We start from the raw sequence: 288,358 nt of genomic DNA, 5'->3' as shown, positions 1-288,358 counted from the left end.
CCTAACATCTATACTATTCTATACGTGCAGGCACAGATTAAGGTTGTACCACAGCATACCTAAGAGGGAAAATTAATAGAGCTCATGCAACCGCTCACCCGGATTCTCCAGATGGGAAGATAAGATAAGCACCTTCCAGGCCTCTACCAGCAGAGAGCTCCAATACAATTCTTGCTGATTTTTCAAGTGACTTTTATTTCAACTAGCTCAGTGTAGACAACAATTGAGCTATTCTCCCTAGTTCATGGAAAGAAATGGGTACTTTAGAGACAGGAGCTACCAGATCAAACTAACTGTGTGCTGGAAGCATGCTGTCCTGTACGTTTGATTTAGAGGAAAACCCTTGGAAGAGCTCCTAGATTTGGTGTTACCACTTGCACTACACTTGTTCAAATGAATCCATGTAGGGGATAAATCTGAATCCAAAGCACAGCTTGGCTTCTGAGCACATATGGATACAGAAAATTCATGATTGTCTGCTTAGCATGTTCTCATGTTACCATCATGTCCCATGAAGAAGAGAGTGGCCAAGAAGTGGCTGTTGACAATAGTTATAATTGTCTAGATATCTAGCTAAGAGATATTTAAGCTTACAGTTAATAAATGTATAAAACTTAAGTGCAAAATACCATTTTGATGACTTCTCTTGCAAGTATTAGGAGAATGATTGCATCATTCCTTGCAATTGAGCTATTCAGGTGGGTAAAGGAGACAAGCAAGGCAATCAGGAAAAGGCAAAGATTTGAAGAGAGACACCAAGGGGGGACAAATGAAATTAAATCCTGCCAGCTGCAACAGTCCAGAAGGGACTGGCACCAGACAGTTGGTCTGTAATACAAGCAATTTAGTCCTGCCTTGTACTTCACCAGAATTGTGAAATGTTAAGGAGGTTCATAATATATTTGTTTAAAAGCTTTTCTATTTACAATTTCCACAGCAATTATCTTTATTTTATATACCAAGATATGGGTTGTCATCTTTATAATATTCATAATTTTGGGCATATATCACACTCACTCTTTGCTTTTAGCCTAGCAAGGCTCACCTGCTCCTGAGGTGGATATCTAAACCAGACAGCTCAACTCAGTCCATTTTATTTCAGTTATCATAAGGAGAGACAAGAATTTTAGTTCAGATTTTAGATCTGTTTTGTGGATAGATATAAAGAGCAGTGAGATGAGGACATATTAGTTTGAATCCTGATTTATTTCAGTACCAAAGAAAAATCTTTTATATCTTAGCTTCAATAATTTAAATGGTTAACTATGTTCAAACGGAAAATTTTTGCAAGAGATGAGTAACTAGTAATGCATCATTACTCCTGTATCTTACTGTCTGCAAATGTTTGGTGATAAGTATGTGCAGGTTTTCCTGGAGAGGTATGGTTTCCTGAACCCTGGCCTTAACAGTTAAGCACTAAAAAGACCCAAGCATGAAGAGCATTTTGCATTTCATTGAAAATAAACCACTTCTGTAATGGACAAGACAGTTATTCAGCCATGTACGGCACCATTATCTGACAGTTCATGGTTGAAGGTGCATAACTTCATACTCGGATGAAATTCTCAGAGGCAATTTGAAGTAAATGAAATATAGTTTTCTGATACAGAATTTAACATCTGTCTTTGCTTAGCATTTTGATTTGATTTTCTTTATTTTCTAGATCTAGAGTGAACAAAGCGTGTTGAAAATCTACATATTAGTGCCACAGAAATGTACTTTTCTTGGCATCCCATATCCTGTTTCCTTCTTTCCCAAGTTTGCTGTTCTCAGCTTCCCAAGCACAGCAATCCCCCAGCTGCATCTGATAATGTTCATCTCAACAACAACAAAAGAGAAAAAAGCAAAACCCTCTGCAAAAATAATAAACTCATTTTCATGCCAAGTTTAAAAGAAAAATAAGGAAATGAACAGCTGGACTACAGTAAATGATTTTTGACTAGTTTAAGAGAATTCTATATGCAATTTTCTCTAAGTATTTCCTCCCCATCTGCAGCAACCCCTTTTTCCTCCATTTCCTATTCTGTTCTGATTTTGAATTTGAGTATTATGATAACATGGGATCCTAATCATCAGTTAATTTGGAAAAAAATCCTATGTTGTAAGAAACACTGTTAATTCTACTTTTTTATTTTGTGTTTTCTTCTTCCTTTTCCTATGATAAAAAACCAAGCCTTTAATGAATCCTTATATCAGGACAATGAGGGATTTTTCTATGGAGAAATGATTTGTTTTTCAAGAGTACTACAAAATAAACCTTAGTATAAATTGAGTTATCTGGTTTTTTTTGTTGTTGTTGTTTTTAAATTTTTCAAAAGTTAGGGAAATACTTTCCTATATAAGAGCTGAGAGTGGTGCAGGGGCATGACTGGATATACTTTCTGGAAGTATATCCAGAAAGAAACGTATCTCAAAAGTTTCTCCTCTCCACCAAAAAAAAAGCACCAAGAAAAAAAAAGAAAAAGAAGACCTACCAACACATGAATGACAATTTTTCAACATATGCATAAGTATGCAAAGTGGAGTTACTCTCTTTAAGAACTATGAAATACATTCTAGACATTCCTATGGCCCCTGTTGTGTTACAACACAGAGTATATAATTTTTCTCCACCAGTAAACCTTGAAACAAATGTTGATATTACTTAGGCCCTGCTCATTTAAATACTTTCAAAAATAAAAATGGGGTTATCATTTTGGAAATATGCAGAATTTTACTAGAAAAATTACTCAAAATGCTTATACTAAGATAACAATGTATATGAAAAACAGATTATTAGATTATTTTTAAAAATTAAAAAACTTTATTCATCTAAGAGACTTGACAGAATAAATTACCTCAAAACCACAGGAGCTATATACTTCAAAAGATTATAAACTCTGTTATTTACTGAAAAGCTGATACAACCTATACTTCTCTTCTACACACTCTGTCACAATATTACTTGATGAGTATTGATACTTCTGTTGATTGTTAAATTTCTCAAACAATGACACTGGTGTATCAGCTTCCCTAATTGAACAACTTATCAAGAGTGATTGCCTTTTAGTGTGAATATTTTAAAGGACAGACAAAAACCAGTCAGTTAAAACTGCCTACCTTGTAGGATGCAGATATTGCTAGTTTTCAAGCAGGAATAAAAAGAACCTACAGAGATGTACTTATCTTCAAATGACATTTGACTGACTGGCATTTCTTCAGGCCTTATTATTCACATGTCAAGAAGTAAATAAGTAAGTTTTATAGACTTTATGATCATTTGCACTGGCAGTTAATTTACTGTGGCATCATTGCCTTCTGGAGCATTGAAGCAAAAATTTCTACAAGGATGATGGCAGCAACCCACTCACCCCCATTCAAATCTCTAACACCCAAACACTTTGGTTTCTTCACTTTTCCTGTGATTTCATAGGATGGAAATTTATTGCAGTACAGTAGATATGAGATGCATGCAGATGTCTATATACAATTTTTGCCATATTTACAGGCCTGAAAATATTGACAGGAATTCACCAGTGGTATCAAGTGAGCTTAAGTGGGTTCTGTGAGATCAGAAGAGCGTAGGATGACAAAATTCTGAAAACAGACAACAAAGCTTAAGCTGCTTACCCACAGTGTGAGAGATGCAGACATAGTAATTCTCCTGCCAGAAGTGGAAGTTGTGGCTGTTATATTTAACATCCCAGATATCCTCTGGTTATTGTTTAGTTCTTAGTAGTTATTCTTTCCTATTGTTTGCAGCCTCTCTTTGTTCTGAAAAGAAGAAAGAAATTTGGCTGTTTTTTTATAGAAGAGAATGAAGGTGGGGAAAACCATACAAATTGTGTCTTCTCCAGTCTAAAGGCAGAAGGAAGCGGATGGCAGGAGTCCCACTTGTTTCAATGTTGATGGACTGCAGCCAGTCCAAAAAGAGCTTGCACAGCTCTAGCTCTACTAAGACCTGCCTAAAAATTACTTGAATGCTGCTGAAAACCTGTCCTGAAAGGGACTTCCAGCTGTGGAACATCACTCTCTTCTTTTTAATTCCTTGTTTTGTTGGAGTTGTTTTGAGGACGGGTTTGGTTGTTTCATTTGTTTGACTATTGCTTTTGTTTGCTTGCTCAATTTTTTTTTTTTAAGTTTACCTTTGGAAAAAAGAAAAACTAATTTTTCAAAATGCATGAGTTAGTAGACATGAAAAGAATGTTTGGGAGGTAAGAAATTACCATTCTGCAAAGATCCTTTTTACTTTCTTTTCAGTGTTGAGTCTTTGCCCCATCCTTTGGCATCCACTGCCTGCAGCAGTTTCCTCCCACCACTTTCAGTAAATTGTCTGAGTCATGAATGATTTCACGGCAAGAGTATTTGTTCGGAAAACACTAGGATTTTTCAGTTTGAAGAGATATCAGATTTGATAAAATATATGAAAATGTCAATAACATTGCCATCAGGATGAAAGCAAGTAACAGTTGTTTTAAAGAACATTAGAAATCTTATAGTCAGTCTTACATTGCCTTCAGTATTTTATTTGAATTATACTTGTAGTACCAACAGGTTCCAGCCATATTCACTACCAGCTGAGTCAATTACCTTTCTTGCTAAAACAATTTTCCAATGTTTCAGGTTTTAAAATACGTGATTTCACCAAGGCAACAGTCTCTGACTTCATTGCAAGAACCTTTTTTAAATTACTACACACTCCATTCACCTCCTCTATAAAGAAATGCAATTTAGTGAGAGTAAGTTTGTTAAATTAGAGCAGTAGGTTCATCAGACACTGGTAGGATTCTTTAAATGCTGTGTTATGAATCAGTGCAAATGTATGTATACTGGAAAATTGTCTTTTTAATCAGAGATAATACAAACATGGAACACAGGTTTACTCTGTAAGGAAAACTATAAACTGTTTATCCTAGAAATGTTTGTCACCCAAGGGAGGAAAAAAAGTTTATATGTAAAGTATTCTAAGCACAATCGTCAAACCTTTGTAGTACTTCAAAAGATTTTTCACACCTGACATCTCACCTTCCTCTGAACTCAAGGCTGAAGATGCTTAAATCTTTTCATCCTGTGTCCATTGCTGAGTAGGGCTTTTGAGCAAGCAGACTGATCAAACTTCTACATGTCCAGCGAGTTCCCTTTTATGTCTCCCTGGCCAAGACTGCCCTCAAAACATGAATCAAAGTGACACTACTTACAGCTGATATAAAATTCATGCTGTGTCATTTTTCAGTTCTGGCTACTTTCTCAGGTTTGTACAGGCTGCCAAAGATTACTCAAATCATTTTTCAGAACAGTCCTCAACATGGACATTGGAAGCTGTTAAACCAGGGGAAAACTCTGATTTTGTTTGCAGATTGGAAAAGATTCTCTGCACTTGTCTGAGGTAGCACCTCTGCAGGTGGCAATGAAATTATGCCAGTTCACACCATCTGAAGCTCTGGCTTTGACAGGACTTTGTCAGCCACTTCATCTCATGATGTCAAACCTTAAATCAGAAACAGCAGCACTGATTTAAGTGTAATTAAGGAAAAAAAAAGCAGCTATGTCTCTATTTCATTTGACAATCAGGCTACGCAGATTCAGACACAACACCTGCTGATCTCAATTCTGGAAATATTTTTGCTCTTTGTCTTTTTGAAATACTAGGTTTTGCAATGACTTACTGTTTTCTTTATGTGCCATAGTCCAGATTGTGATTTTAACTAGAATTTTTTGGAAGGAGCAAGATACGGCTCCAATCCAGAGAATTATATATATGTACTAAATCTTTCAGTCTCTGGATATGATATTTTTTTCTCAAAGATCAGGAATATTTTCTTCATTAAAAATAAAATTCTCTTATGCTGTCTTCTTCACCAGGAGACAGGTGTTGGTGAGGTGTCTATTTGATTTGAGCATCTAATGTCAAAATTCTTATCTGAAAACCTTCACATTGCTGTTTTCTAAAGGTCTGCAGGTGCTCATATTTCTTATATAAATCTTCCCAAAGGACTTAATTTCTGTTTTAGGAAGATTGACTATAGAGAAAAGATGTCTGTTAGTAGTCTCCAATTTGACAAGGATGAAATTCACTGGACAGCTTCAGATTCTGGAGAGCTATTTAATGCCAGAAACAATTGCTTAAGTGTTTCAAAAAAATAGTTTTCTCAGAACTTCCACTCACGAGACTTACCAGACATTTGTTCAGCTAAGCCAGTCGTCCCTCTAACAGCTCATCTTTCAGCACACAGGGGAACAGAGTTACAGCCAGCTGGTGGCCATCGCCAAGTGATATTCTCCAAGGCTCAGTATTGAGACCACATCTGTCTAATATCTTTATTAGCAATCTAGGCAAGGGGATCATGTGCACCTTTCACCAGTTTGCTGATGACACCAAGGTGGGTGTCATTGTCAATCTGCCTGAAGGATGGAGTGAGCCAGCCTGGGAAGGCTCAGGCTTCCCTCCAGATGGACCTGCTTTTGCACACAGAGAGTGCTAGTGAGTGATGAGATGGTTGAAGGTGATCAGATGGCAGTGGGTTTGAGTCCTGGAGAAGTAAGGAGAGGGATCAGCAGGACTGATGGGTAGAGATCAGTTTTATGGGATTCAACAAGGCACAGATTCGCGGGTGGCATTTGGGTCATGACACTCCCATGCGGCTCTACAGACATCTGGTGAAGAATGACTAGAAACCCTGGGGGTGTTTGTCAATGGTTGGACTCAATAACCTTAGACATATTTTCCAACTTTAATCATTCTTTGATTCTGTGATGGTTAAAAATATAATAAATGGAAGAACTAATATTTTAAGGGTTGATTTGGGTCAAATCTGACTTATTTTGTCTCAGTAATTTACTCTGTTTTCTCTTTTTCAGTAGTACTGATTTGCCAGAAAACACAGCAGGCAGAGATATGACTGAGCTTACAGCATGACACCTGTAAAGCCCACAGTCTACCAACCTACACGAGGGAAATGTCAGCATTTGGGCAGATTTACTAACACTGGGACAAAATCCCAGCCCTAGAAAAACTGATTGTAACCCAAGTTGTTTTTCTATTACACCAGCTAACCGGATCTAATAAGCCATATGGGCACTCTGTTTACTGCTGTACACATCTCCAGCCCGCACCTAGCATATAATTGTACATAATGATCTGTCCACTGAAAAGGGACCTGTGCTCTTAACTCATGGAGATTCACTCACTTTAGAATGGCAAATTCATAGCCTGAGAATGTGGCACACTCACAAGGTCATTCTTCTGCTAAAAGTGCAGATAATCTCAGCTGATTTGCACAAAGACACTGTTCCTTGATTTTTTGCTAATCTTCAGCTGTTATCAAGAAGAAAAATGAATCTAAAATTTTAATGTTAGCAGTCAGTTCACTATCAAGTGAGTCACTCAGCTTGGACATCTTGGACATTTCTAGATTAATTTCTAATAAGGTTATTTGAATTGTTTATTTGTATTTTGTTTGTATACCACCAGCAATAGCAAGTAGCTTTGAAAGCAACAGTGATATAAGGAAGTATGAATGGAATTTGCACCCAGAATGGTTTCTTACATGTTTTTTATCTACACAATAATATGTAACATTTGGGAAGTGTTCAATTTGTGTTAATCTCATAGCAGCAAGAAAACAGGGTGCATCTACCTTAGTACTTTAACCCAGAAGAGGAAGAGATTTGTACAGAAAAATTCCTGAGTATCTCCTTTCTCTGCCAAGTTCATGGCTGAAGAGTCTCAGAACACACAGCCTGGCTGTTGCAGAGCTGGAAGATACACTCCAAGAGGTTCTGGCAGTTAATAGTCTTCCACTTCATGGGACCAGACTACAGCTAGTCCAAAATTACCTTACTCCTCCTTCCTATGTCTTCAAAGCATGCATAATATAGGTGTCATGTCCTCAGCATCAAACTGCTTTGCCAATAAAAATCCAGTCTGTAGGTCGATATTACTCACTAACAGAGACACAAATACAGCTTTCAGCCAATTTGCCTTCAGCATCTGGCAAATGGGAAGATGAGCAAATGAAATAGCAACAAAGTCACCAAAATGCTGTAAAATAGATTGAAAAAGAGGAAATGTCATCTCCAAAGTGCTATTTGCTATGAGATGGGGTTTTTTTTTCTATACAGCAGTAATAGTTTTGTAATTAAGGCATATGTCTTTCTCAGACAATTTGAAGTATTATAAAAAATATTATTATTGTTGTGGTTAGTAATAATTATTGTTTTAGTGTTGTTAAACTCTTTGGACTGATCACCAAGTTTGCCCATTGCAGCAGGTAGGGAGGAGAAATAAAAGCACCCTTTGAACTGATATCTAGAGCTTTGATTTGGTGACAAACATATCCTGCCATCAGAATTTACTGAAAAATGAGCTCTCATTCTGTGCAAAGCATGCTCTTAATGTATGAAGGTACTTACTTTGCTGGATTACTGACCCAGAACAACAGAGGACAAGGAAATCTGATGATCTCATAATGTTTAATAGTACTAAGTTTTACTGGACATGAAAACTTAAGCCTCTATGTGACTGTGAAATGTTATGGAGTTTTATTAGATGTTGGGGAAAAATGCATACCATTTATGCCTTAATACTTCCAGAAGTTTGTGACACATGTACAACATGTTGGTGTCAGGCTTTTCTGAAATGACAACCACTGGGAAATAGGGCTATAGTTTTCTACCAGTAAATGAAATTTTCCCTGCCTTTGAGGCCAACCTACATAGAATAGGCTGTGTCTATATCTATAGGTTTCCTCAGATTTAGATCAAGGTGCCAATATGTAATAATCACCCAGACAGAAATGGTTTCAAGAGCTCTCAGGAAGTGTTTGGGAATTAGCAAACATGGGCCAAAATCAGGCTGGGCACAGAAAATACATAGTCACAGTGCAATATTTAGTCCACTCGTAGAGTCATAGTTTAAGAGGCTGTCTGTCTCTTTGATAAAGTGAAATATTGTATCATCTTTCCAACATAAACCCTAATAGAAATGTGTGTAAATGCACCTGACTCTCCGCAGCCACAGGATGGAGGTTCCCGGCAGCTGTCCCACGGTGGCCGCAGGGCAGACACCGAGCGGCCGCCCCGAGTCTCTGCCCAGACTGGTGCAGGTGGTGGTGATCACTGCTGTTACTTGTGCTCAGGACATGCTTTCCCATTTCCCAGGACCCCTGTGACACTGGTCAGATAAACCTGGACCCCTCCCTCCAGCCCCAACAGGCTTGGCGGAGAGCCAAAAGAGCCCTCCCTGTCCAGAGCCTAGATAAGGTGATGTCCCTTCCTGTTCGCTCTCTTTCCCCCGCTCTTCCCTCGGACCATGCGATAAAAAGAGCTGGACAACTACATCGGGGTGAGAGCCTCTTTTGGAAATCTTTGCCCATCTCCTGATGTTCCTCCCCTCAAGGCCTTGTATCTCTGGGCTAGCCTGATAATTTAGGGGCTGAGAGAGGGAGAAACATCACGCAGCATGGGGAGCACAGCAGAGCACAGAGCACGGGGAAACCGAGGCACAGCAATAAGGGAAGGACACTTGTCTGACTCTCCAAAGATTTAACCTCAAAGTGGGGCAGAGCAAGTGACACATCTGAACCTGAAGGGGCTACTTTAAAGGGTAGGGGAACACGGGGAGGACACAACCTGTGACCAAGAGGGGGGCATTAGGAGAGGGGTGCAGGGTAAGGGCTCCCCAATAGAAGCCAACACAAGGAGGGAGCAAACCCCACAATCCAGTTCTGCTTGGAGGAAGGGGTGAAAGACAGGGAACACTCCAGAACCAAAGGAGACAATCATCTTGTGCTCTTTCTGCCTAGACGTGTTGAAGGTTCTTCTTCCAGGTATTACAGGAGCAGGGCCATTTTACCAAGTCCAACAGGTCTGCATAGAGAACTGCAAAGACTAGTTTCCAGTCAGGCAAAAATACTGTAGGCATTTTGCTTACCAGAAGTCAATCAGCAGTAACACAGACCTCCAGCTTCACTGAGCAATTGGTGTTCAGACTGCAGAGAGTACAGAAGTAGAAGAACTGTAGCCACCAAAACAGCCCCAGTGAAGACAGAGGTGCTTAGGAATCAAAAGTGCCCGATGTGGCATGTAGGACTATGTGCTGCCTCAGTACAGAGTGACCATTTGTTCAGGCCAGCCTGGTTCAATGTAAGCTTTCATTTTGTGGCGGCGAAGGTGGAAGAAGCTGATTTTCTAATGCAACAGTGGATAAACATAATCAATCAAAAATTCTAATTGAATCAAAATTCGGGCTGGCTGTCCCACAGGCTTGGGAAATTCATCACAATCAGCCAGTATTTCCCAGGAGCTTTCATGACAAGGAACATGTTTTTATGAGTCAATGAACTCAAACCTGTTCTAGAAATAGGTTATGTTTCCATCATTTCTGGGAAGGGCAAAGGAACAAACACAACAGAAGAACAATTTTCCAAAAAGTGATAGAGAAGTGAGATGCCACTGCCTAAGTAATTCATGGAAGATTATTAACATCTAATAAATTCCATTGATAAATTCTTCAGGCATATCATTAAAGATAAGACAGAGTTCTTTGCATATCATTAATGGTGCACAAAATTTCAACTCAGGGGCTGGCTTCATCAAAGGCATAGCAGGTAGATAGATTTCCATATAATATATGCATTTCTATTCATTAAATTCTGCAAGTAGAGAAATAATGAGTGGTGGAAGTGCTCATTATCAGATACTGATATTTATAGAAAAGCACCACATTGGGGGAAAAAAATAAACTCAAATCAATATTTATGAAGGACTGTTTTCCTATAAGTGGAGAAAAACTTTGCTTTTTTTATCATGTATTCTTTGTTTAATTATCAACTTCTGCATTTTAATCAATACAAATGCACAATGTTTGTTAACAACCAAATAACAAAAGGACTCTATTCATTATTTCTCTGAGGAATTCACTTCCTTGTGAGATAACTGCAGTTTCCAGTGCATCACGTATACAGTCTGTCCTGTACTTCCTATTTGCTTTGGTTTTCATGAAAATACTTGTTATTTTATCCAAAAAAAAGAAGACATTAATAAAGGGAGCCTAGAGAGATATATTTTCAGGCAGAAAAAAAGGTTTCAACCACATCAGGCTTAAACTTCGTACAATTCTTTTCCAGGAAAAAAAAAAATGTGGCAACCTTTAGTTAACTACCTATTGTCATCCAAAGTTAAAACAAGATTATTCAATTAATACTTTACATAGTACAAAAATGTTGGTCCATACCATGGGATTTAAATGCTTTTATTCAATACACAGAGACTTAATATTCATGCAAGTAAATCCTGTGGGTACAGAGTAAAAGGCAAACCATGGTATTTAATGAGATTCCCCATCTGAAATATGTGGTTATGGCTAAACCCCCTCTCCTTTTCAACAAATCTAATATTTGATTTAGGTTAATGATGCCTCTTCTCAAATTAATCTTGCATCTTTAATTATTAAAATCTTTAGCATTACTGAAACCATTCTAATTATTCCCATTGCTCAGTGGTATTAGCAAAAATTATGCTTAAATTTAAAATCACTTTAATAGAGGCCATATTATTCTCATGCTCATTTGACTGTTTAATATTTCACCTCTGAGACAAAAAAGGTTGACTGCAGCCAACATCTCCTTTATAAAAATTATTATCTTTGCATTTTTACCAGTAGCTTAATAATAATGAAAGTAGACCACTCTTATTATGTTCTGCCCCTACATTTCAACTATAAACCCCACTCCTCATATTATCCCCCCATTGTTACACTACGACACCCCATCTGTGCTTTTTAAAGCATTATGATATTAATAGTCTTTTATTATTTGTTCAGTTTATCAGTGGCAAAGTTGTACATACTTTTTGTGGTGAATTGCCATTGAGAAATGAAGATTGCTGTTTATTTCAGGTAAATAAAATTTCATGTAAGACCAAAATATCAAATTCTATTTTTTCCACTGTTATTTCAATATGTCAGAATACACTGTATAAATATAGGTTCCAAATGCAATTGGAGACTCAGAAAGAGAAGAGAGGAAAAGGTTTTAGAAAAATTCCTATTGCTTTATACCTAATCTATTAATTTTTATCATCAGAAGCATGCTTGAATTTTAAGATGTGGAATTTCCTTTTAGCATGTTTTATTTTAGTATTTTTTGTCTCATTTCAGGATGTACCACTGCTTTCAAAAGTCAGGTTCTGTTCTGATTTTCTTTGTATTTTAGATTTGACAGCTAACACCCAGTAATGAGTAATCCAAAACTTGACTGATCACACCTAGACTGAAGACCTATGCAAAACAAATCAGTCAGCATTATGGCACTATTCTGGCATTACAAGGTAGAGATCCAGAACCTTAGGACTTATTTTCTAGCATGAGGATGGACCTGAATGTTTATAGGTGAAATGTCTTATCAGTACAGTAAAAAACAGCAGTTTCTTCATATAAGTGGAACATCCTCTTGACCAGGATGGAGTTCATGGCTTTCATTCTATATGACATGTTCAAAAGTCAAGCAGGTTTACTGTGGCCAGTTTGAGCTTGCCACTGCAGGTAGTACAGCTTGTACATTGACTGTCTTTCTGAGGACATGATGTATGGCCATAAAATATTTTAAATCCAAGACAACATGTCTGGCACCTGGGGACACAGGTTACACACCATCATCTTGGGAAGATGTAAACTAATGATTATAACTGTCTGAAAAGCAGGAACTGGACCAGGATTATTTCTGGGTCAGTCATTACCAAGCCACAGATTTCTCTCTACCCTTTCCTACTCTTTTTCCTACTTCCCAGCTGACTGCTCCTTGGACAACATACATTCTTCAGTCTCCTGCATGCTTAACACATATTTTAAGCCATTGGAAAGTCATTTCAACCCCTGTAATCATGTGTTCTGTTAATGTTAAACTGAACGGGAGGAAAATGAAACTTTCCATCCCCTGGGCTCACTCTCCAGAGAGGAGCCCTGGTGGGAGTGTCAGTTGGCATCATTATGATTGAATTTTCAATAATTGTACCATTACATGCATGTCCACAGTATCTGGTATTCTGCAAATTAATTAGAAACACATCAGGCTTCAACAAAAGGAGCAAAACCCTCCTCTACTTGCCTCATCGTAACCTCTTTCTTAAACAGATTAAATCCTTACTTAAATAGATCAAATCAAGATAATAACTTTCTTGGAGAGCATTGCCTAGAATAATCAGATTTCTCAGGGGAAAAGATTTACAATTAAATACATCAGGGCTGGACCTCTATCTGACATTCACATTTCTGTAGCTGAAATTCATTGGAATCAGGATAATTCTGCACATTTCTCAGCTACAGCAATCTGTTTCTAGTAATATTTCATTTGTCTGGACCTTTGGTGGAAGATTTTTTTTGCATTGCATATTTGTTTTAGAGATACGATATTCGTTGTTGACAAGAAGAAGTTGACAGCCCTAAACTAATTTCCTAATTGCATATTAGACATTGCCTGGTATTTGAGAGCTGAGAAGACATTTAGGGCTGATGTGAATGAGGAAATGATAGTGCTCAGAACCCACCTGGATTGTCAAAAAAGTATCAGTGCTGCTGCAATAAAGCTAGTCATATCATCTGACATTTGGTCCAAAAATGTTTGGAGGAGCCCATAAGATCAGACATGAGGCCTTTGCTGGAATTTTTCTCACGTTGGAATTGGCTACAGTCCACTTCTTGATACCTGGATCTCTAACAGGGTAACACCTTATCTAATACACATTTAAAACTACCTTTCATACAGTTCTTAAATGCGGACTATTGATTTGAGAGACTATAATAACCACCCTCGCTGTCTTGTCAATGCATATGTATGGGCTCTGAAGAGAATTATTGATCCTTTAAACTCTAATAGATCTTGCATGCTTATGAACTGGTTCAAACATATCTATTGACCTCTATGTCTGCACTTTGTATATTTGAATTATTCTTAGGAAACCTTTAAAACATTAATCCTTGACAACTAAATACATCACTGTAGAACACTGTAGAACCTCTGGAGAGCTCAGCCACTACTGTCAGAACAATTGCCTTGAATCCACACTGAGAGACTCTCATTTAGGTCTTGTGTTTCAATTTTTCAGCAGAAATCTCAAGTTCAGGACAACTCCTGCCTACTCAAGGTTTTTTGTCTCTCAATGATTTAATGGCCTGTCACATACAAGTTTTCGGTGCAGCTCAGCACACTAAAAATAACTCAGACATGATCACAGAGAATCCCACACTAAGAGTTTAGTAACAGTAGAAAATTTTGTGACAGTTTTCTATGCACAGGGGTTATGAGCAAGCATTCACACCTAGGGCCATGTTCACTCCACAGGGAAGTTTAGGTAGTGCTTATCCCTTTACGGCCCCATGTGGACTCTACTGTGTGCACTGCATTGGTTGCTTAACCCTACAGCTTGTCTCATTTGGGACAGTAGTTGCAAAGCCATTCACTCATTGTGTTAGGTGCAGAAGATTAAAAAAGGAGACTTCTCTGAAAATGTTCTAAGAAAATAACTAATTCTACAGATTGGCAACATTACTTCTTTTTGTTTCTGGTGGTCTCAAGACTTCTTTGGTCCAAAATTTCTTTGTGTGAATGCTACTGGAGTCATGCAATTTCAGCAGGAGCATGCAAAATAGTTCTTTACAAGTTATTTCTTATGGATCCAAATTCAATTCCAGTTTCAAAAAGACCCAGATTTTCATATAAAATTCTGAGCATTAAGTTCTATTTGAACTCCTGTGTCAGTACAGATTTCCAGTGGAAAAAAAAATACACAACCTTTCCTGAATTTCACATTTTAAGAAAATATCAAATCTGAAAACTTTTTTTGTTTAAAGCAAAATCAAAGTAAAACCTTTCAATAATGTCTACATTTGTTAAATGTAGTGTTTCACCTTTTGCTTCAAAATTACTTTTGGGAAATCAAGCTGGTTTTATGTAAAAGAACATTAAAAATACAGAAGTACTTAATTATTTAGTTTATGAATGAAACTGTTTCAACACTTCTGCAACACATTGTGTGAAGCCAAAGCTTTTTGCAATCTTATTTCATGGGAAAAGTCAATTTTGTTTTGTTCAGTTTTTGGACATATTCCCTCTCTAAAGAAACATAAATGTTCATTATTGCTAATACTTTTGTTAGCACAACACAAATCTATTTACCAATATGCAAAACTGTTCAACCAATGAAGCTTAACACCAGAGGAATAGACTGTATTTTTCTATCACACATTCTCAAATTGGTGCAACCACTGTGAATATGGCTATTCTTCAATTTTTGCACATATGATCTACAATTTAGACTCTCTCTGAATAAGACCTCCTACATCCAGCTGCATGAATGTGCAGAATCACCTGAGAACTGTGTCCATGAAGATACCAGGCTGAACAGCATTTTGAGAGCTACCAAATCCCTAATACACAAATAATCCCCAGTCCATCAAGTACTTTTCTCAGGTACACCCAGGGCAAGCTACAGAGCTAATACACAGTCTTCTGACATCTTGAGACTGAAAGATAAAGCTCTTCCTTTCAAAAAATGAAGATTGTGAAAGACACAGTGCAGAAGGAAGCAAATCTCATTTTGCATTATCAGTTGATAGTGCCCTCACACAGAACATAATAGCCTTGTGCTTGGTTGTTCACTCTACTGCCTGAAGAATTTAAAAATCTCCAAGGAGAACATCTTAAGCATTGTGCCAATACCATTCCAGTGCTTCCTGCTCATTTGAATTCCCCAGCAGCACTTGCACCTTGCGCTGACCTCAGAGATTCACTGTTTCAGATGTGTTAAGCAGCATCCTTTGGGAGGACTTGAGCCTCTAAAAATTTTATCTAAGGATTATTTGTTTTAAATTGTGTATACTGTTCTTGGGCTAGGGACTGAGGTTAGGTCTCCCGGCTCCCATATAAAAGTCCCATTCCTTAGGGTACTTCAGAAGCTTCATCTTCTGGTTCAGTGTCCTAGACAACCCTTAACTCCTGAAAAGTAAACAGACTAGAAAAAAAGTGGGCATCTCTAAATAGTCAATAGCATCCAAGATACCGGTTAACCCCTCCCTGGAGAAAGCTATGGCCCATTAGGAAGAGAAGGACTGGCCCTATCTCTTCATTCTTTGATGTTAAGAAACCATTTAATATTGTAAAAATACAATTTTTCTGTATAAAAATACCTTGTTTTGAAAGGTGCATTTAATGTAAGGTCTAAATCCATGGGGTGTTTGTGGAAAACAAACATAAACAGAGTCTTTTGTGTGATCTACACAAGAGACCTTGATGTCCTGCCAGACACAGCTAAAAGTCCATTAGAATTTTCATGTTAAAAACTAAAGCACCAAAGTGTCTTCATAAAGCAACATTCAAGCAGAAGGCTTTGGATTGCAGTTTTAGAGGTATCCAAATTTTCTATATAATTGTTCAACCAGATCTGTGTGTCCTTGCTCTCAGAGAAAAAATATACATTACAGAAAAGTGTTATAACTTATTCAGTCCATATTCAGTCTTTTCATTGAGAATTTGAGTCACAACTTAGTTGTATTCACTAATTTGAGATTGGTAGGTCCTGTAGTATGTGACAGTAATTTAGGTGTTCTCCCCTTCTGATTTTAAATACATTTAACTGGAAAAAAAATCTTATCTCTTTCATCTCTTATTAAATGTGAGAAATCTGAGATGTTTTTGATCTTCCCAGTAAATATAACTCAGTTTTGGTGAAATGCCAAAGCAGTATTGTTTTAACATTTGCTATGACACCTTAAGTATTCACAGCATTTTACAGAGAGTAAAGAAACAGTACCAAATGATTGAAGCCAAGGAATGTTGTTCCATGGATGTTCTCCCATGTGAATAGCCATTAGAGGGGGGCAAATCAACCTCAAAGATGAACAGAATGATAATCACACAAAGTAAAGTTACCTGAGAAGCCCTAAATTTTTTTGTATTATATTCTGTAAGTTTTCTGGCCTGGGATAGAATTCCCTCATGTGTACAGCAGACAGGGGAGAGGACACCTGGCATCTCCTTTGGTCTGATGAATCAAAGAAAGAAATACATGCTGAAAAATTTTCTCAGGATGTTCAAACTTCCCACATCACATGCAACTGGCAGCAAGTCTGAGACAAGTACCAGGGGATCCCTCTGGCATGTCCAATCCTGAAGGTTGGGCCCATGTGAATAATATACTGCATTTTGCCCTGCTTCTTGTGCCAGGCACAATCTGGCCAGCAAAGTATCATTCACCTCTGGGAGGGTCCTGGCCCTCTTATGGGGCCGTGTACATCCGGAAAAACAGACATGCTGCCAGGCACACTGTGGCTGCCTGCAGCCTTGGGACTCAGTGCCTTCTTTTCACCAGGTGATCAAAAACCCCACTGTGAGAGCCCAAACCCCAAGCTTTATTTAGGAGAAAATGTTATGGAGTTTGGGTGAGAACAATCAGAAGTTTCTCCTACTATGCCAATCCCCATGACACTGTTAGAACTTGCTATGACCATAGCTCCCTTCTGTCCTTTATCACTTATTCATATCACTTTGTTCTGTGGCATCAGAGCAAATTTCTGTGCAAGACAGTGTCTCAAGAGACAGAGAAACCAGTCTGCATTAGAGGTCTTCATTTGCAATTTGCAGATGGAAAAACATAGGGCCAAAGTCTTCATGAAGGGAAATTATTACTCCCATGTAAAGAAAAATTTCTGTGAAAGAGACATCCCAGCACCCAAGAGTGCAGCTGGTGGGGGGGTTCTGGCAGTGCAGCTCCACCTGCGGCTGCACCATTGAGTCTGGGCCAGTATCAGCAATGGGCAGCTTGTGGCTACATCTTGTCCAGAGAAAGGCAAATTACATCTGGAAAGTGATGGGAAAGCTTATGTATGAAGCAAGGAGGAAAAAAAAAAAGAAACAGAGAGTGAAGGGAGCTTGAAGGAGGCTGCTGCAGCATGTTCACAAAGACTGGGCAGAGTGTAACATCCCTTTGCACAAAGAACCCAAGTCACTGCTACAGCTAACTTGCATTTTAACTCTTACCTCCTTCCCCATTACTTTCCAGCAGACAGCAGTGTACTATAAATACCTAATTGTGTATGTAAGTAATAATAATCTATCTGTAGGGCATTTCCTGAGGATTAATGGCCAGCTGGAATGAAACCGATGGCCTGAGGTGAAACCAGAGGCTATTAAAAACACTTGATCATTTAGCCACTTGAATGCTGTTTAGCATAATGTGGCCAGGGGTAGGACACATTATCAGATGCTTTGCTCTGTGCCAGAGAAAAGAGAGTTGGATATGGTACTATGAAGAAATGCTACTTCCTCTCCCACAGCAGCCCTGAAACTGTGACAGAGTAGAATAAAGATCTACTGAAAATGCCCTGTGCTATACTCATTATTGCTGTAATAAAACTCAAGTGCTGGGTAGGGGAATACCTACAGTGGGGCACAGTTACACTGCAGTAAATAGGGTATAACACTGTTAAGACAACACAGTTTCACCACTCTGAGACGAGATTCACCCATTATTGATTTGCTTGGGGAAGTTCTATTTTCATAATTTGCACTATGTGTGCCTAGATGTCACAGTTATGAGTCCTGCTGTCCCAGGATGTGAACATAGAATAAAAGCCTGGTTCTTGGCCCAGAGGGCTTACAGTACAGTTTTAACAATCATTTGCTGAACATCTCCAAATAATTAATTCACTGTAATCTATATCAGCTGTGTCAGTTTACCTGAATAATCTTACAGAACTCTGCCTAGCTGATAATCATCATTACCTTTTAGAGTAAAGTGCAACCAGCAGTAACTTTGCTTCATGGAGCTTTGAATAGCTGGAATGTTAAAGAGCTTATTAAAAACAAATTGCCAACAGAAAATTATATTCCACACTATAACTTCTGTTAGAAAAAAACCCACTATGAAATAGAAATGCATAAAAAAAGGAAGATTTACTTTCCTAACGCCTAAGTTTAAGTGGGAAAAAAGGCCATATAATTAAACTTTCAATGCCTCTGGTGGAATATTTAGCTCTGAAGTTAGCACACGAGACAACAAGCTAAATTCTGATCCCAGCTGGTGTCATTTCAAATTCTGAGCATCTCCACTGAACTCAGTGTAATCACTCTGGATTTGCACAGGTGATAATTGGGTCATAATCTGGTCCCTATATACATGGATTTCCTACAACACATTTCAGAAAACTTAAAAAAGCTTTTTCAGATTAAGATTAAAGTCCCTGGGATATCTCTATTTCATATGTCAAAGCCCAAATTGTTTCTAGGCTCAGAAGTTATCTGGCATAAATTCAGCCTCGGAGCAATGTCTACAGCCACATTATTAAACTTTGTAAATTATGGGGATGCTAAGGGTGGATAGTGGTTTTTCCATTACAAGAAAAGAGAAAGGAAACTGCATGGTTTGCTACAGAATGATTTTAAACATTTTTCAAAATGACCCTGCTTTAAACTCTTTACTTTTTAAATTCCACTGAATTTAACACCTTCATGCCAAAGGCATTCTTGCACACAAAAAATAATAATCATGTTTGAATCTGCTATATTGGAGCCTTTGTAGAATTATTATCAATTTTAGGATCAGCTCTGCCATAACAACTTAATTCTACGTTTATACAGCCATAAGTAGAGTTCCCGTTGTTCACTGTGGTGTACCTATGGATCTTAGCTCCTTGGATTTCAGCTAATGAAGCTCATAATTGTAAGGATCTCACAGTGCAAGTATGTTTGTAGCCATATACAGCCCAGGCCTAAAGCTGTATGAAAAGGCCAAAATGAAAGACGTTTATGATTCCTCTGTGCTTTTCCTGCAAAGAGTCCTATTGGGTCACTCTATCCACATCCACACCCTGGACCTGTCCCCTGGGACATGACAAAATTGGGATCATCTCACTGCCTTCCCAAAATGAATGGTGCTCTCTCGCCCAGAAATTTTCAAGGTGCTTTAATTCTCCAAACTCCTTCAAAGTTTCTGCTTAGGTCAGAACCCTCTGCGGCCAAGCAGGGTCTCTATGCTTTGTCCTGACTATAAGCAGTGCCTGATCTGTCACCAGAAAACCATCCATTTCCTCAGTGTGGGAACTGTGAACATCCCTGCCACTGTTCTTTGTTTCAGGGATTTTTACCTCTTTGGGGACACATGATAAAGTAAGGGAATTATTCAGTTTATTTTATTTTAAGAAGATCTTTATCATCTCCTCAGAATAGCATTATAATTTGAGGTGAGCAGCTGCAGCTGAGACCTACATTTTGGCTCTCTGATCTGGAATCTACATACTGGAGAAACTGCTACAGGTTTTAGCTCCAGTTTCTCCTAGTGATTTTATCCTACAATATTTCACAGTTATTGTTAAAACTTACAAAATGCATTGAATTGCACTGCAACAGAATTGAAATAATTAGTAGACTAGAAAATGAAAGGTAGCTATGACCCAAAAACAAGATAAATATTGTGTGGCTTCATTTTGCCATTATGTTTTATGTTTGGGGGGTCTTTTTCTTTCAAATTTCCCTAGTGAACGTGCACCAACTGCCTGAATACTACAGAGACTCAAAGAAAATAGCCATTTCCCTAGTGTATATACTGACTTGATATTGTATATTAAATCTGGTCAGCAGGGGAAATGGTAATTGAAACCACTATAAATTATTTGTTCTGGTGTTAGGCAGTACAGAGGAAAATTGTTCTTGGATATAACAGAATGCAGAACAACTCCTGAAAAAAAGGTACAGGTATGTGTATTAAGTCATCTCTCTCTCTTTTCAGGAGAGCTATTCATTACCAAAGAAAATTTACATTTTTAATCAGTTCTCAGTTCTATATTGTGCTTCACCAGCCATCATAGATATGCCACAGATACTTTCACATATGCTTACTTACAGAGAAGTCCCAAGTAGCTTTAGTGGGACCATTCCAGGAACAATGGAATGGAATGGTTCCTTTTCTTCTGCAGAGGAACATACAGGAGTGTGTCAGAGCTTGCCAGATTGGACCCACATTTATGGTTAGCGCTTTGGATTCTCTAAAGCAGAGCAGAAAGGTTCAACCTACCTCTCCTTGCCTAGGAAAGTCCTGATCACAAAAGAAAGATTCAGACATGGGGAACTGAAATGGTGTTTCCATTATTGTTTTCAATAAGACAAAACACCATACCCTCCCTCTCCCCAAAATTCTCAAAAAAAAAACTCCTGGAGAATAATTTTTTTTAATGTTCTTACCCAGCACACAAGGTTTGGGCTCTGTGGTTGCCATCTGCCCCTCTGCCCCATTCCCACCTGGAAAAAGTTTGCAGCTGTTCACCATCTTCTGCCTAGCAGATACTGAAACTCCAGTCTCAGAAAACTGTCCTGTGATTTCCTTCAATAAAACACAGTAAAAATGCGAGATTAATTCATACACAGAAGTAAGCTACCTGTATAAATTACTTTGATTCATCAAAATAAGGCTGGCAGAGAACTGCTAAAATTGACCTCCTCAAACCATCAATTAAAGTTTTATTTTGTGTGCAAACACGCTTATTAAAGTATTATGCAAACTACACACATTTTACTGATTATCGTGATAGATTACATTACAAATTGTTAGGCTAAAATACCCAACATAGACTCAAAGAGTGTATTAGTTAATCATATTGCTTAAATTGTAGAGATTAATCTCCTACCATGGTTTTATTTGGAAGTGTAAGACTGAATTTCCATATCAAAACTTTAGATTTCCTAAGTAAAATAATTATCTGTGAAATGTGGAGGACAATTACATCCCTTCCTTCTCCTCTCCTTTTTGTGTCTGAACAAAAAACAAACAAAATAAGTTAAATATTGCAGTGCTCTGGCAGAAATTGGTAGATTTTCATGAGAAATACATAGCATGAAAAGACAAAGAGCAGGTTAAGACAAAAGCTTTAATCACATGAGATTTGAAATGGTACACTACACATCAATGAGAAATGTTTACATATGTATGGCTAAGGAATTTTAATAATAGAGAAGAGGGAATAATTGAAATAAGTGAAAATAAGGAAATATATTAAATAGTGAGAAAAAAGAAAGAGAAGTATTTTTTAAATAATTATTTTACCCATTTACCCATTACTTGACTTTATAAAATGATCCTACTGCCTCCTATCCAGGGTGGGTGGACCCAGACTAATTTTGGTTTTGGTTTCCTTTTCTGGGATGGTACAGATTGCTCCTCCAGATGAGGAGGACCACAGAGGAGCATGGGGTTATCACTTATTTCCTGTCACTCTCACAAACTATCCCCAAAACTAGGTGTGTGTTGGTGGTGCTACATGGATGTGCATCTCCTCATTGGGCGGGAGATTTTAAGAACATTCTTGTTTTAGGGCATCCTCAGCTGGTTCTCCAGTGTTGCACCATTTGGGATGCACAGGAGGAAACAGGTCCAGGTGAGCAGCTCTTACTCAAGGCAGCCAGAGAGACACAGTCCTCTCTTGGGGCTCTCTTCATGCAGGATGAGACCTCAAATTTGTAAAATCCAAATTAAAATTGACCACATATTCAGTTGTATGATCTTGAAACAAAAGTAGAGAGAATATGCATAGGCTGTGCAAAATTCACACATTTGCATTTGGCTGGGTAACATCCACAGGGGTCTTGGATCTGGCAGAGAACTGTGAATGGTATTTTCTTGGCTTGCGGCAATCTCTCTGCCTAATGTTTTGTGATATTTCCTCTGAAATACTAACAATTAATACCCAGTATCTTTTTATTTTTCCTAGCACTCCTGAATCTGTGAAATAAATGAAACATGAGCCATGAATACTATCAAGAGACACATGTTGTTTGTGGGTTTTGTTAGCACTCTCATCCCTTACTACAATTTAACACAGCTAATGGTCTCAGATTGTGTTTCTTAGGACAGCAACTATTACACTAGAGAGTGCAAGCACAGTCCTGATAACCTTCCTTCTTTCTTTGAAACAGATCCCTCAAAGGCAATGTGGAAGGCTTTTTGTGTCCATTCCTTCAGTCTAAACTGTGTCTCCTTTATCAAATATCCCTTCCTTTTACAACCACTATTTTCAAGAATAGTAGTGGTTTTAAAAGCTGACGGATTCATTTGTTAGTTTTTTAAGATAAGTTTTTCATTTGTGTTTTTAAGCTATTTCTAATAGATCATATTTGCTTTCTTGCATTGAAATAAAAGGTAAGGAGATTGAGAGATGTAATTCTGAAGCTCAGAAGTATAAATCAGTAATTAAAGCACATTAGTTTTAAAATAGGGTAAAGTAAAAGAAATAATATGCAGAAGACATTTTTTTTTCTAGAAAGAGTCATCAAACAAAGCAGTAGGCTTGCAGAAAAGAAAACATGCTTGATCCAACTTTCTTCTGAGGACAAAAATATGCTACAGATTTTTAGAGCTGCTTTTAGAGTTTTTTTTGCTAGTCATTGTATTTAATTTCCTGTTAATTAAAAATTGTATCATATATTGAATTTATACTAGTAGCACATGGAGCAATAATAAAATGTAATTCAATTTCATCAAGGAAATAAATGAGAACTTGTAGTCTGGATCATATCATGACTTCCAAAATCTGTTTTATATAGATTAAGGGAGGCATTGTTGTTGACTTGGGTTTTAGAACAGGTGGAGTGTTTTGACTTTTTTCTTTTCAGAAAGGCTGATTTTGCATTTAAATGGAAACCACTTCAAACTACCAAGCATTTCAGTGCAAACTGCATTGTCTTCTGTAAAGCATTTTATGCCTTATATTTTGAAAAACTCTATTTTAAAGGTCTACTCCCAGGTACTGCTCCTAAAGCCAGAAAGAAACTGATGTGATACACAAAGGGATGGATTCCTGAGAGAAATCCCATTCTTAGCTGATTGCTTGTTTAATTTGCTCACCTGCAGCTAAACTTATTCTAAACACACACTAACCAGGGTAAGTTTAAGTTAGGTCTATCCTAAATGCTGAATATCTACTTTAGCAGAGTTCTCTGCTCAAACTAATGTGCTCTGTCATGGATTTATGGCCTCAGCAGAAAATGACAGCAAGGTCTGTGGGCTTCTTGTGGTAGATGAATGATGTTACTGAAATTCAGTAATCTATTAGAAAAACGATATAGCAATATTCATATTGCTATTAAACCCTCAGCCCTTCGTCAATCTGGTATTTTAGTTTTAAAAATGTCTAATGAAGGAAAAGATTAGGGAAGCAGTGAATCATTACCCCTGCTCAGCTGGATAGGGCCTCAGAAAAGGAAGCATCCTTGGCTGTACTTTACTAAAGCAAGAGCAAAACAACTTTAAATCTTTCTAAAGCTATTTAAAATACATGTGGGTTGGTACTTCTATAATATTTATTATTTAGATTTAGCACTGCAGTAGCACCTAATGATATTAAAGGTCAGAATCTCAAAGTGCTCTGCATTATAACAAATACACCATAGGAGACAGTCCTTTTCTTGAATGGCAGTCTTGGTAGTGACATAAAAAAGAAAAAAAAAGAAAAAAAAAAAAAAGGTAAACAGATAAAAAGATAAAAATATATAGGAGAGACTTATCCATGCCCACAGAAGTTAGGAAGTCTGTAGCAGAACCAAGAGACTTTGCAGCCCAGCTGTTGATCTTGTACCTTCTTGAAACATTATTTTTATGTTCTTTAGAATGTTCTATATTTCTTGAAGGTTTAAAGAAAAGGTCTTGCCTGTAGGAGTATTAAAGACAACAGTCTCACTGTACACATGGCTTCATCAGCTCCTACTGTTTCCATGGACACACTAGTTAACATTTGACATTTTTTGACAGTGTCTTATTACAAGGTTATTTCAAAGAAAACTGGAAAGGTGACAGGAGAGGAAAGTTGGTACTAGAGAAATACAGGTTCTGTGAAATGCAGTGGAGACTAGTGATTTATATGGGGTATTTACATACACAAGGAAAAGATAAAATTTCTTTTATACATTCTAAATATTTTCAGAATTTACCTTTCATGTTTATTGTATTCTGCCAAAGTATTTGATACAAGTGTTTGAGCTCTCAATTAGCTGTGTAAAATGAGATATTATCTTGTCATCTCATTTTTAATCTCTTTTGATTCTGTAATTTGCAAAGGAAAAGGAATTAGTACCTGAAGTAAGCTCCTGGCAGTGGCTGCAGCCTTTTATGACCCATGTTCACAGCTATACCCAGCCTCTGATATCTTCACTGTCATCATTTACAGCATCAAAGGGACAGTTAGCTCAGTTCTGCTCTGTTCAAAGAATCCCAGCAAATTCATTAAATTATATATACATGTACCTGACAGTTTGTTTCAGACGTCTTACTTTAAAACCCAGTGAAAAGTATCTTACTTTGATATAAATAGCACTTAACGTGCTCCAAAAAAACTAAATGCATATATTTTTATAAAGTTGTTTTTTGCATCTCAGAATGAAATGTGCTGTCATTCCCAAAATGGAGAAAAAATTGAAACTTTCACATAACTTTTCAAAATAAATAAAACCTCACTAACAACTTTTTTGTTCCTATAGAGCAAGAGATGATTTATGAGGCCTTCAGACAAGAGCCTTCTAGGGAGGCCTCAGAGCAGCCTTTGAGAACCTACAGGAGAGGTGGACAGGGACTTTTTTACAAGGACACGCAGTGACAGGACAAGAGGGAATGGCTGTCAACTGAAAGATTAGGGTTGGATATAGGAAAAACTCTTTCCTGTGAAGGAAGTGAAACACTGGAACGGGCTGCCCATAGAAGTTGTGGGTGCCCCATCCCTGGCACGGTTCAAGGGCAGGTTGGATGAGACACTGAGCAACCTGGTCTAGTGGAAGGTATCACTGCTCAGGACAGGAGGATTGAAATTAGATGATCTTTATGGTCCCTTCCAACCCAAACCATTCTAAGATTCTGTGGTATGGATCTAAGACACACAGCTCATTGCTCTACTTTGAAGAGCCCCTGGGGGTAAAAGAAAAGTGAAAATAAATAGTCTCCACAGTCACAAATAAATGGAAATCATCTGCTGAAAACAAAACATTACCAGGAGCTGCTCATGAACCATTAATATGAACACACTAAAGTGAAAATCTCAGTCTTACTAAGCCCTGATTACCTCAAGTCTCATATGGCTATAGGCTTTGAAATAAAATCTTCACTTGAGATGCAAACATCAAATATGGAGTTTTTCACAAATTATCACTATGGATCTGGGCATCTCTGCTTAGTTATTCTGATGATGTATCTTTTCATTAAATCACAGATTTTTCTGGCTGCTGTAAGCATCCGTATCTGATTTAAACTTTGGGGAAAAAAGGTAGCAATTTTTTATTAAATAGTGTAACAAATATTTCAGATGTTATTGCCTCACTTCTGCAAAGAAATAGTTTATGTCCACTTCTTGTACTGGCATTGTAAAATTCTATATTTTGCTACCTAGATTAAAATAAAAAATGACACATCAGAATGATTAATGTCGTAGATAAAAATAGTTTTCATCAAGAAAAAATTTGTACGTAGGGGTTAGTACCTAAAATAATTGTATTTCTATTATAAGATTGTATTTATATTATAAGATCAAAAATGGAAATTATTGGTATGTTTACAGGGCAATAATATCACAACAAGGACAGATGGACAATTTTACTTGTTTAATTATTTTTGTCAGAGCTTTTTCCTTCCTTCAGCCACCTACACTCCCTGTTGCTATTTCTTGCCTGTGATATTCTCTTTTCATGGCTGTATGAGGAAATCCTGTCATCTATCCAGTCTAACAGAGGCCAGTTTTAGTAGAGGTTAAAAAATCTGGAGTTAGAAAAAAAGGAAACAAAAGAACAATGGTTATGATTTGAATAAATGTCAGAACCAGGACAGTTCAAAAATGTAACAAGACTATGATTTTTTGCTGGAGTTACACCCCATTCAGGAGCAAAAGTAAAAAGTATGGTAGAAACCCACTGATGTATGGAGAAAAGGCCCTGGGAAGAAATGACAGGGGCTTTTTATGTTACAAAGACAGATGGCAGGAGTGCAGTTGGTACTACCTGATTGTTTGACAACTGGTTTTCTAAATACTTGAAAATTCACATTATAGTTTACATTATTTTCAGAAATGCTGTGATTTGAAAGACTCCAGGAGGGTTAGTGGTCTAAGCAAAAGGTCTTAAGTAGTTGACTTCCAAGGCAGAATACAAAAAATTTACCTATTCCCTACCTCCAAATAGTAATGTATATCTCATATTTTATTGTTCTGCTCCTTCATCCTCCTAGTTCTTCTTCACCCATTTTGGCCACATCAAGATCTGTTCTAGCTCAGTTGGCAAAAGCATGGTGCTAATAATGCCAAGGTTGTGGTTTGTTTCCCATATGGGTCATTTGCTTAAGAGCTGAACTTGATGCTCTATGTGGGTCCCTTCCAGCTCAGAATATTCTGTGATGTTTCTGTGCTTCTAGTGAGCAACTGGCCAGGACACAGCCTGTTATTGCCTTGCAATATCATTTTGCTGTTAAAGACCCTTGTTGCCACAGCTTTCACAAGTCTTTCCTGAAAGCAGTGCTTTCCCAGATAAGAGACATTAGTGGCCCCAAACCCCAGTAAGGAGTTTGGATGAGATCCTCCTGTTCTAGGAAAAATGAGTTATCAGCATGTTACTGGTTATGTCACTTGCAGTCAGGGCCCAGGAGAATGTTCTGGACCAATTTTCTTAGTCACTGTCTGAAAAGCCTGAGAAAAAATAGAAGCTGTTGACATTGAGCAATGAGATAAGAGAGTCCCAAACAGCTTTCACAGGCTCTGCTCTTCCCCCCAGGACATCTTCTCACTGATGACATTTTTTGCAAAAATAAGGAATTGTGACAACATGGAAACTTCATTGCACATGTTAAAATAATCAGTGAATTATACAATTTATGTAAAATAGACATTTAAAAATGTCTATTTATGTAGTGAATATAATTTTTTAATACTCCAACAGCATAGCAATGCACCTCTCTACTTAACAGAAATCAGAAAGTATAGAGCAATGGTGCAACCTTGTACCATATCCAAGAATTGTTTCATGTTACCCTTTTGAATGAAAATATCAAGCAGCATTTGAAAAACTGGGAGATCATGTCCTCATCAAGCAGCACAGAGCAATGGGGGACACCTCACTTGTATGCTGCTGCTGCAGCCACTTTGGCCATATGCAGTATAAGTAGAAATTGTCTCTCTACTCTATGGGTTCCTTTGGAATAGTTCATTTTGACTGCCCTGCTGACCCCCTCAGCTGTTTCTCCACAGGTGAAGTGAGCTGTTTGCTCCTCTCCTTGAACATTTCAGGATGGAAACTTGTTTCTCTGTTGTTTTGTGAGCAGTAGTGAATTCTCACAAGCAATTTGGTCATCAGCCAGGGGAACAGAGAGATGGTAAAGGTATTTCCAAGACTGTTGCCCAACTGTATGTGCTTGTACTCAGAGACTTGCTCTAGGTCTCTGAAGTCCTGAAATAGCACTCTAAGTACTGAGCTGTTTACTTTCTCCTCAACCTTACCTCTGATTCAACACAGTTATAGAGTAATGGACTTCCCAGCCATTTAGGGATATGGGAATGATGATCTGGAGCAAGCAGATTGCCAAGAAGCCAGTGGCAGTGCCAGTGGCAAAGAAACACAGGTCTCAGCTTGGTCAGGAATCTCAGCTATTGAGACAAAGAAGACTTGGTGGTGAAATGAAAGACACTGAGTCAATGAAGGCAAACAAAGTCACACTAGGTCAGTCACAGCTTCAGCCTCCTCCTTCCTCACAAGCACACGTGGTTTGGACATCTATATAGCTCTCTAGTTAACATAACAGTGGTTTATTGGAATAGAGTTTACAGGAAACTGAAATATGCCTTAATGGCTGGTTTTGTGTGCTCTACAAACTTTGGATAATTAGGATTTCCTAAGAAAGCAAGGCAGTAGGATAATTGCATGACTCTTAATGGAACATTTGCCAAGAAGAATTGACCTTGACTTTTTTCTGGAAATGAATTTTCAGTACAGTTTGAAAGTGAAACCAAGTCTATTTCTGTTGACTATGAATATTTCTCAACACTGATTTCAGAATATGAAAAAAAGCTGTATTTCTTCTCCTACAAATCACAAACACAGAAGATTAAAAAATAAAATCTGAAACAAGAAACAGTCTGAACAAAGAAATAGGTTTCCTTTTTAGTAAATAAGATAGTTTATGGATTTATGCTCCTTTTTATTATTGAAATCCATTAGTAGTAAGAATATTATAATTTAACACTGTTGTTTTAGAATAACATTAAAAACTGTTCTTCAAAAAAGACCTTTTCTTTCCTGTTGTACTACTGCCTACAACTGCATTCATTGTTATTGCACATAATTAATATTGACCAGTTAAGCAAAAGATTTATTGCATGATAAATTAACATCCTTACCACAGCAAAAGTATTTTGCCTATGTCCAAGATACCTGAATTAATACCTGTCCTTTGATAAACATTTTTAAAATTTATTGTACCTGTTGCTTACAGATCAATAAACATTTCATGAATTTATATGATTGCTGATTTTGACAGATACAATTTGAACCACTGTGATAAATATGAAAAATAGTCACCATAAAAAAAAATTAAAATGTAATGAAAGGCAGACAGATTTGTAATAAAGGAAGAATAGTAAATGCCAGAAGCATATTCCTATTAGATGCAAAAATAGTGTCATATAAAAGAGACAAAGGTAAATGCTTTACCATTACTGTAATTTCAATTCAGAAAACGAAATGAAATTGCTAACAGTAGCTACTGCTGGAAAGTAGAAGATAGTTAGTTAATTAATTTAAGCTGGGTAACAGTAACCTTAGAAGTTTACCTGGGGTCCAGTCTTGCTCCCGCTGAAGTGACAGCAAGATCAAGCTTTAACACAGTTCTTGATATCAGTATCCTGATATGTTTGCTGAGTTCTAAGAAAGAAAACTATTAAAGTTATTGGAAATTTTAACCTTCTCCAAAGCCTGTGTTCATATTTAACCTGAACATGCAGGTACTATTTGCATTACTGCATTGTTAATTACAACTATGTAAAAAACATTTCCATCAAAACTGTTTATATTTATTATAAACAGTATTTTGGACTAATTGAATTTCATCTAATGGCTTTGTTTCCATGGAAATGCATCATTTAAACAAAAAAAAATTCTAAAAGCAAAAAAGCTCTCTCAGACATCCCTCTGTGTCCCGTTTCTCCACAAGCCACACAATTCTCATCAGTCTGAATGCAGTTCACCAGCAAAGACTGTGATGCTCATGGGGAGCAGAAGCCAGAGCCCAGCCTGAGGGGGTTATGGGCTGAGCCATTTCACCAGTAATTCCCAGGAGACAGTGTGGTTAATTTCACAGACAATTTTCCAGATTTTAATTGTTGGTGTTGTTGCCATAAAATATTTTTAAAGATGAGATCTAAAAAAATGAATAGTCCCAGTAAAAGGAAATATTGTTTAAGGGTCATACACCCAACAGATGCTAGGTAGACCACATTCTCTTTTATCTCTGCATCAGCTGCCTCATGCTCACAGAAAAGTGATCCATTTCCAACCCACGAGAAATGTGATGGCCATATTCATAGCAGAAAGGCATTCATTGTTCTGAAGATAGCTCCACAGAAATGTATTAATCAACATTCCTACACAGCGTCCCATCACCAAAAGCAAGCAACGATATGTATACAAAACAGGAAAAGATTTAGCAATACTTTATTCCTCTTTGCAGAAACATTTCCTCTGTCAAAAAATAGTTGTAGTACTGAATATTAGTACTGCAGTAGATCATTGGGGATATGGAATATCTTAGGCTGGTAATTTTTTGTGGGTTTGGGGCAAAGTATTTTGAATTTCTAGAAGTTCATTAATTCATTACAGAGAGGAAGTTCGGAAGCACAAGTTTAGGTGAGTCTATGGCTAGTCACAGAAATTTTCATAAAGGTAGAAGGAAGCTTCTTTTGAAATTTCTTCCAAAAACCATAGGTCAGTATTATTTCAAAAATGTTGAGGTTTCATTAATTTGTGATAGCTCAGCTTTGGTCATACTTGAAAAGGGGAGATAAACGTTTAAGGAAAAATGCTTCAGATGCACTTTACAGAGTACTGCTACTTGAGCAAAATTCATTAAAAAATAAAATTATTTTAAAAAATATGTCACACCAACCAAAACTCAAGGAGTCCACCATCCTCCCTGGCATGTTTGGAGAGAAAGAAGAATTATAATGAATGCTGCAAAGATTTTTGCCTGTGCCAGAATGAAGTACAGGAATACACTTTGTGTACCTGAACTTCCTTCATTTCCCCTTTGAGACTACAAACTGTTACTCTGAATGCCTTTATTGCTCAAGCTATCAAGTCAGAGATCAAGTCCTTGGCTGTTTAGTACTTCACAAGTCAAAAGCACTGTGATCAGGTGAATGTCCAGCTTTAAATACTAAGATTATCACAAAACAGGCTAGGGTCAAAGATGTACTTTCAGTGTTACTGAAAAATTACTAAAGTATATAAACCAAATGGAAATGGAAAGTTTTATGTATATGGACATACAGTCCAATAAGCCAGTGACAACACTGATTTCACAATTTTCACATTATATTCCTCAAACATTTTTATTAATTCTCTTTAAATCTTGCCTCATCTTTACATGCTACAGAATTTAAAATAAATATCAGATGATTTTGCAATAAATGTTAAAGGATGATGAAAATAATGCACTTGCTAACCAGAAAATAAGTGTGTCACTATGGTAGAAATTATCAACTTTCCACAAGCTGCAGAAGATTTGTTATTTTACTGAAGAATATCTCAAAAAAGAGACACACTTGCAATAGAAATTCTAATCAAGAGTGCCCATTAAACAGAATTGAGCATATCCAAAACACTGAACACTAAAAATAGTGTTACTATAAAATAGTGATTTTATAAATTCACTTATCACAAATTCTGATAAAGCATCTCCCAGGGAAGTAGCTAGTAATTCCAAAAGCTATATAAAACAGCAGTAGTCTGAGAGAAGAAAACAATGAATAAGCTTATGAAATGACAAGCAGCATGTCACTTGCCAGCATTTGCTTGTTCACAGCATGTATATCACAAGAGTACAGCACTTACGTGTAAAAGCACAGTAGGAACTATATTACAAATTAATTTACAAATCTATATTACCAAACCCAAAAATATAGTCTACACAAATGTTGTTCACAAAGTAGTGATACCTGCATATTTTGACAAGGTTTCCCTTTTCATCATGATTTGAAAGTGGTTAACTTCCCTTCGAAAACTGGAAGTTATTCTCACCTTCCACCAGGAAGTAAATCATACTGATTCTTCAAACCAGGATAGAAATACTTCATATAATTGTCCCTCTTGGAGTCTTGGCAGTGGATGCAATAGCACTGCAAGCGCTAATAATGGATTTCCAACCAGAAGTCCTTTACTTATTTTTGGAAACCTCTCACAAATTATTGTGCTAATCCTTGCATTCTCTGAATCAGATTTAAAGTTCACTACTGGATTTCTTAAAAGAAAACAACTGTAGATAAATATAAATAAGAGTCATGCTACCCACTGCAGAAAAACCTGCTTAACACAGGAAATACTTTTTTTGTACATATCGAGATTGTGCATGGACACATTTTACTTCTTGATAAAATATCAAAATTATATTCAGATGAAAAAACTATGGTGTAACTCATATGACATTCACATTTTTGGACAAGACTCTCATGTCATCTGAGCATCTCAAATACACCATTTCCTTCCTTCTTCATATAGAATAGAGATGCATGAAATGAGACTCTGACTTAAATTTATTCTGTTTCTTTGCTTGTTTATTATGGCCAGACAGAAGTATCTCATTGGGTCACATGAACTCCACAAACTATTCTGCAGTTTGTTTGGGGTTTTTTTTGTCAGCAGAAATGCAGGAAACAGTTCCAAAAATCATGTACAGAAAGGACTAGATAAAGCACTGATTTCTTCTGTTGCTGTTGATGGCAAATCGACTGTTTCAAATATGAAAGAAACTATTATACAAAAATCAAATGAAAAGGAAATGAGAAAATATAAAGAGTGAAGTTTGATGAAAATACAGATACTGTAGTAAAAGGGTTGAAAGAAAGTATGATTTTGCAATTACATACGATTACCTGTGCCTATATACATTAAATTACAAAGTTGCTATTTTCTTACTGTTATAAATCAGAAAGGACTTATTTATTAGGAATTTCAATTATGCCTTTACACACCTTTAGTCACACATAGATTGTGTATTTCTGCTGTACAGCTTTTTGTGATAGATTTTCCATATGAAATAGTCTATTGGTTATGAACTTAATGGAAAATAAAATATCAATGCCTCATGAATGTATTCATTCTGCCTTGTAATTGGTATTTACAAGCTAGTGATCATTCTCTTACAGACAAAAGAAATATAATGGCAAACATTAGACGTGACACAATTTCTATGCAACTCCTTTTACCACTATTCTTCTCTAGTTCAGAATTTAACAGTTTGAGCAGGGTAGTAGACGTTTCAAGTTGTTTTGCCTTACATTTTTTTCATGGCCCTTTATTGTTCAGTCACAAATTACTTTTTAAACTTTTTTTCCCATGCTTAAGCAAATATTAACTTGTCAGCTTGTACCTAAATTTCACCAAGATTTTGCTACTGTGCTTGACTTTAAACCACTTTGATGATTAAAATGTGTGTCCCCTGGAAATGAATATTACAAATACAGAGTAATGTATTCAGACAGTGAATAATGAATAGCTAATAAATGCTATTAAACTGGAAGGATATCAAAAAGACAGTTTAGGTGTCATTAAAATATCACACTCTCTATTCTTCCTCTGAGCATCCTATAGCAAACAGCACAATTTGGTAATGCCATCTTTAGATGTAAAGAGATGCTGCTATTAGATTCATCTCTTTGAGAAAATATTGAAATCCTAATGAATGCTAAATGTTTCTTTGAGTGGTACAGTAATAATCAAGTGTATTTGTTATGAAAATTAATTATTCTCTGCACAGATCTCTATGCAGAGAATTCTCTGATTCGTAAATGACCATCTATTTTATATCTACATATTTCTATATTCCAGAAACCTAAAAATTTTTAAGACTGAAACTAAGATATGTTCCCTAGAACCTCAGGCCTGAGAGGATGCAATTACACAGCCTTCCCCTGCCTGGGAAGAACACCACTTCTGAAAAAAGTCAGAATCTTTAGATCCCTTCTATTGGGGTGCTTCATCCCACTTATATTTGCCCACATAACTGCAACATTTGGCACAGTAAAAATTTATGGTTTCTGTGCTTAACAGAGAACCTCAAGAGCACATTTTGTAACACAGGGAAGGACACAACTCAAAAAGCAGTTTTATGCTACACAAAGGGTTTTTCACCTTGTTAGAAACTGCACTGTATTCACCTCATGGTTCTAGCACTAAGTATTCATCTCGACCAATATTTCTTAAAAGGTATCTTTCAAGCTACTAAAAATAAAAATGATTTTTATAAAGAAAACAGCAATTAACAGATGACATATTGATTTATACTGGCACCAAGAAAGAGTATTTCGATCATCTACTGCAATACAGGGGAATCTGGGCTAAAGTCCTTCCATAGCCTGATGGGAGATAAATCTATACCCTCAAAAGATTTCATAATTGGTAGAATATCAGTTATTCTGGGTGAGGTACCACCAGAGATGATCATTTTGGCATAGTGAACAAAAAGATTTATTCAGTCAGATGCACACAGAAATAGAATTTTAGAGATATCCCAAAAACTTCATCCATTTTACAACACTGGGCTGGATCACCCTCAAGAAGAGATGGCTGAGAAGGGACCTCATCAATGTCTACCAGTATCTGAAGGCAGGGTGTAAAGAGGAGGGAACCAGATTCTTTTCAGTGCTGCCCAGCAGTAGGAGAGGCAATGGGGCAGAAACTGATGCACAGGAAGTTCCACCTGAATATGAAGAAGACCATCTTTACTGTGTGAGTGACTAAACACCGGTACAATGCCATAGCTCTGGAACTTCTTTGTCAACTGATATTTGAAATTAAACATATCACCAGAAATATTACTAAAACTAACAATTACCACTATCAACTTGTCTTGTATTTTAGCTATGATCTTCAAAAAATCTTATTAATAATTAATACCACAAACAAAATAACTGTAATAATATTTATACTTAATAGCTTTGGATCACATATTATCATAGCAAAGCTGTGGAATGCTATAAAAATCTAGTTAAAATTGAATAAAAGGAGTACTGTATAAAAGTTCAGACTGAGGTTATATTTTTCATCTCATCACTTCACAGATGTCACCAGTAACCAGAATGCATTTCAGTAGATGTACCAAAATGAAGTGTTTGGTTTGGACAAAGCATCTGTTTGTGAAGCACTGTAATTAGGAATGCTGCTCAAAACAAGCATCTGAGAGATGGTGTTATCTCCATCTCCAGCTGCAGTGTAAAAGATTGATACAAAACAGTTGTGCAAATTAAAGATCACTAAATAACTGCTACTCTGCATTCTCCAGAGAGCACTGAAGATCCACTTGAGCAAGATTTGGACTAGGATCAGATCCTAGAAATATAGAGGCAATAGTTTGGTAGGTGAGTAGCATCTAAAACCTGTGGAACACACAGTGAAAGTACATTGCCATGGTGTTCCATGATGATCCATGGGGATCTCCATGCTACCAGAGATAGAAAGGACAAGTATTGGTCTGTTTAATCTAACAACAGTGTCTATAGGGTAGAAGACCATGAAATAGTGGTCTGAGCATAGGTCTGAACATAAGTCTATGCGTGAAGTTGAATTGGATCTCAGCTATGGTCATATTTAATTTTCTTTCCCCCAAGGACAGCACTATGCACATCTCCCTTTATATTTGCCATAATCATTGAATTAAACTGGGCCATATGAAGAAGAGGCAAAACCTGGGAAACTTCTCTCTATGAAGCTAGTATATTTAAAAAAATCATCTAGGAATTCTACTTTCGTAGGAGTGGAAACCTTGAAAATTATCTCAGAGACAAAGGCCACCACAGCCTGTTGCATCTCATGTAGTTTCCAACACTAGAAAAATCCCACCATTGCTAAGTCTCCTGACAGCTGACAGCCTGCCCATTTAGTTTGAGACAGCTTTTCTGTGGTTTCTTACACTCACTTCTGACCCATCTGGATTTCTGAAGGATGAAATAAAAACTCCTGACCAACTCTGCCAGAGTTTTCAAACCTCAAGGAAGCATTTCTCTGAAGTCTCCTTCAAGTCACTGTGGAGCTTCCTCAGGAACAAAGTCCACCATTCTTTCTCATTTGCCAATTCTCAAAAGACCATAACCCAAGGAAGAAAATAGGAAACTCTTCTGAAATTCATCAGCAATTGCCATTCAAAAATAGAAATTGTCCAGACTAATAAGTTCCAAAAACTTTCCATTGATCTGGCAAGGTTTGAGCATGTATGAAAATTTTGGTGTTTGCAACTTTAAAGTTTTCAGTGATCTGTCTCAAGAAATATTAGTTGGGTATATGAATAATTTAAGTCTGAACTTCAAAGCTTCTGTATCTGCAGAAACTACTCAGGAGAGAAGTACTTATGAGACATTTAAATTATTCCTACAGTACAAATGGATAAAATGAAAACAAGGGAAAAAGGTAAAGTAGAGGAAAAAGGGAATAGGATGGATAATAGAATAAATTAATTATAATATGATTATGGAAGGGATATTATTATTTCTGATTATCATATAGCATGTTATAAATAAATAGTGCATTACATAAATATCTGAATTGATACACTAATATACCACTGGGATAACTTCCCCTCCTGAATATATTTATGTAAGAATGTTTTACTCTGACCTTGTTGTCATTACCTAGTTCCCCAAAACACCACTCTAGATGCATGTGGTAACTTGACATCATTCCAGTCTTCACCATGTCTGAAAAAAGGATTGCACTCATTCTCTTAGTGTGTTAGACCTATAAAGAGCATCACTAGTACAAAGTACAACAAAACAAGTACAGGCAACTTCTCTTTGACTAAAGAGTACAGATGTGCTTGATATGGTTCTGTGCAATATGGAGCTGCAAATATTCAGTTCTTTCACATAGAATCTGATCTGTTGCTCAAAGGTGGCTAACAAAGTAAAAAGTGTTGCAGGTTAACCACATGCAAAATAAAGGTTAAAATAGTGGGATTTTCTGCTCTCTGACTATAATTGTAGCGAGCAGAAATGAGAGCTGAGCAAACAGTGTACAAAATAAAACAAGTTTTTTCAACTTTGTTCAAGCTAGCTCACACTAAACATTTTGCATAAGATAAAATCTCTTCTGTCAAAAACATAAAAAGAACAAAAAACAAGATTGGTATGAAAGTCACACAATGAAGGAAAATGGTGTAAAGGGAAATCCATTTTCACTCCTATGACCATTGTAAGATAGACATCTGGTGACCAATAATTACCTGGGAAGAGCTGATGGACTGAATATGTGTCCTGAATATGCAACACAGTGATTCAGTCAGGCAAAGAAAATTATTTTTTTTTCCAAAGGTGATATAGGCTGCTCAAACTAGTGAATAAAACTGTATTTTCTTTATGTTGCACTTAGAAAAATTTCTTCAGGGAAATGTATGAGCTCTAATATTGTTGCAACTGTTGTTGCAAGAGCTTACACAATAGCAATAATCTTTTGTTTTTTGCACAGCATCACTCCTTCTTTTTTCTTTTCTAGATGGCATTGCAGAGCATTTGACAGAATCACAGAATCACTGAATAAGCTGAGTTGGAAGAATCTCACAAGTCCAACTTCTGGTCCTGCACAGCACCATTCCCAAGAATCACACCATGTGCTCAAGAGCATTGTTCTAACAGTTCTTCAGCTCTGTCAGGCTTGATGCTGAGACCACTGCCCTGGGGAGCCTGGTCCAGTGCCCAACTTCCCTGTGGGTGAAGACCTCTTACAATAGCCAACCTAAACCTCCGCTGACACAACTTCAGGCCATTCCCTCAGGTCCTATCACTGTCACCACAGAGAAGAGATCAGTGGCTGCTTCTCCTTTTCCCCTCATGAGGAAGTTGCAGATGGCAATGAGGTCTCCCCTCAGTCTCCTCCAGGCTGAACAGACCAAATGACCTTAGCCACTCCTCATACAGCTTCCCCTGGAGACTCTTCACCATCTTTGTTGCCCTCCTTTGGATGCTCTCTAATAACTTGTCTTTTCTTATATTGCAGTGACCAAAACTGCACACAATCAATTCCTTTAGTCCAAAGAGAAAAGATTTCAAGAACCTTTCTTCATCTTCTTCTGCACCATGAGACATAAGCATTCCCAAACCCAGCTGCATGACCATGAGAGATAAAAGAAGGAGATCTCTACCTCACACCTTTAAGATATAGGCTATTGGACATAGTGAAATCCTCCTCTGTTCCTTCTCACACCATTTATAGAGAGAAGTATATAGAAGAAATATCAGTAATCAGTAGAGTTGATTGGAAGGTGTACTTTCAGAGAGCAAAGATTTTTTTTATTATTATTTCAGTAGTTTTTTGCTTTACATCATAATTCACACGTCCATTGCTACAAAACAAAGAGATTTATGAACCTCAGAACATCTGAAACAGCACATTCATTTAGGGTGGGAAAAAATTGAAGCTGATACACTATGTTATACTGTCCAGAATAAGAATATAAACCCTGCTTTCATACATCACAGTGGAAGCTGTGGCCATCAGCCCATAAAAAAAAAAAAAAAAAAAAAAAAAAGGGTGGGGGTTGCTTAGCATGAAAGTCTCAGCCACAGAAAAGATTTTTTTTTTTAACTTAAGTGTCAGTCCATGCTGCTGGGAGCTTAGGTTTCTATGGGCACTGTATTTGATCCTCAGTCAGCTCTAGTGCACCTATAATCATTCTGTTCTGGTACAATAACTTGCAGAGGATTATTAAAGCACTGAGCCAGTGCTTTATACAGTTGTGTTTGAAAGCCAAAAAAAAAAAAAAATGTTATTGCCAGTATAGTTTATTTTATTGGGAAAAAATATATAAATTACAGCACAACACCTCCCTTTCCTGGCACAGGCTGTCTACACAGAAAAAGCATTTGCTACTAGAACTGCATCAGTTTAGGTACATCAACTAACCTGTTGTAATATATAAAATGTCTGAGACAGACATAATCACTCTGAAAGCCATTTCTGGTGCAAAGGTGGCCTTCATGTCCTCAACCTCAAATACATTCCTAATTTAATTGCAATTCAGTAGCTATGAAGTAATATATGGCAACACCACAGCAGGCAAAATATGTTGAAAAAAAAGCAGTAATGGTTACCAAAAAACCTAGTACAGGTGAACAAAGTGAACAGTCAAGAAGAAATGCATCATTTTTTTACTGTCAATACTTGCAGTTGCATTGCTGGCCTTTGCACATGATTTGGCCTTTGGAGTCTTTCAGTAAGAAAGCAGGTGGAAATAAAAGAAAAAACCCCAAAAACTAAAAAAAGTAATTGTGAATGGAACAACTGTACTGTTTTGTACTATACAGTGGGAGAAAGTGTCTTTCCAAGTTCTGTGTGAGCCATTCAAAGTAAGGAAACTATAAATGCAATAAATGCATAATAATTATGTATGAATAAATAAATTAGATATTGGAAAAGAAATTTTCTCTTTAAGTAATGTAGTTGCTTGGGTTTTTTTTTTTTTTTTAATTACATTAGTTCTAGCCAGGAATCATATTTAAGAATTGTTAATGAAAGTGCTGCATTATATCTGAACCATAAAAAATCAATGTCCGTAGAAATAACTGTGAGGAGACACATGACGCTACACAAAAGACCAGCTCTGGCATCAGGATTTTTACAGTTATTAGAGTGCATAATTTTCCTCCATAAAAAGTCATGATTAACAACTACATAAGCATGGTTTTCAGAGGAAAGGAAGAGTGCTCTCCTCAGTCTGTCAGACTGCCCAGGTATAAATCAAAAGCAACAACAACATTTGCTGCTGCAGCAAGAACACAAATCTATATTGATTGATAATGAAATATTTATTTTGATTTCTAAAGAAAAAATGGAGTAGCAAAATGGTGGTGTTTTCAGTGTTTTAAATTAAAGCTGTAGCTTCTTGTGCAAAAAATTAACAACTTCTTTTTAAAAGTTTTTTTTCTCCCTGCTTTGAAAGAAGGTCAGAGCTTGTCTCCAAGAAGGCTGAGAATGCTGGTCTTCATAATTCTGTCCCTCCACCTTAAGCTGTTCTACTTGAAAGCCTCAACAGAGATGACCACGAGCTTACACTGATATATCTTCATGCACACCATTTTTTAGAAAAGGGAGATGCCTTGCTTCTTTTACCTCATGAAACTACATCTGATCTTTCTACAGAAGGTCACATAAATACCAAAATGACAACTGAGATTTGAAATCACAAGAAAAGTAACCTTCTTCTACCCCTAGTTTTTCTGCCAAAAATTTTACAAGTGACATAAAAACTTATAATGCATTTTCTAATAGATTGTTTTCCAGGGATTCAGGATTGGTTTTTCTTCTAAAAATAATTCAAACAGATTTGAATGGACATTGGGAGGTCAGCTAATGCTGACAGTTGCTCAAAGGTCCAGCTTTCATTAGGCTTACATCCTGTAGTAGTCACTCAACAAGAGGAAAAGAAAAAAAATAAGTTTGAAATATGATGTGTTACAATAAAAGAAACCTTACAAGTAGAAGAATTTATGGGGAAAACTACAGAGATAGTCTCCAGATGTAAATAAAGAGATTATAAACAGCTATAAAATACACATATTAACAAGTTATGAACTGTATTTTAATGAGGACATTCTTCTGAAGCATAATGAAAGATATGTCCAAAGATGTGGCACAGTATTTCTAAGACTTAAAAGGGTCTTTGAGCAGAAAAAAAGGAGTATACACAGGCTCATCATTCAGCAGCTGGTAAGCAGGTACTGGCACATTACAGTCACATAATAAGCTTGCAACATGTTGTTGCACCTCTAAAGCTCAGGTTTGTTATCTTATTTAAGATAATAGGAAGGTTGGGTTGTTGTCTTGTAAAGAAGGGAGCAGAGCACTTATTACATTCTTCTAAATACAATTTTTTTTTACTGTCCATTAAGTTATTACATTTTGTTCATTTTAAACAATTCACAACAAACAGTGCTCTATGAGGCATTAGACAATTGAAACCTCCAGTGGCTGCTAAAACCAGCAATTGTGACAAATGTATCAGAGCTATGGCTATGCTAGAAATGTGAGAAATCTTGCAAGATCTACTAAATATTAAGATCCTTTTTTTTTTTTCCTAAGAGATTTTATTCATGATCAAAGCAGAATATAAACTTACAAAGCAAGGGAAGGCTGATATTAGAATAGTGTATATGTGTCTGGTAAGTGCTTTTGTTGAAAGATACTAAAAGATGTGGAAAAAGATGTGAAAAAATGCTTAGGACTAAAGGGTTGATCTCAGGTCTGGAATAAAAATACCTTGCTCTGACAGATTTAGACCATACAATTTGTTGAGTCTGTCAATAGAAATGGGAGCTGGAATTTGATTATAGCATGCTTTGACAGGAGGAAAATAAGTACAAACACCTTTATAATCTGCAGAAAATACACCAAGAAACAGAATTTGGGACTGAAGATAAACAAATTAACATCTAGAAATCCAACATGTATTTTTAAATTTGCCTTCCAAAAGAAAGGAATTGTACTGTGTCTGTCTTTCTCTCTTTCTACCTGTTTGTGCTTGAGTCTCTTGATAAATTGTCACCACATTTAGAACATAAGAAGATTCATTATATCAGAAATACTGCCTTAAAAATTATGAAGTCTCTTCAAGATGCAGGAAAATAAGCAACTAGAAGAGGAAGACTCTATGGATTCTCTCCAAGATGAGAAAGACATGCACTCAGTTCCCATCAGACTTTATTGAAACTCCACTGGAAGAGCTGCTATCCATGCCCTAAATTTAAGGAAAATTTTCCATTACAGCTAATATGCTACTAAACACCCAAGAATCTGAATTAGAGACATAAATCCACAGGAACACAAGATGCTTCTACTACTTGCAGAGCTAAACCAGCCAAAAATTAGGATGGTTAAACTCTAGAGAAAAATAAGAAGGTAAGAAATGCACCCTCCTTAATTTATTGAAATTTCCTGTAGGGTTTTTATGCACCCATAGTAAGAGCTTTTCTCCTGGACAGTTTTACATCCACACTGAATGGAATATCAAAGGATAGAGGAATGAGAGGGAAAAAAAGCATTACAACTGAAGAGTATATTAGACAAGGCACTACCTGTGGTTCTCTGAAAGGGGTTGGGCAAAAACCTAGGACAATGGATTATTGCCCAAATCAGTGAGATGTTCTGTCATGCACACCCCAAGACTGTGGTTGAGCTATGGCTCAGATACTACCCTCAGTTCTTTAGCATCATCATAGTCCTAGATTTTATAGAGGTCCCTTATGCATTGTTTTTAGGATGAACTGTGAGGTGAATTGATCTTAAATATCTAGAGTAAATAATGGACTTCATAACAAACACTCACTTATACTAATAGCAATGAGGTTTCATTCCTGCTGATCTGGAAAACCAATATTTTCTTTGCAGCCCACTTTATCTTTCAGTGTGGTTCACTGTGTCGTGACAGTTTCAGGGTCACTCACTGTCAAATAATAAGGAAATGTTACTTTTGGAAAACTGCACAATATTAGTAGTAAAAAAGCTGAGCTGTTACGGGGGAAAAAATGGACTTTTTAAAGCCTAAAGTGTTCCCTGGTTTGAAGTATAGACTATCTAGCATTCATGTGTGGTGATTGTCTTTGCCAAAGTCCTATGTTAACAAGCTTCTCTCACAAAACCAGTAGACTACCAAATACTAGTTCTAAGTTTTCCACACACCCTGATATATGTGAAGTAAAGAGAACAAACAGAATATTCATTTGATGCATCGTAGGGCTTGAAAGGGAGCACAGCAGAGAAAAACCAAAGAAACGCGAAGCTACAAATGTGAATTCTTGTATTGTTGGTCCGGGACACTAAAAGTGCCTTCAAACAGAATGGATTCCATCCAACGGCTGGAACACATGATACAGGGTTCTCAGTTAGCTGGTTAAGCTATTTTAACAATAGTGATTGCTGAATGATGAAGATTGCCATTACAACTGTAAATTGTAAAACTATACAGAGAAGAAAAAATTAAAAGTTCTAGTTAGCCACTTCTTTTTTTTTTTTTTCCTAAGTGTCACTTTTCCCCAGGTGTTAGCCCAAATTAACCCACTTGGTCCACTGCAATGCATTTTTCAAAATCTCAGCTGATTTCAAAATGTCAGCACAGAGAGGACTCTGTTCCTAAGGACGACCAACAAAAACTACTGCTGGGATTTCCAGTCACTAAAAACAGCCAGAAGACACTTGGCAAAGCTTTAAATTATTGACTGAAAAGAGATCAGAAACAATTGTGCAGGACTCAGCAGGGGTTGGTTAGAAGTATCTGATGAGCATTAGATGGGTTAGATCAGGTCCAGTTTGCTCTTATAGTGTAATCAAAATCCTACATCAAAGTTTTGTCACAGCTCTTACACGAATGACAGCAACAATCTATTTCCACACAGATTTCTGGCAAGGTTGCAGCCAAATTACCAGAGTATTTGAGGCTTGCTTCCTTCTTTGATTGGGAGGCAGCAGTTTTCTTCACAGACTGCTGATTTCTCTGCAACAGTAGCTCCATTAATACCTGTCTCTGGTTAAAAGGTTGCACCCACCCCAGCCAAGAGTAAAATCAAATAGGAAAGGGAATAATGCTGAAGATCCATCCGCATGAATATTCCTCTAAATATATACTTTTTTTTTACATTAACAAGGAAAGAGAACAGCAGAATGAATTGTTTTCTTGCTATCAGTTTGCCCTAATACAAACCAAGTGGTAATGGAAGAAATATCGTATTAGCTACCCAAGTATGCAATCAACCTAGTATGGTCACTCATGTCCTGAAAAAACACAGTGCACAAATGCTAACATAACTGCTTGAGAACTGACAGTATCTCATGTGTACAGATGGGTAGTAATGTGAAGAACAGCATGCTCAGAAATTTATTCAATATTCTTCTTGTCCCCATTCTTTTGAACACTGGGTTCACAGATGTTTATGACCCTCTCAAAGCAACACACACAAATATGCACAGCAGAAGCTTTGGTTGCAAGATTTTCAAAGAAATGAGAGTCCTAATGTATGGCAACGTGCATCAGGCCTTACAGCTTTCTGAGGCTTACAACTTTCTGAGCTTAAATGTAAGACACAATTACAGAAAAAGAGAAGGAGAAAAAAAAAACTCAGGTAGGGAAATTAGGATACTGTGAGTCTTATTTCCTGAATATAAATATATTCTCTAAAATCACTTTCTTATTTTTTTTTTCCTTGTATATTATCTCCAGTGACATAAATGAAGTAAGACTAAATTTATGCCAGAAGGCATATGGCTTTAACATTGAATTGGAAGCTATTGGAGAATTTATTTTATTATGTTTTAATGGGAGCAATTTTCTCAGAAGGCAATTTATGAATTGATATTGGAATCTATTTGTGGATTTGGGAATCACTCAGTGAGGTAACAGAAAGAGCTCCCTATTCTTGGTAATAAGGTAAAACTATTATTGACAAAAGATACTAAATGTCAGCGTTCCCTTCAAAGCATCTTCTCTCTTTCACACAGAAATTGCCAGCTGTCTTTTTGGTTGTTCCTCTCCAGAGTTCTTCAAAATGCAGAGCCAAAATAGGTAGAGAAAGGACACGTCTGAATTCATACAAAACTGCTACCACCTGGTTTCCATAGAACTTTTCCAGTGAAGTTTATTGTACTGTCCATTCCAGATATGACTAAAAGCAAAGACCTTGGGGACTTTGATTCTGCAAGTGGCTTGAAAGTTCTTGGAGACTAGGCTGGTCACGCAAAACAGCTCCAGATTGATCCCCTCTTCTTTTGGGATTATATAAACAGCAATAAAGAATGCTTGGCTGACACTATGTTAAAATCCCGTAATTTCATTATAGAAATTTATACTATGTTTACAGCCAATGGAAAAGTGTCTAAGACAATGAAGAATCAGGGTTATTACATTTGCTAATGTCCGTTAAAGAGTTATGATAATGTCTGGGGCTTGGTTTGTGAAAGATTTCTGGGTTTTTTTACATTGTGCTGACATTCATTATCACCATTGACCTATAATTTTAGTAGAGTTTTGTAAATTTTTCAAAATAACATTTCTATTACTGCTACTTATTTTTGAGGTTTTCACAGAAAGAGATGGGTTTTTGCAAAAATATTTTGCATTATCCCTTTATGTGAAAATATTCTCAGACATTATCCTTTTAGTAATTTTCTATTAATCCATGTAGTCACATTAGAATGCTTTATAGACAAGTCTTGCTTGGTTAGTTATATTGCGGCAAACTGTCTTACCTATGTGATTAAAAAATAAATATTAAGCCACCTTAGTCCCAAGACATTGTTACTACATTATTAATGGTTCTTGTTTGCCTGACCTTATAAAAAGATAGTTGATTTTGTTGTTCCAAATAAGTATAAATAATTCAAGAAGGTGTTTTTATAAGCAGGTTATTACCTATAAGGATGTAGCTTTTAAGATAGCCTTTAGTATAAAATATGTATAACTGCCACATATATTATTAACAGATATCCAAAATTGTTAGCACACTACCTTATTACAAGAAAAATAAATGAGAATTCTGGTATGAAATACTGCATCAGAAGAGATGGGTGAAAGTAGACAGGTTTTTTTCTTAAATGCATCTGCTTTCTATTCATGTGAAATGAAACAAACATCATTGTAAGAGCTTCACGGTGTTTTGTCTCATTTTTATAAGTTTAGAGATAGCAGGAGAAAATAAGAACTTGTCTCACAGAAAAAGGAACATAAAATCATGTCTCACTGGCAGGGAAAATAAGCATATTTGCCATTGAGAGGACAATCTGCTATTTGATTCCTTCAATGCAGTTCATATTATGATGGTCAAAATGTCAGGATTAATTAGACCAGAGAGTAGTGTAAATGCCAAAAGAAGAAGTTGCCATACATCTGTTCTAATTTATCTCATGGATGTTCCTTCAGTGAGTTAGGGAAAAGTGTGGCTTGGGCCATCTGTGACCCAGTTTGAGAGCAGGATGGCCTGTTGCCTTGCGGGTGCTGGGACAGGAGTTGTGACAGAAAGGTCAAAGACTGGTCTGAAGAGCACTGGGGAATTTCTGCTTGTTCATGAACCTGTGACTGGAGAGAAATGAGAGACTCTCAGATGACCCAAGTGACCTTAAAAGGGAAAATAAAAGCTGGATCTTCTCAGGCAATTGTCTCTAGGTTAATTTTCAGCCTGCTAGCAAAGGAAGAGATATACTGATAAGAGCCCATTTATTGATGCAGAAATAGTGCCAGGAAGAAAGCCAGTCAGGAGCCCTATGGGAAGAGACAGAAGTACCCTCTTGCAACATCTTTAACCAGGACTTAAGACACCAAATAGTAAAGATGGAAAGATGAACAAATTACTTTGTTTAAAGATTCAGTAAAAGCTTTATATTGACCTGTACTTTCAGTATAAATTTTATAAACATGAGATGGAGATGCTTCACAACATGATAAAACAAACAATGAACAAAAGCTCTGTGTGTTTGATTGTCTGTCTGTGAATTTGAAAGAAAAGAACAGACAATGATTTAGACAAGATTCCACATTTGGATTTCTACTGTTGGGTCATGGAGAACTTGGGGAATGATGTAAAAAATGGTAAAATCATAGTCACCCTGAATATATTTATTACACACAGCTGCCTTATAAAACCAGTGCCAAAAATTCAATTAAATTGGGCCAGTATGAATCTTTTCTTTTAATCTTGTGAAGATTAATAAAAATACTGAGAGTCCACACAGAAGAGGACTGGAAACAAAGTATGTGAGAGCTGAGAAATTGCTATGTAAACATACAACTGGAGAAGAGTTTGTAATAAGCAATAAAGGCCATCAAAAATTCAGTTCAACTTTCTGTTGAATAAGCTAATGGGTCATATCCTGGGGCTTTAGTTTTTCTCCAGGGGCTAGGAGAGACTTTAGAGAGGTGTAATTAAAAATCATGCTTCTAAAGGGATTAGCTGAAGAGAAACAGAGGGTACAAGGATGGAAATGAATTAACTAATAGTGCTGTAATGCCAATAGGAGAAAACAAGGAACTCTGTTTTATTAAAAAAAACCAACAACAACAACAAAAGCCAATTCAAAAAAAAAAAAAAAAAAGGAAAAGAAAAGAGAAGGGGACAGTTTTTAATAAGGTATCTACATGAAAGGGTATAACTACAAAGGAACAAGATTTTAAAAAGTCATGAATGTGAATAAAAATGGGGAAGAGCAGAAGTTATATGAAGCAGCGGGAAATTTAAGGATGAGCATTGTGAGAAAGTGTCCCCCAAGTGGAGCCTGTGAAAGTGAAAAACAGCCTTTTCAGGAACTGCTGAACCATATGTCTGTAAAAGGCTCCAAAGAAAGCATTAAAAAGACAGTTTGATGGAGCTAACAAGCTTTCATTACAGGTAGCTAAGCTAAATAATACATAACCAGAGGTCATTTCCACCACTATACTCTACTAATTTTCTATAGCACTTCACTTAATTGAACTAATGAAAAGTTGGAACTTTCATTCAGAAGCACATTGAAACAGATAGACTTAAAATTGTTCCAGGAAGCTTCTGCTTGACTATTAATTTGCTTTACTGGTTTTACTGAGCAAAAGGATTACCAAAAGATCCTACTCAAGGAGAAAAATGGGAATAATCTCTTGGATCTTGTCACAGACTCTGAGGTAGAAAATAATCCCAACCTTTTTTCATTAAGGTCTGCAATTCCCTTGAACCCCAGCAGCTCTGAATAACTATGTCTGCTATGCATCAATAGCTATAATGAAGAGCAATTGATAGAAAGCAGAGATTTAGTAACAACTCAGCAATTAAATTGCACAGCTAGTCTTTCTTCTACTGTTCCCTGGTGCATACAATTCTGTCCATTAATCTGCATGTTGATTATAGCCCCTCTGTGATATTGATCTGTGTTTCACGGTCCTGTGTTTGCAAGAACATGTAGTTGTGATGGGCAGATACAGTACTGCATACACATTGCATTATTGCTGAAATACTTAAGGCAAGAAAAAGAAATAAAAACTAATCGCCCTTGAACTGATTCAAGCTCCTGTACATTTGCTATGACAATATTTTCTTCCCTCCAGTTGCTATTATAAGAAAGAAAAATTAAACTAATTTATACAAAAGAAAAGAGGACAACACAAATCAATCCTTTAAAAGCCATTTGACTCAAGCAATCTCAAAAACAGTATTCTACAATTTTTCAACCAATTTTATGCCTTTACAACAACTTATTCCCCTAGAAGTGTTTGTGTGGACAAGTACAAGGAGGGTAATATTTGCCATTTTATTTACTAGTGAAGGCATTTTTCTTCTTTTGCATCCCAGTACCATATTCTGAATCTTCTGCATTTTAATTCAGATTTACTCTAATGTAACAACTATTACAAAATAAACTTATTTTTTGTTTATTTAAACAACACACATTCAGAAAAAATAGTTTATTCATTCATGCTTGAACTGGGCAATAATCCTAACAGCTCTCTTCTCTGGACATCTACACCAACAGATACAAGACTAGAGGGAATAGCCCCTAGCAAGAGGAGTCCCTCACATCACACATGGGAGATGATCCAGAGTGATGTAGAGGGAGGAAGTGAAGGATAGACACTTTAAAGTGATTAAGAAGGTAATACAGAAGATAAGCAGGAAAGAGAAAGCTGAATCTTAATACCAAGGCTGCCTGGAAAAAGAAAGCTGTAACATAACAGCATATAATAGCAAAAGAAAAGCAGAGCTGACATAGTCAATGTGTGCATCTCAGGAGCCCAATTCTGTCCCTTTGAGAGATGGCTCACTGTGTCAGCAAGTCTCCTCTGGTGAAGCAGAGGAAATACACCTTGACCATTTTTCTTCCAGATTTCTCTTGTGATGAAAAGGGAATCACTGCAAAGAAAGAAAAGGTGCTGAAAGGAGAACAGAAGGAAGAAAAATGAGGGAAAATAAGAAAACAACTGATGGAGAAAAGAAGGAATATGTGAAAGAAATAGAAATAAACACAAAAAACAATGGAGGGAAAGTAACAACCAGAAGAAGAAAAGGTTTTCTGCAATATCTGTCTGTAAGAATGAAAAGCAAACCAGGTGCAGTATTGAAGCCAGTATGATGGTAGTTTGATAGACATCCCTATAGGATGTCTATCTATAGTAGGATACTAGCCTAGTTCTGAAACATTCATGCATTTACATCCAGGGGAATTTTTCTGTCCCTTTAAACATTTTTTCTGCCAGAAATAATAAAGAAATTAAGAAATCTTTTGTTTTATTTTTTTTTCAAATTTCTAATAATACTGGTACAGTCAATAACCACTGTTACAATAGAGATGTGAAAATTTAGCATTTGGCTTCTTGGTTTTAGTGACTTTGTGCAGAGATTCGTACAAGGCTGTCATATGTGAGTGACCTATGAATATAGTTCACTTACTATGAGATACTTATATGAATCTCTTTCAGGATAACTCTTTGCAAAGATTATTCAATATCTTCTTTTGGTGCTATTCCATTTCATATGGATTTAAATTATTTAAAATATGCACTAGGTCAAGAACTATGTGAAAGCTCTGTCTCACTTGCAATGAAACTAATAGCTGAGGTGGCTTAAGACCATCTTAATCACTAGTTAACTCAAACTTTCGCTGGAGATTACAAATCAGGCTTGATTAAACTGAACCCATACCTTGGCAACTGGAGTTCATAGCTTGATATCTTAATACCAGCAGACTTTTGCAGAGAGATAGAACAGGCAACAGTGGACAGCAGCTTCCTAAATTGCCAGAGCTGGATCCACCAGAAATTTTCTGACTATTAATTTTTGACCCAATAGTAATGGTACCCACCCGAGAAGGTCAATCTCAAATTGTATCACCTGCAGAGTTAAGCAGAACAGATATTTACCCCTTGCCTTGCTCAGAGAAGTGTCCTGTGTTTGACAATATCCAGTTCTGGTTTCCACTAGCACTTCCTGGGGATTATTGAAAATTTTCCCTAAAAAAAAGCAGTTTGTTGAAATAAATCAAAATCCCTGCTGTATTTACACTTTGGTGAAGCAATGCGTCTTGTTTTCTGTTGTCTGCCCAGCTCCCAAAACACAGAGACACCTCGAGCACAACAACAGACAGCTCTAAATGAACTGGAGATTCTCTCTGACAATATTTTTATCAAATGTCTGGCAGTTCTTATTTTTCATTCACTGACTGCTTGATTCATTGCCAGTGGTTCTCTGCCAGTGGAAACATCCACTCCAGTGGATTGCTAACAGCACTTTGGCTTTAAACTCCAGCCAGATTCCACGGAGCTTAGCCGGTAGAAGTTGCCTGGAAAATGCACAGGGTCTAAGGCCAGCACATCGCCTGGGTTCAGCAAGGGTCGTGGCTGGTAGCACCATAGAGCAGGACCATGCAGGGGCTCTCTGTTCCCAGGAGCTGCCAGGGTGTCCCCTCATCAATAATGAGCTTTTTTAATTTAAACCTAGTTTTAGCTGCCACCCATTAATTGAATTTTTCTCTTTTTCAAGATATGGTAGGGTATTTCCACGCCCGAGTTTTCTGCTTCTATTCTGCCTTTGGTTTTGCCAGTCCTTTCCTCCTGCTAATTTTCCTGTCTTATTTCACATCTTCAGGACATTTTCATCAGAGATCATTTCTCCCTGATGTTTTATATTCAGGCATTCTCATTTGTTGGCCTAATATTTGTTTTATGAGTCTCCACTTGATTTATGATTTCTTTTCTATTGCCTACATTTTTTGTTCTGTTATTGCCTTTTCCATCAGCCTGACCTTACTCTTTGTGCTGCTGATCTCAGCCTCTAGAACAACATTTCCTCTTGACTTTCATCCTAAATTACCTCTTTCATGTGAAGCTCATTCAAATGTCATTTGGAATTCAGATTTCCTAAGCTTGATATTGCAAGCCCCAGAGTAGTTCTTGGGAAAAGGAAGGCCACCCGAGTTTGATTAAAGCCGAAGGGGTTGGACAAGCATGCTACAAGTTGTCTGTTCCTGCCTGGATCAGCCTGGCTCTCCCAGCTCAGCAGAAGTGCCATGCCATTTTAGTGCTGCTGGCAAGCCTCTGACTCCACGTCCAGTGGCAAACTGCAGGGTAAGGCACCACCAGTGTCAGGATGGTTGGCAGAGCTGGGCATGCTGTACTCGACAACATGGCATCTTTCACCTTGGCTGTCTCCTCATTCCTGACAGATGCAGCTTCCACTTCCCCACATTTAATCTTAGCTGCGCTCTATTTTCTGTATTTGCTCATACAGCCTCTCCATGAGGATGCTCATCCTTTTATTTATTATTTTAAATCTTTTTCAAAAAGCCCAGCCAGCCTTAGGCCTGGAAAGTTGATTCACCATCTGTTCAGGGTGAAAAACATCAGGGTAAATAAAACTTGGATAAGGAGGCTCACAGTAAACAGACCAAATCTTTCTAAAATGTTGGAGGTAATAATGCATCTTAGTCATCCAGTTTTCTTGTATCGAACATAGCCATTTGCTTGAAGTTCTAGACAGTCCTTAATTTTTGAACCCTTTCTTCCCTTTCAGCTTAGACTACAATAGACATGAGTTAGACTGAGAGACTTGAGGAGGGAGGAAGGAGAGTTAACAAGTTGAAGGCATGAGCTTTACATAAAAGCTAGTGTTATATATTTTTCCACATCAAAACACAAAGAATGGGCACTGAAATAACCTAATTTTTTTTTTTTTTTTTTTTACAAATAGGTGCCTTAGGGCTTGTGGATTTTAGTCTCGGATGAGTGCTGCATATGGGTTGCCTCGTCTCAGAAAATCTGATGCTTTTAATGCTTGCACATGTGAAGGGCTAATTTTTTATACATTTTTCTGGGGTACAGAACTGCCTGGAGTTTTGAAACAAGACCTTAATTTGCAGACTAAAAAAAAACCAAACCTCAATTTACCCGGAACAGCCTTTCACTTGTTTCCATTTTAAGGGGTTTTAGCCCAGAATTTTGAGGATTAAGTTCATCCCTTAATTATTGCAAGTGACCAGGCATTTATCTTCCAGTCTCTAACATATTGAAAATTATGCAATTTACTTGAGAATTTTAAAAAAGAAATCAATATGTTCCCAAGATAAACATACTGTCCCCTTCCTCACACTGAGGAAGCCAGTCAAGGGAAGTTAATTGCCTAGACCCATCAGTGCAGAGAACAGCATTAATAAATGGGGTGTACTGGCTTGTATAAAGGACAGATGTGAGTTTTCTGCTCCACTGTACGATGAATTAATTCTCCCTATTTTCTACTTTTTCTCAATTTATACATTGCAGTGACCACTGAAGAGGTATGTTTACAGTCATTCTCCCAAAGTGCTGCCAGACCCAAATCCTGCAGGACACATCCTGCTTGTGCTGCCTGGCCCCGTCCCTATTCTTCAGACCTCATTCCCAGGTCAGATCAGTCTGAACAAATACTCAGGTATGAAATATAAGTGACATCCAATCTGAAGATGGAAATAACTGAGCTGTCTGTAATCTACAGACATATTCTCTGTCTCCCCTTCTCTCCCCTCTGTATTATTATTTATCCCTGGGGGCTACAATTTCCAACTTATGTTGCCACCCCTATCAAAAATCTTGCTGCAGAGGAAAAGGTAGGATGCAGAAAAAAATCCAAATGAGGTTTGGCAAGTCAGTTGGTGCTTCAGGCAAGAGCAGCTTGGCAAAGGGACTGCATCACCGTCAGCTGTGCTCTCATCAAACACAGAGCTGTTCAGGACTCCTGGCTTTCCACTTGGCTAAGGAAGGGCCAAACAGCACTCATGGCTCTCTGGCTCCCTGGCTTCTGCCCACCAGAGCTTGTGCTGCCACTTACATGGTTGAAAGAGTAGGGCAATTGAGCTAGCCCAGGGGGAGGATGCAGGCATGCCTAACAGAGCTGCAAGGTTACTGTGGCTGAAAGAACAAGAGCTGGAATGGCAAGGCCAGGGATAGCCCCAGCTTCCTAAACCCCTTCAGACAGCTCTCATCCTTGTAGATGCACTGCAGGCCAATAAAGCTGCACAGAATTGGGGACAGGAAAGGTGTTTACTCAGAACACACTGGTTATTGGTGAAAATTTCCTACATGGATTTTGTTGTCAAAGGAGAACAAAGAGGAAATGTCATCATATGGACAGGGGAGGTTCTGAGCACCCTGAAGGAGCTGCTGTGCCATGGCTGTACTGTGAAGAACTTCTATCCCCAAAGCCAAAGTGATTATCAAATCCATTACCATTTTAGGGCCCAAATTTCCTCTTTTAGAAGTCTTTCATAATTTTAAGAGGCATGCCTATGAAATATTACTCTCTCTCAGCTTGGGTCACTAATCAGTGCTTCATAGCTTCCACATCAAAGCAGTCAGGTACTATTTCAAAATACATTGTTTCAATAAAATATACTTTTATCAGAAAAAAAGAATTTGTCTAAAATTATATGGACCTTTCAATCTGATATGCAGAGGATTTTTGGAAGCATGGGAGTTTTGTAAGTACAAATTACATATCATTAAAGTCATACATATGTATATGCACAGAGTCCATAATATTTTTAAAAACTCACTTTTTAAACATGTCCTTTTAAAGTTTCTGCTCACTCAGGACAATGTGTACCGTTCAGCTGATAATTTCACTTTGGTTTATTTGTTATTTTGCTCCAATCTATTGCTCCTCAATGGCCACGGTATGTCTGTGTGATCCTGCTATATATCTGCAGGTTAGATAAGTTGTATAGTATATGTCTTAAGGCATTCATACTACAGCACTCTTCCAAGTTCATACAGAATCTAATCTAAAGTCCAGTAAAATTAGTGGGACTTTTGGCAATTACTTCAGTGAGGTCAGGAACAGGCAGTAAGTACAAAGACTCTTTAAAAGATATATTTGCAAAGAAATTGCTGAAGACATCCATCATACTGTTTCAAGACAAGGCAGTGAAAAGATGCAAAATCTGTATGTTTGATGACACAGTTAAGGAAAAAAAAAAACCAAATAACAGAAAGAAACAGGCTATCTAGATTCCTTTTAACATGAAAACTTTTATTCAAGAGTGCTACTCTATCTAAAGCTATACTGAATCCATAAAATAGAATGCATAATATTTTAAAAAATAGTATGCATAATATTTTCATTAAAAATTAAAGACTATGTCAAATACATTTGGAAAGCTTTTAAAAATTACATTGGACTTTCCCGTCATGTCTACCTTGTCTAATACAACATGTATCATTTCATTAAAATTAAGCACATAGCCCTCCTCTCCCTGCTTTATCTCCTCCTCTTTGTTCCTACCAGTGTAGCACCACTCATGCTAAGATTTTCTGATCTAAGAGGACTCAAATTCAAACCTCCTTAGGGTAACAAATTAAAGAGCTGCAGTTGTAATTTCTCATTCTACAGGGGAAATAGGATCACATCTCAAAGAGCATCCTTCTTAGCCTCTCATTAACAAGCAAAGAAATACTTACTCAGACTAATACAATTACAGACACTATCTAATCTGTATTATTGTCTTTCCCTTTCAGACCTCCTTTGGGAAAGTCACTGTCTTATTCTATATATTTTTATATCCTGAGGTTTTTTTTTCTATTTAAAATGAGATTGAGATTGAGTTCATCTTCCACATGAATGCTTTATTTACAGTGTTTGCTCTCTTAGGAAATGATATTAAATTTAAGCTCTGTAGCTGATTAGCCCTTATACACTGTAGAGTATTGCTTGATGTACCCACATGCACAATTATACACAAGGAGATTTTGGCTTTGCTACATATTGGTAGAAAAGAAGTAAATATTGACATTCTAGTAATTTCCCAAAGTCTCCAGTGAAAACTGGCAAACCGTTGTGGCTTGCACTGTACAGAAAGGAAAAATTAATTGCATCATACAGAAGAAAAACAACAGTTATCCCCCATGCCTTGGCAATATGTGTGCTATAACTAAGCAAATACATCACTGGGATTTTTCATGTTTAATAGAGCAACTGCATCTCATACTCCTAGAATGCATAAAATTATTATGCTGTATTTAAAAATAAATTTAAAAAAACATAACAAGCAAATGAACAAACAAACTCAACCCCCACAAATAACCAAAAAATTCAAAGACCTAAAAAAATCCCAAACCAAAACCACCCAAAACCTAGAAAGAACCTCTTTCCAAAACCTGCAGTGTTTTTTCTGTATTATGTCAGTCTTTTCCAGTGTAAATGCATGGAGTCTGTATAACATGATTTTGCATAATTATAATGCTGTACAAAAGACCATACCTTCTTCTTGTGCCCTCCTGCATAAAATCAAAGCACAAATTCATCCCATGTATCTTACTTTGATTATATAATTTGTCATTACAGCTGTAATTCTGTTGTCCTTCTAAGCAACCACTACAACTGTTATCATAATTATCAGCTTTTTTGTGCAGTCTTCTCCTTGCCAAAAGTTATAGAACTGGCAGATAGATAATTTACCTCCCCAGCTCCTTCCCAGCCCCCTGATCGTGCACAAACTGTGTCTTGGGTCACTCTTTCTTAGAAGTGAAGTGACTCAGGAACAGGAGCGAGGTGGGGATATAGCCTGCAGTTCATCAGCAGGATCAGCCATCTTTGGCTACCTCAGCCCTCAAAACCATCTCAAAACGCCTTGCATGCCCTCAAACTCCTCCTGCATCTCCCTGCCATGCCCTAGGGCCCATAGTACACTAATGGGAGCATGCCAGAAAAGAAAATGAGAGCGGCCTGACAGGCTGGGACAAAATCCTTGCATTTTTCCAGATGCTTTCCTTCAACAGAATTCAATGAACAAAGAAAGCAAGCAGTTATTTCCAGGAGTCATAAGCATGCTACCCAGAGCCCAAAGGAGACATGAAGCCAGTTGATAGAACAATGAGAATGAATATAAAAGTAAGTGTGATTTGGCAGCTAGGCACCATTTCCTGGTGCAGATGCTTTTACCAGTGTGGGCACAGCCTAGAGAGAGAAGGTAGCCATAATCCATCATCTAAGATGTGAAGGTTTCCTGGAAACCAGGTTGAACTGTTGACTGTGTTATCTCCCACAAAGGCATTTTAAAACAACCACAGACATGGCACATGCGAAGAACTGTGCAGATTTTCTGCAAGGCCCTCAAACACCAGCAGCTTCAGAAACTGAGTCGTCACCCTCAGAGGTAAAATCTTTGGGAAAATTAAGAGCAGTCATGGAAAAGTCACTTTTGACCTTGATATAATTTATTTCCTCCTGAATTCTTTATGAGAATGCACCAAAAGGGCTCAGGGCCTCTTCTCCTCTATGCCTTAATCCAGGGAAGATTGTTCCTGGAGGTGAATGAGGACACTTTCTGACCCAGAAATAGTGAAGGAGCACATCCAGAATGAATTGTGGGGGTAATTCCTGAGTGTGTGTGTATATTGCTTGAAGATTCAGAACAATCTGATTCCTAATCATATAAAAATAAAGACAAACACTACTTTTGTTACTACTTGAGAGGACCAGCAGATAAAAAATAGTCATTGACATTTTGCATGTCTCATTTCAAGTGGGCTTAACTGTGGGAAAATGGATCATGGGGTTTAATTTTAAAACTGTGAATAATAAAACAATATTGCAGTAGTTTGAACATAAATGCAATTTTTCTGCCCTCTATAATCTTTCCATACTGGTTTAATATCACCCAATGTCAAAAGATGATGTATAAATAAATGGTGACACAGACATAAAACTCATGGAGTCCATTACATTTACACCAAGTAATGCCTATGTAAGACATATTTATGATTCATCAAGGTAAAATCCAATAATATTATGAACTCTTAGGATACCTTTATTGATATATATGATATATAGGAATTGATATTCATCTCCCCTCATATACCTCATATACACATATTCATCTGTTCTGTGCCTTCGTGATTATCTAGTCTTTTCATACAGGCAAGACATATAAGCACACATGACCACTTGACCTAATTTAGATATCCACATTACAATCAGATGAACAACACTGTATTTTTCTCCTTTAACGATAAAAAGCCTGGATGACTAATTCAAATATATATTTTTTACTGTCCCTCTTTGCATAGTATTAAACTCTAAGTGGGCTAAGCAACTTCACAATGCACAGTTACAACAAAAAATCAAAGTTAGATATTAAACTTCCTCTCTATATAAAATCGAAACAAGTTTTAAGACTACTTTTATTATCATCAGTTTTAGGGGGGTTTATGTGATTACTTATCCTATATAGATTAAGATTCTTAGATTTAAAAATAACTTTTAATTTGTGTTATTCTTGTTTTTGTAACTATGAATAAGATCAGTGACAGAATGGTTTTGTGCTCTAATATAATTCTAATATGTTGTGCCTTTTATGGCTTTAATTTTTCAAAGCAGTTGTATATGCAAGCAACCTATGATGAGAGCCCTTTCGAGAGAATTTCCCATCATTTGCCTGAACTTTTTGCTCTTTGATTCATATGAGGGATTCATATGGGAAAACTTTCCCTGGATTCCTTCTGAAGGAAATTGAGCCCAAAGATGCGCTTCAGCAGCTAACAGGTATTTATTCCATGGGAGCAGACCCGAGTTACTCAGAAACAAATTTCCTGCTGCATAGGTCCAGTCTCGGTATAGAGCTGCTGCTCCTAACACATACCCACACCCACAACTTCTCAGCCTCAGCCAGTGACTCATTGTGTCACATTTTAACACTCTATACCTCATGTGATGTAATTCTGAACCAAATCATTGTTCTCCCTTGTATATGTCCCCATGATGAACAACTCTTTGGCACTTCAGCCTGAAGAGACAGCACTTCAGCTTTGCTTTACTATTTTCTAAAATGTAGAATGGACAAAATTAAAGGATAGCGATCCTTTTATGAACCAAGAGGCCAGAATTCAACCTTCATTTTCCTTTGGTTCAAGTATTTTTTCACACTTGTATGCCAAAAATAACTCATTTTGTTAACATGATGATAAATATTTGTAATGCATTCACACTTCTACCTGAACTTCTGAAACACTTTGCTTCTTCTTGCTCTTTTATCCTACCAGTAGTGGAATATATTGTCACTGCTGCTGACCGCATTTGTATTCTCTCCTGTCAGGACTCAGATCACTCAAAATGTGGCACACTGCAGCACAAATTCTGTCTCTCCTTAAAGAATTTGATCCCTGAAATCTAATTCTGCCAGCTGACACCCTTTTTTTCCTATGTTATGCATTTTTAATGTGATAGAAAAAATGTGCAGTGCTGTATTTTGACAATATGGAGGTACATTTATCCCACAGGTGCCTTCCTTTGGCACTTTAGGTTGTAATTTATCTCATTTAATTTCTTCTGCACCATGTGATGGAGAATGTGAAATTTGATTTTTGAGGTTCAGCATGGTAGCATTTTGTTGCAGACAAGCTTGACAAAGACTGTGCTATTACTTTTAGCTTAATTAGACTATTAAAGTGATTCATGTACATTATTTCAATTACTCATTATTTTGCCTCACTGTTTTCTTTGATTGATTAAATGCCTAGTATTCAAAAATGTTACATTTTAGGCCTACCACTTATTTTGACTATAGTTAATTGTTAGGACTGATCATTTCATAAATATTGATTGAGCAAGCTGCTCAGAATTCAGAAGTTAGATGGTAGTAGTTTTGTATAAATCTGCTTCCAGAGAATAAAGATAAAATTGCAATTAATTGCATTGGGAAAGAAACAGGACAAGCCTAACAACTTATTTTGAATATCATGATGGTTTTCCCCAACAAAAGGCAAATAGAGCACTCCCTTGGAAAACTGCTCTGTTAAGTCGCATTATATGGACAAAGAAGGAAGAGAGAATACATTGAGAATCCTGTGGAAAGAACTCTGAAGGTTCTGCTTCTGGAGTCCCTGCAATGTATGATAAAAAATGTGTCCAGAGGTTCTGTGAAATCAAATTGTTTAATTACACTAATAATAGGAAGTAAGAGTATAATACTGAAGTGCTGCAAGGCTCAAGATTTCTTTTCATAAAAGTCCTTCTCTAGGGAAGAAGAATATAATTAAAACCTTAGTTTTTACAGAAAGTATGCAGATCTGAAGAAACATGGGAGTTGGAAGGAAAGTCATTATTCTTGATCAAAGTTATTTGATAGAAAATGACAGTCTTCCTTTGCTAAATGTGCCTGCTTCCGATGTGAGAAAAATGACTATATTACTTTTTACTACGCCATCTTGGCTTAAAAGACAATTGCTTGTCTGTATTGCTTGTGATTAAATATTCTAAAATATTACTCCTGGAGGCAGACAATATTCTTTGGTGAATAGGTTCTGTCTGGTAATGCCAATCACTGGGAACATTTTAATGACTGCAGTCATAATATCATCCTTACCTGAAGAGGCAATAAGTCACCAGCTACGATGACATCTACTGTCCTTTGGGAAGTTTGGACTGCAACACATGGCCTTCACCAGGTGTTTGCTGATGTTGGCTATAAATAGCCAATGGGCTCACTCGCTATTTCAAAAAGAAAATGTGACCTAGGGCTTTTCTGCACTTCACAAAAGGTGAATGAATGTCCTTGAAGACTAGCCCCAAGAACATATCTTTGAATTTACCCTGAAGCAGAAGTGGCATTAATTGAAATGATAATATTTGCATGTGAGTCCTCAAGGAGAGTAATTTTAGCCATGAGTCTTCCCCGGAGGCTCTGGAACAAGAAGGATTCAACTAAGAACTTGAAAACTACTATAATATGAAGCTAGACTAGATTATTCTAGAAATATGAGCTAAAGATTGCAAACATCACTTGAAGAACTGCCTGTGAGCAGTCTGAAGACTCTTGGTTCTGAGGCAGTAGGCAGAAAAGTATCCACTTATTTGTTCTGTTATGAAAGTGACATAGTTAGCTTAAAGCTATCCATAATAACACTTGTGTAGCTACAGTGTAAGCATACACTTTGATAGGAAGCCAGAAAGAGTTTTTAAATGAGGGAATTATCATAATTTTGATAGTGCTTTGAAGTGTTTCTCTGATCAGGCGGCACTGCTCTTCCCATGAGATCAGTAACCACAGAAATTACTGGTGCTTTGTCAAGACACTCTGGCTTGAAAAAGAGAACCACAACTCTGGAAGAGAAGAGGTGCTCGGCCATTGGATTTCTTTGTCTCCATCTTTCCCAAGAGAAAGTATATACAGATTTTATAGGTATGTCCCAAAATTATACTGGTTTCTCTCTCAGATTGCTGTAGAGACCAATTAACTCCTGCGAATCACCAGTGCCAAAAATTGTTTAACAGATGAAAGTGCTATTAGCTAAGGTGAACCAGAAAAAAAAAAGGTTAACTGCTATTTCTACTGCAGAAATATACCTCTGCCACCTTTTTTATTGAATTATTTGGCAAATTGTAGGGGTGTCCAGCCCTAAGGCTGGGAAGCCAGTGTGCAGACAGAGCCAATAGCAAGCCCCACTTCCCACAGCACCGTGTGCCAATGAAAGATATCAGCTCATCTGTCTGCACGTGCAGCCAAAGGCTCACCAGTCACCAGAAGGAACTGATGGCAGGTACTGCTGGTAGGAAGGAGAGAGAAAGAGCCTTGAGAATTACAGCACTAAAGCAGCTGCTTTTTATTTCCATCTTCTCTCACCTGCCTGGTTGGCACCCTGTGCCTGTCTGAGGATACCAGGCATGAGCTCCCCCATATCACAGCCCACCTGCAGCTAAAACTTCTTTTTTCAGGCCTCTGCCAGCAGATGGAAACTGCAGTGGCAGCACTTTTTCCCTGCTTTGACTCTTACCAGAGACATTGCTCAGTGTCCTTCCCATCTTCCGTGTAAGGCACAATGAAAATCCCTCACATTAGAAGGTACCTGGGAAGGTCAACCATTCAAGTCAATTAAACTGTGCCACAGTCAGCACAGCCACACATAGACCTTGTATGTTCCTCTTGTTGCTAGAGTTACATTCTCCAAGGCTAATACCTCTGCTAGTGATCAAGCACGTTAATTATCTTCATTTCCTCCAGTGATTTCTATTACCCATTCTCAAAAAATATGTTACCTTTGGTTCAAACTCTGGATAGAGTGTTTTAGATCACAGACCTTTTACAACAATATTTTGAAACATTAATGCTAAATACTGAATTATTACAAAAAATAAATATAGGGAATATAATTACAAACACAGTCAGGATGTTATTGAGTTCACTCACCACACACCTGTCAGCCCCAACTCCATCATGTGTAAGAAATCTCCAGGGTAGCAGCTATTCATCCAGCCATCAATTTTCACACCTTCTCTTAGCTTTCAAGTTAGAAATAGCAGCATTAGCATCAACTGATAAAGACATTGTGATGGTGATGGATGGAGTTCCAGAAACTTACACTGGGAATTTGATATTTACCTAAATTAAATAAAGATGTTGTATTCAGCCTGGTGGAGCCAATGGCTTGATTTCTCTCACCAATCCCACTGAACTATGCAGCCATTTATCAGAAGATATGGTACTTGAAGTAGTAAGGCATCTTGGTAGTCTTCAATGAGTACAGTTTGTAAATTTGTGTGGAGGTCCTGTTACTGCAGCCAGGAATGTCCACAAAAAAGTCTGTACAAAGCTGGTAGGGAGAAATATAATTTTATTCAACCTACTGATGGATTTGGAAAAAGTATCTAGGATTTCTGGCACAAAATCCTTTCTTTAGCTTTGAAACAGAACAATTAGAGGGAAGTTTAAATTGCTGCTTAACTTAACTGTGCCAGTCAGTGAGACTGGGACAATAGAGCAGTTTGTACCTGTGGGAGAGAAAGCAGTACCAGCCCTTTGAACACTGCAGTCCTTACACTGACAAACTGATTACAGAGGAGTGATAAAAAAAACAAAACAGGCAGAGTCAGGGTGTGAGCTGGACTGGAGTACCACAGTACTGCACTGTGTCAACAAATGTGCCTCAGAAATCTGGGGATCCAATGAAATGCTTCAAGGACCAGCCATGTACCTGTTGGACTGAGTGCATCCTTTTGGAGAACACTTTGCATGGACATAAAGAGGTTGGGGAGGTGTTAACCTTCTGTTTCAAGGTCAGTATCAGTGACAGCTGGATAGCAACCACATCAGTGACAGCCTTAGCAAGACACAAGGAAATCTCAGCAGATAGGAGTGGGGAATGGCTATTAAGAGTGGCACTTAGCAAATCATCCTGCCCATCAAAGAATGTTAAAACAATAAAATTTTGAATTCAGAAACTAACTTCTACCAAAGACTCTCTGAACTTTTTCCCACCTTTCAACACTCAGATCTCCCAATATCCCTTGTGAGTAAAGTACTGTTATGCAACAGCTAAATGACTTGCATTCTGCTGGGATTAAATTATTTGCCTAAAGACAAAGAGCAAATCAGTGGGTTTGATTTATAGCTCTGCTCTGGCCTGACTGCAAAGGAAGACTTTTCTGGATTTGCATAGAGTCTCACTGAAGATTCCAGCCCCACTAGAGAAAGAATCTGTACAGGATTAGAATCCAGCAAAGTTTCAGTACTCAATTTAGGAGGAAGTGGTCATCATTTTTCTTGCCTACAATTCTGTTTATGGAGTAAAGCCTGCAATGTCTTTGCATTATGCATTTGACAGGAAAATGAAAAGAATATAATAAGAATACTAAAATGTGATAATGTATGTTTATATGCGTTGCCACTCTTCTTAAAATTGTATTTGAGCAATCTAGTTCTAATATTTCTTTTTTCTATAGAACTCTTTGCTAGCTAATTTTGCAAGTGTGTCTGATCAGGCTAATTTAATTAATCATTTTTATTTGACTCATTAATCTCTGCGTCGCCTTTGAAAGATAATCTGCATTTAATGGCCATGTTATGTAACATGCAGCAAATCAGGAATATCTTGCACACTTTCAGAGGGCAATACTGTAGTGTGTCACCAGATTTATCTATGCATCACAATCTCATTTTTAAGATGCTCAAAGTGCTAGCTACAATCCATTTCCAGTGGCAGATGTCAATCTACACACCTTTTAGCTAGCAAGTGAAGGTGGTTGATGTTTTTCAAACATCTTTTAGAGACACAAACTGACAGCAGATGGGGAAATTTAAAGATGTGACTGGGCAGTAAATCTGACCCACTATTGATTTTGATTCACCTCTTGTAATGCTTTTTAGACAGGAGAGGCAATAGCAGGTAGACCACTCATCTGGATCTGGCATTCCTTTTTTTACCTTCGACCCTTTATTCTTCCTGAAATATTCACCCCATCCATTCTACAAAATTTGTGACAGCTAAGCTATGGGCACTTCTCCCTTGCCTTTCTTATTGCCTCTACAGGTCCATGTTATCATAGTGGATGTAAGGATCCAAACAGCAAACACATAAATGATCAACATACTTCAAGGTAACACTGCAAATGCTCTTCCTACAGCTATTAAATTCTTCTCGTCTTCAGATATAATCATAGAAATGTCCTCCACTTTACTGCATTTAGGTTACTTATAGGCTGTTTAAGTGATTGGTCTTTCATTTAAAATTTTCTAAATTTTCTTATACTTACGGATAAATACACATTTTATTTTCATGATCTCTTTGCCAAGGACTGAATTTCATTAACAAGTTGAGACATGTAATTGGAGGAATCAATTACCATCTCTTTAAATCTTGTTTTATTTCTCATCCTCAATTCATTCCCATTTCTTAAATTCTTTCTGAGAAATAAAAACTATATCTAATTGTAGTCAAACTAAAATTGGTAGACAAAGATTCATTGCTCAGTGAAAATATGCTTTATAGTGTGCTCCCATAATGGTACTTGCTCATTTTGCTACTACAACTCATTGCAAACTTGCACTTGCTTTGCTCTGACAGTTCCTCTAGACTATGTTGCTCTGACACTATTTAGGTTTCTCCCTTCTACTGAGTAACTAAGTAACTGAGGTTGTGAATGACTTTTCCCAGGAGAATTAGCCTAAAATTAGAGCTGAATCTTATCTCCTGTACATTATACAGTTCTTTACTTAGGGTGCCATAAATTTTCCCCATTCTCACAGTTGTTAACAAGTCCCCCACACTGTACATTTCAATAAAAGGCTGCTTTTCTCCTTCCTTTCTGAGAAATCATAAACAAGATATTAAAATTTGAGCAAATCAAGATAACCTCTACATATTGCACCCAAATCTTACAGATTGCCAGTCCTTCTTATTTTTTGTTAACAATTTTTCAGACAACTTCACTCTATGTGAACAAGTTTGTTTCCTTGTCAATTTGAATTAATTTGGACAGCTGCTGTCAAATGCTTTATGAAAATCTAAATAACTGATAGCTAGTGGTCTGAATTCATCCAATAATCTTGCAACTTTATCAAAAAAAGAACAATCATTTGGTTCATCATCTAAGATCTTCACTTGGTAAATTCACACTACTTAATGCTATTGCTTTCATTATCCTCTCCAACTCCAGAAATGTTTTTTTTCCCAAACTGTTTTGATTTAACAACTTATATTAACAATGATCAATATTAGAGTTATTAAAGGGCAACAGTCTGGCTGCTTCAGTATACATAATTGTTGTGTATTGCCACCCCCAATTTTCTGAAGCCCAGTAGTAGGTAATAATCGTTCCATTTCTGTTCTTTATCTTGTCTACCATGTTTCAATGGTTTGAAATATGTGTAGAAACTGCAGCCTGAAGTTACTTTTTTCTTGGTCAAAGGCAAAAATTTATCTTTATACATAATTTCCAGATTATTAACACTGCACTGATCCACTTCCATACTTCTCTTTCAATACTGTTCTTCACTCAGTAGTCAGCTGTCAGGTGCCCTTTTCCTGTATCAGATTAAAGTTGCATGCTAATCCATTTAAGCCAAATGACTTTATTCACAATCATGAGTATTTCTTTTATTTGTTTTATACTCCTACAATCTTTTTTATTTCTTTCTTTTTTCTTTTTTTTCCTACAGTTACCTTTTTCATACCTTACTGCCATGTGGCTGCACTATAAAGAAATCACTGTATTTGCCACTACATAGTGCTTAAATACTACCTATTTCTCTTTTTATGACACAATACATTACAAACTGAAAAGACAACACAATATAAAGGATTTTCTCTATCAAACAACATCTTCCCTACCATGGCATCAAAGACACATGAAAAAATTATATTATTCATGGATGAAGCAAACCAGAGCCTTGCTCAGTGACTACATCTGCTCTCTGCCCTTGGAGCACTCCTGGCATTTCACAAATCTGTTCTTGAGTAATATCATCAGTAAACGGGCAAATCCTAAATACATACTAATCAAGTGAGCAAAAGAGAGTATCTCACATAATAAAAAAGGGTTAAAAATATCTAGGTTTAAATCATATTAAAACAAAGAATCAATTTTTCTACTCTGCAACAATTATCTACTTCAGAGGATTGTCATCTGTCAGAACAGACAGTGTCTATCTTCAAACATATTTTGATTGGAATTTATTGCTTGCTGTCTAACACAAGTGACAGAGCTCTATGAAAAAAATTCAAAAGTCCTGCTGAGGCTCCCTTAGCTTGATGGTTCACTTTTTTGCATTCAGATCCTGACCAACCCCCTGTGCTGGTTTTCAATTATTTATTTAATTAACAGTAAATGCCATTAAGTTTTTCCCACAAGCTCATCTTTCACTTCAGGTTATGCCTTAACATTTCCTTATGTACATTATCCTACTACCAAGATTTATTATATTCAGCATTTCTATCCATCTTACTGCATTAGTTGCATATTTTATTATGAAATTGGTTGTTTTTTTCACCATGTTGACTTAAGGGATCCTCAACAACAAGTTCGGATGCAGGCTGGTCTATCTAGCAGACAACTAAACTTAGCAAGTCTGACACACACTGTAGGAATCAGGCTCTTTGGAAGTAGTAGATTGCACTGCATTGTCTCAGCTGTTCAAATCTCTCTATCTCTGCCAACATAGGACTGGATAGTACATTAATTGAATCATTACTTCGAGGACACATAGAAGTCCCAACTGTGCTGTGCTTCCAGACCACTGGATATGAGTCTTCTGCCACCAACTCTGATACGAATCAGAAGTTGATAGCACAATGCAGAGGAAGTGAATATACGGACTTATTAGGAAGACAAACTCAATCTTGCCCAATTGAAAATGAGTGAGCTCTGTTTAGTTGAGCTTATCCCCTTGTCTGTACATACCTACACTTAGTTTGCTCAGGTTTGTAGAGCAAATTAACATGATGCATTTCCTTTAATCCCTTTGTTTTAGCAAATTTCATTGCTTACACCAATTTCTGAAATGTAGCTTCTGTAGAATTCTGTGCTTTTATAAGCCTAGACAAATTATTTAAACCGTTAGCAAGTATTTAGCACCATTTTATACCCAATTACAAAGTACAATTGCTGAACATAAGTGAAATGCTTTTAAAGTTGCAACTGCATTTGCACACATAATTTTAAAAATATGAGTTTCATTTTCCCACTTACTATGTGTGTAATTTTGATTACTTAGCCTCCATAGAAATTCCACCCAGCTATAGCAACTAAATATTTACCCATGCTAATTTATTGTGCACACAAAAATAGCAAAATGCAAACTCCATCCATGTCTTTGAAGTTTTTATAGAAGACAAGGTCACAGAAGAATGAATTATGTACAGATAGATGCAGAGAGCTTTTATGAACCATGATCCCTATATTTTGTCATTAGTTTTTTATTAATCTATTTTTCCCAGGTTGAACTAGGAGTTACTGAAAAATATGTTCTACAATTAGGAGATTGAAAAAAAATTAAAAAAAAAAAAACTTCAAAAAAAAATTCCTAAGTCAACCATTTATCTCCCACTGAATTGTGTAAAATAAACCTAGTTCAAGCAACAGCTCTCCCATAGCAGTTAATGTAATAATATGGTACAAGCACTCTGTGACTGTCAACCAGCATTTCTCTTAAGCAGAAATAACATCTTACAGCTGATGGTAACTGCAGGAGGAATATTTTAAAGTGTGTGTTTCATTAAACTTATGCAGCGAAAATATTCAGCTCTCTCCTATCATGGTCATTCCATGATAGATTATCATGGAGATTATCATTAATTGGACCTGTTGATGTGAAATAACCCTCTGTAGGTAACTTTTAGTCTTTTTACTCAGAATTAAGTTTTAAGTGCCTTCTCTGTAAGCTTTTCCCAGAATCACAGTCCCCATTCCTTCTTTTTTGTCTTGGCTTTTTGTTTTTACTCACTTGTTTGTTTTTGTTTTTTTTTTTTTTTTTTTTTTGTTCTCATTTTCAGCTGGGATCTTCCTCTGCTTGTCCTTTATACCTGCACAGATCTTCAGAAAACAATCAAGACAGAACCCCTCCTCAAACTGCCTCTGCTCTCTATGCTAACACGGTCTCCTTTGGAGGAACACATCTGTCTTTGGGGTTACTTACCTGCTAGGTTTAATCTATTTTTGATATTAACCACCTAAAACCTTATAGGCATTTCAAATAGACAGAACTGCTCTGATTTCCACTTATATACATATATGGAAATATATGCTGATTTTTGTCTAAGACTTCTATTATTATATCATTACTATAACCTCCATAGAAATGTATTTGAAACATATCAATTAGCCAAGTAGATGAGTGGGATGAGGAAAAGATATGCTACATCCATGACTGTACAACAGAAACAATCTACATTTTTGGCATTAACTGTAAAGAGTTAATGGATCTAAAAGCGCATCTCTGAAAATGGTAAATTTCTTAAAATCATTATTTCATCTTTTTAAGGGTCAGATTCACATTTGTGCTTGTGCCTATTGCAACCTTTTGACAGTTTTATTGTTGAAAAATTCAAGGTACATCTTATAATTGTACCAGGAACATGCATTTATCATTGGCAACAGCTCTGTGCCACATGAAATGAATTACTGTAATAGACATGTCATGTAATAACATCTTATTATCCTCTCCCTCTTTCTCCTCACCTTCTGCAATGAGCAGGTCAAAAATGATGGTAAGTAGAACAGACAAAATGACTCCTGAAAAAGTTCAGTAAGTAAAATGATGCCTGCTAAAAATAATGCTCTAGCAGTACAATGAGTAATTAACTTCAGGTTCAATACACTACATAATGAAAATGGTCTTGAGCTCTAATGCTGCTGCTTGGCCCTAGCAGCGCAGCAGGGAGTTAAGCACTTAAGTGGACTGGGGAATGAAGGTTAGCACCATGGAAGACCAAGGCCCCTTAGATCCTTCTGCCCTGGTTTCTTCACTGCAGCCCTCTTATTACTGCTAAAAGGCAAGGTGATACAAAGGCAAAATGTTACAAAACTCACATGGGCCCTCCCTGCTGCTCCTACAGTTGCTGTGGCCTGAGAAGCAGAGCAACAGAACCATGCCAGCCAGGGCAGGAGGTGACACATGGAACATGTGCCGTGAGGATCCAGTCTCACCATGACCCTGCTGATGCACTTCTCACTGAGCCTTACACCATTAATTCAGATTCTAATGAGTTAGCTTTGGACAAACTGACACACAGAGTATGGGCTAATCTGCTGCTTCAGTAGGGAGGAATTTCTTTAGTTTGGCATCCGCACCATGACACAACCAACCACTGGTAGGGTGCAGCATGTCTTCTTTTAACCTTTCAGGAATTTTTTTTACTTTAATTAGATTTTGGCCACAGTAAAAAATTGTGGCTGCTAACTCAAAGACTAAGCTTCAGCATAACAAAGCTTTAATTTCCCAACACTCTCATTAATTCATATATTTTCAGCCTTACCTTCATTCACTTTCCTCACAAATATCTTTGTACTCATTTTTCCATCCCATCTGTAAGACAGCCTCAGTCATGTCATTCTCAATACTCTTCCCCTAATATGGGGTTTATGTGCTCAATTCTCAGAAAAGATGGGACTGTCATCAGCTCACTGAATTGCTTCTTTCCACTTTCCTAGCAATATGCAGCAGAGTGCCTCTGACAGCACTGCAACTCTGAGTGGTGGCTTCCACACTGAAGGTGTTGCTTAAAGGAACTAGATATATTTTTGATACAAATAGGAGGAAGTAGCAAATTAGTCAGCAAAAGCTGATTTTCTGTTATTAAGATAGCAAGTACTGTTAAGTCAATTTACAAGCCAAAGGCTCTAGGCTTCTTTTCCTCCTACACTCTGCAGCTGAGGAGCTTTCAAAGAAAATGGGTCCCTTTAAAGTTCTGCTTTTACTGAAGACACTGAGCTGAGAGCAAATAAACAGCTCTTCATTTGGTCTTGTATGAAAATGTTCAACTTGAAAGCAGCTCAGCCAGACTGAAGTGCTGCTGATTGCAGTGGCCACACTGGGGAAGAAACAAGCATGGTCTCTCTGATGTTTGATTAGGAGATGTGCTGCCAGTGGGATTTCACAGGGAAGTGCCATTTCTCTCTCCTCATATCCTTCCAGGGATGCTTCCAAGGTGGTCATGCCCTTTTTCTCAGCTTATTCAACAGTCATGGAGAGAGACATGTAGCAGAAAAGGAAGGGGCAAGGACCTTTCTTCGGGCAGTACATCCTAGCCTCTCATATTTCATCTTGCATTCCACTATCTCCTCTTAATGTGAAAGCTCCCTGTTGGCCCCCAAGCCAACTCCTTAGGCCCACTAACTCCTGATCCAGACCTTAACACAGAGAAAAAAAGGGGTACGAAAGTTCTATTTACATACTCTGCTGGCATAATGCATATTGGATGTTTGAAATTCTAGCCCCGGTATAATGCAGTGAAGTGTTTAAAGGAGGGATACTATAAACATACTAATTTAGGCCTCAGATCTTGCTTACCTCAGTTCCAAGCATCAATGCTGCCTATTGTGCTTTGCAAAATCAAACCTTAAAAACTCCCTTCATCTTTTCAGCAGACTAAGATGTGCAATACAGAAAAAAACATCTTTATTGCTAAAGAAAAAAAGGCATTTTGGCACTGAAAGCTGAATTTTGAAAAATACAGGACTGGCTTTTACTCCCAGTGATGTCAATGTCAAAGCTCCAATTGACTCCAGTGGGAACATGATTATATCCAATGGGAAAATAATTGCACATATTTCACATCTCATTGTTACTGAAAACTGTTCTTCAAAAAAGGAAAATAATAGCCTGGATTCAAGGACTCTATTAAAAAGTCATTTGAACTGCATTCTAGTTGAAATCACTTTTACCAATGAAAAGATCTTTCTGTTTATTCAAAATTTACATAATTAGAAAAGCACAAGAGACTTTGCTCTTTTCTCCAGTCTTAGTCCTGTCAGTCTTGAAGTGCTTAAGAGTATCTCCAAGCTCAGATTTTGTATTTTTCTTTGCTTCTCTGCTTTATACTAGTCCCAGAATTTTAATATGTTTTGAGAAATTATTCACGTCAAAAAATACCTTCTCTTGCGTGGTTTTCATTGTACAACATCAGCATCTCTACTTAGTTATTAAACTGTTATCTCAATGAAATGGGAACACAATCAAAAGGTTGGGAATTATTTATCTTAGCTATGTCTCCAGGTCAGAAAATTAAGACAGTGATGAATTACACATTACTATACAAAATTTTATTATCAGACACAAAATTCAAATTTGTTTTGCTTAAAATACAGAAGATCAAGCTTCTCTTAAAAAGAAATTCCATTTAGTCAGTCCTTAGAGTGGAATAAAAATTTTATGTTGAACACACAGCAGTCCCATATTTATGTAATCATTGTTAAAGGCATGTAACAAAAAACACACTGCCCTCAGAAATGCATATATTTTATTTGGCTAATAGTTTCAATTTCTGATTAGTACTATATTCACTAATTAGCATTGTAAGAACATTTCTACTTTCATTCAAAAAGCCTAGAATGCTCCAAGAAATGAAAAGCTTTGTTCAGTGTGGCCTTTTAGATATACTGAGAATCAGTAAATATCTCCCTTCTATATGCAAAATATATCCTTTTCTGTGAAAAAAGAAAGAGGAGAGGAGAGAGAGTAGTTTGCTCTATATAAAGCTGTGATTTTAAATTCAGCAAAAACATATCACCATATACTGCACCTGAAACCTGTGCAGAAACAGGTTTCAACCTAAATAATTCCAGAAATACTAGATTAGTCATATGCAGGAGCTTACAGTGAATATACATTAATTTGAAGTGCTTGATTAATCCCACAGACATCAGTGGGACTGCCTACAGATTTACATATATATATATATATATATATATATGTATATATATATATATATATATATATATATATATACACACACACACACACACACACACATATATATATATATATATATATAAATATACATATATATGTATGTATGTATGTATGGTGGAATCTTGGTCAACACAGCCTCACATCCTGCCTTACATCCAACTGTTTTGTTGAGTTGAAACTGTTTGAGGAAGATATATAAATACAAATAACCAACAAATAATTTTTCAAAGCAAAATGTCCAGAACTAAAATCTATACACGTGTGTACACGTGGCACATAGAAAGAAAAATGTGGTATTATGCAATCATCTGTATTTTCTCTGAATGAAAATGGAATTCTGATCTGGCAAAAAGACATTTATGTGAAAACACAAGTGAACTGTATCTAAACATGATAAAAACATGAATTCCAAAGAGTAAAGATTTGAGAACTGATGGAAAAAAATGTTCTTCTAATTACAGTATTCAGAATTAATCTGAGGTTGAGACAAAATTAACAGAGGGACTCATTCATTATAACCAGCATTAACAGCTACAGGATGACTTCTTTCTTCTTAAGGAGTCAAAAGATCTTAGATGTGGAGTCTTTTGGAAAAATAATGAAATTTATCATAAATCCTTTCTTTTCAATAATATGATTAATTTATGTCATTGATGTGTGTGTAGTTAGTTTTCAGAGAACTAGTTTGTATTTATCCTCTGCAAAAAACAGCAACTGAACACCTTTCAGTAAAACATCAGACAGGGAGATACAATCTCTGTTTCTATAAGGCTGTATGTTTCACCCACACCAAAGCCTATTGTCTCTCAAATGTAACAACAACATAGCAAAATTACATTTACATATATAATAAAGATGTATTTATACAGGGTAATTATACAGTAATTACAATGATTTTTCCATTAGAAATGGTCCGTTTGTTTTTTCTTCACTAAGTCCACCTCTGCTGAAATCTTCTGCTTGCAGGAAAAAGAAAGGGTGATAACCACACTCTTCACAGTACAGTATTCTACAGATCTCCAAAAATATTATAAAGCTTTATCATATTGGAACCAATCACAAAATATTACTCTAATGAAAAGCCAAAGGAAAATGAAAAACATTTGTCATCCAATATGTGCTACTGAAATCTAGATACAAATACATGAAACATCCTGCACAGCAGCCGAGCTACCACCTCCAGGGCTGTTTTAGGAGCAGTGGGGAAGATCCTCAGCTGGAATTCACATCCATCACTTTCAACGGATCTACCTCACTGGGCACCAACAGCGGCTCTGCAGCCACACACGCTCCACCAGTTTGGCTGCAGATTATTTTGAAATCACAGAAACCAACATATTAAGTGGAGTGAAACGTATCACAAAGAACTGAGACTGCATCTTGGCTGCTGGCCTGGTCCATCGTACCACAGCTATCCTGACCAAGTAAATCCAAGTGATGCTGTCCAGAAAACACTGGGACACTCTGGCAAGAGCCTCCTGGCTCATGACTGCCTGCTGCAGTCTGCTCTTACAAAGCTGCTCTCCTGTGATCTCTACCTGCACTGCTTTGATGTTCTTAGGCAATGGTACACATGAAATAAGCAAAGCATTCTGAAATTCTAAAATTCTGTTTGGCAAGATCATACTTATTTCACTAGTTACAGATCAGTCAAATATAAATACCTTTTCTTCTGTAAAATTACATCTGGTCTGACTCACAGCGCTTTTCATTTGCATGATTCTCCTTAAACACATCTCAATGAAACTGGCTCCACATGTCTTTTAAATTCCAGCCTCAACTGTGTTACCATATTCTGCAATCAAGCCCAGAATCCCCCTCCACTGTCAGCATGGACACAAGACAGAGCTAAGTTTAACCAGATTCTTCAAAATATACTTGATTTTAAAATTCTGCCCAATGAGGGCATGTGGCCTTACTTTGGTGAAAAATCCTTTCTTCTCTTCCTGTCCACTGAAAACAAAATTACTCATGTCAGTATGGACTACTTTCTCGAGTCAGAATGGTTTCACTGAGTTTCAGAACTGCAATTAAGACTGGCAGAACCCTGCAGAATCGTATGAGAAAAAAATGGCCAATTTTTTACATTTTTGTATGTAAAAAGGGTGCTGTACAGTCACTGGTGCCATACATGTTTACACAGGCATCTGATTAGTGGTTTTTTTTGTTTTGTTTTTGTTTGGTTTTTGGTTTTTTTTTTTTTAATGGTATGAGTACAGTTACTACTATTGCTAGAATTATTACCACAAATAATTAGTAGCACATCCTTCCAACCCACCTGTTAGAAAAAAGCCCAAGAAATTCCTGTTACACTTTCAAATATTAACAGAAACACCATAAAGAAAAAGAGTTCCTATTCATACTAGATAATAAAATATTTGACTGGTCAAAAATACTCCTGAAGAAGGGACACTATAATATTCTAGACCTTTACAAACATTTTGGTCAGTGAGTTTCAGCTGGGATGGCCAGAGCTCAGTGCTTATGTTTTTTCTGAGCAGCTCATGTTCATTAGCTGGACCTTTGCTTTCTGCTAGCACAAGGCAAAGACATTCATCTCCGAAGATCACCCACAACCCATACTCAGCCAAGAGACCTTCTGTCTGTTCCATACAGCTGAAAGAAAGCTGGATGGAGCCTTTCTGCATTTCTGTGGTTCCCAGCTGCTTCCTAAACCAGGTGGTCTGGCAGGAGTGGCAGGTGATATAGCCAGCAGTTTTCTGACTGTTCCATCCATAGTTGGGCAAACACACTCTCTTCAGGCTGCTTCACAGCTGGATGGTCCTTTTACTCCTTCATGCCCACACTCACACTGTGGCTATATATCCTGCTTAGGGCAGGCAGCCTGATAAGGTGAGTACTCACAGCAAGAGTGAGTATAAGCTGATTATATACATTAGCAATTTTCAAACCCACATCCATTTTCCTCAAAGAGAAAGTTGCACATTTTCCTCAAAGTCTATTTTTGGTATCATTTATGATCATGTGGAAAACCAAAACCTTATTATGCAAGTATCTAAATAAAGGCATCCTCCCCTGCAAATATTAGCTTTGCTTTATTCTATCCAAATTAGATTTTTATGGGAAAAGTATCCCTGTGGAGGATTTTACACACACACACACACACACACACACTTTTCATTTTTTATTACTTACTACTAAAGACTTAATTGCACGGTTTGGGATTTTTGCTGTGAAAGCACCCTTCTGCATCAGGGTGTATTTCCTTTGGCACTCTAAAGATCAGTGCAACATCTACAACAGACCAAAAACAACACAAATTCACCTTCAGTTTCCAATGTAATATCAGAAATTTTGCTATATTTACTGAAAAGATAATCAAAGGTCACAAATTTAGAAGCACTTGAGAACACATTAGGTTTTTTTTTATCATAATTAATGTCCAAGTACTCCCAGTAATAGCAGAAATGACATGTCATTTCAGAAGAATGTTTTCACAGAGTTCTGCCCTTGTCACAATTAGTAGCTACTACCATTTTAACAGCTATTAGCAGTGGATACATGAATAATTCTACCAGCCACAAAGTAATAGGCCAAATATTTGTAGTGGACAATTTTATAAAAATGCAATAGGTATTTCGTTATGCTGGTATAGAATCACGTCTATTCATATGTCTTCCTATATGATTTGGGAAACCATATCAATTAATAACTATAAAGGATCCTGAGTCATACAAAGGCTGATTAGAGATTCTACCCTCATCAAGTCTCTATAAAATGACACACATGTCCACGTCCACATAGCACTCACATTTTGCACAATCTCATCTCACTGGAAAGGACAAAGTCAAACACTGGATTAGAAAATGCTGAAAAGTATGGAGTATTTGGCTTCCTAATCACAATCCAAATCATAAAAATAAGGACCACCTTTAGACATGGACAAGGGAAGAAAAGGACTGATAAAAGAGAATCAATGTGATGAATAGATTTTTCTAAGCAAATTGTATTAGAACTTTCCATGAGGAATCTAGAACTTTCCATGAGGAACCAACTATTCTTTAACACCCAGCTGTCTGAAATTTCTTTTAAAAAGGTTTCTAAAGACATGTAATAAAATGCAGGATGTTTGAATGCAGAAAACAGTTATGGTTTTTTTTTAGATTTTATCTATTTAAATATAATCCTGATTCAGTGTGAAACAGCAAAATACAAAGCATAAAAATAAAATAATAGAAAATTATAATGGAAAGGCCAGTTCAACCTTAGAGCAATAATACTAACATCATTAGAATACAACAATTATAAGCAACACATCAAGAGGTATGTATAATGTATATACTTAGGACTTGATATCTGTGGTGGACCAGTTGCTCAAGGCCACTAAAATATCAATTTACATCCAACACCAGCTAAATGTTTAAGAACTTCAATCAAAATGAGCAAGAGTGGGAATTTCTGTGCAGAACACACAGGCTGTAATGAACTTTTGACTTTGGAATATCCTGTTATCAGTGGGAAGACCAGAAACTTTTATGTGCAACTTGGTTCAATCTGTGGTTCTGGAAAAGAAAAGTCATCAAAGACAATACTGACTAAAATTGCAAAGGTACAGACCATTTCACACTCTGCTGTGCTCTCTGAAATCCTCCAAGCAATTCGTATTTGAGGGCTGTACACTCTTTGGATATCACAATTTTGGCCTTCATTAAAGGGTAGAGGTTATATTAAATAGTATTTGGCTTGCATTTTTATTATAAAAAAAAAGTCTGCATGTGATTTTTCTCAGTAAAAATTAAAAATGTAATGCTACATACTCACATTAAGGTTGAGTTTGGTCAACCGCATAAAATAATACTTTTCACTTTTAAATGCCTTTCAGAAGAAGATATTCCAGTGCTTTGCTAACATTAGTCAAGCCTCACAACACCCCTGTGAGGTAGGTAAAATACAAAGGAGGAGGAGGATTTCACTCAGCTTTGACATGATAATATCTCTGGGCAGCAGGTTCACTAGCACTGCAACATAGCACAAAGGTTCAGGGCTTACTATAAGGCAAAGAGTTAACAGTACAAGAGCACAAAATTCCCTCTTCTTCTGGTTACTTGTTAGTCAAGCTAATGTGCTACACAGCATGGAACAGCTGAACAAATGCCCTCACAAGGATTTCATGCACCCAATCCACAAACAAGAGCCTCCGAAAGTAAAGGGCACACAATGACAGGTGCAAGATCGGTACAACAGCTTAGTTATAGGAGGGGTCTGCTAGTTTTTGAGAAGCAGAATACCTTGGGAATGAGAGCCCAAAAAACAATACTGTCTCCACATAACTCTGCAAGTATCTGAAAATGGCTGGGTTTGGTTCTTTTCACACTAATATTTCAATTTACAATTATACTGGGGATAAGCACTGCAAGTGTAAAGCATTTTGATTATTTTCTATGCCTTGTGAGGTAACAACCAGACAGAATGGCTGCTCCGTGCATTGGTGGGCCATGTGTTCCCAATGTACACACCCATGATGTGGTCAGATGGCTGGGATAGGTTGGGACAGGACAAAGAAACACTGCCCCATATCTACATTCTACCTCTGAAGCCGCTGCAATCTGACTCCTGAAAACTGTATTCTTGTAGTTTTTTCCTTCACAGTGTAGACATGAGAGAGTATTTGCCCCCCACCAGTTATATCCTCAGCATTTAGCTCCAGAGTGCAGATAGTTACTATACAATTCCACTGTGTCACTGATCGTTCAGATTAAGGATTGAGAAGAAACAAGCATGATTAAGAAAAATGTCATTCATGAACAACAGTCTATGTGATGTACAAGGGAACAGAAAGAAAATCATGTTCTTAGTATTAGTCAAATAAACACAAATAAATACATGTACAACCCCTCACTTTCTCCATATTTCACTTTTCAGTGATGGCATAAATAGTACATTTCATATTTGCAAAAATATTGCCCATATAGAGACTCTGACCTGCCTATCATAATAAATCACTACAGAGACTGGTCTACCACATGCAAGACAACCCTCTTGGGTAATTATAAGTCTTTGCATGAAAGATATTCTCCCTTTTTCCTAATTTTCATTTGAAAATTTTCATTTCCTAATTTTAATTTGAAATTTTCATTTTCATACATTTATTTATAATAATTGTGCACTATGGGCTAAAAAACTTACTACTGCACAGGCTGGATGACCTGGGTGATCCATTGTGAGTTTCAGTGCCTTGTAAAGTAGCTGAGAAGAGCTGGTTCATGGATTCTGTGTTATCAATGCAAAAGTCCTGCCCCAGCACATGTTCACAGTTGAAACTACACTGTTTCACTGATCAGCAGTGAACAAATGTATAGGATTATAATGTAAAGATGATATTCTTCTCATTTTCTCTCTCTATCCCTGCTCCTGGCCCTTTTGTCTTTCTCCTCTCTCACTATTCTGCTTATTTAAATAAAGGAATATGGAGACTGCAGATACAACTGGTAACTCAAAAAATGAACTGGCATCTTTGTAATCATTAAAAGACAATCTGAATGGTAGACAAACTGGCAGCAAGTGGGAAAATTGATTTTACATCTCATACCACCCCAAGCTGGAAGCCTTCTGCATTTCTTTTTCCTTGCTTTCCTTTAGTTCATTGAAACAGTGATTGTCGTAGAGTCTTTGTGCTTTGTATAATGCCCAACTTTGATGTAACTGGAACTCACATACAAAATGTGGCTGTTATACATAAGCATGCTAAAATACAGGCAGAGACAGTACAAGCATGCACAAAATAGTCTTTGAAGGATTTTTTGTTTGGTTTTTTCCCGACATTTACATGCACCACTTAATATCATGTTTGGTTGTGTACATTGAGGACTGGGTTTCACAAGCATTCATGATCTTCTCTTCTGAAAATCTTCTTGACAATTTCAGAAGATTTCAGTGTAAAAAAAAAATCCACAATGAAAAAAACAATAAACCAAAAACCTTATTCCTGCAAGCTGATATTGTCTTCATGATTTTCATGTTGAACACTTTTAAAATGTTCCTCTTCCTCTTGCAGTGAGTCATGTTAAATGATTAACTAAAAAGACAGGATTACTGTGTCAAGGATTTTCTTAGCCACTGGAACAGTTCTTCCTTATAAAGCCTTTGCCACCGCACATTGGCTTCCACTGTTTCCACAGCACGAGAGAAAGAGACAGCAGCTCCCCCTTCGTAACTCTTTATGAAGTTCTTTAGCTGGAAATACAAGTTAACAGGTTAAATTTGCAGTAACTAAAAAAGCAAGTGTTTCCAGTGCACACAAATAAGTCAGCTGTTTAGGACAAGCTTCCACCATCAATGTAGAAGTAAATGCAGTATGAGGTAGAGAGATTTAATAGGAAATATATTAAGACAGCAAACTGTCAATTAGATGTGATGCAATTGCTTCACATTGCACTAGAAGATATTGATATGTCAGTGCTGGATCAGGTTAATATAATTACCTCCTTCCCTCCTGCAGCTCAACTGCTGCACTGTGTGGACGGCTGCTTTAAACTTTTATTTGTACCTAAGAAACCAAACCAGGAGCAGTGGAATGGCTTCTAATTAAAGTTTATATGCAAATACCAGCAGAAGGCAGTCCTGATGCCCTTTGGTTTTATCAAGCTTGAAAACACATTAATTTTATTTTGATATGCATATCCCTTTTGGTTATATAATACAGGTCAGTTGCTGAAAAAAGGAAGGGATGGTTACAGTCAGAAGAGAATGGCAAAATAGCAAGTGGGCATACATTTGACAATCTTTGAATGCCTGAAACATACTCCTTCCCTTATGAGAAAACTTTGCTCATTTTTTCTGCAGACTGAAAAGGCTTTTGCCCTGTTCTTGTGTACACTCAAAAGCACCTGGATTGTTGTAATCAATGGCACTGGCAGGTTTTCAATTATTGTTGTTATTTTCAAGTGAAAATTGTAAGGCTTATCTGCATCATAGTTTGCAGACTTGTACAAAATTAAGATGGTTTTAGTAACACTTATCAATAACTAGTTATTTTTTTTCCCCGGTGACACCAAATTCACCTCAGTTTGTAAATTCTGACTTCCAGCAATATCTCTCTTCCTGGGCTCAAAACTGAAAAGGTGGATTCTGCAACTGTCTCATTCCCATCACAGTTAAAAGCATGAAAGGGACCTGGAAACTATCAAAATCAGATTTTACCTGAACTCTGTACTTTTTATACCAAAATGTTAACAATACCAGTTTCTTTCATGGAAGTATAACCAGGCAGCTTACCAATCCTATCATGAAAGTGGAAACTAGAAGTACAGAAGGCTTCCTTGTGCAGGGCAGATACTCAAATCAAATCAACAGTGTCATTCCCACCTGAGGGAAGGAAACTACCTGTGTCTCCTCCCTAAGCTACTGAGGTCACTAGATTGAATGCAGACAAATGGCTGGATGCAAAACATCAGAGCACAGTCAGAGTTCAAGTAACGGTGGTTGTGCAGCATAAGAATGACTGTATCCATTTGGAGCAGCATTGAGTAGGTGTAGCACAGGGTGTAGCACAACTGCACAACTACCTCAGTCAGAACAGAGATGTTACGTTAAAATGAGAAAATTTGGCCATCTGAATAAGAAGTACAAATTACTGTGGCGTCATTTGGCCAGCAGATTTTTTCACATGGAAAATACTGTGAGAAAAACAGAGAACACATTGGCAGCTTCTACTTTCAACATTGAGGTTTTCAAGGACTGCCCTCTGCAGCATAAGCTAATGAAGATAGAAACATCTCATCTTCAGTTTCTCAACCAAGTCAAGAGAAAAAGACAAACCTTCATAGCCAGCCCAGCACAAAGAACTGCCTGCACAGTCCCCCTCCTGACACCACCTTTACACACGTATGTGATTTTGTGATCTGCTCCTCATCCTTGTGCAACCCAACACACTTGGTTCTGCACAGGCAGCTGGGCCTTCAAATGCAGCAGAGAGAACAGTTTCTGGACAACCATATCATTGTTTCTGCCCCGATCCCTGCTTGCAATGAACACAGCCTCACATGACAGAAGTAATTTATAAAATTACCTCTCTTAGTTCTCCTTCAGTATTGAGGAATTCTGTTACTCCACTAACAAGCTTTGAATTCATAAATAATGCTTCTCCATACCTGCAAGGGCAAAAAAGAAGATGCACAGAGAGTTACTACAAGAGCCAGATCAATTGAAAATTAGAAAGTAATCTTCTGTAATCAAGGGAGAAGGCATAGGACTGATTTTGGGGAATCAAAGGGACTCGGTACTGGTATTTCAGACTAAAATCCTAGACTGAGACCTTCTTCTAGGCTGAAATGTTTGTAATTGTCAGATGCTATTTAGCAGAATGGGTATAACTACAGGCACAGATGAGTGCCCCAGAGGAGGAGAGGACCAAACCACCTCCCACTTAATGGAATAGAGGAGTCTGAGGCAGGAGTGCATGGCAGTCTACAACTTCCTCATGAGGCATGAGGGGAAGAGACACTGATCTCATCTCTGTGGCGCCCAGTGACAGGACCTGAGGGAATGGCCTGAAGCTGTGTCAGGGGAGGTTTAGGCTGGATAGCAGGAAAAGGTTCTTCACCCAGAAGAACCTTTCTGGTTCTGGTTGGTTCTTTCTGTTCTGGTTGGGCACTAGAACAGGCTCCCCAGGGAAGTGCTCACAGTACCAAACCTGTCTGAGTTGAAGTAGTGTTTGGGCAATGCTCTTGGGCACACTGTGTTACTCATGGGAATGGTCCTGTGCAGGGCCAGGAGCTGGATTCAATGATCCTTGTGGATCCCTTCCAACTCAGTTTGTTCTGTGATTCTGTGAAATAAAGCTCAAAATATAGGTCCAATGAAAGAGCAGAGCAGCAACTATGGAAAATTATTCTGAGGAACACTTCAAGCTGCACCATTAAATCAGACTTTTTGATGTGCTGCAGCCTTCTCTGTATTTAGTATTCATCCATCTCATCTACATTACAAATAGCCTCTCAAAAACGGAACAGAATAAATTTTTTTTGTTCCAGTACCTGATAATTAAAATAAATAATGCTGATAGGAATAATACTACTAAAATAATCTCCTGGGCCACAACGCAGCATTTCAAAGAACCAACCTGGAACGAAAATTTGAAAGCCTGGGCAAGGAATATTTAAAGGATATGCAGAAGCAATCAGGAATGACATTTGGCAGGCAGTTGCTTTGAAATGGTTGTTCAAATCCTCCTGTTCACGTGTTTTTCCACAAGTTTTTTTCAATCCTCAAATGAAGCACTGTATCACTACTGACCACATCCTCAAGTTTTACATTTCATGTTGGAATAGTTTGTGGGGTTTGTTGTTTTGGGGCTTGGGGTTTTTTCAGTCTCCAGCATGAAGAGTATAATTCCATTGGAAATCAGAAGTCAAGTTAGATGTCATTCAGCATACTGAAAGGCACTTGACAAACAGTTACCCTTAACTATAGCTGCACATATGTCCAAAGAAGTATCTAGCTTATCTAAACACTGGTTTTAAGGTAGGAAATCCAGATTTCCTGTCAGACAAATCTTCTATCATGTGTAAGTAGTAGCAATAGACTTTACTGAAATTATGTGCATCTGGGGGAACAACTGAATTCATCTTCCACTTTTACAGACTGATTTATAGAAAGAGTTCAAAATTCAAAGTGAAATGAACCTGCACAGTCAGAGCTTTCTGTTCTGCTTCCATTAATCCCAAACTGATTACCCTTAAATGCTCAGGTACTCTAAGCCACAGTTCTTTCAAAGGGGAGAAAGAAAGAGGAGAGCCAAAGCAATAGGTATAGAAAGATGGGGAGGGAAGAGAACTAAGATCTCTTTGACAAAATTGTCTTTTTGGGAATGTTTATACTATATTGCTTTTTATCTTAAGCTCTTGTTAGGAGAAACACTCTTAGAGGTGTCAAAAATCCTATTCCCTGACCAGTAATAAATGAATTATTAATGGATATTTCAGCAAGTACATCTCTTTTCCCAAAATTTCAGTCACACTGGCATATACAGACATCCAGAGGCAAACTATGGGAAGCAGGAATTTCATGGTACTCTAAGTACATTTAGGCTTTCTAACAAAGCCCTTTATTATTACAGTCTCAGACATAATTGACTGTTTGGAAAACTGGAAACTCCTCTTGATGGGGTATTTTGACAAGGTTACCAATCTACTTTAGACAAGCAACTTCATAAAAACAGCTGCAGGAATTTTATTTTTCTTACAGTCCACTGTAGCCACCACAGTGCAAACAAGAAGTAACAGAATTCCTTCCACTAAAAATGCTACCTTCTGGCACACCTGTGCTGATTATTGCCCATTATTTATACTTGGTAAGAAGTCAGCCATTTACAGCAATTTCTACAGAAGCCATGCTGATAAAAAAGCTAGAAAAGTCACCTTCTAAAGCAGTATTTTGCAGGTGAGAAACATAAGAATAAATAGGAAAAGTGTTTGGTCTTACAAGTGTCAGAACTTCAGGGAAACATTCTGGAGACACAGACTCTCCACTGCACCTTTCTTTCTGCGGATGTAAACCCTCAGGTGCCCCACGTTTATACAGGCTTTGCACTTGTGCAATCTCTAGAGGCAGCATAGTCCATTTACTCTGGACAGATATAAATGCCTTCCCAAATACTGTCAAGTTCCCGAATGCTGACAAATGATTCAGCACTTGAGAATGAAGAAATTCTTATAGGCATCTGATATATTAAATTTTCACACACTGACACGTGCTCACAGGATGAAAATGCTTTAGGAGACAAGGTAGTGCATGCTCAGGTAACATGAAGTCAAGCGCAGTATTTTCAGTTCTCTTTCTCAGAGTTGTAGGAGTCTTAGTCCCACAGATTTCTTCCTAAGACTTGTTAGGAACCTCAATTTTTAAGTCAGCTGTGTAAATTATATGAGTGACTTTGAAGACGTTTTACATCATTAATATGTTCTGGACAATGTGAATACAAGCATACTGTAAAAATATGAAGGATTGAAAATATTTTGTGGCAATTCTAACTCCGTGACATGCTATGTTTAAAAGGGGAAATAGAGTTGTAATTTAATCCCTCTCAGCTATTTCACTTTACTATCTGAAATATCAACACTTTTTATACTAAATTAAGTGGAAAATACCACTGAGATATCACCTTATTAAATTAATATTTCATACAAAGTATTTTAATTTGGAATCGACTTAAATAATAAATTAGAATTGTAGGAAAATTATGCCATGGGACAAAGTCTACTTGTATCATAGAATCCTAGAATGGTTGGGGTTGGAAATACCATGGAGTTCCAATCCCCCTGCTATGGGCAGAGACACTTTTCACTAGACCAGGTTGCCTGAAGTTCTATCCAACAATACCTCACCACCCTCACAGTAAAGGAATTCTTCCTGCTATTTAATCTAAACCTGCCCTCCTTCCGTTTGTAGCTTTTACCCCCCTGCCTTATCACCACATGCCTCTGTAAAAAGTCCCTCTTCAGCTTTCCTGTAAGGACACTTTAGGTACTGGAAGATACTTCATAAATCAGACACTCCAGGCATTATAACATCTTTGTGACTGTCCTTGATACTTGCTACAAGAAGTGCATGTTCTTCTTGAACCATAATTCTACAACAAAGCTTATATTTTTAAAATGCAGTAATGTGGTGAACTCAAGTCAGAAACCTAATCATAGAATCACAGAACATTACTAGATTAGAATGAACCTTAAAGATCATCCAGTCCCAACCCCCACTCCTCCATGTGCAGGGACACCTCCTGCTAGACCAGGCTGCTCAAGGCCTTATCCAACCTGGCTTTGAACCCTGCCAAGGGATGTGCCTCCCTGGACAACCAGTTCCGCTGTCTCACCACCCTCACAGTAAAAATTTTTTTACTAATATTTAACTTATTTCTTCTGTTTGTACCCATTCCTTCCTGTCCTATCACTACAGTTCTGATGAAGACTCTCCCCCGGCTTAGCGGTAGGTGTCCTTCAGATACTGGAATTTTGATATCCATGCAACCTTCTCTTCTCTGGACTGAACAGCCCCAAGTTCTTCAGCCTGTCTTTGTAGGAGAGGTGCTCTTTTTGGTGGCTCTGACTTGTGTTTGGAGATCAAACTGAATGAAGGTAACACAAAGGGAGTGTCAAGCAAAAAGACAAATTCTCTGATGTTTTCATTTAAAAAAGGACAATAACAGGTCTTTGATAAGGACTTGATGATTGTTATGAATTCAGATTACATAGTGATGCATCCCAAGCAAGTGAAATAAGTACAATTCAAATTCTAGGTGAAGTTAAGCTATTTTAAATTATAACACCCAAAAGATTTGGCATGTGGCATAGTTTGTTAAATATTTTCTATTTTTCTACACTGCTTAACATTGTTCAAATCTAAAATCACAGGTGTTATCCAGGTTGTCAGATAAATATACTTACTAAGGCAGGACACAACTACAGCATATGTGTTTGTAGCAATACAGATTGTGATGGCTTTATGCCTAAACTCTGGATAAATCCCTGGAGGAACCTGAAAAATTATTTGCTACCTGAACTGGGTCATGTAATAGTAATACATCTGCCATCCAGTTTCTGTCTACAAGTCCAGTTCCTGGAATAATCACACCAAAAGCAGAGAATTCTTAATTTTTAAACTCTTAAGCACTCTTAGAGCTTTTCTGGAAATGGCTTTCAAGAACTGTGCTCCTGCAATATAAATTTCCACAACCAATTCCAGCTCAAACCTATTTTCCCAGATGAACTTCTTCTAAAATCCCACTATACTACTAAGTATTATCCAAAACAGCATGAACAATTTTCTGAATTTTTAGGAAAACTAAACTCAGTGTCTGAGTTTCTTTAACTCTTACTCAGATGCTGTGAAACCTTTAGAAGTTTGCACCTGTATTCATTGGGCACTGGGATTTAGTTGCTTAAATACTGCACCTTAAATATACAATTTCAAATATTCTGTGGTACGATAGTTATCTCCTCACAAGTCCAGAATTGAACAGATCTGCAATGCCTTTCCTGCCAACACCAAAAGTTGGACCTGGCATGGGATGCCTTAAAATCTTGGACACCTGCCTTAGAGAATCCAAATCTCATCCAAGTTGTGGTCCTTTTTAATTTGTCAGTATCAGATGAGCTGCTGTGAAATCTTTCAGGCCCTCAGGCTGTCCTTAAAGAACTACATACATTTGTCATTCATTGAATTAATATCAAAATCTTAATCAAAAAGGATTTTAAAATGTTGACTGGGCTTCAGAGTAGGAGCATTTAGCACTTGTTCAAAGAGAAAGAGAAGTAGGTGTAAGGAGCAACTTTGTCTCCTTTCTGTTCATCTATTTTTAATTCAAAATGTTGCTCCTCTATTACTTAAAACTCACCCGAAACATGGAGTGGAAAGAAAGGGGATGAAACTTTATTAACATCCTTTTGAAAATGGAAATGTTTCAAAATGTGCATTTTTTTCACAGCTGAAATAATATTTTTGAAAAGTGTGTTTTTTCTATCTGACTTTAAATAAAAAAAAATTCCTTTGGGAACTGCTGTTTTTTCTCTGTGTAAAAATAGGACTGCAGCACTTGACATAAGGATAAAATTCATTATCATAAGCACAGACAAAATACACCAATATATATACAGATGATTGCTAAGAGACAAATGTCTCTATGCATTTGTGTGATAATCCATGAATAAATGCATTTATGACTCATATGTAGCTGTTTCATATTTAGAGACATCTCTATGGATTAAGAGAGAATGGATTAGATTCAAGAACTTATACAGATACACACCTATACAATACTTACACCAATTATATCAATATTAGAAAATGCAAATAAATTAAGAATTTTTATCTTTACCTAGCATTCAGTATTTTCCATTTTTCTCTGAAAAACTTCCAAGCAAGATCCCTTCCATGTGGATTTCGAGCTACATGGATTATCACATCAATTGCATCCTGGTCCAGGACAACTTCGGAGTTGAGAGACAAATTCAAAAGTCTAGTGGGAGAAACAAGAACATTTAGTTTCACAAACACATTGTCTAATGTCAGTCCATCGGGAAACTCTTGGGAAAAAAAGATCATTGCTGAATTGTTTAAGTTTCCACCTGAGTTCATTGGTTTATTTCTATGATTCTAAAGATTGGGCACATTTATGAATCAAAAAAATCTCAATGTAAAAAGATTTCAATAAAAGCTGAGTGCAACTTTACATGTGCACTTTTGTGAAATCTGTAAGATCAGATTGGTCAAGAAATTGTATATAAAGGGCATGATAACAAAAAATACCAATAATTATTATAGGATTTTAAACATTTCCAATGAACAAAGGAAAATTTGGAACTGAAAAGATAATATGTGTCAATTTTCAGATGCATTAATGCAGAAGTGTAAGATGGTTTAAACAGACAGTAAACCTGTATTGGAAAAGCAAATTTCTTTCCTTTAGATTAATGCTCAAATGATGATCCATAACTATTGAAGCAATTATTAGTAACAGATTCAAATATAGAGTATTTTTTACCTGTTGAGCAAGTTTCTGTCATCACTGCAAGTTAAGGCTTCTAATAGGATTTTCTTCTCAGACACTGCTGTGGTAGAATGAAATTTCATCCAAATGAACTCCCATACATCTTCATCCATCAGTGAAACTCCTGTACAGTAGACAATGTCTCTCACATTGAGAGGGATTCTACAAGAGAAATCAGTATTAGCATTTTGGTAAAGAAGCAGCCTCCTACTGGATACAAAGGAGGACCATTTCTACGATTTCAAAATTATTGCCCAACAGTAATGTTTTGGGTTTTTTTTCTCTAATTACATTTGCTTCTCTTTACAGTCACCATTTTCCAGGATATCCTAATGGGCTTTCTAAAGGGTAGCACACGCTTGCCATTTTCTTCGTAACACCATCACTTTGTCTGAAGACCATAAAATATGGTCATGTAGCTCATCAACTCACAATGTGCCACGCAACCTACAGGTAGCATAAGCTCTCCAAATTAGTACAGGATCTTATCACTTTTGCTGGGCTCTGTGCCAAATCTGCTCTTCTTGTCCTTTGCACTGTTTTACAACAGGACCTGAGCAGCCAGAAACTCCTTGCTTGTGCTGGAAAGTGCTTCACCTTCATATAGTAACATACAGGTAAGAAAGGATGTGCTGTGAAAATGATACTTAAACATAATATAGTCAGAAGTGAAGAAAACAGAAAGATCTGGGGGTTTTTTTCAGCATATAATACCAGTACAAAAACAGCTGTGCCATAAAGAACTGTAATTACTGCTAAATTAATATCAACTCAAACTACAGTTAAACTACCGAATTCAGACCTAGTGTATATATAGTATGTGCATATGTACAGTGCTCTTCTAAAAAGGTCCCAGCTGGGCTTTCGATTTTCTGCCTTGCTTATCTTTCCTATACAAGCATAGAAGCTGAAACATTTGTACCATTGTCCCATTAATTCAGGTAGGAAGTGTGGGCTGCAAGGACTGTCACCCTGTGTTTGGCTAGCACAGACACAGCAGCAGATGTACCTAGAAGTGGATGTCTAACTCCAGAACAGACAGCACTCCTCACTTTCAAAACTTACAGCAAAACATATCAATTCAATGAGCTTTCCCAGCTAGCCATTTTTTACATTCTAAGGGCCAACACCAGCAATTTTAGCAGCAATGGAGTCAGTAAGCACAGGATCATTTGCATCTCTGGGAAGGAAGGAGACCTTAAGACCAATGATGGAGCTGATCCCATGACCATAGCCTAGATGTCACCATTTTCCTTGCTAAGAAAACTCTACTGCCACCAAATCAGTAGTAGTATACTTGCAATGCTGCAGAAGATCTAATCAAAATCATCTAATAAACTGCTCCAGGGAAAGTTTTAGGTTTGTACCTATAAACTAAGTAATCAGGACAATGTGAAAAAAATCAGCCTCTACAAACCATGACATCAAGCACAAATACTGCTTTTAAAAGGCCTACCTTCAGAAACTACAAAATGTACAGCTATGAAACACAAACTGCTCCTGTGAGAGGCTTGTAATCAGCACTGTAGACAAGGAGGTTCCTCTTGTGGAAATGAAAATTACTTATGAAAATATCCCCAAAGAAATTTCTCCTTAACTACTGCCCCTACAGAAAGTCTTCTGATTTTTTTCCATTTGTGGGGATTTTTGTTTTTTCACTCATCCAATCATTTTAGGCACGTATTCTATCATCTAAATATCTGAAATCTCTCCAGTCTACAGTTTTTTTTAATATTATAGGTTCCTGGAAAATTGCAGTTCCAAGGCACTAGATCAGCATGTGGATGTTTACCCCTTGTATTAACTGAATCAAGTGGATAAAATTACCATTATTTTGGTACTGCTTGGGTTGTAACACTGCAGAACACGTCCTGTAGTTAGTGAAACCTCATCTGTGTATTCAAGGCTGCTTTCATTTTTAAAGAGCTAGTATGATTGATGGATACTTCAGAAGAATAAAAATAAACGTTTAAGAGCATCACTTTAAATGGCTTTAATTTGAATACTGATCCAATTTATTAAACTTTATTTTTCTTGCATTAGAGATATGATGGTGAGAATGGAATATGTAGCTAGTTGAGCTTGTTTAAAAGTTAAACACTTTGGGAGAAAAAGTTAAAAATTAAACAGTTAGGAAAAAAATTAATTAAAATCGTGCTGTGCCTTTACAGGGATTTCTTTTTTTTCAAGAATGAATTATAAAGCTCTACAATGAGCTAAGAATAATGTTCTAAGTCATAATTAATTGGTACATATTTGCTCCTATTTAAAGTATGTTCTAACAATTGAAGATACACTTGTAAAATTGGACCATAATTATTTATCTTCTGGGGAAATTGTGTTCTAATTTTTTAAGATGTAAATGCACACACTTTAGACAGTTCTTTGATTAAGTATCAAGTTTCAACACCATCTAGGGTTCTATTTGACTAAGAAAATTAATCAGGAACATTATTCTTATTTTTGCAACAATTTAACATTTAACTTAAGCCTATTTTTCTTGATGACTATATTTATAATCTTGTTTAATAGGTTACGAGGCTCAGATAAGACACAAGAATGAAGTATTCGTACTTTGTTGGCAGATCTGTAATACAGATTCTATTATATAGAAGAGCACCATACAGTTTATTTTTTAAAGCCTCAATCCCAAATCTCATACTCGCATTCTTTATTACAAACTCCAGGAGTCATGCTGCTGGCATTGTGCAGAAGGAGGAGGGGATGATCCTCTGCCATAGCACATACCCTGTCTAAAGAGAGAGGGCAGAACTTCCCCTCGAAAACTGAGGTACAGAGCTGTGATGGGCTCAACATTCAGGCACCTGTCCCACCTCGAATTCAGGGGACATTATCTGAGGATGTGGCTACTCAAGGTGTCTGGGACAAAGCTGTGCACAGTCCCTGTCCTGTGCTCCCAAGTTTCAGGTATCACATGGGTCTGACAGAGGCAGGCAGGGTGCCTGTCCCTCAAGTGATGGTTACTGCTATTGCTCCTTCTCATTCCTACTGGAGATCGCTCACAAGTGAACATGCAACCAGCATAGTCAAGTTCTTCAATACTGATTTTAATAACTGAGTGATGAGTTAAGTACTTCCTCGTGGCACCAATCCCTGAGTAGATATTCCTCTGTCCATTCTGGACAGTTTTTGCAACAAAAATACGGGCATTTCTGATCAATTGTTTTGCAAAGTTGTGGAGAGAGCATCCCTGAATGAGAAAATTGGATGCTAATCTATCTAAATTTTAAGGATTTCAAATTAATTACTGCTAATCCATAATCACTACATATAGGATCATTTTAATGTGGTGACACAAATTCAGAAGACAAAACCACTGCCTGAACCAGCTGCCCCATAGTGCCCAGTTTTACCTTTTACAAGATAAAGTCCTCTCTCTATTTAGACCCAGATGGTCTTTCAGAGTGCTAAGTCCTTGATTAACTCATGCACTCATCAGTGTTTACTTCCTCCTTAAGCTTTATTGACTTGAGTGAAAGATTCTACTCAAATGTTGTAACAACCTATTAATTAGTTAATCACTTCAGCAACATTGGCTCACATTAGCTGGCAAAGCTCCAGAAACTTTTCAAAATGCATGAATAGCTATGCCTGATTTTTTTCAGTAATTAAAGCTTCTAGGGGTTTCGAACACAGAAGGATTTCACTTTATTTTTTTACATTTATCAGACACTCGTATGTGAAAAAAATTAAAATAACTCTCATTTTTTCATGTTTGCTGCTAACAATTTCCAAAAATAGCTGCTAGGCATCAATCCCTTCAAAGAATCCAGTGCCTCTTCTAAGAAACTAACAAAAGTAATTAACCTGTTGGCCATGTTCTCACAAATACTTATGTAGGCGGTTAAACTTAAGTACATTTCTAAGTTGTTGCGAGACAATAGCACCACTGTGTCCATGTGAAACACAGAAATAAAATTATCTACCACAAGTAATTAGATAGAGAAATAATGGAGGAAAAAAAGGAAAGAAAAAAGGCTTGTTTGGGAAAACTTTTGATTTTCTATCACCTAAGCCAGACTTTATTGAAATAACTTCAATTAATGACTGGTAATTTACTACTCCCTCAGATCTATGGAGAGTTTTGTTTATAGACATGCAACAGACTGCTGCAATTGTTTTTTTGGTGGTATTTCGACTGAGTTGTTAAAGCTACAGCCAAGTAAGCACACTGCCCATTCAGGCAAGTGGATGGACATGAATCTGTTATTCCTTGTAGAGGAAACAAAAAATCTGCATGAACAAGTGTGGAGGTTCAAGACTCATAAATTTGGCTTGTTGGTTATCACTGTCCTTCAAATTATGTGATGGAAGACATTTACTTCATTATTTACACATTTCTTAAGAATTAACCAATGTTTCTAACCATCACAGCAGCAGGACAAAAGTGAAATGGCAAACAGAAGCCACTGAAAAAGCCCATATCTACATTATTATACTTTAAAGATTAGATGAGGTTCTTTAGTATTAATGTGCTGAGAGGTTAAGATCCTGATTTCATTACTTAGTAACCAAAATTGATTTATTTATAATGCAAACAACACACAGATATGTTCTCACTTGAAACCCACAGACAGAACAGTAAAGTTAATCTTCTATTCTCTTTTGAGAGATCTCTGATATGTAGCAGGCACCTTGCACCCCACAAGAGCTTATCTGTTGCTGGTTAACCAGTCAGACAACTGAAACAGGAACAGCTGTCTTGTAGTGATTTCCTCTGGCACCACAGGGTTAACATAGGTCTGGCATCTCCCAACTGCCAATAAACATCTTAATGTTGAGGTAAGACCTCTAAGTTGGATTTCTCACTGACAGACACCTCACTTTACAAACTATAAAAACTACACCAAACTCTCACGAAGCAGAAATCCTCTACACATTCCATGGAAATGTGTGGAGATTTCCCATGAGTAGAGATGCTTGCTTCCTGGTTACTCCCACTGAGATTGAGTGAAGGAATCTGTGTACATTGTCATCATTTCAATGGTAAGTTACATTTGACTCCTAATCAATACTGTATCTTTTGCTACCTTTAATATAGGTACCTTGATGTCGTGCACTGGCTTATGTCATGCTGTAACCTACTAGTAATTCCTTTTAGTTTTATACTACATAGTAAGTAACTCTGATTAAGATATTTTGTCTTTTAGTTCCTGTCTGTTTAATACATAATTCATTTTATTAAAATATATATGATCTGCCATCCTTAGTACTTGCTGGCCAGAATAATTTCTTAAATTGAAACTGTTCCCAAAATCTGAGGCTAAGACAGGACTTGTCTGAAACTCCCACTGGTCCTGTGATATGGCCCCACCTCAGCACTCCAAGATTTCTCAGAACAATCTAGATTATTAGACCAGAACAGTTTTAAAATGTCTGTATTTGCATTCAGAATTGTCCATCAGTCTTTTCACCTCATTCACAAGCACAGACAAATGCAAACTTCATTAACCCATGGTTACAGAATGGATGCTGGCTTAGCCTAATTCAGTGCAACAGCCTGCACTCCTCACTGCAAACATCATCAAAACTGATCAGAGTGATTGTGACAGAAGCTTAATAGAACAAATAGTAAAAAATGCACTGAAGCTAAAATCACCCCAAAGTGATGACATCAGAATCAGTGAAATGTATTTACCCTGTTTTCTAGGGGTGTTAAGGCAATTAATTAAGGTACTTTTTTTTTCTATGGAAGTGATGGCAATAAATAACAATGGTTACATTTCTAAAGAAGTTAAAAATCAGAGCAAAGGGAAGTGGCTATAACTAGCTGGGGCCTTCCAACAGGTCCAGTAAGATCTCACAGAACATGAGCACATAACTGTGTCTGATGCAATACTATCATTTCTCACTGTTCAGTGTTGCATGTCATTAGAAGAACAGTGTCACCACAGCTCTACTAACAGAATCAGAACTCCTTTTTCTGCTGAAGGCAAAATCAGCTATCTCAAATCAAAGCAGCTCTCTCACATGTTTACATCATCCTGTTTAACTTTGCCCCAAGCAAGCATACACCCACAGTCAACTTTGCCAGCAGAAATGTGTATGTGGCAACCTGTAGCTGATACATGGTAAGAGTGGCTGAAGATAACTGTGCCTGCCTCCACAGAGATGTTTGCACAAACATGCTCATGTCTGTGGATAAGTTATACTTCAAGCCACCATGGTGTGTATTTGAATATTACCCCCTCTTATTGCCTGTCAGGAGTTTACATATTGCAGCTCTCCATGCATTCTTTCCTGAACTTCAGAAATACATGTTTACTCAACCTATCCAAGGCAAGAAGTCTGAAAATGCTAATCCTCTTAGAAACATGTTTTTCTTTCAGAATAGGTGCAGTGAAGGTTAAAGGGGTTAACAAGGCTGATTATTAAGCTCAGGCAGGCATTGAATGGTAATTTTGTTAATTTTTTAGGCTGAACCACAATGCTGCTATATCTAAAGAGTGTGAATAATGTATTTCTTCACACATGAAAGCTCCATGGGGATGAGCTCAGTTAAATGAAGGTAGAAGCAAACATCTCTATTTTCAGCCAAGAGTAGCTTCTTTTGTACAACATTCTGCTGTTGACTGAATCCCAGTAACTTTACATTCCCAAACTACAAGGGAAATTTCAACATGGTTGTACATTTTCTACTCTGTATTCTTCTGAACATCAACACTAAAGTTTCAAGTTTCCATTGTTCCAGTACAGGAGCAGCATATATCCCAATTCAAGAGAGTGAAAATTATTATTTTAATATCACCATCAAGTCAGAAGTAAGTACAGCCCTTCCAAGCAATCAGCCATTAAAAAAAAAAAATTACATTACTTAAATTCATTGATTACAACACTGCAAGGTGTACTTTGACAAGGTCTAACCTCAGATCTTCAGTAGAAAGAAATAATGACTGTTTTTAACAACTGCAAGGATTAAAATAAAGGATTAAAATATACCAATTCCTAAACCAGCAAAACAAGATGTCTCCTCTACTATCTCATCTGCTTCTGATGCTATGTGTTTGGTTTGCTCCTTCTACAAATAAATTTCTTTCTCAGTTGTTTCTTTTTTTTTTCCATTCCATTTTGCCCTGAAAAAGTGGTCATGAGCAATACCACCTAAAACCCCTTGCACACTAAATATTTCTGGTATTTCAGGTACTGAAGCCCTTTTTTCCTCAGATGAATGTTCTCTCATATTTAGACTGGAGAACTGTATAATTTCTCTTGCTAATGAAATACATTTCAGAGGCTGAGCTGAAGCTAGAGGAGAACAGTGTGTTGCAGCATCTTAATAATGTTCCGAACACCTCACAGACAGGTCATCAGGCTTGCTTTCTGCATTGGCAGATACAGGGTTGAGGTACTAAACCGAAGCACAGCAAACTGCTGGAATCTCAGCACTACTGTTTGGAATGGTTTTGAAACTGTGCTGGAATAGAAAAGGAGCAGTCACTTTCCTGCTTTAGTGACAATATTGAAAGGCGTCTTTTGCAAGGACCCCATACTCTACGATTGCCATTTATGTATTCATTTGATATAGGCATCCTTCTTACTACTTGGGTAGAACTGGATCCTAAGAGGACTCACTCACACTTTAGAATCTCATGTTAAGAGGCTCTGAGGCTCTTCACAGCACAGTGGCTGCCACCAGCTGCATTTTTAGAGGCCCCTAAATCCCCCTTAGGAAGCATAACTCTGAGCGTCTGATTGTGCCCTATGAGCCAGGCATCCAAAAATGAAGAAATACCTAAGGCACTTTAGAAATTCGAGTCTTCACAGCCTCTCAACTGACTTCCACTTTCATGCATAGAGGCTAGAGCTGTAGATCACATATAAATGGGGTTTTATCATTAATTCCAGAAGAAAATCTGCAGTACTATAGGTGGAAGTCTAAGGGCTTTTTCAAACAGTACTGAAAATACAAGAGGACCTCTGGTCTTGTGCCAAGAATGACCATTATTTTACTTGGTGAACAGTGGCAAATTATTTGCACAGTAAAGAGTATGTAATTACAAAATGCAAACAGTATCTGATATCACAATCACTTTCTTATTGTAAAGAGTAGATGGTAATTAATTTCTGGACCTACCAGATTAAATATAATTACTAAAAACCACAGCAATTGTAAGCATATGCCAGTAAAGCAGAGATAGATGTTACTGTACTACCTGACACTTAATCCAAAACTAAGTATTACAAGTAAAACAGAAAAAACATCTCAAAGGAACATCTAAAAAGTCATAGATTAATAATGTAGCTAAAAAAGTTACGGATGTTAGCATTTCTTCATTATTATTAAAAGCATATTCTCTGTTACAGTTATTTCAACTTTAACGGCAGTAACTGCCAGGGAATCAAAAACCTCCCTTATATGATTTACTGACTGCGCATTTATGTGGTATTTAATATCACATTTTAATTTAGTATTGACTTAATTTTCACTTGATTAAAATCTTGAGACACAAACCTAATTCCATTGTCTCTACCGCTTTGAAAAATTTGTGTCATCTTCCAGAATAAACTTTCTGGGGGGTGATGGGCAGTAATGTTGCAAATTTACCTTTGTTTTTACTGTCACAGTGACACTCAAATTACATCTATATATAAAATATCTCTGAGTTCTCTCGAACTTTGTTTTTGTGCTCTGGCTATGCAAACCCACCAAAACCAGACTTTTTGCAATCATTAGTCAATTACATGGTTCTGTTGCAGAAGAGGGAGTGGCAAACCCAAGAACATTTACAGTATTTGCTGATAAGGAATGAAATAGGCAAGGATACATAAGAGTTTATGAATCTGTCACCAACTGTTCTCACCAGTTGTCAGAGAAGTCTGGAGAAAGAGGAGCAGCATGAGTTCCTCTTCTTTGTGAGGAAACAAGCTCTGAGGGAATCTTACAGGTTCTGAGGGGGCTGTTTGCAGCAAATTCACAAACAGCTGTAAAGGCCATCAAACTGAGCAAAACACTTGATTGATGACAAAGAATACAAACTGGTACCTCTTAGATGTGCTCTCTGCATGTATCTCATACTTATCTGCTTGCCCTTTGCACTTGAGCTAGTTATTGCCTTGGAAGTGCTAAAAGAGGCAGAAGCATGACTCAAACACCATGCTAATTAAATTCTGCTCGTGGGATCATCAGTTTCTCAGTAAAAAAGCAGGGAAAAGAGCCCTTGTTATACTTTCAGGTTTCAGTCTGAGTTAGCTTAAACTGAGTAAAGGTGCTCTGATTCAATAGGATCTGAACATTCCTGAGAGAACACTGACATAGCCTACGAATGCTGTTATTGTAAAACACAAGCTGATTTTATGTTTACTGAGCTGCTATTAATAGTAGTCTTTGTAATGTTGTTTCAATGTAAGTAGATAGGAAACGAGTTTTGCTCATATATTAGTTGCATTCTGTTCTGAGAAAACTGGGAAATTCTGGAGTGCAGGACAGAACAAATCCTACAACCTTAAAAAACAAATAAGTGTGTCTCTATCTTCTTTGCCAGTTGTGCCCCTATTTATCAGCTGACTGTCAATCTCTATTGTGTAATTACATTATTTGCTGCAGCCATTTTTCAAAACTGTGCAGCTTCTTTGAGAAACACATTGCTTTAACTTAGTAGCTATTCTCCTCTGCCCTGCTGTGGCGCTTTTATCATAATACTCATCATATGCTGGCGACCACAATCTTCTGCTACCAAAAATGGTCCCATTGAAATGCTAAGATGAATCTTCAGACAGCTCCTTAAATATATTCCTTTTCTCTCTTCCTACTGTTAGTAAAGCAATAAGCTTGTGTTTTGTTATGTTTTTCTCTTCTTTCTTAATCTTATTGGAAAGACACAGGCAGGTAGCTTTGCAGGGTGACAGCTTTTTTAACAGTGAATAATCTACTGCTGTGCATGCTAATAGATAATGCTAGGTTTGATTAACTAATTTTGCAAATGGATATCTAAGCAAATTACTTTTTCAGACTATTTGCAATGATTCTTTCTCTTTAATTGCCTCTTTAAATAGCTTCATACTGATTGTTGCTGCTTATGATAAGAATTCATATAAAACCCTGGGGTATATAATTCATGGTAAATATGTCTGGTGTCACCCTATACAAGAAAACCCTCCAGCTCACACACATCTTACTTAAAGGTACATAGTGATAGTTTCAAGCTTTTTTTTTTTTTTTTTTTTCCCCAGAAGTTTTGAAGTCATATAGGAATGTAATTTCCCTTCATGGCTGGTTTTAAAAGACACTTGGATACTTACGTAACTGGGTATGCCTGTAAAGGATTTTTAAAGATTACAAAGACTAAACACAGATAAACTAAATGCAAACAAACACTGATAAGTCCAAAAGATCTCTGAAAAATTCTGCTTACTTGTATGGCTAGAAAGATCTGATCCTTTTGCCAAGCTAACACAAGACTGTGACTAAAAATGTTAGACTTTTTCTCTTATCTTTTTCTTTTGTATTTGAAAGTAAAATATTCTCTTTTAAACCAAAATATCGTGCCATGCACAAATGTATACAGTGCAAATATTTCACATAATCAGAAAATCCACTATTCTTTCTAAAGAAGTTGTGGTCTTAACCTATACTCTGCACTGATCTCATAGAACACTACATACTTATGTATTTGAAATTTCAGTTATTTCATATTTCTTAGAAAGATATGTTGCTTTAAAATATAAAATTCATACACAATCCATTGCCCATGTTCCTCTGCCTCACCTGAAGAAACCTGTGTCTTGACAGCCTAACTTACATACTTGCTGTCAAACCACTACAGCGCTGCTTATGCTCAAGGCATCAGCTCTAATATTATCTGCTCTCTGAAACTTTACACAAGCTTTTCCATGTATTCCTGAATCACATTAATTTTCAAGTCTTCACCCTTAAGTACCTTGTAATATTTCCGTCCAACACATCTCCTTCCTTACTTCTCAGTCTTTCTGTCTCTAACCCCTATCACTTCTTTAAATGTTTAGCACCTTCTGCTCTCTTACCTCAACACAGGTTTCATGTTTGTCTGACAACATGGTGTTCACTCATCTTTCTTCCTTTAAATCCATCCTTAAAACCCGCCTTCTCATCGTCTAGCATAGAATTATCCAACAGCAATTTACCAGGAATGGAAAGAATCTCCTCCTCCCACTCATATATGCAAAGTGAAATAATTCATTCTGAAACTCCACAGACATTTTTAAATGACAGCCAGCAAACTTCTGCTTTCTTCTGTAAAAAAATCTTTGCGAAAGAGGGCACAGCAGACACGGCAGGCAGGAAAGGAAGAGCTGTACTGCCTTTCAGTAGGAAAAATGTGAAATACACATTTCAGCTCCACTTACCGGTTCCTATTGCTAGAAATCCAGTCAGAGATTAACGTTGCAGCCTGTTGGTGACAGTGTTTGTTCCCGAAGCTGCAGGCCAACATGATGACTTCCCGACGCAACTCTCTGTCCAAATTAAAGAAAACAATAAGGTGCTTTAACAAATGTGTTTGAATGTTTACAAAAAAATACTTCTTACAACAGTTACAGCAACCACTAGTTGGGCAACATATCAAAGACAATCTGGCTTTACAAATCTCAGTGTCAGTTTAATGCTTGCAACAACTAAAGAAAGGATATGGATCAAAACCAGCCCCCATTTACACTTAGGCTCTCTTCCTGACCTCTGTGGTTACATGAGTACAAGTTCTTAGAAATCCACTGTAATCTCACAGCATGTTTCAGCTTTCCCTGAAACTGAGAATGGAAAAAAACAGTAGGGTGACAGAGCTAAGGAATTATGACTGATTTAAGCTAAGCATGACTAAATTTTTGGAGGGTGCATTTCTATAATTATATTTCACAAATAATCAATAAAAAAGTAAATATAACAGTACTCATGTTGGTATGATGCTTGAACAAGTGATTTGTTTAAATTGTTTGTTGGCCATCCAAGCTTCAGATACATTGATGCCACTTGTCTTAAAATATACTCCTGAGGAGAAAAAGAAAAGTATATTTAATGTTAAAAATAATTTGACTTGAAATTGAAATACTGCTGGCTAGTGAGGTTTTGTCTCTCTTTGTACCCTCAAATAATGTCCAATTCCAAAGATACAGCAAAGCTACTTGTCCACTTATAATCTTCCTTCACTGCTATAGTAAGAAGCAATCTCTAGACAAGCTACTTGATTAGATGCCTAGTATAAGACAATTGATTGTTATAAAATATATTAAGTTCAAAAGTCTATTACATGCTACTTTGGACTCACAATGCACAGCTGAAAAAATTACAAGACTGCCAATACCTTAATTTCTACTTTGTGGCCAATCTTAACTACTCTCTGCATACTCACTTTTAAAAGAACACTGTTTTAATATCCATAGCCATGGCCAAAACATTATTTGGGTACAGTCAATTGACTTCAGAATACATAAGAATGTGGCTGCAAATAAGCTTTGTACACTTAATGACACTATGCTTTAAGTTGAGGCTCCCGGTGTGCTCAAGGAAAAAAACAAGCACAAGATATATTTTAGCAACTTCTACTTTTTACGGGGACGACATATTTATATATTCTGACCAGTTTTGAAGAAAACCACTGTCTTTGTATTCAGTGTAATCTTTTTGCAGTGGAATTTACCAATTTGAAAAAGAGAACTGAGATATACAGAACTGCGTAAGAGAGCATCTATTTTATTATTACAGATGCACAGGCATGTATATATGTCAACACAAAAGAAGATTCATACTGCAGCTTTCTCTAGCAGATATGTATTTTGTGACTAAAAAGACTTTTTATTTTCTCTGCTATCACCTCGGCTTTCAAAACTCCCATTAGTAGTGATAAAACATAAGCCAGCTGTGAATTTTACTGGTTTTATTTATTAAAATTGTGTTTTCTTTATACAACCATGTTTAAAAGTGAAATAGCAATGGCAGTCACCTAAGAATTTTTCTTTACAATTAACAACAGACTAAATATGCAAATTATTTCAACGGCATTTTACATTATGGCTCTGGTTTACATGTAGGCCTTAGTATATGTTCTACAAAAATAATTTTCCGTGTCATCAGGTAACTCTGTGTATGTATGGGATGTGTGTGTGTGTGTGTGTGTGTCTGTGTGTGTGTGTGTTTATCTACATATCTACATATGTATTAATTTCTACATATATACATATAATCACCTTTACTTTCTCCTCTCTGAGCATGGTGTCTATGGTCACATACACACAAACAGATACACATTTAAGAAGAAAAAAGCATTCTTAGGCATTTCAGGCTTTAAAAATCTCTTTCATTTGAAGACTTTACAACATTACATAAAGTTACCATATGCTGGCTGTTGAAAATATGTAGACTACATAAAATTCATAGTGAATAAAAACCCCAAGAGTTCGTAATTGTCACTGGCTGCAGTCAAATCCCGTATACTTCATAAACCATGCTTCAGTGTAGCTACAGATAAATGTTAAAATATTTGCCATGTCTATCTTAATTATCTACTGTGAGCTATTACTGCTGTCCCTTTGGACACAATTATGAATGGGCTTTTGACTCAACAGTGATCTAATTCTTGTTAATTAAGGTAACTGCATTGAATTCACCACGGATTTTGGGATGAAATAATGACTACAAATCTTTGCTTCAGTTGCATGTATTCTGTTCAGCTGTGCCTATATTTGCTGTTCTTGCTGATCTTGGGCATCCACCTAAATATCACCATGGGGCTCCTCAAAAGAGAAAATATGGCAATAGAATACTTTTAAGTGAAATAATTTATTTGTCATAACATTTTACATGAGGGATACTTACCTTTCCTTCTTCTAGTCAGATATGCCTCAAACAACAGTTATCACTGTTCAATTGCAAATGAACCAAAGCTTGATAATTGCTATGTTTAAATAAAGAGTAATTAGAAAGAAAGTTAATATCCCTAGGTCATTAACAGGATCTGCCTGGGGAACAGTTCAAATCTTGGCAATAATATGAGAGAGTAAGAGGCGAAAGGAAGAAAGGCAGGAAGGACAGACAGAGTAAGTGGAAGAAAGACAGGAAGAACTAGAGGAAGAAAGAGAGGAAGACTGTATCTCTTACATTGAAGATATTGTAGTTTTCTGTACGGTCCAGCAATTTATCTAGAGGATAAAGAGCTCGGCTGGCAGCATGCCAAGGCAGAAAATCTTTTTCCTCTGAAAGGTACCTCATAATCTCCAAAGGAATATTTTGAGGCAAATAACCAGCTCTGCAGAATAAAAGAAGTTAGTATTAAATTGGTTTTCAGAAGATATTCACGATGGGACAAAAACAACTTCTTTTTTCCCAAATGAAATTAAAATGCAGAAAAAACATAATAAACTCGTCACACTTTAATGACATAAAAATCAACCTTATTAAAAAACCAGCAACTTGCAGTCTCTCCCAACACACAGAAGCATACTGACTTGATCAAGTAAGGCATGAACACACATGAAAGAAAATCAGACAAGCTATCCCTACTTTGAATGGATTCCTGTGGCTATGAAAGACATGAATGAATAAGTAACTGCCTTTAAGGAAAAAAAAAATCAAAAATATCCAAAACAAAAGGAAGGTGCTGCTTTGTTGATTTGTAAGATAGAAACCTGCCTGCATAAAATCAGCAACGAAAGGCATTTTGCTTGAGAAAACATTTCTACTGACCATCAACAATTGAAAATAACTAGTGCTGAAGAAAAAAGCTTTAGTTCTGCAGTTATTCTCCTTGCTCCTTTAGAACTTCCTTGTCTTCTATCCACCTTAAGTCACTTTGGAAGGACTTATCCAGTGACATCACTTTGGTTCAGGATGTTCCATCACTTTGCACATAAATTACATATTTTTTTTCAGGTGTTTATTATTTAACCAGCTAAAATTTTGTCCCATATTTTGCAATCATAAAAGACATCCCCCTGCATGAGAAAGAGTGTAGGGAGGGGTACAGGAAAGGTTCTGAAATAACAGCATTACATGTAAAACGCAATACAGATACAAGCATTTGAAAGTTACTTTAAAATCCAAATACAGAAAATGCCTAGCTTTAGCTTTTGCTCTCACTTTCTTTTTCAGAACAGCACTTTTTTCTTAACTATCCAGAGTACAGAAACAAAATGCAACCCTGTGGGTGTGAGCTTTCCAGAAACAAATTGTCTACTCTTCCCCTGATGCAGGTGTTTAAATCCAAAAGGACTTAACTATCTGCCTAGAGAGGAGATACTGATTCTCTTTTCATTAAATAATTAAAATCAGCAAGATACATTCTACAAAGTTCTATTTAATAGGTTACAGAATGATATAGCTTCATAGACTAGTTTTTCTCCTTCATTGTACATGTTCCTCTAATTTCCATCAATGTGGAAGAAATGCAAACGTATAGCAAACAAAATTACGCATATTAGTACAGAAATTAACCATTGCATACATGTTAATACAAATTTTTATCTCTGCTGTAATAACATGTAAAAGCTGCCTCTCTGCTTGAAATAGTTTGTATCCTTGCAACATGCACCACATCTTGCAGGCCTTCATTTTTTGCACTCTCTGTTTCAAGAATTACACTCTGTTCCCTTCATGTTCTCAGGAAAGAAGTGAGTTCATGTAACAGATTTCAAAAGTATCTATCCCACCCTCCAGTCTGCTTCATGTCATTTTTGTCTGCATTTTATCAGCTCTGTTTTCAACTCTGCCTCCAGCACATACTCAAGCACGAAAAACAAAATCACTTGGGAAGCCCACTGTGCCAACTGAGGAACTGAGCAGACATGAAATGAAAGTGGTAAAGCATTTAGAGTAGGCTGTGGACAAAGTCCAGTGCATCTGAAGACAGAAGACTACTCCATTTTATAGGTGTTGTAGCAGCAGAGTATCATTAAGATGAGTTCTATGTCTTAATACTTTGTAAAGATTTCTAAACATAATTACTGGAGCCAGAAGCATGCTGGACTGACTGCAGCTAAAAATATTGGCGATATTGTTAGCAAAGAGGTACACTAAGGTTGTATATACATCATTATTTTCTAACAGAATTTGTAATTATTTTTACTTATAATTTGATTGACATGAAAAAGTGTGGAGTGAAAACAAGAGGAATAGCTCTAGGAAACTGCTGCTTAAGGAATAAACATATTAATGTTTATTATAACTGCACTAATGAACATTTAAATTTATTTTGAAATTAAATCTACTTATACTGAGTGCAGAAAGGAAATCAACAGTGTGAAACAAACAGATTATTTCTTTTTAAGCTTAATTTCTCCATAAAGACATATAAGTGAACACAGAGATTGAAGTCTTATTCCTGAGTTCAGAGCTTCCTGATGAGTTTCAAAATCATGATTCTTGGATGATGATACTCACTAATCCTCTTCACAACAGCTGTTACTCTCATCACTCACTTCTTCTAACTTCCAGATTTATGAGACTATTAAATTATGCCTGTCTGACCCCCTGACTCTCCCTTTTTCTACTGTTTCCCTAAGAGTATTATGCAATTTACATGAACAGACTGTGGCAAAGTTAGATTTTTTCCTGTTTACTCCTGACCCTCCTTTCCTTTCTGGGTATGGCCCTAGAAGAACTTATGCCCAGTGTCATCAGAATCACCCCCTCAACCACACATCAACCAATTGATTCCAAGAGAAGGGATGGGGATGAAGGGAGATTCTTGGGAGGGATGAAGGGAGATGAAGGATTCTTGGGCATGAAGGAAGATTCTTGTCATTATTATATAAATGACAACAAATTAATCACTTCAGATAATGGTTTAGAGGAAAAGTGGTTATGGCTGCTAAAACTGATGTTAAACTCTTCTGTCAGCACATGCTGAGCAGTCCAGATGCTAAAATGAACCGCTGAGAGAACTTAAGCAGAGACATATCTCCAATCTTCTTACAGTGGCATTTAAGACAGCAACTTTCCTGAAGAAAATGTAAGTGCTTCAGGAACATTATCTTGGCAGAATGTTCTTCATATTTTACATTATTCTACTTCATGGATGCCCACAGAAAACTATGATAGCCCTGCTCTTTTACCCTAATCACTAAGCCATGTTTATGAACTTTTTACTCCAAATACACTGCACTCCTAGATTATTTGGCATTAAATAGCTTCCTTTTGTCAAGACGTAGTAAGTACATTTATTGTTTGCATAAAAAGTGGCATATAATGCATATGTTATAAATTATTAACAATATACTACAGTTTTAATACCTTGAGGAGTATTTTCATTCAGAAAAAAAAAAAAAAAGAAAAAACAGAAAGGAAATATTTAGTAAGAGTAAAGCCAAACACTAAGTCTGCTAATCTTTATATTCGTGATTCAGAAAATAGGATCTAAGGAGAAACTCTCACCCTAAGCCATAAAAGAGATAAACCATAAACCATAAAATGTAGAAGAAGTCCTAAAATCCAGATCACAAATCTAGGACCTGTGTGAAGTGTCCTAGGAGGTAGCATGACTACCATGACAACCAGGTCAGCAGAAGAAAGAACCTTGATAAAGCAGTGTGACAGTGTGATGAACTATTCTCTAATATTCTGCATCTTCACAAAGCACAACAACTGGTTTCTTAACTTTTGTATTTTAGTACAGTCACACTCTTAGTTTACACTAAAATCTTGTCCAGTGCTAAGAGTGACTTCAAGACACTTCTTTCCCAGGGAATACTGCATTCAGCAAGTTGCACTGGGCTCACTTGAACAGTGGCAAACCAGACAAAGGGTGCTGGCATGATTCTAGGATTCTCCTACACTAGCCTGGAACAACTAGGTTCAAAGATGGTTATATAGGACCTAGTCAACAAAAGCATTTAGGGAGTAGGACAATAACCCAAATGAGGAAAAAAAGCAGAACAGAGAATGAGTCTGTTCTGAGTATCTCTGTGAACTCTGTTGGAAAAACACAGATCTGTGGAAATGTTGAACAGAAGTGTTTCACAATCATTATAACAGTAACAAGAAAACTAAAACTAGCAACCTTCCCATCAAAAGCAAAATAGTAAAATGATTTCCTTGTCATATAATTGACTAGAAATATTCACTCAATGGTACTACAGAGTGTAAGTTCAGTAGATACTCTACACATTGACTTATTACTCTCTATTGTAAGCTTGACTTATTCCTCTCTATTTCTAGAAAGTCACTGGAAGGTCAGTGACAGAAATCCTTATTTTTCTTGTGTCTTTTTACCATCAATCATATTGCTATTCTTAAGTCCAGCAAAATTACTATCAGATATTGCCTGTCAAAGTCAAAATGCATAAGAGACAGGGCTAAGAGACAAAGTTCTTTTCTAGCCTAGCCATCTTGGAAGAAAATTGAAATATTGTGTGTCATTAGGGGAAGAACTGATTATGAGCTATACTGAAACTAGGTAACAAGCATAAACACCACAGAAATACTGTGATGTGTGATCTTATGTCTAGTCTGAAACAGGTAGTTTTTTCTAGGTATATCTCCAGTAGCCACCTGGGAATCTTAGCAAGCATATATCTCTTCCTTAAAAAATTACATAGAGGAACCTAGGATAGTTCTGCAAGTATTGCAAGAGAAAAATTAGTGAAATTAAACAGTGATGATACATAAACAGTGGCTGAAAGCATACTGATGTTCAGGTAAAACATTTCTCAAGGGCGAGGTTAAAAAGTTTACAAAACTTCATCTATAGAATCTGGAATTAAAAGAGTCTTAAGAACTCATCTCCCTACCCAAAGCAGATTCATACCAGTGTCATTCCTGACAAAAGTTTCTTTTGTTTATATAGGCCTCTACCAATGGATATCCTAGGAATACTACTATTTCAGCACTGCTCTGCCAAGAGGAGATAAGAATATCATAGCTCTGATCTTTTGCCCTGCAAATATTCATAGAAGAGTACCAACAGATCCATTTCATGTTATATATAAAATGTTCTGTTGTTTACATATCTTCAGTATAAACTATGAAAAGCAGACATCCCCCTTTATAGTGCTTCAGATTAAAGAGTTTTGATCTGACATCACGGGTAATACAGAAAGCAGCCTAGACATAAAACAGCCTCTACAAGCCCTCTCTTAGCCAACTTTCCCCACACTGAGTAATTTGAAACACATGACTACAAAAGCAAAATCTGATCAAAAAGATCACATTTGAGATGCTTCATTGCTTTATCAATTTTTACATAACTGTTCTAACCCATCAGTTTACCACATCAATCATTTTGTAGCCACCACTATACATGAGACCATGTGTTAGAAACACAGCACCACTTGAGTTTTGTCTTACTGTCTATGTTCCCGATTTCACAGTTGCCTGCCAAACTGAAGGGGAGAACAGGAGAACAGGAATATGGACTAGCAAAAAGATTTGGTTTAGTTATTAGACAAATTACCTCTAGACAAACATCCTGGTTCAGCAGGTTTTTCATGTCAAAGGAGACTGCTGACAAACTGTATTGAAAATGTGATCTATCATTTTTATGAAAGGACAGAGGTGGAAAAAGATTTTCCAGAAGTTATATATAAGTATTATGTGGTTTATGATATCCTATCACATAATATCATAAGCACCAATGCTTAGCAAGGTACTGTCCTGCTTACACTGGAGAAGTTGTATAGTAGCCATTGCTACAGAGGAAAGAGGCAATGAACAGAAAAAAAAAGTACTGAACAAAGTAATGAAATTTCTCTCAAAAAGAATTCCCAATAAATATCTCATGGCAATCGAAAATAATCTTTAAATTACATGAGGTTTTAATGAGTCAGATAAAAGCAGAAGATCTACATTATATTTTGAAACATCAGTGTGTTTCAACTGCATTCTGACCTTGATTTGTTCTTTACAATGAGCCACTGAACTTATGGACAGATCCCAGCACATTCATTTTCCCCTTAGGGACAAAGTACCAAATGGTAGTGTAATTGCCAAGGGAAAATTATTACTCTGTTCTGAATTATTTCTATCATAAATCCAGCAGCAGTCAAACAGACTCAGTCACAAAAACGACAGGGTTGCCACACAGTGATGAGAGTCCCACATACAAGGGCACCATAAATCCTTTAGTCCCACCACCCAACAAAGACATTATAAGTCATGTGTTTAAATCAAAATTAGAAAATCCAAGCTGGCAGCAAACTGGTCTACATTATGAAACAATGGAAATGAGGTGATTTACTTGCTGCTGGTTTAAAACTCACCCTGCCTTGTCTGTTTCTTAGAAATGTGTAAAACATGACTAGCTTTTTGTCTGGGTAATTTTGAAGGGGTAAAACACAGCTCTTCAGAACACAGATGTGCAACTCAGTTCTGTTTCTGTGCATGTGCAATATATGAATAATTAGACTATACTCATTAACTCCTAGAGATGGTTTAAAGTAAGTTCGGATTCTTAACAGTTGATTCATTCTTTTACCTTAACAGTCAAGTGTGTGGATTAGAATAACTCACAGAGAAACCTGGCACCAATGAACATCCATGTATAACTGCATCTGCCTTTTTCATTTTTCCAGGACCTATCAAGGACTGATGTCTCTACCAATGTATTCAGGATATTCTTTCCCACAGTTCTTTAACAGCAATTCCTTGATAGCTGAGTAAAGACATGTATGTTGAACCTTGACATGTCAAAAAAGCTTTGGGCAAGGCAACCCATGGAACTGGGAAATTAACTCTTGTAGTCACAGATTTCCCCTTCAGCTCCTGCAGGGCTAGAAGTCAACGATTAAATACTTAGGATGACTGGCACCCATGTTTAACCACAGAAGCTGCAGAAAGAATGTTTTATTATAGAAAACTAATGGATAATCTGTAAAAAGGCCCTGTGATCTCCAGTATCAAAGAATAATTTGCCTCATACTTCCCTCCCAGGATTGAGCTGACTTTATATAAGGACCATGTAAAGACTTTATTTTTCTAAGATGCTGAAGTGACTTGATGGAGCCATTATGATCTGTACCAGCTATGTACCACCACATAAACAGGAGAGGAATGCGTATCTGCTCTTTGATGAATACAACAAGTTTTGGCTTATATGATCATTTTTAAAACTACATTTAATTAGAATTCAATCTCTCCAACATTAAAAGATTCAGAGAGGAAGACAGTTTGAAGTGAAGCCTGCTTCTTATTATGTTTTCTCACATGCAAAATATTTAAGGACTCTTCAAGTGACATTCAACTCCACACAAGTGCATTTGAAGCATCCTACAAAGAATAGCTCAAATTCAATGCAATTATCGGGGTATTATGTGGCTTAAATTATCTTCCACAGTTTTAGAGTTGCCACATAAGCAAAGACTAATATAAATTTGAATTACTCACCTCTGTTGAAAACAGAAGAAAATCTCAAATCTAAACCCCTCTATGCTTGAAAAAAATACTCCTTCAAACTGTATGTTCACAATCTTTCCTTTCCTCTTCTTCCCCATATGAAAGAAAAATGAATTAAAAAGGAGTAATACAAGAAGAAAAGGAATAATCTTACTGCTAAAAATTAAGGCTATGCAGTAAGGTATGTCATGTTTTCCATCATCATGAAGCTATGATTTTTGAGAAGTATGTAATTCACAGAGTTAAATTAAATAAAGAAATTTGAATGTATTTCAGGGGCTAATAGACATCAATTTCAGATGACTCAATTATTGTGTTATTTTTTTTCTTGGTGATTTTTGTTGGGAAGGGTAGAATGAAACAGCTCTTCTATTCATTAAGTTGTCAACAGGTGATGGTATCTATGAAAGCATGTTTGAGCAGAATCAAAATTGAGTTATTTTATTATTATGCACAATACTTTTTCATCACTCCCTGTTTGCCTGGTCTAATGTTTATAATTTGCATATCAGTCACTCAAGTGAAATATGTGTTTAAAGCTAGAAACTTCATATGGATAGCAAATTTTGATCTTCAGAACACACATATACAATCCAAATTCTGTTTGCCAGAATATCTACAGAATTGGATATTCCTTTTCTAAAGGCAATTCCCAATAAACATATTTATAATAAAAGATTCTCTGACATTCTCTTAAACCCTCACTTATCCTCTTATCTCCACTTTGCAGAGAGGAAGAAGACACAAACAATTTAAGTTATTTTACTAAGATCACCTAGGAAGACTATAGCAGAAACAGCATCCCAGGTTTCTTCAGTCCCTGTGCCTTAGTCATAACACATTCCTTCCTGTCATTTATTCCTTGATTTCTGGGTAGAGGAAAACACACTTCTATCCAGACAGGAAGGAGCTAATCTATTACAACATTTCAGCAGACAGAGCATACATGGACAAAGACCAGACCTCCTCTAGACAACAATCCTGGTCAACAGCAATCAGATAAGCTCAAAAGATAGGATCATTTCTGTGAAGCAATGGTGCAGTCAGGTCAAAACAGCAGACAAAGCAGTGACTAGCCTGTGACAGCAGACTTCCTTCTTTATGCTAGTGAGGCATCAGTCTTGTCTTTTATAACTAGAAAAGTTGGTTTATGCCTTCATTCTTGTACCCTTTGCTGATGCTAGGAAAGTCCAGGTGATAAGATCAGCACCTCCAGCTTTTCAAAATGCCTTGTTTTTGCTACCTTAACCAATATAGCAGAAGGATCTTTTGCTCTCCACATTAGTTCTGTCAGACCCACAGAAAGGAAGGTACTCGATTTCAAAAAAGCTGCTTGTTTCAAGAGGATAGTTGAGGGAGGTAGAGACTAGGGCTGATCAGGCAGTAGTGGGGGACACAAAGGGCTATGTAAATTTTATGAAGTCCCAGAGAATGAATGTATGCTTGAATACTTCCCCCCACCCCACCAACATATATTCCTCAAGCCAAGCCATATTTGTAGCTCTGTTTCCAGTACTTGAAGTTGCAAAGAAGCCTTCAGCAAGCTCCACTCATTAACTCCTCCTCTTGTTTAACCTCAGACTCCAATGCTTTTTGAAGCATAATTCAGATTTGGTTCAATTCATACTCCCCAAACAAATTTCAGAGACTCCTCCCTTCCCCTCTCATTACACAGCAACCCCTGGCAGCTGCACTGCAACAAGGATACATCCATACCAAGCTGACTCCAGAGACCAGCTTGAACTCTGAGACTAAGACTATGTGGTAAAAAGAGAATAAGTTAACAACCATTAGCTAAAAATAAGTCTGTCACTCCCTTGAAACAAGAGTCAAGTCTTCCTTACAGTTTATTCTGGGTTTGGCTAAGAGTTAATAGAGTTAATGTAGTTTACTGGATAAAAGAATTACTGCTATAATTGGTCGGAAGTACCAGAAATAATTTAGGAAAATTTTGCTGGGATATGACTAGACCAAAAACTTCCCTCTGCACTAAACACTTTGCAGGGATCTACAGGGTTGGTTTATAGTACATGCTGAAGAATCTTCAACTTCTTCTCTGACTCTCGGCAAGTATTTCTATCTTTCAAGACACTTTCACAGCACCAACACTTTCCTGGAATGTGCTGTACAATTTGCTTTACTGACTTTAGCTACATAACAGGATCAGATGCACAAATGACACACACTACAAAAGCAGAATTGGCTTTTAGTGTGCTCAGCTGCAGGAATTGCTTTGATTCCTCATGTTATGAACACAGGCAAATGTTAGCTGAAATATGTATCTCCACATAAAGCAGATATCAGTGCTGTGATATGTCACAGAACATTAGGACTGACATGCAGCATATGGAATGAATTATGGCTACCTTAAAATAATTGAAACTTTCTATTTTCTCTAAAAAAGGCACATTTACTTTGGCCCACTGAGAGAGTATTTATGTCAAAAGAAACCAAACAACTTCTGTTGGAAACCATATCTAAATCAATTGCTAGTGAACCATCACCAAAATTTGCCTGACAGTGAATGGGAGTTACTGTGGCATCTGCTGAAATAATTCAGATGAGGCCTCATTTATTAAAACAGTAAATCTATATCACTATTAATCAAGTGTGATACAAAGTATTGATCTAATACTCCCTTAGCTGGTACTCAGAGGCACTAATTAAGGGAGCTGTAGAACACATCTCATTTTCCTCTGAGATGAATTATTAGAAAATGCAATCAGGAGTAAAGACGAAGGCTAGAGAAGAACTGCAGTTTACTGATTTAAATGGATCCTATATGACTGTTTCTGAATAGCCCAACAAAACAAAGCTAACAACCCTGAATGTGGCTGTTGAAATTTTGAAGCATTTTGAAGTACATTAATTTTGTCACCCACTTATTATCCAGACTGAGAATTTCACAAGGAACCCTCAAATGCCTTGACTTCTCCCAACATTACACTGAACAGGACTTGAAGTAGCACAAACAAATGTAATATGGAACCAATTAGCCCATATATGCTGGAAGACTTCAAATGCTACAAGGAATGAAATCTTAATTTCTCTGAAGGAAAACAGTAGTGAAGATCATTTCAATTCCATAGTTTAGTTTTGCAATGCATGTATTTCCACCAGACATTTCAAGAAAATATTTTTCCAATAATTCTGGATTTTATATGGAAATATAAATATATAGTCTATAAATATATAGTCTTAGTTACAGGTTAACTCTCTGTTTCCAGAAATAAGAACAACTAATGATTATGTGGGTTGGTGCTTTCTCAGGTAGCTGAACGGGTAATTTTTTTTTCTCCTCAGTGTCAAGACTCCACAGTCAGGAATTAATTTTTCAAGAAACAATACAATAGGGGGTTCTAAAGACATGATTTTCAAGATCCAAAAGTCTATTCTTGATTAAGCACGACTTACTTTTTAAATTATTTTCTCTATAAAAATTTGGTAAGAAACTGATCTGGAGTCATCATTAGCTTACTTCAGTATTTTACTTCTGGAATCAATCTTGGAGTCAAATGCATCAGCTGTTAAAGATAAATTTGTGTCAAGGGAAATTTGGATTTATATATTTAAAAGCAGGTTGGTACTGCCTTTTCCCTTGCCCTCAGACTTGGGTTTTATAGAGCCATCAGAACTCACAGCTTGGAAAGAAACAAGCCACAAAGAATTGTTTAATAGCAGGAAAACAATCCTCATAATTCATCATTTATCCCTCTGCACCAGGACCCTGGTTTTGGTCTGCTGTAGGAAATTCTGACAGAAAGGAACACATATGAAGGCCATCTACAGCATGGAAGTCACTTAGTTCACAGAAAATTTTGAAGGTCCATTTTTTTCTTGTTGCTCATTTCTGATACAGCTCTCCATATTTGTGAAGCCTACAGGGGCAAGCTTTGAAGAGACTATAGCTCACTCTGTCCCTAATTTGTGCATGGGAATGGACAGCACTCCAACACAGTCATCCATCCTTGGAGCCTAAGAACAATTACCAACGACACCGCTTCATGCTTTCTCATTCAGTGCTTACAGAACTGGAAACAACAACAGCTATTTTAGATGACAGTAAAAGAGATATTCACAGTCACATCTGATTCAACACTGATTAACATTAAACATAAACCAGACCTATTTCTTTAACATAATACTAGATCAAGTCAACCAGTTTATAGAGGGAAATCTTTTATGAAGATTTAGAGCCCATCAAGGAAGAACCAAGGGTGACACAACACTCCTAACATTAAGTGAGTAATTTATCTTATGTGGTTAAGTGGTTTTGAGAGGTCAGGTGCATGTTTCTCTCCATTAATTGTCAGTGCACTACAAGGTGAGAATGTCAGATTACAGGTCTACCTTTGGGATGCCTAAAGTAAATTGGAAGGCATCCAACTTCACATACTCACTAACTGACCTCTTATCCTAAGGAAAGAGAAAGATGTGAGAAGCTGACAACGTTATTCACACTCTTATTAAACTGTGCAACCTTTGTTAATTATTGTGACACTTGCTTATTGCAGCTACCTGATCTGCCCCCTGCACTGTTTAAGCTTAGATGAGAACCACAGTTCTGTTTGCCTTCTCGTAGCTTCTGGGCTCTCTCAGTCAATGTTTATTGGTACCATTTACTAGAATCAGTATATTTTTAAATTCTACTGAAACCTCATACAAAGAATCTTCAAGAAGAAAGGAAGAGGGAGTGTCAAGGTGCTATTCTTGCTGAAGAACATGGGACAAGAATTGCCATGAGCTATGTTCGGGTATGTGGATACACTACAGCCAAGAATCACGCTTAAAATCTGAAAAACAAACAGGTTGTAACTTTCTTTTGTTGTTATTATTCCTCTCAACTCTCCTTGAAGAATGCTATATAAACCAAAATACAGCAAGAATGAAGATGGAATGTATTTCCATATAAAATGGACAAAAAATGCAATTAAATGCTATAGTGTTTAAAATATTCCTTGGTAGTATAAATTCATTTATGTTGTTTATTTTCAAGAAATCTCTATGCTGGACAGTAGAAGGATACTCACTTCAGAGGAATGAAATCAACCTTTAAAAAAATGAAATGTGCCATTCCAGAAGAATTTATATGAGCACTGTCTTTCATTTTTCTCCAGCTCTAAATATTATTAAATTTTACTAAAGAGAAGAGCTGCACTTGCTCCACAAACAAAATCAATTAGCAGTATAATGACACAGAAGTAATCATATTAGGACAGACAATATTATAATAGCGGAAAAATTGAGTCAAAACCTTTTGGTATTATCTGTATCAAGTTCAAGAGCACACTAGGAAGTACTTCAGAAGCTTTTAAGAAGGACAGGGTATTTTGAAGAAATACAGTCTCCACAGTATGGTAAAATAACCTGTTTACATTAGAAGTCATTTATGAAAGGACCAGCATGAATTTAAGAAATTATGTTTTATTTTGCATTATTTTGGCATTAAGAATAATATCTAGAGATTAAAGTATGTATTCTACAGTTCTTTTCCCTCTCTCAAAACATGCATGTTTATAGCTGTAGAGAAGAAGATAACACACCATTGCAACTAGGAACCAAAACTGAGACTGAATTACTTTTAAAAACAGCCAGTCTTCTCAGAAATCAGATCTGAACTACCAAGTACTACTTCTATCTGGTCAATAAGGTTACTGACCTTCTCTCATGTCACAGAGACAAGTGTACGTGTTTAATCTCCCCATCATGTAATGTCATACAGACAGGGAGAAATGCTCGCTGTGCATCGGACACAACACTGAAGCAGCACAGCACCCATGAGGCACATGACTTCCAACTATGGTACTGCTCCAAAATAAAGTGGGGCAACTTTCTGCTCTGCACCCTGCAGCCAAGGGAGGAAAAGTCTTTTAGGCTGATGGTGGCATTTTGAACAGTGACTTTTTCAGGAAATTGAAAGACTCTGTGTTATTCTGATAACCCTCAGAGCTTGTTTTAGGAACACTGCCGTGTCACATCAAAGCAGCAGACACGGCAGGAGAAAAGCTGCACCACATTTCAGCATAAGGGTTCAATTCCCACTGCCTGTTCCCAGCAAGAGCTTTTCCAACTGTGTTCTTATTTCAAGAAGTTCTGAAGCCAGCCCTCAACACACTGCTAAGGATCTCTAAATGCCTCCCTAGTCCTATTCATCATAAAGGAACGTAGCAAGTATTAGGCCAAATCCTGACTTTTTTTTTTTGTCTGGGAGAAGGAGAATGAAAATAAAAAAATACCAAGCTTTTCCTAAAACTTACCATATTGTCAGCCAGCCAATCATAATAACTTCAGCATCACCATAATTGTTTGTTTGGTTTTTTTTAATAGGAAGATGATAGATTAATAACATAATAAAGAACAACAAGAAATATACTCTACATGGCAAGTTTAGCCAGGTCCCCATATCTTAATGCTACTCTTGAACTACAGACCATAAATCTACTGTTTGCAAAGAGATCCTTCCTCCAATGAGACTGGCTTGTAAGGCACACAGTCAAGGTAACACTATTGACAGGACTCTGGAAACAGGAGTCTAGCTACATATACCTATTGGAAGAATATTGCCTCTTAAGTGATATCCATGTATGCACATGTGTCTAGACACACATTTAGAGGTCCACCACTTTTTTCCACAATGCATGAAGACCAAATGCAGCAGCAGTCTGCTGCAGACCTGCATTAGCAAGACAAAGGCACGTTTTTATAATGTGAAATCTTGTGAAAGACTTTACAAGGCTGTAGTGTAGCTACCTCTGAAAAAGATGCCAGCTCTAGTATTCCCACATATCCCAAAAAAAGTATTTCAGAAAATTAGTGGGGAATGCATTGCTCATCTAATCTTTTGAGTGGTTTTTAGGTAGACAAAACTTGGCCAGACAATTCTTTTCTCTATGAACAAGACATCCTAGAGCACTGGCTCAGTATTCACCCAGGAGAAAAACACTAACCTACAAAAACTGGCTTAAGAAACAGCTTTTTTCAGCATCTAGACTTTCAGGGAAGTCTAGACACATCTGACTGCATTCAGTGTATGGAAAAAGAAGGTGATATACTGGCTCTGTGTAACTGCACGCTACTTCTCTGAGGTGTCAAAATCAAATAAAATTAGAACACATTATGACTTTACCATCTGGTAGCTCTTCTAAAAGTCTAGATATTACAGAAAAATCTGCAGTATTCTTCTAGTCATAGAGTAGACAAATCATGATCTACTGAACTCTGATGTAATGACCTATTTCTAACTTTTATTGTTACCAATGGGAAGATGCCACAAAGCAAGAATGAAGGGCAGCACCAAAAGTAAATGGATACATCTATCCCCATGATACCTCCTTCCCTACTACATCTCTGGACTTAAGTAAGGGCTAATCACTACTTTATGTCAGCAGCAGGAACAGAGTGGTAGAGCACACAACTGTGTTTTACTGCAGCAATGCTAGAACATCACTGAGCTGTGACACTGTGACTGAAGCCCAAACACCTCCAGTGACCATTTGTAGTAAAATATTAAGACAGTAGTTTTGGAAATTCTTTTCATGCTATCTTTGACATGACAGTGCAAGTAAAATCACATTATTTGCAATTTTTGTAATTAAATCTGTAATTATGCAATCAAAACGCTATTCTAATGCTGTGTTCCCAGGTACCTCAAAATCAAAAAGCTACAAATGTTCCACTATTTTCCTCTCATTTTACGCTTTCACTATCAACATATTGGATTTCAAAATGGGGACCAATCCATTGCCTCCATTTTTAAAGAAGGCACTACCTAACCAGCACTGTATGTGTTAATTATTAACTCTCATCATAATAAAACACAAAATGTTGCATAAATTCCAGAAATGCTCAATGGAACTGCTTTTCCATTATATTTGAAAAGCATCTCAGAGGGAAAGAAGAGTCTCTTCTAGCAGATTATAAGAAAAGAAAGATACTAGAAAATGATATAACAGTACAAGCTAGAGCAAAAAAATTACTGAAGCTTGAAGGTGCCTTCCATCTCGAATTAAATACAGTACAAGGATCAGTGGTAAAAGAAAGGAGAGGTGGGACAACTGGGAGAAATGGAAGAAAAAACCCTCAGTCATTAGAGAAAGAGGAAAGAGATTATTTATCTGCAAAGTGTTAAATTGAACTTGCTGCAAAATTGATCAAATCTCTTCAGACTCAGAAATACCCTACAGCAATTATTGATCAAGAGTAGTGAACGTGCTACAGACCATTTTTATGTGCTATACAAAAAAAAAGAGCAGGGGAGGGAAACTAAAGTGTGTCTAAAACACACTTAACTTTGAAACACACTCAGCTGCTGAGTTAATGGTTGCATGAGTTATTGCAGCAATGTGTATGAGGACAGATGATCTTCAGGAAAACATACCTGGCTAGATTGAATGCATCATCAATCAAGCCTGCTCGATTACTGACAGAGATAACCTGTGAGGGGCAAGCACAAAAATTGAACCATTTAAGGTGATGAAATAGTGAATCTATGAAGGCAGATTTTAGGGATGAGAAGAGGATCTTACCTCATGGTTCCTTGTTAGCTGATTAATTAGCAGCCTCCAATTCCTAATATCATAATTAACTCTGAAGTAGCCAGTCTGGTTGATGTTCCCCAGCAACCAATTTGCCTCTTCCAAAGCAGGAATTCTGTGGTGTTCTGGAAACAAAAAAGAAGGGAAGGGTCCTGGCTTTAAACTTAAATATTCTAAAAGTGCATCTGTTACATTTTCTCCTTCTTTAAATATACGTGAAAGCAGTAAAATTAATTCAACGTCTAACAAAAATACTGTGTTTGATTAATAATTTCCTTCATCTGTTCTGATGTAGAGATGTCAACTGACATTCCCATGGGGACCTTTTACCCACAAAGAACTTCAAGTGTGCTTTTTCTTTCCTGGAAAGTATTATTTGTATGAGAGGTACCCACTTTAAGACTGGTGCCCTTACTCTGGCCATGCCTAAGCAGTTTTCTACAATTGTAACTCAAAAAATTCAATGAATGTGCTATAGAGAGAAGAGTAAACCTGTGATTAAAAAAATTGATTCTTAAGTGTTTCTGCATGTATTTAAGTTTTTACATTGGATTTTAAATTAAAGTACTTCCAGTTGAGCAGCTTCTACCTACTAAGCACTGAGAGCTTCCTCTTTAGAGCTAGACCAATTAACCTTTTATCACCTAACCTGTTCTTCATCTTTCCCCTTGTTTTAAGTAATCACTTTAGGCCTGAAAGCCTAAATTTATTACAGTTTTTGTGCAGTCAGGCACTCCACAACTATTTGCAGGAATAAGGATTTCAAAATTTCAACTACAGAAATTCCCTGAACTCACAACATACACTTCTTTTTTATCACAGCACAAAGCATCAGGCTTCAACACCCTGAAGAAGTCTTCAATCTAGTAAACTATTTTGATAAAACTAACCATGAATGAGAACTCACTAAAAATTCAGAAACATTTTTTTCAGCTAATAAAATTAACTTGAACTAATGAAATTAACTTGAACACTGTTGAAGGAATAGTCTTGTCATTATTTTAAAAAATACATAGAATTTGTTATAAATGAAATTTCATTACAGAATTTTTTGATGTGCTTAAACTCCCTGAAAGTAACAAATGGGACAAAAGTTAGCAGTATAGTCTTTCCAATTCACTCATGCTATCTAGTACATAGACTTACTAAAGAAGTTTATTTGTTTTAATCCTTCTTATAAAAAAGTAATTTCTGAGGAAATTATAATTAACTAGGGCTACAGATAAAAGTTGTGCTTGTCCCTTGCCTAACAGCAAGCCCACAAATAACTACTACTTTAAAGTGCAATAAGTACAAAGATCAGCAAGACCCGAATCTTAAAAACACATAATTATATGTTTAAATTCATGGATCTGCATTATGAACATTGATTCAGCTAAAAAACTGCAGGATTAAAACAGATAGTCTTCTTTTCTCTTAGGTAGTTCTGAAACCATTAAAATCTCTGAAGAAAAACAATTATTAAAAATATTAAGCCCAGAATAATTCAGCTATTGCCACTTCAATTCGATTGTTATTGAACACTTCCCAGGTGTTCGTACTTCAAAGCAGCTAAGATGCTTTTGCCACACACTCTGATTTGGAACAAGGCTGTAAGACTTCTATGTCCTTTCTTCTACAAGAGGCTGTACAGATCAGTCCTAAGCAAACTCTCTTAGACTTGCTTCTCTGTTTAAATCCTTTTTTCAATGAATCCAAGTCAGATCCAGCCTGTTGCTCCATTCTATTTAGAGAAGACTTGAATCCTGTTGCTTTGTAACCTTATACCACCTTAATACAGTACAGCTTTCTGTCCATGCTCTTTGGTTGCAAACTAGCCTTTAAATGCCACCAGTCCTGAAAACAGCTACTTGTAGCTGGTTAATCTTTGCACCTCTACAATGCTCCCTAAAAGCATACCAAATAAGCACACATTAAAGAATATCTGAGTAAATAAATACATTAAACAGAAATTTTCAAAATCATATATAATTAGAAAATACCTACACCTTTTCTCCTTTGGGCATTTATATTATATTTTCACCTCCAAAGTAAGGAAATTACTTATGCTTCAACAGAGCATTAAATGATACTTCCCAGTCAAATATGACAAGTACAGAATAAGCTATTTCACATCTAACAGCTGTGCAACACCCCCAATATGTATCGCTAAAAAGGAGAGTGTCTTTCCAAATCACGATGGCATTATTGCTGTTTTGATCAGTTTAAATGCAACCATAATCTCCTGCTATTATTTTTCAATAAGACCACTCCTGGTCTTATATTGACCTTCTCCTGAAATAAAGGACAGAAATCTTTCACACCTTCCCAACTTATATAAAGAGATGGCTGTTTTACAGGACTGTCTGATACATGTGCTTCATATAGTTCTATATGATTTAGTAGAATTTAGTATTTGTGTCTGTCAGTTCTCATGCTTTCCTTTAAAAGAAATTCTTTCTTTTGGCAATTACAGGCACTAAACATTTCTATACCTGGGTAATGTTTCCACTTATCACAAACACATTTATTCTTTTCCTGCTAAAAGTATTATAGTTAGAAAAAAAGTAGTAACTCAGCGTTAAGCCCTACAGTAAACCATTCATGACTTTCTAAACAACAACAAAGATTTAATTTGGAATGAAATCCATCTTTGAAAGTTTTAGTTCATCTTTCAAAAGTCAATCTAAAATATATATATCCTGTTGTATTTGAGATTAAAGGGAATTTTCATCAGAGTGTTTTTCCATGGTCATGATTTGTCTGGATGCCTCAGAAAATAACACTGCTCTAAAACTTCTAGTTTTGCCGCACACATGTAGGAAATATTTAGGAGGAAACATTTAAATTTTATTACATTTATTTTGAAGTAAAAAAATCAACTATGGTCTCATTTTTCTCCCCAGTTTGTCTGCTCTCAAAGTGTGAGATAGTTCCTACAGCTGGTGCACATGGCATGAAGTTCTGAGCTCTCCCAACAAATTCAATTCTATCAAAACCAGCATGTGAGGTGGGTGTGGGAGAAGGGCACCTTCTGCAAGAGAGTACTGCCAAAAGTATTGACTAAACACAGTCTCAGTATCATTTCAAGTCTTTAGACTCCCAGTTGTTATTTTAACTCTTTACTTTATACAACCTCTAAATTATTGGTTTAAGGTAGTAGAATCCCTGCTGGGGGAACTGACTCCATTTTACTGTAAAAACAACTGCACAAGTGTAGCACAATTTCTTGACAACAACAGCAAGCAAAATTTTTCTGACAAAAAAGTGTTCCATAAGGAATTTCACAATAATTTATACTGGCTTTACTAAATCCTGCAAATCTTCTTGCATGAAGTTTTCACAGAGGGAGAAGGCTAACCAGAAGAAAAAGTTCTGTCTATCTCATCTGCTATGTTGACATAGCTCCATGATGAAAGAAAATATTATGGTATAGAGATTAGCACCTTAAACAGAGCACATCAAGGAATCTGATCATGTTCCATCTCACAAAACGCTTTCTTCAAATTACCCTTCCATCCATTAATGTTCCTTTATGATGGAACTCCTAATGACTAACGTTATACACAATGTAAGCAGCAGTCTTCTGCTAGGATCTTCAGCTCCTAGAATAAGGGGAATGATTCTGACTCATTCTTTCAAAATTACACAGGATTCCAAGTCCTGTATCCCTGGCCCTCACTGCAGCTGGCTGAGGCTCAAAGCAGGACCTGTATATTGATCTTTTTCCACAGTGCTTCCCTTCTTCCTTCTTTTGAAAGATAAAAGAGTGAAGTCTGGAAGCAACACAGGTAAAGCTCAGCAGCTGAGTTTCAGAAAAGAAAATAAAGGGTATTTTTCTAAAGCTGCAACTAATGCTCTGCTCCCCAGCAGGCAGCCAGCAAACCCCAGCTCAGAAGCATCCGTCTTCTACAAAACACTTCCTGGAGGAGAATCTGACTGTTGAGTGGCTTAAAGTAGAGATTATCTAGGAGGAGGCGGCAAAGTAAATTGAGACTTGCTGTTGGAAGGGAATTGCCCTGTTGAACTTTCTTTCCCCCATCTCACGGCAATCCTAAGGAGATATTAGGAGCAATATGAACAGCAGTCACTTTAACTGAGGAAGGAAGCTCTGTCAAAGGATTATGTCCTTGGAACATAAGCAGTCAATGAACAGGAGGTGGAGATGGAACAGGCAGGGACTAAAGCTGTGTCAGCCAATTCAGCAGCACTCACTGAGTTGCACGGAGATATTTCCTACTTGGAGACTGAGCACCAGAAAAATTATTCCCAGGGCAAGTATGCCTTTTTCCAAAGCCCTGCTCAACTACTGGAAATGGATGGTAGATAAACCTCCTCACTTGAGGTTAAGCTCAGTTCTAGATTTGCAGAAACATGCAGAGGTAAGCCAGTGCTTCCACATCTAGTACACCTTCATCAGAAATCACCAACACATTCCCACAAACAGCACTGTTTAGCAGTCATAGGGATAGAATGGGTTCAAAGCTGATCCCTGGCTTCCTACTCACTACTGATTTTGGGCTGATCCCAAAACACTATGGATATATGTTCACAGATAACTACAGCAACCACAAAAAAGGCAACTTATCTAGGAGAAACAGAAACAAGCCCTGGAATATGACAGAGCAGAAGCTTATAACATCAATGATTTCCACAGTGGCAGCAAAATTTATCATTCACAGACCTGCAAGACTGAGGCACAGAGAGCAGTGCAGCCATCTTAGCATGATGTTTGTGACCTCAGCATGGATAGGAAGGTCTAGCACAAGATGTTTCCTTTGTGACTGGTTTACAGTCATTTGAAGCAGAACAGCCTCATCCATGGCCAGGGGACTGAACAGGGAAAAGGGTGGTGACCTTTGTGCAGCACTCTGAGAGCAAATGAGACAGCTCCAATTTCACACACCAGACAACCTGAACCCAGTAAAAGGACCATCATCTGATGGCTGGTATATGAACAGATGAGTAGAAATATGGTTACATAAATGCTATGGTTCATTGAGCAAGGAGAAGAAAGACTGGCAGAAGCATTTGCAAAATGAAAAGCTTTCAAAACTATGCCTACATACCTTCCAAAAATAGGTGGGAAGAGCTATAATAAATTTGAAATTTTAAATATTTTAAATATCTTGGATATTATGCACCTTGTCAAACAAGTTTCCAAGGCCTGGCACGGTCCTCCCTACAGGATTTCCTGCAAAGGACAAGGAACTACAACTCAAAAAGACACTGCATAGCTGTAATTTCCAGTGTGTTCCTTCACTTCAGTGCTGTGAAGAATGGACAGATCTAGCGCTGTTGACAGCAACTGTGGTGAGATGCAGTTTTCTGAACTGGTCCTGCTCAGCATATTGAACAATCAGTGATCTGCATGCTCACTACCTCTGGCATGTAGCCAGAGACAGACAAGATAAGGACAGAGCAGCAACTCAATCATCCTAAATGTCGCTCTCACAGAGCTGGAGAGGAGCCTCATATACTTTGTTCATGAAAATACCAACTGGTATCCTACAACACCTTGATGAGGTCACAGACATGGTAGCAGAGAGGATGCAAAACCATCCTTGCTGAGCTAGGACAAGGCACAGGGTTAACTCCTGATGGATATTGTTATTTGAAATACTACCAGGAAAAGAAGGAACATGTTTTGATGTATTTCTATATGTAGCTCTTTCAAAACCGCTGTGGTTTCATTTCTATCTCTATTTCAGATAACCCACAGACAAGGTTAATTTTATTGGAAGATTTAAGTGATATGCCAAGATATAACAGTGGGAGTCATCAACTTGAACCCTTTTCCCTATTGGCAGCTGAAATTGGGGGTGTGATCAGTAATAATGACTATGTTGGGTTTGCATTGCCAGGTTTGGTAGCAGAAGGGAGGCCAGAGAAATGGCTTCTATGAGAAGCTGCCAGAAGCTTTTCCCACATCCAGCACAGCCAATACCAGCTGGGTCCAAGACAGATATGCCGCTGGCCAAGGCTGGGCCAACTGGAATTGGTAGTAATGACTCTATGATATAACATATTTAATAAGAAGAAGGACAAAAGAAGTTACTACTCATATGTAATTGTGCCCAGAGAAGAGCACGGTGAGAACATGTGAGAGAAACAACCCTGCAGACACTAAGGTCAGTGGAGAAGGAGGGACAAGAGATGCTCCAGACACCAGAGCTGGGATTCTTCTGCAGCCCATGGTGCAGACCATGGTGAGGCAGTTGTACCCCTGCAGCCCATGGGGATGCACAGGGATGCAGAGATCCACCTGCAATCTTTGGAGGAGACCCACACCAGAACAGGTGGATGCCTGAGAGGAGGCTGTGACTTTGAGGGAGAGACCCCATGTTAGAGCTGGGGAAAGACTCCTCTGCCTGAGCAGTCGGAGAAACAATGTGTGATGAACTGGCCACAAGCCCCATTCCCTTCTCCATGCGCAGCTGTGGGAGAGGAGGCAGAGCTAGCAAACAGGGAGGGGTGGGGAGAGGGGGAGGCATTTTAAGGTCTGTTTTTACTTCTCATTATACTGCTCCCATTTCGAGTCTGTTTTGCTGAGACAGTACTTGTTGAGGGATCTCTAACTAAGACCTTATCTGAGATCCGTGAACACTTTGTTATATTCTCTCTCCCCTGTCCAGTTTCAGAGAGTGAGTTTGAAGGGTGCCTGGTGTCCATGCATATCTGCATTTAACTACACACACTTAAAGAACAATGCGACCACTTCTAATCTTCCAAATATTCTCTGCAGCAGTTTGTTTTACCTCCAGCTTGCAGACTTTCTCCCAGACTACCTAGTGGGACAATACTGAAACTGTCCTCTGTACAACAGAAAGTCTTCAAGATTCTTCCAGTCCACAAGAATCAAACCTGGAAATTGTCCTTTGGAATCTCAGAATTCCTCCCTCATCTCCATGAAACAAACATACCAACTGCAGAAAAATTCCCAGGAATATCACAAAATCATGTATACCAGCCTTAATACGTAGCAGCATGTACAATCAATCATACATTGAGTATACATTCAGGCATGTTCTTACTGACATTTCTAAGTTGAGGAATTCTACATCTGAGCTAGACCACAATAAGCAGAAGCAAGAGGACATTGTAGTCATAAGTTTACAGTCTCATTTTCAATGAGGCACAGCACGTGAATGAATGGGTGAAAGTAATGAGGAAGAACAAGGATAATGACAACAGAGCACAGTGTCATTGATTTGCTACACAGGAGACTGATGACTCGGAAAGGTTTCTCTTTAATTTCTATATAGTAGCCAGCCCAAAATAATTGCTCACACTGGCCATCATTAATTTGTTGATTTCTTGAAGGCATTCCAACAGAAGCAGTAGATCTTAAAAGAGTGGGTAGCAGTTTTATGGACTTGTTCCTCCACAGCACTCTGCCAGTAAAAGGCAATGAGGAAGCATCTATGTAGGTAATAGTAATACACTGAATTTTGAAGGAGGGAGTGAAGGGAGGGAGGCATGCATGTGCAACCTAATGAGATGGGATGATCAACTTGCTCTGAAGTTAGTGAGAACCTTTCTAATAACTTCAGTGAGAGTTCAATTAAGCCCTAAAGGACAAAAGTAGAACAGGTCGTTAAGGCAGATTCTGAAAGTGCAAACTGGACTTGAAGTATTATGGCAGTGTTACTGTTAAAAAGAATGGCCAAAATATTAAGTTTCTGAAAAGTGAGGCAGACCCTGTATGCTTTGATGAGAGTATGTTTCCCAGGTATGAAAATTGCTCTGTTTGCAAGCACAACAAGATAGATTATTCTATCATAGGAGCAGCATAAAACATGTTACTTTCTCATAGGTTGAAAATGATCTGGGTAAAGAAACACATACCTTTTATCACTAGAAAGCGGGGGTACTCAGATTTCTACTGACCATACACCATTCATTTCCAGTCCTTCTGGCTGCTAAGCTCTATGCAACTAATATATTTTAATAACTTAGAAAAGAGAAAAAACATCTCACACAGGTTTGACTCTCCTCTCTCCTGTTAATTTTCTATTAGAGGGAAATCTCTATACCTTTCTAATTATACAAGAATATACTAATTATACAAGAATAGTACATGTGTACTTTCTAATTATACAAGAAGAATATATGTGGACTCCCTCTACAGTCCACATGTCAAGGGGATGCATGCAACCTTCTTTTCCCTTCTATATAAAAAATCCCATTCAAGTCCCCACATGTCTTCCTTCACTCTCTTTAATTCTAGTCCAAAACTTTCAGACATGAGATGTAGCATGAAGTGCTAAGGAAATAGATAAATATTTCATAAATTTCTTTGGTGGGCTTCCTTTCTTAGTTGATAAAAAACCACTAGCTTCTAGCACTCACTCTCCTCCAGACAGTAACTAATACTGTTATGATCATGAAGGTACTGAGGAGGAAGAAAATACACAGTAAGCAGAACAGTGCACTTTTGAGGTCCAGCATATGCTTATCTAATAGAGAGAACAAATACTTTTTATAGATCAGTAAGAACAATTTTAATGACAGCAACAATTTCTTAGGACTGTTGAGACTATGGATTGAGTTAAAAATGCTAGAATTCTAAATGTACTAAATCATACTCATCATATCCGCTTCATTATACAACATTACAGTTAACTTTCACCCATCAATAAATTGAATTGCATTCATCAGTGACTTGATATGTTGCCAAATATAAAATATTTAGCACTTTACATTTCTTTGTAACAGCTTTACATTTTACTATCTAAATTCTGCAATATTATAAATCTAGATTGTTGCTCATCCTTCATTCCTCCTCCCTCCCTTCCCAGCTCTGCTGTTTCTGCAATTCATTTTAAGCAGTTAAAACTGGGTGCAGAGCAACTAAACAATTATCAATGATCAATTCCAAAGATACATTTGAAGAAAACACAAGTATGCTTTATGAGATTCCGCTGGGAGGAAAGTTTATTTTACCTGATTTGTTAGACACCCATATAATTGCCTCTGATGAGATGTGGCTCGTATTTCCTACTGCAATTGTTAATGGAATCTGCCACAAGTAGCTGCAAGACAAAGGAGGGGGAATCTAAGAACAAAAATACTGAACTGATTCTTCTCACAGCAATCAGGGATCATGTCAAAGAAATCAAAACATAATCTCAGTAGCAGTATAAAGATCTCTGGATTCTAACCAGTGACTTTGCTTTTGAAATGTATTTGCATTAGCAATAAAACAAAGAAAAATAATTTATAAAAAAAACCCAACCTAAATTATATTTCCCATTTTTTCACACACTGTCATCATATGAGGACTTTTTAACAAAGCTTTTCCTAGTTTAAGAAAATGCTTTACAAAAGAGGAAATAATGATTACTCATAAAAAGAAGAACACTTTTTTACATTTACTTAGAAAAAACCTCCACATAAGACATGCTTTGATTTATAGGGACTTCAAAGTTTAAAAATACCATACTCTTCTAGCAACTTTTATAAAGCTACAATGGGCTTTCACTGCTGCTGGTTTATAAAACCAAAATGAATGGGACAGATCTCCACTTCTTGGCACCATTTATGGCCACCTATGCATATGCAAACTGGACAAAACATACTATATGTGGGTTTGGTGATACACTGGTATAATCAGACCCCATTTTCCCTACAGGGTATTAAAAATTGTTTCTCATTTGAAGTAAATGTTACAAATAACATTTTATCTGAATAAACAGAAATTGACTGTATGAAGAAAATATTTTTAGGAATAGATGGAAAGGATTATTTCCTTCATGTCTTCAGCATCATCTCTACTTCTTAACTCTCAAAAGTATCATTTCACCAGTCACTGAAAAAGTAGACATTTCCCTCACAGGCCTGCCAAATCATTTCATAAATCAGTAAAGGAGAAGAACTCAGTAATGGTACAGGTGGTCCCTTTGCCTTAGGTGCCTTACAGATGGCGCTTGGTAGGTGGTCAATGGGAGTATGTTAAGCAAGGCATCATGGCAAGAGACTGGCCCCAACTCAGATATCACCGTATAGCACCACTTTGATACCAAGAATATAATTCTAGACTGATTGCATTAATATGGTGCAAAGAGAGTGCGAGCCAGTTGTCTCCTGCTAGTACACAGCATTGCAAAACTAGTCCACTGTACTGAAATAAAAATGAGGTTTGTTTCTTTCCATTTACCCAGAAGCCTGCTACATTTAACCACAAATACCACCCAAATGTTCCACGGCCACAGTCAACATGGGCTGGCTTCCAAGGGTTGCCTTGCTGGAATGACTTAGAGGCTGGGGGAGGGACAGAGCCCTGCCCTGCCACCACACATGGCTCAAAGCTCCCCACTCATTTGCAAAGAGCGCCCAGGACACACAGGAATATGCACTGCTTGGAACAGAATAGTGTGCAGGGAAACACTTGTCCATACAGCAGTGATTCAGCTAAGATGGGGAGATACTTGGATAACCATACAGCTGAAAGAGCTATGAGTGATATTAGAAATGAAACATGGCATTTACTGCCATATTAAAGAAGAAAAAAGGTTCCATGAGATTTGAGATTCTCTGAATGTTAGTACCATGACACACTAGGAAAATAATTAGCTCTACTCCTGCACTGAAGATAAGCTCCACATAAGCACATACTCTGGCAGACACTTTTTGGATAATTAAGCTGTGTCATTTGAAGATTCTCTTGGCTTTATCAGTCTGCCCACTTCTTGTGCTGGACATTATCACACTCCACAGCACAGCCAGTAGAAAAAGATGTCCATTGGTGCATTAGCTTCGCCAGTTCCCACTCTGGTGTCTTCACACAATGCTACCTTCATTTTTGGCTTAATTAATATTCTGGACTGTGAACTGGAGTAATGAGATGCCGAATGTACTGTGTCCTGCTGCTTTAGCTACAGCAGCAATAACTCCTGGGTTCAACAGGTGAGGGTAGTCAGGAAATGTTGTAAAGTGATGCACTGAACTATATTCACTACTGTCCTAAATAGCTTATACCTTACTAGACATACACCAGTGTTTTAGGGTCTGTCCATAAAAACCTCCTAGTAAATCCATCACCTTTAGAAACATACCCAGTTCTAAATACTCGTCTCTCCAGAATGAAAAATATCCTAGCAAACTATGATTGAGAAAAATAAAGCAAAATTTAGCATGGAGTTTCTACACTATTCAAAAGAACAGGAACATTGGTATGTGAAAAATAATTAAAACTGCATTTGCATGGAATTTTTATGGCACCTCAACTCCTACTGAAAAAGCTAAACTGCAAAATAAAAGATACTGTGAGCTGCCTATATAACTGATCTAAGCACATATATACACACCCACAAATATTCATGGATGAACATATTCATAGACACCTGTTATTTCCAGAAGGGACTTCACAGAACAGTATTCTGTACATTGTAATATCTACACAGAGAAGAATTTTATACTTTCTTATAATATTTTATATTGCCTTCAATTGAGGTAAATACTGTTGAAGTAAAGACAGATCCTTCTCTGAAAGGTGATTTGCAGAACAGGTGTCACAAAATCTACCCACCAGAAAACATGTGGGATTTAGTTGGGGATATTAGTACTGGTAAATTAATCTTCTATCTACCCAATATAAGAGACCTCCTGACATTCTTGGTGCTTTCCAGAACCTCCAAATCTCAGCCTCTTGGTTAGTGGTTTCCCAGAGGAAACACAGGTGTCCTTGTAGCAGACATCTAGAAAAAGCACTTTTCCTACTTAACCGCTGCTGATGAACTCTGATTATTTGTTTTCTCCTTCCATTCCTCTTTATTCTCAGAGAAACTTCTGCTGCTGTTGCAGAAGAAGCTGTAGCTAACTTCTGTGTATGTGAGGGAGATGCATCTGGCTCACCTTCCAAAAAGACATCTTCCATTCATTGTCTCTGAATGATCTGTATGGACTGTGTTCTCCAGGTGTGACTAGAAAGAAGCAAACTTTTCTTGTATTTTTCTTCAGGAGTCTTCTACTTTATAGAGCAAAGAGGGAAAAGGGGACTCTCCTGCTTGCCTCCTGCTTTGTCTGAGAGTAGTGCAGACCCTTTACTTATTCTTTATATGTTGAGAGCACCACCAGCACGCGCTCAGTATGTATTGAATTAGGGAAAAATTCCACCTGGCAACCTGCTGCCTGCTGTGACAAACCAGTTCCAGTGACAATAAGAATCTAGCCTTGAGGGCCCAGTTATCAGGGCAGCAAGACTTGAAACAACCCATTTAGTCCTCTTACTGTCACAGTTAGGTCTGCAGGACTCAGATGCCTGTACAGATAGCCCACTCAGTCCCTGGGTGAAATGGTGTTAATGAACTGTGTGTTCAGTCTGCCTGAGATGCTGCTCAACTGCAGAGGTGATCCACATAATGTCCCTCCACAATAAAACATCATCACTTTGACAGGGAGTTAAAGCTAATCTCTTATTGTGGAAAAACTAAGGGCTATTTCAGGAATTTTAAAAAACCCATCTCTGAAGCTGAGGAGGAGAGACACCAAAAACTAGAACAGACATGTTAACATGAACTGTGCTGAACATAACATTGCTCAATCTTCAAGAAATGTAAGGAAAGGGGAACCTTGTTGAAAGGTAGTAAAAATAAACCTTTTTTTGCTGATCTACAAGTGAGAAACTGCTCACGTGAAATAGTTAAACTCAGGTTGACAGGATAATACACAAGGGAATGCATTGGTGCATTTTTTTGTAGCACTGTATCAATGCATAATACTGAAGCATATTCATTCAGCTTGAAGATTAATCAGAAAGACTTGCTTCACAATGTATCAGAATTTTGCATCAGCCAAGGTACATACAATACTAGAAGGTAGCTAATGTAATACTAGAAGCAAACTAATTATGCTCTGTGTGGATTATATAGATTTTTTTTTTCGAGCATTACATAATGACTAGGTAGGCAGTATTAGTATACTTTATCTCACTTGAAAAATTATCATATTTGTGATAATTACTTGGCTACGACTTGATTTTCAGCAAAAAAGAGCTGGGATCCCTTTGTGGGCAAATCCTGAGACCATAAAACATTAAACAAACATGATGTCTCACACTATTACCCCTGATGAATAGTAATATTGTAGTAACATTGGGTTTTCAGTGTCTTCTTTGCAAAGAGCTATGCAAAGCCAGAAAAAGGACAGCACTTATTTCCTCTGCTTACAAAATAAAGATCTCAGGTATTTAAAATAAAATATATAAAAAAAAATGGTAATGTTCCTGGCATTTCAGATTTTGCACACCTTTTCAACTATATTTTTTCATATTAATGAAATGTGAAATGTTTTTGCTGGGATGTAAATCCATATATTTTAAAGATTCATCTTCCCAATAACCATAATGTACCAAGCTTCCACACACTGCTGGCAGTGAATACCACATTCTTCCAGTAGCATTCCTCCATTCTCCCCTGGATTCAAAACTAAGCAAAGAAATTGATCTATTCCTAGTCATTACTCACAGAACAATGAAGGTATCTGCTCAATATTCAGAGGCTTATTATCCTGCATTATAAGGAGTATACAAGCAATGTGACTGCTTCACATAAAGTGACAGAACATCTGTAACTAAAGTACCACTGTAGAATTCAGCTTACATACATTTGAATGGCCAGGAAAGCAAACAACCACACTCCTCTTTTATTCTGCTTTTACAGACCTCTGGGTTAAAGATTTCTAATCTATCCTGCTGTTCTTTATGCAGAAACTGTACTTAATCCTTCTTATTGTCCACCTCTGTATTTTTTCTACCTACTATTTCAAGATAGAAAACCAAACCTTGCTTCAGTGCTTTGAAGACATATCTACCAGGGATTAAAAGTGTCATAATTATTTTCTCTTCTACACTCTTTATACTTTTTTAAATGCTTCTTTTCTACTAATCTCTACTGTCCTATTTACTTGCTTGGCTGTGTCTGGACAGTGAGCTGATGTTTACAGAACATTACCTACCACAGGTCCAAGATCTCTTTCCTGAGAGAAAATAGTTTCTTCAGAACCCACCACTGAGTATCTGAGTTAGAACTGCTTTCCCCACATGTTTCACATCATTATCAACATTAAGATCCATCTGACTTTTTATTACCATGTCAACTAGCACTAAGGAATACTTCTGTCATTTTGGTAAGTAACACTTGTTTTTATTATACTCACAAAACTTCTATTACCAGAAAACTTGAGAAACCTAACTCTTCCACACCCTTTAACACATGGCTGAATAAGAAAAAATTCAGTGCAGGTTTCTCAATAATTTCATGGGTTAGACCATCATTCAATCATCTAATTTTTCACTTTTTCCTTGTATTTCTAAACAGTTCTACTCTCTCATCCTGCTACAGATTAATTTCTTTATGAATATTTTAAGAAGTAAGCCGGACCTCAAAAACCACATAAAAGCCCAGTTAAATTACAAGAAGCTACATACATCTAGATTCAGAAGACATCTATTAATAGTCTTTGATTATACGCTTAGCCAGGAAATCAAAGGAGGAGAACTATGGCAAGGCAGAAGAATAGAACAATGTACAGATTTAAGGAAAAAAATTACTTATTTTTAGTACATCTAACAACAGAAGAATGAGGGACAAAATTAAAAAGCTTTGCACAAAAGCAAATTAAGTGATTTGGCTTTTAGCAGGATATAATAAGGATAATTAATTTAAAGTGTAGTGACAATCATAAACTTGAATCACAGAATGATTTAGGTGGGAAGAGACTTTAGGAGATAAAGCCTTCTGCTCTAATGTGGTCAGAGCTCAGGAAAACAGGTTTCACTGTAGGTAGAACATGGTATCAGAGGAGGATATACAGGCTGTACATTTAGTGGCATCACACAAAATCAATCAAGTCAATTGAGGCAAATGATTTGCCATCTGCTTTTTTTCCTAATCTTTCCCACTGCAAAGCTGCTACATAATTACTTTCAGGAAAGCTTAACACCAAAAGCTGTATGTATTTTCAAATACCTCAATAGGCTGAGAAATGAAATTATGAGTTATCTTGAGCTAGAAGAACAGCAGTCATGTTCCCATCAGCTGGCACTGGTGAAATCCCAACCATCACTCTTCCATGAATCAATTTCTCGGGGATAAATTCAGTTATTCAAGGTGATGGCAAATGATAGGGTAGGGTATTTGACACCTCTGCTATGGTCTGTAAGACAACAAGGATGCTCTCACCGGTGTAGTGGCAGCACAAGGCAAAGTAAGATACCTAATGGCACCTTGAATGGCACCAGTCACAAGCAACTAAATGGGCCTTTCCATCCACTCAGTGTTGACAAAGAGACATTCCATAATTAAATGTGAGTTTCCCTATGAAACTTTTTCATTTCTAAGTGAAAAAGACAAATTCTCAAAACCAAGCTGCTTGTAAGAAAAGGAAGGCTTCAGCACAGATTTTCAAACACAGTATTTTAAAAAAGCACTGTTGCAACATTTTATAGCTACTGTTTTAAGTAGGAACTTTCAGTTTGCTGATTCAAAAAATTGCAGGGAGAAGCTGAAATTACTGAAACCAAAATGTAAGGTAGTGAAATTAAAGAATTGAAATTAATGTTCTAAACCAATTTTTCCCCAATTTTTGCTTTGATTTTTGTCCTGATTCAGTGCAGGTAAATGTTTTGAAATGTTGAAAATTTCTGTGGGATGGGAATCCATTTCTTGTTCATTGGTAACACTTACTAGTCTTCGTTAAGTATTTTGAGAACATAACAATCTAAGACCTCATATCACTGATGGATATGATTAAAGCTATTTAACAGAGATAAAGTGAAGCATAAAAATAGTTTAGGAGTAAAAACTATAAAAAAAGAAAATCCAAGAGAAAACTGACTGGGTTAAGATACCTAGCTCCTTAATTTAACCACCAGAACTTAATACCCAAAATGCCAACTCTGTCTCTTCAGTTAAAGATAACAACCCGGTACATCCAGAGTGGCTGAAGATGAGAAACAGGAAGCAAGGGAAACAGGGAGCAAGGACTCCTTGGCATTAGTTTCCTGTTCTCCACTCTCTCCAGATGGAAATCCAGAAGTCTCGTACATAAACACATATGCTCAGCTGAGCAGCACTGAGTCTGAGAAGGGAACACTTTCCCAGTGTGGCCCTTGCAAACACTGGTGATTCCCTGAACAGGTTAGGATGCTGATGTTAGTATTTCTTATGAAGGGATTATATTGCTATGAGACATCTGTATGAATTCATGTGCTTGGATTTCAGACACAAAAAAAACCCCACAAAAGCAAAGTAATGAGAAAATCTGACCTTTTGAAAGCAAGTAAATCTTACAGAACAAAAACTATGATTTAAAGGTTTGTATTTTTACTTCAGTTAAATACCTGGTTGATCTCCAGAGATGCATACAAATAGTGGTGAGTAAAAGAAGCATTTAGATGGATGGCTGCATATGTTTCTGGCTAATGACCTTAATGCTTATTACAAGTTAAAAGGCACAGAAAGTTGATAACGAACTAAATAAAGGATTGTGTGATATTTGGATATTAAATCAGTACAGAAGGCAGACAGCAGAGATCTCTCACATTTCTTGCCAAGACAAGTACTGCTTCTATTAGCAAGATTAGCAAGGTTTGGGCTACTACTTCATAATAGCTGGTATGGGCTATTTTTTTGACTGTTGCTGAAAACAGTTTTGATAACAAAGGCATGTTTTAGCTATTTCTGAGCAGTAATTACACAGCACCAAGGTCTTTCCTGTCTCTCACCTCACCCTACCAGCAAGGAGGCTTGGAGTGCATAAGAAGCTGGTAAGAGGCACAGCCAAGACAACAGACCCCAAGTGACCCAAGGAATGGTCCATATTGTGTAACTTCATGCTCAGTATATAAAACTGGGGGAAGAAGGAGGAAGAGGGGATGTCACAGTATTTGTCTTCCCAAGTAACTGTCACGCATGGTGCAGCCTGGCTTTCCTGGGAATTAATTGCTGAAAACCACCCTGCCCATGGAAAGCGGTAACTAAAATCCTTGTTTTGCTTTGTGCACACAGCTTTTGCTTTCCCTTTTAAGCTGATTTTGTCTCAAACAATGAGTTTTCTCACTTCTCCAATTCTCTCCCCCATCCCAACATGGGGAGTGAGCAAGTGGTTGCGTAGGGCTTAGACACTGAGGTTGAACCACAACACAAGCCAAATGAAAGCCTTTGTTTTCACTGAATTTTGAATGTTAAGATAGTGAAAGTTCAAAGATAAATTGTTAACAGAAAACCTTAAAGGGTATTCAACTAATCTATAAAATCAGAAGTCTTGTCACAGTGGTACCTGGAATTGTTTAATCATAGGCTGAAAGCACAAGCACACGTGCACAGTAAGGTGGTCAGCGGAAAATGTGTGAAAGCTGTTGAATAGAAAAGCTTCAGAGCTTCCTACTACAGAAAAAGATTATACAAGAAGCAGAACTCAGCAGGATACAATTTTGTAAGCCACACTTTCCTGAAAGATTGTGTTGGGAAAGATAATTTAAAAGTATCATAGACATTTTCCCAGGTTATTAGATAGTATAGTATCTCATTCAGTAAGGAGTAATTCAGGTTCCAGGGGAAGCTCATGTGAGTATCACAGGAAATCACACATTTTTATTAAGTCAATTCTACAAGAGTGTTAGTTCTGTTTAATGGATAAGGAGTTGACAATATATTCATGTTGTGAGTATCATTCTCAAAAGACCAAAGAACAGAGAGATTTCATTTGATTTAAAACATGCCAGGAAAGTGATTGTAGGCTGTGCCCAGAGGCATAACACAACAGAAGAAGATGTAATTCCCTCTTTCACAATTATTACACTTCCTACACTGAGACGGGGTGTCAAGGGATTCCTTATACCTTGTGAGCATGGAAGATGGCAGATAGGAAGATTTCACTCATTTTATAGCAAAGACAAACAGAAATAATAAGTGGATAAGAAAGAACAATTTGAAATAACTGAGATCACCCGAACACAGTTTGAGATATCCACTGGTCATCTGCATATGCCTAGTGTGACCTTAATTCCTGAGTTCTAAGCGAGAACAAGGAGTTTAATACAAGGAACAGTGAGAAATACATGAAAAACATTGGTAAAGGCAACTGACTAAGCTGACTACAAGGGGGACGAAAAAGCAGACAACACCAGACTTTTTCATCAAGGAACAAGTTGCAGTCAGCTAACTTGAAACCAGAAAGGACATTACTTTAGTTATATAAACAGGAGAAGGCCTCCTGATGTCTGAAACGAACAGGACTTTCACAAATCCTGTACATAGACAATTTCTGACTGCAACACTGTATGCAGTATAGAGATGAAATAGCAGGGCACAGTAAGTGTAACACACACCACATTAATTGTAGGATCCACAGTTTGCTGGGTTTAAGAAAAATGAGGAAAGGAAATGGAGCTGATATCAGGATTCTGGGGTTACAGAGGTTCTGCCTTCACCCAAGACTAACAGACTGGTCAACAATAAAAAGGTCAGCTAAGGCAAAAAAAAAAAAAAAATTAGTAACAATGACTACATGAGTAACCGGAAAAAGACTGGAAGAAAAAGAAAAAGGTTAATGCTTATTCTAAGATTATTCTACACTATACTGGGCAGGAGTTTCATGCTCCTTTACAAAGTTTTGGTGGACTTTGATGGACTCTGAATTAAAGACACTGTTCCAGCATCGTCTTCAAGGAGCTCAAAAATTATTGGTCTTCTTGTTACCATCTAAGCCAAACACTGTCAAAACCTAACTGTGCTTTTTGTATCAGTTCTTCTCTTCTTTCTCCCTAATGCCCCAACTTTGGAGGTGATTAAATTTTTCAGTCAGACCAACCTACCATCCAGAACAACCCAACAGGATCAGGTCGTGATAGGTGCTGGCAGGCAGATAATGGCTTCACCACCTGGTGGCTCTGAATGGGCTTCACAAATAAGATTTTGAAGAGTATTTCAAGTTTTTAATATAAGTGAACTTAGAAGATGTCTCATGGATGAACAGAAATCAATTTGTAGAGCAGTCTTGCCTCTTAACTACTAAGATTTGTCTACTTTGTGGCTCTGATTGGATGGGCACTTGAATACAGCTAATATATATTTTAGAGGGAAACAAAACTGGGATTTGGAAGGTATTTGGAATTGTGAACCCATTATAATTTTGAACACAAATTATACTTAGCTGCACACATGAAGGAAACTATGAATAATATTTGTAGTTTAGAGAAATAGTTAAAATTGCATGAGAGTGATTAGAAAGATTATATTCTAGTCTCGAAAGAGGCTAGCATATCTAGGATGACTGCCTTCTGATTTTACGCTTCTTTATTTGCAGGTCTGCCTCATTACAGTTGCTAATTTTATATATTTGTCTATTATATATTCTTTCATATAGAAACATATCAAAAAAAGACAATCATATTAGTATACTCTAAAGGAAAGGTTGACAGCTGCTTCTAAGAGCAACTAATTAGACAAAGGATCATGGATTGTTTGGGTTTTTTTCTGTAGAAGGACCTAAATACAAATATATATAGCGAGAGAAAATATGTTCAATGCCACTACAGGATTGCTGGATTGTATTTTAGAGAAATGAATTTTAGAAGCATGTATTTGAAAACAATAATTGACACTATAATTCATCTGTAGTCATAACAGTTATTAACATGTTTAATAGCAATGTATTAAAGATGCAAATTTTGTGGCTTTCCTTTGCCATAGTCCTAACTCCTTCTGGATTTTGCAAGAGTCTTTAGAATAATTTTTGGCAGTAAGTAAATTACAGAGCAGGAAAAGGGCAAAAATTTACATTTTCCAGGAGTCTTAATCAAAATATAATGCCCTTACCAATGCAATGACAACACAAAGTTCCAGACATAAAAAAAAGATTCATTGCTGTAGCAGCAGCCCTAGCATGAAAGAGCCCCTGTGTGGCTCTGCACTGTGGGTCTGCCTTAAGATGACAGCCTGCATATTCTGTTAGAAAACAGGTGTATGTCTTTGGCCATCCTGTCTAAACTTCATTACCCTTTTCTTTTTAAGGGTAGACACAAGGTAATTTAAATGAGTGAATTTGAATTAAATTACCAAATTTGAGGAAAAGAAAAAAAAGAATTGTCTGATAACAACATAACATAACTAATATAATTATCTGATTACTAAACCTTCTATAAAATTTTGTGTAATATTAGCTAAATATTTCATCCAAAAATAAATTATAAATGAGGCGGTTATGAATGTTATGAAACTATCTAAAACTGACTCATTTCAGTGCCAGTACTAGCAGCATGCCTTACTGAATTTAGAAAAATGATGTGAGCAAAGAACCAATACTACAAATTCTTTGTCAGTACATGCTGGCTCCTCCCTGCCCAACAGTACCTTTTACACTAAAAGGCTTCATTTTCAACTTTGGGTGCTGAATCAAAGGTTCTTAATCTCTCCAACATCCTCTTGTTCTGCCTTGAACCAGTGCAAAACACCCTTGCACAATTGCACACAAGGTGCTGATCATGCAAACCCCATGTCTGTGTAGTCTTTCACCCATAAGCATAACCCCTTGACTAGAGATTTCTCTGAGCAGAGCACAAGGATGTGTTATGGACTGAGAAGGATTCACAGGAATAAGAGAGTAGCACTTCGGCTATGTTTACAATCCTCCAGAATGTTCTGAAAGACTTAGTACCAAGTATTTTTCAGCATATTCCAGTGCTCAGTTCTGATTATCCCTTTGAATAATGTGAATTTAAGCAAGATTAAAATATAATTCCTATGATGGCTTCTCTTTCCTCAGTAAAATTCCTAAGAGTCCCCCACCAAAGTATCTCCTCCGTAATTGAGTGTAAAGGGATAAGAAAAGGAAGCCATGATCAGCAACTTTAAAAAGCAGGAGGAAGAAGACAAAAAATGGAGCATGTTAGACATTTTATCCTCTGACCTACAATGGGGAACTCACACCTTGTATTCTTCCAAAGTCAACAAAATATGACATTTATCCACCCTCATCTCTCGTATAAAACTTGTCTCCGCAAATGTTTGAGCCTTCACCAGTCTGGTCTTTCCCTCACTAAAGCCCTCACTTTAAACCCCTTTTCCATTTCCCTGGTACTCCATACTTGCCTATTCCAGCTACAAAACTTTAATGCTCCAACTGTGGCTCACTCTTGCACCCTGCCATGCCACGTTGCCTCTTCTATCCCCTGCATATTAAGCAGTTCACTACAAGTACTGTTGTCCTTATTCTCCTCTTCATCTCCCAAAGCCTTCACTCTATACTAAAACACAGCACTGCTCTCAAGTACATGCTCCTTTCCTCAGCATGAAATTCATTTAATTAATGTGAGTCAATTAACTAGATTGGGCATCTAGCAATTCCTGAGAGTTAATGTTAGCAAATAAGATGAGGAAAGGGGTACATTCTGCAGTGACAATAAAATACAAAAGCAGCTTTTCTCTGTCAGCCTAACTTCTGTCAGGATACAAGTGCTGCCACCACACAGGAAGCAATGACACAATACACTAATTTTGTCTCCTTTAGCATTCTGCAAATTCTAACACTGGAAGCTGACTATATACTGCACACCAGAGTGTCTTGGAAGTTTCCCAGTGAGAAGAGCTTCTTGCAAATAGAAGCTGTGAAATGGTTTTGGAAATGAGGTGTTAAATTATAATTGGCATTTCTGCTGTCTTTGATAGCAGCATAATTTTGTTGGCGACACTACCACAGGTATGTACTGGAAGAGATTTTAAGAGTATTTCATATTCAGATTTTTTTTTAAATGCAACAGTCAGAAAAGTCTCTAAAAATGAAAAAGTAGAACAAAACACCAGGATGTCCTAGTGGCTTTTACAGAAAAGAAAAAACCCTATTGCAACAGGGAGCGCACAGCACCAGGACTGGACTAGTAAACACAGCACAGGCACTGTTCCATCATGTGCAAGCTTGCTCCAGGTCACTCACAAAGGCAGCCCCTCTGCCTGTTCCTGTGGAGAAGCAGCACTCAGCACAACACTGTCCTCTCTCAGGCTGCTGGGGTTAAGGACTGTCCTTATGCATGTCAAAGGACAAGATCTATTGGTGTCACAGAGCTGGCCTCTACTCCAGTGTGCATTTCAAGAGAGGGAACACCCCACACTTTCCCACTCTTCTGCAAGAACAAGTATTCTCAAGTACCTGCTTGACCACCTAAAAAAAAATGGATAAATCGATATCTGCCAGGGTTCACACACAGTTTTGTGATCCACTGAGGACTCTTGATTTTTTCATCCCATTCCTGTTAATTCCATTTCCACTGTGACTAATACACTGGAACCTTTCTTTCCTGGAGCCTGTTCCCTTTATCATTATTACAGCAGATATAGAGACATTTAGGTCACTCCAGATGAACTAGGGGTACCACATTCACTCCCTAAGTAACAACACAACAGCTGTTTCTCACAGAAACACTGATACAGGCACGTTTCAGGTATAGTAAAGATGAAAGACATAACAAGAAAACACTCAAAGGACCTGAGAAAATGGAAGGTGAGAGGATATTTCTCAGAGACAGGGAGGTAAATGAGCACTTTGCTTTCTATTTATATTTTGTTAGCCCTCTTTTCTCAGTTTATGGAACAATATTTGTCCATATTATGATCCTTTTTTTATTACACAATTAATACTACATATGCTACATTAATCTGCAATTGCTCTAAGAACACAGCAAAGATACTAATCAGCACTGTGCTCTCTTGTGCTCCTAACATTCTGGTTTGTCTTTATAAACAGCTCCTTGGCTGGTAAGTGGACATCATTGCTCAAGTCATAATGCTATACAACTATGTAAGAAGACACATGGCAATATCCAAAAACAGCAATGCTTTTACTATGCAAATCATTACCAGTAAAGGGACAAGCACAGCCCTTTTTCTGCAAAACCTGAATAAATAAAGGAGCTTTGTCTATGAAATTCAGAAAAGACTTGAAGGGAAATAAATTCTGCAGCTCATTCATCTTGGATTGTCTCCTGAGCAGCTCTGCAGCCCACTCTAAAGCTTTTCAGCTGTGGTAATTACTACAGGGTGTTAGACCCATGAGTCTGTACAGCTCTGGTTTTGCTGGCCATGTCCATGGCTTGCACTGTTCAACTGAATTTCCCCCAGTTCAGCTAACACAGAGAAAAACACCCAGGATTACACTACAGCAAGTATGCATATCCTGTCCATATCCCAATCTGTTCGTCTTCCTGTTTTTCTCTTTCCTCACACCTAGCTGTGTTCAGTGCCTAGCAGTACTGACGTTTTCCCCCCTCGCACAGCCCCCTTAATTATCAGGCTAGCTCAGAGGTCCAAGGCTGTGAGGGGAGGAATATCAGGAGATGGCAAAGATTTCCAGAAGAGGCTCTTACCCCGATATATGTTGGTTCAGCTTTCTTTATTCTGTGGTGTCCATGTGGAGAGCGGGCCAAAAGAGAGTGAACAGGAAATGTCAGGGGTCTATCTAGACTTTGGACAGGGAGGGCTTCTCTGGCTCTCCGCCAACCCCGTTGGGGCAGGAAGGAGGGGTCCAGGGTTATCTTGATCAGAGACACAGGGTCCTGGGGAAGGGGGCACAGAGTGCCCATGAGCTCACTGTAACACAGGACATTCCCCTTTAGGACAGTATCATGAACAATCAAAGATTAGCTATGGAAACTGCATGCATGATAAGAACACATATAAATTAATATAATTCCAGCAACATTATCTTACTTATTTTGATAACATTGGAAAGGCTACTTCTCCACTTTTACAGAGACAAGCTCTGTATATTTTTAGAGGGCAAAACACACCCACAACCAGAAAGCTTTGGTCTGCTCTTCAATATGGTATATAAAAGGTTTATGGATTTCATCAAAACTGGTTAGTTTGTTGTCTAGACCACAGATTATTTTTCATAAGTTTTTTGTCATATCTGTGAGCTGTTTTGCAATGATGGATGAGACTATTGCCTCAAAATCATGATTTTCTGTAAGCAGGGACGCCCACTGAACCCTGTCAGATGGAATATCACCTTCTCCCCTGGAGCCTTATAAACTAAGGGCATAATCTATTCTCACAGGGGTATACAGGAGTCCAGGACCAAACTACACTTAACTGAAGGGCTGTTATACAGGAATAGAATATGAATTATACAGTTATAATAGGAATTTTAAATTTTTGCTTGCATAAGCTGAAATTGCTACTGAAACATTACACCAACCAGAGGTTTTGGCACTCAAATCAAAGTCGGTGATTTTGGCCCTTCTAAAGAATGATGTTCCTAGAAACAGTGTCTGTTAGGTTTAATTTCTCATAATATAAGAACTATGGATCATGTGTAGGCATAAGTGTCAAGTAAAATCTATGTTCAGTTTACAAAGAAGTGAAATTGTGTCCCTTCCATAATTTCAGTCCAAGAGCTTAGAGCTTAGCAGCCATACAGTCAATTGTATGCACAATAAGAAATAAATCACAGTTTGCATATGTACAGCTCTTGAAACACATTTTTCTTCGGGTATAATGACAAGGAGCCCAAATATGCAGGAGATTGGAATACGTGTAATAATTCTCTTCTGTAGAAGGATTAAAAACACTTATCGTAATGGACTAGGCATCAACTACTGCCAAAGGTATCAACAATTTTCCTGTTTATCATTCATCACTTAGAAAAATCTGCTGCTGCTTCTGTCTTCCTCTACATGATTTCAGAGTTAAAAATTAAATATGAAGCTTCACATTTCATTTTTAACAGTTAATTGCTGCATAAATACACAGCATAAAGCAAAGCACAGACATTTTATAAAACCAGAATGGTTCCCAAATATTCAGTTGCCTCTTTATCTACATTTCTTTTGCAGTAGATATATTTGAAAGATCTACTTTGAAGTGACTCTTTCTACAGTAAGGCAAAGTTAAATTTGCCTAGACAGCATCTGAACTAAAAATTTAAACTCCTCATCATTTTGAAAGCAATAGAATTGACATTTATTGCTGTGCCATACCAAACTACAGCCCCACCTCAGGATAACAAAAGACTACACAGTAGATGGATGCTTTAAGAGCCTTCCCTGGAGCCCTCCAGTGCGTACTGTGATGTCTGTTTAGATGATAAACTCCAAGAAATGCCTGGACCTGAACATTTTTCTGTATTTTGTGCAGATCTACTTCTTATGGTGTTTAGAATGATCATCACGATTAATCCATAGATAAACTGTCCTAAGGAAGCCAATGTTACTTTCCCTGCAAGAGCACAGCCTCAGATGTGGCATAAATACCATTTGCTCTCAGTTATTTACAGTGCCTATTATGGCTCCCCAGGGAGACATGAGTCCAATGCCTAAATTCATGGGTCATGCAGGGGAGGTAAGCACCAACTTTATTAGACTCTGAATTAGGCCACTGATTCGTAACACCCACAAAGCCTTCATGCTGATTATATACATATATATACACACACATATATATATATTTATAATCAGCAGACATCAGTAAACCCTTGCCAACCTCCTGACCAAAGCCACACACAGAAAAAGCCAGAACACTGCACTGCACAACAGTGCTACCACTCCCCTTGGTCAATCTGTAGAAAAACTGTGTCATGTCATACACTTCAGCTCTTTCAATATAAAAAACCAAGGTAGAGTAATGCACCTCAAATTATCAAATGACCATACACTAATGTGATTTTCCCTGTCTACTGCCTTCACAATAACTGAAGTAATAGTCACTTCAGCAGTGGAAAAAAAAAACAAGAAATAAAAAAGCCAAATAACTGAAAAATATCTAAGTCACTACCAACTAAAAGATTAAATTTATTCTCAGTATCTCAACCTTGTTTTTTAGTTAATTTGATGGAATGAAAGGACATTATTGACACATGGCCATTGTGCATACCCAGTCACATGTGCCTGTGGGCAGTGCATGAATGAACAGTGTTATAACACTCAGACACCAATTTATAAGTAAGCCATGGGGCTTTAATGAAAGTTGATGGATGATTTTTGAAAGGTGAATGGCATAGGTGAGTTTCCCCTTTTGCTAAATGTATATGGTTTCCATTCTTTGGTATTTATACTTATGTAACATGACTTTCAAATAACTTCAACTGGGAAGTGGCAGTTAGCTCTGTCTGCTAACTGGTTGAAGAAAACAACCCATCTGTAAAGCCTTCCTTGAGCAAGGTGTTTCTTTTCTGTTTTGTGCTTAAAAGGAAATGGAAGCATAGAAAAAAAAAATAATCCAAAAGGGGGAAGAGACCTGCCAAAGGAGATACCTATGTGTATTGTATTGCCTGTTAGGATACTAAATTCCTGGCAGGGCTCACATGAATATCTTTACCTGTGCTCTCTCTAGTACTAAATCTTATTTCCGATGTTTAGAAGCAAGAATCGTAATAAAATCTGTGGACAAAATCTCCTAAGAAACCCAGCAGAATCTGCCCTGGTGGTATTGCCCTACATTCCACATATGGCAACATACACTTTGAATTACAAATTAATGTCATGTATGCAAATAAAACTAAGTCTAATTCTCACCTGTACTGGGTTTGCATGGCAAGGTTTTGGTGTGTTACAGAGGTGACTTCTGTGAGAAGCTAACAGCAGCTTCCCCCATGTACAGCAAAGCCAATGCCAGCCCCAGGAAGACCCACTGCTAACCAAGGCCAAGCCCCATCAGTCATTGTGGTAGCACTTCTGAGGTAACGTGGGGGAAAAACTGCTGGGAAAGAGTGGTTGGAAAAAGGAGAACATGTGAGAGAAACAGCCCTGCAGACACCAAGGTCAGGGCAGAAAAGAGCAGGAGGAAGTGCTCCAGGCCCTGGAGCAGAGATTCCCCTGCAGCCCGTGGTAAGGCAGGATGTGACCCTGCAGTCCATGGAGGTCCATGGAGGAACAGAGATCCACCTGCAGCCTGTGGAGGACCCCACATGGAAGCAACCTATTCCTGAAGGACTAAACCCTGAGGAAGAGACCCACACTGGAGTAGTTTGTGAAGAACTGAAGCCAGTGGGAAAGACTCATGATGCAGCAGTTTGTGGAGGACTGTCTCCTGTTGGAGGGACCCCACGCTGTAGCAAAAGCCCTCCACCTGAGGAGGAAAGAATGGCAGAGACATGATGAACTGACCACAGACTCCAATTTTGTTCCCCTGCACTGCTGGGGGGAACAAGGTAGAGAAAATCAGGAAGTCTGGAAAGAAGGAGAGGTACAGGGAAAGTGTTTTAAGATTTTTATTTATGTAGTACCTTTCTTTGATTTGATTGGTAGTAATTTCCCTCCCCCTACCCCCTCCAAGCTGAATCTGTTTTTCCTACGATGGTACCTGGTGAGTGATCTCTCCCTGTCCTTATCTCAACTCAAGAGTCTTTCATCATATTTTCTCTCCCCAGCTCAGCTGAGGCAGACACTGACAGAGCAGCTTTGGTGGGCACCTGGCATCCAGCCAGGGTCAACCCACCAGATCACCCTGGTACCAGTTACACACACTTCTTTACTCATACATTACAGTAACAGTTACTTCAATCAATACTGAATACCTAGTAAATCTATTTTTAAGTCTCTACAATACATAGAAGGCTTAACATATCTGTTTTAGTAAATAAAAAAAAAATAATTGCTGTTCTGAGTAGTAAAATCTACTCACATTACATTACACATATATAAACTTGCACAAAAGAAATTTTCAAGATAAGAAGAGAGAATTTCTCTCCTGCTGCACTGAGCTGTAAGTCATGAACACTTCCAATAGTCCACATTCAGTTGTTTAATCTCTTTTTCACAACGGAACTAATTTCAGCCCAGAATTTAGACAGATGCTTAATACCCTGTTAGGTTGTTCCAGTATGGCCACAAAAACAACTATTTACTCTATGTCATCTTTGAGTTCCATAGTATTAATGTTCTTAAAAAAGATAATGAACTTCTAAACACTTTCCAGTAAATGTTACTACCATGTTAGGCCTTCATCAACAGGAATAGTCTACAAGCTTCAATATGTCAATCAAAGTTTTGTATTAAATTTTACTTTTAAACAATCTAAATCTACTGGACAAACACAGAATATTCCAGGTTAATAGTGTGCCCTCTTTCCCACCGAGCATGAACAAGTCAACACAGAAACTTCAAAGGACATCTTGAAATTCTCTAGCATCAGGTACCAACAGCTATTCTTGCCCTTAAAATACGAGGCCAAAACTGCCTGAAACAATAAGGATTCCCCAGGATCAGACAGGAATGTCAGCTTTTCTTTGGGATGAAAGAACCATGTAGAGTCATCTGGGAAGAGGGACAAAACAATCTAATAAATGGAAAAGCAGTAGAGACAGAGATACTGATTTCAGCTAGGCAGTTCAGCTGCCTCCAAAAATGAAAGAGGTGGAACCTCCTGCCTTCTACAGAGGTCCAATTCAGCTCCTGACTCCTTCCCAAGAAAAGCAAGGTCTGTAGCTGACATATATTTACATCTGCCTACTCAGTGTATGAGTGTCGAGAGGTCCACTCCAAAGAATTTCTTAAGAACTATCAGACCTTCTAATCACATTCCCAATTACTTATGGAGTGTGACAAAATCAAAAGAAAAGGGGAGGAAACAAATGAGTGATGCAAGACACTGCTACAGAGAATTGTCAGGATGCAATTGGGCATTTTTTCCCCAGTTCTTTTAATTAGTTTCAACTTTACTACAGTTCAAATTGAAGTATCACCACACACTATTGATCCCAAGTAAAGCTCAGATTTCTAAAAAAAACATTTCCACAAAGATACATATATAAAGCACTTACTTAAACAACTACAACATCTTGAAAGATAGTAATTGAGAAATACAAGTACCTGTTGTCCCCATGGGCAGGATCCTTGGATTTAGTATCACTATCATAAACAAAACGCTCCTGGGAGATTACTATGATGTTGTCTGTAGTTTCATTTCCCGAGATAGTGATAACAGGGTAACCCATCTGTAGTGTCCACTGATCCATTACCTCTTGGATATTTACAGATTTTCCAACCCTTTTTAAAGCCTTGGGGGAAAAAAAAGAAAAGTTTCAATACCCTGAAGCAGTATCAACATGTACAACCTCTTTTTTTTTGTCCCTAGTATCGTAACTATTTTTGGAGGATAAAATAACCACAAATGTATGTAGATACACACACACACACACACACACACACCAAACACACACACACTACATAATTGAACTTAAGGCTCTGTATCTTAAAAATAAATGTTGAGTAATCTTTAAAGAGAGGAAAGTGACAGTCAGAAAGCCACATCATTCAAGTACTTCTGCTGAAACAGAACAAATAACCTGCTTTACAGGATTTTAACAAGAGCCACAGAAATACTGGGTATCTATTTTTAACCAGCTAAGGTTAAAAAAGACAGTGTCAGTTTATCTAGCAACCTGCAATAAGGCATATTTGAAAGGCCTTAATTTCCAAAAATACAGGGCTTATCTGTTCTGAAAATCAAAATGACTAATTATTTGAAAATATTGTCCCTTACGTCCAAAGTGAGGCTATGTATACCTAGATATCCCCCTGCTGCTTCATAAACCGCACCTGTTAGAACACATGGAGGATTAATGTGTTCACATTTGATTCTATATGTCAATAAAAATGCTGTTTTACAAGTGGATTTTCATCTGAAACACAAAGAGATACTATAGCACTGTGGGAGATGAGACTGCATATGAGGGGAAAGAGGCATCATTTGTTCTTCAGCGACAGACATGCCCCTAGCTGTTGAACAGTCCAAGATCACAGAGTGAGCAACCTCTGATGAATACAAGTAGAAGATGTCTTCAGAACTGAAGCTGCAGTTGCACTGCCTTAGGAACAAAGGGGCTGGCAACAAATGCATTTACAACTGAAGCAAACAGAATTATTAGCTGCAACAGTAGATATGAGCATACAGTATAGCTATAGTGGTTATGAACCAGAATACAGTCTCATTTTTGTTCCACTTTATTAGCTGCAGATTCTGCTGTTCTTTCAGGACAACATTCATTCCTCCAACCTCCCATCACCCAGAACTGTCCCAGAGCCTTTAACAGAGGAAGGAAAGAAAGAGTCTTGCAGTGACATTCAGCTACAGATTAAGACACAGCTTTAAAAGCCTGACTGTATGTTACTTGTCTCAACTCTCATTAGCAGTCAGTACAGACATACGACTTGGTTCAATTGCCCACATGGAGGTGAATAATGTCATTTGACCTTTACCTGCCACTCCAGAAGAGCAGAGATTTCCCAATATATCTTATGCTAAATTGGTTAGACACACCTGAATGTCTTAAACATCCTACTGCACCTAATGTGGCATTAGTTGCCTATATCTGAACAACCATCTCCAGTCTCTAGTCAAGTCCGTGGTTCAGGCTTATTATAAAATAATCATGTAGTGGCTAGCCAATTGCATTACTCTCTATGCTCTGCTGACTATATCAACTATATTTCTGGGACTCCAGTTGTTCCTATTCACTAGTATTTAATGACATATCCTAAAATATTCAACATAGTTTTTCAGAACCAGTGTATCTACAACAGATGTGCTTCTCATGTGGCAGCTGAAAACTAGGTAGGATAAATTAAGGTAAAAGCTGTTAGAAGTCTGTGAATCATCAACTGAAGACTCAGTGAGAAGAAGAGAATATTGGACACCTAGTTTACCTGTATATACCTGCTTGTTTAATGTCCTGACCTCCAATAAATCCTGGTTTTGATGTCAATAGTTACAACTAGAGTGTCATGTTTTCTATGGCTTGAATAGGTACCTGTGCCAAAACTCTCTGCCTGTACTCCACATTGCCCTCCACTCAGTCTATTTCTGGGGAAGACTCAGATAGCTCAGACTAGTTCCACAGGGGAGAAATTATGGGACACTTTGCTCATTTTACAAAAATTATAGCCATTGTGGAGCCCCAGACCAGGTTCTAGAACTCAAGCCAAGCCTGGATATGTAAGTCTCTACAGCATGCCAAATATTACAGTAAATAGTTCTCTGTTTACATGATACTTTGAAGCTTTAGTATTTTTGTCCTTCACAAAAATCTTAACTCCATACAAAATCACAAACTCACATGATGGAAATGCCAAAGCTTGGCACTATTCTAGCTTATGGGTCTCAGTGTGCTGCCACTGAAGTCACTGACAAATTCCAAGGAGTATCTTTTACTGCACACCAGTGACATAGCACATGCAGGGAAATATATTCTAACATAACGAAGTATGGAAATGCTGTAGAACTCATATTTTAACTCATATTTTAACTCATTATTTGAGTTAACTAGGTTAACTCAAATGGAATTTCTTTGCATGAATTTTTATCTTTGCTCTGTGGCTTGAAGATCTCAGTATGCACTATTCACTTCTTATCTCACCAAGAAAAACACCATAGCAAATTCCTAGTTCTTCCTCAGTGCAATAGATTAAAGCATTTTACCTTTGACAACGTGTTCCAGAGATCATTTCTGGCGGCATTGCCATACTTGTGAATGGTTAAATAGTCCTACAGAAATAAAATAAAAATAAAAATCAGTATTACAATACATAGGCCAAACAACTAGAGCTGTGCATCACTGCTATTAGGAGTTAAATTACAGCAATGTTTGCATTTGTTAGAAATCTAGAAATATACAATATGTTAATCCTAAGGGAATAAATAAACAGTTTAAGCTACTTTGCAATGCAAAAATTGTTGCTAAAAATTTAATTTACAACATTAAATGCTCTTCCTTTTCTGTGTAAGTCATTCTATAAGCTAAATGCCTTTTATATATATATATATATATATATATATATTTAGAATACTAATCTTGGGAAAGGTTCCTAGGTACTTCTCAGCAATGAAAGGAGAAGCTGCTGAAACACAGTTCCAGTTGCTATTTTTTCTATTTTTCCAGGTCATTCTGCTTTGTCTAGTGTCAAAAATCTGTGCACTTGGATGACAGTTGGATCCATTACATTAGATTTAACTGAGCAATAGTCCATCTGAACTCCAAACTCTTACCTAGGGAAATCCCGGCCCTTCAGTGTCAAAATATATCATCCTGGCAATGAGGGTTGCAACAGGTTATCACAAAGGCTTTCCACAACAGGGAGCAGTGGAGGACACATGATGCTTGTGCACAGGAACCTACACGTTTTCAAGCCACCTGTGACACTTAACCAGTCTGAGGAGGTTGTAAACCGAGTGCTTTCACTTATTCTGCCACAGTTTCAATAACTGACCATCCATTCTTCTCCCATAACAACCACAAAGATAATTCCCAATAAGCTTCCATCATATTACAATAACTTCCAAAATTAATAGTTTAAGCATATTACCAGCTTGGGTCTAGGTCTTTCAAGCATAAAATACTTCCTTTTTAAAATGACTTCTGGAGAGGCAATACTGTTGTCTCCCGCTATCCCATGTCCCTTGACAACAGCTCACTCAGTTACAGAAGTGAAATTCAGCAGTGATTACTTGAATAACATACATTTCAAGAATTTGATTGGGAGAATTAAGAGAAAAACACAGATCAGAGGTTGTACATCAACTGTTTCTCCTACAACTGAATTTCTACCATCTTTACACAATGGTAGAAGACAAACCCTAATTTACTGCACAATGATAAAACTAGGACAAATTTGCTGACTGTGCTGTGTTTTGTGTGAAGTAAGATACTTTGGGAATAATTAGTATTTGGAAAGCAGATTTTCTGATACACAAATTGTAGCACCTGTGACAGATACAGCATTTGTCAGCCAGCTTATAGTGAAACAAACAACAACTCCCATTTAATCACAGACTAGGAAGGCTAAATGAGAACACTGACTCTTTAAATGCAGTGCTGAGTCTTAGCAATGTCATGAGACTAACTCAGAAAAAAGACAATGTTATACAGGCTGCCCCTATAGTACTCTGTGGTTCCCTTTTGTCTAAAAATACAGAATCATTTAAGGCACAGTGAAACATTCAATAGTTTCCAAAGCTAAAGAAGCTGAATTGCAAATTAGAAAGCTAAAATGGGAATAAACAAAAGTGGAACAAGGTAAATAAATAACAAAATATATATGATCCACATTTTAAGCAATACTAGAAAATGCTACATATATTGGTCTGTCTGAGAGATGCTGTTAGAAACATTACAGAGCAAAAAAAAAAAAAGGGTGGGACACTTGAGGACTTCATCCAGGCAATAACCCTGTTTACCAATCTACCATTAGACATTATATTTGACTTTTACATTTTGTTCAGAAAGACTGAAAAGAAATTAAATGCTTCTGCCTTTTTCTTTTGGGTTTGGTTTTGATTTTTTTTTCCTCCCAATACATGGATTGGGAAGTTTAAATGTGGTTTGTCACTCAGTTAAAAATGTATTACCCTCCAATCTAACATGTTTATCTCACAAAGAAAAACAAAAGGAATCCTAACCTTTACTATGAAATAAGAATATACAATAAGAAACACAACGTCTTGGTATGATCCTTGTACCATACAGCCTAATCATCAATTTTGTCATTATTTCCTGAAAGTTGCATCAAGAGCATAAACGCAACATAAAACTAGGAGTGCTATCAAATGCATGCACAAAAAGCAGTCCTGAGTGACAGCTTGTATCAACACAGCCTTTCAGTAGGAAACCGACATTGGAATCTCAAATCTGAGTGTGCTTTCCAGAAGCAGAAAAGCAAAAGGCTTCTGAACTATATCAAATATCCTCTTATTCCTATTCTCATATATTTTTTTTTCAACAATAATCAGTATAGACACCTGGAAATTACAAAACTAGAAAAACATATAGTGGTACCTCCCACAACTGCTCTTCCATCATCCAGCACTTCAAGGCACCAGGAATACTAAGCAGATTAGTATCCTTGCATTTAATAGTTATCTTCTGTGAATTTGGCTGGTTACTTTCTGAACACATCAGCATTTGCAACACCTTATGAAAAGCATTTCTCACTTCAGTGATTTGTTGTGTGATACCTGTTCCAAATGCCTGCGGGTCTGCTGGTTTCATCTGCTGCTTCCCACTTCTAGCATTAGAAGACACAGTGCATTACTGTTCCCCACTTCACTCTCCCCAAGCCACTCATGTTTTTACAGATCTTTATGGGAATGTGTACAGCTTTTATATTGAGAACTCCGACAAATCCAACCACTCCCAGCTCTGCTGAAAAGTTATACTGCCACACCAGCTTCTGACTCCAAAGGTAGTTTGGATAGTTTCTGACCCTGCCTGAATTTTCATTCACCAGATGAGCCTCACTTCCTCTTCCATTGACAGGCATTCAGCTTAAAAAGGAAAAGACATATCAACATCAAATACATATAAGGAAATAGTAAAATAGGATCCAAAGACCTATACATACCATACTTGTCTATTCTAAAGATGGAACAAGCAGGAATATAATCCATTTTTCCTCCTGTGATTCATATCTAAGTCCTAAGCAGCTTGCAGAGGGCCAGAATACATGCCCGCATTCACTGTAATTCTCCAGGGCTGGAGTACTAGCTGCCCCATTGCCTGTACATTCAGTAGCAAAACCATAGCAAACAGAACAGAGATGCAAGCCACAGAACAGAAAAGGAGGATGACACTGAAAAAACAGCTGTCTGAATCTAAGCTGTGCTCAGCACAGCTCCAAAGGAGGAAAAATGACTTAAAGCCACTTATTCATAAACACATATGTCCAAAACCATCTGGCTGCAAGGCTGCTTCCCATCATAAACTTGCAAGTCTATCACTGACAAAAGCTGTTCCATTGACAGGAGTATGCTGGAGCATGAAGTTATGCATTAGCCACGTTCTTGTCAGCTATAGCCCTACAGTGTATGTGAGCACAGAAGATGGCATGAAAATCTCTTTAACAACTCAAGACCCAAGAGTGCTCTTCTACAAATCTTCCATTCTCCTTCACTGTAATGCAGCCTCTAAAGTTTTTCACTGTCATGGAGAAAGTAGGAAGAGTTTGCGGACCCTAAGGCACTGTCACAGAACATGAAAATTAATCAAAAATACACAACCAAAAGAAATCATTTGGGTTTACATTTTCAGCACGCATCCTCTTGTAATATAATTCCTAATGTTTTCACATTAAACCATGAAGCCACTATTTGCCAAAAAGAATAATGGAATGTGATCCATTCACCTCTATCAATAAAAAAATTAATCAGACAATGCAGTTTTCTAACATGTTTTACAAAGTCTTAACATTAAGTAAATAAATAAATTAACAACTAAATATCCTGACTCTGTGATACCATGAAAACTACGTCCATTTATTGCACTACCAAAACATAAGAGCCTTCCAAAAATCTCAACAGATTTAGACTATAGTATAATGTGTTACCAGACAGTAATCTTAATCCCCCCCCAAAAAATAATTAAAAGGCTCAGTGCTTTTGAAATTATTTCTTGCAAACTGGAGAAGATAGCTTGAACAGTAGTAGGAACAGTGAAAAATGTTAAAAGATTTTGAAAGATGTTTTCAGTAATGCTGTACTGATTAAGCTTTCAGACTTTTTATTGTAATAGATATTTGTAAGAAAATGAGATTATTTAAAAGGGAAAAGCATTTCATTTCTTTGCAATATTGCCTATTAACTAGGCCTCTTGGTTACAAAATAAATGAGTGACCCCACTATCCAAACATGATAATGCTCACAATTAACAAAAGGTAGAGACTGATAAATACCAAAAAGTTAATACTAAAAAGTTAAGCAAGTGTAAACTAGAAGTAAGTCTCCAAACATGTGCCTTACTTTCAGGGGAGATTGTACATCTATAAACAGAAACCGAAATATCAAATCTAGGACTAAACTCCTTTCTCAGTTAATCTGTATGAAGTTGATTGCTCAGCTGAAGGAACAGCTCCAGACTTACATGAGTGATGATGAGATCTGAAACATATTGAGATTGAGTAACTTCATTTTTTTCCTAAAGATAACTGGAAAATTCCACTATACGAGGGAGGAAAAAGTAGAAAACTATTTTAATCTCCAATTCTTGTGGCTATGTTTCTCCTTTCTCAAGGCTCAGGTAAAGCAGACCTGCCTCTACCTCCCTTTTTTCTATTTCATTCCTACTCCATAGTGCACATCCTCCTCCCTTTGCCCTACAATATGTTCTTCTTCAATGGTTTTATACCTGAGTGCTGTTTATCACTGAAGATTTAATGCTACAAATAAATGCATTTAGTTCAGGTAGAAATCAGGCTCTAAGGCTCCAGGTATCAAATAGAGTGTGTTTGCTTTCCTAAAAATTTATATATCTAATCTTAAGCCAACAGACACCATCTGACAGATGCTGACTCTGACTATAACATGCCCCTTTTTCCTCCCTTCCTTCATACTGCTAACATCAAATCTGCTGTCACATATTATCTTAACATTGTCTAACATTCAAATAAAAAAGCTTGGGCAAGGGTCAGAGGATAGTGCACATGTTCACAAAGGTGACCAACAAAAAAAAGGGAGTAAGAACCAGCAGTAAAGGACTACCAAAAAGCTACAAAATTCTAAATATTCTCATAAGAAAGGAAGACTACTGGATAGAAAAGCTAAAATAGCCAACAGATTTGCAGTATTTTTCAGCTTTACAACAGACTAATCCTGAAGAAACAGCCATAAGGAAGGGAAGTGACCACCCTCCCAGCTGGGCAATCAGCCAAGCAACAAAGGAGTAGGTAAATTCACATTACTGGTCATGGTCAACACTGTGTAAGGCAAATTAGTTGGGGGTTAACTCTGTTTGTATCAAGAATTAATTTGTACCAGTGAGTCAAGACGCAGAACCACCTCCAAACTGAAAGAACAGCTGTTACCAGACCAGTTGTCAAAGCACTACTGCAATGCCAGCTAAGAAAAAAACTGGAAAACAGGTTTTTCCTGGACAAGTAAGCCAAACAACTGCTTTACTTTCTACATAATTTTACTAGAAGAGCCCAAAACTGCTTTTAGGCAGTCTAGTAAGAAACTGCCAACATACAGAATATACTAGAGTCATAGAATATATTTTTATCACAGTTTCTACCAGAGGATCAAAAATTTTGATATTCTTCCTAGACTTTAATCTATTACTACATTAAAATGTTCTTCCTACAAAAAATAAAGTTACTCAAAAGTCAAGAATTTAACTAACTAAAAAATCATTTAAACTTAAAATACCAAAAAGCCAGCATCAAAAATATATTGAAATAGCAAACACATAAGGAGTACAAGGTAAAGCCTGCAGATAGCAAGCCTGACTATGTAGATAGTCCTTACCTAGTATTAAAATTATCACATCTGTTACAGTCACAGCATCAAATGCTTTCCTGTATCTGCCTTGAGCTACAGTTTGATGACATCTTGGTGGTACAACCAGACCAAGCAGGTCCCACAATCTTTGCTGGTTCTTGATGACTCTGTTTGTGATGCTACTTTGCAGACTAGACCTCTGAAATGGCCTGTATAGGAGGGAATCTAATATTCCCCACTAAGGACACCCTTCCTTCTTTGATCAAGTTTACCAAGGAGGCTCCAAACTCTTCCACTGCTATAAACAAAGTGGTGCTGGGTGGTCATGAGTGGAGGAGAACAAGCAGCCGGAAATAGCATTGAGGAAAACAGTACAGTGGTTTCCTAAGCCACTGTCCTGTCCAAGTATGTGCCAAGTATTATGAAGGAGACTGAACAGAAACATACACAGTGGTGATTTCAGAACACAGTTAAGAGAAAAATTATCAGTGCATCACATTTAAGGGGAAAAAAATTTCATTTTGAAGTGCATTTCTCTAAAAGCAATGTTCAAATGTTCTTTTCAAATGTTTAAATAACAGTTGGTAGTGTCATTTCTCATCAAGCTAATTTTTACAGTGAATTAGTTAAGCTTCATTAGAAATTATGTGCGGACACTGCAATCAAAACTGAAGTCAACTAAATTCAGAACCTTCAAATAATAATAAAAACACTACACTACCATAAATCAAAGAAAGGAAATAACATTTAACTTCAGTTTTTAAAGTGCCCACATGGTGCTACTATGAGGTTTAACTAATCCAATTATAATTCCCACCTTCTGCAGCTTTGAATGAACTTTTGTGTTACCTTGTTTAAAACATCTACTTACCAAGAGCTTCTTAGCTAGCTTCTAGTTCAAACTCACAAATAGGTAAAAAAAGCCCAAAGGTTTGCAACATACTTCAAAACTATCATACAAAAATTCACTTCAGCTGCGTTTTGTCTTCTCTTTGGGTTACTATTTCAGTGAACACATAAAATCCAAGGGAAGAAACTTGGTGGAATCCTATCACTGTACACCAGCTGAAATTCCAGCCCTTAATTTCTGAAAGGTGCATTTAGACTTTTTTCATGTACAAAAGTGATATAACGCTGACAAACCAGCAGCAACTGGAAAATATCCAGTCAACATGTAATATCTACAATTAAATCATTACATCTAAACAGCAAGCTATAGCTAGTAATCAGAAAGAGTGAAACTGGAACCACACATGGAAATAAATCTTAATTTTCTCTGGAGCCAATGATGCTGAATAGGCCACATAATTATAGTATTTTACTTTGTCCTTTTTCCTTTGTAATTCATGATACTCCCATTGATGCTAATAATAATCAGATCAGCAGAACTGACATTTCTGGCATTTTAAAGGCCAATGGGAGTTTTAGCATTGATTTTGTGGGAGAAAAATTAGGGCAATGCTGAGAGTATCTCATCAATGGTATTAGAAGTATAACATTCATTTAGAGGATCCAGACAGGACCTGTGCCTTGTCATATGCAAGATGACATATAGGGGAAACCAGTAAAAGAAAGCAGGCAAGAGCCATCACTAAGTCAATGGGATTGCTTTCTTTGCTCTACCCACTACTTGTTGATAAGAAACCAGTACTGTAAATTAGAAATAAGCCAACTAAAATCAACATGGCCCTTTGTTTTCATTCCAACACAAAGAAAAAGAAGAAAAACTTCAAGTGACTGTAACTCAATTTTTCAATTAATAATCTTCTGTAGTACAACTCTGTGAACTCAGTGTAAATGAAGCATCTAAAACCAATTACAAATCTGTATTCTGACAAATTTCCAGCTACTTTAAAATATATCCTCCTTTGCTGAGAATCCTTGTTAAAATATCAGAAATACTAAATTGAGAGGTTTATTTTCCTTGTAAAATTCAACTTCACCTTTTAGCTATTAATATGAAGAGGAGGGCAGTTCCATTTTGAAAGACAGCAGCAGGAGTTGCAGTGTGGTGGCAAAGCAGTTTGTAAGTGATATCTAAAGGGAACAGTAAGAAGAATTGCAAAGTTACTGCATGGCAGAGTCTGATGGTATCTGCTGTGCAGTGAGAAACTAGCTAGTATATGAAGCTTGGCTTTAAAGAAAAATGTATTTGATGTATTATTTGGTTGAGGTACTAAAATACTGAGCTAAGGACAAATCCTAAAGAAATAAAGCACTCTCTGAAATTGAACTGCATATATTTGACTGAATTTGTACATTTATTTAATGCTGTCTTGTCTGGTTGTATAACACACTTTAAACCTAAAACCACACATTGCTCCAAAAATATATTTTTAGTGCACACAAAAAAAAAAATGCAAAGTTTTCCAGAGATATTTAGATGGCACCTGCTCATTCCTTTGCATTAACTTGAATTATGCCCAAGAATTGCTAACCAGGCAAAAAATCTCAGCTGTACTTTTCTTTAACAATTTTCTCTCTATAAACACCAGACTGTGAAAGAAATTATTGCTACTTATTATGAAACAGTGTCCACAAACCAATCAAGAAAACTTACTTCAAGCATGTCACCATGTCTAGATCATAAGGACCTGCAACACTTGTACATTAACAGTGAATAACAGATAGAGAAGCAATGAGCAAATGTTTCTCATTGTGCAAAACACTTTTATACAATTTGGTCCCCAGAGCTGCAACTTTTTTTTCCAAAATGAAGACACCTTAAAAATATTAGCCCTTACATCTGATGATATGTGTGTCAACATAGCTACAGTAACTTAGCTTTAAATGCATCTGGGGAAAGGAAAAGGAAGAAGGGGAAGAGGAAAAGGGAGGAGGAAAAGAAGAAAGAGATGATAAAGGAGAGGAGAAAGTTTTTACAACAGCATGTTTTGTCCAGCATGGATTCAGGATATCTTTTTTTCTGAATGTCCTCCACTAGACTGAAGTAGATTGATCTATTTATTCCATTTCCAATATATACAATGTGTTAACTAGGAGTCCAGTCCTGCAGTATTTGTTCTGAAAATATCTCCACTGACTTCTAAAGAGCTAATGGAAATTCTGATTGCATAAGAGCATCAAAATCACGCACAAAATGTTTCCCTTCCAGTGCCCTGTAAAATCCACTGAGCTGCCTCGTGGCAACAGAGGTAAAGTTGGCACCGAGCTGCTATCAGGAAAACAGTGTAATTCTATTCCAAAAGAAAACATTTTTGCAAATAGCTGCTGAGCCTGGTGACATTATCTGGAAATTCATACCTATCACTCTTTCTCTTAATAATTCCTATAATAAAAATGGAGGAGAAAACAGTCATAACTGAATTTCATAGGCAACAAAAAGAAGCTCACTGAAGGCATGCCAAGTGAATGCAGTGAAGGCATGCAGTATCTGTAACATGACTGACTCTAACATTGCCATAAAGGGCAATTCTGTTCTGAGAAAACAAACTTTGTTTATACACAGTGTGTATACTAATTGTTTTTGTAAAAAGCTTTAGCAGCAGAGAAAAGTAACATTTTATCCTAGCTGAAGAACACTGTGACTTCCTCCTAATGATGGCAATACCATCCATAACCTTACTCTGAACCCAGGCACTGGGTACAATGCTGGCTTTTGAGGTTCAGCAGCAGCTACCCTCACCACATTTTATGTTCCTTGCTGCCACCTCCGATGTGGGCAAAGTGTAACTGAACTGAAATCCTGCCTTAAAAGAGTTCATCCATCTTAGACTGAATTCTTGTCCAAAATTTTAGTCAACACCAGAAAGCACTGAAAAATATCACATTTTACTTTTTTTTTTTACTAGTGTGTCCTTTCCTCTGCTGTCCCCATGCACTGGAGCACAGCTCTAAAGGTCAGAGGAAAACTATCTTGTTTCAGGAAAATGCTTTTTCGTAGCACTGATCACTTTTAGATAACCCAGCAGCAACAGAGACCCTCTCTCTCCCTGCAGGGACAGCTCAGGGCTGCTCAAGCTCAGAAGGAGACTCAGGCCCTGAAGCAGAAAGCAAAGAGCCCCTGTCTCCCTTCTCCTGGCAACGCCCAACAACTGGGGAAGAGAACTGTCTGATCCAAATGCTCCAGGAACACAAAGCAGAGAAGAAAGATGGAAAGGAGTTTATATAACCAAACAGGAATGTTCTGCTAATGCACCATTTCAGGAAGAAGCTCCCTTTGCAGAACACCAATGTTATATGGGGCAAAACCACCAGCATACATGATGTGCGGCTGCTAAAATTATGGGTGCACTATGTTCAGGCTTGACAATGTTCTGCTTTCAAAAAGGTAATAGTTAAACTGCAGAATTGTAGCTAAACCAAATACCCTCACTCTGTGGATCAGTTGTTGCACACCAGGAGACAGCACTGTGGTCTCATTTGTAGCAGAGGTGGACTCTGCGACTGAACCTGATGTGACATCTGTTCTGAATACCTGAAATGGTTCAAAATGCTAAACATTTTAACAGAGTATCTTCTTGGGTTTCAAAACAGATATCCAAATTTCATGGCTCTTTTTAATTTTACTCACATTGGTCCAATTTCCCTTCAGATGTACAGGCACTCCATTCTCATTAATTTCTTTAAAGAAATATTGGTTGAATGATCATCATTTTCTGGAGGCCCACCTTGGTGTCTTCACAGGCTGAGCAGCACACAGCTGATGATACCAGTGGAAGCTGTGCTTTGAACACAAAAACTCTTCTGATCCATAAGTGCCAAGACACATGAGAGTTTTGCATACTTCACACCTACATAAATTTTAATTTCAATTTCTCTGTGCCTAGATCTCCACCCAAGCACCATGCCATTCTTTCGTATGAGGATTCTGTCCTCTGCATTAACTGTTGGTGATGCACTCTGATACCACACTGGATGACATTTAAGAAAATTGACTGTAGCAATTAGGAACTAGGCTACAAAGCAAATGGAAAGTATATGATATTGAACAGAAGAACAATTCAGTTAGCATGGTACACCTTGTGAACTGAATCAGACATTGTCCTATGCAGAAAACATTGGGTACTTGCATAATTAAAAAATCTGGTAAAGGTGAACACACAGAAAATAAAAAAGAATAGAAAAATAAAACTAACTTTAGCATTTCTCAAAAATTTTATATTTAAATTATGCAAATTCAAACACAATTTTCCTTTAAGCATTAGCATTTTGCTACACACAGTATACTCGATATTCTTGGAGTTAGAAGAATTTCCATTTTTGCAGTGATACCCAAGTCTGGCCCTTACTATCCTATAAGTCTTTAACACTTTCAAAGGAAAAAAATTGTGACATGACAACTTATACAAGTTATGCAAGAAACTGACCTACTGTCTTTTACTGACATGTGTAAGTCAAGGCAGAAAAAGCTGTAGGAATTCAGTCCATAATGCTGAATTCCTTTAACAAATGTAAACTAAAGTCTAGAGTGATGTAAATTAGAAGCAAAAGAAATGCTGAGGGTGCAAAAAAGGTTAAAGATGCTAACAATCTTGTATGATATGCACTGTAGAAAGCAGTGATGTCAGCTCCTATGAGATTTCCTACGATTTCTGAAGTCCTCCCTCAAGTTCCCCGGTTGACAATTCTCAGATAAAGGGATTGGTAGCAACTACCTCAGACAGTTAATTGCCAGAACATTCATGATGACATTTTGATGTTCACCAAGGTCATACACTCTTCTAAAGCAGAAGAGGTGGGTGCAAAATCAGCTGAAAAGTACTTTACTCAACACCTAGTAAATGCACCAGCTGCAAAACCAGAGGTACTGTAGATATAAAGATGCTTCTCCTGAGTGGCAAAAGTTACATCCTTTGACTGAACAAAAGAAGACTCCAGGTAGTTCCATGTTCATTGCTGATGTGAAGGCAGTATCACAGTTTACTGCTTCACTGACCTTGATCCTAAGATGCCTGATTTTTTTTTTTGTCTTTGCAGATTTTTTATGTTTTTACAGAAAATTCTTGAAAAGAAGTCTCTAATGATGTCTCATTAAAGATGGCAAACAACTAACTGTTATGAACTTGTAATAAAGAGATAATAAATAGGTATTAAATGGGTACGCTATTTAATACACTGTGTAAAAAATAGATAATCATATATTACCACGGAAATAGATGAAAATATTTCATGCATTACTATTTCATGCACATTTTAGGTGTCTAAAAAGCAGGAAAAAGCAGTGCGGATGAAAGTAAATTTAAATAGCCAGCAATATGACACTAGGAAGTGACTGAAATCTGAACCTTGCTGTATTTAATAGCCTGAACACTACACTTCCCCAGACAGCTCCAGTGAAAGGCAAATTTGTTTCAATACAGTGGCCATTCTACAGCACCAAAAGAGACAGTATCTATCCAAAGCACTGTATGAAAATTCTTCCAAATGTACAGTGTAAAGCCTAAAAAGTAGTTAATTTATCACAGAAGCAGAGATTCCTATGGTAACTAATTCAAACTGCTGATGATGCACTAAATCAGAGTGAGTGATGAACACATACACAGCAGCAAGTGAAGTTCAAAAGGATACAGATCTATGTGATCAATGAGCTGTCACACAGCAAATGAAATGCAGTGTTGACAAACGTACAGTAATAGAGATGAGGCTCCAAAATAATCAAACCAAATATAAGAAAATAAACCAGTGCAGAAATATCTCATTACAACACTGGAGGTGCTTTTTAAAACACATCTACCAGACATTCAAATCACTGGTACTTCCCTCTCTATTTAATTTGAAAAAAATAGAAACCAAGCACTGATTACTTGAAGAGATGCATTGTCATAATGCAGTAAAATCTTCCCAAAAATGCAATACAGTGACACCAGACATGTAAGAAGCCATCTATTTCAAGCACAGAGTTGGAACAACAGCCTACAGAAGAAAATTTCACACAGACCTAGTATCTTATTGCACATTACCACCCTGAGTGATGACTGAATGATAAGGCCAACCTCTATCAACCTGTGCAGTTCAAAAACATAATCAGAGGAAGTGGTGCTGACCAAGCCTCTTCATATTCTAACAACCTTCTTACCTGATTAATAGCTTTTTGACTGCAGAGCAACACCATTTTGTAAGAAGAGTACTGGCATTCAGTGATGTGCACTTCTTGAATTTTCCTGGAGTATAAGAAACTGCACATCATGAAAGATGCCAGAATTTTTGAAAGACAGAAATCACCTTCTGTGAGAAGGAAGGGTTTATTAGACATTTTATACAAAAATAATAGCTGTAACCTTCTCATATGCAAGTGTTACCAGCTGTGGCTACTACTGTCATTATTCAATTATTCATTACAGCAAATAGAACTACATTCTCTTTTGCTTTTGTCTATGGAGTGCTACAGTGAGAATGTTCTGTCTGTAACTAAATCTCCTGTTTTAAATGCCATATAATTCAAGACATCATATCTTTGAAGGGCTTTTCAAAAATCCTACCTTCACTAGTCTCTTGGATGCAGCTTTATTGTGAAACTGCCACACTACAATCAAATGCTCTTTCAAGTATATTTACCATCATAGGAACAGGTGAGTTATTCTTGACAGATATGAATCTCTACAAAGACATCTGCGCTGTAAAAATGAGCACTTCTACCAGAATTTTACTTCCTTGCAGATTCCTTAACAGAACAGTTTGCTGAACTGTTACAGATCACATGAACATTTGTATATTTCCTTCAGATCATATTTATTGGTAAAAAATATCCACCAAAGAGCCTCATTCTCCTCCACCAACTTTTTTCTTCTTTTTAATACAACTGCTTGTTTTATTTGACAAGTAAGGGATTTTTCACTCCCAACCTGTTTCCACCTGCTCTTAAAAAAGTCCACATGCCAAGTGAGTAAAAAAAACAAGCAACTAACAAATAAGGTAGCAATCCTATTTTCTTGTTATTCTAAACCTTATTTTTTTCTCTCCTTAACCCAAATTTAAGTTACACCTTACCTGTTGTAGTGTCTCCTATATTAAAGCTCTAATTCTTTAACCTTTTCATAAGATAATCATGCCTTGATTTGGATGAAACCACAAACAATACAAATACAAATAAAGAACTACTCATTTTTGTTTATGCTATTTTAACAAGAATTCAGAATTACTCTTTTATCCTCTGTTAAACGCAGAATCACAGAACTACAGAATCACAGAATAATGAGATTGGAAGAGACCTCTAAGATCATCAAGTCCAACCTATGCCCTAACATCTCAACTAGACTGTAGCACCAAGTGCCATGTCTAGTCTTTTTTTAAACACAGAAGATGGTGATTCTACCACCTCTCTGGGAAGACAATTCCAGTACTTTATTATTCTTTTGGTGAAATTTTTTTTCCTAATATCCAACCTATACCTTCCCTGACATATCTTGAGACTGTGTCCTCTTGTTCTGCCAGTTGCTGCCCGGCGGAAGAGATCGACCCCCACCTGTCTACAACCTCCCTTCAGGAAGTTGTAGAGAGCAATAAGATTTCCTCTAAGCCTCCTCTCCTCCAGGCTAAACAACCCCAGCTCCTTCAAATGTTCCTCACACGGCTTGTGTTCCAAGCCCCTCACCAGCCTCGTTGCCCTCCTCTGGACGCGTTCAAGCATCTCAATGTCCTTCCTGAACTGAGGGGCCCAGAACTGGACACAGTACTCAAGGTGAGGTCTCACCAGCACCGAGTATAGGGGAAGAATGACCTCCCTGCTCCTGCTGGTCACACAATTCCTAATGCAGGCCAGGGTGCCATTTGCCTTCTTGGCCACCAAGGCACACTGCTGGCTCATATCCAACTGGCTGTCAACCAGCACCCCCAGGTCCCTTTCTGTCTGGACACTGTCCAGCCATACTGTCCCCAGCCTGTAACGCTGTAGGGGATTTTTTTGTCCAAAATGCAGAACTCGGCACTTAGACTTATTAAACTTCATGCTGTTGGACTCTGCCCATCCGCCCAACCAATCTAAGTCTCTCTGCAGAGCCGTCCTACCTTCCAACAGATCAACACAAGCTCCCAGCTTAGTATCGTCTGCAAATTTACTAATGAAGGACTTGATGCACCAATCCATGTCATCTATAAAAATATTAAATAGAACTGGTCCCAGCACAGACCCCTGAGGGGCACCACTGGTGGCTGGCCCCAGCTGGATGCAGCACCATTCACCAGCACTCTCTGGGCCCGGCCATCCAGCCAGTTCCTAACCCAGCAAGGAGTGCTCCTGTCCAGCCATGGGCTGCCAGCTTCTCCAGGAGTGTGCTGTGGGAGACAGTGTCAAAACCCTGCTGAAGTCTAAATAGACAACATCCACAGCCTTTCCTGCATCTACCAGATGAGTCACCTGGTCCTACAAGGAGACCAGATTGGTCAGATATAACCTACCCTTCATAAACCCATGCTGGCTGGGTCTGATACTCTGGCCATTCTGTAAGTGCGGTGTGATAGCACTCAGTATGAGCTGTTCTATTATCTTACCTGATACTGAAGTCAGGCTAACTGGCCTGTAATTACCAGGATCCTCCTTCCCACCTCTTTTACAAATGGGTGTCACATTGGCCAGTTTCCAATCGTCTGGAACCTCACCAGTGAGCCAGGGCTCTTGATAAATGATGGAGAGCAGCTTCACAAGCTCATCTGGCATCTCCCTCATCACCCTAGGGTGGATCCCATCTGGTCCCATTGATTTATAAATATCCAAGTGCCCCAGGAGTTCTCTGACTGCCTCTTCTTGGATAACAAGAGGACCATTCTGTTCCCTGGCACCACCTATCAACCCCTGAGGACAGTTGTCTTGAAGGCAAAAGAATGAGGCAAAGAAGGCATTAAGCATTTCTGCCTTCTCCTCATCTTTAGTTATTAGGTTGCCTGCCTCATTCAATAAGGAACAGAGGTCGGTTATACCCTTCCTTTTACAATGAATATATTTGTAAAAACTTTTTTTTTATTATTTTTAGCAGAAGATGCCAGGTTAAGTTCAAACTGAGCTTTGGCATCCGTAATTTTTTTTCTACATGCCTTAGCAGCTCCCTTAAATGCTTCCTGAGATATCAGTACCTCCTTCAAAAGCTGATATATCTTTTTTTTATTTCTAAGTTCCTTCAAAACCTCATTTCTCATCCAGACTGGACATTTGGCTCATCGACTCACCTTTTGGCACACAGGGACAGCCTGCTCTTGCTCCCTCAAAATCTCTGCTTTGAAGCACACCCATCTCTCCTGGACTCCTTTGTTTTCAAGGGCTGTTACCCAAGGGACTCTCTGAATAAGTCTCTTAAATAGGCCAAAGTCTGTCGTCTGGAAGTCCAATGTAGAGTTCTTATTTATATTCCTCCTTATTTCACCAATTATCCAGAATTCTATAATTTCATGATCACTATGCCCCAAGCAGCCTCCAACCTCCACATCACCCACCAGTCCATCTCTATTTGTGAACAACAAGCCTAACATAGTCCCTCCCCTGGTGGGCTTGCCCACTAGTTGTGACAAAAAGTTATCCTCCAAACACTCTAAAAACTTTCTAGATTGCTGTTTTTCTGTTGTATTAAGTTCCCAGCAGATGTCTGGTAGGTTGAATTCGCCTACAAGAACAAGGGCTGATGATCCTGAAACACTGTTCAGTTGCTTATAGAATAAGTTGTCCACCTCTTCATCCTGCTTGGGTGGTTGATGGCAGACTACCAGTGGGCTGTCAGCCTTGTTGGCCTTCCCCTTAATTCTTACCCATAGGGACTCAACTTCATCATTAGTTTCAATGCCTATGACATCCAAAACCCCCCTAATAGAAAGGGCCACCTGTCCTGGGTTGTAAGATAAGCTTGTATTCTATTTGCCATCTGTTGGAGGTTGGGGCAGGTTTTGTTATCTCTCCCAAAGACAATGGTTTGCCCCGTAGAGGTAATGGTTTGTTTATGCACCATTGACTGACTCACTGCAGGGCTGGTAAATGTAACACCATCCCATTGTGAATGTTCCACCCAGAGGGGGAAGCCAAGCACTCTTTTATGGTATAAAGTGGTACCTTTTTGGGAACAGAGCAGCTCTGTCTTTGGGGGATTGCCAGAGAAGCAGCTCCTTCGGCGGAACTCGCAGAGAAGCGGCCGGAGCGCGGTGAGGCGGCGGCAGCGGAGCTCAGAGGCAACCCCGGCGCAGAGGAAGACCGGCCCCACTGCCGCCAGATCTTCAGAGAAAACTATACCCTTCTAAAGATCACCACTGCAGCTGCAATTCATCAGCCACTGCAAGAGGAGCAGCTGTCATTCCAACTGGACTGCTACCAACACCCCGACTCCTCAGGGTGTCAAGTTGTGGACTTTATCACTAGTTTTTGTTTGTACCAATTGCATTTGCCTTTTTAAATTGTTATCTAGTTTTCTCCTAGTAAAGAATTGTTACTCCCATTCCCATATCTTTGCCTGAGAGCCTTTTAATTTAAAAATCCTGGTAATTCGGAGGGAGGGGGGTTTACCTTCTCCATTGCACAGGAGGCTTTGCCCTCTTTCACAGACTCCTGTCTTGTCAAACCAAGACACCACCCCTCCACCTCTTCTCCCCTTTTTTGTCTCTTATGAAGAGCTTGTAGCCATCCAGTGTACATAAGAGCATAGCTAATAGACTAAAAAAATTGAAATAATATTGAAAGTATAATAGAGTGGAGAGGTAATAATACGCAAGGTTCCTGGAGTGTGTAGAAGTTAACTTCTAGACACAGCTAGTGACAAGACAAGAAAAAAGATGCCCTGCAGAAGCTCTTGTTTGTGAACAAAGATTGGTGGGTGATATGATGATTGGAAGGTATCAGCTCAGCAATTATGAAATTATATTATTGGAGAAGTCGGGAGAGGGGTCAGCAGAACTGCTACCACAGCCTGTTTATGACACTCACTGAGAGAACCCCTTGGGCTTTTGCCTGAAGAGCAAAGAAGTCCAGGATGGCTGAACAGATTTAAGAAATCCTAAAGGTGCTGGAGCTGACTATCCCCACTTGCTGAAAGACAAGCCAGTAGGGAAGACCACCAGCCTGGCTGCACAGAGAGATTTGTCTGGAGCTCAGATAATAAAAAAAAAAAAGTTTATGAACTCTGGAAGAAAGGGCAAGCAACTCAGGAGGACTAGGCATTGTGAGGTTATGCAGGCAGAAAACTTTAGTCAAAGCCAAAACAGAACTTTATCTAGACACTGCTGTAAAACACATTAAAAATGTTTCTATAAATATATTAGCAACAAAAGGAGGGCTGAGAATCTCCATTCTTGGCTGAATATGGTGACATATTCATGGTGACAAAGAATGAGGAAAAGGCTGAGGTACTTAATGCCTTCTTAGTCTTTCGTAGTAAGATCAGTTGTTCTTTGGGTACCCAGCTCCCTCAGCAGGACCACAGAGACAGAGAGCAGAACTGAAGCACCAAACATCTGAGGGAAAATGGTCAGCAGTTTTCTACCCCACTTAGATACACAGAAGTCTATCAGAAGGGACAGGATCCATCCAAGGGTTCTGAGGCAGCTGGCAGCAGTGCTCACCAAGTCACTTTCCATCACTTACCAGTAGTTGTGGCTCACTGGGTAAGTCCTAGACAATGAGAGGTTAGCAATGTGACACCCATTTACAAAAAGGGCTGGAAGGATGATCTGAGGAATGGCAGGCCTGTCAGCCTGACCTCAGTGCTAGGGAAGATCATGGAGCAGATTGTCTTGGGTGCCATCACACAGCAGATGCAAGACAACCAGGGCATCAGGCCCAGCAAGCATCCTGTAAGAAAGGTCCTGTTTGACCAACCTGACCCCTTTCTGTGACCTGCTTTGTGGATGAGGGAAAGGCTGCGGATTTTGACCACCTAAACTTACTAAAGCCTTTGACACCATTTCCCACAGCATTCTCCTGGAAAAATTGGCTGTTACTCAGCAAGCCATTAGAGTAACACAGGAGGAATGAACCATGAAGTGCATTTTCAGAATATTTGTTATTTGAAGAGATTTATAAATACTAGTAATATTCAATTTTGCTATTCTACAGAGAATATTAGAATTCAACGTTAAAACAGGATTCAAGGCAACATAATTCAAAAAACCAAGTGATGGTACCAAGCTAAAGAGCTAAAATGCCTAAAGGAGTGCATGACAGAAAGGGTAAATTAGTCCTCCATTTTCCACCATTAGCAAAGCTATAGCCCCTCAAATGTACAGTGCAGGAAGAGTATTTTGTTAGACTGGCAAAATACAAAAAATTAAATGATATTTCCAACTGTATAATTTGTAGCTTATGAAAAACTATGATCTCTATGTTTTATTTTGTTCAGCTTGAAAACATACACATGGAGAATCTCTATCTGGATTTCAAACTGGTTTTAGTTAGAATCATCATCTGCCTACTGAACTGATGCCAAGACTTGTACTAGTCAGATTTTCACAGCTAGACTTTTCATAGACTTTCATTAGCAAACAGAATGGTTTCTATTTAGAGCCAAACCAGTGAAAAGCAGAAATAATAGGAAACCATTCAAATCAAAAACCGAAGCTCCATTACAACTTTATGGTAATTATGATTAATCCCTGCATAGCTATTCTTTGATCTGAGCTTTTTTCTGTCTATTTCAAGACAACTTGCACACAGTTATTTCTCAGGCAAATGTACAAGAAAACAGAAAAACAGGGTTTAAGATGTACACACTAAAACTTTTCCTTTCTAAAACCCTGAGTGACATACTCCACTGGGAAAAAGTGCTCCTGAATTCCTCTATGAATGGATCTGTCCAAACAGAAGTTTCTGGCTAGAATATGGAGTTTGCTGGACTAAGGACAGAAGTCTTACAGTCTTAAATGAAATGATGGTTTTACCTTTAACATACACAAGATTTTATGAAGGAAACTTCTGATTTAAAGAGTTCTCATCTGGATGAGAAATTTGTCAAATTGATCTGACCTGGTGTTACAACTAAGCAAATGATTAATCTGGTCCCAAGAGTAAATTATGCTACAAACCCTGATTGTACTGTAAATTCTCCAAAAACATGCATTTCCTCAGCAAGTTTCCTTTCATTGCCTCTGCATGGAAAATACCTCTCTGACATGACCAATGCATTCATTTAATTTTTGGTTTATATTTTATCTTCCAATTTATTCTGGTTAGAGGTAGAATTATTCTGTTAAAAAATGACCTGATCCTAGACATAGTTTATTTAAATTTGAAAATGAAAAGCTTACTAAGAACAGATAAGATTGATTACTCCTTCCAACTTAGCATAATTGTATTTCAGGTGAACATCAATTTACTTTAAAGGACACTTCTAAGTAGCAGGCTGTATCATACATAATTCATCAATCACAGCTGCCTGTAACATGATTTACTAAAGCAGATTTCAATGAAATAGAGAGAATTGCATTGTTTTTTATGCTTTGGCTTGTTTGTTTTTAAATAGTTTACAAAACACTCATTTGTGTTGAATTATTGCTGAAAGAAGTTCATCCTTGGTAATCAGCATGTTGAATTTCTTTCTCTTTCTATAGAAATGTTCTCTTTAAATTTCTTTTAAAAGACAGAGTGAGTTTTCAAAACATTGTTAAGGCAGAGAGCACTCCATGCTTATTAAAGGTAAAAATAAAGCTCAAGGATTTTGCTACAGAGGAAGGGATGGCAAAAGTATTTATCTGAAAGGCATTATTCATTTTAGAGCTGTTTATTTTCCAGCTGGCTTATATTGTTATTGTTTGTTAGACTAGCAGTCAAACGCAGGTGAAGAGAAGTAGCAACTTCCTCAGCTAGTCCTTCACATAGTTGTCACATGGATAAAGTGACTTTTATGTGGCACACTACACAAAACTGTATGCCAGTTGAAGCACAATCACTTCATACATCAAGAAATATAAGTGAAACTGCATCTTCAATCAAATTGAACTTCAGGGACATGGTGGTGCCTCAGAAAGTCCTAAAGTAAAGAAACATTTCCAGAAACTGATGGAAATACAGCTTCAAAAGAAAAAAGAGAGCAAGAGAAACTACTGGAAATACACATCTACACAAAGATGGAAGTGCCTTTACTTACTTGTAAGCCCATTTGAAACACAGAGTGACCCATAAAGCTAGCCAACATTCGAATCAGAGCTGCACCCTATGGGAAATAATAGAGAAACAAAGTTACTAGTTTTGAATGCCAATATAACAAAATGTATACACTCAGAAGAAGACATTTCCATCCAACACTAATATGCCAGAAACTTGCAACTTATACAATCTTTTTTTGTGCTAGAATGAAAGTGAGAGAGAAGATAATACAAATGCTTACCAGGAAAAGTGAGAAGGCAAAGTGATAGTGTTAGTAAGTGATATTAGATACTAATATCCTGCCCCATATAGTGAATAAGGCGCAGGTCAAACAACACACTCTCTCCACATCTGGAGCACATGTGTCAATTCCAGAGGTGACTGACCCCAACCCTTCTATGCACTCAACAGAAATGCCCAGTTTTAAATGAGAGCAAAGAAATAGTGTAAACTGCAAATTCTACCTCAGTGATTATTCATAATACTTTTATGTCCATTACACTACAGGATTCAGTGATACTACTTCCTTTTGGAACAGCCTTCGAGATCTGGTGACTAAAAGTGAATAATTTCCATTAGAATTTTGTAAGATGTGTATATATTATAGTTGACTTATTAATAGTCAGGTTATTTCCCAGACTATCATGCAAAGAGGTATGTACTTATATAGCACTTTTTCTCTACTTATAGAAGTTCTTAGCCTCTTCCCCTTCAGGTAAAGCATAGAGATCCAAAAGACAAGGGATTCTAAATCCCAGTACTTACTGCTAGAAACAGACAGATACTTGCAAGAGCAGCTTTTTTTGAAGCATCCTTTTTGTGTTTTCTCACACAGTCTCAGAAACACTGTTGTTGTGTATTTTCCCTTTGCACAAGTGCTCTATTTCAAGCAGAAATAATTTTGCAGATCTGATGTTATAATTTTGCAGACCATTTAGCTATAATATCCCACTTTACAATATAATTTCAAGACAACCAGTCTTCCGATCCCAATATTTAAATGTTATACTTAGTACTGATCACCATACAAGAGGAAGGACACTTGTGATTGCAAATCCATGAATTAAAGACTTTAAGAAAACATGATCCTAGAACTCAACCACCTCATCTAGAGATGGAGGTCCAGGAATCAGGTTAACACTCAATCAGACAATAATAAAAAAAAAGCAACATTATAGGTTCAAAAATTTTCAGATTCTAAAGCAAAAAGGACTTTTGAAACATTTATTCTGCATTAATTTAGCAATTTAGGCAAAAATCCCTATGGTTTATCTTTCTATTTTTTTTGAAAATTCAAGATCAGAATAATGTTTCAGAGTACTACATAATGTGTCACAACTAATATTCACTCTCACAGTGAAACTATGCACCTTTTTACTAATTGGAAGATACCTAGTTTCACTTGAATTTACCTAGTTTGAGCTTTCAAAACAAGACTTTATGTCTTTTTCTGCTAAATTAAAATTCAATCTAGTTTAAATTAAAAATCAGGCTAGTTTAACTGTTGTCCATTTTTAGATCATTTTACCCATGTTCCACTGATTTTTTTTATACAGTGACTATTTTTAAGTACTGAATGGATCTGTAATAAACAACACTTGAAATAATGACATAAATCAAAAGTATTTGTAAATTAGTAAATTGTAAGGAAACACAAGTCCTCACTATAGGCAGCAAAACCAAATATTATATAGGTTGCAGAGTAACTAAGTTCCTTTTAAGAACTCAATAGTGAATAAACAAAAACATTATTTTTGCATTATTAATACTAAGATATATTGTTATGGTGGTATATAATCTTACTGGAAGACAAATCATGTCTGGAACACATAGCAGAATAGGAAGTAACACCTTTCAAAACAGATTATTACCTGAGCAGACTATACCATAGGTCAGGAAACATTATTGCCCTTGTACAACTAGAGAAACAGATTGAGTAAAGTTCTCAGAGACATTTAGGCAGATAAACAACAACAACACATAAATCTGTTTAAGTAGATACACAGAAGATTTTTTTTAAAATCTCATAAATAAGTAAATCCTACTTATTCTGTAAGCAACTTGGTCAAGGCAATCCAAAACATCTGTAGCAGAAACAAAAAATGCATAAAATATATAAGTCAAAATCCTCAACAAGAAGACATTTTTATATTCCTCACACATCCCTTTTCCTACTCACTATTAAGTATTCCAGAATGCTCTGGTTTCTTTCTCACAGTTTACACTTCACATAATAACAAAAGACATATATATATAAGCACCTTGTCTCTACTGACTTCTGTAAAAAGTAAACAAGCTAATAGTTCCATATAATCTTGCCCATAGAGTCTTTTTTTCTATCCAGAGACTAAGAACTATCATATACATGTAAAGAATTATAGAATTCCCCTCATAGGTAACATTTAGACATGTTGGATGGACTATGGCTGGCCATTGTACAGCAAACAAAATAAAACAGCAAGGAAAGACTGAAGGGCGAGTCAAGGTACAAAGGCAGGACTATTCTCTCAGATCTCTTTTCACAGCTACTTTAGAAGTACTTTCTACCAATTAATTACCTTCAGGAAACTCAGAAACCCTACTTACAGCTTGCAGAACAATAGGTTTGTCACAGCTCCACCATCTTCCCCGCTCAGGGAAAGCAAATGCTTTCTTTACGTGTTTCTGGAAGGGAATGGATTCAAACAAGCAAGAGAACCTTAAGAGGGGGAAAAGTGTCTTTGAGAGATGGGAGAAGAAATAGGAGCAAATGAAGCCCTTGGTGTGGAGGGAAAAGAAATGGGAGGAAACCATTCGTTTCACTTTTCCTGAACTTTTGAGAGTAGGCAGAACAGAGAACAATGATACATTCATAAGAAGCCCAGAAGCTCTTAACACGTTCAGAGTTCTGGAAAGCAGAGCAGGATAAGGCAGCAAACACTGGCACTCTGACTAGAGAGGAAGCAAAACAGGTTTGCAGGCAGAAGGATAAAAAGCAAGAGGTATAGAGAGTAACTGGCATAAAGAAGAGCAGCTTTCTGAAAGAAGCTTGGAAGGTGACCCTAAACAGAGGGTTGTGGGAGGTGCAGAAGGTAGGTGCAGTAAGTTCAGTTATAGGAAAAACAGAATACATAGCTTTTGGGATCATCTGAATGGGCCAGTGTGCTGCCATTCCCACTGCCTATCTGCTTAGCCAGCAGCAAACCAGATGGAATCCAAAGGACTTACGATGCCATACCTTTCAAAAGCTTCTTGATCTAGACCTAAACCTACAGAAAAATCCCAACAAATCTTTCCTGGTGCAGGAGATGCCCTTTGGAACCTATCAGCATCATTCCCTGAACATGCTGACATGCAAGGAGCCTGCTCAGCACTTCACTCTCAGAGCCACTTCTGTTCCGGCAACCTTTGTCCAACAGAGGAACAACACAGGATGTCTTGAAAAGTGAATTTGCCTCTCCTGCTGGGCAGAATGACTGTTTATTGATGATTAAAGTGCTTTCCTCCAGGCAGTGGATGACTCAGTACCTTGTCAAAAGGTAAAGCACATTGGTTTAAGAGGTCAGGTGGAAAGCAATTCTTTCCTATTCAAAAAACATACCTAGTTCCTGTCAAAATCTGACTCGCCTTAAACCACTGTACCCTATCTTAATTTTTCTACCCAGATAAATACGCTAGGTATTCATTCAATGATTAACGACCCTTCCTGCATCTGGTGAAGCACTGTTCATTAGCAGATCTCACAAGTCCTCACTAAGATTAATGCCAATATTCTGCAAATTAAAAGGCAACTGTGGCACACCCTAATGAAATCACTTGCCAAAGATCACCCAGATCCTCGTATAACCTGTATGCTTCTTGTATAACCTATATGCTCCTCATATAATCTATGATACTGTTGAAGTTTTTCTCAGCCTCAGCATTGATATTCCACTGCTATTGGAAAGGAAAGTAGAATATGTTGGCTACTTCATGGAAATTAGGTGCATACAGCTCTTTTTTGCAAAGTGGTCTTGGGAAAAGGCTCACTCATGTACAGTTAGCCAACACTGCCTGAAGGGATGGAACTTTATGCACTTTCTTCCCCTGAAGAAACTTGCATACTCACAACATGGTAAAGACAATCCATAACCAAACTTGGGAGTAGAATTCCTTTACAAACTGAGCATGTCTTTGAAATCTACCAAATGCAGAGTGAAGCTGTCATGGTTTGACACAGAACAAGAATTTTTTCGGAAGGAAGAGGTCAATCCAGTCAGCGGTCAGGTTTGGATACTGACACTTGGGGTGACCAATTGAAGATGGACACATCTCTGAGAACACAGAGGGGTTAAATACAGAATTCCCAGGAGAACTCGCTCTCTTTGGTTCCAGTTATCGGAGGGTGCAGACCTCCCCTACCCAGCCATGAGCTGGGTGGGGAGGGGAAAAGCCATGTAGCCTGGGAAGGTAGGCCAGGGGGTGAAGGGACTGGAACCGAGCTGGGGCAACAGCTCCTGCGGACGGAAGGGTGGAGAACGTCTGAGACGTCTTTGTTTCACCCCCACCCCGAACCTAGAGGGAAAAGAGATAGAGAGCCTGCAGACACCTGGAAGTTTGATGGCAGAGGAGAAGGAGGAGGCGGGGGGGGGGGAGATGCCCAGCGTGGGAGACAGCACAACATCCTGGGCTGAGATTTCAGCCATCCAAGGAGACCAGGACTTTTAACCCTTTCCTGTGAAATGAAGGCTTTGTGAAATATTACTCCTTCTCAGTTTGAAGGAAAGAGAGACAGTCTGGGACCTCAGATGTTAGGGAAAGAAGGTTGGGGGAGATGATGGAGTGGCTTTTGGCTGGACTCTTCTTGTTAGCCATAGACTGAACCAATCCTTCCTCCAAGAGAGACTGCATTTTAGGGGGATGCAATGGTGAGCCAAGAGACTCCTTCAGCAACTACCAGTTCAGGAATGAACAGAGAAAAGCTGAGAAGGGTGTGATGATGCCCTCCGTCTTCAGAGAAGAAGAGAAGGTGATCTCTGTTCTTGGACCCTCGGCCCCAGGGAAATGGGGGGGACTGTAGTCCCAAAATGAGACACTGGACTGTTGTTCCTGTTGGTCCTTGGCAAAGCATCCTTAAAGGAGCCCTATAAGCAGTCTCTGTCCATGCACGGTGGTGAGAGCACTGTGACATGGAGAGGAGAGTGTCACACTGGCTTGGTGTGTTTGGGCGGTGCCATGTGTGACATGGAAACACAAGAGGTGGCAGCTGTGCTTCCTGGGGATCTGTGGTGCAAGGGAGACTCCTCTCTCCCCTGATAGACTCAGTATTGATTATGTGGAAGGGTGAAGACTTGATTAAGGGTCCAAATGTGTCTTGCTGTGATTTATTTGAGTTGGGTCATGGGAGGAGGAATGTTTTGAAAGGTTTTAATTTTGAATTTAGTGTGTGTTTTTTTCCTCTTCCTTTTTTCTTTTATAGTAGCAGTAGTAGTAGTAGTGTAAAAATGTTTTTCCCTTGTTATTAAGTTTGGCCTGCTTTGCTCTGTTCTCAATCGCATTTCACAGCATTCAACTGATAGGTTGCATTTTCATGGGGGCGCTGGCATAGTGCTAAAGTATTCGATCTAATTCTCTCCATGAAGTCTCTCCATGCCAATATAAAATAATGTGATTGCATCCTTGATCCCAGATTAGTTTTAAGTAATTTTTCAGAACACACTCCTACATCTTGATCCTCTTACATCATTACAGATCAAAATTGCTGTAAGTCAATTTAATTTTATGTCTTACTGAATATCTCAATTTTATTATACTTGAAATTCCTTAATTAATTGTTTCACTTGCAACTTGCATCTTGTAAATTTTTTTTAATACAAAAGATAGTACCAAATGGAACTTTATTTAACAGGAAACAAACTGAGTCTTATGTGTGAGCCCACAAAAACATGGTGACTACTACTACACAGTACTGCAACAGAGCCACACAGGAAGTGATACACTTGATTCAATGCAGGTATCTACATATCTATGCATGTAGCACCTATGACTGTAATCACTTCAATTGTTTAGACTTCCCTTAAAGACATTGGGCTTTACAAATCACCTCTGGATGCACTTTATCTAATCTTAAACCTTAGATCAGGGGAGTTGTACTCTAAAAGTACCCATCTCTTGTAATTCACTCCAAAGGCAGGCTTGAGTGACTGGCTTATATGTATACATCTGTGCTGCAGACATCTAAAGTGCAGTGAGATTAATTCAACTGCACTGTCCAAAAAGGCCATACAGAAATTGATTCCCCATTCTGGGGAAACTCCTGAATTGTGGAGGTACAAAACTGGTGTGATCCTTTTGTATATATAGTCAAATAACAAAAATCATATCTCACTTTTTTCTACACACCATACTTTTATATAAGATTAGCAAGGGTAGGTATTCAACAGAAGGTCGTGGAGAGAGGGCAGATTGCTAGCTGAAGGTAGATGCTCTATACTGAACAGAAAGCAAAGAAGAGTACTTGAAATAAAGAACTGGTGAAGCAGTTCCAGGGAAGGGGAACAATATAAAAATCAGCGAACCAGCACATAAGGTTATGCAGAAGCCAAGAGGCAGGAACAGGAGGCCATATGTGAAGAGATACAAATAAACTAGAAACTCTTTCAGCATTATTCTTTGAAGAACCAAAAATTATGTCATTATTCTAAAAGGTTCCCTTGAGAGAAAAATGTCAGCAGCACAAAACAGAAACTGTGAACTACAACTGATTTACTTTGTAAGGGCAAAATAATAGATTGTTCTGTAAATGCATTAGAGTGGGGGAAGGAAAAGAGCTCATAATAGACTGACCTGGAAAACACACAACTCTTCCATCCTATTTCCTACAAAATTTTTCATTTTTTCCTGCAATATCAGCTTCTTTTTCTTTTTAGTTGTGCTTTTGTGTGCTTCACTGTTTTTGTTTTAACCATAGGATCGAGATTCATCTGACTACAAATACCTACATTGTAGCTAAGTGATGCTTACACAATTGTACACAGCTGAGGCAGCTGCCTAGACCTCCTTTAAAGGCAAAGGAGAGAGAAGCAAGTACTTCAGCTCATCCTGATTAATCCAAAGACATGCATCTAAAATAGGACAGATGAATTTCACCCTTAAGATGCCTGTTTATCTTCACTGATGATACAGGGAGATGGAGGGCTACTCAGTTGCAGGTATCTACATGGTGACCATCTCAAGTGAGACGGCATCAATCTCTCTGAAGATATTTTACCCTGTAAATTACTAAACAACATTAAAAACTATGAAAAGTTAACAGAGGGAAAACACCTCATGGAGTTTGCAAAGGCAAATTCAGCATCTTGCAGGCTTACCTATCAATTGATCTCAAGTAACATCAATCATAGTAATTACACAGACCTCAATTTATCTCTTCTTCACTGAATGTACACCTTGCCACCTTTCTTTAGGAATTAAAGCTGTTCGATTTAGTTCATAAAAATACTTTTGTGACATGAAAGCTAAAATCAGGAAGGATCCTGGAAAGAAAAACATCTCCATAGTATACAAGGTGTAAGCAGGGAGTGAGATGCTGAAGAGACGAACAGTGGACTACCAGAAAAAATTACATAACTGAGGTTCTAAAACAGAAATTTAATATATCCATTTTCTACAAAATCTCCACATATCCATTTTGCTTCTTCTGCTCATTAAATAAACAAAACCAAAACAAACACTATATACAAGTGATTTATTAACTTTGTTCTATTATGCAGTAATCAGTTCAAAATCAGTCTTGATTAATATGTAATAACACATAAACTGTATTTTTCAAATTCAGTGGGACACAAACAGAAGGCCTACAGTTATTTTTCTATGTGCTGATAAACCTGCAACTCAGGATCAAGGTTACCTTCTCTCTAGCTATGAGAAATGTGAATTACTCTATCTTCTGCCTCAATTATACTAAATTTTATTCATCTTGTTAGAGCTATTGTTATCAATAGTAAGTTCTTATAATCAGCTTCCTTTTCAATGATTAAAACAAGACTCAGACCACACATAGGCACACACAAAGGCATCAATCTTTCATAAAGACCTCCTGAGTTAAGATGAGAATCAATATACAAAATTTCATGGCTACTAGTATATACCTGATGTATACTCGTTTTGGTGGTTCTTAATTAATCAGCTACAGTACACACATACTAAATATTTTTCTCCTTAAATTATTTAGTCTGAGCTATAGGTGGCATGCCTTGTCAAAAACTTTTTTAAAATCCATTGTCTTCTTATTCTCCCCTCAAGAACTCCAGCTGGGCAATAAGAACGAATTCCCCTTTGCAGCAGTGATGACCAATCAAGATCAATATATTAATCCATATGCTTACTTATCTTAGTCTTTATACCCCATAGAGTCCCCATCTCACTGGAGAAGGAAGACAAACTCACCAGCCTAGATCTCTCAAGCAATTCTCTGGCACAGCTACTATTTGTTAGGATGGTCTACATCCCACTGCCAGAAGTTCTGCAGCTCCATATCTGGTTACCCTTATAAGGAGCAAGTGGATGCCACTCAGATCTGCAGACTTTCCAACAAGTAACAGTTCTTTTAGCTAGTGTTTCCCACACACCTACTGCAAATTGATGGTTTCTGCAACCTGTTACAAAGAATAAACTGAGCATGGAAATTAACCCATTCTTCAGCAGGAATGTCCAATACAAAACAATTCATTGCACTCCCCTGGTAGATCCTTAAAAATCTCAGTCCCAATTTTATACTTTGATCATGATTTGGTCCCTCACTACATAAGTCAGAGCCATATCTGTTGCATACAGTCAAGTCAGGCCTATACTATTAGCTCACCAGAATAATCTCAGAACATAGAAGAACTTCCAATTTTTGACTAATATGTTTTAAGTACTGGTTGAAACGTATCATTTCTTCATGAAATATACAAAAAAGATATTCTTTTACAACTGCGAATGTAATAAAAACAGCATACAGGTTGTGTTTTTTCTTTGAAATATTGAACATATTTTTAGAGTTCTCTGCCAAATAGAAGCCTAAGGATATCCACAATCAAATGGGCTTTTAAGTGAGTGAGTATAATTTCATTTCACCTTAAATTTCTTGAATTCATATATCATTCTTTAGTTCTCAAAAACTTGGGTAATTTTGAGTCTAAGTTAATTTCAAATATTAGAAGAGCATGTTACCAAGCATTTATATGAAGAATACACATTTGCACTTTAATTTTGTAATGTGAACACTAGCCAACAAGTAATATCCAAGTCACGTTTTTCAAAACAATCATTCTTTGTTGGTACTAAGCAACCACAGCTGGATACCCCATGAAATTTAGCTTATTGGGAAAAAACACAGCATGAATTAAAGCAAAAGAATAATGTACATCAAACACGTAGCAAAAATGTGACATTTAAAAAATAATTACATAAAATTTTTTAAAACCCCCAAAATTAAATATGCTGCATCTTAGAGATATTTAACAGAAAAGAAGTATGTTTTGTCACATCTGCAGAATTTGCTCAAATGTAGACAGATGTATGTAAATGTATGTATTCATCTACGTATGCAAATGAATTATTTAAAAACTTGGTTAACTGATGGAAGTAGTGTAACATGTTACACTACATGCAGCGCACTGAATTTACTGAATTCTCCTGTATGAACAACTGAACACTGGGTAACCACTTTCAAACACAGGTATTGCACTTCAGCTGCGTTTCCTTAAGCAAACATATTCACTATATGCTCTCCTTTTTTATTCATTTTACCACAAAGGGAGAAGTTCAGCCATTCCTCAGCTCTCTCTCAGACGGTTATGCTGAAATGTATTTTACTTTCCTACCTTTATCATCTGAACAGTCTTTTATCTTATGTGGCTTTATCCTGACAATTATGGAACAAGGGTGTCCTATTCATGACATCAGTTACAACATGATCCTGTTGCAGGCTCCAGAGAGACCTCTGCTAAAGCTCTTCTATCAAGCTGTAACAGCAGAGATAATTGCAAAGGCTTCTCTGGAATTCTTCAGCTGTCTGTATCAAAACTATCTCATCTCTGAGAACTGCATAAGTACCCACTGAGAAATTCTTTTCACGGAATTAATTAGATTGTATCATGAGTCACCAACACTAAATTCCTCTTTCATTTTCAGAAACTGAGCACTGTAATACAACAGCATAGCTATTTTCTGTATTCTCCAATGGCACCTCCAAATATTACAAGAAAAAAAATGAAGCTTAATGCAAGTGAATTTGATAAGTGCAAATGCTTCCTTATTTGATTAGGGTAACAGAACATACTTGTTTAAATGAGTAAACATGTGCCTATGATTTCCTCCCTGTGACAGAAATGTACAATGTTTAAATTAATTCCTAGAGGCTTTGTCTCTGGATAACCTACATAAAAGAAGAACTACAGAAGGAGATAGGTACATGCAGATCATGCAGCATACTGGTACCCAATGTCACAATATGAAACTATCCTGAGGGTCTTTGCCCAGGCAATCATTCAGTGATGCACTGAAGTACCTTAAGCACACAAGCAACACAAATAAATTCCACATTTGTACACACATAAGGTTTAACATCTATGTACTTGGCTGATTGTGGCTCTCACTGGTTTCCCCGCACTTGGTAACAATTGTTAAAAATTAAGGGACTATATTTGTTAAAAGAAGCCCAAACAAAACCAACCCTGCTTGATTTTAATGATACGGATTAGAAAAAAAAAACCAAAACAGTCCTTTAATCAATCTTCTTTACTTTTCAAAGCAACAGAATTTCCAACTGATATTTGCTAATCAGGCAGTGCACACTCACAAATTAATATGCTATTAATACTCAGCAGTAAAACCAGGATATGTGTTAATTTAAAAAATTAACTTACATGGTTTGTAAAACCATGTAAACCTCATGGTTTAAAACTTCATTAACAGCATGGGTAAACCAGTCTTTTCCAAATCAGCTAATATACCTACAAACTTGTAATGTATTTATTAAATCCACAAAGATGCATAAAGGCACCTTACATTGTTTTTACAGAATGAAAGGCCATTTATCTGATACCAAAACATCACTGAAAAAGCAACATTATATTCAAGGAGAGCTTTTCACTTGGAAATCATAATAATTTTCTATTCTGACAAACACAGATGTTCTAAGGCTGGATAATACCAAGATGGTCAGATAGCAAGATGGCTTTGGCAAAATACTTGTCTTAGTCATAAATTCCATTGCAAATTTTAGGAACATGACACAAAGAAGAAAATTCAGGGGTATATGACCATAACTAATCATACTCTTCAGCTGGATATTGTCACATCATTTTCCCTGAATAATAGAATATTATACATTGCCCAGATAAAATGCTATGACTCAACTTACAACAGGAGTTTTACTTGGCCTCACTACCAAAACCCCTCTTATATGCTCTGACACCAGTGACAAGGACAAAGGAACATTACACTTTTTTATTAACTGCCTTTATATGATATGAAATCTTCAAGAAAAATTAAGATTCTTTTTTAGGTCCCTAAATACCACATAAAAATCTCAATCCATTAGCCTAAGACTGATTGGCAACTATCTATAACTAAACCTGTCATTATAATTCCTCTTTTTTAATACCTCCTTTAAGCATCCTAAGTTTCCAGTACTTAAACGTACCTTTAAAAATAACACCAACAACAACAAAACAGTGTGCCAGAGTTTTTTCCAGAGAGTCACCTTTTGAATAGAAATCTTACAGGATCATACTCTGATCAAAACATTGATTATATTCTTATGTCAAGTTTTTTGTTCCTTTTACTCTATTTCACTAACTCAAATTTATTTTTTATTTCTAATTCTTACAACTTCTTCCAAGTTACTTTAACACTTGTAACTGTCACTCTTCTGGTTATTGATCTAAACCAGGATGTGTATCAGCAAAATCAGCCCTTGCCTGTACAATGGCATTCTTTTTTTTTTTTTTTTTTGGACTCCTTCAGGGAAAAATAAAGAAAATACCTGTAACTTTCTGCTTTGCCCTTTGCTGAAAATGATCATTCCAAAACAAAAACAGAGGCAGAAAAGACAAATGCATGTCAAGCGCAAGTACCTCCATGTCTACCTGTTGTTATGAACACTGTTTTAAGCCATGAAAATATCAGAGACACAGATGCACTACTTTGTTCCTTCTAGTGGCTTCCTTTTGGGGAAGGAAGGATGGTAGGACATGGTGTCTAGACCCACTGGTGCCATTTCTGTTTCGATCATCTCCTCTAGCACTTGGGAGCTGCCATTTGCCACTGCTTTTCCATGGGAAACAGGCAGAAGGCTTGCACCACAACAGGCTGTGTCCTCCCGATAACTCTACTTCAATGGAGCGGTATAGTCTAATGAACTCTTATTTACAATAAAATGCTTTTATTAATATTTGAGCTCCATCATTATTATTTCCAATCAAATCCATATGCAATTGTCCCTGGCATGTGGAACACATAACACTCCTGAAGCACTGTCCATGTGTAGCTGCTTATATACCACACACTGTAGTTTCCACGTTTCTGCTTCAGAAAATAATAACTAGCATACACTCACCAGTGTAAAAGGGTTAAAGACTATTTGCTCCTGCTTGAGTCAGGATGGTAGGAAGATGATTTCAGTATTTTAAGTATCTTGAAGCACCTGTCTAGCTTTAGGCATTGGCACCCACCGGCTGAACTGGGACAGCCAGTTAGGAGTCTTTTTTAACTTTAGGAGCCTTTTTGCCTACATACTCTGAGGCACTCTTGGAGCTGCTCTGAACTTAAACCACTTGGTATCACTGACTGCGTTTCAATGACTTTCATACGGGAAGCAGTAACAACCTACAGCCTTTTTATCTCAACAGAAAGACATTATTTTCATTACAAGATACCTCCTCTGTTACAATGCATTAGGAACAAATGGCTCCTGAAAGCACCTCCTGCAATCTGGGCACTGACCTGTTGCATTCACAAGTCATGGAAGAAAAATCAGCATCACACAAATGTGCACCCTTTGGACTTAATGGCATCCACAGACAACAGCACAGCTAAATTAGGGAAAACAAAAAGCTCTCCCTTTATACCATGGCAAGTGAATGGATTCCAAAGCCATCTCTATTCTATTGTAAGACTTTCAACTAGTCTGATACCACCTTATGTTATCAATTCAACTAAAAGAAAAATCAAAAATAAAACCTATTGTACAATTTTAAAGTATTTATCTAGCATTTCTTTCATTGTTAATGAGTTACTCTCACTCTTTTGTCACTTCATAGATGCACATCATCACAATTTCATTGCACTCATGAACTGGCTTTTTTATAAACTACTATTCCTGAATAGAATATGGAGTGGTGCTTTGGGGTTTTTGTTTTGTTTTGGTTTTGTTATTTCAGTGTGAATGTGCTTCCTAGTGCCTGAGGAACAGAAGTAAAAACAATGAAATTTTTAGAGAGGCTTTCCAGTGACTGCATTAGCCCTCCTGTTCTCCACATACTTGCAGAACATGCTACATCGTAAATTTTCAAAGAGAATTACACTCAAAAGGGTGAGTGAACCACTGCTTTCAATTTCTTAAATTCTCCTTTGCCAGAATGCAGGGAAGCTGTGCGTTTTTCTTTGTGTAAAGCTTTAGTTGAACAGAGCTCCTAATGCAGAATGTTGCTTTTGAGGGGAAGCAGGAAGCATGGTTTCCCTTTATTACTACCAGAAATAAATCTTCCTTACATCACTTGACACTGAAAGAAGAAAAAGGAAATTTTAAAGATATGGCATAGAGTTAAAAAGGAAAAGGAAGTTATACATACAAGGGTTTAGGAAATAATTGTTTGCACTACAAAGTCAGGGTCAGTAACTGATCTCACTGCTGAGGTTAATTTAGCTTACACGGAAGGAATAAAAAGAATATTCTTCCCTATTCCAGTCATCCTCTTCCTTGTTTTGATTTGTTTGTCACTTACCAAGGCATATTCTTCTGGGAGTACTTTTATAGCTACACTCCATCATAATGGTCTTGCCTGCACTGATTGCTGCCAGAATCTCCAGCCAGCACACTTCAAAGCACGAAGCAGGCTGACTGAACTGACTTCAGATATCTGGCTCTCTAGATGTCCTTTCATCCCTTCTCTTATCTGGCTGTGGCTGCCCATCTAGGGCTATGACTCCTTTAGTTCTGTCTGAGATGGCTCTCCCTCAGGCTGCTCTGGGTCTGGCTGTTGCCTTTGAGATGCAGCTGCCTTGTTTCTCCATTTTATTAGAGTCCGTTGTTCCATGCTGATTGCTGCTCCTCATGTTATTCTTGCTGCACTCTCTCCTCCTCTGATGCTGAAGCTCTCCAGGGCTATGATTCCTGCTGTCAGTTATTTCTGGTGTGGAAAGGCTGTCACGCTTTTTGCTTTGATTTAACAATTCTCAGTTCTACTCTTGTGTTCAACAGGCTATATTTTCTACTGCACTTGGGATATAACCACTTTTCCCGTCATCGTGGGAGGACACTATCTCACTTCCAGCTGCACCAGGAAGACATATGCACTCTCTGATGCAACTTGAGAGCCTTGAATCATCTATCAGTACTGTTTATTAATGAACTATCACGACTTCTCATTTTTCTCTACTTATTTGTGGCCCTAGTAGTGGATGACATGCTTCTATCTGAAGAATGACTAGCATGACGCTTCTCAAAGAGGCAAACTTTACCCTCAACCGTTTAAGTGGAAAAACATTGTGTGCTGCCAGGCTATAGTGTCTGTTTCACTCTGCTTGTGAGATTACCTGAATGCCATGAGGTTTATGTCATGGATTTCTTCACATATGCAATCCCCAAGGATGAGAAAGTGGAAACGAAAAAATATATTCAACTCTGAGGCAACTAAATAGCACATTTTCAATGGTAATTTCTGAAGTGTGTAGAAAAAGGCACGCCTTTAGAATGACAGCTGAGTGTCTAGCAGAGATGGGTACTTTAATGGTCTGATTTATACCATACTGATGACAGTAAAGACAATAAAAAAACAAGGACATTCCATGACTGTCATTTCACTGAACAAAACTTATATCAGAGAAAGTTGCATCATTTCAATATAATGTAGAAAATTGTGAAGAGAGAATAGAGATCACATAGGCAATCCAAGCACTCAGGAAGCACAAGATGGAAAGTTTAAAAAAAGTTAAAAGACAATGAAAAAAAAATCAAACATGTAGGGGACAGATACTGCACATAATGGTAAACTGTTTAAAAAACATTGTATTTAAGACAGTAAAAAAGTCCTCACTGATGATACTGACCCAAAGTTTAGTAGGTTCAGGAGAAAAAAAATTCTCACAGCTTAATGTTTTACAGCAATTTAAAGAGTCACTCAACCAAAGACAACCAAAAAGTCATCCCAGAAACACCAGTAATAACTTCCTTCCACCAAGGCTCATTGTGTGTCAAGGGCTTTGTAGCACCTGAAAATATTTGAGCCCACACCTGACCAGGTGAAATCCTTCAGTGTAATTTTACAGCTTGTATTTTACTATTCACCACAGTATTTATACTAGGAGACACTAGAGAGCTAGAGGAATAGGCTCTATTCTGGATATCTAATAAATAAACTTATTTCCATAGCTGATTTTCAATGTAAGCAATGCATGCATATATGCAACATTTTCTAGGAAAGAAACTATGTAAGAGATGTTAAATTTGCTCTGATTTATCCTCAGAAGGAACAGGGTCAGGTGTTTCAACGAAGGTACTGAAAAGAACAGCTACAAAGTAAGTAAGGAAAGTGTATTCCTATTAAACAATAGGCTTGTATGCTGTTAATTAAACTTTTATGATTCCTATTATATAATTAAGCTTGTATCTTGAACCAAAAGGACAAACAGCTACAGAGAATAGCAAACAGACAAATTACTAGACTGGAAAAAAAAGACTTCATAGGTGAAAGAGCGGTTATTTTAATTTCCCCACCTATGAAGGTGTGTAAGTAAATTCTGGCATTGCCATTCCCTAAGGCAGTTTGCTTGACCTGGTAACTGGGCTCAAAATTTACTAGATCATGCCCTGATATGAACACATCCAATGTCACCTAAGACTCAGAAGTATTGGCCACCAGAGCAGCTAAGTGGAGAGATGCTGCTGTATCCACTGGGCATGGCCACTGTTACAGTGAAAAAGGAATATTTACAGAGACAGATACAAGTCAAAGTTTGTACTGTAATCTCCACAAAAAACCAGACTGATTCCTATTAGCCTGCGTAAAATAACTATCACTATACAGATGTGTCCTATGATCCTATTTGTCATTTCAATGTAAATGAAAATTACTTGATGGTTGCAGTGTTCATAAAATTGTCATGTACTACAGATACAGATAGTACTATTACTGTATAAATTTAAAACAAAATAATTAGATTAAAATATGAAGATACTCATGTGAGATAAGCCTCTGAACCTACCACGGTCTAGATATCACCAGAAAGCATATGATTGAAAGATTTAAACAATGGGAATATTCTGTATGCTAAAAGCTGCTGGCTGTTATAGCTTAATTGATCTAGAGCAGTATTTTCCAAGATAGCTAAGGGATTTGAAAATGTTACTTGGGCTCTTGAACAACTCAGCATTTTAAAATCTTGTCCTAAGCATTTTTTTTTTTATATTCCATCATAGGTACCTATTACATGGTCACATACACACACACTCTCATTTGCGCATCCTTACAGGCATAGGATCCTTTCATGAAAGACGACCAAGGTGAAGTTATTGCAGTCTAGAAATAGCTTATGACCACGAGAGAGGATAACACCTCTTTTCCATCCCAGAATGATCACTGGATAAACAAGAGGTTCAGTCACCAAGTCAGTTCTATGCTGCCTTGGTAGTCTGATGTTAGGCAGAAAATGATGCAGAAGAAAAGATCATTAGACACAAAGGCCACAGTCAAAAGATTCTTGTGACTGAATCATCATCAGAAACCTCCTGTACAGGAAGGCTGCAGGCAGCAGCCACTGTGTCACACACCAAACACATTTGGCCGTGATACACAGTTTTATATATCATAGCCTGTAGCAGAGAATAGGCAATGTGGTATGATGGGAAACACCAGCTTTCAAGGCCATGTGCTAACAGCAAGCCCAGTCATGTTACAGAGCAGGGGAAACCCTCTCATTCCTGCACAGAAGCTGTTGAATTGAGAAACTGGCCAAAAGACTTTTGAATAATGAAATGCAATTTAAAATTGACTGAATTTAATACATATTCCTTCACCACACCAGAAGGCAGTTTCTCCACTCCTAGTGTTCAGCAATGTCTTCAGAGTTTTCACTAGCTGACAGTAAACTCTCAGGCATAGAAAAACTTTACATTTAAATTTAGCCCTTGGTAAGTTTTCTAGAGAATTTCAGTAACAACAAAAACTACATATCCTTTTGCTTTTTAAAGCATCTAACACAACGCAGACCCTGTCACAAACTAAATAGTAATAAAAAGCCCTAAATCTTCTTAGTGGATTCTGACAGCCTCCCAAGTTTATTTATAACATTTACTAACACTTGATATGTTGAATGTAATTGGGTTTAATCACTGTAGAATATTCCATATGCATTCCACACAGATTAATTTCCCATACATAGTTTAACAATGGTATTTCTTTTACAGATGGAACATGACCTTCTTATAGCTACTGTCACATCTGTATCATATAGGTAAGCTTAGTTAGTCTCACCTTTTTATAGGCAATCCAGTCAAACACCCTGTCGATGTCTGAGGCTTGCTGCACTTCCTGGGATACTGGATGTGAACTGGCCAACCCATCTAGCAACATCACTTCATGTAGGACATCTGTCAGAAATCTCTGCTTCTCCTGAAAGGCAGTATATGCAGTAGTATCACAGACAAATACATATTTGCAGAAATACAGATGTTATGTACAATCACCAGAGACAGTTGGCTACTATTACAGTTGACTAAAATCAGACCTTCTGCTTTGAATGTAAACCACTGTGACCTCCTACAATCCCAAACAGGTTATTAGGAATAGACTCAGACTTGAGATCCTTTGCTGCAATGAAACTTGACTGAAATTAAAGAACATTAAATGAATCAAAATGCATCCATATGTCCAGACTGGAATTCTGATTATGACTATTCATACACACTTACAATAGGAGAGGCAAACTGGCAAAATCTTTGATCAAAAAAATAGATGTCCTCGAGATCATGACATATGCAGGTACAAAAATTTTTGACAAAGATGGGTAAATACAATTACGACTTTTTATTTAGTGATGTTTAAGTTACTTGGCTCTTAGTGACAAGTTCACTTAGCAGATCAGTGTGGGACAGGACAATGAAGAGAGCTCACAGCAGTGTCACAGCAGATGCTTGCACGGTCTCCTGTAACTCTAGCATAGAAATCCCTCCTCAAGAGCTTGAGCCATTTACAGACTTTGTAACATCCATCTGAAGAAAACCATTACCATCTCTCTTCCCAAGTGGGAAAAAAGCTGCATGTAGTTAAATTACATAGTCAAAGTCACAGCTATGTCAGAGGAAGGTACAAATCCAAACAATATGCAACACAAGCATGTGTTTGAATACCTTCTATAAATATGGATAGCAGAGGTATTTCAGAACTGATGCCTATTTACTCTGGCAGCAACACTAATAAAATGTTAATATATGCTCTATGCATTATACTGCACTCATTTGTACAGTACAACTAGATGGGGGTTTTTCAGCTGAGAAATGACATGCCCTTAAAACTCCTCATATTGCATTCATGTATATGTCTTTTATCCAAAACATTTTGTCAGGAAAGAAGAGCTTTATTTACTTGCTTTTTCAAGTCACAAATAAATGCAAAGAGTAAATTAAAAATTACATAAGAATTAAATAAACTTTTTCACCTGAAATGACATCTCTCAAACTTTATCTAAATTATAACAATTCCTGAATCAATGTCAACCTAGTGCCACAGCATAAAGAAACTCTGGGGAATGCTACAATTTTTTCAAAAATCAACTTGATGTTGTTAGGTAAAACACACAATTATGTAACAAATTCTATGTTTAATTTCTTGGGCGGCAAGGTTTAGGTACCAATGTGTTACTTTAAATTATTTTTATAAGACAGCCAAAAAGCTCTTACAATGCTGATCTACCTAGAAATAAACCTTTATGTTAAAATTCATTAGAGCACAAGAAATGTACCTTGAGCTGACTGCATATCTAGGCAATTAAAAACACAGGGTGCAGGAAAGCCAATTACCTACACACTCTTAGTGTTCTCATCTGGCTGCATGAAGTAAGGTTTGTAAAACAAAAAGTAATGTCTTTTTCATATCATTATTAATTTTCTCAGGCATAAGCAGTTAGTAACTGCCCTTTTTTAATGGGAAAAAGGTGTAGAGAAACAATTATAATGACAGTCCTACTCAGGGGGAAACTGCTGAGGTGTAAAAATTGTAATATTGTGGTTACACTTCAGTCACATTTTTTATCTGTCAGTAACAAAGCCCCACTTTCATCAAATGTATGATATGTAACACATACAGGTGTGAACACACAGACCTGTCTCCAAATTCAGGTTTGGATCCCAAAGGACAAACAGTTGTGTGAGTGGATTGTTATTGTTTGGAATTAACTCATTAACTCATGATAAACACAAATCACTACCTTAAATACAGAACCAGAGTCAAGAAAATCAGGACATGGCAAACATTAAGTGAAGCTGCAAGAAGAAAACTAAGATACATAAAAAAACAGGCTACATTTAGGTTTTCTGTTGGTTTATTTGGTTATGTCCTGAAGGACTGAAGTCTTCCTTTACCATAGCTGAAATTTAGGGTGGACTGTCACACTTGGACACAAAAGGAATAGCTAGTATGCCTCCAAAAATGTAAACTTACAGTTTAGTCAGAATTAAGAAGGCTTTTGACCTATAAAGCTAAATTTCTTTAACTAAAAGGATTTCCATAACATTCCCAGCCTTTCCCTTTAGTATAAAGCCCCTGAGAGCACACTGGAGAAGCAGACTCAAATATAACCCCATGGGAGGCACAGATAGACTGCTGGTTGACAAGAAGCCAACATCTTGAAGAGGCAACAAGAAGTGGAAGTGCAGAAAGAAACTAAAACTGCCTTAATTATGTTGACGGAACACTACCTCAGTTCTTGAAGTCCTAGAATCACATTAAGGGGAAAAGGTCAATAGGTGTGGCCTAACTGCTTATACTGATAGAAGAAGGGCTTTCTATTCCCTAGTTATTTTACCCTGTGCATACAGTGGAATTGATCTGTTTTAACTGACACTACAGAAGTAAAGAAACACTCATGACAGAAATTGTAAAGGAAATCAATTTTAATGAGACCAGCAAGCCAGCAACATGATAGGTGTCAGGTTTGCAGCTACACATTGAAACAATGACAAAATGCTGTTAAAGATGACCTGTTCCTGAGGGAGTTCAACTGCAAGAAAAAAGGCAAAGACTGTGATCCACCTGTGAGGAAAAGAGGGCTTCAGGTGAGTCCTGCAGCCTTGCTTGGAAAGTGTCAGTAGCCACATGCAAGTGCAACGCTAACACAGGGCCAGGGCTCTGAGCAGGAAGGGTATCACAGCAGCAGAAGGTGAGTCTGAAATAAGGATAGAGCTGTTTCCACACAAATTTGTGCCTCACTTTAAAGACAAAGAGGAAGCTCCTCTACTCCCTGTCTTCCTACTGTGCACTTGGAATCCCAACTCTCCATCTCTTTTCCTCAGAGCTTTCCTTGAACTGTGTATAGTCAAATTCTGAGACACCAGATCTGTGTTAAAAATAAAACACACAACAATTTTATCTGGTTGCTCTCATTCTTTAGAATGTTTCCAGGTGCAGGGACTGAAGCGCTGTTGTCAGATGAAAACATCTTTAAAATATCTACATTTTCTGATTACTCCAAAACATCTGTGGTCTCTAGATTCAAGTTATTTGTCTCTTCATGGGAATTATTTCTTTCAGTCTTCATCAGTAAGGCCTTCTCTGCTTTGCACAAGATTTTCCTGAAAGACTTGTCCTTTTTCTGTGCTGTCTCCTCCTTAGCCAACACTCAAATTCATCTCATTCTTGGGATAAAGAGAAATAGTGGCCACTCTTCATGTATAAATCTCCTGTATCTTCAAGAAGCATTTACCTTCAAGAAAAATGTATTGTGTATAACAGGATAACAATGTAATGGAGAGAGGTTGCTGATGGTGATTTTAAAATATCACATGGACGTATAATGTAAGAGTAAAAGCATGACAATAATGTAATACTTAAAGACAGTCACATAAAAATAATTTCTAAAAATTAATATGAAATGCCAGGGAAAAGATCTAAAATATAAAAAAAAAAGGAATTAAAGAAGCACCACATTGAAAGCTCAAACTGATAATTAGTACGCAAAAGAGATCAAAGGCCTCAGTATTAAAGACATTGCCTTTGTTCTGGGACAGCCATTTGAACACTTTATGGACTGCGAAATCTACATGAATAAAGCTTAACATTGGTGTGCAAATCTGCAAATGACTTTCCTGACAAATTTTCTGAAAATATCATCTCTACAAGCGCTTTAGTAGCCATCAAGAATACAAAGAAGATAAGTAATCTTTCATGCCTAAGAGAACAAGAATTTGCAAGACAAAATATTTGGGTCTAAAGGGAAAGTGCACCCTTGGGAAAAAGAAATAGGAGCAAATTTTTAAAGCAACCAAAGAACACCAGCATATAAACTACCAGCAGTTGAGTTCTAACAAAATATATTACAGGATGAAGCTTAAACAAACCAGAGGAATATAATCTATGAGGAAATCTAGAGTTTGGTAAACCAGGTAAGATCCACTGAGAGCCAAAATCAAGTTCTTTTTGTCTACATGCTTACAACTCCTAAACTGTCATAGCACAGGAAGTCTTCTGAATACTTGCAAACGACAGCAATGTTTCTTTCTTGCTTTCCAATAGTAATATTTTATAAATATCTTGAGCAATTTAGAAACTGCTTTTCTTTTTTTAGGTTATATCTCTCATGTGTGCTTCAATTATGTGTATAATTTGCTCAAGGAGGCTTGCAACACATTCTACATTGATCAGCTGTGAACATGTCACAGTTCCATATCTACCTTCATAACCCTCTTTTCTGCATTTTCTGTCAAAGATCTTGCAAAATTCATTGAGAAATTTTCACACTGACTGACAACAAGGCAAATTTCATTCTCCAAGATCATGTTTTGCCACCACCTTTGAGACAAAAGTTTTAGCAAAGTTTCTATCTCATCTTTACTGAAGATGCAGCATCTACTGATTCAAAATTACATGAAATTCAGACAGCTGAGTGAAGTTTTTTTTCTGAAACTAAAGCTTCATCTAAACCCTGAACTCAGAAAGTTTGAACTCACATTATTCCAAAGCTCTCATCATAATGTCATTTAAACTGCTGTCTCAAGATGAGCAGAAAATGACACAAAGCTAGAAGAGACTGACATTGTCCAAACCCATACTTAATCTCTTGAATAAATGTTTCATCTAAATGCTGATCTTCACTTATGTCTGATCTCTAACTGTTAAGAGTTAACTACTTAAAGAATTATATTAATCTACTTGGTCAGAGTATTTAAAAACTGCAAACCTGTCTTTAGGAAGAAAACATGGAAATGGAAATTCTTTTCTTAGTTATAAGCAAAATTTAGTGTAAGGATTTTTTACCTGGCATACTTAAAAAGGGCTAGTAATTAGGAACAGAAGATCTTGCACCTTTCCTTCACAATATCTTTTTTCCTACTAAAGTCAATTATACATGAGATTCTAGTTAATTTTACACTGAAAGCTTCCTCCATAGTCAAGTTAAAACAAAAAAAAATCATACAAGGATTGACTTCACTGAGCAGTTACTGGAGGAAAAACACTCCATGTGGTATTAATTAAAGGCTTACTTTACACCATCATGGGGAGTGTTTAACCAAAGAAAGAAAAGATGAAAGTAGTTTTAAAAAATGAGAGGCTGAATCTCTCTCACTTAATGCTGAGCCAGCCTGATATTTATGCTGGGTTAGAAGGATCAAGCAGGCTATAGCTCAGGTCTGAAATGCCAAAATAATAATGAAATAAATCAAAAAGGTCCATATCTTAAGTCTATTTCAAAACTTATAATGATTTTCTAGGTTTTCTGTGAGTCAAACAATGCCTTAGAAATCTTTACTGACAGAGGCAAACATTAGGAGGCATGTGAGACAAAGGACATTAAAGATATGTGTGTGTCTAGTACCTGAATTCACTCATAATTCCAACCAAGTCAATGAGAAAGATGGGCAACTATGATCATTTACCTATTTCTTATTTATTATGATATACACGATCCGCAACCTCATTATTATTTTCAACTGTCTGTAGTAATAGCGGGATTGTCCAGACTGTGCAACCTAATAGTGTAAAGAAAGCACAACTCACTTTAGGAGCTTCTGTACCTTCCTTACAGGTACAAAGTTTTTAATTTAGTAAGAAAAAATAATTTAAGAATTCATTTTTAAGAAAAATTCTGACTGATATGACCATCCTTAATTATAAAAGTAGTAAGCAAATAATAAAGTAGGAAATCCTATCCCAAGGCATTAATGGATCAGGAGGACACAGGATTCAAAGCTACTGCAGATGTGCTACACCTTGACTAAGCCAGTAAAGTTGTCAGCAAAGCTAACTTTTAAATAATAAAGAAAAGGGAGAAGGCAGCTGGGGTCTGTGAAATGCTTTCTCAGCACCAAGCCAGGTACTGACTGCTAAAGTATTTGATGGTCATTTGATGGATTTAAGGGCAAATTACATGCCAGTAATTCCTCCTGTCGTAGTCCTCAAAATCTACCCCAATGCGAGAGACATTCAAGGACAAACATGATGGCTTCTTCTACCAGAAAATAAGGAGGGAAAAGATCAGCCAATAAATTCCTGGATCTGCAAGCCTCAGCTGAATTCTTTCCTTTACAAAGCCACATGAAAAGGACTTCAGGATATGAGAGAAACAAGCCAAGAGGAAGATGAAAAATACAGCTGCAAACAGGCCACTGAAAGGAAGAAGGTGAGCATGGTAGAGGAGAAAAGACAGAGCTCTGAAGCAGAAATTACCAGCATGGGGCTTTTCACTGTAATTTTCTCTGATTCTAAAACCAGCAAAGGCCCTTTCCACAGAGGTGAGATTACCTTGTATTGGTCATAAGATCTTACAGCTCACATCCAGCTGCAGTTGCTTTTTGATGGCATGGAGAGACAACCATATGGGAAGACTCTAATACAGAAATCTCACCTTCTTCTAAGTTATAAAATAGCAACAGCCAAGGAATTCACATGGAGATGACTATTCTGAGCACACATGATCAAGCAAAATTCTCTGATCTCAGTGGAACACTTTGCAAAGACAGCTTTCCTTTTAAAATCATCCTGACAGCACAGAAACAACTGTTCAAACTTCCCAGACCCTTAATAATGAGATCTAGCAGTAAGAATTTGAGGCATTTCAGAATAAGAATTTGAAAAAACTCTTAATTTGTGGGACAGGCAAGGCAAGAGGCTAAAATGGGAAAAACGGTGAATTCCTTCCCATGGCAGATGTCTAATTCCTGTATAGCAGAGAGAGGTTTCTTGCAAAATTAAACCTTCACAAGGTAAAAAGTTCATTTGTTTAGCTAAAGGAAGGAAATGAGAAATTCTAGTTTTAATATGAAGCAATTTAGCTTTGAAAAATGATATTAAGACAGTGGGATAACCATTAAGGATCTCAGCACAGAAAATTCATCTTCCTGTTTTAAAACCATCAAAATTTCATTCCCTTCCTTGGGAAAGTTCTGATGTATTTTACATTAATTGCAATGGATAATGGACACCTCCATCAGAATGCCTGTTCATTCTCTTATTCATCCAAAATTTTAATCACAGAATAATCTGAGGTGGAAGGGACCCACAAGGATCAATGAGCCCAAGTACTGGCTCTGGACAGGACCATCACTAAGAATCACACCGTGTGCCCAAGAGCACTGTCCAAACACTTCTTCAACTCAGATGGGCTAGGTGCTGTGACCACTTCCCTGGACAGCCTGTTCCAGTGCCCAACCACCTTCTGGGTGAAGAACCTTTTCCTAATACCTAGCCTCAACCTCCCCTGGCACAACTTCAGTGCCTGCCCCTCCTCTCCCACTCATGAGGAAGTTGTAGATCGCCATAAGGTCCCCCCTTAGTCTGCTCTCTTCCAGGCTGAACAGACCAAATGACCTTGGGTAGAGGATCCAGGACATAAGGATAGCACGGCTTTAATAAGGACTGGATTTCCTTTCTCATTAAGATTATGCAAGTATGATGAAGCATGGCAGTAAACACCATCTAGACAACACATTCCAGACATGTTGGAATACTCAGTGAAGTGTAGCAGCTCCATGGTAGTTGGCATTGTTATCCATTCATCTTTCCTGCTGTAAAAGTGTCTATGAGACAATTAAAGAAAAACTGATAAAATTAAAAATAGCAGGGGGAAGAAATATTTAAGAAAGCTAAAGAATCTAGAGAAGAAGGAAACGCCAAGAAATCGGTTTTGGACAAAAATCACGGATCCCTGTTTTGTGCAGAACTTGGTGCTTTTGGTTTAAGTAATATTGCTGTGAACATGCCTAACAGACAGCTCTTCTCAAGAGTCTCAGATTCAGCCATACCAAGACTGTGAATGCCAGATAAGATGGACACGAAAAATGCTCAGCTCTGCTAAAAGAGAAGCAGCTTCAGAGAGTCGTATTAAAACTCTAGTGGTTTATAAGCCTAAATGGTGAAAGCTTATGTGCCTGTAACCTATAAATATCCAACAACTTAGAGAGGAACCTGTGGATAAATCCCATTTTTTCAGATGTACCCATTGCCCAAGTTGCATTTCCAGACAAAGGTCCTTTTTCTGGAATGGACTACTAGTCTTCTGTTTCTACATTTATCCAAAAAAGAATGTGACAAAAAGTCTTTAGTAAGCTAAAAATAAGCTGATTTTGACATTTTAATCCATGGGCATCTTGAGCAAACCTTCAAGGCTAACATTTCATAACTACGAGAGAAAGAAATTAGCTATCTAACTTTCCCAATTCTTTGGAAATAAAGAAGATTTTAGTTTATCACTATTTTCCTGATACAAAAAGCTGTGGTAACATACACCATACTTTTATTTATCATTCATAGGTATGAATTACTACTGACAAAACACCAACCAGAAGGCTGGAATATTGCACTGTTTGGCCATCATGACAGAAAATAAGGTTTGTAGTTCTTGTTTTTGCAACTTGTAGTTCATCCTTCTCTTCTGAAAAACATTAAGTTTCTTGGAACAGTTTCTCTTTTTATACATGAACACCTTAAATTTTTAAAGTTCACAAATGTCAGTCAGTATGTTTAAACAACAAATGCATTTTATAACATAACAAAATTTTCAGCAAGCCAAATTTCAGTAACTGTAAGTTTTGCTTCCTCTTCCTACAATCTATGCAATCAACATGCTGAAATATGACAGTATTGATTCCTACTCTAGTAGTTTGCAAAAGAATGAAGCGTGTTTAACTCATTATGAGTTTCCTCTCATTTTGTCATCATTTTAATATGTCAATATGATAATTTTTATATCAAAGGCCAAAAATAGCCAAACCCTTACGAACCATTTATGCCTCTCTTTTTTTTTTTAATTTAAGGAAAAACTTGACAGATTAATAATTTTTCAGGCACAGCAATATTACTGTAGTTAATTCTAATTTATTCAGCACATTTCTGATTTCCCAGTTTAACTGCCATCCCTTATTCAATCCACTCTTCTTGCTTGTATTCTGCTAAGATGCCAAGATTTCACATGATGGGCATGCTATTTGCATAACAGTGAGCATTATATTAATTCCACAGAAATTTCAAGCAAATATACTACATTCCAAATGACTTCTTAAGCATAGTTATTCTGAATTTGTTAGACCGATTATGTGAAGAACAAATGACTGATTTGAAGATAAAATTCAGTGTATAAATGTTGTCATCTGTGACACTTCACTATGCTAAAATCACAAAGTCTTGCCAGATTTCATTGCATTCATAACTAGAATCATTACATTGTAATTCAGGTTGTGTTCTTTATAAAGATTAATAGAATGAGTTTTAATATAGCCAAACCCAGGGAAACCCAACAAGCCTACCTATGCAAGACAGTTGTCAGTTCAAATAAAGGTTTGTTTTCCTTTTCATAATGCAATTATAAACCAAAATTGACACCTGAAAGAAAAAATTAAAATACTACAAAGAATTCAAATTTCACAATAGGCATAACTATCTCAAGAGTAACCTGTACACAACTATTTTTTTTTAGATTCGTTTTAACTCATAATTATAGCATCTTCATTTTGTGGCACCAAAAGTTAATGGGGTAAGGATACTCAAGAAAGCACACAGAAATGGAAAAAAAAAATCAGACATTAGTTTTTAAGAGTTTAAGTAAAACATCCACACCTCAATGAATCTCTGTCAGACAATCATGATCTATAATAAATATTTGCCACATAATTAAACATATATAAGCACAAAAGGTTAGCAAACATAAGCATGCCTCCAAAGGACAATAAAATCTCTACAAGAACCTTCAATATGGTCTCCATATATGATTTCCTTGTACTGAGGTCTCATTGCTCTTATTTTTCTTATAATACAGCTAGACTACAGCAATTCATATAAATTGGGATCTCTCTAGGTAACAGAAGGACTCCAAAATAATGTCCCCGCATGGAATTCACCGTTCCCTCAGAGAGCTCCAGTATTTGCACACTGGTTGAAAAAGCATGTCCCACTGTGTATGGCTAGAAACCATACCAAAACATAAAATCTCAAATTATGTAACCCGTTAATTTAGCATTTACTCTGGATATCCAAACAATACTAGGAAGATAAAAAGAGTATACTTAGGGAGAGAAGAATAGAATACTGTAAGAAAAAATATGCTCAGTTTCATATAATGTTTCAGCCAAACATTTCTTTCCAATTTATCTTGTGGATAAAATTCAATGTTCTCAATGCTTTAAAAAATATTCCATGTTAACTCATAACTTCAATCCAAAATATTTCTAAGCAGAGAGACAGTAGCTATTTTAATGCCAGGTTACGATAGACATGACATTATTTCTTTTGCAATAAATTGAAGATTACACTTTTGCAATGCTGTCAAATTATTTCACACCTAGCGATTTTGCTTCATTCAACATCTGATACTTGCATGCATCATTTGGTATTTTTCAGCAGTCCTTGTTTATAACAGAAGCAGGAGTCTAACAGCAGAGCAACTTTTCTGTGCAGTCTCCACATTAACAAAATAGAACTGACTTACCATGTTCCACCCTGGGTAGAGGTAGTCTGTCCCAACAAACTCAAAATAGTGAGCAAAACCTTCTTTCAACCACACATCCTCCCACCAAACTGGAGTCACAAGGTCACCAAACCACTAGAAAAACAAAAAGTTCACACGTAACAACTTTAACAACCATTAGGAAACCATGTTTGTTCACCTAGACAAACACATTCTCCACACATATTAATAAAACAGTAGTATTTACCATGCACTGAAATTCACTAACTTTCACTATTTTTCACTATTCTTCCTGTGCTAATTAATTCAATATTAAAGAATGTACAAGTCAATGAAGAAAAACTTTAGAAAAGAACAAGCAGGGCAAAAGAAGCATTGAGGACAGTATTCACAGTGTCAACTTTAGTTTTCTAAAGTAGATGCTCACCTAACAGACAGTTTAACAGACTAACATACACACGGGACAGAAAAACACTTCTAACTCAAGAAATCTGATCCATTACATGGAAATTTCATGATGTATAGTGTGAATATTGAAAAATGTATATGAGAATAGAACACACCCTCCACCCCAGATCTAAATTTTAGCGTTTTTTTCTCCCCACTCTCTGCCCACTAACACCTACAATACTCCTTGGCAGGTTTCTTAAAGAAAGCAGCTTTACACAACAATGCCAGTTCTCTGTGGGTAGGACTCAGAAGCCTAAAAGCAGATAGTTGATGCCATTTAGAGAAGATATTAGGGTATGTGAGATACCCACAAAGGCCTAGGAAATTTCATACATGACTTAAAGGACATGTGCAGCTTTTGCAAACAGCAACAAGAAGCAGAGGTATCTGAAACAGCACAGCCCACCTGTGTATATTGAAAGGAACCCTACTTGAGCTGCCTGCCTTTCCCATTTCCTCCAGATGATTCTTCAACATCCCCACTGACTTCAGTCTAATTTAGCAAGGACAGAAATCTCAAGGATAACTACAGTCCATAAACTATACAAGTAAATAAAGATCCTCAGCTGAAAAGAGGAGAATGGTTTGAGCTGAGGGCAAAGCAAGAACACAACCATTGCATACTGTGTTCACAGACCTCAACAAACACAAATCTCTCAGTACAGGACATTGAGGTGTCAGAGAAATTTTACACAGTTCCATATCTACCTTCATAACCCTCTTTTCTGCATTTTCTGTCAAAGATCTTGCAAAATTTATTGAGAAATTTTCACACTGACTGACTGATCACTGGAAGACTGATGAGGACTAGAATTCATAGGAAACCAGATATCATATATTCATCTGCTGATGGATGACCTCATTTAAATGATTATTTAAATTATTTAAGTGTTTGTAATGTGTAACCTGAATAATGTTACATCAGTGGTAAGAATAGAAACATTGACAGTACTTTGAAAACCTATTTCATACTCTCTGTAGCCTCTCAAACAAATACCAAAATTTTAAACAAAACTTTAAATACTGCCATTTTTCTCTTAATATTTATAAAAATTAGTTACAGCCAACAAAGATTATTTTTCACTTTCATGTGTAAGCAAGCTCTAAAAATACAGAGAGGGAGCAGCAATTAAGTATTCTGAGACAAAGACTCAGGTTAGAGCAGAGGAACTGATGCTGAACTGTAATGAGAGTAAGGAATGAATGAAAGCAGCTTGGCCCATCAGCAGTTTCATTTCATGACAGCTGGCTGGTTTGAAGGCTTTGTCTGGGACCTGAATGAAAGATGTCACTTGTGTGCATGTCTTTGCGGAGTGAGAATGGTACCACAGAAGGATCAACGCTGCAGTGAGGATCCACAGTGATGTGAACACTAGAGCTTTAAAGAACAGACTAGCAAGCAAAGACCAGACTAGCTGGAAGATTACCAGAAAGCCACATAAGTTTCAGCAAACAGAATTCAAATTTAAAAAATTAAGAAAAACAACATCACTGTCAATCACCTTAAGAATTTAAAAAAAAAAGATGAGGTTGCTAGAAGTCATATTCATATACTATGTGAAGCTAAACTTAATGCACACTCAGGATGCATAATACAGCTGAAGGATATCAATAAATTAATTCTCTACAAGGCCACTAAACATAGATCCTGATCTTAAGAACATTTAACTGAAAAGACAAAGAAATATAGTCATATAGCTTATGCATTTTCAGAACTTAAAACAATAAAATTAATGTAACTTTCATACACCAAGAAGTATGGAAGTTAAATTCATACTAGAGTAGTTGCTTTAATGATTTCTAATGACTAAACATAAGAGCAGAGTTTTTTTCTAAATTTCAGGAGTACTACTGAACAAATATGAAATCGGTGGGAAAATTGTCCTTTTGAACTATGACTAGCCAGAGAGATTTTAAAAAATAAAGGTTGTAAAGTTCATAATACCTTGTCCCATAATTTGAATTAATAACATTAACTTATGGTGCTACAAAAGAGAATTTCTTCAACTCCTTTGTGAGTTTTCTGGGTTCATTCATTAATGATACAATTAAAACAATTTGTTTAATTATCCACCTAAAGGAAGAAATGTTTTAAAGGCATTAAAACAGTATGTGATATCAATATGACAATGTAGGGAATTTGCTTAACTACTTTTAAACAGTTCCAGAGAGAGTTATGGATGTCAGAGACAGAGAAGTACCCAGAGGCTGTAAGCAAGAAAGCCAAATTTTTCAGCAGAAAGGTGCTATTATCTTCCTAGGTGTTACATGTCTCGAAGGAAAACTGTAATTAAAGCATTTAATTTCTTTAAGTAATTATTTATTTATTTGTGTATTTGACTATAGGCTCTGTCTGCCTGGAGTGAAGATCATGACTTCATTTTGAAATGTATTGATCACATAAATTTCTCTTCTCCCTCAGGTATAATGTTCAACTTGATATGCAAAAAGTACTTAATTTACAGATACGCTGAAAGGACACTCTTTTCTACTTTTTTTTTTTTTTTACAGATTATTAAAAAATTATTTAGAAGTTTTTAATTTTCTTTCTGTTTTCATGCTTCTGTAACTCAATCTGTCACACCAAGTTTTGTGCTCAGCTGGGAAAACTATCACAAAAAATCATGATGCATAAATCAAATTCTTTCTTCAAAGGCTATAGGTGGAACTGATATATGATATGCAAATAAAACTGCTTACTACCTTAAAATAATTATTTTAATAAATTATGGTAATTATTTCAAGCTATCAAATTAAGCTGGTAGAAATACATATGTTTTGACAAACTCATGTTTTCATGTTTTCGAGCTCGGAGGACAAGCTTTTATGTATATGACCAATTTTTTTTAAAATTAAATAAACAAAATATTCTGAAAGAACACTGAAGCTGAAATATCAAAAAACAGCACCCTACAAAATTACTGAACCAGAACTATTAAAGTAACTTTCAGGCATTTCTCCCAAAAAGTGTACCTAAAATACCTGGTCAAACATGAAAAGTCAGCTGTGAAGAAATGGGACATGAAATCCTTTCTTACATGCTTTTTACTTGTATTTTAGCAACCACTGAATTTGTCCTTTTGCAGTGCTGTGTCTCATTTTCTATCTGTCCTGAGCACTGTGCTTCAAGCATTAATACAGAGCAGGTTTGATAATTACAATTTTTAAAAAATCAAATCTAAAGGCAACAATCTAGATTTTTAATATTAATTGGATTTCTCTAATCTTGGAAACATTAGCAAAGAAAATGCTGTGTTACTCTAAGTAACAGGGTTCTCATAAGGATCAACTGATCTACATGGCCAGATATGTTCCATAAAATTTTAAATCATGGGTTTCAAGTCAGGGAAACTGGACAATGACACAATTCTTAAAAAAAAAAAAATCCATACATATTTTAGAAGAGTTTCATTTCCCCTTCCCTGAAATCTAAAAAAAAAAAAATCAATAAATAAAAAATAAAACTGGCAATGTGGATTCCAGTTTTGCTCGCACCAGAGAGAATTTGGTTAATTATTGGTTATCCTATGTGTAAAAATAAGTGAAGGGGAAGAATATTCATGTGTCACCACAGGCTAACAAGTGATATGATGCACAGCAAAAGACAATAAAAAATGCAGTGAATAACAATCAAACAGCAGCAGCAAGAGATCCTGGACCCAACTTGGTCTCAATTCAGTACATTTTCAGCTAAGACAGTATTGTTTTGAGTTCCTTGAGGGGCTTCTGAGTAAGGTAAAATAAAGATAGGAAAAAGGGCTAAATAAAGACAATGCGATGGAGGTGTTAGACAGTGGTTTTTATGCTATATTTTTTGAGTGTTTTTCCCTTTAAGCTTTACTTGCATGTGAATAATCCATATTCTGTGTGACTCAATTCTGCATCCAAAAACTAGAAAAAATACTTCTTTGACTTCAATTTTTTCAATCTTCTCAGCTATCCAGTGAGTAGCTGAGCAAATACCTAATCTGCATGGCACTGAAACAGAAACAGCAGCAACAGGAATAGAAGAAACTATTTTAATTAATCAAACAGCACTGTAAATAATATCAACATGGACATCAAGTAAACCTCCTCCTCTGCCATTTTAAGGTAATAAATGCATATCATATGATCATATTATGACCATATTTCTACCTTAAAATAAATTCTGCTAAAGCTTTTGCCCACTTCATGATCCTCTAAAATTCCCAGAACAACATAAAAAGGCTTCAGTATCTATAAGAATCAAATAAACAAACTTGGCCAGTTACTGATGTGATAATTGCCCATATCTGAAGTACAAATTGCTCTGGAAGAAGAGGAAATTATCAAAGCAGTGAAAAGAACAACTGGAAGTAATGAAACTTCTTTAGAAAAACCAAGACTTAGGCTGAACTTAGGGAAAATTTACTTACTATCAGATTTAATCAAAAGCTTTTAAGGGAAGCTATATATCCCTGTAATCAGGAGCACAGAACCTGGCACTACAAACACATCACGTGGAAAAATCTAATACTCACAGGAACTGGGACTTGATGACCTAATGAATGATGATTCCTAAGGCACTGTAAGTTTTCTAGCTGAACTGTGTACTACTCTATCGTACTGCACAGTAAGAGCTTATAGCAAAATCAGATGATAGCATCAAGATCAAACCAGCAGTAACTTTCAATAAAAATTTCATGTTTTAGTTGAGGACTTCATATTCATTGACCAATTTAATGTGAAATACAAACATGAACCAAACATTATTTTCAGGTTCATCTCCCGAAACACCATTTCAATGGCTTCCTTTTACATGGTACTTTTTATTTGCAGAAAGTGTTAAGAATTTGCATTGCCTTTAAAGAATACTGTATAAATTCACAGATGTAAGCCATGGTGATTACACAGTAGGATTTCATTCATTTTAACCTGAAGGCTATGATTATGCCTCTTATGAGTGTAAGAAAGCGTTTCCTGCCCCTGCAGCAAATTTCTTCAATAACATTTGCATTCAATTCAGTATTACTAACACTTGTAATGTGTTTAGCTTGAGATAAGAAGATGGGAAAAATGTAAAATAAATTGTAATATCGGTTTATTATTTTAAGTTTTCTTATTGACACAATGGTTTCTGTACACATAAAGACTCACTTATCCACTGTTAGTGAATAGAGAGGTATTCACTGTTAGTGAATACCAAACTGGAAAAAAAACTTGGAAGAAAATGGAGATATATACATATATATATATATATACACAACAGAAGACAAAGACTACTACCAAATTGACTTCAGCCAAAAAATTTTTAGATATGACCATAAAACTTAGCATGAATCTGCTATCAACATGTATATTCTACATACCACTAACAAATACACTGACACACGAACACACAGAATATACTGCTACAGAAGACAGGGAAGCTGCTCATTGCTACCAATTTTCTCTTCTATCCCCATTTTGAGTCTTCACAATTTCTGCATTGGGGGGGGGATGTGTCTTACAGACCTCCATGTTATATGGATTTCAGTTACAATAGAAATCACAACCATCTACATGTAAAATACAAATTCATTTTCAGTTCTGAAAAGGAGCGCATGGTTTCTGACATTAAGATCAAATACATGAACACCTTTAATACCTGATGACATAGCTCATGTACAATGACCATGGTGACATCCAGTAGGTATAAAATAGAAGAAATGCTTGGATCTAGCAATATCCTTTGCTCCACGAAAACACTCAGTCCCCAGTTTTCCATAGCAGCATATGGATGCTTAGGCACAGCCAACAGATCTAGAAATAGAAAAAATATATGTTAACTCCTTGTGGGAGTTACCATGCTGAAGAGCTATTTTAAGAAGGACCATAAATCATCACTGAAAGTATTTTCAATACATGGGGAAAAAAAAGCTCTCTAGTAATATTTCACAGGAAATATTAATAAAATATTCATTTTTATCTTATACTCACAATTTTTTTTATCTGGTCACAAATTATTGCCATTTTATTGATGCAATACAGTACTTAGTAATTCTAATGAAGCTTTTTATACAGAATCCAGCTTATTTACAACACCTTGTTGATTTACTTCTGGGTTTGATTCTGCTTCACATGTTTATTATAGCATATCAGCACAGCAACACAGACTCTCACTGTAAGTATTTTTTATCTTTTTATTAAAGCAACTCCTTTATGAACATCTTACACATCTAACTGTATGTTATGACTGACATTTAGGGGTGCACTGAAGAAATGTTTCATAACATCAAGAAAAATGGCAAACTGTTCAGAATCCCCAGCTCTTACTAAACAAGGCATCTTCCAGAGTGCAGTGTTGCTAGCCCACATCCTTAGGGAGCAAGACTGCTGACAGCCACCTCTCAGCCCTGCCAGCTGGAACAATGGAACCATATGCAACTTAAGGAACTTTACTTCAGTTTTGTATTTATTAAGTGAGAAAATATTAGGAACAAGATGGGACAGTCCTTCGTCACATGAAAAAAAAGTACTGGGGAATCTCTCCCAGTGCAATGAGGTTGAACTACAATACTACAATACATGTCTTAGAAAAATATTACTGCAGAAGATGGAAAAGGAACTAAGTTGACTACAAGTCTGGAAAGAAATCTAAATTTACAGTAAATTTCCATAGGTTCAATATAGGTTCGTAAATTAACCAATACACAATTCTGCTTCATGGCAAAAATATCTGAACAAGCCCAGAAATAACTTGGTTTGTCTATCTGAAGCTCAGTATAACCCATGTACAAATCAGACAGATTTTGGAAGCTACAATGTGACATCAGCATGGTGCTCCCTCCAGCCAAACTAATTAGCATGACTTCTCAATTAATTAACCTGGCTGCCACACTCCTCTCTCATTTGCCTCTACTACTTCTGCTTCCAAAGCTAGTTCATGGGCAGTTATCACAAGTCTGTCTAGGTGGTCCTTCACTGGGTGACTTCCTAACATGAAGAGAAATTCTGACCTAATTATTCTAAATAATACTATAAATTGTATTACAGCACAGACACCTCCCCTAGGTTTGTCTGGTTTGGCTTGCCAATATGTGCACTGGAATTGGCTTGGAGAACATACAGACTGCACGAGCCCTACTCCAAGATTCAAAGGAAGTTGCCACTGAAATACTAGAAAATGAGAATTTGGGTATATTCTAGCATTCCTAAAAAGGGCCTGCTTCAAGAAGCATAAAAATACCAGCCTCCTAGTGAATTCAAGGCAAGTCTAGCAGCTACTTTCCAACACATGCAGAAAATATCCAAATCACAGCAACACACTTCAGATGCTAAAGAATAAATATTTTATAGAAAAGCAAACATTGAAACACGAGCCTAATTAATGAAAATAAAGAAAAATCCAAAACATGGTGTTTAAAATTAGGCATATGAGTAAATTTAAAACTACACGCTTTCCTTTTCTTCTTTGGTTGAGGCTTGAACTGTACAATTTTTTTAGAATGACTGCAATTTTTTTATAAATGACATGCAAAATGAAAAGCCCCTGTCTCCTATACAAAGAAGGAATAGGGGTGGAAAAAAAGACACAAACATTACCAGGTGGCATCACTGAAGTTAATGGCAAGTTTTCATTAACATTAAACAGGGGGTCTCTCCCATTCTCAACTCTGTAAAGAAAGCCATAACTTCTCTTACACAAATTAAACTTTCCTCCAAAAGGTGTTATCAGAAGATGAGTACTGTTCTTATTTACCCCAATTAAGTTTCCAGCACTTCCCTTCAAACACAGAACAGAACAAGCACAAAAATGCTTGGTCCCTATTTTTCTTTTTCTTTTTTTATTTTTTATTTTTCAAGCCAGGTTCCATTTTTCATTTAATGTCTTTATTCTCCTTTGGGTTAATTTGTAACTACTGTAAATATTTGTTCATTTGGTCTTTCTTTCCAGTCAAAATGGCTAGATTTTGTCAGTGTCATCCAGTAATAAACTGGAATAACTCTTGTGGAACTGGGAAACAAGGGTGAGGTCTCACACTAAACACATTTATAGGCTAATTACAGACTGTCTTTCACTCTTTGTGTCGTTGTTATTGCTTTTCTGGTTTGGAGTGATACTTTACAGCACTGACATCCCAACAAAACCTTCCAATCTGATGGACAGATAACTGCCTTGCAGGAAGGCAGCCACAGAGGGCTATTTTAAATCACTTTCATCCAACACAGCCCCATTTCTCTGCAAGCCTGAAAAGTCCTTTCACGCACCGGCTACTGCTGAAAGGGCTTTTCTGAAGAGAGAAAACAAAACATATCAGATAACCCTGTCAGTTTCCAGAATGGTAATCCCTGCAGGTGACATGAGCATACCAATAATGTTGAGTGAATATGAGCACACTACCATTTCCTAGTACAGAGACTGATACACTACACTTTAACGCCAAAGAGACTTTCTTAATCTCCACTGACTGACAGAATGGTCTCTGAAAATACTCACCAACACAATTGGGTTTTTTGGGGGTTTTTTTGCTTCTTATTGTCCACATCTAAATTCTGAATATCCAAGTCTCGATCTTAATTTTTCACTGGCTGGTCTTTGATAGTTCCAAAAATTTCTACTACCTTTAAATAAAATTCCAAACACGTCTAGTTTTGTGGTAAAAGACACAATAATCTATATCTTTCTCTGGGGAGTAATAAACGCTTGATTTCAGAGGAACAATGTGTGATGTTCAAGTCTCAACATGAGAATTTGTATTTCCCTGTTTATCGCACCATTAGAGCCCTGACCAAGGTATCCTGTGATCTTGGAAGTGACATCTGTTAAGGTTTTAGTGTCATTTTTAAGGAGTAAGGTACAAAGGGAGGAGTGATAATGCACATTTTGATGGAAATATCATTCACACGTATTACTGCATGAAAGTGTTCTGCACTAACTGCAAAATGGGAACTACTGCATATCTAACAGCTTGTGTACACGCTGCATCCAGTCACTCTGCACACTATTTAATTAAATTCTTTGTAAAGCACTTGTGAATGTTTGATTATGTAGATATTGCTGGGGAAATAGAAATGTGTGTTATTGAGAGAATAATATCCTCATGCGTCATAAAACTGTTTCTTGAGATTTCCTGATACAGCAGTGCAGAGTCCCATGTAGTGCTGGAATAATAAAGGGTTTCTACCTCCTGGCCTTCACAGAGACTAAATTCATGACCAACAAGTAAAAATCATACATCTAAAATAAAATTACAAGGCAAAAATGTGTGGAGCTTCACACTAACATGCTATACTGGTACAATTATTTGAATACAGGGACAGCATTTGGATTAGATGAATAGATTCAATAGATTTTTTAAAAATCTATTTCTGTGTGACTTTCATGAAAAAGAAATTAAGTTACAAAAATTGTACATAACTCAACAGCTTGTTTTATTTTCAAACATTTAATTAAGGCATCATAACTATGTGAGCTTACATCAAAATATAATCCTCTGACATTATCAGCAAGTTATCATCATACTGCAAAATAGAAATTAGCAATTTCATAGCTAAGTTGGCATTTTTTTCCACAAAGAAAATACACACATGATTTTTTTTTAATCTATGAACTTAGTATCTGTGCTATTTGCATAAATGATACTGGTTTTCAATCTTTGCCACTTAGTCATGGTATCTTCTAGGTTCTGATAAAAACCATTATATTCCCCAAAGCACAAACTGGGAACATCACTTTTACTTTAAACGACAGTAAGGTTAGAACAGAAAAGGATTAAATGCAAAAAGATCCAGCTCTCTCATGCAGAATACCATGAATCTGTGGGGTCTTTTCCCCCATTTACCATCCTACTCTCTTGAAAACATCAAAGTATCTTCTTCATCACAGTGATTCTACTACATTTAACCACCTCCATTTGAAGCTGGACAAGGATATTGCACACATGCACACATCCTCACTATAAATATGAGTGTGTGAATAAACACCAACAACCACATTTACTAACAATATGCACTGCAATCTTATTTGTTTTACCTGTTGGTGGCAATGAAACCAAGAGCTAGATACTCCAGAACATATGACAGTATTACATTTCTAATACTCGTGGTGGAAGTTAAAAAGCACTGAGAGGGGGAAAAAATATAGATGTATGAATTATTTCTGCACATTTTCTGTTAGCATACAGGAGAAGTCTCCCAAATAAATATCTGAGACCCCTGAAACACTGCAAGTTGTAAATGAAAACAGAGTAAGAGACAAGAATTTTCTGTCAAGCATCTTTACACATACATTTTCCTTAATAAATCCAGGAGGCATGGAGGGATCAACTGTTCATTCCATGAACTCCATGCTTTTTCCTTATAATCCCTATTTTTATTACAAATTATGGCACTACAAAAATAATTTGAATTTATCTATGTGCCTCTCACAATGTTATTTGTATTCATTTCTTCAGAAACTTTCTTAAGGATATTAGTGCACGTATCTTGCTTCCAGGGTTTCCACTTTTTTGACAACAAATTCAACACGAGGAAGCACGGACTAATATCAGTTTATTTAAGTCATGCCATAAGTATGTTTTTTGTCCTTTCCTAGTACTGCATAATGCAATCAATAGCTTTATTAAATCTCTCTAAAGGTCTTGTGCAATTTCCTAAATGAATGCTACTGTACCAATAGGACAAAAAAAAAAAAATGTTTACCAGAAGGGTGTATATTTCTGCCACTCAGATTCTTTAATCAAAGTAATTTGTTTTACTAAGTAGGAGATGCTTTTCTGTAGCACAATACCATTTCATGATTTATACAGATTTTAAGGAACAAGTCAAATACAAAAAATGGCAGATCTCATTAAAAAACATGAAGTCAAACAGTAGTTATTGTAAGAAATATTCAAATTTTCTACTGATAAAGAACTACTGATAATGGTAATAATAAGAAATACCTGAATTAGCTGCTGATTTTTTTTTTTTTTTTGCACTATTTGATTAGTATATGTCAAAGAAGTTTGTTCTGGAAAGCCAAGTGACTTTATATACTTTCATCCCCTTAAAATGATAAGGGAGTGAGGGAGGAGGCAAGCAGGGGAACGACACAATGGGATGACACACCAAAAAACCCAAATATCCCAGGGCTGGTAAAAGCTTTCTCAAGCCAATGTTTACCTTGAGACACTTTGAAACACCCTATCTTCAGAAAATACTAAGTGCATGTTTCCTGAAAACAAAATCAATTCAGTATTTCACTTTTTGGCAGTTGTCTAAATACCCTAAATTAGCTGTCTTTAAACTGAATAGTATTGTTATATCTTGTCTCAGTACATGTGAAGTATTCAAACGCACAGAAGCCACAAATAATGTCGATGACACCCCCACACCTCCCCACCCCCCCCTCCCCCCAGGAAATCTTCAATGAATGTTTCTGTTCAGCCAAATGCTTATTCTGGCACCCATCCGTTTTCAGCTCCAGGACTACACCACCACTACCCTGCTGTAAGCTTGACACTTAACAACCCACACGGACACTGGCCTGCAGAGTTAATGCAAAGGTCTAAAACTGCTTGCTGTTATTCTGGTCAAATCAAATGGCTTGTTGCAGACCCTGAGGAGAAATCACTACCACACAGCAGTTTATTGCTGTTTTTTTTATTGCTTCTTATTGCTGTACAAAGCATTACCTAACATTAACTGACAAACAATAGATGGATTCTCAGAGTATTTGATACGTATAGCAGATTTTTAATGCAATGTGAATATTAAAGGATCCAAGAGGGAAAAAAATGTGGGAGAGAAAGCTAGGGAGGGTAAGGAGAGAGAACACGCAGAAACATAGAAAGAAAAACTGATATGTTTTCAAGCAACTGAGCCTTGACACCAGGTGATAGCTAGTTTACAGTTTAAGAAAATAAAATAGAAATCTGTTGATTTTATTTGACATGCATATTATTAAATTTCTTTCCATTTTGATACCCCCAGTCCATAGATCATTGCTTTGTTATTTCAAAGTATATCAAATGATTCAATGTTAAAATGAAAAATGAATGCAATCGCCCATTGAGGATGAACTGTGCATCATCTAGGTTGTATCGATCTGCACAGGAGCAATGCCTTTGTTTTAAAATAATACCTGGACAGATCATTATGAACTTCTGCTCAGTATTAAACAAGGAAAAAAAAAATCTTTCACAAAATTTATTTATAAATATAAACTTCTTTCCTAGTTTCAGCCTTATGTGGGAATTCAAACAGGGAGCTGTATGGCTCAAACCAGGACACAGACTGAAATGAGTTAAGGTTTCTGTTACTCCAGGTAACAGGGATAGTACTGCATATGCATCCTCTACAGGATACAAACAATAGACAGACAGAGAAAATACATTCCAACTCTCAACACCAAAATATCCAGAGAGAGGAAAAAACAAGAAATACTTTTGTTGCATTCATAAATACTGCTTCTAACATAAATACTAAGAGCACTGACATGATGGAAAATTGCCAACAGCCATTTTCCTACCACCAAAGTTAATAGAGCATGAGGATTCTATGGTTGAAAACAACACGACACTGATTACTGAGCACTATCAGTATGAATGCTGCTGCAAAGAAAATGATCAAGTGCCACTGCCATATTCCTTCTCTTTGCTGCAAGATCAAGGTGCAGGTACACAGAAAACTCCAGAACTCAATTCTACTTAAGAGTAGTAATGAGATTTTTTTTTTCATCTGGCACACATTAAACTGATTTGCACCACAGTAATAAAGAGATGAATGTCTGCATAAGTACAACACTCTAATACAAAGATTTACCTCTTTTATGTTTGCTTTAAAGTGAGATCACATTCACAGGTGATGGGCACAGTTTAACAGGGAAAGTAGAAATAGGAATTTTGCAGACAGGCAGTCATTTAGCATTAGCAGTATCTTATATTTCACCTGGAAATAAAATTACAATGTACCTAATCATATTCACTACATCAAGGCAATGTTTTTGTAAGGACTGTATCTATTTATCTTCTGTTGCAGAGTAAAATGAAGAAATGCAAATGGACTGTACTGGATAGCGCCTGAGATACCGCTTTTAGATCTTTCTGTGTATCCTAAGTCCTAGAATAGAGTTTATCTTACATTCTAATGGAAATCCTTTCAATATAGTAGATCAGGATAAAACTTTACTATCTTAACAGTAAAAATAGTAATCTGTTCATCACTTTGTTTATTAAATTATTTTAATAAAAGAATTAGTATCTTTCTATGACATATCACAAAAAAAACCCATCATCTTGAATTTTAAATAAACACAAGTAACAGAGGACTCAGTTTGTCCTCATGCAAGTCCAAATTCTCTCCCTTTCCACTCATACCTAAGGATATAACCAAATAAACTAAGCTTTGTCACAGAATCCGTATTCACAAAAGGTTCAAATTATACCCCAATGCATCGGAATAGGGAAGTCCAAGGTGAACTTCTTGATGCATTTAGATTTCCTAGAGAGATTTAACTAAGTGAAGATACTACTTCACTCTGTTATCGATCAGCATGGGCACAGCCTGCCAACCATGTGCTGTGCAGCTACTCATGACAGGTGAAAAATTCACAGTTAAAAAGCAGGTATGCAAGACTGTGACAGAAAAAAATAATGCCTCTGCACAGTTACCCTGTATTTCCCACAGTAAAATGCAGCACCAAGATCTGAACCACCAAGAAGCTTCACTTTCCTGCTGCATAAGAGCTGAGTGTTTGGCTTCACCCCGTACAAACACTGTTATGCAGAGGCAGGCAGTAACATGTCTCCATATAAAGCATCCAGGCCCAGACTTAACCTCACATGGTTATCTGAGGTGGGGAAGGGAGTAACTAAAAGAAGTCAAAGAAATTAGCAAGATGGAAAAGCAGAATAGCTGAAACCTTTACCACATCTGAAAATCTCTCTGAGCATGAAAAACAATGAGAAGAGATGAAAATGGTGCTTCGTTCTGCACCTGGAAGCAACTGATACTAGTGACAAGAAAGAGAGCAATTAGAAAGTAGCCTTATTTCTTACAGTTGTGGTTCCAGACATACTGCAAGTGTTTAATAGTTTCAATTAACTCAGAGAGTAGAACGCAAACATGAAAATCTGTCACAAAAACAGAATACTGCAAACTGGAAAAATAAAATACCCTAGAAAGACATATTTGTTATCTGAAGTTACAAAACAATAGCGACACACTAAAGAGAGGCTGGTGACCAATACCAGATGAAATGTACTATTTAAGTTTGGCAAGGAGCTAACCAGAGCTGACAGCAAAAAAGACTGGGACAGACCTGGGACAAGTATTTCAGGAACAGACTTCTGACTTCCTCAGAAAAAAAAAGGAAAAGCAGAGCCTGGCAAACAACAGGAGCCATCTAGTCCAGAACAAAGTTTACAGAGATCAGTCAGATCCAATAATCCAATATCCCACCAGAAAATAAATGCAAGATAGAAAATCATCCAGAGCTCAGAGAACATGTGGAGCCGCACACACAGAGACAGTCTGGACAAGCAACAGTCCTCATCAGAGTGGGATATTCTGAAAAAGTGATGATGGATTACAGCTCTCTATTCCAGCAACAGAGTGACTATACTGACAAGGTGGATGATGACAGCAACACTTACTGCTATTAGTATTTCCTTTGTACTTTTATGATACACAAATGCCCTAGAGTATGGTATTGATATACTTTTACATTAACTATGCCTTGTTTGTTCCCTTAAATCACATTTAAGCCAAATTCAGGTAAAAAATCAGTCATACATTTTATCAGTAACTTTCAAAACTGACAACACTGCTGAATGCTTACAAAAGTCACCACCAAACAGACAAAATCTATGTTTAATGTAGTTACACTGATCTGTACCTACATCGATATTGAGTTGGCACTAACAAGGAGGTAATCACAGCTCAGGTCTGTGTGCACACCTTATGTTTCACATTTTCCCTATCATCAAAAATTTTTTCACAAGTTCTGGTCTGAGAATTCATCTGCAAGAGATGAACATCTCACTGAATACTTTCAGGTGCACTCCTCCATTCCCTCTGAGATCTTCATATTCCTTCGTCAGTTAAATCACAACAGGCTTTGAAATGTTCCTGGGATCTAAATTGATTTACATCTTTCATCCTGACTCCTTCTGTTTCCTCTATTTTTGAGACACAGTCTGTCCATTTTTTAATAGTGCTTGTTCACTTCCTTAGATATGCAAATATATGTTTATTAGACTGAAAAACATCTTCCCTGCTAAACTGGCTGGTAAGCAGCTTCTTACTTCAGTGGGGGATAACAACATTTTCCTCTCACTTTAGTAATTCATTTGCATTTTTTCAGTGTCTAATGTGACCTCCACCAGAGTTTACATTCTCTACCAGTCTTTACTTGCATTATTCAAAGATCTAAATAAATACAATGTGCACAGCACATTGCTGACTGAGACCAATAATCCCAACACACTAGCGACAAACCACAATGGGATAACAGTAGGCTTGCAGCAACTGAATCCCACTGCAGCCTCGCTGTTCTCAAAGTTACAGCAGAGTAAGACAACTGCAGAATATAACAAAGAAAATATAAAGTAGCTACATCTTCCCTTGCTTTTGCACAAGGAAGAATCTTTAGAATTTGAACTTTTTTTATTGCCTACAAAAGGAAGTAATTTGAGAGGCCATTGATATCAAATATTCCTGTGTTAGATGAATGTGTAAAATTCAGGCAGGTGCCATTTGAAAAGGTTATGCATTCATCTTATGATGGCAGAGATAGGGTATCAAGTTTTACAGAGTAACATTTCCTATGGGAAAAGGTAGGAAGAGAGGACAACAAGAGGTGTTCAAAAACTTTGGAAAGCCAGGAAAAGGCCAAGCTAAAACCAAATACACACACACAATGAAAGCATAACAGACATACACTGGAAGTATTGTAGTGGAAGTACAGAAAGCTGTTAGCGCATTGAGATGTGCAGGCAGAGGACAACAACAGCATTATCATCATGTCTAGTCAATAGAAGAGATACTGCGCTTCCTTGAAATAATGGATTATGTGACCAAATTTGTGACAGATGCAGGGGGTTTCTAATCAGCAATTACTGTAATCATTACTGAGAAATCCTGTTTACAGACATCACAGAAGTCTGAAAAAGCAACAAGAACTGAGATAAAGAGATCTCCCTGTAATCCCACAGCCAATTCAGAAAGAGGATGACAGAAACCAAAAAGCTAAATTCTTGAAGTACCTTTAACATGACATCAGGGCAGTCCTCTAATAGATTCACACAATAGTTGGGACTGGAAGGAACCTCCAGAGGCTATCTTGTCCAACTCCCCTGTTCAAGGAGGGCCATCAAGAGCCAGGTGCTTAAGTTTATATCTAGATGGTTTTTGAGTATTTCTAAGGATTGAGACACCACAATCTCTGTGCTCCCTGGGGTTTTGCAGATTATCTTTCCAAGTTTAGTAGTCTGTTATTCTTTAAGACTTCATCAAACAGTTTGAATATTACCTTAAATTTAAATTAGCAAAATAGAACAAAAATCAATCAGGCCTCCACAAATCTAGTACAATTTACCATCTTCATTCAAAAGAGAGTATTTTATGCTAAACTCTGATTAAAAATGTTTTAAGTACTACATTTTGTACACTTTTACTAATTTAACTCCCATAAAATATTTTTCTGTTAGTGTCATTGTTTTACTTAGAATACTATTCTGGTGTAAACAGAGAACTCTTGTCATGGCCAAAGGAAATAACTGTTTTCAGTACTCAACAGACAGAAAAATTGCAGACAAAGACGTATATCTACTTTTTCTCCACATATTTTGCATTTCACAAATTGCAAGGTGATGACCGAAGCTAAGAAGGTAGTTTGGAAAAACAGAATACTATATTAAGCTATGAAAGATGGGATTACTTCTGAAAAAAATGAAGATACAATGCCAAAGGAACTGAAAGATCCTGTCTCAGAGTACCAGGAAATACAGGGGGAAAAGCTGAAAAATATCACCAGAAGTCTTGAGAGATAAAGTTGAAATTGATGAAAAACACAAACTGAGAAACAAGACAAAGAAATGAAAAGTTTGCCTGAGACAGACAGTAAGTAAGGACTGAGAAGGTAAGGAAATGTTCTCACAGGGACTATGAATAAAAACAGGAGAAACATTCTGAGGGGATAAAGAGGGACCAAGTGAACACACATTGCTAGGACACATTTGCAATTCCTCAGGCTTGGTCCAGTAAGGTTTTGTGTATCTTCAATGCATAGAACAAGAAGAAACAGAAAAGATGTGGAAAAGCCCATCCACTGCTCAGGTAACAACTGAATGAGCTAAAGGCTGATGAGGTGTTAAAATAACTCAATTCAGCAATTATTCAGTTGCTAGAGATGTTAACGCTCTAGATGTTCATGTACTCTGCCTTTTATAAATTTAAGTAGCCAGAATGGCTGCAGAGAAATCCTCAAGAATTCTGGAAATTAATAACACCTTGGGACAACTATAGCTTGAAAATCACTGAAGGGCAGGACTAACCTGATCTCCTTTGACAAGATGACCTACATAGTGGATGCAGGAAAGATGTCCGTATTTTCTACATGGACATCAGTAAAGCCTTTGACTACACTCCCCACAGCATTCAGCTGGACCAGTTGACTGCTCATGGCTTGGATGGATGTGCTGTTCACTGGGTTAAAAAGTGGCTGGATGGGCAAGCTCAGAGAGTGGTGGTGAATGGAGATACACTCAGCCAATGGTCAGTCACCAGTGGTGCTTCACAGCACTCAGTACTTGGGCCAGTTCTGTTTAGTATCTTCACTGACAACCTAGACAAGGGGATCTTGTGCACCCTCAGTAAGTTCGCAGACAACACCAAATTGGGTGGGAGTGTTGATCTGCAGGAGGGCGGGAAGGTTCTGCAGAGGGATCTGGACAGGCTGGATCAATGGGCTATGGCCATCTATCTGAGATTCAACAAGGACAAATGCCATGCCAGACACCTGGGTCACAATAACCTCATGCAATGCTATAGGCTGGGAGCAGAGTGGCTGGAAACAGGATCTGGGGGTGCTGATTGACAGCAGCTGAACATGAGCCAGTGTGTGCCTGGGTGACCAAGAAGGCCAATGGGATCCTGGCCTGTACCAGCAATAGTGAGGAGGTCAGCAGGACCATAGCAGCGACTGTGCCCTTGTACTTGGGACTGGTGGGGCTGCACCTCAAGTTGTGTGTTCCAGTTTCAGGTTCATCACGACAAAAAGGACACTGAGGTGCTGAAGTGTGTCTAGAGAAGGGCAACAGAGCTGCAGAAGGGTCTGGAGCACAAGTCTGATGAGAGGCAGCTGAGGGAGCTGAAATTGTTTACTCTGAAGAAAAGGAGGCTCAGAAGAAACCTCACTCCTCTCTCCAACTACCTGGAAGGAGTTTGTAACCAGATGGGGATTGGTCTCTTCTCCAATATAACATGCAACAGAACAAAAGGAAATTGTCTTGAGTTGCAATAGGGCAAGTTTAGATTGGGTATTAGGAAAAAATTCTTCTCTGAAAGTGCAATCAGGCATTGAAACAGGTTGCCCAGGGAAATGATGGTATTATCAACCACAGAAGTGCTCAAAGAACTATGGATGTGACGCCTGGGGACACAGTTTAGTGGTGAACATAGCAGTGACAGTTTAAGAGTTGGATTTGATGATCTTAAAGGTCTCCTCCAACCTCAACAATTCTATGATTCTATGAAACAGCTTTACATGGTGCATTTGTAGTTGAGAGCAAACTATAAACACAAAATGCAGTGACAGGGACAATTGAATGACCACATGAGTATCAAAGATGTTGAAGGAAAAGCAGCAGTTAAACTGAACAAGTAAAAGAAGCCATAAAAAGAAGTTTGAATAAAGTGAACACAAAGCAGACAGAAATTCAGTTCAATCAATTGTATCTGTCAGGTACAGAAGCCAAGAACCTTCCTGATCAGCCCCTGGCAACAAGACAGATACCAAAACAGATGTAGCACGTTCTTCTCCTGAAATAGCACTATTTGTCTAAGTACAATCTTGTTTATGCCCCATGTTATACCATGACATTACAAAGTCATGGAGATAGATGTCTGCTCTCAGCACTACTAGCCCACTGAATACATAAACTTTTCCAATTATAAAGAAATCAGAATTGTTTCCCTGAGTAGAATTCCATTCTCTGCATCACAGATTTAAACATTAAAGTTATATTAAAGTTATATTAAAGAACCATAACAAAGTTAGGTTCACAAACCTCATCGAAACTTGATAACCGATGAATAATTTACATTAAGATAATACAGGTCTCATTTTAAAATGTTTCTATTATGACTTTTCTCTGTTAGAATCATAATTTTCCCAAACCATCTTATTTCATTATTATTTACAGAAAAAACAACTTCTGATCATTCCTCTTAAAAGTAAAAATCCAATTAAAGATTTTGCTGCATCAGTAATGTTTGATATAGACCATGACTGAGTATACAGGCTTTTCTCTTCAGAAAATGTAAGAATAACTTGCACAAAACAAGTACCGTAATGTCTACTAGAAGAAAGAGAATAAATTGCTAGATCTTCAGTATAATGAAAGTCACAAAAAAATGCGTAGTATGGAATGAGAATTTAATAGTCCCTGAATTTAGGAAGTCTTTTTGTTCTGACTCCTATCCACACAGAGTACACGGCTAATTCAATGTGGACCATAGAAGCATTCTTAAAGATGTTAGTAATAGTATGCAGAGGACCACTGCAGTTCTGTAGTGAACCTAGTAAGCCAGGACACCAAGTCATCAAATCATCTGCACTGGAAGTATGTGAAATTTACACAGAAAACTTTGAACCAAGTTCTCCTTCAAACTGAAGACATGATCTTTTCCACCTAAAAGGCTATAAAACAGCCTGAATGAAACAGTGTTTACAAGTGGCTCCTGGTCCCTTTTCAACACTGGAACAATATAAATCAGATGCTAGTTCAAATATAAAACAGATTCTAAAGAACTAAGGACTTGCTTAGAGCAAATATTAAGTATGTGAAAGATCAAAGTCCAGCACTCTACTGGCATCTGAGAATGCAAATAAGAAATGCAGATGAGGCTGAAGAAAAACAAAGGAGAACTGAGGCATTCTTTCTTGATGCAAGCATTAAAAATCTGCCAGCTTAAATTAAACAGTAACAATTATATCAGTGGAGGAATCCTCTCCTTATCTCATGATGGAAGGCACATTACAGGTATTTCTATAAAAGGCTAATTTGGTTTGCTTTTTTGTGCCAGTATTTTGATACTTCTCAAGTATCTTTTGCTCCTTAAGCAAGTTTTGTTCTCTCTCTTTTAGTAAACATTGATTTTTTTTCTCCCCGGTCAGCATTTCAAATAGAGCTAAAACAAGCAAAGGTGGTTTTGTTTAACACCTTCAAAGGTGCTGAACCTCCTCTGGCTAGGTGGAATAAAAATCCACAGCTGTAACTAGTTCTTTATGGATATTCCAATCTAAATTTCTTCTTTACAGCTTCAAAAACTTTTTAAAGTAAGTACAGTACACTGTTCTTCAAAGACAACAGGAATGGTATTATATTTTGCATTACCATACATAATTTCAGTACATTCCTTGCTGTCTGTGCTGACTGTCAGCTTGATGTCAGCTTGAAGATATGGCAGTGATGACCAAAGACCATCATCTACAGAGACAAATTAAAGGAGCTTCAAGAATACCAGCTATCCTGCCAGAAAAAAAAAAAAAAAAAAAAAAAAGAAACACATATTTATTTAAAAGCACTTTTGTCTCTTGCCACAGCTATATGCTACACAAGGAACTGCTATTTCAGAGTAAAAGATTACAAGTAAAGATTCAGTGTTGCTGTGACAATGCAAATTTCAGTGAATGGGGGGTACTATGCTTGACAAAGTGATGAGGTACAAGATTATTACCTTTCAAACTTCAGTACTTGAAGTAACCAATGGTAAAATTTAGAAGTACCAGACAAAAGATGAAAAATCCCAACCATCACTTTAGGATGTAGAAGAGCACATCCTTCCATTTGGTATTTATCATTCTAGATACTCAGCTTTTTCCACAGACATTCTCTCATCATTTTATATTAAGTATTTTTTATAAAATACTAAACTATTTTATTTATTTTCATAATAAAAAATAAACTATTTTTGTAATAAAATAGCTTCAATTGAAAACAAATGTCCAAACACAATGAATTAATTATATGCAATACCGAGAAATGCATAATTATTGAACTATAATCTAGCAACTAACAAAGACAAGGAACACTGATAACAAAAGTTATCACAGAATTCTACTACTTAGTCTATAGGGTATCAGTCCTTCTGCCATTAGCAAAGTGTCATTCCTAGAGATTTCAGCTCTTGAAGCGTTTTTCTATAGTCAGAGAATTGACTTGCATCAGCATGCAATCTGATTCACAAAAGTACTGCTGAAATCACAGCTAAGAGAGCATGTCTCCAGGCACATGAATTCCAGTAATGACTTGGCCTGGTGAAAATCCAGGCATTCTGACCTCCACATAACTCTCACTGTCAATTCAGCATACCTCTTCTGGGTCATTATATTTGTTAACTTATCTCCTCTTCTAGTACTGTAATGATGTCTCCCTCCCTCTTGATCAAAACTCCTTATCTTCTTTCTGACTATATTAGATTACTGCCTTTCACATCCTTAGGTTCATTTGCAATTTTCTGTGTTTGGATGCTGGAAAGGAGTAAAGAAAAACTGAAGAGAGAACTGAATCTCGGGTGACCCCCAAGAAAGAAAAGAATTCTTTGGGTGCATGTAATCGAAGACCAGAAAGAATCTCTTCATCAGCCTTTCTTATGCAGAATCAGAAATTCTATCTTTTTGACACCCTGTTAGTGCTTCACGTTGACATGCCAGAAACTTCCCCCTGCGTCACAGTGGTACAAGTCCATACTTGCACTGGTCTAGTTTGTGCAGTGATACATGATCAGATTACCAAGCTCATATAGGAAATTCTGTTTAACATATTCCCAAGTACAATGAAAATTTAGATCTCTAGGTCTCCCCTGTTTTATTTCCAACTTTTGAGGCTTTTAAGTTTTGTACTAAAGGTTTTAAGGATGCTGCAAGCAGTTGGGAAGTATTTTGTGGCTTCTTCTGAACTACTACTACTACTACTAATGCCACTATTAAGTAGGCATCATCAATTGAAGATTATCAGATTTTTTTTTTTAATTGTTTTCTTGCAGGTCTGGTAACTTTCTATCCCTCCTTCCCACCACCACAGTATATCAGAAAACTGTACCTATATATATACATATATACCTCTGTGATCAGATCTGAGGTTGAGTGTAACACACTGATGTGGACATAAACTTGTAATAACCTGGTACTTCCTAGACTTCATACTCATGTCCACATTGTTTCCAGCATGCTACTGACTGAATCTGCAGAAGTCTGTTACTTTGGCTGAAGCAGGATCACTGATCCTCTTGCTTGCAACAGAGAATGTCTAGAAGAGCGGATCTGCTGCAATGTGTTTTTTCTTGACTATGTCAAGGTTCTGTATAGGTATATGAACAAAGATAGTGCTGGTAAAGCAGTAAAATGCTCAGGAAAAACACCATCTTAGAGCATACCTGAAGAAGCATTCTTCTGCACAGTTCCAGACCACATCTATCTTCCCTTGCCACTTGATGCAAAGCTGTGTCTGCCAGCCCAAATAGGAAATATGTTAGAGGTGATTGAACAGCTCACCCAAATATGCTGAACTGGCACACACTGTCAGTTCATTGCAATTTTGCACCAATAAATCAAGAGTTAAAAGGCATATAATACAAGGTGACTTGAAGTGGTTGTCATTAATTATGCTCTATCTTTTGCTTAGTAACCACCACAACACAGTCTTCAATAAAACTAATCCTAATTACAGTCTGACAAGTTTCCCAAATTATGCTTATGATTTATTTTAGCATGACAGTTTTGGAAACTGCAAGAGCTGTTCATTTCCTTTTTATTTCACAAGTAAATCCAGCAACCACAGTCAGAGATAAACAAATATGCAAAAAGTGACATTTCAACATCCAGGAAGCAGCAAAGTCAGTGACAGAAGCAGCTAGTGTACCCTGAAAATACTAAAAATTGAACTTTAAGTAATCACTAAGTTTCAGAAACTGATAAAAAGATGGTAACTTCCATCCAAACCCTTATTGGAGCAAAGTAATCGAAAATTCTCTCCTGCACTTCACTAAAGAGTCTTAAAAAGTATTTTCTTCTATCTATTTCAAACCAATGTCCTACCACTTTCAAGGAGGCATCAGAGGTAGTAGTGTCCCTTGCAGGACTTGATGAACTACAGTTCTGCATGAATTCATTTACAGTTTTATCCTTCTCTTTAATAAACTCTCTGTGAAAAAACCCTTAATAATGCCTTTTGTACTCTCAAAGTCAAACTGTTTTGGATAAAAATAGAGGAGACTAGAAGGAAGGGAGAAAGAGAGAATTATTTTTATTTTAAATTCCACTTCTCAGAGTAATTCTCACCCAAATAATTTCAATGTTGTGAAATAAACTTTTCTTTGTTGTTAGCCTCCTTTTCTTCTGAAAACAAGGAAATAAAAAAGCATGTTACTGTTTTTGCCCACTTTACAAAGAAAGTTCAGGATGAAATGTTACAAATGGGGAAAAAAATCAGCCTTCACTACTGAAACATACAGCCAAATTTGGAGAGCTGTGTTTACGTAACATAGCTTTATAAACTTTTAAAGGTAGCCTACCAGCTAGCTTTCAATGCTCCTATAATCAGAACAGGAACTTTCACTTTGGCAACAATGGCAGTTAGAATGAAATAAAACCTTTAAATTCACGTGTTACAGGAAGAATTTCATAATCACACTTCAAAATCATGAGTATTCAGCTGACAAAGGAAGTGTCATATCTCCCATACTCTCAAGTCACTCATACCTGGCACTGTTCCCAGGAAAGGCAGAATCTTTGAACTGGCCATACCTGTTCCACCTCAGCTTTGGTGGAAAATGGGTTAGTTAACAAAAAATGAAAGATCAAATATTTTCTCTGCCTTCAGTATGAAGTGTACATGTACCAGCCTTTTCTATACATTTTTGCCTTTAGCTGACATTAGTCCTAGAGTGGTATATACTGGAAAAAAATACATAGCAGTGGTTGTATAACTTTAACCCTAAAACTGATTTCAGAGAGCTACCAGCCTCAAAGAACACTAATGCTCTTTCTGCCTTGCTTGCAAGACCAGGCTTTTTTTCTCAGAAACTCAATCATACCAATGCAAAGACTCCAAGTGCTGCATGCTCTGTCTGCATTAATCCTTGGCTATACCTGGGACACTGCAGATAATGCCAATTACAGGGGTCTCGGACGCTGACAGCATTTATAGAGGAGTCTCTGCTTGATCTCGCTCCCAGCACAAGGAGGCTGGCACACCTCATGATCCAGAGTGAAGCAACAGATGGGAAGGAGGGGAGAAGAAAGAGAATCAAAGCTGTTTCATGCTTTTTGCTCAGAGGTTGCCAAAACAGGCACTAACAGCAAGTAGCCATAGGGAACCCAGGCAATCTTAAATTCTAATTTCTCAGCAGGTGCAAAGCAAGGAGATAACATTTTAAAACAACCCCCTAGTAAACCCTATATTTTTCCCTCTATCCTTTCCTTTTTTATTTCTTTTCTCTTAAACAGTCTCATCCTCTAACAAATAAAATTGCCAGTGGCTTTCAACTTACAGAAACAACCTGGAGGCAACTCATAAGTACTTTGCCAACAATTCTAATCCATAAGCCAAAGAAAATATACTTCCATTTACAGTTAAAAAATAGAAAATAGTTCTTTTTTCTGCAAAACAGGCCTAAGAAATGTAATCTGATACAAGTGGGTCCCCAATTGTGGCATTCCACAGAGTTCTCCCTCTGTTCCAGCACTGCAGATCTGTCTTTCTCTGTCTTGCTCTGCTACACATTCACACTTCTATTATATTACACTCATTCTTGTATGTATCTCACAGAAATCACATAGAATGACTCTCTATGCTCTTGTGTGCAGACATTCACTTAACACACATTACCAACCACATGGCAAAGACCTTCCCTCATTATCAATGGAGGACACTTCTCCAAATCAATGAATCAAAAACTATTAAATGCCATTGAAGTGGAGAAGTAGCTTCTTTTTGTGCTCTTGAATTTGGAAGCAGGATATTTAGTTAATACTCCAGTACTCTATTTTTAAGGAGCATTACAAGCAATAGGAAGCATATTAAAGTGAACTAGTTATTTTTAAATCAGCCCTAAATTGAGTTCAAGTGAAGCAAACATACTCATGTCCTAAACACAAACAGCAGCCTGCAGTTTAAAAATAAAGTATGATAATTTGAAGAGAAGAAAGAACTTTGAACTTCAACCAGCTTTAGATGTTTCTACCACACTGTATTATTTAATTAGTATACCAGTAGTTCTGCCAACTAAGAACTGTTATTTTCGCCCTATCTCCTTCTCCTACCCCTGACCAAAAATTATTCCAAATAACAAGATATTTTTTCTCCTATGACCCAGATCTGTAATTGCAATGCTTCACTTTTCAGTCTCTTTCACTTCCACATCTTCTGCCAGAAAAACTCTTATTTGTATGCATCAATCCAGGCAGGAAGAAATTTAGTATCTTCACCTATCTTACTGGCATAGCCTGCTTTGGTAGTGCTAATGTGAGAGGTGACAACCAAACAGTGCCTGGACAGACAACAAGTGAACTTTTCAACAAGTTATCTTCTACAAGGCATGAGACTCATTCCACTGAAGACTAAATTATTCCATATTCATAGCCTGACACTGCTTGAAGCACATTAGTCTCTTCTTTTATAGAGAGGTACACAGAGGGTATGTGCGACCCACACAAAAGGCAACATCGTCTTTTTACTGAGAGCTACTATGGTGGTAACAAGTCTCTTTCGGATGATAATAATTTTGAGATTAACTGATCTTAATCCTGTCTGGAAGGGTACACTGATAGCCTAAAAAATATCTTAAGCTGACTTTGCACCCAGAATTAGAAAATACAATCTCTTATACCCTTCAGAAACCATGTAGCTTTTGCATCTTACTTAACCCAAATGCTTTAGGAAGTAGCACTACTGAGAATGAAGAGCTATAAAAAGCCTACAGCACAACCTGATCCTTTTTCTCATTTGTTAGCCTCTCTCTCCTTTCTGCCCTTCCATCCCTGTCAATCAGCAGGTATATTATGTGTTAGAGCAAGAGGGTTTACATATCTCAAAAAGTCTCAGATAATCTACTGTAAATGAATGGTTTTATTCATCTGACTCTTCCTTTCCACAAGACCTGCAAGGTTCTGTCCTTGACGAGAAATGGAAACACTGGCTTTTACAAATTAATCTGCCTCCCCAGAAACAGTGTAGTTTTTCTAAGATCCAGCTCTAGGAAAGAACTGTCTGTAGTAAAGCTAGCCACGGCCCCTTATCAATACATGAAACAGAAGGAAACTGAATGGATTTAGGAAAGATGTAGAAGTGAGAGCTTGAAAAAGAGAACTAATAGCCATAGGATAGTATGGCCACAAAATAGAAACAACAAAAATGATCCAGTTACTGTTACTTCTGGATCTCAGTAGTGGCAGCTAACATAAGGGCCAAACCCAAAGCATCCAGACTTTCCATTCTTCATGTTTTGTGAGGTAGCTAGAGGTCCTAAGAGGAAACAAGGTACCATGCCATGCCTAAATTTTCAGACTTTCCCTTGATTACAATGAGCCCTTTTTCTCTGACTTGCTTCTCCTTTCTGCTCCAGGCCTGACAAAAGGTATAAATGTTTTCTTTCAAAGCAATGAACTACACATAAAATCTAGATTCAGTCTTTCTTACTTGCACACTTTCCTTACTGCATATTCTTTATAGACCAATGAAATCCATCAAGAAGGACACAGCTATTTGTTAAACGACAGCTCACTCCTTCCTTTACCAAGTCAGGATACATTTCCTGTGGAAGAAACAAGAAACTGTATATTTAATGCTCTGTATGGAAGGCTTTAAAATCAATGTTTTCATTTATTTCAAAAAAGTAGTGTAAAATGAAGCATTTGGCCACAACATTCAGACTTCACAATGTGCACTTCTTTCAAGAAATTCTGAATCCAGAACATTTTCTGGTAGGAATATTGGAATCAAAAGACTCTAGACATATTTAAACTAGAGTTTGATGAGTTGCTGATATAGCTGGTTGTCAAACACAGAAGTAGGACTGGGTGCAACAACTCAGGAAGTCCCTTTCCAGACTATGTCCCCAACTACATGATGCATTCTCTTAACTTGGCTCTAACAAACCCCACATTTTCTCCTGCGGTCCCACCACAAGACATTTTTACTACTGTGAAAATATTTATAGTAAGTGTGCAAGTTATCTTTCTGGGGCTGTTGTCCAACAGCATTTTAGAAGAAATCTCAGACTGGGGAAAGAAAAACGCAATTAGTGGCACTCAGAGATATGTAACTATTTTTGTTTGCCTGTGTTTGTTTCTTGGTCACTTATTTGCAGGATGCCATTACTATTTGTGTGCCAAGCAAGAGTTAACTGAAGACATTTTTAGCCCTTTCAGAAACCTGCCACCAAAAGAACAGTTCTGTATGTTTCTTTTAATGTACAGTACAAAAAGTAACAGCTTTGATTCTGAAGAGTTTGATCCACAAAACAACCAGCATACATATACCACATGTACGCTATGGAAGAACACATGAAAAGCAGAGAGAAACATGACTAAAACATGTTTCTATCACTTGACATATCCCACAATGAAGATGGAGAAAAAGTAAGTCCCCTCATCCCTGAGAGAGAGCTTGGGATGCTTATGCAAGCACCTCAGAAGTGAAATATCAATAGCCAAAGTAAACTCTACTTTTGTCTTTTTTTCAATTCTTGTCTTTGCTGTCTTCCAAAAGAACACTACACTGAAGGAAACATACTCTTTGGTGTTCAGAGTGAAGTGTTAGCTAGGAGGAAGAACTCACTCACTCAGCACTTCCTCAGATAACACAGCATTTGACCAAGAATCTCCTTCTAGAAATGCTGATTCACTAATAAGTGGGATAACTGAGCAATAACAGCAGTGATGTACACATGCAATTGGCTTTGTCTTCCACAGTTCAAGAAACAAAAAAGGCTACCAAATAATCATGCTGCTGTAGTGTCATTTTTGTCCTCATTTCCTCAGATCAGCCTGTAGCCAGAACATGCAGATGATGCCATGGAAGAAAAAGTAGTGATGCCACGAAAGAAAATGAAGTGATGCCTATCTATCTAAATGAAACCAAGGGAAGGAAGCTTTGCTGACAGTCTCCTGCAGTAACCCAGGTGTAAAGTTCAGCCCCTTGCCTTGAAGCAGTGAGTAGAGTCTTGTCCATTAGCAACACAGCAACTTGACTGGGGCACACGATCAGCAAAAGATTTATTTGTATTTACTTTAGGCCATGCAGAAATCTGCAAACTTCTTCTCCAGTCCAGAAGGGAATACAAATTCACAGCTACCAATCTACAAGCTTATATCTGGAGTAGATTTTTAGTGAACAGGGATTCAGTGAAATTTGAAAAAGCTTTCTGACATGTGCCATATGGTCTCCTCACATTTCAAATTCTGTCTTTAATAACATTTGAAGCAAAATACTAGTCACTCTCTCAGTAGCCCATCAGGCAACACATTTTTGCAATGCTGCAAGCCTGTCTAAAACACAAAGGTGAAATAAACCTCCTTCAAATGAACAACATCACTGGTTTAGGAAGCCCATCCACCAGACCATCCCATCAGAGTGGGGATCTACTTTCAGAAAAAGACATATATTCATTCTGCTGTTGCACAGAGACTCTGCTGTCTTGAGAATCTTATCCCATGTTTTTGACAGAGGAGGAAACAATCTGCATAAAGAGACAGCTTCTTTCTAGGGATTTACGCCATGTTTTCTTGCAATGAAGATTGTTTCTAGCCATAAAAGAAAGCAACAAAGGTCAGGGAACATTCTTTGGTCCAAAGCCTAGAATTAAGACATGGATTAGAGCTTGTGAAGAAATTGTGAGTTTATAATATCACTTGATAAAAGCACAATATAGCTCTTTACATAGGGATGAGGGGCAAGAAATTGGCTTGCTGTTTCTTTCAGCTCAAAGCTTTGAATTGATATCTGTGGAAGCCATTCCAGGTTTCTCCCTTTGGCTCCTCTGGGCATGGAATTATGCTTCAAATAACCTGTATAGCTAAAGCTCCAATTATTTTGCTGTATCTGAAGATTATCCCTTGGGCTTTTCTCTGTGATTATTTCCTCCAGATGCTTTTATTCTATTTTAGAAATCGTTTAACAAATAATGTAAATTGTCCACAACATGATAGAAAAGACAATTTGCTTTGTCAGCCAGTAAAAAATCAATGCAAATGATTCTGTCTCTTTTTACATCATTTATTTGGCTTACAATATCTTAAGATGTCAGTGTACAGGGTCCCCTATACTAGTTCTTCAAGGGACTACAGCCCTTTTCTTCTCAACAATCTTTTTCACTGCTATCTTGTCAACATCAGCTTGACAAAAGATCTCAGAGAAAGAGAGGAAACAGAAACAGAAGTAGAGCAATCCTTACCTGATTTACACAATAACAATCTGCCCCAAAACCTCTCCAGCTACTTTAACATGATCCCAGCGACACTGAAAACCAGTGACTCTATTCAGCCTCATTTGCAAAGGCAAAAATAAATTTTTAGCTACTCAAATAACTTATGAAAACTAAAGAAAAACATTTGAAAGTTAATAAAATATCAGCTTGTTGGCAGAAAGCAAAAGAAAACAAACCAATCACAGGAAAAATCTGACTCTTAGAATAAGGTCTGAAAAAGAACCACACAATGATTATAAGACTGGTTTAGAGAAATGCTGACTTCTGTCCACTGCTTTTGCATTTTGAAAAAGTGATTCTGGGCACTCCTTCATGAGATATTCCCTCATATTAATATACAAGATACTGGGAGGGGTAGGTATTAACTATTAGATGTAAAGTGTCTTCTCCTTTCACGTACCTTTTAAAAACTGAATGTTTATCTTTTTAAAAGATCCCAGTGTCCAGATAAAATCTTCCTAGCAGCTTATTTTTACCTGAGTCATTCCAACAAGCTGACTGACAGCAATATTTCACAACCATTTTAATGGCCCTTGTGTGGAGAAAGTGCGAACAAGCCAGATCAGGCAGAGCTGCTTCATAATCCAGACTTTTCTGGCAGTTGTCAATGTATGTTATAATTACACCCCAAAATAAAGTCTGAGAGGACCCAACAAGGAAGACTTTCCAGTTTCGCGGACATAAGAGACATGGATTCAAAAGCACAAGTGAAGAATTCTTCTGGAAAGCAAACTGATTTTTTCTTTAATTTGAATTTACATTTGAGTAACCTCAGATTTGGTCCCTAAGGCAGTAATTTCAAGGAAACGCAAATAACAATGAAAAGGCTTACTGCTCTGTTACTCTTGCTACTGATATTGTTATTTCCAGGATGGGAAAATCCTGTTGCAGAGTGTTGTACAGAGCCATACTACACTGAAGTGCTGTCCAAACGAGACAGAGATTCTTCAAGCAGATGATGGGTAAGAAGGTGACCCCAAGCAGTTGTACCATGTGCCAGCACGAACGTTAGTACTCCTGAAAATCTAGCAGTACGATATATAAATTAGAAGAACACCTTTTTATGAACTGTACACACACTTTAATATAATTTGCAGTTTACTTGTCATGCAGACAATGCAGGAAATCAGCTACAAATTCAAGAGGAAAGGATTACTCACAACTGAAAATGTAGGACTGAAAATCTGTAGAAAAAATTCCATCAAACCCAAATGAAAGCACACGTTGTCTGAAGCACCTTCCATTAACTGAAATATTCCACAAAATTCATATTTCCTAGTGAAGGAATTTGAAAAATGGTTTCTTCTGCAACCAGTACCAGGAAAAAGGTGTCTGACAATTTGTTCTAAGTTCTGGTCATATTTTTGCAATGAAAGCTTATTGTAGCCAATTTAAAAAAAAAATTACTTACCACCTGAGGTTTTCCCCATTCTTATGAATTATAAACCTCAGCACAGTCAATGCTGAAAAGGTCAGTTTACATGTTGGTTCAAAAGTAAAGTCTCTTGCAAGTAAAAATATGTATTGCATCTAGTTCAATTTTTTCTTCATTTTTATTTTATTATATGAATCTTCAAAATTTCTTCTGTAAGCACATTAATATTGACATCTGTTAACTACCAAACATTCCATACATTTACTACCACTACAGATACTACTGTTAGCATCCCCCCCATTACTGAAAAGTTCAAGGCAATGAGGTCCTTAAAAATGTTAGGTTTGAGTCAGCAAAAAATAATCATGTACTTAAATTCAAAAACAACTTGTTAAAATAGGTCCTGGATTGAAATCTCCATTGACAAATTATTCATTTGAATCTATAGGGCTGCAAAACTCTTCTTCTTCTATTATGTCCTTACCAAAAAATAGCTATTTTCTATGTCCAGTTAACAGGCCTAAAACACTGGATACATTTTAAAAACACCTTTTTACCAAAAATGTCTACTGCTATTTGAAAAACAAAAATCATTAGCATTATTTTTAACCACAAAATATAATAATCTTTTTTCTAATTATCGTTCAATGGGAACATCTTTAGCATGTTTGGATATCACGCTACTCTCTAATGTTGCCTATTCCAGAAAATCCCTTTAGCAACACTGTTAAATCTTTTTATAAATCTAATTTTCAAGCCCTTATAAAACCTGCAACCTCATAGCCATTGCACTTCATAATGTCAAATATTTCTGGTCAGAAAGATATTCTTCCAGCCTTATCCATCACCAAATGAAAATATATATAGCATGTAATTTATTCTGACATTTATAGTACAACATAAGACTTTCATTTCATACTCTATGCTATATATATTCAAGACAACATACAGAAATTCTGGGCATCTGACAGTAATATTTCATTGAAGAAAAAGTAAGACTACAAATTAGATCTTATCTGAACTACAGAATTTAGGTTGGATAATGAGTGATGACAGATTTTACAGCACTTCAATGTTGACTTAATTACCTCACTCATTATTCCAAAGTGGTTTTGGCTTAATGGGGTTTTAGTTGGGGTAGAATCACTGACACACAAACACAATTTACACTGGAGAAATTTCACCAAATGTAACTATCCATATTTACACTTCACCAAATGGGCAACTATTTTAATGCATCGACACAGTGAAGGATTTCTTTGGGTTTATTTCATCCTATTTCAAAAGAAGACTTGACTTGGTCAGAAGCAGAACATCAACTGAATTAAAAGACTGTGTTCCCAATGAGAGAGCCTCCATACAAACTCTGGTAATGCCTAGCCATGTTTGATTGATGATAGCTGATGGGATTACAGCCTAGCTGAGGCAGCCCACAATACACAAATGTGCTATTAGTAGCATCGTACATTAATCAATAGTGATGAGTATAAAAATAAAGTACTCTGATCTCAATATGTTTTACTTAGTCTTTATATGCAGTAATGGGAAACTTAAGAACAAACCTATGTGTACTGATCATACACTATACCTAAATTGTATATCCAAATCTCCTGTTTTAAAAAGCTTTTTGTCTACATAAATTCAGCCTATAAAAGCTCCCCAATCTCATCTTCTAAAACAGTACTATATTTTTGCTTTGGACAGTAAACAAGAAAGGAAAAGAAATTAACATTTGTTAATTACATCAACATCTAAAAGAAACATAAAGGAAAACAATAAAATCTGATCCAATTGAATAAAATGTCTTGACTAAAATCATTCTAAATCAGATTGATGATAAACTCAAGGCCTAAATGAGGCATCACCTTTTAAGATCAAGCATACAGAACATTATCTTTATAACCGAAATCATCTTCTTAAAGTATTTATTTTGGTGCCATCCCGTTTAGAACATAAATTAAGTATGCAGACTGAGTAGCAAGGACAAGCAGTTGAAAGCCCACATGTAAAGTCAGGCAGTTCAGATTGATTCTTAAATCTGCAACTCATCCAAGCTTCTGGCAGCTCTCCAACCATATACTGAATTTCTAGTCTAACAACACCTGGGATTCCCCATCTCAGTGCTCATCACAATGTATAAAAACATGAAAGGAATATGTCAAGCAAAGATTGCTGTAATAGAGTTTAAAGATGGAAAGATGGGTTCAGTGTTAGAACAGCTCCAGTGGACATAAAAATAACATCAAGAGCAGAGAAGGTAAACAAAAGGTTATTTATATGCTGTTAAATACTACAACTATACTGCCTTCACAATCATGTTGGCAGGGATGTAGAAGTTAACACAGTAATGTAGAGAAGCTAGTATGCACATATTCAACTGTCCAGTCCACCTAACAAACCAAACTTTCTAGATAAAGTCCAGGTAAATCCATAATCCCAAATATCATAATGTGTGACTTCAGGTGAGATAAATAAAAGAAGGAAAAAATCCTTTTTTCATCTCTATTTTAACTGCTATATAAAAAATTATTTTTAAAGAATACAAATATTGCTATGCTGCTAAAGCCCATTACAATTTCATTACATTTTGAGCACATGTAATTTTTAAACCTGAAGTAAATCTCAGATGGTAGTTTTAAATAATCAGTACAGGATCAGCTTCAACTTCATGCTAACTGAGTCTGGAAAACACAGTACACTACAGAGAAGTGTAACGTACATATGAGAAAACAGTTTGACTCAGATGCCATTGCCATCCTAAAATGGCACACACAGGAAGACCAGAAAAGAATAACTAAAGCAATTAGCACTATAATAATGATACTCAGCACTCAGTCTATACAGTCAATCCTCCACAAGACAGCAAAAATGAGAAAATATTATTGTTAGACTTTGAAGTAAAACTCTGTGATCAGCATGAAGAAAAGTGTAAGCCAAGGGTCTAATATTTGTTATAAAATCCAATGTGTGCATCTGCTGTTCCATTTTTCACTAAATCTGCTAAAACAAGAAAGAAAGAATCTTACAGGTGCAATTTTGTAATCTGGATTATACCAAAAATGCAACCTATTCATGCTGAAATGAATGCAACACGGTCTATGCTTTTAAGAATGTGCCTCTATAGAACTGTATATGAGATGAATGCACTCATGCAATTTCTCCATAAGTGCATGAGACACAGAGCTACTGACAAAAAAGTCATAAACATGTATTGAGGGAACAACACCAACACATGAAAATTTACTACCTTTCTACAACACATCTTTCACTAGCAAGCTTAGTTTAAGGAAGAACAATGTGCTAGAGTATTAGGATAAAGGAAATATGTCTTACTGAAGAAACCCCATCCACATGTGGGCATTTATCTAAATCCAGTTCTATATAGATCTGCATCCCAAATGAGGTTTTAGCAACTTGAAGAAAGGCATTATCCCTTGTAGGTGATGACAGATAGATAGAGACATTCAAAAAAGCTTTTAAAGACACCCGAGTGGTTCCACATTTTAATACCATGAACCAATAGCAACATTATCAGGAATTTTCCATCTTCACACAAAGATGGAATAACACTGTGCCACCTGGACTTGTTCATAATCCCTAGGTCAAAATGCCTTGATCCTGGATGTGCAGTGAAGGCAAATTCCCAGCTGGGAGTCTTAAAATGAGTTTCAGTGAATCTCAGCAGTCTATCAGATCAACGAATATGCTGTCAAAAGACTGGTTCTGCATGGAATTACCTTCCAAAATATAAAACAGCTTGCTTGTCAAGTCAAAAGTCTTGATCAGAAGAGAGATATTCATATTATCTCTAGTCTTATTACCTCTCTAATATGAATATTATAAATATTTCTATTTATAATACTCCTCCTAAATATGAATATTGAAGGAAAACAATTTTACAGCTTCTCTGTCAACTTTTACTTATAGACCACTTGAATAACGGAAATAAGCTGCTAGTGGTAGAGTATAAGACAGTTCTTTCTCTCTAGGTGACACCTTTATTGTGCTGACAGCAATTAGGGGCTTTCTGATGCTGAGGTCTCTGATTTTGATAACACACACAACATACACTAGAATGTTACAAGCTACTTTGGAATTACACTTATCTTTACACTGCTGTACCATCTGTGACTATAGTCTTCCAGGGTTATAGTTTCATGCATACTGGCAGCAGACCTGACTTAAGAAGTTCTGGATAGCTCAGCCAGCAGTAGTTTCTCAGCACTGCAGCTGAACTGTGGGACCAGCCTGAAAACCAGTTCTCTGGAAAGAGCTGGTTAAAAAAAAACCTCCAAAAAAATAAAAGGGAAGAAAACTACTTTACACCACTGAACTTAATGTCTTATAAAACTGCATGTAGGACAGTCTGCTTGCCTAACACTTCTTGAGCCTGATGAAAAAGAACTGCAGTGATGATTTCTAAGTGGAGAAGGCAACTGGAAAAAGGTCAGGAGACTTCTGAAATGAAGGACAACTAGTCCATAACCAGTGAGCAGGACCCATCTTCTCCATTGAACCCACAAGATAAAAGCCTGAAAACTGCCACAATGTCAAGCCCAAGCAGCAGCCAAGCACCACAGAGTAGCTTACTCCCCCACCAGTGGTATCAGGGAGAAAATCAGAAAAATAAAAGTTGGAAAACTTATGTGTTGAGATAAAGACACTTTAATAGGGAAAGCAGAAGCTGTGCGCACAAGCAAAGCACAACCAGGAATGAACTCATCACTTCTCATGGGCAGGCAGGTGTTCAGTCATCTCCAGGAGAGCCCCATCAGGACTTGGAATGACCAACACCATCACTCCAAACATCACCCCCTTCTTCCTTCTTTCCCCCACTTCATGTACTGAGCATGATGTCAGATGGTCTGGAACACCCCTTTGGCCAGTTTGGGTGATGTGTCTGGGTCTGTCTCCTCCAAACCCCCCAGGCACTCCCAGTTCCCTCACCAGTATGGCAGCATGAAAAGCAGCAAAGGCCTTGGGTCTGTGCAAGCTCTGCTCAGCAACAACACAAACATCTCTGTGTTCTCAACACTGTGTTCAGCACAAATACAAAACACAGCCCCACACCAGCCACCAAAATAAAATTAACTCTACACCAGCAAAAACCAGCACATCGATTTTCTTATTTATCCACATTTCCAAAGTTATCACACGCTTGTAAGACTGTTCCCAGATTCCTTATCCCATCTGTATGCCTCTTGGTTCCATGATCAGACTTATATCTGTTACATATGACAGCAGAAAAGTGGGAACTATAGTTTGGGAGAGCCTTCATAAAGTCTGGCATCTGCTGACTGAAATTTTATCTACAGATATGTGTTCTTACAGTCTTTATAGGCCCACCATCATAAAGTCCAGCCAGGATATATGGTTGGACAGACAGATTAATATTAAAGGAACATTTACAGACAAGTATATGTAAAATATCAAGAGGTTACAACTACTTGTAGGAAGATTTGTTTTTAATGTTTAAAATTACATTTTACTCACTTGTAATGTTATTTTTCTGCACTTCACTATTGAAACATTAAATTATCCTTCAGCTGTGTACTTAGATTTGACCATTTTATACTTCACATCAAAGTTATCACAGCAATTGTATTTTGATTGCAAAGAGCAAGTTTTTTTTTCCAAGAAATAGACTGACAAAGATAAAACTGAATTTTTCTGGGCTGGACTTCTATCCAGCTGTCCCCAAATACAATATAAGCATTACAGAAAGCTGTCTGTTCACTATTACTCTGAATGACTTAGAGCAATTTCAAATATCCTTCAGTATCACTTGTCAACATTCTTTCTTTGGCAAGTTTTATTAAGAGCTACATAAAATCATTGTGTTATCAGTCGTAACTTGTACAACTCAGGGACCCTTTAAATCACTTGGAAACTGTTGTATGGTTTCTACAGAAAATCCTGGAGATACAGCATGAAGCATAAAGCTGCATTTCTAATGCATCTGTTTGTTACTGAGTAACAGCCTGCTTCTTCTTAAAATTCAATTCTCTGTGATTACCTTAAGAGAGGAAGCAAAGCTTAAAACAATTCAAGAATATGGAGAAAAGATGCCTAGGAATTAATTTTTACATTACCAGTGAAAAGATATATAATGCATCTATGTATCTAAGTTAGGGCTGACAGTTTTGTGAAGCTTTATGTATTCCCACACCTAAGAATTAGCACCCTAGGAAGAACATCTCTCAGACCAACTTTAAAGCAGGAAATACTGCAGTCACTTTTATGTCCCTCACATGAATCAATACTTAACCACGAAAGGATGCAAGTACCAGCTGCCTGTCTCAATGCATACTCAAATTTTATCTTGTAACTGAACATTTTATACACATCTGACCACCAAAACATCTGCCTACCCTCACCTCTTAGCATCCTTTGACTTTCAGGTGAGCATCTAAATAGAACAACAGAACTGTGGCACTTCTCCATTTGGGAATACATTACATGTGAACAGTGATTACAAAGTGCTTAGAGACTGTAACAAGCATGGAAACATCTCACATAATTTCTTATGAGGAATTCAACTACTGACCTCTGTTTGGAAGTCACATTATAAAGAGCCACATGTAATTAAAGTTCTGTCAAATTACCTGTACTTTTACAGCACGACTTCAAAAGGAAACCTAGTGTCATAGTGGTGGTGACAAACCAAAGTCCCTGCTGAATAAAATACGTATCAGGACCTATTTTGGCATGATCCATTCCACCGGTAAACTTCCTCTAGCTGCAGAGCTCAGGATCAATTACAAAGGCACAAACTCAGGCACTATTTGGAAACGGTTTCTAAAGATTCCTCTAAGCCCCTCAGAGAGAAGCAATAGCTGCAGAAACTTCCAACAAGGGTCTCCAGAGTACATTTCTAAGTTCTTTTGTGCATTTGTCCCTTCCCTCCCGCTCCCACCCACTTCAGGATTGAACTGCCCAGTACTTACAAAAGCAGAACAACATGCAGCAGTGCCAAACACTCCAAGAAGAAACAACAACTGGATTTTTCTAGACTAAAATGTTGCCCAAGTTTAATTTCAGTTAGCAGTAGCATATGACAAGGAACATATTTTTTAGTTGAACAGTGGGAGTTGTTTTAGCTTAATACACTTCCTGAAGTGTGCTATCACTATGATAAATATGCATCTTCACGAGGACAGCTTTGTTAGAAGTGTTACTGATAAGAATCAGAGAAAGCAACAGAAATCACAGTCTTCACAGAACTGATCCTGAATCTGGAAATGTTATGGTTTAAATACACAAGCAGATGGCAATTAAATAAATTAGGAAAAAAGGAGAATTCACATACAAGAGATAACAAAGAAAGCAAGTTTAGCAGTACCTACCAAAGATCTCCACCAAAATTTAATTGATTCCTTCAATGTCCACATACCATTTTAAGAAGCCTGCCAGCACCCAGGAAGTAAGGTGGGGCAAGGAGGAAATGCAAAATGGTAATTCACTTGTTTAAATTAAAGTTGTTCAGCCATCTTAATATTTTCATCATTATACTGAAAATCATTGGTTTCCATATTGTAAAAATGAAGTTGCTTCAGGCATGGAACTGCATACGTAGCATAATTCATTGTGTTCGGATATTTTTCAGTTACAATATCCTTAGCAAAAGCAATAAAAGGTGAGCACATACATCCCTTTGAATTTCAGTAGCTTAAAGAAACTAGCTAGTACAGGTGGAAGGTTTATAACTAAGCCAGCAGAATCTAGCCAGCAGCAATAGGTTTATTCAGCTCAGTAGCTATACACTTTCTCACATCTTTTGTATGAATAGAAATCTCTGGCCTACTTAAGCCCCACTTTAATGTGTTACAATCTTTTCAAGACACTGTAATAATCTCTTGAAAGAAATTTTGTGTGCTCTGTGCTGATACATGAAAATGTATCTTCTTTACATCTGTATCTATAGGGTTTTTTTACAGTTCAGTAGTAAGATGTGAAAGTTCATTTTTAAACACCGACAGAAAGATTTTTAGCTGTTTCTAATACTCAGGATACGTTCAGTAAGTGGTAACTTTTTTCTAAGTCTCACTGCACCAGTAATGCATACCTTTTAGATTTACTAGGAATAAAATTAATTAGATTATTTTGAGTGTGTGTGTGTGTGTGTGTGTGCTTCCCTCATCTATTTTCTTTATGGCACAAGGTTCATAGTGAAGAAGAATGTTCTTAGTAGGGACAGTTAGGGAGTTTTCATGACCTTGGCATTACATTATGTATGAATAGGTAACATTTTAAAATACGTACACTCTTATTTCAAAGCAAGCATAAGAAAATAACAAAACCCAATACAAATCAGTTTAAGTGAGACAGTGGGCAAAGTGTTTTATCATCAGTTTTGCCTAGAGAAACTTCTGTTTCTCTATGTAATATATTTGCTGCCCCCAAATCAGCACCTAATGGAAAACAAACTTAGTCACAATACCATCTGGAGAGCATAACAAACTATCCCAAAGGAGCACAATCCTTCTAAAACTGAAAACATGGAGAGCTAACAGGAACACTTCTTCAGTGCTGCTGGGGGGGGAAAAAGAAAACAAAAAGCCAAAACTCGATTGTTCTTCATCTCACTCACTTTTAGCAATGATACTAATAATAAAAAATTCACGCACTCCTAATGGTCCTAATAATCAGCATGAAATTGATGACAGGATTTTTGAAATTGCTGTGAAAACAATTGCTACCTATTCAAAAGAAACAACATAATGCAAGTATTGTTAAAATCTCTTTTTAGTCTTTCTACATGGAAGTTTTCATCCCAGCCATTCAGAGACTTTGAATAAGTGGCACATGTATAGATTAGCTCTGAAACTAGTTAATCATCCTAAATCAGTCTGCTAACTCTTCAAACAGCAGGCTTGCCCTAGGAGAAGGAAGGCAAGAAGCTTGCGAACCCTAACAGCTCTAAGTGCCTCCAGTGAAGGAGAAAAGTAGGAGAAATGTCTTTTGAGGCCTTCTTGCTTGTCTTCAGCAAGGAAATAGGCTATAGTACAACTTTCAGGCTAAATAAATTTGTGCTTCTGAAACATGACTCTGAACAGACTTCTGAAATAAGACTCTGAACATTTTTATAACATTACCACTCCCAGGGCTGGAGATCCAACACAGCAACTATAGGGTTCAGCAAGCAAAACACTAGGCAGGGCTAAAACTGGTACAGAACACATTTTCAGACAGGAATGGAAAAACAGATTCCATTGTATTGATTTTTAGTTCCTCTTAGACTCATTTGAACTTGTTTCTAAGTCTGGCCAGAAACAGAGCTGTCTTCACTTTTCAAATCAAATATGGGAGGCCAAAAACCACAATCCTGAATGAGAAGAAAATACTAGTGGAAGTTACTGCTGCTGCTGCTACTGAAGTATGTAAAACTACCTGTCTCAATCAATTCACACTAAAAACTCTTTAAAAATAATAGAATTGACCTGTAGTCTAACTGCACATATTAAACAAAAAGTCTAAGTGAACTGTGTCAGTGTTTGATGTGGACAGTCCTATAATCTGCCTTTTTTTTTTTTTCCTCACCAGCACAACACTTCGATTTTGCTGAGTTTCACTCTTCAGGACATCCTCTACTCCACATATTAAGACAGAAAAAATAGGAGTCGCCGTATCCTTGTTCACCCTCCTTCCATTTTAAACTGCAAGGTTAAACAAAAACTTCATGATTTGAACTTGAAATTATTTCAAGTTTGTCATACAACTATGAATCAAAATTACACATAAGCAAGTCAGCAGTAAACTTTCATATTTACTCAAATACTGTCATTATGAACAGATTACTCAATTATATATTATTCCATTAGCTTTGTTTGTAAATATTCAGTTTTCTTGAAGGTACTGTTTAAATAATGCCTAGTGTATAAGACTGCATAGGGGGACTACACATTTCATTAAGTCAACAACAGCCATTTCCTTTTCTACCATAGGACAACATACTTGAGTAGATTGTGTAACATTTCTGTCCTATTTTAGACATAGACGGTATCAGATTTCTACCCCAACTCTGAGAGAAATGACCATTACTTTCTCCTTAATTGATGTAGATCAACGGCATTACCTACATCATTCAAACTAAACACTGTAGGTACAATTCTCAAAAGAAAAAATTTCATTGTTTAGCAGATTCTACTGCAATCCAATTTTCCTGAACACTGCCCAAGGATTCACACATCCCTTTTCTTGAGCACCATATAAATCTACCACAGTATCCTCACTGATACAATTTATCTTTATCCAAACTCTTTTGTATTTGTTTTCTTGCCATGTAGCTCTGAGCTTTGCATGGTAACTTTCATGGTGTCACACCATGCACAGAAAGTAACTCTCACATATTCTAATGACATATAGACCTGTCCTATAATAAAAACTACCATTCATAATGCCTATACAAATATGAAGTTCATTGTGGACCAAAGACCCAAGCTTTTCCTAGACATGCTCCTTTAAAGTAAGGTATAAAAGATCTCAGCTGCTGGTCAAAGTCTCTGGTGAACCCTCTTGACTCTCTAATCTAGCAGGCTATTAAAATTTTTCTGTAGACTCTCTTAAAAATAAAATTAGTTCAAAAGTTAGACATGGTCAATCAGGTATGAGAGTCTGCTCAAGCAAGTAAAAGGAACTATAATGAAAACTACTTCAGTCACAGCTATGTAAAAATATTTTGGATTCATGTGCTTTTAGTCATTTAACCATCTCATACCAGGGAAAAGTTCACAAAGTTTTCTAGAGATTCCCATAATTTCTATGGAGTTTCTGGGTGTCAAATATCTTACCCCATTTTATAAATCCTACAGAAGTATTAATTTCATCTTTTATCAATCAAAAAATCAGAGATGAAATTTGTCCAGATTAGTTTCCTCTCTGTGTAGTCAAATGAGATACCTTTACCAGTACCTTCTCAGCCAAGATTTCTCCTAACTCACGATAAAATGCATCATTTTCTGAAGGCATCTGTGTTTCTCACAAAGTAGATAACTAAGAATAGACACTGCTGAAATTCAGTGCAACCACTTCTACACTGGTACTAACTGTTCAAATTACATACTGAAGAGCAGCTTGGGAAAAATCTATTTACATTCAGATAAAGGATTCTCCTGGCTCAAAAACATCCCTGACATTTCCAAGGAATCTCCCACAATCCCACATCCTAGTACCTCTCATAACAGCATCACTCTTGGGTGGGTGTTTTTTTTTTTTTTTGTGTTGTTTTTTTTTTGTTTGGTTGGTTTTGTTTTTTTGTTTTTTCCTTTTTTTTTTAATTACTCATTTAAAAACAAAGCTGATTTAGCCTAGTAGCCAGTGGAAAAACTTGGTCACCTTCTTTTTACTATGGACTGACTGAATTGCTACTGCAATAATACTCCTCTCTGGACACTTTCCTTATCTGAGAGGTATGGATTCTATTCGTGTCACAGTTAAGAGGGAAAGGAAATCACAACATAATGGAAACATCCCATTCAGAACAAGATTATTTCCACCAGGGCCCATTAATCTTTATTCTATATAAGGCTACTTTATTCCTATACATAACTTCTCCCATCTTCTGCAAACAATATCAGACTTGCCATGCTAATGCAACAGAGAGAGATCAGGTACCCTTTAACAAACTTCCAAAACATGCTAGAATGCCCATTGTGAGCTTTGTATTAAACTCACTAATGGAAATAATTGGTTTATCATTTGAAATAGATTAGAGTAGTATAGTAAGTCCTATGTGATGACTATTTTTTCCCCTCTTTGTTAACATCATACTATGGATTCATTTCCTATGTGGTTTGTTTCAGTTTAGTAATTCACAGTTCCTTTTCTAAATCAAAACATTGTTCTTAGAAAATACATTGCTTTTCCCAATGGCTGGAGCTGGAATTTTTATCCCTGGGGTCCTGACCAGTTTCTGTTTTCAAGTACTCACAGCTTAGAAATTTCAAAAAGGAAAAAAAGCCAAAACAACACCCCAAAGGGAAGAAGTGTCACAGTTTACCTGTGTAGGAATGATCTGTAGTGATCTGTATCAACAAACAGTTCTCCATGTGCAGAAGCATTATGCTTTCTTCAAGTGGTTGAAAAAAAATAGCAGGCTTCAACTCCATTGCCTAAATATGGGTGATAGCCCCAAGTGAGATGTTCAAAGGTATTAAAAAGCAATAAATCCATGTGACTTGACATGTGATCCATGTCAAGTATGGGCCAGCCATGGCCCAGCAGAATCTCATCTGAAAGCCAGCAGGACATTAGCTAAGAGTTCTCACAATACCCCATGGCATTTAACAGTACCAGTCAATTATGTTTAGGCAGATGACTCAAGTTTTTAGTGCCTGCTCTCCTACCCATTCCATAAGTACTAATTAATGCTTTAATTTTATAGACAGATAAGAAAAAACAAGCTATCATGCGTGGTGTTGAACAGTAATTTCAGCTCAGAGCTAGACAGGTGGCAGGAAGCCTGACCTTGCTAGAGAGAAAGCATGAGGGTAGAATTGTGAAACTTTAGCATAACTTTAAAGCACAACTTTAGCAGAGAATGCAGGCAACAATATGGAGGTTCACCCTACAAGGAGCAGCAGACACAGGAGGAAGGACAAATGAAGAGGAAGAAAGGAGTAGCGCAAGAAGTGCTGATGGAGATGATGGAAGATCAAGCAGGGCAGAAGGCAATATTGCACTGAATAGGTTAGGAGTATGTCCAAGAGTCAAGCTAATAGTAAAGCACTTAAATCAAAAGCAACAGTTAATCACTAGCGCTCACAGCAAGTCAGCTGGCTAACATAACCACAGCATCTCAATACTTTTTCTCTGACCTGCAATGACTCACACTGCATGAGGCAGCAGCAGTTCTCTCTCACCAAAATGTTCACTGTCAACCATCAGGGGATGGAACAGAGATACATTAGTTTCTTTTAAAATCAGAACAGTAACATTCACCTGCTCAACTTCTTCATTCTAATGCCTGAGTTATTTTCTACATCATAAGAAAGAGTCTAAATTCTTCAGTGACATACTTTAAAAACTGAATCTTCCAAAAATACTGTGTGAGCAAATGTTAATGGTCCAGTCTTGTATTCCATTGTTCAGCATGTTCACTATATCCCTTGGAAAGTCATCTTCTGAGACCTTGCATTCACAATTTCAAAGTGTTTTATGCAGCATAATGAAAACAAAAGCATAAAATTTTTGCATTAAGCAGGTAATTAGTACCCCAACCACAATTGTAAAGGAAAAATTTCCACCGAACAATAACCACATAAACTGTATCAGATGGAAGTCCAAAGTTTACTATACAGCATATCTACAGAAAAGGACTTTCAGAAGCTGGAAAATATATTTCACTTAGGGTGCTAGTGGAGGAGAGGCTGGACATGAGCCAATGTGGGCTGTATCAAAAGCAGTGTGACCAGCAGGGTGAGGGAGGGGATTCTGTCATTCTACTCCATCCTCAGGTGACCCACATGAAGTGGAGTCTTGGTTGGAAGAGCCAGTCAGCCCCTCCACCTCAAACTGTTTACAACTAAAGAATCACAGCTGTCCACATGGGAAGAGGGCTTGATTATCTTTTCATTCCCCATAGTGTGACTCTGACCTTTGAAGCCTCTCTTTTAAGGTGGTTTTTCTGTTTGGCTTTTTTTTCTTCTTTTTAATTTTTTAAGCTCTGTGCACATCAAAACAGCAGCTGGTCAAGGTTTCAGGGGAAAAAATTCAAGACCTTTCCAGTCTCAAAGACCTTCGTAAGAAAAAGCTCTATGCATACAAAGCAGTTTATTTGTGCAGTCCAAACAGGATTAAAAATAACTATGTTATATAAATACAGAAATATTTTGTATTCACTAGCCATAAGAATATAATTTAAAACCCTTCTGCATATCCTTTTAAATTAAATAAAATGCCATGGTTTATCTACCCACCACTTTAACCAATGTTTACAATGATAGTATGATAGTCTTGGGAAAATCTAGGTTTTGTTTAAAAGACATTATTTATTTTTCATAAATGAAATTAATTGGCTTGAAACCTTACACAAGCACCTTCCAGTTCAGAGTATGAACTGGAGAGTAGGAAAAGAAAGCTACATGCTAAGTAGAACTTTTAACTGTGGAAATTGTTAATTCCAGTTAGAGAAATTCCCAATTCACATTCATTACTAGAATTCACATCAACTGGAAAACAAATCTACTTCTCCAGTGCATTCAGACAGCAGTACAGACCATATAAGATGTAAAAAGTCTTGGCCACAGCCATCTGATTGCATGTAAGCCCAGCAAGAAAGCCTGGTCACCACCAGTCAGGTAGTCAAGAGCAACAGGAAGAATTAGTTCCTGTAGAGAACACTGGCTGATGTATTATAAACTCAAGTAAGGAGCACTAGTTTCAAATGCCTTGGAAATAGACCTCTGACTCAGAAGTGAACAAATGAACACAGATCTTTCTGATACAGCCTAAATGTCCTCAGATACTCCTACGATATAGAAAGCTCAAATGGATGACCACATAGATGACCAAGTGCTTTGCCAAGGGTAGCAGGTCCCTTGTCTCAGGAGAATCACCTGCAGTTCCAACTCTAACACACACAGACAGCCCCACAGACACCACTGACACTAAAAATGTCCCAACTCAGTAGCCAGTACAGCACCTCCATAGTCAATTGGTGAGTTTTCAACACAATTATTTTGTAAACATAAACTGTGCTTTCAACAAAAATAATTACATTTGGTTAAGTTTCCTCTTGTTAGAACTGCAAAATACATGAAACAATTTTTTTAAAAAAATCTTTTTGAAACAGAACATTTTCTATAAAACTGTTGACATTAAAAAGCTTTCCAAAGTACATTCTTCATTTTTCACTCCCACTTTCACATTTAGAAGTGAAATTAAAGACTTCTGAAATGCCCCGCTGAAGAAAACATGCTCATTTTTCTTAAAACCATAATAAAGTACTCAATCCTTTGCAGTGTTGACAGCAGTAAAGCAGATGAGTCCTAAGTTTTTGGATAGCCCAGGTGCATTTTCAGTATCAAGACATCTACCTGATGCACATACTTTTTTCCATTGCTGTTATAAATGCTAGGTTTGTTGTTTTTTGGTTTTTTTTATTTGGGAAACTCTTCAATACTACTGCAAAATCCCTGTCATAGACAGATTACATTATTACCATTTTTTAGTCCTTCTATTCACCCATCAGACTATTGTCCCTAACCTTCTAACCTTTGAATTTTTTTTCAAGTTTAAAGCAAAAATAAAAATGCAGCATTCCTTCAGGTTAAAGACACCAACACATGCTAAAACATAGAAATTAGTGTTTGGATGAGCTGGAACAAATATACCTGTATTAATATGCAAATAAAATTCTTAAAAGTATTTACATCATTGAGTTTAGAAATTTTTCTTCCTATATTTACATTAAATAAATTCAACCTTACCACATTATAAAAAATTATTTTCTTGTACCACTACTGAATAAGTAAAGTGTTCACGTATAATTTTTTATAAAAAAATTTACTGCAAATATTTGATGAAATAATACAACTTTACTTGTGACTGCTCTTCCCATTCTGTTCCAAAAAGATCCAAAGTGGAATATATTCACTTACAGTTAGATATTTTTAAAATATATGCCACAGCACAATGACAATGGATATAGCATGTTGGGTTTAAAGACCATATGTTACAATTTTGAAAGCTACTCTGAAGCAGATATAGTTACTGGCACTGCTGCCAGCTGGCATGCTCAATAAACTACCTGAAGTAATGATGTTTACATGTTTAGAAGATCTTTAAGATCCCTTTCAACAAAAACCATTCTATGTTCATTTTTTCAACAAGTTCTTGATTATATTTCCCCCCTCTAAACCTTTGGCCCCTGTAAGCCTACAACTTTCTTTACAAAACATTATTAACACACTTGAAGACATACAATGAAAGTATACACAGAAAGTTTGTGTACACTTAAATATGCCATATGCTTGTTTAACCCATCTGCATATTTCTCTAGAAGAACACTGCCTGTAACCTGTTATTAAAAGATACCAAGAAATGAATGCCACAACATACTTATAAAAATATTATGCAATATACTAATCTAGAAACATCAATTACATTATCTATCTCCTACACCATTAGCTCTAAGTCCAACTCCAACACTTCTGATCAAATACTTGCTCTCTCCTTGGTGCTGAGCAACAGGTTTTTCTGAATCTTTATCAAATATGCTCCAAAGGAGGGAGGGTGTAATAATACTGTGGAAAGTATTTAAATGAGTAGGAGACCAACTGATTGTGGTGAAAGGGAAGATGAGAAGAAACTCTTTTTAAAAAAATAATATAAATTTATGGGGTTTACATTTAGGTCACAGTAAAACTAATTTAGAGCAATTTTTTCAATAAACAACAGGACAATAAGCTTGTCTACTAATCATCATTAATAAGCCACATGAGCCGTAAAATCAAAAAATAAAGAAATAAGCCCACAGTCTTGCACTGCTACAGGTTGTCAGCTTCCACAACTATTTTTACTTCTGTTCCCCATTTAAGGCTGAGGCACCAAGGTACAAGTATTACAGAACAAACACCTCCCAGTGGCTATCTCATAGGAGTAAGGACCAAAAACTGACAACATTGAAAAAACAAAGAAAAACTCAGCCCACTTATCAGTGAAAGGTCTCAGGTTCTCTACCCAATGTCTAACAAATGTAAATACTGACTGCTTCCTGCTCCTTTCAGTTCCAGATTGGAGAAAGCATAGTTTGGCTTCCCTTCCTCTACAAGGAAAAATTTCTTACTTACTTATCCTCCTAAATTAACCCAAACATTTAACTTGAAATCCAATACATTACATTCCTTTAGAATAGCTGACTTAATTCCTCATGTCTGGATTACTTTCACATTCTTTGGGAAATCTTACCCAATTTTGGCAGGGAATAGGGCACTTTAAAATAATCTTCATAAAACTCAATGAGTCTCCTTGTAATATTTAGAGCATAGTCCCCTGATCCTCTTCGGATTGCATCAGGCCTTGCATATAACCGTACCTGTTAAAAAAAAAAAAAGCAAAAGTCCAGTTTCAGCATCTGCCTTTAAACCTATTCTAACACAAGAGGTGAATGAATTACTCTAACGTTGCTATGAGGTGGCAGGATTATTCCCTTAAAGCCAAATATGATTGTCATACATTTGTCAAGTCATATCATAGTTGAAAACCAGAACTACCAAAATTAAAGTTACAAAGTTCAGATGCTACAATCTCCTGCTTATTTGTGTTGCCAAATAAAAAACTTGCACTCCTTGCATCAAAATAAATATTCGAAGAAAATACATGTGTTTGTTAGAGATATGATGGAAGAGTGGATTAGTATAATGGTTCTCTGCCTACACTGAATGTAGGCAGGATGCAGTGACTCAGTGGGAGAGAAGTTCATGGTTTGTTAAAGGCACATTATATCAAGCCCTGAAAATATTAGTAGACTGTGAAGAAAAAAAATAATCTTTCTCTTTTCTCTTCTCTGGCAGTGAGACCGTTACCCTTGATGAGCTATGGGAACACTGCAAAAACAACCATTTCTAAACTCATTCATGTACACAAACAATTAACATTCCTGAAACCTCCATGACTGCTTCAGGCCTCTGTTTTCAGAAAACAATAAATTAAAGCTGTTTGTATAAGCCACAGACTGCTCTGTTCGGTGTAACACAGCTCACACATTTCAATACCTGAGTGAACTGAGTGAACAGAACTCATCTTCATAATTCAGCATCCAAGTGTGACCCTGTTTAGGGAGATAGCAGAAAGCACTACCAGGTTATTACCTCTTCCCTGTCCTTACAGTCTGTAGCACTTCCCTCATGCAAAGACGACATAGAGCCTACAACTGCTAACCAAGAAGGGCACAGAAAGGAGAACCACTTTTTATTCTCTTTCCTCATACCCTGCCTGATGGAAGTAGCATGTACTTTGTCTCTGGTGACTGTGGCAGAAGGTCGCTCCCCACAGTTCATAATGACCTGATGTAAATGAGACTCCACTAAATGTCAATCCTTATAATAATATCTGACTCGCCAGTACTTTCTGTGGTAGGATTAAATCCCAGCCAGGGTTCTGAGGAAAGCAGTAGTGCAGAAATCAGAAAGTATCACTGCATACATGAAGGAGAAATATCAGCTTTGGAATGTTTCTAAATGCTCTATTCTGGATTAAGAAAAGGCAATGGGATTTTTGGCTTCAGTGAAAGTATTACCAAGTATTGCTTTACTGCTCTTTTCCTGAAACAGTTCAGTTATCCAAGTGGAAACCAAATATAAAGCCTAAGTACAGTGTACCTGTCAATTCTCTTTTAACCCACTGTCTCTTGAGTTTCAGTATGGAAACACATTATTTGCTTCATTACAATGTCCATCTTCATATTTAATCTTTGTGCTGTATTAGACTTGGTGCACAATCAATCATACATAGCTATCATTCATAACGTAAAACAGGTAATGGTGTAACCTGATGAGATATGTAATAAAGCAGACTTCTTATAATCACTACCTGAAAGCACATGGATCATTAGCTAAACTCCTCCAAATCGCTATTTTTATGTATTGCTTCCTTTCAAAGTTAACAGTAACATGTACGTTAAAAAGTTCCCTTATCTACTAAACTTAAATACTATTTACTTAAATAAATAGGTTTTAACAAAATATGTATTAACCACAGAGTTTATAGAAGGACATTAAGAATCACAATTAGATTTGTGATGAACACTGTTTTGTATCATTAAACCTTTATACACAATTTTGTATAATTGCTTTACTAGCACAGTTGACTGTATCAGCAAATTAGTGAAAAAAAGGAGTCAACCAAGTACACAAAAAAATCATTCAATTTGACAGTGGCCAAATCTGTCCATAATAAGAAAGAGGACAACAGAATGGAAGAAAATAATAAGCAAATAGAAGAAAAACCAAGGTTCAACTTATGGCATTACAATGAATGTCTCCTGGCAAATACAGAAAAGGCATTTAATGGTGTCTGAGACGGAGCCAAGGTACAAAAGCTGCAATGCTGCAAACCTCTCATTTGTCTCCTGCCTAATGCTGAATGTAGTTTTATTCTGCCCATAAAGTTTTCCTGTGTGCCACTCTGCCTGCCCAGAACAGCTCTGGACTGCCAGGCCTCCACGGCTCACCTGTAAGCTGGAACACAGGTTCAGAAACTACCCATACCATTGCCCAAGTCTCTCAGGGGCTTTGAGGCAATAGATATTGTCAAATCAGTCAATCATCTTCAAACACTGGGTCTTGCTTCTGCTTTTCACCCAACAACCACTGAGCATGAAATATATGGAGAACCTTGGACACACCACTACAGACCTACCTCGGCCTCAGAAATTCCCTCTTGGTTAGCAGAGGGCTGCCACAGGGGACAGTCTAGGACACCGCCTACCTTACCTGGCTAGCTGCTTTGGATGACACATTCTGATCACATTAGGTGCCATTCATAACATGAGGAGCTTGGTCCAGAGCTCAGTCTGAAGGCTGGCACCTCTAAGTTTGAAACTGAAGCCCCAAATTTTCACACACTGATATTTTTTTTAATGTGTTTGGGTTTATTTTGACCATATCTTACTTCCAAATCCATCAAATGGGGACTATATTATTTTCTTAGTTTATAAGAAGATTCTCAGTCAAAAGTAATAAAATTTTTATATTCTGCTCCAAAGAGGAACTTAAGTAAAACAGAATGAAGATTAAGAGATGAGATTTGTTTAGAGTAATTTGTTTGTTTACTACTTTCGTTTCAAAAGGCAGGTAGGTAGTGTTACTTTAAAACTGCACTGGACTAAACAATAATGCTCTATTATATACTTTCCCACAGGCTATTTGACCACTGTACTAAGAATTTAATTTTACAGTAACTTAAATAAGAGAAAAATAAAAGTTTTCTGCAGGGTCAGCCTAAATATGTAACTAAAAGCAGTACATGTCCTCCAACAAAAGACAAAGAGGTTTCTAACGTAAGTGTGCAATTCGTCACTCATTGCAACAACGGCACCTACTGCCCTGCAAATATAATTAATGCTTTTTCATAATCTTTGCAAGATTAGGTTAGATTATATTTTTCATGTAAGAAAGTGGGGTCCAAAGAGAGACTAAGAGTAATTCTGAGTGCCTATCTTGACACATCTCAGTGTCAAGTCTATTTAACAGTTTTATTGCACATACTTAAAGCACTGTTCCCATTATATCTTACTGCAGTGGTGAACAGTTAATAAAAGTTTTGGCCACAGGTGCCTTAGTTTGGGCATTCACGAAATCAGTAATACATGATTAATGACTAAATGAGACTTTGTCAGTTTCTGTGATTTACTTGGCATCCCACAACAACTCTGGTGGCAGTGGCAAGGAGGGAATTCAAAGCAGGCATTCATCCTTGTGATCACTTAACAACCTGCACCAAGCATCTTCCGCATCTGGTAATTAATAAGGGAGGTTCTGTTTGGACAACAGGTATATGAACATCACACTGCTGGTGTTCTGATGCAGTATAGTTCATTGAAAAATATCAGAAAAATGTTATGAGGAATCATATTCATAATGACACTGCAATAATACCTACAACTATAACAAAGTTTACACAGTTAACCTAAATTCTGAGGGTTTTTCTTAGCTCCTTTACATCTACGTTTGCAACCACTACCAATTTTTCAACACGAGTTTTAACTACAAAGAAGAAAAATCCAGCCCTCTCATGTCTCCCTCAAATGGAACCAAACCAACTGTCTCCTTCCTATCAATAGCATTTTGATCACAGCAATAAAAAAGAAAAATCCATTATTTACATGTGTCTAATTGCAAAAAGACTATGTTCCAACCTTCTCCCCTACATGAATTCACTAAAGGAACTGCACAATGTTCTTTCTCTGGCACTAGAAGATAATAAAAACATTTGCCACAAGCCTGCTAACCTGCTTTCCCAGGGAATTAGGGAATTTGACAACCAGGCAGAAATCAGGATGTTACAGGAAGAAGTTTTCATGTCTGAAGCATGCCTCTGGGCTAGGGACACTTCTACCAAGGCAACCTTCACCAACAGCATCTGCCATATATACAGGCCATGTTTTTAGATCACCACTCGAGCAGTCCTTGTCCTTGTCAGTTTGCACAGCAAGAAAAAAAAAAAGAAAAAAAAGTTCTTTAAATAAAGGGCTGTGCTTTGGTCATGGCCACTGATAGTTCAAATCATGAGAAGCAGGACTCATATTTCTATCTCATGTGCTGTAAAGAAAATAGTTCTCTGAATCTTGAAAACAGCCTGATGCACGATTTACACAGGGGTAGCTACTGCTACTCTGTCACAGAATCAAGTACAAGGTCAGCTTTGAGACTGAGGGGAGAAGAGGCATGTATAATCCTAACTCCTGGATGACACCATCTGATATGACAGATATTGCCAACCATCTCACCATACAAAACAACTCCCAAAGGTACCCACATGGAGAGTCTTTTCCCATCCCTGAATGCTGTCACATCACATAGGCATGTGGAAGCAAAAGAGACTTGAGCCTTGCTCTCATTTAGCTTCCTGCTATTACAGTATCTCTCCAAGCAAACATGGCTAATGTTCCAAGGCTGGCATATACCTGTTTTGCTAATATATAGGTGTCCCATTCTCCTTTCTCTTGTCTTTAAATAATTTGGCTACATGTACTTAAGTCTGAACAGACAGAGCAAACGAGGGTATGGAAATTGAGCGTAGGTCTGGTGATAACCACAAATCTTGTTTTCTCAGGCAAGCATGCATTGCATAACCTTGTATCAACACAGGAATCCAATTCACAATTAAGGATAGCTATCCCTCCCCCCTACTTCAAACAGAATTAAAAGTAACTTTGTCAGGTGTTTTAAAGGAGCTATAAGTGCTTTCCCATTATGAAACAGATGTTTCTGATCATCAACTGGTGTCAGCAAAGCCATCCTGGGAATAATGTCTGTTCTTTAATCCCTTCCTCAAAGCCAGCAGACTCCACATAAAGCACTGCTCTTGGGAGGCCCCTCCAGACAAGCTCCTGTTCTCTGTGTGACTATAACCAAAGGCTCATTCCAGCACTGATACATTTAGGATCTTAAAATTATTTTAAAATCTCAGTTCAGGAAGGGCTTACGTCTTAGTTTAATTTAAACACGTGTTTAACCTCAAACATACCTTTACATGTTATAGAAGGTCCTAACATTGCAACAGAGCGGCACTTAACGAATTTTATAAAAATAGACTAATAGTGTTTTGCTCTTTATTTCATCTGCAGCAACTTCAGCAGTGACACTCTCAGCTAAAAAACACATGCACTGCCTCTGTACTTAAATGCTTCAATTTACTTGATAATCTGAAATCTTTTATAATTATTTTGCTCACTGACAATTTTAGGCCTAGGTATTGTTCTTACTATTGTTACAGAGATAAAGATATGGTGACATCATACATTTAATACAGCAGACATATGTCTGGAACCAACAGCCATGGCTGTGAACTCCCTGGATCACTTCTGCAACCAATATTGTATCTCAAAAAGGTTTTTAAATGTGATAAATTCAAAATAAATACCAGTTCACTACGCACACAAACAAGCTACAGGCCAGGTTCCACTAAAAATGTGCATGAATTGTTTCATATGTGCATGCACATACCTCTGCAAGTTTTGCGTGGTGCAAATGCAATAAATTTTACAACACTGATAAATAAAGGAGGGAGAGAGAGGTAGCTGTATTAAAGTATCAATTCTGCTGTAGTGAACATAGTTAGATGTGATAATGGGAAGACATTATAGAAGAATGCCTTGTTTCAATCTCCTATTCATTACTCATCATGGGCAACACTCAAAAAAGATTGCATGATAATGAAATGTGTTTACTGAATACCAAGGAACAGCTCACCTTTACAAGATTTTACTTCAAACTGAGCAGTCACACACAGCACTGCACTGAGTTTTTTTTTAATATAATAAAACAAAACATGTTTAAGAATTTGAAGAAGTGTCTTAGAGTTAGCTAAAATCAATGAGGATTAATTGACCTGATACTTTCTTAGGAAACATCTATGCTAGAGAATGGATAGAACTCTATAGTAGACAAATATCATTTTGGAATCCTCATTCGAGACTCTGTTAACAGACCAGTTAAAATAAGAGAAGCCATCACTAAAAATAAAGTGTAAATTAAATAAATAGTCACTGAAGGAATTACAGTGGTAGAGAGATGTCTCAGGGAACATGTCTAATGCAAGCATTAGGGGGACCTAATTGTTGCAGGGCAAGGGAAAGAGGCTTTGAACAGAAATAATTTATATTCCTGGACAAAAACTTGTAGCATGACTGTGATAGGAGAAAGAAGTGAGAGAAACTTTTGGAGTTCCAGGCAACAGTGGGCAAATGAGAAATATTAAGCAAGAAGATTGCCAAGTATTTTCAGAGTTGTGAAAGAGGGGGAATAGTTTTGCGCAGCCTATTTCTAAGTAAACATGACTACATGGGACAAGCATCTTGTTGCCTCATCAGTTCCTCATCTGAACTAAAACAAATGCAACTGCTCCAGCCAAAGGTGCAACGATATATTCTACCAGGAGGCAAAACTGACATGCAGACATGCTGCAATTTCTAACTTGAGATCATAAAATACTTTGGAAAGTTAATGAGCTGCAGTCACATATAAATCCAACCAGTGCTCAGCTGGCATACAATAAAACACTGGCTATGTCACTGACCACAGTGCCATTAAGATTAATTTAGAGCACTTAGAATCTCTATCATCTTGTTGAAATGGCTCAGGGACAGAAAGTGAACATGTTAACAACTAATGTAGAACAATGTAATTACAGACACCATTTCATAGCCATTTCAGCCAACTGAAGACTGCCACAATCTCACTACCACATACTCAGTCATTTGGGCTCAACTCTTCTATTACATCAACACTGGACTTCATCTCCTCTCCTCACAGGAACATGCCAGCCAGATGAGTCAGCTAACTATGCCATGTGGTAGTGTCCAGGTAGCCCAGCTTTCTCACCTGGCCACCACAAGTTCAAAACAGCATGAGAAAGCATTTCTGGAGAGAAGAGAGGACCATGACAGACTGGTTACAGATAAATTTAAATTATTACAGAACTTCAACCTACGAACAAGGTTCAAGTTCTTCCAAAGTGCTATTGTAGGCAATTCAGTGTTTAAATTGTTGAGATTCAAAGTGGTTAAAGCTCCTTCCAGTCCTTTGTAGCTGGTGAAAAAACAACATAGCTTCAAGTAACAAAGCACGAAGATTTACAATTTTTACCTATTACACACAGAAGTTCTGTACCACAACCCCAGTGGTAAGATGATGTGAAAATGGCTTTTTCCTTCAGAGAAAAAGTATCTGTGGTAGATATATCCCAATGATTAACACCAATTTTGATTTCCTTTGGTTGGCCTGGGATTGGACTGAATTCTCTTATTTCAAGAACTATTTACTCCCTATTTTATAGTCAAAGTACTCATATCACACATCATTCATCAATAATATTTAACCTACTCTTGGTTAAAAAAGAAGCATTTAAGAAGTACACAAGTTTAAAGAAAGTGCTAACGAGGGGTCTACAATGCTCAGCAGCCCTAAAGCATGCCAAATTTCACCTGGCTAGAGACTGCTTTGTCACAAGCACACAGATGTTACCTTAGAGTAATTCCACTTGAAATGATAATATGAAAATCGTAACTGTTTATTTATACTTTGGCATTGCCTAGAGACTGTCAATATGACAGCACAATCCCCCTGTGCTTAGTCAACAACATAAATAGAATTAAGATATGTTTGTTATTGTCAGTCTTTCTGCCCAAAGAGTAACAAGCAAAACATGGGGAAAATGAACTGTTATCATCTTCATTTTATAAATGAAAATTACAGAAAGATGAGCTTAATATCAGGAAGAAAGTCTAAAAAAGGGCCAGAAATAGAACCTGAATAACACTTCTCCAAACTGATGAATCATCTTTTCATCATAAATCAACAAATTACTAATCCCAAAATACATTTTCTGAAAAACACCACCTTTTCCATGACAAATTTAAAAAATATTAAATCCTGGTTCTAGGTTCCTCAGTTACAACATGTTTTTTCAAAAACCAAACCTAAACTTCACTCCAAGCTGTAGACCTCTATCCCTGAAATTTCTTAACTTAGAAGCATTCTGAACACTGAAGTTGCCCACCTTAACTTGTGTCTAATAGTAACTATCCCACTCCCATAACACCTTTTGTCAAATGGCTACCATGCTGAGACTTATTGAGGTTTGTTCAAAGGCAAAGGTTACTTTATTGTCCACTTGAAAGTAATTACTTTAAGAGATGTCAACATAGTGGTCCCACACAAAATAGTACTGAGCTACTGATGTACTTGTCCAGAGCATAACAAAAAAACATGGGAGGAGATAGAGACAGACTGTACATGACAAGCCAAAGATGAATGCAAGGGTATGTCAGTACTCTCCTGTTCCACATAAATTCTGCACAACCATAGTGGAAACCCAGGTCTGGTATACATACATTTCACCGTACTCATCATATGTTTGCAGTAATCCTGATCAGTATTAGGGAAAAAAAAAAAAATCTGTGATAAATAAAGGGAACCACTGACAAAATACAATCATGAGAAAAGCAAAGCAGAAGCACAGCTCACCTGTGACCTCCAGAGCATTTACTCAATGCATCGCTTTATAACAGCAGCAATAAGCAAGAGGAACACAGCAAAGTATCTTGTGACCTACATGTAAACTTAATAAAAAAACTGTTTGCAAGGTAAACAGATCAGAACTATAAGGTGCTACATTTTAGAGTATCCTTTAGAACTTGTTGGCATTGAGGAAACACAGTACTTTGTAGACAAAGCTGCACTGTGATGGCTCAAGCTGGAGATTTTGTGAAAAATCCTACCTAGCCCTTAGGAGGGAGAAAAATATGCACATGGAAACTTTGTGCTCTGACTGGTACAAAAGCCATAACACAATAAAAAACAGGTTACACAATTAAGAGTAATAACCATATTAACAGTGAGAGCTCTGTCAGGCTAAAGGGAGCAAAAAGACAAGCAATTAGGCCAGTGAAAACAAAAACCATAAACCATGAAATAGAGAATCAAGAAATCAAACTTTTTGTATGTGTGTCTTTGTATGAAGACACACTAAAATCCATTAAAAAGCTTCCCTAAGAACTCTGATTCTCACTCCCAACTAATGTTTCAAATCTTTTTTTAAATCTCAAAATTGACAGAACAATATAAAAATAAAACAAAAAAAAAAGCTAAATGCACTAATAATATTCAAACACTTTTGCTCAACGAACCTCTGACAAAACTATGGGGAAATTAGGAGAGAGGTAGTTATCTATCATTAACATCTCAAGCTGGAAGGATTTAAACCCCCTTCTGAGAACACCAATCTCAGTGTAAAACACGAAAACCAACAGAGGAAAAACACTTTAAAGGCAAATTACAATTGTAAATAGAAAAAAAAAATAAAATAGAGGGCTGAATTAATTAGAACATTATTCCTGTGTCAGGACTCCCAGCTGAGAAAGATGAAGGCCACAGCCACGAAAGAAAGTGTTTCACAGCCTGACCCACGAGCCAAGAGACACAAGTAAGTACCAAACTGAAGTTTTTGCACCTTAGGACAGAAGCTGAAAAATTTAAGTACTCTGACACATACTTAAGCAAGTAAACATAATGACTCTGAAGTGTGCTGGTTTTAGTCTACAAAATACACATTAATGTAATGTGAACTGTTTAAATTAAAGTACTATAAAATGTTTAACCACACGGTTCCAGTATATGAAATGCTCAGATTATTACAAAAAATATTTTTGCACATTTTATCATTCAAATTATTTTCCTTACCTTAAAACTTGCACTACTTAAGACATATTTTCTATCAGGAAGATGTGAGTTAATGTCCTCTGCATTCCTATGGAAAAGGTCAATTTGCTAATGCTTTCTCATCAGTCACAGCTCAAACACCTCATCTGGTTTACATCCAAACAGCCACCCAGTCAGCTAAACAGCTGAGGTTAAGCTAGGTCTGAGTGACTATCACAGGAGTTTCCTAAAACAAAAAAATTTGCTGAGATCTGACCTCTTCATTCATATCAATGTGCTGGTTAGCACTATATTAAAATTGAGTATTTAAGACAAGATCAATTACAAGAAGAAACCCTTACAAAAAAGTCAAGGCAACTCCTTTCCCAGGAAGGTAACTAGCACAAAGCAACAACATGGTCCAATGGATTATGGGAGGATGGAAAGAAGAGAAAATTTTCTGACACCTGGTATCAAGCACAGTGATCATATCTTAGGCAAAACTGAACTTACACTAAAGGTTTAAATCTTAAATAGCATGTCAATTAGGGAAATAGAAATACAAAAACATTTTTGCCACCAACACTATTTCAGTTCCTTCAGTAGCATAATGAAACGGACTGCATAAATATGTTTCTTTGCTGACAGTGGAGCAGATCATCATTGTTTGAACAGTCCTTCTTTCTTTTTTCCAGCTGATGAAGAATTCCCTTGCTTTGCTTCCAGCTGACATTCACATCAATATAACAGCTTCATTTGTCTCTCTATTTTTAACACTTTCTTAGAGTCTAAGATAGCATCTCCTCTCATGAGACGTACCCTGACTGCACAGTGCACCGTAAACCTTTAAAATGGCAGCCTTTATTTGCTCCTGTCATATCTCTACCCACAGCATAAACTGTGTCTACAACTGGAGGATCTGCAGATCAACAGTCATTATGAACAATTACTGCAGCAGTATCAACAGTGTATGGGCAACAACAGCATTTGTGCACTTAAGCAAGTAGACACCAAAAAATGCAGACTTTTTTGGAAGCTTCCATAGGATAAAAGCACTAGAAAGGATAAAATGGGACACTGCAAGGAAGGCTCCTCTAAATTTAACATATCAGAATAGCACATCAAATAGCCCTTTCCCCCAAAGTTTCTGGTGTTTGAGTGCTGTTGGCAGGACAGTGAAAGAAAGACAAGATCTGTCCCACAGTTCATGTACTCTTAATACATGCAACAAAGTATCAGTGAGAACTGGAATCTCTGAGCTTGAGAATTTGATTTCCATAAGAATCACTAAGGCCACACAGAAAAGACTATTAAGAACAAAAGCAGACCAAAGGATCTAGGCTGAGAAAATTAAACTAATAAAAATTTGAGAGTCTTCAGATCAGTCTATGAAGTGAAGGAAAGTGATACCAGAGCCTTCTATGAAAAACATTTCTAGAAATATCACTGACTAATATTCTGCTGCCAGTTTTGCCTAAAGCTCTCAGGTAGAGGCTACTGCCTCTAAAATATCTACTATACTTTTTTCTAGGAGAGTGTTCAAAGCTGCCATTTTCTATAACACAGAGCAAGGGGAGAAAAAGATGAGGGAATAAGAAAGAAATCCCTTGGAGAAGTACTGCTACTGGATTGCATGTTCACAGTGCTGACTTATTTGTTCTTAAATGGAAGGCCAAAGCTTAAAATGTTCCTTGGTTCAAGGACCAGTCAATCTCATTAACCCAACCCAAGGGATTAAGGCTATGAGACAGCCAAATTCAGCTGCTGTACTTCAGGGCCTCCCAAATACGACCCAGCCCATGCATTATGCTTATAAATCCATACAGGTCTCCTGATTTTTACTGCATTTTACCATTGCCCAGCTTCCTCATGAGAAAAATAAGAAAGGTCACAGACTACTAAATAGTTATTAGAAAATTTCACCTCTGTTTTTTCCCTAACAAAATGAAAGGGTCTCACTCACTCACAACAAAAAGAAGCCTAAACTAACCACAAGATGACTGCAGGCCTCTAGGTGGTGAGCTCATAAAATGGTAAGCTTTAGAAGGAGAAGACACAGAGATGAGAGCAACTTCAGCAACTTGAACTGACCTTGCTCGTGAGGCGAGCTCCTCTCAACAGCAAAGCACAGTGCAGAGGAGCTGGCAGGCACACCAGCATCGCTGTGCATTACAATCCAGCACCACTCAGAGACACGTGTATGGCAAAGGCAGAGTTGTGTCTGAGCTAATAAATCTTGACTTGCAACACAGCAAATGACCTGGGACACGATGCTCTGCTGACAATGCTATCCCACTTTCCATTCTAGATCCCATTAAGCGATTCTCATGCTTGTACTTGCACTGTACTCCGCTGGGAATTACTCATCTCTCCCTAAAAAGAGCAGATGAGCTTCATTCATTTTAGGCCAACACAGGAATGGGGTCAAGTATGGGCTGTGAAAAAGCTGTAAATCAACTGAACAGCCATCATTCCTCACATTCTTATCCATTATTTTCTGTATCTGGACACTGTAACGCAGACCCTTAAGCAGCAGCCAAGGCCACTCCAATGATCTTCTCTGACCCACGTTTCACTGATGCACATTCTGCAAAGCACACTCAAGACTCTGAGAAATTACTCTTGTTAGAATGTTGATTTTTACTGCCATTTGTGCTGAGATGGCTAAAGGCCTTTCAGACTCTCGAGCAGTAGGCATCCTGAAAACTCAATGAATGTTAAAAAAAAAAAAAAGTTTAAATAGGTGGTGGCCTCTGAGGTCATAAAAACAAAAGTATCTTCATCACATTCAGGAAAGTGGAGAACAAACTCCAAATCCTAGGTCACTGAAGGCTTAGGAATTATGGAAACAGATCAACTTACAAGGTTGCTCACAGAAGAAAGCCAGTAAGCACAGCGAGAAAAATTGTGATAGCACTTCCTGCCCTTTTGGTCCTGCAGCTTCAGAAGAAAACTGAGATAAGAGAGCAAATACAAATTTAAGGGTTTGTCTACATTGAACACTGCAATGTTTTAAGAGCTGATCTGCAGTGCATTTAGTCCCACATTACACAGCACCATCGCAATTACACAGTCTCTCCAATTAAATAAGTGGTATTTCTAGACTGACCTCAGTGAGTATGTTACCTAGCCCTGCTAGTTTATATAACAGCAGCTTTCCTAGCTGTACATTGCTCTGCATTAATATGAACATACTCAAGGATTTAAAACTAAAACAACCAATATCAACACAAATATTTAGAAAGTTAAGGAATGCATGAAACAATAACACCCTTTGAACATTTCTGACTCATTTAACTCTTGCAGTAAGTTAGCAACAAATCAAGCTCATTCTGTGGATACAAAACCAGAGCTCCAACAGGTTTGTAGATTGTAATCTAACCTGAAAAGAGAGAGCCCTGGTTCAGAAGTTTCCTGTACACTTGTGGATTCCGAGATACTGAAATGAAGAAGCCGGAGAAGATCAACCCAGAAAACAATTGTATTTTCAGCTGTACAAAGTGTTTGGAGGGCAACTGCAGTAATTTTGAGTCATCATAAACAGCCAATAGCACATTATACTACTGTATTAAATGCTATGCAGAATGCTGAATTTTAACTGGGAGGAAAGGGATTTCACTGTTGCTATTATTACGATTATTATATTGCCATACTGCAAATAGGTACTGTGGAGACACAGCATCCATGATTACAGAGCCTGTGATTCCACAGTCAGCTGTGGAATTCAAGAAGAAAATTCCAGCTTGTAAACAGTTTGCAGATGTTCAAGACTTCATTAAAAATACATTGTCAGACCGATCGGGAACAAAATGCAAGTTTGCAGAAGTCTTTCAAAGTTGTTGTGGATTCCTTTTTGTGTTTTGATTCCAGTGTAGGCATATTCCCAAATGAATTCTGTTTCCTTTGTGAGTTTACCGCAAACAGTACAGCACTGTGCTAATGCATAATAACTTGAAACATTTTATCTGGAAATAAAACAGAAAATGCACTTTTATTATTTATTTTGATAAAATGAAATCGGTAATTTTGCAAATTTTTTTTTTCTGGTACTACTACTTTTGATTGCAATGTAACTTGGTCATGCAGATGCCACCACTACAGTCTATAACCCTAAGTGGTAATTCTGCTTTTACCACCCAGAGGTTCAGCTGCCTGCACACCAAGGTCCATTTCTGGTATTGCCTAGCTGAATAACTACTGAAAGAGAGTTGAAAAGAAGCCTGGAAGGAGATAACAGTTACAGACTGTTGTCAGTACAGAAACTTACAGACTAAAAGATTATTGAGACATCATCATTAGGTCAAGGACTCAAGAAGAAAGTACCAATACAAAGGTATAAAATCATAGAGCATGGTTAGCTGGTCCCACTGGGAATCATCAACTCCAGTCATTACCACCAACAGTGCTGACAGAGCTGGTGGAAGATGGCAGCTCAGCAATATTGAGTCTACAGAAAGGAGCCACACTAGACAATCCTATCCAGCCAGTGCCTGCCAGGCCAGCAAGGATTGTGAGCAGTGGTGAGCACAGTAAAACAGTAGTTAAAGCAGCTAATTTTAAATCCTAGATACCTTCTGTATGCATTATCAAACAAATAATTCCTTTACACTTTTAAGAGGAATGTATCCTATATGCAGAATCCTTTTTATACCCTGCCAAAACAATGTAAGACTGGTTGAAACAGGCTTTGCCAGTAATGGAATTTTGTTGTTGCCAATGTAAAGCCAATAATTAAAGAGGCGCTAAACATGTAAGTCATACTCATTCTTAGAATTTTACAGAACCAGGACATCTATTTCCCTGAAATCAACTAATAACAAAGTAATTTTTCTTTATATAAATACAAAAATAAAATACAAAAGGCATGTACCTTATTTAAAATACTGTCTGGGGTTAGTCATACTGGGCAATTGTGCGTTGCCAAGCATTGATTTGATTTTCATTATACTGCACTGACGGCAAAGTCATTTATCTTTTCTGCTCCCAGTCTCCTTTTATCTTTTCCGTATGCTTCTGTACTTTTCCTCTATCCTGCAGGGTTGCTGAATGCTGATGAGCAGAAAATGGTACAAAGCCACAGACAACCTCTTTCAGATTAAAAGTTCAGGTACAGAAGGTCCAACTTTTTCCATTTTGAGATTTCCAAAGAAGCTATATATTTGGCATTGTCCAGGTATATAAAGATCAGTTAAATACTTCACTGGCGATCGTTCTCTAGAACAGACCGACTTTCAAACAATGAATTATGTTTCACTCATAGTTCTAATATCTTTCCCATTAAAACCAGAAATTATACTCCTGTCACTGCAGCCTTGGATATTTAAACAAATAATGAAACAAATAAAAAAAAAAAAATAAAAAAAGCAATTTTCCACATACCAGAGCCATGATTTTTTTAACTTTTTTTTTTTTTTGCATTCAACTTGTTATATTTTTAGATTACTAGAATTCCATAAAAATCGGGGAAAATGGCAATATAAAGAAAAGTATCTTCCTAGCCTTATGGTACTTATCCTTAATGTGTTAGCATCTCACCAGTGATGTGCATACAAGTGACAAGTATCAACTCACCAGCTGAACTTGTCATTATTGCTTTGTTAGAACTGAATCAGGATTGCTGTAATCCTGTTTCTCACCAAACCAAAAAGTATTTAATGTCATGAGAGACAATACATCCCTCTTGAAATAGAGTGGAATGAAAATTTGTTCAAACAGAATTACAGTCAAAACTCTACAGCTGATGCTTGACAAAGCAGACACTTCAGTTGCACTTCAGATCCCAAAGGTCTCTACGCTGTTCACGTCTGTACACAAGATGGTATCTGTATCTCTGCTGTCAGGCAATGGCAGTCTGTTCAACAGAGTTAATGGAACCTAAAGAAGGATTCAGAATACTCCTGAACAGATACACTGGCTAAAATGCACTGAGAAGAGTTGAAGATGTTGGTCAATCTCAGCACAACTGCCACTGCTAATGTTATCAGACTTCTCACATAGCAGTGATTTGAACCATAACTACCCATGACTTCTAACAAAAACCACCTTCTCTATTCACCTGATCAGGCATATATAATACCACACTATCAGCATCTTTTTCAGCAAGACATTTTAGTCAATTTCCATACAAGTTCCCTGCCACAAAACAGAACACGCAACTGGCATCTTCTTGTCTCAGTCATGAACCCTACCACACCAGCAGAGATAAGCAATATGGAATGTGTCCAGAACCAGTGTGGACAAATAAGAAGAAAAGCATTCAGCCTATACAGAAGTATTCAGAACAGGCATATGTACAAAATGCTGCAGGTGAATCTCAGGACAGTAAGTGGCTGGTTGGTAAAACAGTGGAAGAAATTTAACATCAGTAAGTGCAAAGAAATGTAAACAGAAAAACATAACCCTAACTATGCATGCACATTAGTAGTCTATATTAGCTATAGCTCAGGGTAGAATTCTTGGGTATCACTGTGCCCAGCTCTCTGAAAATGTCAGCTCAGTGCTCAACAGACATTCAACGGGCAAACACAAAGTTACAACTGATTAGGGAAAAAAAAAAAAACCAAAAAATTATTATGTCACAGAACAAACGCAAGCATATAAACTTTGAGCATTGTAGGCAGTTGTGACACCACCCCTCTCTTGTTCAATGTTTCAAATAGACACTGTAGAACTTAAAATGCACAGAGAACGGTGATAAGAATAGAAGGAGATGGGAAGTGAATCCCATGCAAAGAGAGATTAAATATTTTTGAGTTCTGAAAAGGACAGCAAAACTGTCTATAGACTTAGGACTGGTACACAGCAAATGGAGTATAATCAGTCACTGATCATTACAGAGAAAAGAGATAAAAGACAATGAAAATGTGGAATAAATGCATTTAAGTAAGTGAAACATGTAATAAAATACATATCTTGTTGCCACTGATTGTCACAGTGTGAAGTGCAAGTGGATCCACATCAGATAATGCACATTCACAGAGAGCAGGTCTTTTGGCAGCTATTAAGCCAGTGGCCCATGTACAACTCCAGGTCAGGGTCACAGACAAACTAGAGTTTAGGAGTAATAATCCACTAATTGTCTTCTCTAAACTGGTCACCGTATAGGACATAGGAAATTATTTTCCTCTGTATCTGCTTTTACATCAAGTGTGTTGTGGTTTTTTAATAAATACTGGGGGAAAAATATCTCAGTGTAAATTAACATGACTCAAAGACCAGCTCTGGCTGTGGGTCCTTTAAACAGTGTCTCTTCCTTGTGGATAACAGGACTTTTTCCTTCAACATAGTGACCCACACAGCTAGACTCCAGAAAATAAATTATAATGGGTTCTTAATAATCAGGAAGGTGAGGTATACATAGAGGAATGGTAACATCTCACTCTTCTGAATGATCTTGCTTGTAATTCACACATACCAAACACTAGCATTAATTTCTCCATTTGAGCGATAATGACAGAGGCCTGGATGGGAAATACTCCTGGTTAGAGGGATGTTTGACAAAGTTAGAGAGTTATGGTTAGTCATATTTCTCAATGACATCTCCACAAATCATCAAGAGTGGCAAAATATCTTCATACAGTTTTATATTGTTCTTTCTCCACATCTATGGCAGCATATCACTAAAAAGGACAGTTCTGCATTTCCTTCTCCCTTCCAATTAGATCCATAGACTAGCCACATATTGGGTGAGATGGTTCAGTCAAAAGGTCATTAAATTTGTTTTAGTTTCCCACTGGACAATTGCAGGCTCACTGTCCAACCACAGATCACTAGATTTGACAGAAATTATACAGCAAAGTGTGCAGGCAAGGGAGCGGCAGGAACAATACAAGTCTGTTCAGCAGCAGTTTTCAGCTACGCTGCTTTACTCACAATGATAAAATGCATGATATGGTGTTGGAGTCCGGGATGTTGAGAATTTTAGACAGACTGACTTCCCAGGAGAGCACTGCATTTGACCTGAGGCCATTGTCATGGTTTGACACGGAAAAATAACTTTCTTAGAAGGAAGAGGTCAATTTGGATATTGACCAATTGAAGGTGGACACACCTCTGAGGGGTTAAAAGCAGAATTCCCAGGAGAACTCGCTCTCTTTGGTTCCGGTCAGCGTGCAGTGCAGCCTCTCCCCTGCCCGGCCGTGGCTGGGTGGGGAGGGGAAGGCCCATGGCCTGACTGAGGTAGTGCCCAGCTGCCTGTGAGAGCTGGAGAATCCGGGCAGAGAGCCAGACAGGGAGTCCGGACTTTTAACCTTTCCTGAGAAATGAAAGCTTTGTGAATTTTTTCCCCTCCTTGGTTTGAAAGAGAGGAAGAGGGACACCTTGGACCCTGGGATGTTGGAAGGAAGAATTCTAGATGGGAGGGGGACAAGGAGTGGCTTTTGGCTGGACTTTTCCATGTTGGCCACAAACTGAACCAATCTTCTCCTTCAAGAGAGACTGTATTTTAGGAGGATGCCAGTGAGCCAAGAGACCTGCTTCAGCTGGGAAAAGACAGAAGTGGAGTGAACAGAGAAAAAGTTAGGGGGTTTGTGGTGGTGCCGCCTGTCCTCAAAAGAAGAAGAAGAGAAGAAGATCTCTGTTCTTGGACCCTCGGCCCCAGGGGAAAATGGGGGAGGACTTTGGTCCCAAAAAATGAAAAAACTGAACTGTTGGGTTTGTTTTTTTTTTCCCCTCTTGGCAGGGCATCCTTGAAAGGAAAAATCCTAAAAGCAGTCTGTCCATCCATGCATTGGTGGTGAGAGCACTGTGCATGGAAAGGAAAAGGGTCACCATGGCAAACTTCTTCTCCGGGCGGTGCCATGTGTGCCATAGAAACACAGGATGTGGAGCTGTGTTTCTTAGGGGGTCTGTGGCACAGGAGAGACTCTGTCTCCCTCGATGGACTGAGTATTGATTGTCTGGAGGGCAGAAACCTGACTGGGGGTCCAGATTGTATCACACTGTGGTTTGTTGGAGTTGGGTGGTGGGAGAAGGAATGCTTTGCAAGGTTTTAATTTTGATCTTTGTGTGTTTTTTTCCCTTTCTTTTCTTTTTTTTTATAGTAGTAGCTTAATAAAGTTTTTTTCTGTTATTAAGCTTGGGCCAGCTTTGCTCTGTTCTCGATTGCATTTCACAGCATTCAATTGAGAGATTACATTTTCATGGGGGCACTGGCATTGTGCCAGTGTCAAACCATGACAGCCATGGAGAGGGCTTCCAAAATTGATTGATAGCACTGGGATTATGGGAGTGTAGTTTGATTAGAAGTACATAATATCACAGGGTGGAAAACTAAGAGTTTAAGGTTTTAGAATACAGTAATATATATGGAGCAAGATGGAGGTTTTAGGAAGGAGGCTGGTTCTTCTTCTTGACCTTCTTCTTCCTTCTTCTTCATGGGTTTGGGTGGTATTTTGTAATTGGACAGAAAAGTCCGCATTGTGGACTTTGAGTGATTAGCTATTGAGTTAAAAGTGAAAATAATTTAGGTGTCATTTCTTAGTTGGCTAGTTTAGCCTTAAAAGACCTTGTAACAAAAGATAGCCATTTTGTACCTTGTTAGCAAATTACTGCAGAACTCACTGCCTGTGAGACTGTTACATAGATAAGAAAAAATAAACATCTAACACTGAATGCGAAATACCATCTCAAGAGCTTCAATCTCAACCTCGACAGAGGTAGAGAAAATAAGACAAAAACCAGTACTGTAGTTCAGCAGCACTATTTGAACTTAGTCTTCTGAATGGAAAACACACAATTCCTTGGACCTGAAAGATGGTGAGCCTGAAGTGACTAGAAACCACAAAGCAGTCACCAAAAAAGCAAGAAAAGTACATTAAAGTCTGTGGTTAGAGGATGTTAGATAAAGCAGAGCTGGTCCAAGTTCAGGTGACAGAACTCTAAAAATATGGAAAAGCACTTCAACTTGTAATTGTAATTATAACAACAGCTCAACTTAGTGAAAACATCCTAGCATCAGTAAATCATGCCTGCATTTGAGAGGAAGCATCTTTCAGAGCAAATAGATTCTGCTGGGAAATCAGTTTTGTTCTTCTCCGGACTTCCTCATGTAGGTACTGCAAGGTGTCATTGTACTGGTGAGATCAGTTACGGAACAGAATGTATAATTAAATGTATTTAAATCCTTCAAATGCTGCTAAAGCACAAATGTACATACAAAACAGCATTCAGGATATTTCTCCTTAGCCATCAACCCTGAATAACAGAACTGTGAAGCCAGGCAACTCTACACTACCAGCTGCACTATGATTCAGAGATCCTTTTTATCCTCACAATACTTCGTGGTAGTATAATCATTCCTAGTCATGTGTGATTCATCAAAGTATTTTGTAGTAAAGACAAATGTTATAATACGCCCTATTGTAACCATGCAAATTACTGATGTTCATTTCCATACCTAAATTATGCTTTTGCTGAACTTTTTCTGCTGCTCAAGCAGCTCTCATGTTCCAAGCTAGTTCAGCATTTCAAAGTTGCTTCATAGCAATGAGTCCCAAGTTTTCTGAGAGGTGGCCTTTTTCATCCCCTTCCACTTTCTCAAGCCTCTTTGTGCTTTACACAATAATGTTTTGAAGAAGTTTGCACTAGGTTCTTAACACTAAGCTACCACCCAATTGCCTCTGTATGCCTCCTGTGGGCAGAAGTAATATAAGCTCACTTGGCAGACAAACCATACAGTACTTGCCTCAGCAACTGTGAATGACAGGTCTTCTGAGAATCATCACAAGCCAAGAAATACAGAGACATATGGAAAAGTTTCAGCCTTCCTTTTTCTACATAAAGATACATATTCCCAAGGGATTGATCTTTCTGCTATCTTGGGGCCTATTAACTTTAATATACTTGTTGCTATGCTGTCCACAAGACATGTAACATTTTAAAGCAGGAAAGTTAATACAGTCTATTTCCTAATTCTCCACCTATTAAAGCTTTTTTTTAAAGTGACCATCAGGGTCAGCAGGTGACTGCAATGCTATTTCAGAATGGCTTATATTAACTGTCTAAATTTCCACTTCAGATCTAATGGTCTTGGCTCAAGAATAAACATTTAACAACCCTAGAGCAAGTTAAATAGAGCACAAGTACAAATCACCACTCCACATTCTACAGTTATAAAAAGAGATCACAATAAATATCTAATACAACCTGAATATGGCATGATAGGAGACTTCCAAAGAAGGGCAGAATGCTACTACTGCCTCTGCTGGTGCTTGTTGAAGAAAGGTTGTATAGTAAAAGTACTGTGGACTGAAATAAATCAGATATTCCTAGTGATCACTCTTTTCTTTTACTTGAGAGCTGCATATTTAACATTTTAAACATACAGAATTGCTAAGGAATAAAAAGCAAAGGCTCATCATGAGAATAAAAGCAAGTTTGGGCATCATTCCCTTTTCATCCCCCAAATCCTGTTAGTATAATTTCAGTAAGAAATTGAGAGAAGAATGAGAAGAATTATTCAATTAGTCTCGTGAAAGGAAAAAAAAAATGTAAGTCATCTCTGATGCAACAGTAGCCAAAAATCTATTTATGAATGCATATGCATTCATATATATGACTTTGAATGAAGCAGAACATCTTATCACTCACTGACATTCCCACAAGCAAATTTGGGCTTCTACCTGAAAAACAGACATTCAACTATCAGACAAAAAAACTAAAACTATCAAACTTTCTCATTAGATATAAATCACCTTTCCTTTTCCCTGTGGTATTTAAAGTGCAACAATGAACTTACAACAACATTATCAAATTTCAAACATATAGGAACACTTTTCAGTAAAACAAAACACAGCATGATGTTATTTATTGTTCAACAATGGCCTGTGATTTATTTAGTCAGGGGATTGAAGAGCTACAAGAAACGCATGTGGTATGCAAATGATTCAGTAGGTATAGTTTCTTTGAAATTATTCTATAGGAATCAATTTCCCTTCTTCCTCCTACACCTTTTATTTCCTACATCTTTTATTCCCTTTTACCCTTATTAACCGAGGTGCTACTTGCCATCCTGAAGATAAGAACTCTTAATTGAGGTTTCAAGCTGCTGTGACTACCAAACTATCACCACGCTTGGGAAAAGGAGGCGAGAGGGAAAAAAGTGTGGGTACCCCAGAGGTAAATGCTAATAACCACCTTTTGCTTCTTATCCTCTCCCCCACCCAGTCGTTTCATATAAATAAAATATTAGTCTTCTTGTTCTGTCCCACATTGCCACACAGTGCCACTGCATGCTGTGAAACAAAATGCATTGCTAAACATTCTTCATGATAATCCACTGTGGGATTACTTTTTTTAATAAACTTTAGGTCATTTAGCCTTCAAAGAGAAACATAATCTGCTTTCAAATTATGCTGTTCCAAATACAAAGATAACACGCTCGGCTCTCATTTCTAACTGCTCTTGCTAGGTCTCAACATCGTGCAGCAGCCAGAAAGCTGCCAGGCAGGAGCAGCAGAGGATCTCCTTGGGGTACCACTCAGTGGAACCAGGCCAGCAGAGCTGTTCTCTGGCACCTGTCCCCACCCAAGTGCATGAGAGGTGTGCCAGGGGATGGGCCCACGTGATGAGCTCGAGCAGCTGGACAGCCACAGCAACCACTTTGAGCTGGAATAAATTGAGAATGAGAGCACTGCCTACAAGGCAATTGATCAGCCTCACTATTTTCCATGCAGGAGTTTGCCCTGTGCAAACACTCCTGGAGAATAGCAGGAAAGGACATGTGAAGCCATAGAAGCTAGACCCTGGAAAAGCACATTTACAGATTCACAGAATATGCTGAGTTGGAAAGGATCCACAAGGATCATCAAGTCCAACTCCTGGTCCTGCACAGCACCATCTCCAAGAATCATTCCATGTGCCTGAAAACATTGTCCAAAGACTTCTTGAACTCTGACAGGTGTGGTGCTGTGACCACTTCCTGGGGAGCCTGTTCCAGTGTTCAAGCACACCCTGGAGGAAAAACCTTTTCCTGATATTGAGCTTAAATCTCCCTGACTAAGCTTCATGCCATTTCCTCAAGTCCTGTCACTGGTCACAAGAGTGAAGAGACCAGTACCGGCCCCTCTGCTTCCCATCATAAGAATGTCAAAGACTCAATGAGGCATCTCCTCAGTTTCCTCCAGGCTGAACAGATCAAGTGACCTCAGCCACTCCTCACTAGGCTTCCCCTCAAGGCTCTTCACCATCTTCATGGCTCTTCTTTGGACACTCTCTAATAGTTTAATATATTTTTTTATATTGTGGCACCCAAACCTACACCCAGCACTTGAGGTGAGGCTGCCCCAGTGCAGAGCAGAGTGGAACAATCCCCTCCCTTGCCTGGCTGGAGATTCTGTGCCTGATGCACCCCAGTACAGGGCTGGCCCTCCTGGCTGCCAGGGCACTGTTGACTTGTGTTCAACTTGCCATAGACCAGGATCTCAAAGTCACTTTGTGAACCACTACTCTCCAGCATCTCATTTCATCCCAGCATCCGATTAAAAAAAGCTTCCAAAAAAGGTACCCAAAATGTGAAAGCACCACACCAGAAGAGCAAAACAGTTCTGTCAACCCTACAATACCTTAGAAGAAAATCCAATTGACTAGGTATTCTACTAGTAAAAATGGGGGTAAATACCATAAACCTTCAGGCTGCAAAAAATACTGGGACAAAGGCAAAAATTAAGGTGGCATTTGTGCAAGGTTTTCAACACAAAAGCAACAGGTCAAGGCAAGCCTGAAAGGTGAACATTACAAACACCTGACTGTCTGTCCTCAAAAAGGAGGCTTGAACCAGCAACAGGCATGAATCTCCAAAATAAGAGGTTATTTTCTCACTGCTGGTTATAAAAACTGGAAACAAACAGGCTAAGTTTCTCATTCCTGTAAGAAAACTCCAAATAAAATTTACCTAAACCCTGGAGAAGACACTGGTCTATAAATAAATAAAAGCACACATCACTCTCCTCCATCAACAAATACTGTATCTGTCACTCAACTAGATGTCAGCTAAGTCTGTAATCCATCTTCACTGCATAAAGCACAGTTACTATGGTACGTACAGAGGAAAGCACTGGCCTGACTGACAAATGTTCACCTGGCTGGTGTGTTCACCTTTACGTTGTTCTGGAGCGAGATACCTCCTACAGATTATCTGGCACATCACTTTTGCTTTTATAGCAAGAGCATGACTCTTACAGAAAGATGTTAATAGACTCGTGCTACTTCCTTGGATGTCAGAGAGCAGTATTCATGTTGATGCCAAGGACAGAAGAATAAGTTAATGAAATAAAATATGACAGCACAACATAAGAAGCATAAGGAGACATGAAACAACACAGTACAGAAAGCAGAGTGCAGCTCGAGTTTTCAGTCTTGACTATGAGTTGCATTGTCACATCACATACTACTAAGCATATGTTCATTAGCACATGAAAGGGAAGTCTTCTCTTACATCTCCCTCCTTTCCTTGCTTGTAATGTGGGAAGTAGGACGAAGTGCAGGCACTTCACTGTACTCTCCTCTGGACAAATGGCAGGGAAGGAGTCGAAATACTAAGTCTCAGACCTTTCTTTTCTTTCATTAGCCAGCAGAGACCCCAGATGAAGCCACTACAGGCTGAAGTGCTCTTGAATGTACAGAATTACAATTAGGAAGCTGTTCTGACAACCATCAGGCCAGGAATCGTGTGCTGCCTCTCCCTCCTCACTGTAACTGCAAGCAAGCCATAAACCTACAAAATAGCCACAAATTAAGAAACTGATTTGTGCCTTTTTACAGTCTTATTGCTACTATATACAAAGTATACCACTGCCCCCAGATACTGACAGGTGATCTTCCTAGCCTAAAACAAAACAAAACAAAACAATGCTTCCAAACTCGAGTCTTTCAATTCAATAGCATTATTTGCAGAGTCCACCTGGGCATTAACATTACTAAAACAAATATCACATTTAAATACAGCATGTACTACAAGTGCTGACAGGCAGCAATTTTTAAAGGAGTAAACACAATAAATGTACAGTGTTTTCTTAGTGCATTCAACTTGCAAATTCAACTAGAAATCAATAACAATGGATTGCAAGTTTGCAATTTATGTTTTTAACAAATTCCCTGGCATATTCAGTTTAGCATGGATGCTGATCACATAGGTTTTTGTTTGTAGCATGTTTTGTAGCTACAGTATTTAAAAATTAATAAACTAGAAGTTATTTTCAATATACAAATCTGAAACAGAATGGGTAAACAAATATTGATGCAGTGAATCTGAAAAAGCTAAGATTTCTTTGGATTCCTATTGTATTATAATACAGGTTCCCATTTAAAGTAATTCACACTAGTAAGCACTGAACTGAGTAAAAGATACTTGCAGACCAGCCTATTGTAACTACAGAGAAAATTTCACACTCACAAAAGAAAGCACAAACATACCTATCTATAGCCTTATGTGCTTTTCTAGATCAACATAACTGCATACTTCCCAATACACTCTAACGTGTTTTAACTGTTTTATGAAAGCTGCTCTGAAGACAGCAAGTGTGGGACATTAGTAATAAAAAGCAAAAATGAATATGCATCATTGTAAGATTCATGGACATATAAAGATTAAATACTACAAATCTGCATCATACCAAGATTCAGAAATATGCCTGGTGCTTCCTCTGTTAGCTGTTAACCTGTTTATCAGATAAACGTGTGGCCTCCCAGTGGTAAGTGATGGGCTAACAAAAGTTACTTTGCAGGGCTTCAAAAGCAGAGCACAGCTCTGGAGCTGCATTTAAATGCAGGCTGCAGAGGAAGAAAATTTTAATTGAAGACAAGTTCTGCTTTTGGTAATGTAACCATTCTGCTGTAGCCAATATGCTCACCCACAAAGAATTATCTCACATATAAGTGCTTCAATACTGATTAATAAATAATAACTGATGAAGAGACTTTGCTGGCAGTTACTACCATCAGCTGAAGAGAGGGCCTAAGGAAGAGCCTCAAACCTTTAACCCAGGTAGTGATTAGCTGACAGAAATTTCATGGTCTTGAGGTCATTCTTCCTATTAGATAAAAATATTAATACATTTTTCAAATACAAAATAATTTTATAAAAGCTACTGGCTGAACTGCATAGTAAGTGCATAGCTACTTTAAACAAGACTGATACTTTCAGTTTTTTCTAGCAACTAGCAAATGAAAAAACTCACCAAGAAAAAAGTTATTCTGCTGATTGACATGTTTTTTTTTTCTTTTTCTTAGACTATTAATGAAAGTCAGCTCTTTAGTCTCCTCAGACTGATCACCACACTTCAGGTAAGACAATGCCCAACACAGCTGTCCAGCTGGAAGCACTGTACTATATCCAGTCGTCTTAAGGACATAAATAAATAAAACCATGGTCCCATGCTAGAATAAAACCACAGTCCCATGCTGGAACTAAACAAACATGAGCTGCTGGACATGTACCACTTATGATCTAGATCTGCTTATGTGGCTCTGCTCACTAGCTCTTCCTGGACAAAAATAATTTTTCACTTGTGCAAAATCAAGCAATTATTACTACACAGATCCCATTCTTGAGACCATTATATCTTTTTTAGTTATATTAAGCCAAACTGAGTGAGCCCCCCAGGCACATGCCTGAGAGAATTCAATACCAGGACGTCTATACAGGCTCTCTGCAAGCCAGAAAGCACGACAGAAACACTAATTATCTTACTTTCCTTTAGCCATATTATTAGAGCTCCTCCTCATTGGCCAGGGTAGGACTTAAATGTACTGTACAGCTTGTGAACATTAATTACATCTTAGATAAAGCAATATCAAAACAAAAAGAGTGCAATAAAGGTTGACTTTATTTGGGTATAATTCTTATCATAAGATCTTTCTTAGCCTTAAGGTCTTTGTATCATGACAAAGTAGCACTACAATAACATTTAATACAGCTGAAACCAAGACACACCTGGCTGTAAAGGTCTCTCCAAAATGGAACGTGGATGGGTTCAGTTAGTGGAGGTTCTACCCTGAGCAGCTGACCCAGGTGTGGTCAGGCACACACTGCCCATCCTGCAAAATGTGCTGCCACCACTTTGGAATAGAAGCAGGGGTAAGAAAAGTAAAGCCACACAAAATTCTTCTTTGGGTACTGTCTTCAGCATTTCTCCTCCCACTCACCACTACCCAGCTAGATAGCCACTTTCTTTCACAGCTGCTCACTCCCATCTGCTCTGGTAACTGTCTGCACTTGTCTCTTTAACCCCTGCACCCACAATTCCTCCTGACTTCACTTCTTTCCATACACTTTCTGTTTTTAGCAGATACTCTCCCTGACAAGAGAAACACATTCGTGTTGCCAGTTGGCATTTTATTTCCATACCTATCTCCACATCCTATCCACAGCAAAAAGGAAGAATAGGAGAAGGTGAATCTCCCAGAAACATCTTTTTCAGCCATACATTCATCTCCACTGATATATTATGTACTCCCTCCTTCCACTAGTTCAAAAAGAGAAAGAATTTACAGGGGAAAAAATTAATTAACTTATGAGACACTGAAAAGCCATGCAGGAAATAGCCAATTTCCATGTTCATCTGACAAAGGAATGAGAAACAGAGGGTTTGGAGAATAGAAGCACTAATCCAAGCAGGGGGAAAAAATAAAGCAACAATAGTTGGAAAAGGCCTGGTGGATTGAAAGCACAATGAAGGAAAGAGACACAGTGATGATGTGACAGACAATACACTCCAACCAGCAATATTTTGCTTTTAAGAATTACTGACAAAGAACGTATGATGCATGATTAGGAAATGCAAAATAAGAGCATGTGGAGGTAAGTGAAGTTTTCTGGATTATTGTACTGCACAATGATGACAGTATACAGATCCCATGATTTTCCCCAGCTGCAGCTGGTACAACTGCTAGAGCCATACACTGATCAGCTAAGCCTGCTTGCAAGGGCACCCCTCCTCCCTCAAAACAACATTACCTCAGGCACCACCCTGGTAGAACTACACTGCTCTCTACTCCATAGCAGATGACTTTACATAAGGAATAAAGTCCCTGCCTAAAGACAAAGGCAGTTGCAGTGATTTTCTGTAACCCCAGCTGAATCTGAACAACATATTATATACCTGTAATACATATAAAAAGTCAGGTCTGCTTTTAAATTACCTAATCTGGAAGGGATTTGGACCAGACCCACATGGACTAAAGTCATGTATGTGATAATGATTCACATCTACTATAGGATGCTCTTAAAAAATAACTGTCTTAATTCCCTTTTCCAATTAATTTTAGTGTATGAAATGTAGAACATCTTCATGCAAGAGTTATATATGCTATAGCCATGTAAGTATTTTGATTGGCTACCTAAGCTTTCCAAAAGGCAGTTTCTATTTAAAACTTGACTTGTATCGAATGTCATGCTTAAGTTTAAACTAATTTTGAGGTCAGTGGCATTCTTGAGAAAAAAAATGAAAAATTAACATTTTAGCCATTTTGAGGAAAAAATCTGCTTTTCATCTCACAACTAGTTCTATTTCTCAGAGTTTACCTAACCTTGACCACACTACTTCATTAATACTGGTCAGCTGGAAGAGAAGTGAGATTATAATCATTTAGCATGCTGTCAAAATTTGAAAGGACAGCCCACTCCCTCAAAAATGTTTTGTGACCCAAAACAAGGTTCATAGAACTGCCAAAAGAAAAGCAAAAGCAAGCTGGAGTCTTTAGGTGTCTACTAACAAATATATTTCTTATATTTGTTATTAATTACAATGAAGATTCACTGCATTAATTAAAATGAAGATTCACCAATATAAGAAATAGCCTATCAAGATGCTTCAGCCGAAGGTCCGGGTAATTTTCATTTTTAGAAGGAAACTTACTTTTATTATACATTTAATTTAACTGCCATGAGTATGGGGGTAAGTGTATTTCAGTAAAAAGTGGCTTTGAAGGAAACTAAGAAATTTGAAATTCTGTGTGCAAGGATTCCAATGATTTCAAATTCACTCAGTAGCATCCAGGAACTCCTGGCATTGCAATATAAGAGACTCAAAAAGATGGATTACCTCAGCAATTCATCTGAAAGAATGCAGCTCTGAAATGAAGTACTTGCCATGAGTTTATACCTTAAAACATACTCTTTCAACAAAACTGAACCATGATAAAAGATGATCAGATCCCAAATGAAACTGAAAAATAGCAAGATGTATTTAACCAATAACCCACTGCAAACTATTTCAGTATTCCTGGATGTTAATATACCTCAGTGATAAGGGCTTTATAAAAAAACAAGAGCTAAAATCTAGACTTAACAAACAATTTTATAGGATAACAGACTATCTCAATCTATGCAGGATTTTGGTTTCCAAGTTTTCACAAAGATTAACCAACTAATTTTCATAACTGTTGAAAAAGCTCTGCACAGCGGTACTGTCAAGTTGGTGCAGAATACATATGTATCTCCTACATGCCCTCAACCAATAGACGCAAGCATAACTATAAGGCTCTAGAAACCAAAAATTCCTAACAGAAGAATACTTGGATTTTCTGTTCAGATTCCAGTAAATCAAAAGTCTTGAGAATAGTTTTGAAAAAAAACCCACAAGAACAGCAGAAAGTTATCAACTGTTGTCTACAAGACATAAGTGTGCCTCTGTTTTCAAGGCATCAAATATATTCAAGCAGCAAAAGTATATAGGATATGAGCTCTAAAGAATACTACAATGAGTTAAGGAGGAAGTAGGTCACATGTTTCAAACTGATGGTCCTGAGTTCCATCCCCAATGATTTAAATATTTGCTTACGCCAATAGCAGTGATAGCACAAGGAGTAACATGTTTCAAAACAAAAGGAGGCAGGTTAGATTAGGTGTTATGAAGAAATTATTTACTGTGAGGGTGGTGAGATTGCTCAGAAAAGCTGTGGATGATCCATGGAAGTGCTCAAGGCCAGGCTGGATATGGTTTTTGAGTAACCTGGTCTAGTGGAAGGTGTGCTTGGCTGTGGCAGGGGGGTTCAGAACTACATGGTCTTTATGGCCCCTTCCAACCCAAACTGTTCTATGGTCCTATGACTATTACATAAGTTTCAGCAGTTCCCATTTAAAAGCACCTCACTAGGAGAACCACTTCCTAGTCATACTTCTTCCTTGTGTGGTGCCAGAAAGTAGTGTAACAGTCATGGTAGAAAAGGTCTGAAGAAAGGCTCCCAGTGTCCTACCCAGCTGTTCCAGTAACAAATAGAAGACTTATTTGTTGATCCCTTCAGGCCTAAATGAGATATGCCAGTGCTTTCTGGGTCTACCTTCCATCAGCACAGCCTTGAATCCATGCTAGGACTCTGGAAGCAACACAAAAAGCTGGGTCAGTGAACTGCTTTGGCTGAAAACTTAGCACATTTTCAGTTATTTTTGAGGTAAGTTTTCAGCCAGATCATATGGCTGTACAGAGCTCATGGCTGCGACAAGGAAGGCCAAGAATACCTTTGGCTCAGAGTGGGTGGATCAGCTCCCTCCACTGCAGCACAATGATCAGGCTGGCTCAAAGTGCTTAAAGAGCTATTTCCTGATATGAACAGTCTGCAGCCTTCCTCAAGTTCCCAGGCTATAGCACAAAATCATACAGCATTTGCCAAAGTATAAGGTGAACCCTCCTTTGCTCAGGCTCACAGCTCAAACTGTTGTCAAGTCCTCTACTTCCAGAATTAGCTCTGTTTTGTTAGTCACAGAAACTAAGTAGGAATGGTTTCTCTGAATGTTCACCTGAAAAAATCAAGATGACAGCACTGTGAAATATTCTATTAAACTGACAGCATTTCTCATTTATGTTTTGGCTTGTTATACAGTTCTGAGCTCGATATTTGTACAAAAACCCAAAACTGACGTAAATAAAGATTTTAGCTTTTGTTTTTTTTCCAAGGCGTAACTCCTGGAATCATGCCCTATTTGCAAAAAAAACAACTTAAGAAGCTTAGTGCTTCCATTAACTTCAGGAAGTGGATAGGTTGCAAAGTCCTGCTCCAGAGCAAAAGATAGAAATTACTCTATCAGCATCCTGAGCTAGCATGCAGCACAACAAAGGACACATCACTATCAAAGGAAGCCTTACCAGTTTAATAATCTCATGAACACTGGTAATGAAAAGGCTACAGGAAAAACAAGAAAAAATTTCCCGAGAAAAACTAAGTGTAGTTTAACAGTGTATTTAAAAGTTTAAAATTTAATCAGATAACCACACCTACTAAGCTAACTATTTACAACAGGCACAAGACAAACTAAAAATGTTAGACAAACCTCCAGAAAAGGTCCCAAACAATACACACAATCATTAAATAGACCAGCAAATTTTAAAAATATTAATCAAGAAAATATTTTAAGTATTTGCTGGTACAATCCCCTTACAAAAAACTGAGGGTTTTCACAGTAATGAAATATTTTTGGTACATCAGAAATACTTACAACTACTCCACTCTTGGTGACAGTTTCCCGGTATGTAAAATTGCACACTGCCCAAGCCAGGTAATAGGTGGACATGAGAGGGGTCTGTGAAAAGTGATCTGTAACCCATCCATCTTCTTCAAAAACAGAAGTTTCAACTGGCATGTTGGACAAAGATAAGTAAGTTGCTTGATGTCTGATGCTGATTTTGAATGTAGCCTTGTAGATGGGCTCATCAAAGCAAGGAAAGGCTTTTCTGGCATGAGTAGGAGAAAACTGCGTAACACCAAGAAACCTATAAAAGCACAAACAAAAATAAAAATTGATTACTAACTGTGCCTAGCACCTGATTCACAGACATACCAAATCAGACACTGCCTGACCACTGTGGTTTAAAGGCGGAAAAAATTAAAACTGTAATATACAAAATATATAGTATTTGAACACTGCTTGATCAGTTTCTTACCACCTCTACTGCAATGCAATAGATACAAATTTGTAAGAAATTTGTAGACACCACACTAAAACATGATCAACCCTTGCCTTGCATCAAACTTCAGGTTCCTGCAGTATTGTTCACCAATATGTGGGTAAAAAAGCAATCCACTGTTGGTTATAAAATGTAAAACAAGCACATTCAGTTCCAACCAGGATTTCAGAGCCTTCAGGGAATTCACTCTGCCCTGAGACACTGACAGGGCACTTTACCTTTCTTTGGGCATGAGAACTTACGGTCACACAGTGCACTCAGGAGGGTCATTGTTTTCCACAGCTGATTACTTCTCTGCCGGCTGCATGTAGGTCTGGGACACAGTACTGTATAGCATTGCTGTGTCTGTGCACCTCCAAAAAAAACCATTCTCTGAGCTTTGCAGAATCACAAATGCAAGCAAATGATTAAACCAGCACAAAGTATTTCACCATTCTTCTACACGTGCTTTTCTTCTCTAGTGTATTTTATAGAAAGCAAAACCATGTTCTTAGTTTTGGAAAGATCTCTGAAGGAGGTAATGGCATTTATTAAGCACGTATGGGAAGAATGGGAAGCCTTTAGCTTGACAATAAAACCTGTAACGGTTTTCTTTGAAACAAAATAAATTTTGATCCAGATACACAATAGGAAGCTTTCTGGATGGAGACATGTATTTACACATTTGGAGAAAACTCATGATCTTTTTGCAGAAACAAGAAGTTAAACTTAAAAGGCTGAATTATGGAGTTTGGTAAGAGTATTTTTTGGAGGCATATAGAATGAGAAAATTACCATGGGCCAACCATGTAAATGTGAAGGTAGCATGTCTGTAGGCTTTTTGAGTGGTATTGATTCATGTCTCACCTTCCAGGGTTTCAAACTGTGCAATTTTAGATACCAGGCAAACATTTATCAAAATTTTAGAGGCTGACTAATCATCTGTTATTCCTCTGAGAGAAAAGGATGGGTGGATAGCTTTGATGTAATGAAAATTGTGGCACCTATTATTAATCAGTATATAACCATTAATCTGCAATATGATACTCTAACACTGACAGAGAAAAACATAGGTACCCCATAGGGAGAAAAAAGTATCCCATTAACTTTTTCTGCAACATTTTGGATTTTACACATATTTTGGAGGCAATGAAGAAATCATTTTATTGAAACGTTACACCTTTTTCTTGCTATAGTACCTGATAGAACTAGATATATATTTTCAGTAAGACTGACTTTTTAAAAACTTGAAAACATTTTCCACCACTGAAGCAGTTACCATTGGTCTTCTTTCTAAAATAAAAAGCCTTTTTTGAATAATAATTATTGAAGGAATTATTCACATTTTTCTTGCCTCATTACAAAACACAGATTATTACAACCAGCATTTTGAATAAGATTGCTACATCTAACATAAAAGGTTGGTGCCAGATATCCCAGTGTTAATCCAAAAAACTCCCATATCAGTGGATTTGCACTACTGCAACAAAGCCAAATCAGCCAATTAAATGAAGCAAAGCAACTTAATTTATATGCAAAGTATTTCAAGTGGACCTGATTCTGCATGCTAGGCACACTCTAAACAGCTACACACATCAACAGAAGCTTCAAGTGAGCATGGAAAACTGTACTGGCCTGTTATTAACAAAGTAAGAATAATGAACTTTCCTCTGCAATTAACAATTTTAATGAGCTCCGACACACACATAAGCACACACAGGAAATACTGTTCATACTGTGATACCCTCTAAATAAGGAAGCTTTCCCTCGTCCCCTCTCCACATCTTCACCCCACTTCTCAGAGATCTTATCAATCATCTTTTAATACCTAGTAGGCCACTGAAACAATCCCTTCACCAGGCTAATAAACCCTGGTAAAGTCTTCATCTTCTGTGTTTTCACAGCTAGACAACAGATATATCCACATAGACATAACTGGGCAAACACAGGGCAGTCAATATTTCACACTGTTATTGGTAGTTGGTGTATAAAAATACACCAACTACCAATAATAGTGATATTTATAACATGCATTACTATCAAACATTGATTTGTTTGTTGTGCCATAAAGCAAAACAAACAAAATCTTAAAACTGCTTAAAGAAACCCTAAGCACTTAAAGAAAACAAATAAGCTAAACCAAAACATTGTTTATCTATTCTGCTCTGTGTTCAAGTAAAACAAGCAGACTTCTACAGCATGCCAGAAGTGAAGGGCAGTTTGATTATCTCATCCTTCCCTTTACATACCTCTCTGGGTACCAACACTTTTACCTCCCGTTCCCAAAAATATCACCACAAAAGATTGTACTCGAGGGAGTGACAGGCTCACACAGTCTGTCTTCTCAGAATACCCATGGCAGGAACTTGCAGGCGGTTTAATTCCATCTTGTTTATTAAAGGAAGATGTGTTTCCTCAATAGGTTATCTTTTTTGGCATCTTAGTTGTTACAAGATTAAAGAATATGTCTCTGTTTTCTCTGTGTGATACAAGATTTTTTTTCCTTTTCACTTATTCAAAACTTTGATGTTCATTTAGATTATGCCTGCATACTCCTACAGTAGCTCTGTATTATATTTCTGTTGAATACTGTCAGTAAATTCTAGCACATAATGCAAAGTAAATTTGTGGCATATCACTTGCATTTTATATTTCAAGTGCAGTAGGAAAGATTTCAGAAAATAAATACTTTAACACAGCTTTTGCATTTTAGGCTGATTTACAACGTTCACCTGTGAAGGCCAAAGAAACTAACTTTAGGGGGAAAAAAATCATAAAGTGAAGGCATTAGTATGTTTGTGATGCCTCACAGCAGAGTTATTTGCACCTCCTATACAACAAAAGTGAAAAATTATGGTTTGGACCCTTTTACAGCAAGTACTACTCCAATGAGGATGATGTACTTTAATTGAATATAAAGATGTCCAAAAAATCAAAACCCTGCTGGAACAGCAAGGTGTCCCAGAGCATGCAAGTCTGTCTCTCGTAACAGAAGCTCTCTGCGTTTGAGGACTAAAAAGGGTTATATGTATCATATTGAAAAATGGGCTATTAATAAGAATGCAAATTGTTACTGTATGAGTGCTCTCTGATCAAAAAAGTTCCCTGGTTTAGAAAGGGTATTATTCATGTTATACTATAGCAAGATACTAATCCTGTGACAGTTGAAAAGGAAAAACACTTTTTCTATTTAACACCTGAAACTACAACCATGCAATAACCACAGTTATATGTATGTTTTACTGAAAGAAATATAAGTGAGCTGGTAAAAGGAAAAACATGCCACTGATTTCAATACAGCAATGCTACCTTATGGAAGGTAAGTATTTTAGCCACTATATTTAAGGGTATTAAAAACAAAGTAATTTATATCTGAAAAGTTACACAACGAGCACTGTGAAAAACATTTTTCCATCGCCTTCCACCCTGTGTCTTAAACTATCCTGATGACTGAAACAGTGAATAGACCTTTTTGCTGGTGGTGATGGTTTCTAAAGCTTAACTAGGGGATCGGTATTGAAGTCTAGTACAGTAGCTCTGAAGAAATGTCACTGCCACACCTATTTGACACTTCAATTATTCCTACACAAAGTCAAAGTACACGAGAATAATAACTGCTTAAATAACTTCTCAGATTTGTAAAGTGAATTATACCCCCTACTGTTAACAGTATTTTGTTTTCTGATTTGCCCATTTCAATACAGGTCTGTAAGAACTCCCAATTACCCCAACCATTCAGTCTACCGTGACAAAAGGCATTTTATTCGCATCTTTTCTTACAACTGTGCTTTTTCAAATTCCCTTTTTATTTCACTCTGATGACAAATTCCAAAAACTTAATTTCAATCCTGCTTGCAATTCTAACATCAAGCTTTTTAAAATTGTCAGTAATCATAATAATGAAAATATGTTTTAATAAAAGGGATTTTGACTTAATTGAGTTGGTGAAGAGGTTTTTCATGTCTTCATATTTTTGCCCAGTTCTTCCAACTATAAAATCTTTGCTTCACTTATATTGTTTCCACAATCTAAAACAGTAAGATTCAGGAAAAGAAAACCTGTCACTGCATAGATATTTCAAGAAAGGACAGCTTAAAAAGAATCCAATTCTAAAACTATAAACCATTCCGGAACTATCAAGAAGTCCACCCTGCCTTTCTTTTCCATTACAAAGCCTTTATGTGGTTAGAAAACACCTTCTTTAAAAAGAAAGCCTCTGTAACTGGCTAAATGGGGCCCTCCACAGTAACCCTGCCTACCGCAAGAAGGGCCTAGCCAGGGACCCAAGGGGCTTTAACTACATGAGTAAATACAGATCAAGAGTGAATCTTGCTCTGCCCGCAAATGAATCGGATGTGTCGGGTCACAGGGTGTAAATCTGCAGCGACCCAGCTGTACTGTAAATGTATTCATCTTATGTGAAAATGCATCCCACAATGTTTTTTGCTTTACCAAACGGAATAAAAGCAAAACAATAGTCCCGCTGCCCTACATGCTGCCATTTGTAACCTCACAAGGCTCTGTCATACGAGGGCACAGGGCAGCCGAACGCAGAGTCTTTGTGTGAAACAGACCCGGAGCCTCTGCCCTGACAAGGACCTAGCGGACGGTCTGCTTCACTGGTGGCACCCTTGCAAGTTTGCTCCTTGCCACCGTCCGTCCGCAACCTGCGCTGGGGCATCTCCTGCCCCGCCTGCACGCCCCGCAGCCCTCCCCGCGCAGGCGGGGCGTGCAGGCGGAGCGCTCCGCTCACCTGCCGGCGGCCCCGGCTAACCCCGGCCCCGGCTAACCCCGGCCCCGGCTAACCCCGGCCCGGCCTCCGCACGGCCCCAGCCCGCACCAGCTCCGCCCGCCCCCGCTCACTCCCGCTCGCTCCCGCAGCCCCGGCCGCCCTCCAGGCGCTCTCACGGCTGTCTCACGACACCGGCCGGTAGCCTGGAGCGGGCAAGGACTCGCGGTCCCCGAGAACCTCCGCATCTCTGCTCTGACAGCCGGGCTCTACGGAGATGACCACAGAGAGGTGGCGGGGGGAGGCAAGGCCTGGCCTGCGGTCACTTGGCGGCCGTTTCCCCCGCCGTAGCCCCCTCCCCGGGCAGCCGGCCGAGCCCCGCACGCTTCGGCGGGACCGCCGGGGCCGGGCAGCGCAGAGCCCGCAGCATCACCGGCCCGGCGGCGCCGCCGGGTCCTAGCGCCGCCCTAACCGAAGTTGGCGCGGGGGCCGCCAACTTCGGACCGAGTTGGGTTTGAGACGACGCGGCCCATCCGCTACCTTCGCTCGCCGTGGAGGACGTAGGAGCTGCGGAAGAAGCCCAGCAGCTCGTTCTCGATGAGGGCGTTGTAGATGATCTTAAGGTTGTAACTTCTCTGCACCTCCAGGCTGCGGTTGAGGACCACGACGAACACCTGGGTCTGGGGGTAGAAGAAAGTGCGGGCCACCCGCACACCGCCGGCCAGCTTGTCCTCGGCCACGCGGACCGCCTCGATGTGCATGCGGTGGGCGTGCAGCACGATGTAGCGGCTGGCGTTACGCACCTCCAGCTGCACGTTCACCTCCCCGCTGAAGGTGAAGTTCTCCATGAAGGCGCTCAGCATCAGGTTGTAGTGCAGGGGCCGCAGGTGTCGCGGCAGCCGCGGCCGGGCCCAGGGCGGTAGCTCCCGCCGCCGCTGCCACTCCTCCTCCTCCTCCTCCTCCTCTTCCTCCGCCGCTTCCCCGCCCCGCACCTCCTCCTCCGGCCGGCCGGGCGGTTGCCCCGCACCCGGCGGCTGCCGGGCTGCCCCCGAGAGGCTCCCGTTGCCGCCGGCCCGCGGCGGACCGTCGGCGGCGGCGCCGCACTCCTCGAAGCGGACGCTGAGCAGCACGGCGATCATGGTCACCGCCAGCAGCGCTAGGATGGAGACAGCGAAGCCCAGCACCAGGCGCTTGTGCACGGCGATGTGCCGCTCCGTGGTGCGGGGTCTTGGCCCCGCCGCCTCGGCCCAGGGTCCCGGCGGCAGCCCCCGGCTGCCGTTCCGCAAGGCGGCCTCCTCCTCGATCATCATGGGGGTGACGGGCGGGCGCTTCTCCCGCTTCTCCTCCAGGGCCATCACGGCAGCGCCGCCCCCGCCTCCCGCGGGGCCGCCGCCACCCGAGGGGGCCCCGAAATCATGGGAGACTCCGAGGCAAGGGGCCCTCGGCCCGCGTGGGACGTACGGTCTCTCACTTCCCAACGAGCCGCATCACCCTGGCCGCCGGGAGCCCCGCGGGGGAGCAGCCCTCGGGGACGGGAACGGGACGAGGTCGGGTCGGGTCGGGCAAGAGGCGGCGGGCTCTCCCCGCCGTCCGGCCGCTGGGCCACGGCGCGCAGGCAACTTGTGCGGCTTCTTTGGAGCACTTCAGCACATGCCGCCGAGCGCACCTCGGCGCCAGGGGGAAGGGCTCCGTCGCCCCCCCGCTAGCGCCGCCGTCCGCAGGGAGCTCTCTTTTCCCCGCGTCCCGAGCCGCCGGGGCCGGGGTCGGGCTCCTCGCCCGGCCCCGGCAGCGCCCGAGCCATGCGCGCCCCCGGGGCGCCGCCGCGCAGGTCGGTCCGTCCCCGTGGGGCTCGCCTGGCACCGGGGGCGGTGGCACCGGACAGCAGCGCGGGCCAGGCCCGTCCTCCTCTTCCTGATAGCGAGTCAGGCTTCGGAGAGTCGCTCCTCTTATTTTCCCTTTCCTGTCTCCTGCAGGTACAGAGCAATCTCCCGGCTGGCTCGAGCAGAGGCGGCTATATATAGGCACCGGGGAGAGGCGAGGAAGGGAAGGGATGGGAAGGGGGGAGAGGCGGGCAAGCCCCGCCGCCCCTCGGCTTCAGCGGCTGCTCCGGCTGCCGGCGGTGACGGCGGCGCCCCGGGGGAGCGGGCGGGGGCGGGAGGCGGGGGCGACGCGGGGACGAGGGAGGCTTTTCTCCGGTGTGTCACACGCGCGGCTCCGGGGGAGGTCGCTGAGGCGGCGGCGGGAGCCCCGGCCGGGGCGGGCGGAGGGCGAGGGCCGGGCCGGGCTGCTCCGGGAGTGGGGAGGCTGCAAAGCCTCCGAGCCGCAGGACTGCCCGGGATTACACACAAATGCTTGTGCTCTCCACATAAATATTGAATGCCCTTACTGTGTCATATTTGTAGAGACTTAATAAAGAGCCGCCGACTACGTGTTTGAACGACAATAGTGCTGTCATACTAACGTGAAGATGGAGCTCAGAAAAGGATAAATACTCCTACTTAAATCGATAGGATTAATATGCCCAGAAAAAAATACGCGCCGTAAGCGTTGGCTGGTACTTTCAAAAATCCCCCTGCCGACTCCGCGGCCCCAGGACTTTCTCTCTTACTCTCCCTCCTTACAGTGCTGAACCCCCACACCTCAGCTGGAGGGATTTAAAAATGTGTTAGATGCTGCCTGCGGTAGTACAGCAACAGTTGGCTTGAGTACCCCTAGGAGGGAACCCCTGTCTCGGAAACCGAATCAGCCTACTTTTTCCACCTGAGCCCAAACTTTTGTACGTAGGCTCCGCAAACACACAGAATTAATATATACAGCAAGGATCTAGATCAATGTCTGAAAGCATCTCTGTTCCCCTTATTTTGCTTGCATACTTCAAAAAACCATCTCTGTTCATTTTCTTTTTTGAAGCTCTTCAGCTCCAATCTTGTAAGCAGTCACAGATGTGTCTATCTTTGGCATTCAGTCCTGTGGAATCTATGGGAATAGATACTGTACATAAGTTAAATGCATACATAACAATTCACAAGATAAAGGCCTTACTTTCCACAGTGAAGAAAAAAGAACAAAAAATCAAGTCCTGCACTTCTTTCGTAAGCAAAGCAAATCTGAAGAGTTTCATTAAATGTTATATATTGGCCATTTTACTAAAAGAGAAAATGCCTAATCTTTCTTTGTCCTGAATCTTAGACATCTTCAAGAAGTGTTACATCACTTTGCATGCTGTTGCAGAATACAAATAATTTCTTGACACTCAAACCAGTGTAACTAGTTTCAGTATAAAGAGTTTGCTAGCTTTCTTACCTATAGAAGGATTGCATTCAGGTCTACTGTCTTGGGAACGAAATTAGCCTTTATTTTTATCTTGCAGCACAGTCTAAAAAGGTTTTTAATCTTAACAATTTTTAATTAGAGGTATGTTGATACACATACTAATTGTGTTTGTATGTCCTAGGAAGACTAAAATTTTGCTCAGTAATTAGCATTGCCACATATTTCCTGTGGTGATACTTGGCTGCCCACCTGTTAGAACAGGTCATAGAACAGAAGCATTTTATTATCTGAAAACAGCCTTCATTATTTGTTGACTGAAGTTTGATGCAGAAAGGTAGAAAACTATTGCTATGTGATTTGGAAGAAAAAAAAAGAAACTGACATGGCAAAATAACATCCAAAGCTACAGGTTTAGAATGTCAGTTTCTATATGTTTCATTAAACCCTTTAAAACTGGGCACAAAAGGAAGTGCCTGAGTGCTTTTAAGATTTTTTGTGCAGGCTGTCAGTATCAGGCATTAGTAAAATAGGCAGTGTTTTCCTCTGTCGCTCTCTGAACTGCATTTTCAGTTATGTTTGTTCCTGTCAGCAGTGCAGGGAGACGTTCAGCCAATGATGTAATTCAAGAGTAGAAGTAACCTGGAATAAAGTGGTACATTATGTCCAATTTATAAACATTTCTAACTTTTAATAATTTTAAATGAAACACAGATGGATAGTTACAAGTTTCATGGGTTAAGGTTTTTGTGAAGCCTTCTCAGAAAAACAATGAGTAGCAAGCAAGCAGTTGGGCTAACCAGCTCCACCACTTTTAAAGAGGGAGACACACTTTTAAACTGTGTGTGACAGCACAGGAGCGTCATTCTGGCCATCTTGATGTACAGATAACAAACACATAACTCTCCAGGCTGAGATCTTCCAAGCCCTGCCAAGGGTGTCAGTCACACAATTTAGCTACAACAATATTAGTCTATAAATTGAAGGGTCAGTATGAGAGGGGATATGTAAAAGGTTTAAGGTGCATGCTGATAAGGAGCCATGAGGCTGATTCCTTTTAAGTCAAGTTGGGATAGTACTCCAAAAACGGGCACAAAGCATGAGTGATGGGAATTAAGGCTGTCTAGATTCACCTCCAAATTTCATCATTGCTGAAACAAAGTATTGAGAGGTTTGCAACCCCTCCTCTTTGGGCTTGTCAGTCTGGAGACTTACAATAGGAAGGTGCAGCTAGGTATTGTGTTAAATAGCTCATGTGCCTTGACTCATCCATCATTCTGAAACTTCACATTACCAGATTAACCTCTTCTTCATATTAGTAATGACAGGTTTCTAAAATATAGCTTGACCAGATACAGGTCAAAGAAGGTATTAACTTAGTAATTTGTTCTCAAATGCTACTCTGGAAGTAGTTTAGCATACAGACTGTTATATATAGCCATTTTGCTGAAGAAAATACAAAGGAATGCAGCTCCCGAAAAAACCTGTGTGTACATCTGGAAAAAATTCTTGTTTTTTCAGTTGTCCACAGTTATAAACATAGACATGGATTTCATGGGTTTTGCCTCTGAAGCTTGCAATTCCTTTGGTCTTTCTGCAAAGACTGTTTGAAAATATATCAGATCATGGATCATTTTTTCAGCAAAATCCTGATAATGACTTCTTGTTGTTCAGAACTTCCCCTAGGCCATCAACATCTTGTATGCAATCTCATTTTATGAGCTTATAGCCTAGGGTTTCAGGTACTCATACAAAATAAAAGTGTGTCTCACCTTAACTGAATTTCTATGGAGATGGCCCTACCTAGACAAGTATCAGAAGAAACATGGATAAACTTCAGATAGCACAGTTTCCAATTCTATACCAGCTTATAGCATGGCTCCCAAAGAGCTGAAGAGGGACCCACATAAAGCTGTAGTTTATGTTATGTTAAGATTGCACACAACACCTCTCAGTATTCACACTGGTGCTTTACAGCCTTGGAAGAAAAGCACTATAAATGAGTAACTTCATTGTATATCATGCAGCTGGGTACAGTTCATCCAACCCAGAGATTGGCACATTACATTTTTCTGAGTCTGCCTAACTATGGCTGCGTTTTAATCCAAGTAATCCATCTTTCATTCATCTGTATATAGCAGAGGTTTACAGACAGACTTTATCATACTGACACTATTCACAAAAAAAAAAAAAAAAAAAAAAAAAAGGATGCTCAGAAAATGTCCTTCTATGCAAAGCCAAAACTCAGCCGGAATTTATACTGGGGAAAAAAGACTGCATCAGCCCCCATCAGTCAGTGCTCCACTGACCCTTTCAGCCTCAGTCAGGCATTTCTCTGGTCATAGCTGGATTCTCCTTGCATACCTTAAAGTCAAGGATACCCATAGGTCTTAATCCCTCCTGTTTAAGGCCTAAAATGGACTGTACTTCATAGCCTACTAATATATTGGTCAAAAAACATCAACAAGGTGACCTCTCAAGAGTATTATGAACTACTCACTCCACACAGGCACAGCTTCCATCTAGCTGATACTTACAAGACCAAGTGAGGGATGACTGTTTCCAGCCACGCAGGTTGCCAGTGAAGCAAAAGACCAAATCATCAGTCTATCATCCATTGGCTTTTCAGTTATGACTAATTCCTCAAAGAATTGATACTGCCTAACAGGACAGCTGTGGGCTCTTGAGGCTTACAAGTAGGCCAAAGAGAACGGACTAGGACAGTGGTCCTATCTTCAGTGGTTTTTTAGTTGGTTTTCTTTTGTTTTGTTTTTTCCAAAGGACAATCTCAGTAACATGTCAGGTTTAACATATGGCGCTGGGGAATACACCTTCTGTTTAGTTTAAAAATTGCTGCTAAGAAAAATGCTAAGGGAAAGAGTTTCTAATTAAAAGTGAAAACACTGGA

The 288,358-nt window shown here is 37.7% G+C and overlaps 1 protein-coding gene and 1 long non-coding RNA gene across 3 annotated transcripts; both read right to left on the bottom strand.

The window, feature by feature from the left end:
• Positions 1-70,713: 70,713 nt before the first annotated feature.
• TRHDE (thyrotropin releasing hormone degrading enzyme) lies at positions 70,714-284,257 on the bottom strand. Of its 2 annotated transcripts, XM_021528977.4 has the most exons (19): positions 282,721-284,254; positions 277,004-277,277; positions 245,621-245,747; positions 203,312-203,466; positions 197,275-197,388; positions 186,618-186,755; positions 168,920-168,985; positions 148,122-148,187; positions 145,514-145,701; positions 125,659-125,747; positions 116,725-116,858; positions 116,577-116,632; positions 100,976-101,123; positions 98,772-98,869; positions 98,233-98,340; positions 86,884-87,051; positions 86,218-86,358; positions 80,413-80,494; positions 70,714-78,578 (listed from the first exon to the last, which is right to left on the bottom strand). In XM_021528977.4, the coding sequence occupies exons 1-19, from the start codon at positions 283,533-283,535 to the stop codon at positions 78,435-78,437; spliced, it is 3,111 nt and encodes a 1,036-aa protein (XP_021384652.2). In that variant the 5' UTR covers positions 283,536-284,254; the 3' UTR covers positions 70,714-78,434. The 2 variants fall into 2 exon arrangements, with proteins under 2 accessions (XP_021384652.2, XP_021384654.2); XM_021528979.4 differs by lacking the exon at positions 86,218-86,358 and having other exon boundaries at positions 282,721-284,257.
• LOC146763477 (uncharacterized) lies at positions 208,663-245,614 on the bottom strand. Its single transcript, XR_014952224.1, has 2 exons — positions 220,288-245,614; positions 208,663-218,381 (listed from the first exon to the last, which is right to left on the bottom strand). It is a non-coding gene; the product is annotated as an uncharacterized LOC146763477 (long non-coding RNA).
• Positions 284,258-288,358: the final 4,101 nt, after the last annotated feature.

This window comes from Lonchura striata, chromosome 1A, assembly GCF_050655825.1.
Source record: "Lonchura striata isolate lonStrDom1 chromosome 1A, ASM5065582v1, whole genome shotgun sequence".
In the NCBI taxonomy this organism is placed as follows: domain Eukaryota; kingdom Metazoa; phylum Chordata; class Aves; order Passeriformes; family Estrildidae; genus Lonchura; species Lonchura striata.
Note: the sequence above shows the minus strand (reverse complement) of the source record. Positions and strands in the feature narration are given on the sequence as shown.

What these genes read in the sequence shown, in the direction of transcription:
- TRHDE (XM_021528977.4), bottom strand. Translation starts at nt 283,535, where the DNA reads ATGGCCCTGGAGGAGAAGCGGGAGAAGCGCCCGCCCGTCACCCCCATG. An exon ending in CCTGCCCATGGGGACAACAG is followed by an intron (nt 125,748 to 145,513) that starts GTACTTGTATTT and finishes TTTGTCTTGCAG; the next exon opens with CTACTTGTGGCAGATTCCAT. An exon ending in CAAGCATCATACCAACATGA is followed by an intron (nt 98,341 to 98,771) that starts GTACTGTTATAT and finishes TAATTTGGACAG; the next exon opens with AGAGTTGCGTCGGGAAGTCA.